The following is a 256,196-nucleotide window of genomic DNA, read 5'->3' as shown; positions in this document are numbered from 1 at the left end:
AACAAATAAACAGATGATGTATAATGTATCCAGGTTTTTATGTTTTATTAATGCAGTGCAAGTAAAGTTTATATTTTAGCTGCTAATGGTAGGCTAACTATTTTTTACGTTTTTGGACATTGAACATGGATAGGCAGTTAATTTTGAGTCTGTGTTTGTTTATCGTTCTGGCTAGTGGCAAATAATATAACTAATTATATTTTAGTAAATGTTATATTAATATTATTTTTTATTGTAAAATATTTGTATTAAATAAACAATTTGTTAAATTTTATTGTATGTTAATTTTATTAAATAAACAATTTGTTGAATGGGCTGTGTATCTTTGTTGCATTTAAGTATGGCCAAGTAATGTTTCTTCTGCTTGTAAACCGCAAAATAATACTGTCTAGACATACTTTTAACTTGCTAGCTAATGTAATTTACTTGTGATTTTTTCTTGATTTCACAAATAATCTGTAGGGACTCTATTCTTTGTACCGGAAGTTAAATTGGGCCATAAAAGCGTGAATGCGCAGTAACGCTTGTTTATGCTGTTGCTTTGAAACCTATAATATAGGTCTATAATAGGCTTGTCGCCTTCAGTAGTTTATTTTAAATGGTCCCGCAGTGTGAAGAATGTTTTAATGATACAAATTTACTGTGTAGTATTGTGAAAATAACCAGTTTACTATAGTAAAAAATAGCAGTAGTTATTTTTTAATAACTACTTTATTTTTATCTTTAATAAATTTGCTATGATTTCACCACAACAACCACAGTTTAACTATGGTATTTGTGGTAAAATTTTGGTAATACAAGTGTTAATTTGCCAAAAAGCCCTTGTTACTGCACTTTTGCTATAACAATATAACTGGTTATTTCTTAAGGGCAATATTATAAGGTAATAACAGTTGTCTGCACAGTCTTTAATAATAACAAAATTTAGTTTTTAATAGTTGTAGATGAGCTAAAGCATAGCACACCAGGTGTCAACTTCCCAAAAGTATTTGATGTCAATTCCCATAATAAATCCTCTTTACTAAGATTGATGCCTTGAAATTATATGCAGCACTACAATCCAAAAACTTACACAACTATACCAGATATATTTATAGGTTCTCTGTCCACGCATTTTATTTACCTTCATACCGATCAATGATCCACTGTCTGACTCCTGTGTAATATAAACACACGCCCTGACCATTGATCCATGCGGCTCACAACAGCACAGCTATGAAATATAAGGCAATGGTGAAAGCAAGGGCTCGCAGGTCTGTGCTGGGGCAGAACTTTGGCCTGGACACAGATGTGTGGAGGGGTGAAGAGAGTAAAGAAAAAACAGATGAGAGATAAGTTGAATATCAGCTCTAGTTTCACATCACTCACAATACTTTCACAATCCCGTACACACAATGACGGGGAAATGAGTTTGTGTTGTGATGCAAGAAGATGCAGGAAGTAGTTTTGAGCTGTTAGTACGTTTGGTTTCTGCCCTGGAACCTTATTAGAGTATTAGTTTTTTTCACCATAAAAACACAAAGGATGTTCATTTTTTCATTTTGGATAAACTATGTCTTGAAAATACTTTTATTATCTTATTTCATTCAACTACATTAAGTATATAGATATTTGACATTTACAGGTGACATGATGTCTATAGAGGCAAAACCCCAATAAAATATTATGAAATAAATCTAATGTTAGACAGCATTCAAAACAACAAACTACATGTGCATTTCCTGACCCTACTTTTTAATTAAGTGGGGCATTTGTTTCACTTTCTGTGACATTTTTGCCCCAAGGTTATTCTCTGACCATCCCAGATTTACTGCTGCTTCTCTAATTTCAAGCTGCCGACGCATTTAAGTGAGACGCTCGTAAAGAAAAAAAACTAGTTTGTAAGAAAGAGTGCCGGACGCTAGCTAAATCAGCACCGGCACAAAGAGGCAGGCGTCTGAGAGATATTGACCCCACATCGATCCACAAGCTGTGCGCTGCTATTGACCCAACAGGGGAGCCAGAACACACCGCACCCAACCAGATTGAAACAGAAAACAACACAGAGTCACAACCTTGCGTGTGGTCAACCTTGTATATGTGCATTACAGAGGCTTTGTTTTCATATGCAATGGCTCACATTCTTATTTTTATTGGTTGGCGCTCACTACCCAAATTCTCTCTCGCTTTCTCTTTTGGCTGAATGAGAGCACTTCCTTCCTGCTATCCTCCACTGATGCAGGTGACAGGAGCCCAGAGACCTGGCAGGACACGTACATACACACACGCTCGCGCAAACGCAGGCCAGATGGTCTCAGACCCCGGTGACTGTCAAGGTGGGCCACAACCCAAAGCGTACAACCTCGCTGTCTCCCCGGCTTCTATGCTTCTTTCTTTTTCCTGTTTGTCTGGCCGTCTATCTCTCTTTCCGTCTTTCTCTAAATCTCGTTGCTGTCTTCCCCGAAATACCTCGCAGTCACAGGTGAGTCACGCAGCTGCCAAACTCTGTGCAAATGTCAATGAGGCGTTGGGCGTTCGTAGGTCGTGCTGATATAGAAAGCCCCCGATGTCCTCTCCGTCCCTGCTGCTTGAATAAAATCGTTTTGGAGAGAAATCAGGTTGATTTTGTTCTTCCACCTGGATCAAACATGTTGCCGGTGTCCGTCACGTGGCTTGCGGAAATCAGCGAAAGGTTCCGTTTGTCGCCCGTGACAACAGGTGTAGAGGCGCGATCCCTGGGGGAACAGAAAGGATGTTGGATTGGTAATTGGCGAGCAGGGCGTTACGTGGAACTGCGGCAGCCATTGGTGTCGGGGGGAGAGTTCTCTGAAGACGCCTGGGAGGGAGAGAGAGAACGAGAGAGAGAGAAAACGGACAGGGGAACGAGGCAACAACGGAGGTACGGGCTGAGAGAGGGTTGCAGATAGAAAGAGCGAGAGGGGTGGGGGTCATTAAACTGGAAACCAGGAATCACACGGGAGGTAGAATTTTAAATGATTCCCCCACAGCAACGCCAGCCTAGCGGTAGGGCAATCTCGCTCACCCTCTCTCGCTCGCTCTCGCTCTCCCGTTCTCTCGGAGATGCAATTAATTTGGATGGAGGCTGCCAAGAGCGGAGAGATAGAACGATGAGGGTGCGCCCTCTCGCACTCTGCCTGCCTGCGGTCTCACTCTTGCAGAAGAGCACTTTTTTCACTTCCATTACGGCTAGCCGCCGTCCGTCTGCTCGCGCGTGGCCTCCCATCCAACGATGCTGGCCTGGCATCCCAACAGCTGCCGAGCTGCGCCCGACAGCCTACCACTTATTTCGGAAAGCGCGTTCGAGGCGGGCTGCTGTTTGTTTGTTTGTTTTTAATTGCACCGCTAACACTTTGCTATCCTAAGAGACCTCCTAGTCTCACATTGAGCGTGAGTCATAGGTGCGTTTCGCGCCAATGGCCGTGATGGGAAAAACTGAAGACAGCGGGAGCGAGAAAGAAAGGAAGAGAGAGAGAGGTGTCAAGGTACACAAAGCATGTAGCATGTAAAAAGCAGGAGGGACTAGCGCTCAGGGCCAGAGAGTGCGTCGATACGAGGGAAATTGATCGTAATCAACCGCGCCTGCAGAGCGAGCGAGCGGCTGAACGTCGAAACTCTTGCCCTTCTTTTCTCTTCTGCTCGGCACTATTCCTGCAACCCGCACCAACATCTCCTGCAAGTCCCTCCTGGAGCTTTCAAAGTCTATGTAAACAACCCAGAATGAAGGAGAGTGTGTGTTCACATTATTTCTGATGTTTTTATCAATATTGATCAAAATTAAGGTAAATAATGAATACAAATGCATTTTTTATTAAATTTGATTATCAATAGGCATAATATGTTCTATAAGAAATTATAAATTATTATTTTATATTATATTGTTTTTCACACAAGCAAGTTATGGCCTGTGATCAGCTGTGCTGGTTTACATCCATAACAGCACAACTGTAAATGTGATATTGCAGTTTGACAGACAAGAGAACATAATATGTTAACGAAAAAACAAGCAGCGTCTCAAAACTACTTTTTCACACCAGAGATTCAGGATCTGCCATTGCTGGTTCAATAGGTGCATCCACGCTTCCATTAATGCTGTGAAAACATCATGTCAGGACAAGTAATGTAGCCTGAGCTGTTTCTGAGAACTTAGTATTGAAAGACACGTTTGTATAATCCAATATAACCAATTTCTCTATGTAATATAAATCTATACAATGTATTAAAAAATATTTTTCAACAATTATTTTCACAAATACTGTGATACTGTATTATTAAAGCTGAGGATTTTTACAGCATGTTTAGTTTTAGGCTGTACAATAACGGTCAACTTGTGCAATTGCATCTTTCTCTGTGTTTATTTACAGCTAATGCAAAAGCGACAGATATGTTTTAATGTTTAATGTTCTGTTATGTAATTTTAAATCATTTCTTGTCATGTTTTTAATTTGTGCAGCGGAAGCAACCGTGGCTCACTGTTGTGGGAGTATTTTGCATCACATCACAGCAACTGGCCGGTGAGTGGGTTTGCAAAAAAAACGTTCTTAGGCCAGTAGGACAACAAGGTATTGAAATTGTGAATGTTAACAGATGTTACCATTCTCTGGTTGTTATACTAGACCTCACTGCTAGTGAAGGGCTTGTGTGTGTACCTGTGGGCCCCATCAGCCAATCAGCATTGTCATGATGTCATTAAACTGCAGGTCAAGAATGATTATTCATGTGACTTCTACATTTTACATTTATTTGGCACTTTTATCCAAAGGGACTGGGTTAGTCAAGGTTTATATTGTACCACTGTGAGATCAAACCTATGACTTTTGCCCTGATAACGCTGCTAACGCAAGACAGCTACAGAAACACAGCAGAATCTTTGCGTTAGCCAAAAAATGTGTAGAGTTTAATCAACAGGTGTAATTATTTGTTACACATAAAATCATTCCCGGTGCAAACAAATCTATACGTTGAGCAGAACGTAACCTATATATACGGAGAGAGCGAAATCGAGAGAGAGCATGCGGTATTCGAAAAGGTGAAGGTCCAAGGCTTTAACGCTTCCTCTCTCTCTCTCTCTCTCTCTCTCGCTCTATCTCTCTGCCTCCACACACCATGGTATTATTTCTCATTTGAAGACGCTGGCATACCTGGCTGTGCGGCTGTGCTGTTAAAAGCACCGGCCCAATTATAGCATAACACCTAGCCTCACGGTTTCCATGACTGCGCGATGTATCTGTCCCGCGGGACGTGGCGTGGAGGAACGAGCGTCTTATCAACCATCACCCTGGTAATAATACTCCCCCGAGCCTCCGCGCCTCAGCCGGGCCTTAACGAGAAGCCAGGGTGAAATCTCTCCTTCGCTTCAGCTCCAGCCATTGATTTGAGCTTAATCTGTTTCTGCGCGAGCGTGCGTGCGTGCGTGCGTGCGTTTGTGTGTGCGTGCGTGCGAACACGCGATTGTGTGAGCGTTTGGGGGGGTTGATGGTGGGAGATTGCGAGAGCGTGAGAGGTACCATTTATTTGACTGAGATTCTCAAGTTGCATTTATCCGAGATTCTGTTAATGCCAGCTCTACGCTTCAGAGAGAGAGAGAGAGAGAGAGAGAGAGAGAGAATGGATGAGTGGCATTGAGTAAGAGATCTGATTTGAGCGCAATCAAAAACATACTGGGATATTGTTGTGTCATTGAATGCATAACAGCGTTATTTAAAGTCTAATTTGTCCATTATCTAGCAGTATATTATGAGGTACACTAAACGAACAGGTCTTCAACCTTTCAGGTGAAGGTTCTTATGAAATCAAAATTGACCCTATTTGATTTCTTAGGCCACATTATTAGTTCTCTGGTGTCTTTGTCGTACTAAAATCTTCTTTGATGATGTCAGTTGAGCATATTTTAACCACTCCCCTTCACCTGTCAGTCTGCTACGAACTCCATTACCGAATCAAACGTCTACTTTTCTACATCCAGTCAATTTCCTAGTGGGAAAAATAAGCCACGCTCCTTTTTTTTCATTCACTTTTCAGTTTTAAAGGGATAGTCCAAAACTATCATTTCTGTCATCATTTACTCACCTTCAAGTTGTTCCAAACCTGTATAAATTTCTTTGTTTGGTTGAACCCAGAGAAAGATATTTGGAAGAATGCTTGATACCAAAAAGTACTTGGACCCCATTGACTACCAGGGGCAGACTGACCAGTAGGACATTCTGTCAAAGTACAGAACGACCGCTCCACCGACAGCCTAACTGTGCGTTCAGACCGCCGCCGTTGAGCACGTCAAAAATCGCTCTGGCTGCCCGGCAAACAACGCTGTAGAAAGAGTCTTGGGCGCGCTGACGCTCTGACGTAGATCGAAATCTTATCTTGTATTTAAAGGGGCCTCAAAGCAAACAAGCTTGTTGATCTTGTGCAGACTGACCACAAGAAATTGATCGGTGGAAAAAACTTTATTGTAGTTACACGTTTGCTAACGAAATAATATTCTGCAGCAGTAACACTGTTTTGCATTCTCTGGCTCTAAAGTTAGCATGAAATTTCCGCTTATTTACAGAAAATGTATAACATTAATGACGTAAAATCATCAGCAACTCACCAGGAACACAAACAATCTCAGACACCTTGGTCCACGCATCATTTTTTTTATTTATGTCCCTGTACGCAAACAGGGACGCGTCGTATAGGATTGGGAAACCCGCCACAGCAGTTATCAACTTCTACTCCATTTTGCTTGGGAACTAATGTGGTCGGAACCAAAGTTTACAGGGCTGCTTTCTCTGGAATCATCTCAAGAGATGGACTTCTACGTTCCGATTGGTTGCCGCCGAACCGCGTCATAGCTCATTACCATAAAGTTGACCTGATTTCAACTCTCCTTGACGCCATCAACAGCCAAGACGCGCCGCTCCTCGCCGCTGCTCGTCGCCGGCTCACATTGAAAATGAATGACTTCCGGCCACTTTGACGCTCTCGACGGCGGCGGTCTGAACGCACAGTTAGGCCGTGACCAGGTGAGGACTGGCCATCAGGAGTATCTGAACTTTTCCCGGTGGGCCGCTAATGTATGGGGCTGGAAAGGACGCTAGGGCCGGACAGACGGACGTTATTAATGCAAATGAACGCAACGCGAATGCATTAGCAAGACGGACACGTATGCATGTGACGCAATGACACGTTACATACAAACCCCCCACCCCCCCGTAGACAGTAATGGTGGAGGCCCGATGCAATAAAACAAACCCCCCCAGCCCCCCGTCGACAGAAATGGCCAAAAACTCCAGGGCCGTTTTGTGCTTCCCAGACCGCCCCTGTTGACTACCCTAGTAGGAAAACTGACAATGGTAGTCAAAAGTGCCCCAGAACTTTCCTACATTCTTCAAAATATCTTCTTGTGTGTTAAACAGAACAAAGAACATTTTAAATTATAAAGTTATAATTATAAAGTAATTTATCCTACTATGGTAGTCAATGGGGTCCAAGCACTGTTTGGTTATAAGCAAATATCTTTCTCCGTGTTTATCAGAACAAAGACGTTTATACAGATTTGGAACAACTGAATGATGACAGAAATTATATTTCTGGGTGAACAATCCCTTTAATTTGGCTGCAACTTTGTTTCACACAGGACTATTTCTGCCTTACCTTTGAATAGTATGTATAACCTTTTTCAACTAAAAAAATGTCAATGCAACAGACTGTGTAGTTCACAATTTTACAATGCGCCATCATGAATGATGAAGATATTCATTAAAACAAAACAAATATAGATTTAGATCAGTTCTTGCTTAAAGTGCAGCAAAAATTAATAAACATAGTGTGTTTTCCACAGAAGTAAATCATATGGGTTCGAAATGACATGAGGGTGAGTAAATGATGACATAATTTTCATTTTTGGTTGAACCATCCCTTTAGAACACAAATTATCGCACAATGAAATCCACTGCACAGCAATTGCTTATTTCTGCAGGTAAGACATGCTGCTATTCCCTGCAGAGCCGAAGGTGGGTAGAAATGTGCGAATCATGTTTTATTGAAACTTCTTTATTTTCCTACACCAGAGTGTCATGTGCCCTTATAGCACGTATACTGTATATCTCCCATGTGCACCCTGGGCAATATATGTCTTGTGCATGTGCTGAAATCAAAAACATTGCCTAGCTGTCATTGTTTACAAGACAAGGAACCTGTCTGAGTGGACATCTGTCAAGACACCTCAGAGGAGAGCATATGTTGGAGCTATGTTACTCGCCAATTTATGAAACTGCTTACTGATATTGTGTGTGGCAGTTCGCTGCTGGTTTGGAGATGTTATGGATTGTTATCTGTGGGGGTCGGCTAGGGTGGAGATCTTCACGGCGATGGTGAAGTGTCCTCCTCTACTGCAGTAGCTCATTGGGTTTGCTCAACCACGCTTCAACCCCAGCCACAGGCCTGGGCCCTCAGGCTGTCAGCCTCCCACCGTGCCGAAGCTTCTCCTCTGCACGTCTCTCTCTCCCTCTTCCACACCCTGAGGAGAAAAGCTGGACAAGGTCGCTGCCGAGATCCAAACCCTGATTTAGACAAGAGTTTGATCCCCAAGTATTGAGCGTAAATGTAGAAAACGATTTTTTACGATGATGAAACTCACGATCAGTGGACTGGCCAATTTGATTGTTGTTCTGCGTAATGAAAGTCACTCTTTGTTTGATTCAGCTTGGGGGGAAGAAGGTCTACATTTTTAAGATAAAACGTTTTACTTTTCTAAATAAAGGTAAAGTATGCAATTCCTACTGTCATCTTCCATTGGTTGGACAAACAGTTCTCTGAAAAGTGTAAATGCTGTGGATCTGTGTTTCTCCTTTTGTAAGAACATGGCTGGACATGCCAAATTCTGGACTGATGTTTGAAGTGGCACCACCTGTTTGTCAAAACTATGGCAGCTTTTTTGAAATCTCTCATACAAATCACAAATTGGTGCTTTTATGTACGTCTTATTATATTTAATAAATTTGCAAAATATAAATCCTAAATACATAACCTAATAATATTATCCATTTTACATTAGTGATCTTGGAATCAATTACCGATTTTGCATTAGGCTTTGATGTTTCGCCTGCGTGAAGACCTGATCGTCTCCGGCAGAGCGGTCCAGCAGGGTTATTGGACACTGCTGGCTGTCGCTGTTGTCTTGGCCGAGGCCGTAGCGAGCGCACGGCTGGGGGAAGGGCACGCGTGTTGGCCGAGACGGTGAGCAGATCAACGCGCTTGCATGTCTGTGTGGCGCTGATAAGATTCGAGGATTCTCCTACTGTGACAGGTCTGCTCGGCACCCTGACCTTCCACTCCACAACAGCGTGATTTACCCTACCTCACCATCCACCAGAGGGTCCGGTACTGCCTGTACCCACCACAGCCTCACTGACACAGCCACAATATGCCCAAAGAACCCCGAATCGATATTCACCCTTAACTTCTTGTGAGCAATAAGAAGCTAAGCTGAACAAGCATGAACAATATTGAATAATGCTGAACGGATTACTAAACCACACATGCTTCAATCAAGCAGAACAATACTTCTGTATTGTATACATTGTAGATAAGTGTCTACCTAGATGTTCATGCATACATAAATTCTACTCTTTTCCCCTTGCATTTGATATTATGTACTAACTTTTAGGGGGAAACTGTTTTGTGTCTATTCAGCACACAAGCACAAATAGGTAAGTGTTTGTCTATATATATTCCGTCTGAAAACTGTCCTCTCTAGGGCATATAGATTCAAGTTGACCAAAAGAGAAAAAAACGATGTATCTCTCAACCTAACACACACACGCAAACACTGCATTCACTATCAGGCACAATGCCCCCTCCTCAATACCCAATTCCCCCTCTCCTGCTCTCTTCATCTATACCCCTCCACACCTCTCTCTCTCTCTCTCTCTCTCCCTCTGTGATGGCAGGATGGGCAGTGAGCTGTGCGGAAGATGCGAGGACGCCGCGGCGCGCATTAATAATGCAGAGCCCCAGCTTCCTCTCAGCGCCACGGCCGTGGCACTGGCCCATCGCTGTCACCAGGGGGGAGATGGGAACATTCTCTCTCTCTCTCTCTCTCTCTCTCTCTCTCTCTCTCTCTCTCTCTCTCTCTCTCTCTTTCTAGCTCCACTTTCTGTTTCTCTCACACATAAACACACGCTCAGATGTACACACTTTTGCACGAAACTCAGGGCCTCCACCCGAGACTGTGGCTCATTACAGATCTCGCTCTGATGACTGCACCACAGACCTGGGCTCATTACAGCGTCGAGGACTCAATCCAGCTCTCCGGGCCTGCAGCTGGCACCTCCACCTCTCTGCTACAACACCGCACACTACTTTATTCTCTATTCACACACCCAACATACTTTTACTTCTCTCCCTTCCTGATGAAATCCTTCAGTCCTTATTTTATATTGGTAACACTGTGCAATAAGGTTGTATTTTAGTTAATGCATTAGCTAACATGAACTAACAATGAACGATACTTCTCAGCATTTACTAATACATTGTTAAAATCAAAGGTTGTGTCTGTTAACATAGTTGCACCATAAATTCATGAATAGCATGCATTAACATTAAACAGGATTAACACTAAAAAACTGTGTTGCTCTTCATGTTCGTTAATGCATTTACTAATGTTAACAAATACAACCTCATTGTAAAGTGTTAACATTTTATTTTTGTACATTTATTGTAGGCAGCCATGTAGCAACCAATACATGGTTCTGCTATAATTCACCCAAATAATTTGGAATATAATAGTTAGTAAAAGACAAACAATACTTCGTTAAACTGGCTAAAATAACTTGAAGTTAACATTTTACTTATTGAAACATGAAGGGACATGTTTTTCTAAATAGCCAACAAGGTAGTTACATCACAGCCATGAACCATGATTTGCTACTTGCTAGTCTGTTGCAGGTAGTATTTAGTGGGAGGGACTTTATTATTTTAGAGCATTTGATTGGAGAAAAACCTGTATAGTGCAGGATGAGTCATCTATATTTTCTATTTTAAAATCATATCTTTAAAGGTTCTTTTTGCATATGATAGCATGCAGATTATAGGTTATGGACTAAAAGCCACACAACTCTAACTTCACACCAAACCTCTCAAATGATCAGTAGTGTGTGTCCATCTTTGAGTGTACATCTCAAAGCCACCAAATTCACAATGTAGCCTGCACACGTCTTTGTGGTGTTCTGCTGCCAAAACAGCCTTCACTCTCATTTACGTTACAGCTGATTAGCTCTCAGAGACGCTCCGTCAGAGACATTGGCTGAGTATCAATAATTCATTGCCTTTTAATTGTGTTTTTTACCTTTAAATGTCAGTCTGTACTTTAGGAAGGAATGCAAGTGATATTAAAGATCAGCGGGCCACAGAAGCACATTGTTCCCAAGTCTCTTAATTGTTATACTTGTACTACAGAAAGTTTCTATAGACATCATGTGGGCATCAAATTGTTCATGCAAAAAGTGAAGCAAAGGAATCAAAGATAAAATGCATCGCATCTCAAAACAACACCTTGTCCCGTTTCTTTTATTTTACCATTTGAATTGAAAAGGGAACAACCGGATTTTGCGAGCAATTCCAAAGGCTTTTTTTTGTAAATTTGTTTCCTAAAAAAACATGCAAATAGAGACGTCAGACCTGTAAATCTTTGACACAAATACATGCATTTGTTTTTATTCACAAAACCAGCCCATAGTTCTAATCCAATACAAACATTGCTGTGTTTTTTAAAAGATGTAGCTACCGGCAAAACGAAAACAAAATAAAAAAATGATTTCTTTCAGTGCGTTTGGTTGAGCCGAGCGAGTGCTTGTCTCCAAATGCTGTGGAGGGCTCTGAAAAAATTCAGACCAGTACATTGAGAACAATACTGTGACACTTGGTAATATAACGCAACATCACGAGACGTAACACATGGTTATGGAACGTGATATAACGTCATATTACACGGTGTGATATGATGCAATCTGACAATATAACACAAGGCTGTCAGTACAGTAAAACAAGCTGAAATGTTTGGAGCCTCCAGTAGTAACATACAGAAACAATGGCAATTTTACGTTTCAATATACCGTTTTTCACGATGCATATTTGTTCTTTCCAATTATTCAGAAAACTGGATTCATAGATTTTGGAATCTTTACTTTTCCCTTCAAAGACAAACACTGATCAGTTTTCAAAACTATAATTTTAAATCAAACTTAAAAAAGGAAACAATCATAAAATACAGTTTTTTTAAGTAAGAGCAATGGTCCTAAATTACAATAGTGCTTGCCATTAGCCACTAATCTTAAAATATAGCCGTAAAATTTACATTCTCTACACAAGTACTGTTTCTTTCCACACATGAACAACATTAACACCAAACACAGAAATTCAGTTGATTGTCCACACTCAGTCCGTCATTCCTGTTTGTCAATGCACAGTTCCATGTCTAAGCCACAGAAAAAAATCTGCTGGAAAAAAGGGACAAAAGGTACCAAAATGGAAACATATAAAAGGGAATGAAAGTTGCCATAGATACTTTTTATTTATGTTTAATTTTTGGTTCAAGGAATAAGTAGGTGCATCCATTACTCGTTTGATTCTTTTTGTCTTGTTGCTTTATTGTTCTGTATCTTGTGATGAAGTTTTTTTCTCATAGTTGTCTTGCGTTTCTCTTTTTTTTCCACGTAGTTTGTGTTTGTCAGCCAGTGTTGGCGCTGAGATGATCCAAGCTAGAGTTGGCATTGCACTTGATGGCAGAGCTTTGGGTGGAGGTCAGAGGTCACAGTCCTACTGGAACCACCGGAATGCTGCGCCCGTCGGCAGCATCACCTTCTTACAGAAAGAAAAAGAGAAATGGAGACAGAAAAATGGCACACAGTTAGGAGAGCAAAAACATAATACACATACACATGGACCTACAAGAAGTATTTCTATTCAGTAGGTTTTAGGGCTGTACAATTAATCATAATTAATCACAATCATCCAGCGATTACAAAAACAAAATAATCGTGATGAAACGATTATAGTGCAGCATTTCATTTTGCAGGGATCTACAGGGGTGCAGCTTTTTTACATTTATTTGTATTTATTGTTCAGTTGAATTCAAGTAAAAAAAGAGTTATTTATTTTTTATGTTGTGTCAAAAGTCAGTAATTATGTTACATAATTGTGATCTCAATACTAAAATACAAAATAATCAAGATTATGATTTTTGTCATAATCGAACAGCCCTAGTAGGTTTTAATAGACAGTAAAACATACAACATAAACTAGAATGTCAAAAACATTGTCTAAAGATCTAAAACATATGCCCTATATACATGTAAAACATTAGGTATGTCTATAAAAAAAAGTTAACTTATGATATTTTGGTGATTAAACTTAACATGTAAATAATAAGTACAAAAAAAGCTTATTTTAGTTGACTAAAATTTAAACTTTGAAAACGTTTCTGTTCATTGAAATCAAATAACACATTGGCCTAAACATTTTTAAAAAATACAATTTCACCTCAGAAATAAACTGAAATACGTTTAAAGCACTAAAATTATAATAATTAACAAAAAATAAAATAAAAATTAATTAATTTGATATAACAAAATAAAAAATTAACAAATAAATAATAAAATGACAAAGCATTTAGCACAAAATTGCTAAAGCTACAATAATAAATCTGTGTCTGAGAAAAACCTTTTTAAACTCAAGTCATTTAAATTGTTTGTATGCTGAATTTAATCTTCATAATAATTTAATAAATTCAATATTTGTGTGTCTCAATAGGTGTACACACAGTATGTAAAACTGTTCACCTAGCTTAACTCGTACACCGTGATGCTCACAAGGTCATGGGTTCAATTCCCAGGAAACACATCCTGATATGTATATTCCTTCCAGCTGTAAATTGCTTTGAATAAAAGTGCCAAATGTATAACTGCTGTGTCTGCTGTGTGGTGTAGATATTGTCAATACATTGATATTCTATCTCTATTGTACCGAAATATGATATTGTTCAGAAATATACGTGCTACAAATAATGACAGTCTACTATCCACAAACATATTTAGAAATATCACATCAAACATAAACCAGCACATTCCGTGATTTTTGTGTTTTGCGTCCTTCCTCCTCCAGCTCTTCTCTTCACACGAGTGATTCATTTAATTCCTTCTTTCCTGCCCTGTTCTCTCTGTCCCTCTATATCCCCCCCCCTTCCCTCCAGCCATGGGCCATGGCCCTGGCTCCACGCGAAACTCGATATGCCACATTCATTATTTAGTCACCACGTAGTCACGTCCAGAGCCCACCGCACTGCTCTCGCCAGTAACTCATTTTCTCTTCTCAAATCTCAATGTCTCCTTCTTTCTCTCTGTGTTCTTTCTTTGCGGGACTCAGGTGGGCTCAGAGACCAGACCAGGTGATGGAAAACAAGTAGCAGGATGACCCAGCTTCAAGACTGAGCGAGGGGAACTCAAGCATTGCTAGAGAGAGGTAACGCTTCCCCCCTCTGCGCAACGCTACTGCGGCACAGAATCTCACACATTCACCAGCTCTGGACCGAGCCATGGGCGGCAAACACATCCCCACTCACATGATCAAACATGCTTCAGCCCACACACATATACTTGATATACTGTAATATCATTCAATCAATCCTGAAGGACTGAAATATACAGTAGCTTTAACTTTTGGAACGATCAAACACAGAAATACAGCTACAGTGATCTCAGGACAACAGCTGTATAACGTTAGATGTTACTAGTCTGTGATGTTATCACTTTAATGGATGGCACATCCTAATCATAGTGTAAATCATGGTAACAGGAGTATTTTAACCTTTTGGATGGGACACCAGATTTTCAAAGGTCATTATTCTTTGTTTTGGATGGTGCACAGTCTTTATTATTGGACAGGTTACTTCAACAAAGGGCAATATTTATCTACAGAGTAAGGGTGTGTTCACATATGCCATGTATGGACCTAACAAGTGGACCGAGACTGCTGAAAAGATGAATCTCTGTCCACTTTCAAACGAACTCTGGAGTGGTTCGATTGAAATATAAACGCAACACGGACCAAAGGCATCGAACCGAACCAAAAACAGGAAGTGATAACAATATACAACCCAAAAATCAAGTGATTTGGTAATATGAAAGGAGTGTTTATTAGATCTTGCTTGCACATGTAATGGAGGAATTCCTGACACCGTTTTGACTGCTTTAAACACTTCGCGAGATCTTCGCAAATTACCGGCATACTTAAAATCCCCTCATATGCGCAGGCATACACTGAGCATGTATAACCCAGCACACAGCATTGTTTTGGATGTCCAGTAAGTTCCGTTTTAAAATATAAATAATAAAAGCTGTCCAATCACGTTGCGTTAGGTTCGCTATCTTTAGGTTTAATGTCTGAACGCTAAGCAAACCAGGACTCATTTTATTTTTTAGTTTTTTGGTCCGGACCAAACTAACCAAAAGAACCAAACTACAAATATGAACGATATACCTAAGAATATACCTCAGTTCCAACACCTGGTGAACTTCCAACCTGGACACCATTTGAAGACATTACAGAAGACATCATTTATTTGCCCTCAAGTCATGTCAAACCTGTAGGACTTTCTTTCTTCTGCAGAACACAAAAGAAGATATTTTGAAGAACCTTGTAACCAGACCACATTGGCTCCCATTGACTTCAGTTGTATGGACACAAAACCACTGAGAGCTTTCTTGAAATATCTTCTTTTGGGTTCCTTTTGAACCCCATGAGGGTAAATAAATTAGATTTTTGGGGTAATCTGTGCCTATTAACTACTTTTTAACAAAAATCGGGATTCCATTGGTTCCCTTGAAGGACACAAGACAAGTCTCAAATCATGCTGGGAAAACATGGATCTTTATGTTTTGCATAAACCTATGAAGGCCATGCCGGCATGAGCACATGCTGTCATTAAAGTGAAAAAGGGATATACTGTACCATATGCTAAGAAATTTATGTAAATTCTTCCATAATGTCAAGCTCTATTAGTCAAATGAGTCGAATCTCCATTGCCATTCAATGATAATCTGCTGATAATACACAATGTTCCAAATTTTACTACAGTATGTAGACAGCAGAGAATGAGTTGGGTCATCTGGGTTTTGGAACAGAGCTTGTGTTGTATCTAGTCTGTATATAGCAGCGGCTAAACCTTAAAAGCTTTCCATCCGTAGTGTAGTATCCACATAAAGATACAAAATAAGATTTAAAAGAGACAGTTCACCCAAAATAAAAATTCTGTTATCATTTACTCACCTTCAGATCATTGAAAACCTCTATGATTTTCATTCTTCTGTGGAACACCAAATAAAATATTTTGAGAAATGACTTTTGTGTCTCCTGCTCATGGCTCCTGCTCATGGCTGTTTAGTATAAAGATGTGCAATAGTGCATCAGTCCTATGGACGACTGATATTGTATTATTACTTAAAGAAGCTTTGGAGGGACATTATGAATAACACATCCATTAGCCTTTCATGAAAGAAAATATAAGGTCACAAACAATGACATGATCATTTCTAAATGAATACAACCGTATTAACAACGCACAAAGCTGCACCAATCCATCTACAGACCTAATCCTTCTGTGTCATTTTAACGCCTGAACGAAAATCTGAATGAATACTTATTTCAAACTGCACGCTTGACACAGTTACAAAACAATGCAACAAGCCAACCGCTGACAGCATGTGTAATTCAAAACCAACACTGTGGGTGTGTCTCGCACACGAGCCCCTGAGAACGTAATGGCTGTGAACTTTGCTCCCCGACTACCCTTTCAGAAGTCGACCCCAGGGTGACTGCTACGACACCTGACCCATGACCTCTAACCCTGTATCTGTACAAACAGTGGACACTGACAAGGGGACGGCTTTGCGTGGCTGGCAGCGTGTGTTTCCAAGGTCATCGCTGGTGCGAAAAGTGTCAACAGAAAAATCTTAATCTGTTTATTGATTTTCCCATGAATAAGTTACCGCTCTGCTGAGCGTTCAGTTTCCTCACAGGGTCACCGGCCTTATATTACTGACTTGTTTGGATGAGAAAGCACAATTTTATGGTTGTAACAATAAAAAACTACAAAAAATATAATATATGAAAAACGATCAAATTATTTAAGATGTATTATATCTTATGTCTTATATGAGTCAACCTCGCTAAATTAACCAGCTGACAATTTTGTTCCATTCCTAGTAAGAACCATGTGTTTTAAGACTCTCTGTTTTCCAGAAATCACATCACTTCCCTGGTTTGCCTGTTTATGACCTCACTGTGGTCTTCCAGTATACATGAGATGATGTCTATAAAGTCATATCGTGACTTTCTATTAGGTCATACGATGACTGCCATCCCTGATGTGCCTGTTGCTTTGCTTCTTTTTATGTATCTGCTGTACGCTGCCCAGCATCACCTATATCTCTGCTGTAACTGTGTGAATGTGTGTGTGTCACGGTGTAAGTTAGAGGTGCAGTGTGACAGCTTCCCTCTCTGTCTGCATACCAAGAAGAGACAATCTCCATCTTCCAGAAAACTGATAACTGATAACACCATCATCTCAAATCAATCCTTTAGCTCTAATGCCGGTGTCATGACATCCAAATTAGAACAAAACACAAATAACTATGGTTTGTACATACATTAGAGCCACTATACACTTTCTTATGCTATTTTATATTATAAATATTAATAACATATTAATAAATAATATATTATTAACAGTTTGTTTTAAAAAAAATTGCTGTCACATCATAAGACACTTGTGGTGTATTTGTTAACTTCGCAAAAGCAAAATAACCTACAATATTAAAATATTTATCTGCCAATCGGGTAAGTTAACAAACTTGAATCAAGTACTTAATAATAATAATAAAGTACTTAATTTATCTTAGGTATTTTGTTCTCAAGTAAATTCTTAATTAATAAATATTTAGATATTTTCACTGGAAAACAAGACAAAAATATAAAAACATTTTGCAGTTGAAACCTAACTCAATCCCTTTATAAACGATTTTTCACTGTTAAAATTAAGACAAATTAAGTCTTGTCAAGTTTTGCTAACTTCTGGAAGAATTTTGTCCCCAGAGTATTGCTAGACAAATTCACACAAACACACGCGAGTGCTTGTGTGTACAAACAGTTTTCAACACCAGATGCTAACTTGCATAATACATACACACAAGCTAGCAGTTAATGTCCACGTGTAAAATATACAAGTTAATAAACATTTATAATAAAACAAATCTGACATCCATCGTCATTTACAACACATGATCCAAGACTCACAAAACTTGTAAAATCAAACAATTCTCACAGTATTTGTATTTATACTTAAGCCAACAAACACTCATTTGTGTGCAGTACCGCTAAAATAAACAAACACACAAGTAAAACGACACTATCTGATGACTAATATGCCCGTGCTCCTCTATTTCCATTCAAACGCAAGCTTCCCAAAATAATTCCTCACATCTCCTGTCAGTGAGGTGTGAGGTGGCAAAGGCCTTGATGGTCTGCACGCTAACCCCCCACTCCCCCCGCCTTTGTTTTTATGGCCTGCTCTGAGATGCCAGTAATGCACCGTGAACGCTGCAAACAGCCTGGTACCGCAAGATCGCTCCCTCCGTTTCACAAACACCCTCTTTAAAACACGTACACAGACGTGACGTGACTTTACTTATCATAAACATAAATATACACAAACACAATACAACTGTCACAAACTTTAATATAAGTTTACTTTCTTCTTTACTACATTAAAGTGATAGTTCATCCAAAAATGAAAATTCTGTCATCATTTACTCACCCTCTTGTCATTTCAAACCTGTATAACTTTCTTTGATCAGCAGAACGCAAAAGAAGATATTTTGAAAAATGTTGTTACCTGGGTCCCATTCACTTGCATTGGTCTTGTGTCCATGCAATAGAAGTGAATGGGTGCCGGCAGAGTTCGGTTACCGACTTTCTTTAAAATACCTTCTTTTATGGTCTGAGAAAAAAGAAAGTCATACAGGTTTGGATTGATAAGGGGGTGAGTAAATGATGACAGCATTTTCATTTTTGGGTGAACTATCCCTTCTTGGTCAATCTTGGTCAAGAAACATCAAGTTTGAATGTTTATACTTCTCATTATCATATTCACTACTTATTATTATAAGAACATGGAGTCCTATCCACAGAACCCAGCAACAAACAGGCTAAGTGATTTATCATTCACCTTTCAAAACAGCTGGTGCTTTTGCTTAGTATGCAGATTTGAAGGGTAAAGGTCAATATTGATGTTTAAACTCTGCTGGAATATCTTGTTTAAGTTTTGGAAAATATACTAGCTGTTTTCTGGCTGGTCTAAGCTAGTCATTCGTTGTTTTTTGCATTAAGCCGATATGACCAGCTGGTTAATAGTTGGTTGCCCATCTTGGACCAGCTAGAAACTATCCAAAAACATCAAGCAACACAACTTCAAACGTGCATTCAGAAATTCACTCACAAGACAAATATGAATCGATATGTTGTGCTCTGTTTGGTTTTCACAGTACTCCTTCAACTCCACCAAGTAGCAATAAAACAGCAGTTGTAGTCTATTATGTACTACATCATAGTAGGCGCTCGAATTAACATCTATTTAAGAAACCATAAAACGGCGGAGCTTTATGTTTAAGGCACATTGTAATCACCAGGAATCCCTGAGACGCCATCAGACACGACCTTGTTTGACTTCCCACTGACCGGACAGCTTGGGCAGAAGACGTGCGGAGGAATTATCAGACCTTTTTTAATGACTAAAATGCTAGTGATACGACATAACCCAGACTTTATTCTAACAGACGCCGTTATAATAATTATTCTGTAAACAGTAAACAAAACCACAAAGATTTCTTTCATAGGTTTTATTTGAACGTGAAAGTCATTAAAATGGACAAAACCGTTTTATTATTAAATACAGCACATACCAATTGTAAGGAAGCATTTGTACCTTCAAACTAATTAAATAATTTGACTCATTTCATAAGTCAGGAGAGACTAATGCATAGTTAGGCACAGACACAAGAAGACAGTGTTCCACCAGACACGGAGAGAAAAGCTACAATAACTGGTAACACAAATGAGCAGATTGTTCTCTGGAACTGTTTTTTACAGCCGGACAGCACAAGGATACAGGCCGCACTCTAAGTTCTCCACAGATCAATTCATGTCAAAATCTACTATTAAAGGTCCAGTGTGTAATTGTTTTGGAGGATTGACAGAAATGCAATATAATATACATAACTATTTCTTCAGACATATACAAAGACCTTACATAATGAAGCGTTATGTTTTTATTACCTTAGAATGAGCTATTTCTATCTACATACACCGCGGGTCCCATTACATGGAATTCACCATGTTGTTTCTACAGTAGCCCTAAACGGAGCGTGTTTCGTAAATACATTATCTCCTTCGGCAAAGAAGCGAAAATGTGTCGACATGTCTGCCGCCGTAGTGCTTTGAAATTGAGGGGGGAGGGGTGGAGTGAGCCGTTGGTTGCAATCAAGCGGCAACCTTCTGATCTCTCTCGTGAAGCCAACACGGAAGTGACTTAAACTGCAATTCATCAACTGGCCGCTAGAGACTGGCTTCAGAAGAGAGCAGAATCTCATTGAGCCCCATGTTAAAATGCCCAACTTTACAGCCTGGTACAAAAAAATGATTTTGGTCTATATAGCTAATTTTGCCCTTCATGACAACTGTGAGGGGGGTGAATTTTTTTATAACTAATCCGTTTAAAATTCTGCATTATTAAGGGCGTGGCCACTTGAGTGACAAGTGGCTTCAGCAACCAGGCACCTCAGCTCCAACCACGTCCCGCCTCTTTCCCATTTTCGATTATCCGGGAGTGACGCGCTGCTACGATGGTGATGGCCAGCTTCTCCCACTGAAGGCTTCAAAATAGCTCCTCAGAAACCTACGGGCGATGTCACTGACACTACGTCCATGTTTTATACAGTCTATGGTTGCAATTCGCAACCTCACTGCTAAATTTCATTCACTGGACCTTAAAAACTTTAAGGAATTGCTTAGTTTCCAGGAAAATATTATTATAAATTCATTCATTTTTGCAGGTGTTAAGAGATGCAGGTCTAAACTATTTTACAACCAAAACAATATGGTGAAGTCATACTAAGATATCAAAATATTAATATAATAATGTAATGCTGTGTAATGTGAATAATAACAAGGATATACTGTAACTGGCAGGCTATTTACAAATAAAGATTCAGTTTAAATGAGCTTAAACTTTCTAAAGCTAAATTCCGAAATGTCTTTCAAGTCATTATGTATTGGAACCCATTCACAACCATAATGCTAAAAAATGTAGCCTGTGTAAGATATTTTTATCTATTTTGAATTAATTGTCTCTTATTTGAAATAACAGGCATTACACACAGTACCAAACCTAAACTGATCTTTGCTAAAACAATATCTGAACAGCTAACATCATCAAAAGGACAGTCATGTCAGATGAAGGACAAATATTTTCTTTGGAAGAACCTGCTACAAATCATTCAAAATACCTAGAACGTGCATTCAGAAAGTAAATGGTCTATTTTGATTTCATCTTGACGTGACTCTATGAAAAATAATCATGGGCATTTGTACTATCAAAACAACTTGGGATGACCTCAGTAAGAAGTTTGGAAGACCATGAGCCCAAATTGCTCAGAGGGAGGAGGGGGTGGACCATTCGTCACTGACACCTGGCGCTCCAGATGACAGCCCTGTTGCCAGATGGATAATATCGTACATAAACACGAAAATACACACATATGTACAAACCATGCTCCCTAAAAGACACCAATGGTCCGATATACCCACGGATGGAACCACTCCGGCACTTGAACTTTCACATAAAACTGACCCTAATAATACAGAGACTTATAAAGGGGTCATCATGTCTCTGAGGATAGTCCTAGCAGTGTCACAGAAGCAGGATGCGAGAGGAGTGACGTGATCCCGCAGTGGGGGGCAGATTAGAACGAACCCTATGGCATTTGTCTGGCCGTATCTCCCTCCCCCACTACCTCCAGTGCCACCTGTCACCCCGTAGCCTCATCTCCCGACCTAACCCTTGTCCACAAGGCCATTACAAATAAAGTCATCCGAATTTGAAATTACGTAAGGTTATCTCTCATTTCATGTCATTATTGCATAATCCTACTAGTCAACTAATGGAATTCATTCATAACAAAAGTATTTGCCAAAAGGTCACAGAGTCTCAGTATCGTTTACCTCCAGTGCAGCAGACGGTTTCTTCTTGAGCTCCTCACACTTGCGGAACTTGCAGATCTGGTGGCCCGTCTTGCGGTTCCGGCAACTGCTGCACTGCTCGCAGTTAATCCTGCGCCGACAAGGTGGGCACATGCCGCAGCGTTTTCTTTTCTTCTTCCCGGAGCTAATGGCGGAGGCCAGCTCGCTTTGCACTGGGTACTCCCCTGTCAAGCCGGCCATGTGCAGTGCACTGTCAGCGAGGAAGACTCCGGCAGGCGTCATGATGAAGAGCCCCGGATTGAAGGGAAAGCCTCCGCTCACGCCGTACGGGAAGTCTGTGTGGCCCCCCACTGTGTCGGCCACCGACGCCCCCTCCAGGTCAACCGTACCCACCTCGACCCCCCCCCCGCCCACGCCCACTCCCATTCCACCTGGGAGAAGCATGTGCTCCATGCCTGCCCGCTTAAGCAGCGCAGCTGCCTGGGCAAAGTGCAACAGGCCATTCTGTCCCTCCAACACCTGCTCCAGGGTCCGGTCCAGCTTGCTCGACACCAAGGCCGAGGCAGAGGGCTGTTGTTGCTGCTGCGGCTGAGCAGGCTGGGGTTTGGCCGCGTGGCTCTTAGCGTGGCCGTTGTGTTTCAGTCCATTGGCAGTCTGCGGACACGCGGCAGTGTACTGCGAGAGGGTGCGAGACCTCTTCAGGCTCTTGCTGAGAGGCTCGCTGATGATGCCGCTGCGATTGCGTCGTTCCACGACAGGGCTGTCCTCCCTGCAGCTGCGCTTGTCCTGGTCCTCGTCCTGAGCCTTGGGTGTCCGGCTGCCCTCCGGCTGTCCGCCAGACATGGTCCAGCCCCGGGGTGTGTGCGTGGGAGGGAGGGACGGGGTTGGGGAGGGGACGGGGGCTGGCAAGGGAGGAGCCAGGCAGCGCTTATGATCCGCTCAGTACCCAGGTGAGGGTGGAGCCTCCCCTTAACGTGCAAAATGGCCGGCCAATGGCAGGCTGACCCTCAACGCCGTTCGCTCTAGAATTCAGCCCTCGTCCACATCTTTCCACCAGCAACCTGTAAACTGAGACACAAAGACAGAGAGAGGAAGAAGGATGTTTAAAATCTTCTAAAGATTAAAAGAGACCTCGACAACTAAAAGGCAGTGACTGAGAACGCCGAGCAGCAATTGGAGCCTTTACTTCGCATGGCTCAAACATTTTATTGAGTGCTGTACTGATGCCCCTACTGTGCCTGAGAAATCAATATGTACATTTATCTTCAAACGCCATGTTAAAAGAATAAAGCAAAAACATGAGAGAAGTGAACTGCAGCGTAGCCAGACATCCTGACTAAAACACTATGAATAATAGAGAAACTACACCATATAATCATGTTTATACGCAATTAGCAGTTTTCCACGGCAAATTGGTTTACTTTTCAGAAAAACATGGTTTACTGTTTCTGCAAAAAAACACCCCACTCAGAGTAAAGCAGCCATTAGAAAACATGCTTGATTACAGGAAACAATAACCTGTTTTTTAATCATATTATAGGCCCTGTTTACTCTCAAAACTTGTCTCAGGTGATCCAAGCACAAGTGGCCAAGAGAGACATACTGCCAGATCACATCTCAACTGTTTCTTTGGACAATGATCATGTGCAAACTTTTGCTCAAGTCTCTCACGTCTCCGATATTTCACCAAAAGATAAAAGAAATCTGACATTAAAGCAAAAATTGAGCATTTAAAAATGTCTCCAAAATTAATCCAAAACCATACCATTTCAGCTATGCAATCTACTTTAAATCTATAGTTCCATACTTCATTTGTAATTTTTAAACTGTGCTCAGGTTTCAAACCATGGGTCTGTCATTCGTAATGACATGCTAATTAGGCACTTAACTGTATTATATGAACTTTTGATGAGTTCCACATGATTTGTCACTAAAGGTGTTGATATTGATATCAGGCATACTAAAAAGTATTGGATAATATATGTACAATATCCACTTTTTTTCCATCAGAACGTACATACTTAATTTAATATTATTTATATAATGTATACAGTATGTATATATGTATATTCATATAATGTATGTACTGTATATACAGTGTTTTTATGGGACACATCATCACAGATAATGCAATGTGTTTCAATGTGTTTTTAACCATCTTTTTGTATGGCTTGAGTGATCCAAATGTTTTGGATTTAAACCTGTAGAGCGCTCTCCACTTAGACTTCTTTAAAGGGTCAGTTCACCCAAAAATAAAAAATATACTCAATAAATATACATTTATCTATTAAAAAAATTATAAATACATAAATACAATGTCGCTCAAAACCTGTATACGACTCTTTGTTCTATGAAACACAAAAGAAGATATTTTGAGAAATATCTCTGTGGTTTTGTGTCCATGCAATGAAAGTCAATGCGGACCAGTGTTGTTTGGACACCATTTTCAAATTCAAATCTTCAAAATTTTCTTTTGTGTTCTGCAGAAGAAAGAAAGTCATAGGGGTTTGGAATGACATGAAGGTGAGAAAATAGAAGAATTTTAGCTTTAGGGTGAACTATGTCTTTAATACTAGGTGTAAACAGAATCAATAAATAATAGAAAACCTGTTTGCCATTCCGTCATTGGCAAGAACAAGTCACAGACTTCCTAAATGTGTGATGTCACCTATGCAGCCATAACCCACATCTCTGTCCATAGAGAGTATGTATGCATGTCTTACTGTTAATGTGACACTCTGAACTTATCTGAACAGTGAATATCATGAAGACATAATAAGACATGTTGTCAATCATGTAGTGAATCATGAAACACAACAGAACACCAGTAATTGAGTAGACACTTGATATTACGAAGGAATCCAAACCCAACTCTCATTGTTTATTGGTTGCCCCACTCCATCCATTGACAACAGAAACTTCCACAAACACCCACACACATACACAACCCCACTGAGAAACGCTGAGGAAATGGCCGGGCCAGTCCTTATAAGGCAAACAAAGGGCCAGGGAGGGAGGGAGGAGGGGGGTGGCGAGGGGATCTACGCAGTGTGTGGAAATTGGAAGGCCAGAATTAGTGGGAGGTAAAGCTTCAAAGGCAGGAGCGCAGCCCCCGCTTTCTCCCCGGCTCAGGGGTCTGTGGCGCCAGCGGACCACAGCCAGCCTCTCTCTCTCTCTCTCTCTCTCTCTCTCAAACCAGGGGCCACACTGCACCAGGCTGCTTTACCTTACGCCTGCCAAACCTTCCCTGCCGCACACATCTCTTGCTGGGACTGTGGAGGCACCCAACCTTCACGTCCCAAAAACAGTGAAATTACACAGCAGCGTTTCTGTATTAGCGGCAATGACTCACTTCCCATCCAAACCTAAAGAGAAAAGCATGTCTCTAACAGACCATGCTAGCCTGCCATGGACAGCCTGTGGTTTCTCTTTTATCCTGGCTTGGAATGGCAATATGGCACATCTCAAATCCGTTCCACTCTTACGGCTGCTGCATCGAGCCAACAGTTGGCCACACACACCAACCGACCAACCCCCTCCTCCTCACGATGTGTTTTAATTAATTATCGACGTGATATTGTCTCATATCCGTGTTGCTCTTTTTTCCCTAAAATTTAAGATATGATGCATAATAATCCAAGACCAACTATAAAAGAGAGATTTATAGCCTGATGTAGTCAAGAGATTTCTGGGAATATTGGTAATGATTTGGAATTTGTTTGGGTAAAACTTAGTTAACTTTAAAAACTTAGTAATAAATAAATAAATAGCCTAATATTAATAATAATAATATACATTAAATAATAATAATAGTATATAAATATGGGGAAATGTATATATAAAAAAGAAAGATAAAACTTAATATTTATTACATGATTTTTTTCATGTTCTATACTGTAAATGTGCATGACAATCATAGCAGAATGTATGTCGCGGTACATGAAACAATAAAGGCTTGGAAACACTGGACTAGGCTAAAACACAGCATTCAGCTATATAGAAGCTGTGTGGCCAGTCCGATGAGGTAAAAAAAGGCAAAAGGCGAGGGACAGGGACAGGTGGCTCAATGTTAGCACTACTTGCTTAATTACTGTTCCCAGAGTAACCATTAGGGTGATGGAAATGGGCCCACAAAATGACTTCGCAAATAAGCCCACTGGACATAAATGAATCGATTTGTTTCCTCTCCCGTCCTGAGAAGTTTCTCAGTTAAGAGAAAATACAGTCACTCGGCTACCCAGTGATCCGGATGTTATTTGTGGTAATATGCAGCCATCGATCTCATTTCAAATAAAAAGCAAACATCAGCCCGTTCTCCATCTCACAGCATGCGTCGGTTACTAAGAATTGTCAGTTCATTGTAGTTTGCTCCTATGGTAGAGAGTAAATTTGTATGTCAGTGACATCATTTCCTAATTGTCATAGTTACATCAAGTCTACCGTTAGGTAAAGGTTATGGCCGTTTCTCAATTCCAAGAATGCAAAGAACGGTCTTGTGTCCTCATGGAGACCGGTCTTGCGAGGCAGCCTCGGAAGAACGAACTTGTATGGACGCGCCGCGTCGTGACTTCTGGGACTTCAAGCGGGTTCGGTATGTGCGCGAGGCTGCATTCGATGCATCCTTGATATCAAGGACACATCCGGGTACTTTGATGCGTTCTCTGTTCTTGAGTATTGGAACCGGACTTTGGCAGTTATTGGTAACGTAGAGAGAGAACATGAGGACACAAGAGCGCTGAAGAACGCATATTGAGAAACGGCCTATATTTCTGCTCCACTTGAGGCACCAAACAGACAAATCTAACAACATTGGCTCAACCAATGAGAATGAGTTCAGTGCAGGACCATCTGTTTGACAACCAATAGCAGATGGAGGGAATGTGTGAAACTTGTTTGGACACAATCACTATTTTAGTCCTTTTGGTGCCTCCAGCTGCACAAGTCACCATTAAAAGTACGTTCCTGCCTCTGCACCTGAAAAAACTGTATTTAATTGCTAAAATATTTAAATATTACTTATGTCAAAGTCCTCTTCTGCCGGCTTTGAAAACCTCTTAAATTTGTGACACCCACATTCTGTCACTTTTTCACACTATTCCAACACTCCTGTTCATTTAAATCACAGATGTTTCTAATTAAATCACAATTATTGTCATTGCAAACTTCATTCTCCATCTCATTTCTTTGATTATTCCTTGACAGATCACCTTAGATTTCTTTACATCGTATTATACTGTGCATTACATGTGTTTCACAATGTACAAAAGAACAGTGTGTATGTAAAGCAATAGTACAGCATGCTTATGTCATGCTTTCACACCAACACTGATATTTCTGACTCGGGTCAATGTAGAAAATAAAGTTGTCAATTTTCAATTTAATTCAATTTCAATTGTATAACTGCCAAAATGTAAAATAATTTATTTAATTTACACAAGGTGGATACCATTTACATTCGAAGTGTCCGTAAAAATCTCCAAGTCTAAGCTGTATCTATGAACTAATAAAATTTTGGATCCTGTCAGATTTACTGTACAGAGAGTGCTGTCTGTGTGCCTGCGTGTCAAACGTCTTTGCTTCATAGTTTGCACAAGAATTCGCAAAAGACAGAAAGATAAATAACTTTTACTGTACATTTTCAATCTAAACTTTCTAATGAGTTTGGGTCACTACATGCATCACAATAGCCCTAGTTTTTGCCTAAATGAATACAATATAGATTTAGATTTAGATTTAGATTCAATTTATTGTCATTGCACATGTACAAGTACAAGGCAACGAAATGTGACCTCTGCATTTAACCCATCCAGAGAGTAGTGAACACACGTACCCCCGGAGCAGTGGGCAGCTATCACTACAGCGCCCGGGGAAATATACATGCTGTTCTCACATGCAATGTGCCTTAGAGAAAGTCTATCCATCCAAATACTTTAAGGAATTGACCTAAACATCTGGTGTTTCTATTATCAAAACTTTCACATAGAATAACAATGAGAGCAATGATGTAACAGAATTTTCAGTGTTAATGTAAATGTACTGTAAACGAATCAGTGACTGCAAAACCCATACTGATCAATTCTTACACTGAATATGGTGTGGGGGCTTGGGGTTTGAATTTAAGCAAACGTCCATACTGTATAAACAGCGTGGATGACTCAATGTTAAGCATCACAGTGATGCAGTTGTTGCACTGTTCAAGCTCAACTAAAGGATTGAGAACTTTTTACCTAAATATGCGTGGAGGTTTAAGGTGTGTGGACACTACTACAGGCCAAACAATCGCATTCTCTACTCGCAGTAGCACAATACCTCACTTGCAGCTATAAAGACCTCAGCTCAATTAACCCAGCTCCATTCAAAAGCATGGTTATGAATGATTGTAATGCATTGTATTCATTCAAATAAAGCTTGTGTAATCAGACCCTTAACCATGTAATCAGCAGCTCACAAGAGAATAATGAACCATTTATAGCTACGACTCAAAGCTCTATTTTATTAGTTTTGGGGGAAAATCTGACTTTAAAATATTGACAAAAAGTTATGAAATCAGGCGAGTCAATAAATAAACCAGCTGAAACAATAAACAGACCAAAGACAAATCGTTTAAGACTACACCTGTGTTCATTTCTCATCTGTCACAGAATTAGTTCAAATGATGAACGTTTCGTTCATTGGCTGCTTTTGTTTGAAGGGAGTTGCATTTAACACATCATGCACGTAATATATCAGTAGCACATTTTGTGCTCTTTAAAAAACTGAGGGTAGGAGAAATGTGATATATTGCACTGATTTTTTCACACATATAAGGCCAAAATAGTTTTCCTTGCCATATAAATTAAAATAGAAATATCTTCACTTTGAAATTATTCAGAGATGTTAACTAGAATGTACTTATAGTGCAAACAAAATGATCACTGTATGTGTTTTACATTTACATTTGTTTATTTAACAAACAGTTTTATTCAAAGTGACTTACAAATAAGGGAGCACATTTAAATATACTGTATGTATTTAGCTTCAATACTTAAGGTGATATTTGGAGGAACTTTTCTAAAAATCTTTGGAACTGAAGACAGAAAGTGATATACATCTGGGATGGCATGAGGGTACTGCAAGTATTTAAAAACATAAAAGCTGTGTGTGATTAGATAGTTAATTTTTTTAATCGATTGACAGCACTAAAATAAACAAAATGTTAAACAAAATAAACAGTGTATGATTAATTTCACTATACGTGTGCGATTAATCACAATTATTTTTTTTAAATCTATTAACAGCCCTAGTTATAATATGAATTAATTAATACATTATTATTCATTTACTTGTTTATTTCAGTTTTCTGGCCTGTTTTCTTGCAGCACGTAAGAAACCTCTGACAAAACATATCTGATCAATTTGGCTCTCAGTTACTGCACCTCTTAACGCTTCATAATCAATCATGTTTGACTGCTTAGAGGTGACATTACCTCATATGATGTAAAAAAAGAGTATAATGAAGTGATATTTAATATAAACAGATCTTTCCCTAAAGCAGTAATTAGGTTACATAAAATACAATTTTCAAATTTGTGGCAAATACAAGGCACAAGGCTAATTTAAGTATATTATTCTTTGATCTAAGGAAACAAATGACTAATAACAGTGACCTTGGTGACTTGGAATGACCTGACTTGGAGTTTCAGAGAGCGATCGAGAAACATATAGCTGAACGGAATGAAGCATTACCACTTACCCACAAGATGCGAAAAATACATAATTTCTTTATTTAAATTACAATTAGTCTTAAATGGTACAATTAAATTTTTTAGGTCAAATTATTACAATTATTTGAGTTCACAGAATAAAGCCAGTGACAGTATTTTGGTGTTCAGCTACACAGCTGCAGCTAAACAAAGTGTTGACAAACCAAAGGGAACTTTTGGAAACACTAGTTTCCGATGTTGACTAGCAAATAAGGTCATTAACATTATCTTTGGTCTAAAAGGTGTGCAGGATATTATCAATTACTGAAGAGCGCATACTTGTTCAAGTTTGACCAGCTAAAACTGTAATGTTCTGATCAATTTAGCAAATCTGTCACTAAGAAATAAAACTAGGCTGGAGTCAAAATAATTGCATGCTTATCATATGTATTTTCAATAAATCTGATAATAATGATTTGATCAGTATGTATAACATCAATGGCTGGGTGCTATGAGAAAAATGAGAATACTGAGGGTCTAATCGCTGCAACAGACACTTTCAGCGGTTAATGTACTAAGTACAGAATAATAGCTGCAAAAAGATGCCTCTAGAGACTTTTAAGTGATATCACTCTTATGTCAGGTAATGGGGGATTAACAAACAGTAAATGGAGAGAATGGTTCGAAAACGTTAAGCTTTTTTCCTACAAATCCCTAAAAATATCTAAATCATAAAATACTTATGTGGAAATTGTTTTTATGCTGCAATAACAATGTGGTTTTCAACAAGGCAAATTACAATTCTGCTATCCTAATTTATGTTGGTTCGATACAGAAGTTGAATCTGACTTGCTCAAAACTTGAAAAAAAAACAGTGTCTACTGTGGATTAAAACATTATAGTTAACTGACAAATGTATTTATTTACGCATATTTAGGTCGCAAGGCCTCTAATGGTAATGTCATGTGAAGCTGTTTGAAATGAGAGCGCGTGCCTCCTCCCCGGAGACAAGCACGCGACTAATTGGTCCTCCCCTACTGAATGACGAGCTAAAACAGACAGTCCTGCTGTGAACAACAGCTTCAAACAATATATAAATTTACTCTATATCTCGTCCGAACCTGGAAAACAGCACACAAAGTCATCAACAGCACACATTTTACAATTCTATAAAATTTGTATTTTATTAAAGAATACATTATAACCAAATTGAAATGTTTAATTTGTAATCTATTTTACAGTCGTCATACAAATTTGGAACAGTTATAAAATAAACTTACAACAAATGTTAAATAATGTAGGAGGCATTTGCTAAATCCTGCCACAGAACAGCAGAAGCCTTTAACAGGAGAAAAAATTCACTGTGAGGTTGCTTCGCAACGTCACGCAGGCAGATATCGAGTAATTCAGGTAATGCGGACTCCAACGTAACATCTCGCCCTAGACACGCACGCAGCGCACCACGCACACGCACACGCACACACACACGTCTGGTTTACTATCTCCGTGGGGACAGTCCATAGGCGTAATGTTTTTTATACTGTACAAACTGTATATTTTATCCCCTATCTCTAAACCATAGAAAACTTTTTAGATTTAAAAAATATATTGTTCTGTACAATTTATAAGCTTTTTTGCCCATGGGGACCTCAATTTTGCTCCCCACGGGGACACGAGTCCCCATGTGTTGGTGTGCGTTCAGGTTTAGGTCCCCACCGAGATATAAAAACATGTCCAAACACACACACACCTATCTGACGCTTTCTGCCCTCCCTCCTTCTCTCACACACACGCAAGTGCTAACGAACAGATTCACGCACGAGATCCAGGGCGCGCAAATCCCGACAATAATTTACATTTTCAGACATCGTGCAGCCAGACTTTGCCGGACGGCGTCTCGAGCATTTGCATAGCTCAAAGTTAAACGCGCGTCAAAACTTCTCCAACTCTTGCCGTCACGGTGACAAGTTAATGACTGGCAATCACACAAACAGTGCGTTCATGAGAGACGCGCGCTGTCGCTCGTGGACTGCAGCAGTAAATGCATGCGCGCTCTCCGCGGCGCTTCAACGGGGACATCAGCCTGATAATATCCTCTCAGCGAACAATGAAGCGTACATTTCTCCCTAATCCCACCCCGACGAGTTGCACAAATCATCACAAACCACGAGCGACTGAACAGCAAATAAACAATACGGCGACAACCCTTTACATATATTATTGTTGTCGTTGTGAATACACCGTTTCGGCACAACATTTTAACGATAGTTGCGTTATAGTAGGCTAAATCACAGGTGTGCCGCTGCTGGCAGAGCAAAAGTTGCACTCTTATAATATAACGCTCATCAACTACAATACCACCTGTCGTTACATGCTGGAGCAACTATCATAAACGTCACCGGTATCAAAGCCCAACTACATCATTTTACTAGCAAATATTTCACGAGTGTTAAGTTTCTACTGTCCGTCACACTACTGAAATATGACTATAATTTGTATATTGTGACCATTTTAGCGCGGAATTTGACATCTTTGATTGAATCGGATAAAGAATCGAAGGAATATTACTTCCTGGGAAGCACGTTTATGTTGCCATATAAGAAAAATATACAAAGAACATCTAAAGGTACGAGTCGATAATATCCAGTCGCTAAAAATGTTAATTTCATTTGACGTTAGAGCGGCACAAAAATACCTTTTGTCTAGACTCAATGATCTGAAACCTCGGTCTCTGCGGTGCCAGAATACGGTCTGCAGCAGCGCGATTGAGAACGTACAGCAGAATCATTCTCCCGTTCTCCCAGCCGACAAGATCGTTAGGAAGATGACATCCCAACTTTGAGCAGACTTCAACAAAGTATGATCCCCCCTTTCAATGTATCTGCATATTTGCAAACACTAGCCCCTTTTTTATTCGCACCTACCAAGGCAGATCCGAGCGGAGGGGAGGGCTTCCACTGTCCGAGCGCCCCTTCTCCAAGCATGTCGTAGAGATTGATGTCAAAAAGAAGGGAGAAAAACCTTATTCTACACTTCCAGAAATCATGTAGCCTTCGACCGAGACGAGCGCGTGAGGAAGCGAATAGTAAATTATTGCTAAACGTACTTTCTGGGAAGCTGAGCGTGTGGGCTCACCAACCTTTCGATTCTCGCAATCCCACCTCTACATCCAGAAGAACATGCAAACACATTTCATAGATTTTTGGAGCCTCGCGTAAAAACCGAACTGGACTTTCCGCGCCGCCGCGACGGAGAAAACACAGATAAACAAAGACGTTTAGAGTTACGCAACGTTTCTTTTCGTGGGTGTTAACATGTTGAATCGTGACGTGTAATGTGCTTAGTACGATTTATATGCCGCGTAAAACATTACAGGGTTATGCCACGGGACGATGTTTGTGTCTGCTCGGTCTCCCTATGCACTGTGCAGCCTGTGATTTTTTCCTCTATGAGCCAAAGTTGATATGTCGTCATATCTCTTTAAGACTGAACTTCCCTTCGACACATTCATATTTACCATCAAACAATGTCAGAGGAATGCACGTGGTGACGGCATGACTTTGTAACCACAATATTTTTCTGCAATACTAGAAAAATACAATTTGATTTCACAAAATAAATTATGAAAAAAAATATTTAAGGTTCTATAATGTGTCAAATTTTTGTTTGGAAAACAAAAAGACGTAAATATTAATAATAATAGGCTAACATGCCCTAGAGTCTGTAGAGCGCTGGCCAAATTCTAAAGCACCACAACACAATTACATCATACGGGCTGCCATTTTAAATTTAAGGATTAAGTATAAATGTGGGAAACGCATTTCCATTTTAATAACTTTCAAGGAGTGCACGCCTTTTTAATGTCAGTGCACATTAGTGGCGCAGTGATTCTTATAGCTCGGTAACCCTGTGAATAGTGCAGCCCGTTCTTGTAAACAGCGGTCAGATGCGGTCGTCCGGCTCCCGGTTTTTGAGAAGTCCACTCCACTTCTTTTGAATGTCCTGTCTGCTGGCAGGCGGCCAACCGAAGTGTGTGGAAATGACACCGCCAGGGCGGCAGAGATTTTCCTTCATTTCTCTCCTTCCCGATCGCAGACGGGCTGACATTGGCTAGAAAGTGGAGCAGCTCGTCAGGGACAATCAATGCGAATCGATCGAGCCGCGCGGGTTTGAGGCTCCGAGCTGGAAAATAACGCGCGCGAGCGAGAGAGCGAGAGAGAGTGGGGAGGGGACGCGCTACCAATACTCGCACACACAAATATCGCCTTTACTAAACCTTTATTTCTTGTGAGGCGCATCCAAGACAGTTTATTGATTAGACGGTTTACTCCTGACGCAAGGATATTTAATCATATTCGACAACACTGGAGCGTAATGTTTTTCCTCACCTGTCAAACTTATCCAAGCGCAACGCCACTATAGGCTTTGATTGTAGTAGCACATTGACGTTATTTCTAATATTTCGTCAAGTGTCAATACTATATGTATTGTCCTTAGTCTAGGGTTGGACCACTAGTGAAAATGCTTCTATTTCACATTTTTTAAATTTAATATCATTTTAAATGGCAAAGTATATTTTCAGCCCAACAACTGGATTAAAAATGTGAATTTGAAACATGAATTTCATTATAATATTAGGATTTTACAATATGTTTTCAATACCGCCAATGCTCTTCGGTAAAGCTCTTTCCTTGTAAAAACGTCTGTGTAAAACATTCCTGGTCTATTAAGTAGTAGTATTTTCTATTATGTTATTTTTATTTGCTTATGTTTTTATGTTTGTTAACACATGTTGATACAGTAAGTGTTCTAAAAAGTTTTGGATAAAATATATAGTAGGCTATTGATTGATAAAGACAGTTTCTGGGAAACCACACCACTTCAAAAAGACAGAAGTGCATCTAGGCTAATTTTAGCATCTTTTGTAATTCATTCCATCTATGTAATGCATAATAACTAAAAGCATTTTAGTCAGATGCAATAAAAGGAAGAGTCAGCATTGTATCATTTAGACGTCAGCATGTCAGGAGCAGTGTCAAAGTTGAGGTAAATTATGAAAGTCCTATATGCTTTAAAATATCAAAGGCAGCATTCAGAAAATGCAGATTCTTTTACAGTGCTTTAGTATTTTAAAGCAATATCGCATGCATGCAGCCAGAATGATTAAGAGCCTCTATGTCTTTTGGTAACATTTAAACCTTCCTGTAAAGTAAGAGTGTGGTAATGCCATAGCAACTCTAATGGTGATGCCATGGTAACGCAGCCAAAAACACGTTGGTAAATCTTTGCCAAAAAAGAAGAGAAAGAAAACACTGGTAAATCCATAGTGATTACATGGGAACTGCTTGGCAGTACTGTAAGTAACTGTTATCCAAGGCAATAAATCAAGCTGGCTTATAAATACTAATATGCAGAAGACATTACAGTAACCTGAGAGTGTTGTAGCCTACAGATGTTACATAGTGTAACATTGACAACACAAAAATGTTAATCTTTTAAAATATCTTAACCATCCAATTAAACAATCTGTTACTAAGCAAAACGTTTTTTACCCACTTATATTTTCTCATTATTAGGCTCCATATATAACATCAACAGATTCTACTCGGTTCAGAAAAAAATATATAGGCTAGCACGTACACAGGCCACTGGATTCTTATCCAGGTTTGCGTTGCGTTACACGGGGTTGTCTAAGTTTAACAATTAGCTTTTGTTTCATCGCTGACAAATTTTTGTGGTCGTGGGCTGACACGCAAGGGTTTCGTCAGAGAGATAAGCGCACAATGGACGCATCCAGTCCCTCACTGACGGGCTGGCGTGAATAAATTGGACACGCATTGCTTCGTAATCCCATGAGTGTCTCTATGCCTCTGGCAAAGTGCCTGGCCTCACCGTATCTTACATTAAGCAGACGTCAATCCATTCGTCCTTCTTTCGCTTTTGAAAATCACTTCCATGTCGAAGTGCCTGACCGCTTTCTGGGCCCGGCCTCCGCCAATTCTCACGTCCTCCATAAACGCGTCCAAAGGGGGGGGGGGTAGGAGAATATTAGCCAATGGTCCGGCACTGGTTCCTGCAGTGATTCTGGTTGTGTTACCGTAGTTTGCACAAACTACCGAAAGCACAGCTCAGAAATAATTATGATTTGAAACACATCACACTCTTGTCTCCACCTGGCCTATCCAACCCCATGATCTCATTCTTTCTCCAAAATCCCAAACTCTACATTCACAAACAGGCATGACCAACAATTAGTCACATTCATAACATGTTCTGTCACACAGTTATAATCGATCCCTCAGCCTGTCGAATTGTCAGTAAACTTTATGACCTCCTGGAGGAGGGGCAGGGTCATGACTTCTGGAATGTGAAGACCCTTGTTTGAGCAACAGTTGTGAAGCAACGTCAGAGAAGAGCACATCTAGCCAATCAGTGAACGACACTCAGCTTACTCAAACCTGTTGCTCTAATGAAAGAATAGTGGTGGTGGTTGGTTACTCATGATGGGATTCTTTTTGCCTCATGTGTCAGTCTCAGATAAAACATGGTCATAAGCAGACAGACATGCACAAAACTAAGCTTGGGCCAAATACTTAAATCTTCACAACTTTAGATCCAAAGCATGAGACTGGCCCCGAGGCTTCATGGCATTCCAATCTTGACCTCAGATGTTTCTCAAGAACTGAGGATGAGAAACTGACATTGGATGAAACTGAAAAAAGACCGACCCGGGGTCATGCAGGTGTTTAGAGATTTACACCAGTACATATTTTTTATATACTTAACAACATTTGCATTTCCTGATGAAAGACTGAGTGCCAACAATGCAATGAAAGAACACTGTTAGTCTTTGGTTATGTGTAAATGAAACGCAGCAGAGCTGCTTCACCACTGTTAAGACACACGGCATGTTACTCAATGCAATACCATGTTTGCAGAGTAAAGGCAACTAAATGATTAAACAGAAGACAGAAGAAACCAATCAAAATTTTGCAAATACATGTTAGAAAGGAGACAGAATTGCGTTGTGATATTATCATAATGCTGAACATTTAATCAATGCATGTTGATTAAAGATTAGTAACATTTTACAATAAAGATCCATTTGTTAACTGCATTAGTTAGAATGAGTTAACAATCAGCAATACTTACTACAACATATATTAGCCTTAGCTAATTTCAACATTTACTAAAACATACAGTATTTAAAAACCGAAAGTTGAGTCTGTAAATACGATGAACATGATCTAACAATGAACAATTGTGTACACATACACTATTTGTTATAAAGACTGTAAATGTATTGCTCATTCTTAGTTCAAGTTAGCTAATGCATTCATTTTATCAAATGAAAATTGCTCATTTTAAATTTCTCAACAACTACAACAAAACATAGATTGCCCAAATGTGTCTGAAATTTTGATAGAAATAAAGCAGAAATGTGTGAAAAACACACGATTAAAACAGATTGTTTGGATATTAAAATCACTAAATGATTAGAGTTCTGTTTTTGGAAATGATTTCACAGAATTCTGATATCCTGTGATGCACCATCTATCAGTTTGTAATCTGATATACTTGTTAGTCTAGCTTGACAGTTTTTTACCTGTGAATTTACTTCACTAAATCTTATTTTAACGTTTTCATATTTATTTATTTTATTATCCATTGAGTTTACAAATAAAATGGGAAAAAAAAACACACATTTCTTTTCAAACTGCAGTGACAATGGACGTGCAGTCCATTGTCACTGCATGCAGTTTGAAAAGAAATGTGTGTGTTTTTTTCCATTTTATTTGTGGCATGCAGAGCGATGACGTACTTGAAAATCTCAGCTGGCTAAGCCACTTCTGCTCTCATAGCGCTGAGGTGATTTTTCAAAAAAGCGATAACGAAATGTTTACTAAAAAAAGTTTCAATTTCAGTGAACCGGCAGCACTACAACTGAGCTTTGTTGAGTGCCTCTGTGATCAAGCCTCGAGTAAGTACAAAAGTACTTTTTGGTTGTCGATGTATAATGTAGAGTTTGGATAAATTGACTCACGTTGTTGACTGTAATCCTAAATGCATCTTGAAGAGAGAAACACCATTGTATCTGGTGCACCGGATGTACTGAGCTGGCCGACTGTTAAATGCGGAAGAGTGTGTGCATATAGTCAATTGTCAGAACTTTGTTGCTATACACACAGACAATTATGCATTTCTACTGGTCAAAAAGCCTAATACGTTTAATCTTTTAAAAACACAGTGACATCAATACAATGACTCAATTTACAGCTGTGTGTTGAATGTGAAGTGTTTATCACCATTGTGTCAAAATCTTCAGAACTAGAGCTGCTATTTATTACCGTTAAAAGCACGCTTAAATTCAAATCACTTTTATTGTCACATCACCACAGCACAAGTGCCTTGGTGAGTGAAATTCTTGAGAGCGTGCTCCAGAAAGTGCAGAAACAGTTTAAATATAGACAGTACTTACAGACATACAGACGATAGTGTGCAATATACATATACTCAGTACACACAGTGTACTATTAGACATACAGTTATCAATACACATTATACAGTTATATAAGTAACTTCAGCTTCCTCGTTTTCGAAAACTCACTTTAGTTCATTGTAAATAGACGTAATTGTGTCCAACTTCCAAGCACAGGTTAGATACCAATGTGTCCTGTAATGGCAAAATGGAAAATACCAAGTTGCCTGTCTGGCTGAAAGAAAGAAAGAGAGCGAGCTCTGGTAGAGAGCAGCAATGCGTGACACAGGAGAGGCCGTGGTGGGTGTGCTGGCCCCGAGGCTAAGGCCACACTCAGATCTTTGTTGCGTTCTCTCTGCATGAGACGAGGCACAGACTTTTCTGAGAAAGAGAGACGGGTATTAATTTAACACTGCTTACTGGTTCCAGTTCCAGCCGCATACATGACCAGCACTGCAGGACTACCCAAGAAAACTGTCTGAAAAATGGCAGAGACAAAGAGCAAAAGATGGGAGATGTCCGGTTGTGCAGACATTCAGGAATGTTTGCGAGCTGTGTGAGTTTTCCAAACAAACACCGCAGTGCCGCTCTCTCTTCTTTGCCCCGGGGCACAGACACACACCTCCTGGAGCTCACTATACTCCATCTATTCAGCTCCAACACTGCCTCATTACAACAACTTCTTATCAGTCTGGATGTTCTGTTTCACCAATGCATCATGCAATGTCTGAAATGTCTGAACGGTCAAATTTTACAGTTATGTGCCAAATAAATCTCTTAATAAACATTGAGTACAAAAGTATCTGTAAGTAATGCACAAAATGACAATACACAATAAACGCTCTGCTAGAATACTAACTAAATACTAGAACACTAAACAATACGAAAATTATTTAAATCCTTATATTAAATTCTTAAATTCTTATAATTCTTATTCTGTGTTAAATGACAATTAACAGGTCCTAAAAGTCTGTTACCATGGACTGTGATGTATATTCGCATAAAAACAGCTTCACCAGAAAAAAGTGCAACTTTAGTTTTTTGCTGGACCTTTTAACATGCGTCAGAAATTGGAAATTCAATACAAATGTCAACCTTATAATGAAAAAGTCAAGTTTTACCAAAGATTTTTACCATAATGATAGGTCAGACGTCAGTATTCGGTGGTTTACCCATGTCTCTTAAAGTTTTTAAAGCATAGTTTTCTATAGTCAGGTAAGTGAATTGTCAAATCCATAACAGCACATATTCCAATGGGCATATGAAAATTTAAATATAGGAACTATTTTTTGTTCTATAAAGAGCCATCCCTTCTTCATTTGTTGTTTGTACATTTTAATTTACAGAAATCCTACAGTGTGTTGTCTCTCAAAAACGTGCATCCTTTTTTGTCACATCCATAACACATACATTTTTCTCTCATAGACTTATATTTTTCTGATGTCTGGACTCTATCATCAGTGGTTTAGTTAAATATAAACAGATGGTTCAAAATATTGGGAATAAATACATTATCTGAGAATATATATTTCAAGTTTTGAATGTCACATACATAATGCTGGAATAGCCCAAATGTATTGTTGTAATGGACCTTATCTATGTCTAAAAGGTACATACCTTAGGGGTACTGAATGTACTGCCCGGTGACAAGCTAAGGGTACAAACTGTGTACATTTTTGACAGCTACACTGTCACTACCGTGTCTACACTATATCCATTATAAACTCATAACTGTAAGCCTAAAATAGAATATAACACAATTTATTGTTAGATAACAGGTGAAAAAAATTCACACATTTCCCCCCTTATATTTTAAATATTATTTGGGTCCCTGTCAGTTGTCTTTTTGCCCCAAGCTCTGTTTTATTTCTATGATCCTGCCATCATCTGTTCTTTTTATCTAAATTGCACTGCGTTTAGTATATCTCACGTGTCTCTCCAGCTCCATTGCTCTGGACTGCTTCTGGCTCCTATTCCCCCATCCACAGTGTTGGATTATGGGGCATACCTGGACTCTCCCTCTGCGTTCAAAAACATATGGTTGTCTGTGAAAAGCTGCCCCTGACAGGATGACAGCAAAGGGGTTGTGCTATCTCTATGCTTCTGACCCAGTAGCAGAAGAGAGAGAGCACATAGCACCATCTAAACCCTGCTGCACAGAGATCCATCTAAATGTTGGCAGGCAGCAGAGAGTTAGAGGAGGGGGGCTCATAGGTCTTAACCCTCAAGGCCAAATGACTAGGACTGTCATCAGAGGAACAGGTGTAGCCTAATACTCATGTTTACACTGGAGATGCTGATGAGACAGATCAGCCAGGGTACCATGTAAATATGTTGGGCTCGTACAGTTCTGTCAGGGATTTCAAAATGCAAAACAACAGCCTAACAGCGCATGTTAGAGTATTAACCAGACAAATGAGTAAGATGCAAAGAACATATGCTTAATGATGTAGGAAAGGTAGAATCTAGTGTTTCAAAGTTATTCAGAGCAAGAAAGTGAGGGAAAATCCTACAATGATAGATCACCATCTAGTGGTCATTTGGCTAATTTATGGACATAACAGTTCAGTTAAAGGAGCAGTGTGTCATTTTTTGTTTTCTCCTATTCCAGCGTAATATGGAGAGACAAATGTAAGTAAGATTGATGTCAGCGAACAATGTAAACACTGGCTGACATCTTATCAGTGAAATGTTTGTTTGAGAACCCTGCACAGTCCAACACAGCTACACTAGCTCAACCAATGGCATGATGTTTGGACAAGACTATAATATTTCTGTGACCAACGCCAAATTATGAGAATGGTTTGGGAAACTGTTTCAAAACAATACTATCTGCTTTTGTTTTAGCTTATGCATAAATGTGCATAAGTATAACGTGATTGAAGTCATATGCATCTCTCAATGGATGTGTATAAAAGGTCTTTCAAACAACAGAGACACAATTTTCAAAATGTATCTTATGTTTTACTAAAGAAATATGTTATACCAATGAATATTGTTGCTTCATTACTTAAAGGGACAGTTAATCCGAAAATGAGAATTCTGTCATCACTTACTCACCCTCACGTTGTTCCAAACCGGTATACATTTCTTGTTCTGCTGAACACAAGGAAGACATTTGGAAGGATGTCAGTAACCAAACAGATCTCACCCCCATTTACTGCCATAGTAGTGAAAATATGGGATATAAATAAAATACTATGGGAGTCAAGGGGAGGGGTCCGTTTGGTTACTGACATACATTCTTCCAAACATATTCCTTTGTGTTACACAGAACAAAGAAATTTATACAGGTTTGGAACAATCTGAGGGTGAGTTAATGATGACAGAATTATCATTTTTGGGTGAACTGTCCCTTTAACCCAAGTATTACGTTCTCAACTGAGTTTGTGCGTAAGTATACACTGGCCTCTATGGGATTCGCGAAGTATTGCAAAGCCGAAGAAACGCAAAACTGCTCAAAAAATAAAAAGTGGAAAGATACCTAAACTGTAAAAATGATTAAAAGGTAAAACAATTAACGCTTTTTTGAAGGAATAGTTCACACAATATAAAAATTAGTTACCCACCCTCATTGCCATGCAGGTACATGACTTTAATCCACTTACCAAACCAAGATATTCAGAAAAATATACCGTTGCTCTGCGGGACACCATTGCAAGTAGAGTAAAAATGTTGTGGCTACTAGCTAGATCCAAAAGGCACATAAAGTTAAGCTTATAACGTTTCTCTGTTGTAAACAATCGTGCGAGTTCGTAGATGTTGCGCATGCGTCAGTTCACGTGAACTTGACCTCTCGTGATGGCGCTTACCGTAGGACAGTTTGTCGGTAGACATGTTTATAGTTTAAAATATACATTTTTTCTTACTCAAACTTCTCGTTTTGTTTAAAAAATTTTTTGATTGGCCCACGTGAGTCGTGTGGTTTACTTTTATGGTTTGTTGGTGCATTTGGGGGATTCAAATATATGGGCCTCTTTGCAATTTATTTATTTTTTTGAAAGTAAATTGCAAGTTTTAACGTTTCGATAAGTGTGCTATATGGTATTTTGAAGGAAATTGTGGTTGCCATGGTAATAAGCGTATAAAATCGTTGTAAACACCGCACTCTACTTAAATTTTTTTTACAGTATATGTCTACTTCACGTGCCGTAAGTCTATGTGTAATAAATAATACGTTTTAAATAACAATAGCTGAAGCATGCCGAATGCAGCAAAAAACGCACCAAAAGACAAACCTGAGTTGCATATCAATTATCGATCAAACATGGCGTTCTCGGGAAAGCCCTTCACCTCCACCTGATGGCAGCATCACGCAGCCCCTTCGCACGGGTGCGTGGGAGTTCCCCGCTTCGCCATGTCGGGGTGGTGCAACGCGCTGAAAGGATCTCCCTAGATCTCTCTCTCTACTCTTTCTCTCTACCGCCCTCATCCCATCAGCTCCATCCTCCCCCTCACGACAGTCGGAGTCTCAGCAGCAGCGGCATCCTCCACCCTCTCTAGGCATCAGCATCTTCCCCAGCGCCGGCGGTGAGACACGGAGGAGACGCATCCGAGTGATGCCACTGCACCAACCGCATCTCGCCACCGCGAAAACACTCCCAGAATAAAGCGCTTCTTCTGCGAGGAGGGAGAAACACGTTCGCCTGGAGACATCCCCTGCCCATGAAGATGTCTAACGCTGACATGGTCTTGAACTCCACCGATCGGATAGTGAAATGTAGGTGTAGATGTTTCCCTTTTTCTTCCTGCATCATTTTTTAACAGTTAATGTATATAAAACACAAACATCTCGTCTGCACATGAAGCTAATTAGTGGAAGTCGTATCGTTCATATTTAATGTGATGTTAAACATGGCTGTTTTCAGCATTTTTTTTATCATCAATTTCTAATGCAATCGCGTTTTCTCTGGGATATAGTGATGTTAATTGAGTCCGCGAGCAGGCAGGGGGAGATGCGTTAAATAAGGCAGATCCAGTGGAGGCGGTGATGCAGCATTTGGTGGCATCACGCAACCTTCCTGCATCGGGCTTTTCAATAGGCAATACGGCTTTCTGTTCGTATGTAACTGCAACGATCTGTTTGCTTCAAAGGGGGAAGCCTTCAGTATGTAGGTAAATCATTTGAGCTTCGAACTGTCACGCCCCCGTTGCGTCCAATTGATTTGCTTACATTTATTGGTCACGTAGCCTACATTAATATTCACATGTATTCACAGCAACATAAAGCGGAGCTGCAATGTGATATTATAGGTTCTTATTAGAAAGATGATATAACAAAACAATAATGTACTTAGATTTGCGAGAAAGAGATCATATAGATTTCCAAAGAAAAACTCCCAATGTTTAATAAGATATATTATTTAATGTAAACATTTTATGAAGCATTGGATTAGGCTACAGGTAAATACTTTTAGTAGTCTGTTGGCTTTCATCATTTAGGAAACATTTACTTGCATCCAATGTGGACTGATACTTTTGTTTGTTGGCCGAAACTCTGTGTCTTCCAGGAATAACATCAAGTTGTGTATATGTAAATCATGACTTTAATTAACATGTTTTAGATTTGTATGGAGTTGCACACTCGGAAAGCATTTAGTGGTTCAGCCCACCCAAAATCATCTCTGATGTCATGTGACCGTAACATCAATGTTATTTTTCAGTCTTCACATAAATTGACACTCCAGTTTAACTGAGTGCTTTGAATGGCAAAAACACTGCCAGATGAACTTTCAAAACAATCTCTCTATTTGCATGCTAATGGACCTACATTTAAATGTGTATTTGTGTTTAATATGTTTTATTCGGTGGTTTCAACCAATAGTATTAGCTAATATCTTGTATTAAGGCACTGTGTGGATATCCTCATGTCCACACATGACCTCTCGGACCGTGTATATTAGTTAGTAGCTTTTGAATCTGCTTTTAAAGGGATACTTCATCCAAAAATGAAAATTCTGTCATCAATTTCTCACATTCGAGTTGTTCTGATGAACACAGAGAAAGATATTTGGAAGAATGCTTATAACCAAACCGATCTTGCCCCCCATCCCCCCCCCCCATTGACTCCCATAGTAGGAAAAAAATGTTCCGTTGAACACAAAAGAAGATATTTTGAAGAATGTAGGACAGCAAACCGTTCTGGGGCACTTTTGACTACCATTGTACTTTTTCCTACTGTGGTAGTCAATGGGGGGCAAGATCTGTTTGGTATCAAGCATTCTTCCAAATATCTTTCTCTGTGTTTATCAGAACAAAGAAATGTATACAGATTTGGAACAACTCGAAGGTGAGTAAATGATGACAGAATTTTCATTTTTGAGTGAAGTATCCCTTTAAATGCAGTTGGATATTATGGCGAGGACCATCATAACTCAGACTAAAAGTCATCTGACCTCCCTAAAAGTTAAGCTGGCATTAGTCACTGCCACACTTAATGAGTCACAGTAGTGACCCCCCACCTACGCACCCGCTACCTCATATTTACCCAGCAGAACGCCGAACTTCGATCCAGCTCATTTAACACGCTGTAAATCAGTGTAATGTTATTCTGTGAACCAACCCTACTCCCAGCTCACCCCTGTGCTTAGCAGCCTGTCTCCCCTCCCCCTTATGTATAATTGAAGGATTTTATCATCATCAACAAAATGCTTCGATAAATAACCACGTCTGAAAATCTCAGTGATGAGGTTAGCTGAGCATTTGTATTTAGCAGCATGCAGCTCTCAATACGATCAACCAACAAAGAATTCGTCTCTGCATAGCATCCCCACTGCAGCAAAGTAGAATGTCCTAAAACAGTGCATGTGCTGTACTGTACAGAGTCTCATTTACTAAGTGCAAGAAGAGTTAGTCTTTTCATTTCTGCACTGACATAATGGATTTTATGGCGCTTTCCATTTAGTGTTTTGATATGCTGCTCTATCGCCTGGTCTCGTGGGAGCTATACTGTGCATCATTCTTTGTATGCTAAATCATTATATTGTACCCTCAGTGCAAACATTCCCCAGACTCATTTCCAGCTCGCTAATGAATCTGCCTTAATATTCCTGTTGTTGCATGAAGGCGTTGTAACAGTTGATAAATACAAATTCCAGTGCAGATGTGCACTCGGAAAAACATTTACAGATTTGCAATGTCATTGAAATAGTCTTACAGGCAGAACAGTAGTTCTCTGTTTGAATGCCCACCCTGAGAGTGAATGAGTCACACGCCGTCTTTTTTATTTATATGTAGTAATTTTGAACAAATTAATAGAAATAAATGTCTTGGAATAAGATGCATTTATAGGTCCAGTTTTTTGGAGGATCTATTGACAGAAATGCAATATAATATACACAACTATGTCTCCAGAGGTGTATGAAGGCCTTACATAATGATGCGTTATGTTTTTATTACCTTAGAATGAGATATTTCTGTCTACACCACGGGTCCCCTTACATAGATTTCACCATGTTGTTTCTACAGTATAACGGACAAACTCCTCTACAGAGCGCGTTTCATAAATACATTATCTCCTTCGGGAAAGAATCGAAAATGGGAAAATTTGTGTGAGCCATTTGTTACAATCCGCAACCTCACCTCTAGATGCCTAGAGACCTTTAAAATAAGAATGAAGTATAGCCAAAGTGTCTACACTTACATTACATCTACGCATTTAGTATATACTCTTATCCAAAGCAACTTGCAGTGCATTGAATATTTTATTAGTTTGTGTATCCCCAGGGAATCGAACCCTTGACTTTTCTGTTGCTAGCATCATGCATTGAGCTAAAGATACTTGGTTTCTGTTTACAAAGGCAAGTGTTGTTTTGTCCAGCCCTCTGAATGTTGGTGGACGTCTGGCTGTCTGATGCCACTAGTCCATCCTCTGTTCTGGGTTGCCTACATGCCAGGCTTAGAGCGGCCTACTTTAGCGAGTCCAATTCTAGGACATTAACTGTGTTAGTCCTGATGGGGTTTGGGATGCCACAAGGGGCTCAGGAGGTACTGTCAGGATATAAACGGGACGCTCAGAAAGGTGAGTCACCTAGCAGAGTAGTTCTGTGTTTCATGTAGAACAAGATTAGTGTAATGTTGCTTCATTGTCTGGCATGGTCATATTACCAAAATACAAAGGATTGTTGCCAGGTCGTAACTAGGGCTAATCACGATTAATCGCATCCAGAAGAAACGTTTGTGTTTACGTCATATACTGTATGTCTGTGTACTGCGCATATTCATTTTGTATTTATAAAAACATACACATAGATGTATATATTTAAGAAAAATCTAAAATTAATAAACATTCATATAATATAAATCATTGGTAAATATAAATGAATACATGTAAATATTTCCTAAATATGTATACATGTATGTCTTTATAAATACAAAATTAATATGCACAGTACACAGCCGTATATTATGTAAACACAAACTTTTATTCTAGATGCGATTAATCGCGATTAATCGTTTTACATCCATAGTCATAACAAGCTTTGCTAATTTAGATTTATTTTGTGAAGCTTACTCTGAAAGTCATTGCATAGCAACATGACCAGTGTTAAACATCCAAATGCAATAACATTACTGGTGTAAGACACCTAACTCATGATGCTCGGGTAGTGTGGGTAAATACAGGGCATTGCTTTATGGTTGTTAAGGTGTTTTAAATGTTCTTAGCGTGTTACTAGCTTGTTTAAAGTGGTTGCCAACTGGCCTGATTCCTAAGAGCCCATCCCCAAGTCTCACTGGTATTATTATCCCTGAGATATATCTTAAAGGGATAGTTCAGTGGTTCCCAAACTGGGGTACAGGTGACGGAGGGGGTACGTGAACAAAATCCTGAAATCTACTGTTTACTTAATTATAACGCACCTGACAATCAAGGCATGTTTTTCTCACAAGCTGAATATAAAGACGTGCTCCCTCTAGTGTACACACAGCAAAATAGTAGTCACGTAGTGCCATAAAAGGTCAAATTCATGACATCCAATCAAAAAATATGCGTCCACTCATGCGTAAGCGCACGTCTTTACATGCAGAGTATCCTGCCTTAGCCGATCGCGCTTTGAAAACATTACTGCCCTTCTCCACAATGTATCTTTGCGAGAGTGGGTTTTCAGCACTTGCCCACATAAAGAACAAATATCGACACAGACTCTGCATAGAGAATGATTTGAGACTCAGACTTTCTCCGATACAACCAAACATCACAGAGTTATGCAAGTCATTTCAAGAACATACATCTCATTAAACAGTGAGTCATTTATTTATATATGAGTCATATATCATTTATTGTTTGATAAAAGAAAATTACATGTATTTAAAATGCAAATAAAAAAATGTTTGAGACCACAATTGTTACTGTAAGAAAGGGGGTATGCAGAATGATGTTAAGTCCCTGGGGGGTACGCCATTGTAAAAAGTTTGGGAACCACTGGGATAGTTTACCCAAAATGAAATTTCTGTGACCATTTATACATGTAAATGACTCTTTGTTTTGTAGAACACAAAAGAAGAAATTTTGAGAAATATTTGTGTCCATACAGGTACAATGGAAGTCAATGGAGACCAGTTGTCAACATTCTTTAAAATATCTTCTTTTGTGTTCTTCAGAACAGTCATACAGAATTGGAATGACATGAGGGTGATTATTGAAAGAATTTAATTGACTATTTTCTTTAACATTTTGAGCAATAGTAATAATTAATCCGGTCTTGTTTTAAAAAAATGCTCCGTCCTTTTAACTGCAGGTTTCATCGTTGGTTGATCCAAATATCTCAGTATGAGTCTTTTCTTCCCATGCTGTTGCAATTTCCCATACATTTTTAATGAGTTAATATGCTTATGTTTTCGTTTTGAATGAATCCCTCATGCTATTCTTTGAGTGATGATCTAGACCTGTTGTTTGAGAGTGCTTAAAGGTATAGTTCAGCCAAAAATGAAAATTCTGTCATCATTTATTCACCCTCGAGTTGTTCCAAATCGGTATACATTTTTTTGTTTAGTTCTTGGCCACCATTGACTACCATAGTAGGAAAAATGACAATGGTAGTCAAAGGTGAACTGTTTGCTTTCCTACATTTTTCAAAATATCTTCTTTTGCGTTCAACAGGACAAAGACAATTATAAAGCATTTTCCCCTACTATGGTAGTCAATGGTGGCCAAGAACCGTTTGGTTACAAGCATTCTTCCAAATATCTTTCTCTGTGTTCATCAGAACAAAGACATTCATACAGATCTGGAACAACTTGAAAGAGTAAATAAAGAAAGAATTTTCATTTTTGGGTGAACTGTCCCTTTAAGACTAAACGTGAGCATAATCTATTAAGTAGAACACAAAGTCAGAACAGAGCGAACAGGCGTCCCTTCAGAGCTGGTGGTCTAGAGCAGGTACACAGAGGTAAATGGGAATGCAGAGTAATTACTGACAGCATTAGGAGAGAAAGAGATGTGCGCATGCCTGAGATGTACACACACTGGCTTTGTATAGTAGTGTGGGTGAATTATTTAAGCATTGGTTTGCAGCGCTGTTTCGGTTCACATGGCTGTCTTACATAACAACACTTCCCTCAGGACTAGCGATGAGATGGAGAAGAGGAGGAGACGAGGGGAGCAGAGAGGAAAATAATGAAGGAATGTATGAGCACAGTCTTGGAGGAGAGAGAATGAAAAGGTGACAGGTGGGTGCGGAGAGGAGGATAGAGTGCAAAGGATGGATAAAGACGTTTCCATGGAGAAAGATGGACAGAGGCACAACTTGCCGCTAATCACTCAAGGAAGACATGTTAGCAAGAGAGAAAGACATGCATGAGAATGCTCGTTTATTGCACGAATACATGACGGCTCTATGGATGAGGCGACAGCTTGTTATATGTTAACGGTTTTCGTTTTTTTTGGGTAGGTTTTAATGTTTTTGAGTATGGAAATGCGTGCATCCTTGCCATCTCTCCCCAACACAACTTTCTCTCTGGATCCACACCTCCATGCCCGCCCTAGCCAAGCCCCTTCCCCCCATTTTCATACCAGTCGACACAGACTCCATCTCTTTCATCTCTCCCTTCTCCGGCATATTGGCTTTTCATGCATGGGTTGTGCTCAGGCCTGCAAGCTGCCATACTAGCACAGCTCGTGAACACATAAGGGCTCAGCGCAATCCAAGTCTGCATGTTTCGGGGACGCGTTTCGACACAGGCAGTGTTTTAAGTTGAGTCAGATAAGGCCCAATTCTGTTTGGCAGATCTATTTAGTCTTGTATTTTTTGTAATGCAAACAACAGCAGCAATCGGACACGTCAACATCAGAACCCGAGAGCGTTAAGATGAATCGCGAGTCAGAATGTTCAAAGCGAGTCGTAGCCGCACGGCTTCCCGTCGCGCAGTTGATCCTGCTCGAGTAAATGTGGTAGACACTGTGAAGGCTGTTACATAATCCAGTTTCTTCAGTTATTAATAACGTCATGTCAACATGTCGACTTTCCTCTGTTCTTTAAACAAGCCTCACAGTTTCGTGCCACCTCTGAAATACCTTCATGTGAATATAAATAAAAGATCTGGTGTGTGATTTTATCAGCTTGTCATATGGTGACAGCAGACATGTTTTTATTCTGCAGTACGCTGGATGTCAGGCCCAAAACATGGACAATTAGTAATGGTGGAAAGTAAATAATCTGATCATATTGTATCACTAAATAGAGTCAAAGTAAATATTGTAACAGATTCATGAACAGAATGAGTAATGGGAGCTCACAGCTCACGGCTAGATAATGTGGGTATGAATCATTTGGCAAGATTTTTCAATCCTGAATGATGCCATCAAAATCTTTACATTATCAACATATGCTCTGCTTCAAAACCTAGTGTGCTGCCTATGGAGAGAGCATTTAAAGGCATTGCAGGTGTCATACTGACTAGAAGACTGTTCCAAAATGTATCTTAATTATGCTGCCTCCTAAGATACTTTGTGTTGGACAAGATCTAAGACAGCACTGCATGCGTTCTTCATGGAGAAATCAATTCTACAATGCATTACAGTATGGAATGATACTGCGGACTATATTAAAAAGGAATTGCAAACTGCATTTGCAAATGCGTTTTCTATTTGTTCGTGTCAAAATTGTGACATAATTCAAACAATTGCCAGTTAACAACATTCTTCAAAATATCTTCTTTTGTGTTCTGCGGCAGAAAGTCATACAGGTTTGAATTGAAATGACAAGAGGGTGGGTAAATGATTACAGAATTTTTATTTTTGGGTCAACTATCACTTTTTAATACACGTCCTTAAAGGGATCATCCAAAAATGGACATTCTGTCAGCATTAACTTACACTCATATTATTTTAAACTCATTTGACTTTCTTATAGGGATCACAAAAGGCAGAAAACTGACATCCTCGGTCACCATTCACTTTCATTGTATCTTTCTCCATACAGTGAAAGTGAATGGTAACTGGGAATGTCAGTCTTTAATATTCTGCCCGGCATTTGCTTTTCATTTCCAGGAAAGAAAGTACAGGCGAACATGCCGAATGTCACATTTTCGTTTTTGGGTGAACTATCCCTTTAAGTACAAATATGGAAATGGAAGAGTCAGGTCTGGGTCTTCTGGGTGTTAGAGATTCTGAGAAACCGTGAATAATGAAGAGCGCGAGGAGAAAGTCACAGCTTTGGAATAAGAGCTGCATCGCAAATTAAAGGATGAATGAAAAATGGAATGAGACAGCTGAAAACGGTGGAAGAGCCGCTAGCTGAAAAAAACTCTTTAAATGGTTGTGGTGTCACGCACAGAGCAGCAGAAGTAGGCCAGAGCCACATGGTTCTCAGCACCGGTGATATGCAATGAAACGGCCGCACTAGAGTACCTGAAGAATGAATCTGAAGTGCTCTGGATGAAATGGAGGCCGTGTGATCAGTGTCACAGTGCAGTTGCACAGAACTTCAAATAACCAAATGAAATGAGAAAGGGACACAAACATAAGAGGCCCCTCGCTCAGTTCCAGCAGGCTTCAGATCATGCACAAATAATTGGCAAGTTTACTTCTTGAGTACACATGCATTGTAGTTGATTTATTTTCTGGTAGACTTCAGTGAATGGAAGCTCTCATTTAACAGGTTCTCTGTCAAATCGTCAGGGGTTTTTTTGAAAGCCACTTCAACAAGGCAAGGCTTTTTGGACTCTTTTAAGTGTTACATTGTTTTGTGACATGGCTGGTTTTACTGTGAGAACGTCCATGTGTTCAGAACAATACTGCTGCTTGGAAACGCATTAAAGTCATTTCCCTAAATTCCTTAAACCCTTTAGATCTTTCATTTCATGTTTTTCATTTATTTTCATAATTTTTTACCATTTTCATCTTTGTTTACTTGGAATGAAGCCGTACAAATTGTCTTTGAAAGTATGTAAATCATTTAAAAGAAGGGATCATTTTTGGGATCATTGTTACATTATGTTTGCTTTATGTAGGACTTGAGCTGAGCTAATTTATTTCATGATGCATTCATATGGTATTACATTTATATTCAGAAAAAAGTGTTATACCAGCACTTAAAGTAGCTCTGTCGTATTGGCTTTAGGACATTTACAGGCCATGGATCCTGTAATCCTGTTTGCCATGATGTCACCATTTATGTGCATTTGTAGTGGCAGACACTGGACAGATGGTGGCAGCAGGCAGGTATGAGCCACCGGCCCTTGCACACTTGTGAAGATGCAATCTGGAAATAATTTTAACAAAATCAAGCAGCATATTTGGAAAAAAAGTGAATGCCTCACACTTCCTGCTTCATGACAGCATGATTCAGTAGAATCTGTTCATTGAACTCTAATTTTTTTTTTGTATGTTGTGTGTGATTGTATAAAAGTGAATGGGATTGTTTTTGTGCTACTTTTGGCAGCTAAAGCAAAGAAGCAATGTAAATAAAATAAAGATAAGCTATGTTTTCTTAATTTTTCCAAATTTAAAATGTCATGTGCCCTCTTTGATACACAATTTGTAAATCTATTTTATTTACAATTTTAAAATACAAGTTTGAACTGAAATGCATCATAAATGCCTAGAAAGAGGATGATCGATATCAATCACTTTCAGTGGAAAATTTAGGTTTAGTTTTTATCAGACGTACAAATCTATTTATTGCCAAAAGATATGTATTGGTGATGTTTGATTATAAAGTGAATATGGATATCATTCTGTATGTGTTCAGCATAAAAATAATCATCGAGTCCTTAACCTCACACTTCCATTCAGTGATCTTTGGCTTTCCCATTCCCATTTTTCCATGTGCAGGGGAAATGAAGAGGAAGTATGAGTGTGTGTTATTTGCAAATGATGAATGGACTTCATGCACGCTGCTGTGCTGTAGCACGCCTGATGTAGATCACCACTGATTTGTTCTCTTTGATATATTACTGAACGTTTAGGGTTGGTGAGTTGACCAAGGCTGTGGAACATAGGGTTACGGCAGATTTGTCCTTTCACACAAGTAACTTTTGCAATCAACTTTGATGCCAAAACCTTAATGCATGTTGTTGCAAGACACTTCCTCAAAGATTCAGTTTGGGGAAGAAATTCTGCTTCTTAATGTTTAAATGTTTTATCATAAACTGCAACAATTTCCTCAGCTTTTCTTTATTTCCCACTTTTTGTTTTCTCTGACATGCTTCGCCAGTTGCCAAAATGAGCATGCGAGAGTGGAATGCAGCTTTTGCAAGCATTGGCACAGTCCCTTTATTTGGAGTGACATAATGTGTTTGAATGTTTTCAGGCCTCTGATTTTACACCATAGTTACTTCACAATAAAAACAGACACCTTGTGGTCCTTGAAACATGCCACAAGCATTAACACACGCTTGTCCTACACACTGAGAACAAACACAAACTAAATGGAGTCCACCGTAAAACAGTGGACCATTGTATTCTTAGCATACTTTTAGAGTTTAACATTGGTCTGTATCAAAGGATGTCATCTTTAACAGGTGGTCAGTCTTGTTCCCAGCGATGTTGTTAGGGCTGAATAAATACATTTCAAAATTAGAATCTGATCAAAATTCACTTCCACGTTGACAAGCTTGCGTATGCTTATGTTAAACCATTTCTGCTTTTGTGGTTTAAGACTGAGATCCAAAAGAGGAAGATGACCTATATGCCTAAAAAAGCTTTCTAGTCTGAACAAGAATTTCCAAAGCTTGTCTTTATTTCAGTATAGAAGATTGAGCAGGTTCTTCCTAACCTATATAATTTTTTTTATCATAGACCTCGGTGTGTCTATCCCTTGCTGTGTGAATGTAAAATATATATTTTTTTCTATTTTTGGCTTTAGAAAAATGAATATATTGGTGTTGCTTATTCTGATTTCTCTTTTGTAGTCATTTATTGTAGGTATTTATTCTGCATTTCAGACAGCTCTCTAGACATATTTGACTCAAATCTGTGGAGTGCAAAGTTGACTTTCCTCTTCAAAGCACAAAACTACATAAGCCACTTGAACATATATTTATGCATGTCTCCAAACTGCAGCTTGATATCGAAAAAGACCACATGAAATCATTTGACAAGCGCAGTTTGCATTCTCTCCTGTGTTTTGGTGTATTATGGACGAGGTATATTGAAAGGCTTAACCCTTAAAGGACAGCTAATAGGCTTTTTTATGAACTGGGATGTGCTTCTTGCTGGTCAATTGAATTCTATTGGACAATTGAATTTGATTGGACAAAAAATGTGTGTAGTGCAGGATGAGTCATCAATATTTTTGGTCAGTTTTCCCGAAAGAGACTGTAAATTTAAAATGTGCTGAACAGGAATTTTGTCAGCATTTAGGACTGAAATGGCATATAGAATTTTCTTTATACTGTATAGACAGTTTCATACTGTATAGACCAGTGGTCACCAACCCTGTTCCTGGAGATCGACCGTCCTGCAGACTGCAGCTCCAACCCTGCTTCAGCACACCTGTCTGTAACACCTTGATTAGATAATTCAGGTGTGTTTGATTGGGGTTAGAGCTGAAATCTTCAGGACGGTCCATCTCCAGAAGCAGGGTTGGTGACCACTGGTATAGACAGTTTCAGCGGCAACAACATAAACAAACCACCCAAAATAAATAAATAATTTCATCATCTTACTCATCCTCTTGTCATTTCAAAACTCTATGACCTTGTTTCTTCTGCAGAACGCAAAAAAACATATATTTTAAAGAATGGTGTTGACTGGCACCTATTCAGTTGCATTGGTTTTGTGTCCATACAGTAGAAGTGAATGGGTGTCGCTGCTTTTTGGTTACCAACTTTCTTCAAACTAGCTTCTTTTCTGTGTTGCGGAAGAAAGAAATGACCAGAGTAAATGATCACAGAATCACCTTACCTTTCCGTAGACCTCTGCAAAGAATCTATAACTGTTGATTAGTTTTAATTTAATATACAATATACAATAAAATGTTCATATAAATTAATTGTAAAATAAATTTTTATACACAGTATTACTAGCCAGACCGATAACCAGACACAGACCGGAAGTTAACTTTGGGCCAAGCGTGTGCGTCTGATGAAACCCTCAGGACAACAAAAATAATCTTTTTTTTAAATAAAAGATTTTTATGAACTCAAATGTGCTTCTTGCTGGTCAATTAAATTCTAAAGCATTTAATTGGACAAGAATATGTGTAGTGCAGGGTGAGTCGTCAATATTTAGCATAGCCTGCCCTACAGTATATATAATAAACATTTAGAAAATGTATACATTTTTTTATTATTTCCATTTCATGGGGTCTTAGGACAACAATCTTCGTAGCAGCTTGATCCATCATCTCAATTGCCAGTTCCATTTCTCTCAATGAGCGATGGTGTGCCCACACCCTTCCCATTGTGAAGTCCTTGCTTTTACTTCCTGTCCAACCCTCTCGCAGGTCTGTCGCACCAAACTTAGCTTGCCTTTGTGCCTATAGGTGATGACATCATTGTGCTGAAATAAGGCATTTTTCGCAGCTAACCTCTACGTGGCCAGCGCTTTCACTCGTGTGAATCTTTTCCACAGCTCCGATCCCCAATGGCCTTGAAACTCTGCTGATGTTGAGAAACATGATTCTTCATTTCTAACGAAATTAAAGCTCTATTTCTGGCAGGCTAGCTCTCTCATGTGGTGATCAGTCTCCCCGGCTCCCTTATTTGATTTGGGGCCTGGCTGCACGAGATAGGTAGCGTGCCGATTGTTTCCTTCCAAATGCCTTTTAAGAGCGACTGTTTATCAGCAGATATGATGAAAGGTATGACAGTGTGCATCATTAAACCTAAAATGGCTCTCCTTTTGTTTCCCGTCACCAAACATAAATATCCGAGCGTATCATTTTGCTAGCAATTCCCTCGAGCTTTATCCCGTGCTGGGAATACAATAAATGTGTCGAGTTACATCATCCCTTCTCTTGGTTAGAGATTCTCTTTTTGTCTCCCATTGAGTGGCTGTCTGGGTTGGCTGCTTTCAAGTCTGTGAGTCTGGCGTGATGTAATGCCTCGCACTGACTACTGACAGAAACACACGCTTATTTCCCCTGCACTGCCTGGCCGTTGTGTGATCTCTGTACAGCTCTCTCAAAGGCACTCAGGAGTCCAAACAATAGAAGGATGATTTTTTTTCGCCATTTATAATTGGGTCGCTTAACCCTGTCAAAGTAACACTCGGTTTTGTGTTGACATGCCTTTGTTCTGCTAGTCACATTTTGGCGTATAAAACTGATGGTGTTGTTTGACCAATAGTGTCAGTTTTGAATGCAGAGCGGCCCTGAAGATAATGAAGTATTTACCATTAGCGGCCAGGTAATTCATTTTTGTTACGTATATCATTCAGATGCCTCACTGTTTGAAAAAAGCTTTGGATGTCAAGCATGAAATGATACGTTTCAGTGTATATTCAGACGAAACCTCGTTCAGGAAACCATGCAAAACAAGAGGAAGAGCTTAAGTGCACAATGCTGCTGAAATTAGAGTCACACCCAAAAAAACGACGATAACATAATGAACCAAACCTCAGAGTTGTGACTGTTAAAACATCTGAAGAGGCTTCAGAGACTTGAGATATTCTTATCCCTGGTGTGCCAAGAGCGAATGCCATTTCTGGGTAGTGCCATGATCTGTATTTGGATTAGAGGAGAAGATGAATGAGCAGTGCATTGCCCTCTAAATTAAGAGGAATTTGTGATTCATGTCTCTGACTTGGAGAGAAAGGGGTTCTTTTGACAGGGCCAGGAAAGTCACGCTCTTAATAGCGGTTCCCTTGCCGAGCCATCTTAAAACTGAAATGATCTTTTATGAGTGATGGCTACTCTCGCACATTCGCTTGCCAGTTCTCTGCATGGTCTGTTTCATCATGCGCTCCTTATTTAACTTCAGCTTGACCGCACGAAGAAACGAAGCTGCATTTTTAAACGGTGATCGTATAAAATTCAGCTGCGGTTACTTATTGAAATACAGGAAAAACACCATTGACACCATTTAGTTATACATTTGTGGAAGCACACATTATCACTTCTTTTGATCATTATTATTTTGGTAACACTTTACAATAAGGTGCTATTTGTTAACAATTATTTAATGCATTAGCTAACAATGAACAATACTTCTACAGCATTTATTAATATTACTACATGTTAATTTCAGCATTTATAAATACATTATTAAAATCAAACGTTGTCACTGTTAACATTAGTTAATGCACCATGAACTAACATGAATAGCTGTATTGACATGAACTAACATTAACAAGGATTAATAAATGCTGAAAAACGAAATTGTTCATTGTTAGCTAATGTTAGCTAATGCATTTACTAATGTTAACTAATAGCACCTTATTGTAAAGTGTTACCAAAATTTTTAAAACCCCCATATTTTGTATTTTAAATCGATTTATATGCTTATGAGAATAGTAAGCTGTTTGCTTAGCAATGGTAAATTCAAAATCAGTTTCCTGAGGCCATTGACCTGCTTGTGTCATTATCAGGATTTGATGCCTTTTGTGACCTGTGACTTACTACTGTTGCAATAACTGCATACAGAACTTATAGTAAAGTTATATAATTTAGTATATAGTGTAGTATAGTATATTATTTTTGTAGTTTTAAAACTTGTAAATAAAAAAAAAATCTATTTTATTCTAATATCAGCCACTTTTCGCATCCACTTCATTGCAATTACATTTTGCAGTTACAAAATTAAAAGCTAATTTTACCCAAAGTTTGCTTCTATTGAAATTCAAATGTCATGCTTTCACTTTGTAGTTTTTTCTAAAAATGTATTTTTTCTCAGACAATGCATAATTTGTCTGCGGTCCAATGCTTTCTATTCAACCCTGTTATGCTGTGACAATTTCCCATTTCCCCATAGTTTCATCTTTTTGACATCATTTAAGGGCATGGTATCATTTTGCTTTGTTTTGGTACAAAAAATGAATCTCCAAATGTTCATATTTCATTATTTTTATACCTGTATTGGCCTCTTCAAACATTAGAATCAATGTTTTACAGAAAACAATATTGTATTTGACACGAAGCACAAAAAAGTCATGTGTTGTGTGGTGATATTTATGATATTTGCTTCTACTTATCTTCAACCCCATTAAATTCAACCCTGTAATATTATGAGAATTGGCACATAACGTTTTAAAAATAAATATCATGAATTATTAATAATTTCTTTTTTCCAAAACATACACACAGCAAATTAGAGTGATTCTAACAAAATGGTGTTAAATTTGTTTTCACATGACCTTTTAATGAAAAACCTGTGGCTTTTCTATCAACATATGCAAAAGCATTTAAATGTTACTGCATAGGTCATGCAAATAGTCAATCAGTATGATAGACACAATGAGAATTCGCTGTGTATCTTGACAGTAGAATTAGGAGGTGTGTGTGTGCTCATGGCTTGAAGCTCTTCTGTTAACATGATGAGGGCACTGACAGACATGGACAGTGCTAAGCTGACAGGTGTGTTTGTTAGCGTTGGGCGACACCTTTAAATAAGACAAGCGTTGCAATTGGGCTTTTCTGCCTCACACATGTAGCGTTTATTCCCAGCTCCCTGTTGAAAAAAAACAGCATATGCTGGGTTAGGTATGTTTTGATGCTGGTTTGACCAGCTTAAACCAGCTATGGACCAGCTAAGGACCAGCTTAAACCAGCACATGACAAGCTTAAACCAGCACAAACCAGCAACAAAACATACCAAACCAGCTATATACTGTTTTTTTTCAACAGGGCTGTTGGTCATATCAATGCATAATATGCATGAATGCTTTGTTTTAGTCCTGCAGGTTACAGCTATGACGGTTTATTGTCTGTCACAAGCATTCCAAGCCTTCCCAAAGGAGTGAATGAGGAGTGAGAGAGAAACAGTTTGGTGCAATAAAGCTGTGAATTGCACAATGTAAGACAGTCATAAAGACAAACAACCGTGAGGCCAAACGACAACAGACTCCTCCACAGAGGATTGTACAATTAGGTAGTTTGATATACAAACAAGATTTCCCCCAATGGAAGTCGAATTGGAATGACACTGTGAGCCAATAAAGAACTGCACTGTGTTTCTTCTAAATGTACAAAGAGAATGTAGCTCTCTTACAAAATGTAGTTAGCTCCCTACATAGACAGCATTTTTAAAAGGATAGTTCACCTAAAAATTAAAATTCTGTTATTAGTTATACACCCTCATCATGTCATTCAAAACCTGTATGACTTTCTTTCTTGTGCAGAACACAAAAGAAGATATTTTGAAGTTGGTAACCAAACAACATTGTCCCCCATTGACCTGCATTGTATAGGCACAAATGAACTGAGAGACACTTCTCAACATTTATTTGTTTGTGTTTTGCAGAAGATGTTAAGTTACACAGGTTTTAAATGACATGAGGGCATAACAAATTTTTTAAGGTCCAGTGTGTAATTTTTTGGAGGATCTATTGACAGAAATGCAATGTTGTTTCTACAGTAGCCCTAAATGGACAAACTGCTCTACAGAGCGCGTTTCGTAAATACATTATCTCTGTTTCGGAAAAGAAGCTTAAAGCAATCTTTCAGCAAATTTTATTTTTAGGAGGACTATTTTGGGGGATTTTTAGGAGGACTATCGCTTTAAATACGACAACGTCTTTGTCCTGTGACAGACGCTGTAGTGCTTCGACAGGAAGGGGGAGAGGGAGCCATTGGTTGCAATTTGCAACCTCACCACTAGATGCCGCTAAAATCTCCACATTGCTCCTTTAATGTTTCTTTTTGTGTTTTCTGCTGCAAAACATGTTTTATAATGTAGGCAGAACCCAAGCGCAGGCAGCAGTGGTGTAAACGAAGACTTTAACTCAAAAACACACAGCAAGGACCCACGAGGGGGTAAAACAACAAAAACAGGGGAATACAATAATACAGACATAACAGGAACACTAAACTAAATAGACTAGACTAGACTAGACTAGACTAAGGAGCAAGCTAGACACAATTCCATACGGCATGAATAATATGAAACGAACAAGCACAGGACAGCAAACACAAGGGCATTAAATAGGGAAACTAACAAGGGATAATAACAATGGGCAGGTGTGGGGAATCAGACACTGGTGAGAAGCTAACGAGGGGGAGGGGTCAGGAGACGAGACAGGAGAACACATGGCACACTAAAACAAACAATAGGTGTGTTCGAGCTCATGCGGCGCTGCGCAGACCGATCGGCGAGATTAGCCGCTTGCAGTAGAGGGAGGAGTTGAAAAAGAAGCAGTCAAGTCGGACACCTGCTGCTTACCGTAGTGACGTTCGCACCGTGTTTCCTTTTCAAAGTGCGATTGAAGTGGATTTGAATACTGGATTTGTCCAATAAACAAACATTTAAATTAAAAAGTAGCAACCATAAACTCTTCATATCACAAATGTTATGTGCTGCTTGACACTGTGTGCCTAAAAATCATGGTAAACATAAGAATATATTATTAAATTACCAACGGAGTCTGTATTCATTTCATTTTTATTTTATTAAACAACACAAAATAACATGTTTATTATATTTGTACGAACAGAGTTTTAACTGTTTTAAAAACATGCATTATAAGTATTAGTTGAACTGAGGGTGTTATAATAAACCTGAAACGCACGTGATCGTTGTCTAGCCAATCATGAAAAGCTATGTCGTCATCACAGCCTGGTGCAGCCGCTCCTGAGATGCTGCGCCGGCTGAGCACTACTTTAATGCCACACGTGAAAGTCACGTGGCGTCGGCGCCGGTTCAAGTCGGACAAAATTTCTAACCGGCATGCACTGCTTCAAGTCAGATTTCGATCGATCTGCGCAGCGCCGCGTCAAGTCGAACACACATAATGCCATGTGTCTCGCACAAAACACATGGGGCTGTCAAGACCCTGCCACAAGACTAAAAAATTATGTAAAGGTGAGGATGACAAATTTTATTTGATTAAATTGTGAAATTTGACTGTTGCTCAGCTCCTGTGGCATAATGGGATAGAGCAGTGTTCATCCTCACAAATCTCAAGACTCAACGTCTTGTGGTGCCATCCCGCAAAGGGAAAAAATCACTCTAACGCACTTTCTCCAGATGTGTTCCACGACTCTGGAACGATCTCCCTTTTGCCACAAGATCAGCATATTCTGTAGTTGTCTTTAAGAATCGGCTAAACGCGTCTCTTCCATCAACATCTGACCCATTAGTACAGTATTCTACTTATTTTCTACTTTCCTACAGCTCCCCCAAAAAAATCTTAGCTTCGTATACTGTGGTAGGCTAACTGAGACCAGTTTTACTTCACCTATGCATTGTTGTTCTTTTGTTGCACAAATTGCTTCTATTGTTTTCCCCTACTTTCTAAGTCACTTTGGATAAAATCGTCTGCTAAATGACTAAATGTAAACGTAAATCTCGGCGGAAGCTTTAGACCATCCGGGTATTTCTCGCCTTTATTTGCATACTGTGCTTTTCATGACTCATACTGATTTTCACCTACTATATAGTATGTTAGTAGGTGATTTCGGACGTAGGTATACTATACAATATATACCTTTTTTACATTGTTAGGTGTAGTGTTTACAGTGTAGCAACACACAGGAGATACATATGTGGGCTTATGGTTTGACTTTTATTTGTATTTTTTTGTTTTAGAACAGAGCTTATTCTTTAAGCACAATAAGCATCTGAAGAAGAAAGTAAACTGAGAAGTGCTTATTTTGGACGATGTGTAAAGCATTGTGAATTTCTGCATAATTGTGAGTTAGCTCAGGCTATATCTGATTCTGCTGTGTGTGGGCTCCTTCTTGATTCATTTTTGTGCAAACTCTGTATATGAGTATGCTTTCTGGGTATATAAGAACCATGCTTTTATTTTTATGTGTAAATTATATACCCCTGAGGTACTCACAATGAAAGCAGGTCTCCTTTCTGCTTGCCTTGCCTTTTATTTCTGCACCAGTTTATTGTTTATTAAATCTAGAGAATATTTTAATGATTGTGGTTTGAGAAACAGAAAGCTGCTGCGGGTTGAAGATGTAGTCCTACATCATGGTCTATACTCTGTCTGAACAGGCCACACTTCAGTAGTCACTGGCTGTTGCTCGGCAACATGCACCATAGTCCAACATCTTGTGAAGTGAAGAGCCAAGCTGCTGTTTTCTACCTCACCCTTGAACCTCTCTCGCTCTCTGTCTCTCTTTCTATTTGTTTGCTTTCCATTGTTCCCCACCGAGACTGTTGTTCATCAGCCGTTTCACATTTTCCCCTGTTTCTCTCTTGTCTATTCTTCCTATTAAGTTTCTTCTCGCTCTGATAGACCACACACAGAGCTCTGGACCATATCATTATTGTTCATTTACACACCAACTGTCTGTCTGTCTGGTGTTGCCTTTTTTCAGAACACTGTGCGGTGCATATCAGCACTCTAGTGTATTGGGAGAAGTGTAATATGGGGACAAATAGGGATGTTATGTTCTTGCGAGAGAGGCATTATGTTCAAATGATGCCTCTGTGTCTTTCTCTCACTCGCTTCATCTGACTGTGCCGTGACGTCTTTCTGTGGACTCTCACACTGAGTCAGAAAGATGCCAAACTGTCTGCTGAGATGCCTTCGCTGTTTCCTTATCACAAAAATGTGCTTCTTTCAAAAGTGCCCCTGTAGTGCAGCCGGTAGGGCATGGTGATAACTATACCAGTGTCGTGGTTTGGATTCTTACGAACTGCATTGACTGATAAAATGTACTGTAGGCCTATATAAAATGAAATGTATACCCATGTAGTAGTGTAGGCATGGTAACGGAACCAAATCAGCGAAGGTGGCCATTAATATGTGTGTACTGTATAATATGTTATTGCTATTTGAAAAATCAANTTGACTTCTATTGTACAGCATAGACACAAATCCAATGCAAGTCAATGGGTTCCGTCGTTGTTGGTTACCAATATTCTTCAAAATATCTTCTTTTGTGTTCTGCAAGAAGAAAGTCATACAGGTTTGGAATGACAAGAGGGTGAATAAATGATGACATTCGGATTACTTTAATGATTGAAGTTTGTGCATTTTGGAGCTTTGCCATGTTGAATTTCATACATGATAACACGACAGGATTTTAATATATATTTTTATGTTTGTGTTCAACTGAAGAAAAGAATCCACACTTTTTCATAAAAGATCATTTCCCAGTAAACTTTCCTTTAAGATATAGCTATGTAGCATAGCTAATAGAATCTGATGAGCAATGTTTTGAATTATATTGAATTTACAACAGGTGGGAATTTTATGCTTTCTTAGGGCATAAAAAATTCACAAACCACCTGCAACCCGATTGAACCATCTTCCTCATTCCAGCCTTCAAAACTTTTCACACGATCAACAATTACAATTAGATTAAACACTATAGACCCAGTTCGATGGAGGTGCTAAGCACCTCTAAACAAATGTATTAGAACCCATAAGATGTAGTAGTGTAGGCATGGTAACGGAACCAAATCAGCGAAGGTGGCCATTAATATGTGTGTACTGTATAATATGTTATTGCTATTTGAAAAATCATCTTATGGGTTCTAATACATTTGTTTAGAGGTGCTTAGCACCTCCATCGAACTGGGTCTATAGTGTTTAATCTAATTGTAATTGTTGATCGTGTGAAAAGTTTTGAAGGCTGGAATGAGGAAGATGGTTCAATCGGGTTGCAGGTGGTTTGTGAATTTTTTATGCCCTAAGAAAGCATAAAATTCCCACCTGTTGTAAATTCAATATAATTCAAAACATTGCTCATCAGATTCTATTAGCTATGCTACATAGCTATATCTTAAAGGAAAGTTTACTGGGAAATGATCTTTTATGAAAAAGTGTGGATTCTTTTCTTCAGTTGAACACAAACATAAAAATATATATTAAAATCCTGTCGTGTTATCATGTATGAAATTCAACATGGCAAAGCTCCAAAATGCACAAACTTCAATCATTAAAGTAATCCGAATGTCATCATTTATTCACCCTCTTGTCATTCCAAACCTGTATGACTTTCTTCTGCAGAACACAAAAGAAGATATTTTGAAGAATATTGGTAACCGAACAACGACGGAACCCATTGACTTGCATTGGATTTGTGTCTATGCTGTACAATAGAAGTCAAAGGGTAGCGCCATTGTTCGGTTACCAACATTCTTGAGCAACGGTCATTTTTGGGTGAACAATCCCTTTAATAAATGTCTTCTAAGGCGAAACGATGTGTTTGTGAGAGAAAACAATTGATTGTTTTTATCTTATTTAGTCATATAAAAATTTCTTCTGAGGAAACAGGCACAACTAGTCACCAGAAGCGACCCTGATAGCACACAAACATCTGTCAGACGTCTATTTGATGTCTGCATTTGGGCAATTCCAGCATTATGGATGTGACATTTTGCGTTATGGACTTGACACAAAAATGCTCAGAGAATGTATTTGTTACGAATATATTGAACCATCTTGTTTATATTTTACTAAACCCTTGATGATAGAATCTAAACATCAGAAAAATGTCAGTCAATGAACAAGTCTTCTATTTTAAAAAATGGAAATAAACATACGTTATGGATGTGACAAAAAAGGACACTGTTTTTGGGAGACGACAAATTTGGTAGGATTTCTGTGAATTAAAATGCACGAACCTGAAGCAATAATACTTAAAGGAATAGAGAAGGGATGCCTCATTATAGAACATAAAATAGTTACTTAATGTCCATTTTTGAGGAATATGTACCGTTATGGATGTGACAATCCTGAAAAGGGCACTTACCTGACCATGAAAAATCATGCTCTAAAAATAAAACAAATGCTTTAAAAACTTGAAGAGATACCCCACATGGGTATTTGAATCACCAAATGTTAATATCTGTGCTGTTAGTATAGTAAAAACCGTTGGTAAAAACTTTTTTTTTCATGGTAAGGTTGACATTTTCACAGAATTGAGCATTTACATCTGCAAGACATAGTTTGCTAATCTGCAATATGTCTCGGAGACGTCTGCTGTCAGATGTCATTTAGACATCTAGAAGATGTCTGTAAGATGTTTATGATTTAGAATGGATGTAAAAATGTTCTTTCAAATAAGTTTAGCAGATGTTTTTACACAGCAGATGTTTTCCAGATCTTAAAGATAGCGGACGTCTTACACATGTACATGTTAGCTGGGGAGAGTGCGCCATATTTGAACATATTGCTCGGGTCTGTTTGTTTACATGTCAATAGGCCCTTTTCACAAAGACGTCACTTAACTTCCGCCTTTTTGCAAAGCAGTGTATCATCCATCTTGCAACAAACAAGAAGAAGAAGAAGAACTTCCGTTTTGCCGTCGCGCTGGAATCTAACAACAGTGAAAAAAAAATGACAGAACACGTATTCAAGTACTTATCCTAGCACCTTCGCTAACACAAAAAGAAAACAAAACACTTAATTTCATAATCAAACAGATACTGTTCAGCGAAGAATTTGTATCCTTTCTCTAGCTTTGATCTGCAAGGGACTTGGAAAACGCGCTTCTTCTTCTTCTTGAGTTTTACTGGCAGTTGGCAAACCAGCTTATAGGTGCATTACCGCCACCTTATGAACTGGAGTGCTAGCGGAAGTAACAATACACTGCCTCGCGGCAGAACGGAGGATGCGTGACGTCATGTGAAAAGGGCGTATTTTCAAAAAAGCTTTAAAAATATTAATGGAGTCTGCAGTCATTTGAATTACTTTCATGATGGATGGATGTATATATACTGTATGTACTGTATATATTTGAGATGACAAATTGTGAGCGAATTTACATTTTCCAGTTAACCAACCTTTTAACTGTATACTATATCTCTATAGTCTTACTGCATGACTGTAGATGTTTGTGTCTGTTATTGAAAATGAAAGAAGAAATATCTGACACAGAACTGAGCTATGACAGAGATGAGCTATCATCTCTTTAAAGCAATGCTCCGTTTACACGTGTGTAAACTCTGATTTACTTGTACTATCCCAGTACATCGCAATACAGACCATAAAATATCAATGTACAAAACATACACACAGGAACGTGGAGCCAAAATGTGTGTTGAGAGACTGAGCATGTGCAGATGTAGAGAAGAAACACAAGCACACACACTCTTCTGAATGGACTTTCTTACCGCTGTTAAAATCCCATGCCAGGCCTGGTCTCATTATCCCAGCAGCAGGAACATGAGATTTCTCTTTTTTTCCCCTCAAGTCAAACATGAATTATTTAGCTTTGTGTTGATCACGTTGAGTTTCTGCCCTGAGGTTCCACTAGTCTTTCTCTCTCTGTGCATGAATAGTATACGTTGTTTCTAATCACCAGTCAGCAATACAAAATATATGGTTTGCTCACAGCTAACGCATGAATACTCTTAGCTTTCCTTCATCCCTGAATATCATCATACATCCGAACGACGTAGGATTTCTTCTCGATGTCACTGTAACAGTGCTCCGTATTACTGTACGGCACTCACCGCGCTGCTAATCTTTGCTAGCACACACATGTAAATAATTCACTATGCCAATGGTTTGTTGAAGCCAAGTCCCACATTATCTTTGTACACATTAGTGAGTCACGGCGGAATGAAACTGCCTTTTCCCCAATTTTTGTGGAGATATTGTTTTCGCTGTCTTAATTTCTCAATTGAATTTTCACCCATCTTAGGATCGACGCGCCGCTCGCTGCACCTCAATCAATTATTCATATTGAGCTCTCTGGAAACTTTAATAACAGCAGTTATTATGACTTGTCAATCAGCTAACTTATAGCAGTCTGGCTTTGTTTTTGTGATAAAAGGACGGTTTTGCATCGCTGTTAGTGATCTCACTGAACAAATGATGACAGCAAAGAGGGATTTGCAATTATAGAAAAACTATTTAGGCTCATAGAAAGCCATGCTTTAAAAAAAATGAGCTGGTTTGCTGGTCTGCTGGTTTATTCTGTGTTTAGCTGGTTTTGCGTAGTCGACAGGGTAACAAGTGTCCAATACCCCTCTAAAATAGGCAAAACAAACCATCTGTTTGCTTATAGTTAGAGCAGGAGGGATATAAAGTCGGGCAGCCATTTTGATTTTAAGAGATAGCTCACCTAAAAATAAAAAGTCTGTCATCGTTTATACATCCTCATGTCATTCAAAACTTATATATGACTCTTTTTTCTGTGGAACACATAAGAAGATATTTTGAGAAATGTCTTGGTCTTTTTTAGTCCATACAATGGTAGTCACTGTTGTTTGGTTACAAATATTCTTCAAAATATCTTCTTTTGTGTTCTGCAAAAGAAGGAAAGTCATGCAGGTTTGGAATGACATCAAGGTGAGTAAATGACGACATGGTGTAGTGTAGAAAATATGAATTGTAAAATAATGTAAATGAGGTGTTGTTTCTCTTCAGAGTGATGTACAAATAAGGAAAATTTCAACATAAGCACAATAAAGTGGGTGACAATAACAAACCGTCTGTCCTTTCTTCCTGTTCTGATCTTTGTATTTTTTCTTCCCCCAGCCGTTCCCTTCCCCCTGAGTCACCGTCTCACTATGAAGGAGGTGATTGACTGCGAGGGGAAGCCGAGGGTGGATCTACTGAAAGCCCACCTTACCAAGGAAGGCCGGGTGGAGGAGACCGTGGCCCTCCGAATCATCAATGAAGGAGCATCCATCTTACGCCAGGAGAAGACCATGCTGGACATAGAGGCACCTGTCACAGGTACTTCCTGGTTCTTTTCTAGAGTTAAAAAGACCAGCATATACTTTGAATCAAATGTTAGTGTGCTGGTTTCCCATCAGGGTTCTCAAAGGTGCACTTTGTAACTTTTTGCTGAACAAGATGACAGTGGTCTCTGTGTTTATACTGAGATAAGATACAGTATTGGCCAAAAGTCTTGTCTGAGTGAGGGTGTATGTTTATATAATATTTGATTTTAATGCTCCCTAGTTTCCATCGAAATATGAGGTGTATGGTACAAAGTGGACAAAAGGCTAAACTTTTAAGGTAGCTGTCTATTGGCCAAAATTATTTGTAAAAAAACAAACTACAGCATATCAGGGAAAAGGGGGTTTATTCGAATACATAAAACTTGCACAGAAAAACTAAAATCCCAGTGGAAGTAATGCATAAATTAAGTAAAGTTTTACCTGTAAAAAAAATCTTACATCATTTTCTCAACCTCTTGTCATTTTACACCTTATGATTTAAATATGACTTTCTTTCTTCTGCAGAACACAAAAGAAGATATTTTGAAGAATGTTGGTAACCAAACAACGACGGTACCCATTGACTTCTATTGTATGGACACAAAACCAATGCAAGTCAGTGGGTACCGCTGTTGCTCGGTTACCAACATTCTTTAAACTATCTTATTTTGTCTTCTTCAAATTAAAAATACTGTAATTTTGCTATAGTGCAGACAATTTTTGGAGGAACTATCCCTTTAAATTTTTTCAAAGCTAAGTTTCAGTTTATATACCAAGTATATGTGCAACAAGTTTTTAGAATGTTGGACATCAATTTTGACCTCTACTATATGTAAGAAACGATAAGACAGGACTGTGTTTTTAAGACCTGTTTTTCTTTGGGAAATACATATGCTGTTTTATAGTAAAGTGCGTATCATATTAATGGCATCACATTTGGAGACCTGAACAGTGTTGATAAATAGCATCTGTGTAATACAGTTTTTATTTGACAGCTTCTGCCTGTGTTCACTGTATATTCGAGATGAGCTCCTTTGATACAGTAAGCAAGCAGGACCAAGGAGATTGAGAGGGAATGTGTATCCTCACCTCAGATATAAAAATAAACTCCGAAACACCCGACTGGAAGTTCAAAAACGAACAAGACTGTCAACAACAACAGACAACAAACGCTCAATGTCTTTCTGAATGAAGTTTGCCTGTGAAGGTAGCTATCACTTTGAAGCTGCATCACTTGTTTGTGGGAATGCGTGTGTGTTTGTCATGTATTTTAAGAAAACAGTTCACCCAAAAATAACATTTCTGTCATGTCTTTAAGAAACTGTATGACTTAATTTATTCTGTGGTACACAGAATTAGTTATTTATAGCGAAATATTTTTTCTAATCAGTGAAATTAAATGATAACTGTCATGATCGTGGGTGGTGAGGACACGAAGACAAGGACAGAGGACCCAAGTGCAGACAGCGGGTAAGGGGTTAACAGGACTTTTAATAAATTACACCAAACTCAAAACAAAGACCCACGTGGGGGTAAACATAACAAAACAGAAACAAGAACAAGATTAACTAAACTGACAAGACTAAACTAATAACACATCACAAAGGACTACTTCAAACTAGACTAACAAGACAAAAACTCACCCACACGCAACATAACAGTACAATGATCCAACACCAGACAAGAGAACACAGGGGCATTAAATAGAGGGACAAATCAAAGGGGAACAGGTGTGGGGCATGAACTAATAAACAACCAATAACGAGAGATACAAAAGGGCGGGAACACAGACAAAGACCGGAGAGAGTATCGAAGGCCGACAGGGTCAAAATGACTCTCTCCACACATAACAAGGGATCCCGCCGTGACTCTAACACAAGATCAAGAAAGACATGACACGACGAGCCAGAATCACGACAGAACCCCCGCCTTAAGGAGCGATATCCTGACGCTCCAAAAGGCACAAACAAGACAAGACAATGACAAAAACCATAATACAAGACATGACAAAAACATGATACATAAAAAAACCAAACACTAACATGGTGCCGGCTGGAATGCCGGCTGGACAGTACATAGCGCCGGCTGGATGGCAGGCTGGACAGTACATGGTGCCGGCTAGATGGCCGGCTGGACAGTACATGGCACCGGCTGGATGGCCGGCTAGACGGTACATGGTGCCGGCTAGAAGGCCGGCTGGACAGGACATGACACCGGCTCGACGGCCGGCTCGACTGTACATGGCGCCGGCTGGATGGCCGGCTGGACAGGACATGGCGCCGGCTCGACGGCCGGCTCGACTGGACAGGGCGCTGGCTGGATGGCCGGCTGGACATGACATGGCGCCGGCTGGAAGGCCGGCTGGACAGGACATGGCGCCGGCTGGAGGGCCGGCTGGACAGGACATGGCGCCGGCTGGAAGGCCGGCTGGACAGGACATGGCGCCGGCTGGAAGGCCGGCTGGGAGACCAGCTATCCCCGGCTGGGCAGGCCTGGATGTCGACAGGACAGGATGTCGGCGGCTGGGCAGCGCTCTCTGGCAGCTGGGCAGCAAACATACAAAAAACAGTCGACTCGACAGGCCTGGGCACCAGCTGGGAGGCTGGCAGGGATCTGCAGCGGGAACAGGACACCGGCGGCCTCAACCCTGGAGGGGAATCCGACGAACTCAACCCTGGAAAGGAGCCCGGCGGTCTCGATCCTGGACGGGGTTCCGGCAGTCTCTACCCCGGAAGGGAGTCCGGCGGTCCCGACTCTGGACTGGAGCCCGGCGGCCTCTACCCTCCAAGGGAGTTCGGCGGATTCAACCCTGGAAGGGAGTCCGGCGGCATCGACTCCTCCCGCTGAGATCCCTCTGTCTGCTGGGTCCGATGTTGGTTGGATCATTCAGTCATGATCGTGGGTGGTGAGGACACGAAGACAAGGACAGAGGACCCAAGTGCAGACAGCGGGTAAGGGGTTAACAGGACTTTTAATAAATTACACCAAACTCAAAACAAAGACCCACGTGGGGGTAAACATAACAAAACAGAAACAAGAACAAGATTAACTAAACTGACAAGACTAAACTAATAACACATCACAAAGGACTACTTCAAACTAGACTAACAAGACAAAAACTCACCCACACGCAACATAACAGTACAATGATCCAACACCAGACAAGAGAACACAGGGGCATTAAATAGAGGGACAAATCAAAGGGGAACAGGTGTGGGGCATGAACTAATAAACAACCAATAACGAGAGATACAAAAGGGCGGGAACACAGACAAAGACCGGAGAGAGTATCGAAGGCCGACAGGGTCAAAATGACTCTCTCCACACATAACAAGGGATCCCGCCGTGACTCTAACACAAGATCAAGAAAGACATGACACGACGAGCCAGAATCACGACAGATAACCACAGCCATCCTGATTTTGTTCTTTTGGAGACAGATGTTTGTGTACTGTCCCTTTAATTAATAATCATCAAACCAATTGCGATAACATAACAGAAGAATGTTTTATTTAAAACTAGTGTGTGTGTAATGTACATAGGTACCACACAGACCTTGTCTGTGTGAATTTAATATCTGGTGCGAGCTGTTCAGCCTTCACTCTTTCGCCTCTGTCAGTGTCGGTGGATAATCAATAGAATTGAGTACTTGATACCCGCGTCCATCTGCAGGAGTGTGTCAGCGCACCATCTGGCCGTGATTTCCGCTGTCTCATCCGCGTATGAGCCGCTTACTCCTGAAAGAAACAGGCCCTTGTGTAACTGCACCAAAATAAATAAATAAATAAAATGTGCAGAGATAATGGACATAGCTTGATTAATTTTTCTTTGTAATGTGATTCTGTTCACCCAGACGGTACATCGCCTGCACTATAGCAAAATTACTGTATTTTTAATGCTGTTTTAGCATCTAATCTGTTTTTTATGTGGGCCAGGGGTGTCTTTATGAAGTTCCTATTCAGGTGTAAAACTGAGGCAACCGATGGTACAATTTCTGAGGCAAACCAGGCATGTGCAAAACTACTTCATTTTAAAATCAACTAATCTGTCTTAGGGACGCTATGAATAATTATAGTATTTCCAGGTTCACTTGACCATAATTGAATGTGTTCCCTAAGAAGTGTTCATCGCAACTCTATTTCTGTGTCTATTTTTAAAATGACATAACGTCTTAAAGGGATAGTTCACCCAAAAATACAATGAAAGTCAATGGCCAATGTTGTTTGGTTACCAACAGTCTTCAAAATATCTTTTCTGTTCTGAAGAAGAAAGTCATACAGGTTTAAAATGACATGAGGGTGAGTAAATTATTTCATTTTTCTGAGAACTTTCCCTTTAATAGTATAAAACTTATAGCATAAGATGGGTAAAAAAAATTAGCAGGTCGCAATGCAGTGGCCAAAGTGCAATGGTGCTGGAGATGATTTTTTAAACGCTTCAGAGAATGATGTTAAAGAGATAGTTCACCCAAAAATGAAAATTCTGTCATCATTCACTCACCCTCTTGTCATTTCAAACCTGTATGACTTTCTTTATTCCGCAGAACACTAAAGAAGATATTTTGAAGAATGTTTTTAACTGGCACCCATTGATTTCGTGTCTATACAATAGAAGTGAATGGGGGCTAGTGCTGTTCGGTTAGCAACTTCTTTCAAAATATCTTCTTTTGTGTTGTGCAGAAGAAAGAAAGTCATAAAGATTTGGAATGACAAAAGGGGGAGTAAATGATGACAATTTTTTTATTTTTGGGTGAACTATCCCTTTAAACATCGAAATCAATCAATAAAGTTATTTAAAAAAAATCAAAAAAACTAACTAGACTTATTAAATTATTAAATTGTTGTATGACTCGTGACTCATAGCTACACCAAAATAACAGCAGATTAAGGCCGCTAAATAGCTTAAATAAATCATACATGTTCATAAGCATCAGTGCTTAGGGGGTCATGAAGTCAGTGAAAGCTGACCTCTCACCCGTGTTTTCATTTCAGCACGAAAACGTGTCGGTTCACCCCAGTTCACTTGCAGTCTCGCAGAAAGAGTTCAATTCCACTGTGCACTTAGATTTGTCTGGTACAGTGCAGCTGTTAAAATCCATCACTTGATCAGAGCAGCCTACAGAGAGAGAGAGAGAGAGAGATAAAGAGAGAGAGCGCCTCGCTACTGCAGAACACACCTACACCTCTGAGTCATCTGCACCTCACAGCTCAATATTCATTCTCTCTTTCTCTCTCTCTCTCTCTCTCTCTCTCTCTCTCTCTCTCTCTCTCTCTCTCTCTCTCTATTCCCATCATCCAGTTCTGCTTGCACCCTGTGTGCCTGCAGTGGGTGATGTGAGAATAAGTGCCCCCCACCACCATCATGCTCAGCGCTGCATAGTCACTGACACACATAAACAGACATCCTTACAATTATCACCATTTAGAGCTTAGAGTTTACTGTGTGTGGGTGTGGGTGTGTGTGGTGTGCGTTCACATGTCTGTTCCAAATATTTGCCCAGATCAACCTAAATTAGGCCAAGTGAAGTTTATGCCAACGACGTTAATATCAAAGCGATAAGAAATATGCAGGAGGCACGGTGTTTATGAGGACCCATCATTGTTGGTAGATCTGCTTCCTTTGTGATGCAACATAATGGAAAACAAAGACATATCTGCTGCCGTTTGTCACTACCTTCACCCAACTGTATGGCCATCACCTTCTGCTTTTATTAATCAAGACTACTTACACAATCACACACATACAGAGCGCCGCTCCAGGCCCATTCATTTATGCTGAGAATGATTTGTGTTGTGCGCTGCTCTTTCATTAAAACCACCGGCGGTGGAGTAGATCTATCTTACGTAACAGAGAGGGGAGGAGAGGCGAGGAGAGGAGAGGCGAGGAGAGGAGAGGAGAGGAGAGGAGAGGAGAGGAGAGGAGAGGAGAGGAGAGGAGAGGAGAGGAGAGGAGAGGAGAGGAGAGGAGAGGAGAGGAGAGGAGAGGAGAGGAGAGGAGAGGAGAGGAGAGGAGAGGAGAAAACACAGAGAAGAGGAATAGTAAGAAGAGGAGCAGATAATGAGAAAACAGAGGAGAGCAGAGAGAAACAAATAGGAAGGAAGCAGATAATGAGATCAGAAAAAAACAGAGAAAGAAGAAGAGAGAAGAGATGTACATGAGCGAAGAGGCGTGTGAAATGAGCAAGAGAATGATCATCTATCAGGAGAAAAGTGGATTGCAGAGTAAAACAACATTTAGTCGTCGACGTGGGAGATCATGTCAGAGTAGTTGTGAGTGTGACACAGATTACATTCCATTTACATTCTTTTCCTCATGCACTCGTGCAGCATGTGACGCAGGAATGTGAAGAAGTATGTTAATTGCACATTTACTACCTGCTTTTCCTCAAGCCTTGCTAAAATCAGTTAAGCGACCCAGGCAATTGGTTTACACAGAAACACTTAACATCAGGAGCCAGAAAGATCATTTCCATGCAGAATTCATACACCTCTTCATGCATAATGTAATGTCTCAATATGCAGGATTCAATGTTTTATACAGTAAATGCTTTCCACTGCTAACACACAGCCCTGGCGCATCTGATTTTCCCATGCATTATGCAGCTCTGATGTTGCAACGTGACTGAGCATATCCATATTTTTTTCCTCTCGGTTTTGGATTATATAAACCTACCGCATCTACAAAGACTTAACCAGTCGAGAGGGGTTGAAGTCGTAAGGAGAAAGTCAGGTGCTCGGAGAGAGAGAGACCACCTGGGATACATATGAAGAACTCTGAGCACCTGCGAGACCACATAAACGCTCTCCCACATACAGCAGAACACATAACAACAACATCACACAATAAGTGCATACGTGACGTTGTGTTTTATTTCATGAGTAATCTGAGCCACATCCCCGAATTATAATACTGACATTTGAATTGCTCAGATGTTGCTATTTTAAGGACTTAAAGTTATCATTGCTTTTACATTTTAGTAATAACTTAGAATGACATGACTGCAATACCACACATAGCTTAGATCAGTGGTCGAGAACCTATGGCTCGCGAGCCACTACTGTTGTTCTATACATAAAGTATTCTTTTTAGGTGTCAAGCCCCAAAAGGGCATTGTTGGGCTTGACCCCGTAATTGCTGCTTGCAGCTATATTTACAGTATGTCTTTTGATATTATTTGAAATAATATAATGCTCTACTCTTACTCCCCCCCCCCCCCGGTGAGGTAAATAAAGTGCATTTTCGTATATTTCTGAACTAGGAATGACGTTTTATTAAATAAATATCAGCAGATATTTTATTATGTTGCAAAGATGTGATGTATCCGAAATCTGTATGGAATAAAAGCTCATTTTAGATAGTTTGGGATAACAAAAAGACCTTATTTGTAATCTTTCTTTCCTCTGAGTAGAATATCTTATTAAAAGAAATGGTGTCATGCTCTTTTTCCCACAATGCATCAGTGTTTCTATCGATGGCAAGGTTAGGAAAGGCAAATAAGCACAGCGTGAGAAGGCTGGAGCAGTAACAGTTGAATACAAGGGGGCGGAAGAATCTATTTACCAGTCGGTGGAAGAGCGAGTGCACACAGATAAGAGAGAGAGTTCAGCCTGTGACTTCCCCGTCATTCATCAACCCCGTTCCTGCCCAAAGAAAGATAGAAAGAGCACTAACTGCAGCCCCGTGGCCCAGCCTTCAAGAAAACGGACCCTTTAGCTGTTCCCAACCTCATTTCCTCCAGAGGCCTTCGTCCTATCCGACTATGCCACACTGGTGGATGGCATCTAGGGCTTTGGCTTTATAATGTGTGTTAATGGTTCATGTTAATGGCCCATTTTGCATGTATGTCATTCTCGGCGGGCTGCTTGCGGCTGCTGTGTGATTTAGGGCAGATAAGTCTACTAATTCATCTGACATGAGGAATCTTAATTTAAGCCGGTTCCTCGGAGACAGTTAAGGCTAAATAAGTGCTCGTTTCAAGAATGGATTTGTTGATTGGGATATTGATTTTGAGGTAAAGGAGCCGTTCGAGTGGAGGTTGACAGAATGCTTGTGTCAACAAAAGAAAGGAGGTCAACGCAATAAATGTATTAAGCACGAGCAATGAATGCTGACATGTGTGTTTGTTGAAGATGTGAGCATTAGAGGATTGAAGAAAGACCTGAAGAGTTAAAGGCATAGTTCACCCAAAAATAAAAATTCTGTCATCATTTATTCACCTCATGTGACTCTTGTGGAACACAAAAAACGATATTTTGAGAAATGTCTCAGTGGTTTTGTGTCTATACAATGGAAGTCAATGGCGTCCGGTGTTGTTTGGTTACCAGCATTCCTAAAAATATATTTTGTGTAGGGATGCACCGAATGTTCGGACACTGAAAATGTTCGGCCGAAAATAGCAAAAAACACAAATTCGGTGTTTGGCCAAATGTGTGAAATGGCCGAATAAATTTTACCGAACATGACTCGTGATACGATCAAGCAGCAACCAGCGCAGAGAGAGAGAGAGAGAGAGAGAGACACGCGTGCGCTTTATTACTGCCGCAAACATTTTGGCAGTGCGTGTGTGTGCGTGTGCGTGTGTGTGTGTGTGCGTGTGTGTGTGTGCGTGTGCGTGTGTGTGGAGCATTTTAAAGTGTCAGAGAAAGACACAGCACGGGACTTGCCGCACAGAAGTAAATTTCCGAATGAAAGCGTCTTTACCGGTCGGTAACTTTACTTCAGACGGAAGCGGGCTGTCTGACAGTAGCCCCGCCGCTCGCGACAGCCTTTGACATCATACAGTGGTCGCGTGCACACAGTTCCCTGTACTAAACAACTTGTCAAAGTATGTTCTGTGCATCCCGGCCACGAGTGCACCTTCTGAGAGAACAGTCAGCTTTTGTGGGCGGAGTTTGGAGGAGAGACGTGAACTGAAATGGTTGTCAGTCAGCATCAGTCAGAATTGCTTGCATTGGATGTTTTTTTTTTCTCAAATCATTTTGCAATGTAGCCTATAATAATCCAACAGTTTTAGTTTATTCGTAATTTTAGCTTATAGGCCTAATGTGGAATGACACTATTTAATGAACTGTTTTGTTGTAGGGGTACAGATCAACTTACATTACATTCTTTTAGCAGTCAGTTATAGGCCTAATTAATATAGGCTATTCATGAAGGGAGAGGGCTCAATTTTTTTGCTTGAATTTACTTTGTTTTGCTCAATTTTATATTAAGTTGTATTGTATTTTATTGAAAAGCAAGACAAATTATAAAAAGCACATTTTGACTATTCAGTTTGTGCAATAGTGAAAAAAATAGCTTAATAAATAGAAGAAATGCAAAAAACCATGTTCGGTATTATTCGGCCTTCGGCCAAGTGTTTCACATCATGTTCGGCTTCGGCCAAGAATTTTCGTTTCAGTGCATCCCTAATTTTGTGTTCTGCAAATGAAAATGATACAGGTTTGGAATGACATGAGGGTAAATAAATGATGACAGAATTTTCATTTTTGAGGGAACAATCCCTTTAAAATGGTAGGAACAGGAAGTGAGATGGATCTCTTGTTACGCAGTATTTCACAGATCTCAGACATGGTGACACAATAACAGTAGGTCATATAACACAATCTGGACTTTCAGTCTACACACACACACTTCTTGCAAATGAAAACAGATTAATTCAAGGGCATGAGTGAAATTTACAGTAAAATTCTTACCTTACAAGCTCAGAGTCATAAATAACCACTTGCTAATTCACAGACCTTCATCATTGCTGTTGCGCCCCCATTGCGTATCTGCTGTTTGCGCCTGTGTGCATATGCGTGTGTGTGTGTGCGTGTGTGTGTTACTGTCCGAGGCCACGCCCACACACACTACAGTCTGAGAGGCCCTCTGGGGTAAACGCATAGGCAGCATCTCCATGCCAACGCAAACTCCTCATTTATTTCATTCTTTATTCTCATCAAATTCATGACTCCATGGCAACAGGAGTATGCATTTCGATCCCTCTTTCTCCCTCTCTCTGTGTGTCAGAGAGATTTATTTTGCAAAGAACCATCAGCTCTACAGGGTAGTTATGTATTATATACTGTGTGCTTCACTCCCCCAGGTGTGCACAGCTGTGATTGTGTTTACTATTTCATGTCAGTTTATTACAGACTTTAGAGACAGAGTTTAGAGATTACACCCAGCACAGAGATATGGTTATTCTGCTTTAGTAGCTTTGACTGTTTGAAGGATCTATAGATTTGAATGTATGAATGTAGATTTAAAGGGATTGTTGACCCAAAAATGAAAATTCTGTCATCGTTTACTCACCCTCGTGTAATTTCATACCTGTATAAAAAAAGATATTTGGAAGAATGTTAGCAATTTTCAGTTCTGGAACATCATTGACTGCCATAGTAGGAAAATTAAATGGTAGTCGAAAAATATCTCACTTTGTGTTCAACAGAACAAAAAATATACAATATTTTTTTCCTATTATGGAGTGTATAGTGTCCCAGAACTGAAAAATGCTAACATTCTTCCAAAGAGCTTTGTGTTGAACAGAACAAAGAAATTCATACAGGTGTGAAACAACCTGAGGGTGTGTAAATAATGGCAGAATTTTCATTTTTGGGTGAACTATTCCTTTAAGTATCGGTGTAAGGGACCTACTAAAAGTACAGTAGATAATCCTTTCCAATGTTTCTCAACATTACTGTTACGACTAAAGGTAGTGTAAAATAACATAGAATGTAATGTTAGCATTGTGTGCTTCTGTGATATGCCGTATATTGTATTATACATTAGCACTCTCTTTATGTGTATAAAGTTGTGTATAGACGGGCATCTGTATATTCGTACTATCTGTACATTTGTATTTATTTGATGCCATCTGGAGGTTGCTTCAATAGAACTTCATTGTACATTATAGTGACAAAAAAATATATGTCTTATCTAACTTATCTATGTTAATTTCTATTATAAAATATTAATACATCAAATTAAAGGTTAAGTGTTGTTTTCTGTGTGACACACTAGAGGGTTTTACTGGTTGCAATGAATCCAAACCAGCATTAATAAAAATAAGTTTGTGTCAGCTGTTCTTTTTTTGACAGCTGTCCATTGTTCTACATTTCGTAGAATCGCAGTTGGTGGTTACGGTTGGTTACTGTTGGGAAGGTTTTATTATGTATTTTTAATTCAATTAAGTTTCCCGTTGAAGCAAAAAAACGGTGCAAGTTGCAGCTATATAGTTTAATTGACTAGTAAATGTACTCCATTGTTTATATATCCTGTTTTACAGTATGTGGAAAAAAAAGTTTTCTCCTTTTATGGTTCATGGCTCATCCTCTCTTATACTTTCTCTATTTAGTGTGTGGTGACATCCATGGGCAGTTCTTTGACCTGATGAAGCTGTTCGAGGTGGGAGGCTCTCCAGCCACGACACGATACCTCTTCCTGGGTGACTACGTGGACCGGGGCTACTTCAGTATTGAGGTGAGAAGGCAGTCACTCTGACATATGACCACGCTTCAATCAGTTTGTCACGTTAGGACACTCTCTTCTTCCAAAAGTAAATAATCGGTTTTACTGGATTCCCGGCTCTTTTACACAGCTGTAGAGATCTTCTGTCATGTGGGATGAACTGTTCCTTACTAGGGGTGACACTGATATCTAGAAGTAAAAGACACTGTAACAACTTACATTACATTTACATTTGAACTTCCATTTACATTTGGCAGACGCTTTTATCCAAAGCAACTTACATTGCATTATACTGGGATCGAACCCATGGCCGTGGCATTGCTAGCGCCATGCTCTAACCACTGAGCTACAGGAAAGCTGTAGATAACAACAAATGACATAAACATTTGTTTTACCATCAGCAGTTTAAGAGACAATTCCAAGTACCCTCTCAATTAATATTTTGATCATAAAAACTGCATGTATGTTACACTATAATTGAACAGTTTTAAACAGGAACAGGTCATTTAAAGGTTCAATAATGAAGAATAGGCAATTCTATCACAAACTTTCAAGAACCAGTCCTCCAGTTTCATAGTTGATGTTCACGTCCTTTGGCATGTCCAATTTTTTGCCTTCTCTGAAGACCTCCAAGCACACAACTCATCTATTGAATAATTTAGATCTAAGTGTATTTTGGGTGACTTTAATTTTTTCTTTCTTGTTAAAGGTCCTATGTGTAATTTTTTGGAGGATATATTGACAGAAATGCAATATACTATACATAACTGTGTCTTCGGAGGTGTATAAAGACCTTACATAATGAAGCGTTATGTTTTTATGACTTTAGAACAAGCTGTTTCTATCTACATACATACACCGTGGGTCCCCTTGCATGGAATTTGCCGTGTTGTTTCTACAGTAGCCCTTACTCTGCTCTACAGAGCGTGTAAATGTAATCCCCTTCGGAAAAGAAGCGAAATCTTGATGACATATTAGTACTGTGTCAGCCACCATAGTCCTTGAAAGAGAGGGGGGAGGGGTGGAGTGAGCCGTTGGTTGCAATTTACAACCTCACCACTAGAGGTGTATGATAAATTTCATACACTTGACCTTTAAAGCATAGGTAGATGAGAACAGTATGAATTTGCCAGTTTGGTTGTCTCTGCGATAATGAAGCACACTTACTGTGTGGTCTGGGGTCAACCAGTGAAGGTGATGGGTACTGACAGTAGATTTGATAACATATGTAATGTAATTAGAAGTGTATAATTTACACTGCATTAGTGTGGTTTATATGTTTGTAAGTATCTCATAGATGTGTATGTATGTTTCAAGTCTGTTTCTTCTCTCTTTCCTGCAGTGCGTTCTATACCTATGGTCACTGAAAATCCTCTACCCAAAGACGCTATTTTTACTGAGAGGAAATCATGAATGTAGACATTTGACAGAATATTTCACTTTCAAACAAGAATGTGAGTATTCCCTTTGTGCACCCTGATGTATGTGAAGTCATTATTAAACTCTGATGAATGAATTAAGCTGTGGCTTAACAAGTATACTGCGCGTCTAGCTCTGTTTGTTTCTCAAACCTGCTCCCTTTTCCTCTTCACATTGTTTCCTTTTCATCCCTTCACAGTCCCTTTTTAATAAAAGTGGCAAGCAATTAAAAATATATTATAAAAATATATATTGGGGTCAAGAATTGTCAGACAACATTGAAAATATGAGATTGAAAATGTAATTAAACTTAGGAATATGTTGATTTTAAAAAGCCTTGAAACATTTGGGTGTTGTTGTCAAAATGTTTTAAGGTTCTGCATTTTTTTCTAGATCTCCTGATAAAATATGCAACCTATTGTTACCTATTGATACATTGATAATATTGAAACATTGATAATATAATTCCAATAAAGCATTTTCATTAAGGGTTTTAGTCTTAAGACCCACATTTAATACTACTTTAATGTGTCTTGTGATATCACAGAATCAGAAGGAGCTTTATTGCCAAGTATGTTTACACACACAAGGAGTTTGACTTGGCAACAGGAGCTTAGTGCAGAAGAAAGTGTACACATGGTGCAAACATAGTGCAAATATACATTAAGATAGAAAAAATGAGAAATTAAATAAAAACAATAATGCACTATATACAAAAAGTGAAAAAATATAGACAAAAAAAACAACATTTTTATGACAATTTTACAGATGTGTTATTTACAGGTTTAACCTATTGTTTCTTACAATGTACAGTTTCCAGATGCTATGTGCAAGTGTGCAATGTGATGGACAGTGTGTAGTAAGAGCTTTTCTAGTCAATATTTCAGTATAAATAGAACAGACCTCTATTGCTTTATCAGAATTTAAAGAATTCAATAAATAAAATAAACATACATTTATATTAAAGCCTCAGTATAATTGTATATCTTAAAATGGGCCATATAAGAATTCCATTGTGTCCTTTATTGTCACTGAAAGAATATCAAAGTGAGGACAAAAACACGCACATCAATCTCAAATGGATGCTCGACCAAGAGAGTAAATTCAAGTAGTAACAAGTAGTTTTGACTTTTGCGTGTGTTTATATATTGATGCAATATTAGTATTTTACAATTATAATTGTATTTTATTTTTTAAATATATTTGTTGGATGTCATGTGGTCCTTGTACACCTGGAGGTATAAATTGGGGTTCATTAGTGTTGTTGAATTGTCTGATGAAGAGCTTGTGTGCTCGAAACGTCACGCGCCATGCGAAAGTTTTTTAAAAAATACAGTACTTTTGATATTTTTGGAGCTCTGGTGTGCCGACATTTGTTACTACTGAAAGAATATCAAAATAAATATAGCAGAGCACACTCCTCATTTTATATCTATTCATCCTGAAAGAACAAAGTGAGCGAGGTTTGTAACACTGAACAGCTGGGAGGGGTTTGGTGGGCAAGTCATGGAGTATGAGGTAATGCTGGAGCCTTCCCATGAGGCTTAGCGGCGGAGCACAGAGACAGGTGAGGTGGGAGGGAGAAGTGCGGAGTTGATGCCTCGTGTCTGCTGCGGTGACCGGTCGCCATGGTTACAAATGCTTTTGAGAGGTGACATATTGAGACATAATGAGAATAGGACACACGTCGACACGCCGTGAAAAAAAAAGGCCGTCGTCTGTCTTGAGATGCCATGTATTTTGTGTGTAAGTGTTTGTTGCACGCTGAGACACATGGGGTTGGCCATTAAAGTCTGGTCCCTGTAGGAACCTAATGAGGGCAGAGAAAAACATGATAAATGTTGTTAGAACAAAATAGCATTTGTTTACAGATTTGCCACATGTGTGTGTGTGTGTTAACCTCTGAAATACAGCCACAAAACATGACTTGCGATGGCATATGGCCCTTTTAAATCTAAAATCATATCATTTGTGTCTTTATTACTAAATATACATTGTATAGTTTGGATAAATCGGTGGCCACGCTGCCAAACTCACACCATTGGTTGCTTTGCACACATCATATTTATCTGTCTTCTTTCTCTTTGTATTCATTTGCTTCTCCTTCACTGTGTTTCAGGTAGAATCAAGTATTCAGAGCAGGTTTATGACTGCTGTATGGACGCGTTTGACTGTCTGCCCTTGGCCGCGCTCATGAACCAACAGTTCCTGTGTGTCCACGGTGGACTGTCCCCAGAAATCCAGACTTTAGACGACATAAAGAAGGTAGTACCAAACCATGCATGAACAGCGATGTGGGAGGACAGAGATTTCATGCATGGCCACAGGAAAGTGGTGTATTTCTGTATTCTCTATGATATTTTTGTCTTTGTGGCCTAGTTGGACCGGTTTAAGGAGCCCCCTGCGTTCGGGCCTATGTGTGATCTGCTTTGGTCTGATCCGCTGGAGGACTTTGGCAATGAAAAGAGCCAAGAATACTTCAGCCACAACACAGTCAGAGGCTGCTCATACTTCTACAGGTAGAAGATTTTTACTCTGCTTATGGGTGTGTGTGGGGTATGTGCGGGTGTGCATACAATACAGTATATTGGTAAGGGTTTGACCAATAGAAGATGCTCCATCGCCGACATCGACATCACAATGTTGAGCCAGCAACGTGACTCTTGCTGCTCTATGCTGCGGGCTGCAAATCGCTTTGGAAACAAATATAAACAAGGAGCCTATAAACTCACGCTGTACAGATTAGACGCGACAGATTTATATCTGCGCAACTCGAGTGTAAAGAGAAGACGCGCCTGATTTTATATCTGTGCAGCTCATGTTCGTGTATGTATAGAGAAGAGGTGTCTATCTTTATAACTGCGCAGCTCGTGCTGTATTAAGACGACACCGATGTCATCGTCCATAGCAATGTTTTACTGTAGATATCATGCAATGCCAATTTGATAAACATCACCCAACCCGAATGTTGGCATAATGTTGGGTTTTTTGAGGCCATGGCTCCCAGTTTCGTATTACATAGAGATAAATAAGAATAATGTAGATATTATGAAAATGAGTAAACTTTTGAAAATACATTATAAATGGTGTTAGTCGGTTAGTTTTTCATATCCTAGTTAAGGCTGTCACAATATCATTTTTCACTACACGGTTAGCATGGTCGAAAGAAATCGCGATAACTATATCTGATATCTATATCATGTGTGTAATATTAATACAATATCATGGTTTTTGATATCACGGTTATTGCCAATGCTGGTATATTGTGATATCTTAGTCTTTATCCAGTCTACAGTCCACAGCAATTTATTTTTAATTCAGTGTGTGCGAGGTAGATTTAAGGGTTGTGGACATCTTGTTTCGTCTGCGCTATGAACAAATGAAGACTGATGTCTTCTCTTAATTCATTCTGCCACTATAATCCACGTTTGTGTGAATGGATGGATGTGTGTGTGTGAGAGAGAGAGAGAGAGAGAGGGAGGGAGGGCAATCGAGTCAGTGGGGGGTTGTCGGGTCTCTCCAGGTGTTCTGGGCTGCTGTTGTTTTCTGCCCTCTGCTCCCACGGCATAAAGAAACAAGCTCTTAATATTTCACACACTGCTAAAATTTTGATGGAACGGCATGGCAGCGAGAGTGTGTTTATTTCTGAGGGAGCAAGAGTGTAGATCTGTTTTTATATCGCCAGTTATTTCTGTTGTCTTGTAGCATTGTAGCATGCGTGTTAGTGTGTCAACAATGTGAGGAATCTTAATTACAGTGCTGCCCTCTCTCACCTCTCTCACACACACAAGAGATTGTTGTCAAGGTTATAATATTGATTGTGGCTGTTTTTACATGTGTGTGTTTTAAACACATCCACTTTTCATTACAAAGCCTTTGGATTCTCTTCCGGAATTACAAAAGGACATGAAGAAATGTACTGCTGTTTATCCTACACCAAAAATATAGTGGTCATCCAGACCAGAATTTGAGTAATAATTTATGATTTTTTTGTTGTTTAACATCATGTGCATATAATTTGAAGGGGTCATATGACACGGCTAAAACGAATGTTATCGTTTGTTTTATATGTAATGCAATGTGTATACATGATTTAAGGTTCTAAAACACTGTATTTTCCACATACCGTGCATGTCTGTATCTCCTCTTTGCTCCGCCTCTCTGAAACACGCAGATTCTTTACAAAGCTCATCGCTCTGAAAAGCGAGGTGTGCTATGATTGGCCAGTTAACCAGTGCGTAGTGATTGGTCGAATACCGCAAGCGTGTGACTGAAATATAACGCCTCTTACCATATTTGGAACATCAGGTTTTAAAGCAGTTGTACTGACAGGTACGCCCACCTTACTTGCGTATACATTTGGGCGGTCTTAGTCAAGTCATACCACGAACTGACGTAGATTTGCGGGGGTGTGGTTACACGAGGCGTTTCAGGCAGGTCTGGGTGAGCATTCGCTTTTAGATAGAATGCATCTTTTGTTCCCACACTTTCATTTGTGCAAGTTTATGTGTCTAATACATGCATGGGCAACTTATAACACACCAAAGACACAGAAAAACACGTATTCGCGCTATATGACCCCTTTAACAATAGTACATTTTTATCTTCACTTTTGTGTATGAGCAGAGCCACGACCCAATATAACCACATTACTATTCCTCCGTGTGTGTGTTAGTGGCAGTCATGTTACTGAGCATGCACACACACACGACTGAATTTATCACACCCCCTGCATGTTCGAGCACATACGTACCCACACACATCTCTGTTATGCAAGGCTCACAGAAGCAGTTTGTTTTAATCAGTGTTGTCAGTGTTCCTCAAGCTGCCCACCTCCCTGAATCACCATGTTGGTGGTTAATCGCGCCTCTCTACCTCCAATCGCTCTGGTGTTTATTTCATTGCCTCTGTACACGTGCGAACTCCACGTATAGGATTTTGCATTATTGCACCGGTACGAATAGATGCATGTTTTTAAAGGGTCCATATAGCAATACAGAGATTAAATGATGGGGTGAAGCTGGTCTCAGACATCAAGGCCATAGGCCACCCACAGTCCGTTCACCAACCGCCTGATTCAAAAATATTCAAAAAAAGCAAGAGCTAGTTGAAATCGCAAATTGTTTACTGATTGGCCGGAGCGACACAACCTCAGGGAGATGGGCGGGGCATTTCTTCGCCCACAAATATATTGTGTTTGAAAGGTACCAGGTTAAATATGATACTTTTTTTAAAGATATATCTCACAGGAATTTGTTACTATTTTGTGAGGTGGCTAATTCATATGAATTCTTACGATCTTATTTGTACCATTTAATACGATTTGATTTTCTGCCAATCAGGTTTAGGGCTGAGGTTTGGGGAGGGGCTTCAGGCTTGCCTTCTAATAATTGTCTATTTTTTGGACATCTTAAGAATTCATACGAATTAGCCACCTCGTAAAAAAGTTACAAACACCTGTGTGATCAAGTTAAGTACATTTCAAATTTTTGTTTTGTTTTAAAGTGACAGAATGAAATTATCATCGTATTTCTTCCACACAGGTCTATTATTGTAAGATAATGATTTGAAGTCAAATCATTACCATAGTAGGAAAAATTACAATGGTAGTTAAAGGTGTCCTAGAACTGTTTGCCTTCCTACATTCTTCAAAATTCAAAGTTCAACAGAACAAATAAATTTGTCCTACTATGGTAGTCAATGGTGGCCAAGAGCTGTTTGGTTACAAGTGCTATATCAAATATCTTTATCTTTACCTAACATCTTTAGGGTGAGTAAATGAAGACAGAATTTTTATTGTTGGTTCCTTTAAGTCTAATTATAACTACATTGAAGCTGTCCATTGATAATAATAAAAAAAGAGGATGTCCTTATGGCTTCTTGATCCTACTGTAGTCAGTAGAGAGAACGAATTAGAGCGAGGGACAGAAAACAAGGCAGAGAAAGAGAGTGAAGGGACCACACTGCGGCCAGCCACGGCATCACAGCACTGCGATCTATCCCACAATCCCCAAGGGCTCTGCAGTGTGGTGTTGCCATGACGACCCGTTTCCTCTTCCTAAACTGGAGCGAGTGATGGAGGAGAGAGAAAAAGAAATGCAGAGGAAGAAGTGATTGGTAGAAAGTTGTGGCAAAGCAGTCGAGTCCCTTCATTAGAAACAAAATGCAGAGAAGAATGAACGAGAGAGAGAGAGAGAGAGATGTCGTACTGTTTTATTGGGTTGTAGGCAAACAAAAGCAGTGCTGTGTTAGTTCTCCCTGACAGTGAAGGTGAGAGGTTGCTTCAGGCTGTACATGAACCCTTCGGATGGGCTTCTCTTCAGTATATCAAGCTGCAGGTTTCAGTAGTTTCTGACAGGGCAACATTATGAACGGCAGCCCTCCTGCTTACTATGAATGAGCTGTTTTAGTTCAAACTGAGCGTGTGTTAATGATCTTTAATAACGGATTAAATGATAAAAATAAAACATCTTTATCGTTTACGAACATTTTAAATTGCTGGAAAATACGTGAATGAGCTTCAGATTTCATCTGGTAAAATCTATTGTATAACTTGTATATATATTTATTACAGTTTTTTTTCAGTTTTTTTGTAGTTTTATTAATATTTTGAATGTGTATTTTTTACATTTTTAGTTTTCACGTTAATTCCAGTTTAATTTTTAGTTATTTTATATGTGCTTTGTCATTTAATTATTATTTTTATGTTGCTATATACGTTTAATTCATTTTTATTTCTGTTTTAGTTTAGTTCTTATTTATCTCCAGTTAATAATTTTAGTGCCTCAACTTGAAGCAACATGTGGCCAATTCCAACATTATGGATGAGACATTTTCAGTATGTATTTATTACCAATATATTGGTTGATATATCGCATCAATATCTGTTTATAATTTACTAAACTGATGACAAAGTCCAGACATCAGAAAAATATCAGTGTATGCACGAGAAAAAAATTAAAAATCATGCTTTAAGGATGTGAAAAAGAAGAGACAACATACTTTGTAGGATTTCTGTGAAATAAATTGTGCAAACCAGAAGCAATAAAACACAACAATTGGAGAAGTGATGGCTCTTAATAGAACATAAAATAGTTATTTTATTTAAAAGTTCATGTGCTCATTTATGAGGAATAGGGACTGTTATGTGACAATTCACCTGACTGTGGAAAACTTTGCCTTAAAAACAAGCTTTAAAACCTTTAAGAGAGACTTTACATGGGAATTGTTTTATTAAACTATAATAACTTTGGTAATAGGTAAAATACCTGGGATGGACACAAGTAAACCAGCATCCAAATCACAGCATATACCGGTGGCCAGCCATGCTTCTCTTTTTAGCCGAGTAGTAAAAAAATCCCATAACCAGCAGTATAGAGCACCACACTGGACACATGCTGAACTGCAGATATGCCACATGTAAACAAGGCACACATGTTTTGATTGGCTGACAGTGAAAAGCATAGAAAAACAATACAACGTTAATGAGACACGTCCACCCACTGTTTCTGAATGCTGGCTCTTATTTTCTCTCGTATTCTCTTTTCACTCTCTTATTTTCCATGTTGCAGTTATCCAGCAGTCTGTGACTTCCTACAGAATAATAACTTGTTATCAATCATTCGAGCACACGAAGCACAAGATGCAGGGTACGTATTCCCTCTCTCTTTTTGTTGAGCTATCTATCTGTCATAATCTGTATTTCTATGTATCACAATCTCTTCCTCTCACTTATCTCATCCAGGGGTGTGCATCCTCAAACACAGTTGAGAAAATAACGCAGTACCAAAATAAAACTAAACAATACCAACATTATTAAATGCAATCGGATAAATACTGTGTAATGTAAGACAAGGTAACACTGTCTGTAGGATAGAGTTTCAGGGGAGGCTGTTGTTTGTCTGGCTTGAGCTCATTGTGTTCTCGCCAAGACATGGATTTGAGAGAGTAACAGCAAAATACAGGCCGAATAGTACCGTGAGAGGAGAAGATGCCTCCACATTGCCGTGATTGGGTGATTACCGTCAATTGATAATGACCACCTATCATGTTCCATTCTACAAATTGGCCTGATTGGGTGGAAATGGATGGGCTAATTACCAACCCAGACATCACCACTGTCAGTCACATCCAGACTGAAACGTACTTGAAGTGACTGAACACATGAAATGATGTGTGAGTGAGCCGGTTTTCAGCTTGGCTGGGTTAAATTAAAGGTGGACCTCTGTGCCTGCAGCCGTCATGATACCTACTGTGATACCTAAGTTGGGCACTTATTGATAGGCCAGTGGAACAGAAGAAGTTGAAACCTCTCTCTTCCTCCACACAGGTACCGGATGTACAGGAAGAGTCAGACCACCGGCTTCCCCTCCCTTATTACCATCTTCTCCGCACCAAACTACCTTGATGTTTACAATAATAAAGGTGAGTCCTGGATTCTCCTTACAGTGAGACGTGAGCTGGAGAGAACAGAGAGCGGGATGAGAGCGTGGGCAAGTCAGCTTGAGGGACCTCATCCATGTGCTCTCATCATGCACTGATGGAACAGGGTCAAGCTCTCAGCAGTACCATCTAGTGGAGGCGGAAGTGATGTTTACCTTGATTTTTATTCGTTTGCATCACACATCACATGTCTTATGTTTCATCTCAAACATGCACTTCATTGACACTCTTGTCTCTTTGGTAAACATACAGCTGGGTAAATAATTAAGAAAGCGTTTCAAACTTATTTTCAGGTTTATTTTATTTACAGGTAGAAAAATCGTTTTTGTTTCATTCTGTGAACTACTAACAATATTTCTCCCCAGTTCCAAATAAAAATATTGTTTCTATTTGCATTTATTTGCAGAAAATGAAAAATGGAGAAACAGGTCAAAATAACAGAAAAGATGCCCTGTATTTTTTCAGACCTCAAATACTGCAAAGAAAACAAGTTCATAATCAGTTTTAAAGATGGGGTAACATGCTATTTTATGCATTCTGACTTCTTTACACTGTTATATGTGCTGGCTTCTCATGCTTAACATGGTCAACTTGTTAATAAACGAGTTGGACGTATGACGTAGTATTTCTTTGCTTAACACACTCCCTCCAACTTGTTTCGGAAAGTTTTTTATAATTCTATTCCTTTTATTGGGCAATTCACCCGGAAAAGCACGCCCACGGCAAGGCGAAAGAAATAGCCCACCCACACACGAACCGATGAGCAATAGGAAGACCCGCTTATCAAGATTGGCGGCGCTGTGGGCCTGCAGCTGCAGCTCGTTACTCTTGCCACAGTGAGAGAAGTTGAGGTGTGTTTGTTTGTTCAAGGCATTTCAGCGAAGGATGTAATATAAACGGTAGATATAAAGCTGGATTTGGAGATTGTTTGAAACTGATAGATGGCGCGGTCCCAGTGCTAAAAGATGCCAGACGTTTAGTCAAACTAAGTCATACAGTATGTCTGTGTTTTGTTGGCAATCGGCGCGTACATGCATAATGTAAACAACACGAAGGAATAATGCGATGATATATTGTGTGCTCGTGCTGTAGTTCCGTCCCTCCAGCAGCTCGACTTTTTCCAGAAATAATCATTACAGCTGTATCTCTCTTTTATAAATTTGATCAAACTAAATACTCTTCGAAGATACGATGTATGCAATACTACTGTATAGGTACCCAATATTAATATGAAATTGGTAGAAACCGCGTGTGTTACCCCATCTTTAAGTAATTCAACAGTAATATTTCTACATCTATTTAGAAAAAATCTAAAATAATTTTTCATGTGAAAACCTCAATTTTTATCACAGTTTTCGTGTGTCTTGTCATGCTGTCAATCTTTTATATTGCTGTTGGATGACTTTATGTCACTCCTGAGGTTTGATTTGGTTGAAATTCAACAAATACTGGACTGGAATGGACACAATACATCTAGAAATGCTGATTAACTGAAAATTTGGAATGGTCTCTTAATTTTTTCCCGCGGCTGTATATTGTAACCTTTAAAACGGATGGTTATTTGTTTTATTATGAGTTTTATCATTTAAAGGTCCAGTGTGTGATTTTTCTTCTAAAATATGTCTTCAGAGGTGTATAAAGAGCTTACACAATGGAGCGTTATTACCTTAGAATGAGCTATTTCTATCTACATACACCGCGGGACCCCTTGCATATAATTCGTCATATTCTGTCAGCCGTCGTAGTGTTTCGAACAGGAGGGGGAGGGTGGAGTGAGCGGTTGGTTGCAATTCGCAACCTTGCTGCTAGATTTCACTGACTGGACCTTTAAGATATTTGAGGTATGATGTATTTGGAAGAAGTTTTTTAAGAACTTCACAAGTTTTTTAAATGACCTTCATATAACAAAAATATAAAAGTTAAAATCTTTTAGTTATTAAAAATGAACCCCGGGACATAACTGTGCCCGTAAATGTGCTTATTCACCCTTGTAATATAATCACATATACAAACTATAGCGAGATAATTTGGTTTATTTGAGCACTTATTTAAAAATCATAAAACAGTATGTACTGAAGACACAATTAAAACCACAGTTCCACCTGCATTGCATCAGTGGATGAGGAAAGTAACCCTGTGGCTCAGGAACCACGCTGTTTTGAGATTACTGCTCAAATTATTGATTTGAGAAGTCTCGATGCCGCTGGCTTACTTATTCAGATTATTCACTTCCTCAGCTGCTGTTCTCAAGTACGAGAACAATGTAATGAACATCCGGCAGTTCAACTGCTCCCCTCACCCCTACTGGCTGCCAAATTTCATGGACGTCTTCACCTGGTCGCTGCCGTTCGTAGGAGAGAAAGGTACCCTCAGATTTAACATTCTGTCTTAACCTTCATGTTCTGTTTTTTGGGGCATGAGAGGCTCCAGTGCCCTTAAAACTGTTCATATTGTGCATATTGTTTCTTTTACATCTGAATACATTTCACAATTGAAAAGATTCAAAACCTGAACCAAACATTTGTATCAATAACAGCGTCCGCTGCTTTGATATGATCTGTAAATGTCTTTGCTTTTCCAACAGTCACAGAGATGCTGGTCAACGTGTTGAGCATCTGCTCCGACGACGAGCTGATGAATGATGGAGATGAGATCTTTGACGGTGAGACATTTCACTTCCTTCACTGTGTAATCTGCCATTTGGATACACAAGCATCCGCATACAAATAATAAGCATGATTTATGATTTCCCCGCATGAAACATGATTATCATTTCCCTACAGAAATTGCCTATTTGACATTAGGTACATCCTGAATAATGACTCGGTTCCTTCAATATCTTTCTCATAAAGTGCCTGCGAGGCTTTGCAGTTGTGTAATGTTGTATTAGTAATGGCACTTGCGTTCCTCTTTAGCTCTCGATTTGTACCCTTAGCTACCCGCTAAAGTAATTGCCACCAGCACACTATTTGTCCTTCCTTGCGTTTCCGTTTGCTTTAGTCTGCTAAGATCACAAAGGGCAATTTGAAAGTTTCTGTAGTTTTCTAGCATGTGGTCACACGGTCTGAAACTGGTTAATTTTTTATTTCTGCCCACAGCCAATGCAGCAGCTGCTCGGAAAGAGGTGATTAGGAACAAGATCCGTGCCATTGGGAAGATGGCCAAGATGTTCTCTGTGCTCAGGTACAAACAGGGCTTGAATCATTCAGACCGCGGTCAACTGGGTCAGATGCTTGTGAAGTCATTCTCTGGTGTCGGAAATGATAGAAAGGGGGGAGATTTTCTATTTTTTTTTCCGTTTAATGTTTCTGATAGCCGGTTTAACAGCATGATCGGACGTGTGATAATTGCATTTTACAATAACGTTAATATCAAGCAGCTTACTTTTTAGACAGAATTGTTTTTCCTGAATTTTGCTCCACCAACATAAATACTAGGACTGGACAATATATTGAATATTAGATATTGTGTTGAATTTATAAAATTACAGAATACATTGAAAATCTGATATCGTTGAAAAATAAGATTAATGTGTCAAATATGGCACCAATAGGCAATTTTAATCCCCCTTAATATCTCACGAGTTGCGAAAAACATAACTTATTATCAAGCAAGCGACACAGGTGTGGAAAGAGACACAGGAGTGAATGTTGAGCCTAAAAAAACTGCACAATCTATAATAAGAATAATTGAAGCATTGATTTTTAAAAAGCAGATACTAAACAAAATACCACCACTTGCAACGTGTTCAAGAAGTCAGTAGTGACAAAGGGTCACAACCAATCTATTTTATCACCGCAGTCTTAATAGACTTTTCGTTCCATTGACTTGCATTCATACACAAAAAAGCAAAAAATATCAGGACACATGTATTGATTTTCATCAAAATTCAGAATTTTAGGTACAGTACCAGTCAAAAGTTTAGGATCACTCATTTTTTATTTATATTTTCCCCCATTTTTGAATAATAGTAAGCGCATCAAAAAAAATCTGGGGTAGGGAAAGATTTCTTGAATTAAGTACGTCAAAAAAGGTCAAACTAAATTCAAGATTATTTTTCTAACCCCATTGGCAGATTTTTTTCATAAAACGAAACATCTTAAGTCTTAATATCTTAAGTCACTTTCCTTGTCAAGTAAATATATCTAGATTAAATTTTTTTTATATTTTTACTAGAAAACAAGACAAAAATGCTCAGTAAGAAATATTTTTTTGGTCACACTTCAGTATAGGAGGCAACTCTCGCTATTAACAAACCGTTAACTATGACTTTTTCCCCAATAAACTCTTAATTTGTGGATTATTAATAGTTAGTAAGGTAGTTATTAGGTTTAGGGATTGGGTAGGATTAGGGATGTAGAGTATGGTCATGCAGAATATGTGCTTTATAAGTACTAATAAACAGCCAATATGTCAATAATAGGCATGCTAATAACAACTAGTTAATGGTGAGAATTGCCCCCTATACTGAAGAGTTACCATTTTTTTTGCTGTGAAGTAGTCACTCTTTGACTAGAATTTGCAGAATTGTATAATTGCTATTTTATCATTCAACAATATTGAAGGAATTTCCATATATGCTGAACTCTTATTGGCTGCATTTTATTCATAATTAGGTCCAAGTAATGCATTTCAAAAGATTTTTAAGATCATGTGAAACGTTTTTCTCAAGCCCTTTTTTACCGGTAGTGTATATCATCCAGCCATAATACAAAGTTGTAGTTTCAAGTATCATGAAAAATTCATTACCCCTTGAATTGAGTCCACTTCTGAAATAATTTAGTTTTAAATGGTTCAATATATATATATTATAATGTCATTGACTGATGAAATGTTTTTCATTGATGTGTGTGTAATAATTCTAATGGTTATATCCCGTCCTGACAGAGAGGAGAGTGAGAATGTCTTGACTCTGAAGGGTCTGACTCCCACTGGCATGTTGCCCAGCGGCGTGCTGTCTGGAGGAAAACAAACTCTACAGAGCGGTAAGCTCACGACCCGTCACTGGGCGTGTCTCTGGTTCTTGTCTCTCTCTATCACCTTCTCTCTCTTTCTCTAGTTTTCCTGCTTCCTATTATCTCCCCTCTATCTATCTCTCTCTCTTTCTCTCTGTAAGTGTCTGTCTCTTCCACCTGTCCATCATCTGTCTCTCTCTGTATCCTCTGACAAACTCCAGGCTTTGGGGTGACTCTCCCTTAGTTCCCCCAAAGCATGGACACATTAGTGGGTCGGTTTACCCGTGGCCGGTAAACTGGGGTGAGAGTGAGTTTCTGAGAGGCCTGTAGGGTGTCTGTAGCACAGCGAGTGGCTGAGGGGATTGTCTGAGTCTGTGGTCCATAGTCTGGTTGGCGTGCATGCGTCTCGCGGGCATGGCGACTACTCGTGCGTGACCGCTGCCTGTGCGTTACTGCTGTTGCATGGCTTGTTCAGGTGTAACACACTCCCCTACTCTCCCTCCAGCAACCGTCGAAGCCATTGAAGCCATCGAGACAGAATCAGAGGACGGAGAAGGTAATTCCAAGACATGCCATACATTGAAGCAAACTGCTCTAAGCAACTAACACACCACTGAGAGAGAAGCCACTAGACCCAATAAGAGTTCAGACATCACTATGAAAGGGCACAAAACATGTCTGGGGAAAGACAGATTCAGATAATCTGTCGTAGCCTGCTATGCTAACACTTGCTTGCTATAGCATTAGCTCATAGTTTGCCTGTGTCTGAAACTAAAGGGTGCTACCTCACGGGAGTGTCTTGTCAGTATGATGTCAAACTGAGAAGGACGACATATTTGACCATTAAGTTTCACAACGCTTACCCGGTAGGACAGATATTAAAGGAATAGATCACCAAAGAATGAAAATTCTGTCATCATTTACTCACCCTCTTGTCATTTCAAACCTGTATGACTTTCTTTCCTCTGCAAAACACAAAAGAAGATTTTAAAAAAGTACTGTGATACTTCGGCTGGTATAGTATCGTAAGATATGTTTATGGTACCGTGACAACCCTACTTTATATACAGTACATGTAGATCTGAAGGGAAATGTGTGAGAAAACAATATTTTGATCATATTTAGAGAAATTAAAACCAAAATAAGCACACCAGAGTGCCAAATTCAAACAATAATATCAATCCCATTGGCTCATGTTTGGCTAATAATAAAATATTATATGAAAACCAAAAAGAACCTATTAATATTTTAACGTGTTCTACTGAAGAAAGGAAGTCATAAACTTCTGGAATGGCATGAGGATGAGTAAATTGAGAGAATTTCTATTTTATTTGAAATATATTTAATTCATATTTTTAATTTTTGTGTTTTATTTTTCATTTTTGAACATTGAAGATCGTCTATTATTTAAATATTGTTAGAGAACATACACTCTGTTGTGTTAAAAACAACACCTTGTGTTTTTCGTTTTATTTTTTTAGATCCTTTTTGTCGTGATTCTGCCTCATCTTGTCATGGCTTTCTTGATCTTGTGGCAGAATCATGGCAGGATCCCTTGTTTAATGTGGCGAGAGACGTTTTGGCCCACTTGGCCTTCCATATTTTCTCTCTCTCTCCGGTGTCCTCTCTGTTCCCGCCCTTTTGTCTCCTTAATTACATTGTTAATTAGTTCATGCCCTGCACCTGTCCCTTCTTGATTTTCTCCTCTTTATATAGTCCTCATGTTTCATTGTCCTGTGTTCGGTTATTGTGTGTGGTGTGTTAGCTGTGTGTCTTGATGCTGTGCCTCTTTGGATGTAGCATTGTATTCATGTTGTGCTCACCGTCTCCGCATGCTTGTGTTCCTGTTGTGGATTCCCCAGTCTCGTCTTAGTAAGTGTTGAGTTTAGTTCTTGTCTATTGTTGGTTAGTCTAGTGTTTAGTTAGTCTTTGTCTCTGTTCATCCGTTGTTACTGTTTTACCCCCACGTGGGTTCTTGTTTTGTGTTTTATCATTTAAATAAACTCTTTTGTTAACCCCTTCATCCCCTCTGCCTGCAATTGGGTTCTTCCCCACCTGTGACTCATGACACTTTTATCACACAAAATTACTTAGCCTATGGAAAATTGTTATGCATGTAGATGATTTACTGAAAATTGCACAGGTGAATATTGATTAAGTATATAAATCAAAAAGCGATTTACATTTTCATTTAAAATAAACGTTAAAAAGACTGAAATATATACCGATACCAACGTTTTATGTACTTGGCCTTTAAAACGTTTCCAAAGAATTGTAACATCACTTGTGATTATGTAAAACAAAGCTTTTTATTTATATCACATATTTCCTGTGAAGGCAGCGCTTTTCACATTTCGAACACAGCATTATGTAACTCATATGACTGTTAGCGAGGTGCTATTTGTGCAGTAAAGTGTGATTCCTTTCGAATCAGGGAGTTGCAATGTTCTTTATGCACAAGAATGGTGAGAGTTTTATAGCATCATTATAAACCAGATATACCCTGTGCCCTTTTTGTGTGGTACCATCAAGAGAGCATTCCTTTTGTAACATGCATGATGGTTTGAGCTCTAAACTGGAGGCATGTTTATTTGATATCTGTTGGGCTCTGCTTTTACTCCTGCCCTCATGATTGAAGTATGGGCGTGGCATGTGGTGAACTCATCAGGAACTCTCAGCCAACCAGATTGTGTTTCTCTTCTGCAACCTCAGCTCGTCTCAGTAATACACTGATGGACTTGAGAGCTTTGGACACTCTTGCTTCTCCTACAGTATATTTAATTAAAAGTGTTCATTTTAAAGCTGCAATCCAGGGATAGTTCACCCAAAAATCAAAATTCTGTCATTTACTCACCTTCAAGTTTTTCCAAATCTGTATGAATTTCTGGGAGCAGCGTTGCTTTAGTTTTGTTGGATCTTAGTTCAGCATTTGACACGATTTATCATTCTATTTTAATTGAATGTTTAAAACAAAATGTGGGCATTCAAGGAACTGTGATAAGCTGGTTCGCCTATTATCTTCAAAATAGAACCTTCTCTGTTAAAATTGTAAACTTTTTCTCATCAAAAGACTCCCTCAAGGGTGGGGTCCCTCAAGGTTCCATTCTGGGACCTGTGTTATTTTCATTGTATATGCTTCCTCTTGGTTTTATTTTTAAGAAACATGGCATCTTGTATAATTTTTATGCTGACGACACCCAGATGTACTTGCCTATAAAGTCTGGGAATGATACATCCATTAAATCACTCTTTAGCCACTTTTCCACTGTCGAGCCAGAAGCAGGAGTGCTAGTGCATGCCAGGGACAGTCGTGTTTCAACAGTCACTTCCGGGGCTTGATCGTACAGAGCCGGGGCTTACTCAGGGCCAACGGCCAGGGTATTTTGGCCTGACAAAAACCTTGGGCCACAGCGAGCCAGCTGGGGATTGAGGAGTGGTTAAGGTTAAAGGCGGAGATTATCTGAGTCAAAGGAACCGTGGCAGCAGCAAGACGCACGTTTTACTGTATAAAGACGAACAAATAACTGCATATTAATCTCAAAATAGAGAATTGCAAGCATTGATGTAAACTATACAAAAATAAATACTTTGCTATTATCTTAGAGGCTAGTGGGCAGTTATAAATAGTGAAAATTATTACAAAGGGTTGGTTATTTAAAGATTTAAGGATTTAATTAAAAAAAATCATTCTTAATGGTCACATATTCTGTAATGATTGTCTGATAAGGGCCGTTCACATTATAACGATAACTTTAACTATATTTGCGTCCACACCAGCGGACGATAAGGTTATGTTTATTTTAAACTTGTGTGCTGCAGTGTTCCCAGTCACTTAAATGAATGTAGATGACCTGCTGCTGATACTTTCATTTTCATTACCGAACGTCATTTCTCCAAAACATGACAGCAAAGGCTGGATGCTCTCTGAAGGATGATGATGTGCTCGTATCCAGAATGTAAAGCATTTATTTTGTCACCTTGCTCAGATTTATATAATCATTAAATATATAATATCCCGCCGTAAACACACCGCTTTCCGACCACTACAGTCTTTAATTCTGACATAAAAACCTGTGTTGCGATCATCAATAGTCAAACATTATCCGCCAGAAACTGTCTGACAGTAGCCTAGGTTTATCGTTCATTAGCTTGAAAAATATTGTTATAATGATATTGTCTAATGTGACAGCAATTGGATTAAACAACTGAGTGTAGGTCACAAAGCAAAGGTACACCGAAACCTTATTTCAAATTATTTATTTGTAGATACCGTTATATCTTATGTCGTCTTATTTTGCTGCCTCGTCTTTCACCAAGCAGACATTAAAAGTAATAAACAAACAGCAGCCTCTGTTTTCTCCATCATGTTTGTTTTGTAATGACACGATTGCGATCCAGCTAGGGCTGGGAATCGATTCCAAGGCGTTGAGAATCGAGAGTTGATTCCAACTGTTAAAGGGATCGACTCCTCTTTAAGAGCCTTCATAAGCAAAAGCCCTGCCCCTGAGCCGATATCATCGGTCAACTAAATCACATTAGTTTCTTGTCTAAAACAGTATAGACTTCAGAAAAAACTAATGAATGAAGCCTAGAGCTGTGGAATGACAAAATATTCTGCATGCATAAAAGCAAAAGCTTTGTTTGCACACACAATGCACTTCTCTTACTCTCTACCGATGAGCTCAGTATGTGCGTGAAGAGAGTTGCATTTATATAAAAGCACTCTGACAACATATTTACTTAGAAGTCTGGTTAAAGCTGGACAGAGCTTTTTCAACACCTGTCTGCACTATTTGCATTTAACATTAAACGAGAAGATTAGAAAAAGAAAAAAACGTGTGTGAGTCTATTAGTCAGTAACGAAAAATAAAGCTACTTAGTACCTGATCTGTCATTTACACTTATATGCACAGTATTCTTACATATTTTTAATACAATTTATAGATTATCGATCTGTCTATCTATTCCACAAGTATTTTTGTGTACACTGCTGAATAACTTTAAAAATAGTTCATAGTAATTCAACCTATGCTTTATTTTGAAAACAGCTAGAAAATAAAAAAAACTGAGAAAGATTATTAATGATATTGTTAATGATACATTGGAATTGCAGGACAAGATCGACATATTTTTGTTATAGAAACAATAAATGTAAAAAGTGACAGCTTGGAAAATTGTATTGCATTAAAAATTTGTACATTTTTAATTACAAAAAAACTGTAGTAAAATCAAAACAATTCTTGGAATCGATTCTTTCGATTCCTAAACCAGGAATTGGAATCGGAATCGACTCAAAAAAATCTGAATCGAACAGCCCTAGATCCAACTTATCTCCTGTCTGACTAAACTTCCTTCTTCCCGCTTGAGTAGGCGGGTTTGCGTGACGTGTGGTCCAGAGAGGTGTGTTTAGGGGAGGGGTTTTAGAGCAGCGCTGCTGTGCTACTGGCCTGACAGTGGAGACGCAACTTGATTTTGGCCTCACAGCTAGAAGCCTCTAAATAAATATGTTAATAATTTAGGTTTTATTTTTGATACAGAGTTAAAGTTTGACAGGGAAATGAAAATGGTAGTGAAGAAAAGCTTCTTCCAACTGCGAAATATCGCTAAACTCAAATCTGTCTTATCTTTCAGTGATCTGGAGAAAGTAATTCACGTTTTTATCTCTCCACGTCTTGATTATTGTAATGCGTTGTATATGGGTGTTATCGAGTCTTCATTGTCACGTCTTCAAACGTCTCCTTACAGTTCATAGCTACCAGTTCATTTTAGAATAAGGTTCTTCTGTTCTTCCAAAATATGGTTCTGAGCTTATAAACTTTAGTAGCTCACAGAAGTCTTTGAGATCCCAAAACCAGTTGCTCCTTGAAACTCCTCGGTCACGCTTAAAAAGCAAAGGAGATTGTGCTTTTTCAAACGCTGCTCCAAAATTGTGGAATGGTTTACATTTGTCTATTAGAATGTCTATCTCTGTAATCATGTTTAAAACTCGCCTACATTTTGTTTGATGAGGCTTTTGCTAATATGTAAATTACTTTTAGGACTGGATGTTTTACTCTTTAATTACTATTAGCCTACTACCATTTTATTGGTCTTACATAGTTTGTGTTTTTTTTTTTTTTCTCTTCTCTTCTTTTCTTCGATTTTATTGTATTTTATATTGTATTACTGTATGGTATGGAATGGTATAGTACTTTGGTACACTCTGTGGCTTTGAAGGTGCTTTATAAATAAAAGTTTGATTGATTTCTTTGTTCTGATGAACACAGAGAAAGATATTTGGACGAATGCTTGTAAACAAACAGTTCTTGGACCCCATTGACTACCATAGTAGGAAAAATAACCAGACACAAAAGAAGATATTTTGAATAATGTAGGAAAGCAAACAATTCTGGGGAACTTTTGACTACCATTATTATTTTTCCTATGGTAGTCAATGGGGTCCAAGAACTGTTTGGTTACAATCATTAGTCCAAATATATTTCTCTGTGTTCAACTAAACAAAGAAATTTATACAGGTTTGGAACAACTAGAGTGTAATTCATGACAGAATTTTCATTTTTGGATGAACTATCCCTTTAACTTTTGCCTCTCTATTGCCATCTCTGTTAGAAATGCAAAATTGCATCCATATGTGTGTTGAAGTCAAATAATGTCAGACTGTCATTTTCATGAAATCGTACCTGACAGCTCAAATTATAAATCATTATTATAAGATTACCATTGTGAATCAAGGTAAGGTCAGTTTGCTGTGACTTTTTTTGCTTGATCAGTAACTGTCAGTCATTTCAAACCTGTATGACTTTCTTTCTACCGCAGAACTCAAAGAGGATATTTTGAAGAATGTTGGTCACCGTTCAACGGCGGTACCCATTGACTTGCATTGGTTTTGTGTCCATACAATTGTGAATTCAAAAAGTGAATGGGTGCCATCGCTGTTCGGTTACCAACATTCTTCATAACGGAGAATATCTTCATACAGGTTTGAAATGACAAGAGGGTGCGTAAATGATGACTTATTTTTCATTTTGGGGTATACTATCCCTTCTATTAATATACATATATACACTACTTGTGCGGCCCTAGTAGCAGGTCATGTTTAAACTAAGATTTGGTATACACATTTTTTTCTACAAATATCGTTGGCAATCAGAAGTACCGATGTTCATTTTGGGCTTTTCCTGTCCCCCCGCAGCCATCCGCGGCTTCTCTCCCCAGCACAAGATCAGCAGCTTCGAGGAGGCTAAAGGTCTGGACCGCGTCAACGAGCGCATGCCGCCCCGCAAGGACGGGATCAACCACGTGGGCCACTCGATGGGCAAGATGAACGTGTCTGAGACCAATGGCACTGACGACAACAGCAACATCCAGTGATGAAACAGTTGCCCACCCACCTGCACCTGAGTCCATGCCACCGCTACGATGCATGGCAGGACAACGCCAAACCCGTGATTTAAGACCTCCTGCTTCCAACAAACACCCGATGACATAACACCACCTACACATCCCTCCATGCTCCAATGTTTAATTCGAGAACCAAACTGTCTAACTTAAAACCTTTCACTCGAGTGGGTGAGAGGCGGAGTCTTTCCTTGTCATCAGTTTGCCGCTTACGGTTGAAACGGGATTATCTTGCTGATTGCAAATCTGCCTTGTGTGGGAGCGTTGAATGGGAAAGGAGGGGTGGGGGGTGATATGCCTTGTCAAGGGCTGAAAGTGGCTTTATCAGAGAGGGGGCGGTCTCAAGGGCAAAATCTGCCAGTTCCTTTTTGACTCAGCCCACAAGCGGGCGGGGTTTAGGAGCTATCTCTAAAGCCTGATCCTCGCAGTTCATCGGTGCGGCCGCGTCTGTACCAAATTCCATGCACACTTTTTCCTATTTTGATTAGGAGGTTTTTTCATGATCCCATCTCATAATAAAATTCGCTCACTCTTGAAAATGTTTTGCTACTAGTATTAATACAAACACGAATTGAGTCGACATAACAATGAAAAACATTTGTAAGCAAGGACATTTGACAACAAAATATGTACATTTTATTACTGACAATGCAATCTTACGTGGGGGGTTTTATTTATTGATTTGGTTTTTGGTAGGATGCCATGAAGGGCGGAGCGTAGCGGTGCTGTTTGCCCAGACTCTTCTGATCAAAAGCACCATTGGGATGTGGAGTAATACTCCGGTGAAAGCTCAACCTTTGGCGCCACCTTCCTGATTGTTTCTCACCTGCCTGTAACTTGAGAGAGAATGCACATAGTACATTTCGCAAGTCAAATAAAAATATATATATATAAATATATATATATATATAAGTATATTTAAATCAGTGATTATCAACAATGGTCGAGGACAATGATTTTCAACAGCATCTATGGTACTGAACGCATCAGTGCATGCAATCAAGTTCCTTATTGATATGTGAAATTATAATTGTGATGTGTTTCAATATAGTAGACTTGAATTATTTCCCTCTTCAGATTATATTTGTAAAGGTCTAGTTTGTTTTTATATCTCTATAAATATATATGATTTTGTAATCTTTAATTTCATTTCTCTTTTTTCATTTAAATCATTTTATCGTTTATTTATTTTTGTATAGTTTTGCTGTACAGGCACTTGATGCTCTTTTTGTTTCCTTTCGTTTTTTTTTTCTCTGTTCAGTTGGTGTACAGAAGTTGTTCAGTAGTGTGAATGAACATATTACTCAAGCAACATTCAGGCTGCCAAAGCATGATCGCATGGTTATTCAAATGTAAACAAACTGGACACGAGGAAAATTCAGTGTTTCACTTTGAAGAGGACAACTATATTATCATTATGATTCTTGACGATATTCTTCTTATTCTTACAATTAAGCTTACGGTTCTTTAAGTTCCACTGTTTTACTGATCCTTGTTTGGTCCAGACGTGGTTTATTTCAAAGGAGGAATTTTATGGATTTGTGACTACTTTTCTTGTCATTTTCTCTGGAACTAAGTTTTCGCATTTAACTCCTAAATGAAAACACATATTGTAAGCATGCCCTATGGGACAAATCACTTTTTTTACTCTTGAATAAAATATGCATGAACTAATGTTGTCTTTCCCCTTGTGCTGCTGGAAATACAGTATTTGCTGAAAACCCCTTAAAGGTCCAATGTGTAATTTTTTGCAAGATCTGTTGACAGAAATGCAATATACATAGCTATGTGCTCAGAGGTGTATAAAGACCTAGCATGAAGCGTTATCTTTTTATTATCTTAGAATGTGCCATTTCTGTATACATACACCTCGGGTCCCATACATGGAATTCACCATGTTGTTTCTACAGTAGCCGTAAACAGACAAACTGCTCTCCAGAGCGTGCTTCCTAAATACGTGATCTCCTTCAACAAAGAAGCGAAAACGTGACGATATCTCAGTTCTTTGTCAGCCACCGTAGTGCTTCGAAAGGGCGAGCAGTGGTGAGCCGTTGGTTGCAATTTGCAACCTCACCGCTAGATGCCACTAAATTTCATACACTGGACCTTTAAAGGGATGTTTCTTATTTACTTAACCTCATGGCACTCTAAACCTGTGTTCTGTGCTGTTCTTTTCCACACAAAGGAAGTGCATGGTGACTACGCTCTGGTCCCCATCCACTTCCATTGGTTGGAAGAATTCAGCCTGTCGTGTTTGGAACGACTCAAGTAATTAATAACAGAATTTAAGGATTCATGACATTATTACCCAAATGATTTTACATGATTTTATTATAGGCTACACATGTGCAGTTTATCAAAAATGAAATGCCATTTAAAATGAAGATTCGCTGTGTTTAAAACACTCAACCAATGAAGGTTTTTTTCCATGAGGGCATTCCACCTGCTTCCTGCTATTCTTTCACAGGAAACTCAGGAGGGCCACTGTAACCTCCCCCTTAAACCAGGGCTTGGCACACACAGCCATGCACACGTTTCTCAGCAGGACTGTTATACTACTCACATAGAATACTATAAGAACCCTCATTGCAGGAAACTGATTTAGACACATAGATTAATACCTAAATTCACACACGTATGAGTATTTCTATGTGGTTGTCTGCATTTCACCACGTTTGTATTACTGTAGCATTTTCAGTGTTTCCTGATATCTGGTAAATGTACGAATGCCTGGTGCCAACTTGTAATTAGTCCTGTAGACAGATGAGAATAAACCATTTGGACTTAGTCATGGAGCAGCTCCTCTATCTTCTCATTACCCTCATTGCATCTTCATCCATTATCTCAGCAGGTAAGTTCATTAGAACCCAAAAGTGTGCCATGTTTCTAGATCCAGTCCTTCTTGGTCAGGGTTTCTGCTACTTGTGAAGTATATATTTCTTTGACCAAATGTTAATAATATTAAAATCTTAGATCTTTAAACATTCAAAGTAAAACTAATTAACTAGCTTTAAAAAAAGTTCTTGTTTCATATTATGAATGGTTTAAAGACATGTTTTTTCTGTTCTGTTTTTTTTTCAAACATTACAAGTGCAATTCTCACAAAATGTTGGCACATGTTTATTTTTAAATTAAAATGAATTGATTTTTGTGACAATATGTGATGAAAATGTATGGAGATAAAGGTTCTTGAAAACTAAATATTAAGTAGTCTCTTATAAGTAGTCTCTTAAAACATGCAGTGTTTTTTCTCCAGGAAATGACACAAACTTATTAATCTCAACTACTACACTACCAAACACAACCGCTTTGTCCACACAGCTTGATGATTCAAACACAGGTCAGTATTCCTGTAAATAGTGTCTATTAATAATTACAGTGTTTAGAAAATCTACTGCATTTTACTTCTGGCAGTCTACATGAACCATATTGGCACAAAAGGGAGTTTTACTCAAATTGCACATAAACCAGAAGGTGTCACTATGTCTTCAGCAGTTTCCCAGTAAGATGCTGTTTGCAACACTCTGGAAAGAAGAGTATTTTAATTGTTAGTGTGTATTTTAGAAGATGTTCATTTTTAATTTTGCACATTAGTGTATAATTTGCAAGTAATTTAAAGGCATATAGTTCACACAAAAACGATAATAGTTTTTTCATTTGCTCACTCTTGCGTCATTCCAAACCCGTGTGACATTTTTCCACAGAACACCAAAAACATACTTTAAAGAACGTTGACATTGAAGCCCAGTGACTTTTCTCAAAAGATTTCCAATGCACAAACGTATTCAGTGGTTTAATTTAATAACTGTGATATGTTGGGATTTAGAAGAATTTTTATGACATTATGCTTAACACTTCTGTTGATAAGCAAATAAAGTACAGGTACTGTAGTGACCTCATTTTGTAAACAATCACTTAGTTAATCTAGGCAACTATGTTATAAATTAATGGGAATAAATTATGTTTTGCTGTGTAGATACACTCTAAAAAGTTTAACTATGATTTACTCAATTGTTTTTGGTTAAACAATTTACACACAAAAAAATTTAGTACATTTTTAAGCTGTGAAATCAATTAAACATATTAGCTTACATTGAGTAAATGCAAGTAGAAAATTTAAGTAAATCCGAGTAACTCAAATGTTTCTTTTAGAATTCACTAAAAATATTAAGTGTATATTAAAAATGTAATTTCTTTTCATTAAATAAACTTAAATAATATATGTACATTTTAGAGAAATTAACTGTTGAATTTTTGGTCAATTTTAATATAGCTGTTTATTTTTGTGATATTTACTAAGACATTGGATTATTTCTTAGAATGTATGTGTATGCAATGCTTTTGTCATATTTCAGCCGCCCGAACATCTCCAGAAATGTCAGTGACTCCTGCATCTCATCATGACCTTGTTATGACCAGCCACACCTTTAAAACTGTGAGCACAACCACTACGGCTCTTTTAACTTCCAGCCACATAACAAGTAAGAAACAATAATATATCTAGCGATAATGATCCATCAGCTTGAAACAAACAAAAAAGATCACACACATATCACTGTAAATCTTTATTTAAGCAGGTACTACAGCTGTGCCTGCTGAAAACAGAAAGACTTCTTCAAACGACACATCAGAAAGTAAACATTAACCACTGTTAAGTAAAATATTTAGAGCATGTGAAGATTTTGACCTTGTGTGTGTGTGTTTGTAGCTGCAATTTAATCTTTTATCCTGTTAGGATAACTAATGTTTTATCTCACTTCTAAGTTAAGATCGGAATTTCAGTAGAACTTTCTGAAAAAAGGGCATAACAACCGTGTATTTATTACAGGACAAACCAATATCACCAGCTCACCATTAACAAGTTCAGAATCCTACACTGAAGCAACTCAACGTACTGTCTCATCCGTGGCTACAACAAAAGGTGTCACTACTTAGCTTTATATTTAATAGAAAAAGAGAAATGTTCAAAAATAAATATTTCTATTTGCTAAAATAAGCAACCGTTAACAATGCACATTATGGACACCTATACTGTAGATGGTTTCAGCGGAAACATAAACATATATTATGTGGCCCAAACTTAACTTCCGCTTGACCTCCACAAAGAATCAATAACTGATGAGTAGTTTTAATGTAATTTAAACAATTAACATTCAATAAAATATTAATATTAATTAATATTAATATAAATTGTTATATTATAACCAAACAGACAAGTTAACTTCGGGCCAGGAGCATGCATCTGATGAAACCATCTATAGCCGTCTTATAACTTTTTGAAACTTGCATTTCTATTAAAACCTACTATACACCTAAACTGCTCACACTTTTACTCCATGCACAGTTGATGTTTCTGGAAATATAACCCCTACAGTTCAATTAAACATCACCAAGTCAGAGGTCACTGCTCCACCAGCGCTGCTGTCGGGCAACAGTCTTACTACACTTGCTTTTGGTAAGTTTAACTTTGATAAACTCATGATACACATTTTTGGCAGTGCTAAACTATTTTCTTACAGGTGTAATGAGTCTTATACTCATTTTAATTGTTGTCATGGTGATTCTGGTCACTACAATCAATCTCAGGGGACGCTGTAGAAGGACAAAACAGCAGGAGGGTGAGTTTCTCTCTAGTCCTGACAGTTTCAACATTACTTTTCAAAGTACACTAAAACACTTTTTTTTACTTTATAGGTATTAAAAACTATGACTCTGTGGTGTCCGACAGGTAAGGGCTTGCAAACAAACAGAAGCCTCTACATTTTAAAACAAATGAACAGATTGTATGAAATTATTCAAATGAAACAATTTTCAAATTTTTGATGAAGCAACACGACCAACAACTGTGAGAAAGAGAGCATCACTCTTGTTTCTGTGCGGACAATAAACACAGACTATGGTAAGAACAGCAAGAATTCAGATGCGTAAATGTATTTTTCAGGACAGACAGTATCCCATTTATCATTATTGCAATAGGACAGTGTTTCCTTCTCTCATGTCTGCAGACACAGATTCTCCTCAGGTCTCTTCAGTTCGCAGTACTATAGTGGACAACGAGGACCAAGAACTTAACAGAGACCTGCTGAACATCAAAGGCGGACTTTGATTTCTCTCCGATCACAGACAATTACAGCAGCTCATGTTACACATTTATAATGCATCTCAAGGTCATCACAACACACAACAACAACATGCTTAATGTGATAATATATGTTTTAAAAGTGTCATTCCTTACCTTTCTCAAATAAAATAGTACATTTGTTTCTAATGGCACATGTTTATGGGAGGCCAAGCTGTCTTGTTACAACGGCTGTATCTTTGTTACAAAGGTTTTAGGTCAAAAGTCCAAACAAAACAGTACATGTTTAATTTACTCTAGCAGTGATTTCATATCGTCGTTTTCCTTCTGAAACCTCGGATGTCCAAATTCACTGTTTTTCAGGAAATGGAAAAACCACTGTACTTTTTATTGGTTAGCTAAGTGACAAACATAAAGGGTGACTAATAATAATGATTTATTGCCAAAAACAGAATGAAATATGGTAAAAATAATCAAATTATATGATAAATGAAACATGGGCAAGGTTTCAGAAGGGCAAGCAATATTTAGGCTTTAATCTTGGACTACTGGGATTCAGTATTGTATCAATTTTGAACAGTATTGTGTATGTTGTTGGTGATAAACGGCGATATAGTAATTCGTTTTTTGTTTTGTTTTGTTTGTAGGAAAACCGTAAAAACCACAAATATTCCAGGGTTTGCTATAGACAGTTACAACAGCAACTACATAAACAAACGTTATGTGGTCCAAACTTAACGTCCGGTAGACCCCAGAATCAAATGTTGGGTGGTTTTAATGTAATTTTATACCATTAATATACAGTACAATATTACTATAAAATAATATCAATTTAATCAAATAAATTGTTTTATTATAACCAAACACAGACCGGAAATTAACTTCGGGCCAGGCGCGTGCGTTACCATGGTTTAAAAGTAAAAATGGTAATCAATCTGCCAGAAAATAATAACAAAATAAAAAAAACATGGTTACTACACTTTACCATAATAAAACCCTAGGGGAGGCTATTGAGAACCATTTCATTTAAGTGAACAAGGTCATTGTGTCCAGTGACAGTCACGCGATGTGTGTTTATCCATAAACAAATTGATTTACTTCATGCCTTGTAGGGCGGAGAATGCCGCCTTCTCATTTGCTGTTCGTGTTTAGTCCCGCATTATGTACTTCCGCTTCCGGTGAGCGATGGAGGTTACGAGGAGTATTGCATTTCTGTCTTTCCTGCACATTTTACAATGACGAAGCCAAATATGTTATATACGCATTCGCTATAAAATTTATATGCGACTATACCGTGTCGTAGAAATGTCCGCTAGAGCAGTCAAAGCGATAATATCTGAGACCGAAAGTAAAATTAGCATAACGCGATCATTTTAGCTCGATGTCAACAACATCGCGAGAAATTATTACATTTGGAACAGCGATTCATTAACGTTACATCTTCATCCGAGTGTTTTGCTCGTGCTAGCTCGGTGAACCCCTTTGGTTGTTATTTCAGGCGTGTTTGTGTGTGTCTCGGGCGTTTGTGTTATGTTTGAGATGGACAGAGAGGAATCAGACAGACTGATAGAGAAAGCCAAACTGTGCCTGCGGTCGGGACGGAAGGAGAAAGCCCTGCAGCTGCTGTACGAGGCTCAGAGGATTTACCCCAGCGCACGGGCCAGAGGTTCGTGTCGGTGTTGCCGTTTGATTGACAAATCGGGTGTGTTGGTGTGGGTCGCTGTGCTGCTGGCGGAAATAGAAAGTGCAGCGTCGGGATGTTGAGTGTTATATAATCTGTGCTCGGGTCTCCCACTGCTGACTGTGATTGAAATGGGTACATTTGAATCTTTGATGCTTCTGGATCTGTAGACTTGTTGAGCACCCTCCTAGTTATCAATGTTTAGTTTAAACATGTTATGATATGTTTTGTTATATATTTCTGTGAGAGGCCTGTTGTTGTTGTGACCCGGTCTTAAAAGGACAGTTCACCCAATAATATAAATTATTTCACTCTATACGCATTGTTCTGTGGAACACAAAAGTAGATATTTAAAAAAATGTTTAATATCTCTTTAGTACTCATCGATGCCATTGTGAGAAATGGTGGCCCCGATCCCCCTGAGGAAGAGCGTACGTACACGCCTCCACCCGGCTGGAGGAACTCTGATGAAAACGGCTCAGCTCTACATCAGCGACCCGACTTGCATGAGAGAGGAGAGGGGTCCGGCGATGACAAGAAGAGCTACACGGAGGAACAGCGTCAGGGAGTGCTCCGGTAGCTACTGTTCATGCAAACTCCAACCCACCTTTAAACCTGCTGCTGATATAAGATAATCAGTTTCCTTTCCTCCCTAAACCTGTGCAGGATAAAGAGATGTAAAGACTTCTACGAGATCCTGGGAGTGCCGAAGGATGCTAGCGATGAGGACCTGAAGAAAGCCTACAGGAAGCTGGCTCTACGCTTTCACCCAGATAAGAACTTCGCCCCCGGAGCAACGGATGCTTTTAAAGGTATCTCGACTCAAACACGTTCAAGGTTTTGTTTAGGTTTCTCGTGCTACAGCTTGTTTAGATCTAGTATTTTAAAATATATTGGCTTGTCATGTTGTCTCCTGTGCAGCTATAGGAAATGCATATGCAGTGCTGAGTAACCCGGAGAAAAGGCAGCAGTATGATCAGTATGGTGATCAGAGCCCTGCAGATACATCCAGTCAAAATCCAGCACAGCCTCGCCACGCGTACGCACACCACCGCAACTTCACGAGAGACTTTGAGGCTGACATCTCCCCAGAGGAGCTCTTCAACATCTTCTTCGGGGGACGATTTCCTACAGGTCTGAATATGTGTGGAAATCATTGTGGGAAATTGTTGTAGTTTCTTTAAAGTGAAAGTTCACCCAAAAATTAAAATGCTGTCATTATTTAATCACCCTCTTGTCATTTCAAACCTGCATGACTTTCTTACCTCCGCAGAACACAAAAGAAGATATTTTGAAGAATGTTGGTAACTAGCCCCCATTCACTTGTATTGGTTTTGTGTCCATACAACAGAAGTGAATGGGTGCCGGCACTGTTCGTTTACTTTTTTTTCTTGTGTGTTCTGTGGAAAAAATGACTAGTGGGTGAGTAAATGATGACAGAATTTTCATTTTGGGGTGAACTATCACTCTTTTAAGGGTCCTAGTCATACTCATCTGGGTCAAAAGTGTACAAACACTTAAAATGTCATTTTTTTCCTAAATATTTTATTTTTAGGTAATGTATGGTATTATGTAATTGTATTGCAATAATATGACCTAATGTTTATACATTATGTTATAAATGTATAAACAATATTTTATATATAATATTTTATCTAAGGCTGTGCAGGAGTAAAAATATGACTTTTTTTAAGTCCATTTAGCATTTATGAGTCACATCCATTATTGAGTTTTGTGTTCATAGTAAGTGCCAAAACATGTTTGTGCCATTCTGATGAAGTAAAAATCAAACAGAAAACATTTTTCCCATTCATTATATGGCGATCATTTTTAACCGAGGACTAAGTGTGATTTTTTTTTTTACCGTTTAGCCTTTTTGAATCATGTCCATGAATTTTTATGTGTGTTTGCATAACCAGTGCCACAAAAGCCATCAAGTTTATTTGACTTTTTATTTTATGACTTTTTAAGTTTTATCAAGAAAAAATTCAATACATACAATTTTTCAGAATAAGGAAGACCCACGCTAACACTTTCGCAGACATTTAGATGATGTTTTTACAGGATGATAACAAAGACTATCCTGTAGAGTAGTGCATATCATGTATTAAAAGCAGAATACAATTCTTATCTCCTTGTAGGCAACATCCATGTGTACACCAACCGAGGAGCCTCTTACGCGAATTATTATCAGCCCCGCAGACGCCGCACATTTGAGAGAAGAGATGAGGAGGTGGAGGAAAGCCGCAGTCAGGTGAGAAGTTCAAGAGGGTGTTTAAACCATGTAGTAAATTGTAGTCATATTTACTAAAGCCATATTCTGTTTCTTCTCTCACCCTCAATGCCATAAAATGACTCTACTTTTTCTCTGTGCAGAACAACTTCACAGCTCTCCTGCAACTCCTGCCGGTGCTGGTTCTCATTCTGATCTCTGTATTTACACAGCTGATGGCCACCAACCCTCCATACAGCCTCTTATACAAACCGTGAGTCACTGCACCTATGCAAACGTCCTGTGTGACCAATATTTACTTTGAAAACGCATTTGTGACATTACAGACACACATCTGCTCTATGATTCAACATGGTAGTTTTGCGTTTCAAAATGTAATGTGTTCTCTGGCTCAAAGGTCCATGGGGTTGGTGGTGTCCAGGGAAACCCAGCACATGGGTGTGCCGTATTATGTGGATAAGAGTTTTGAGAAGGAGTACGGGGGTGCCGCACTGGAGGAGCTGGAGAAGACCATTGAGAGCGACTACATTGACCATCTACAGAACAGCTGCTGGAAAGAGAAACAGCAGAGTAAGAATTCTCGCACACAACGATCAACCAAATTGGACCTTTGCGTTGCTCATGTGTACTTCCCTGTGCGTCTTGTGTTACAGAATCTGATCTAGCTAACCTCGGACAGCTGTACCGCGACGAACGTCTGAAACAGAAGGCTGAGACAATGAAGCTGGATCACTGTGACAAGCTGCATCGCTTCTTGAGTCGACAGAAAGGAGACTGAGCCCGCGTTCCCCTCCCAGCAAGCACGGCCAACCTAATAAGAGCTTTTAGTATCTGTTGTATATTTCAATTTACTCAACTTTTTTGGAATGAGGAAAGGAACAGTGAGATGATTATAGCAGTGTAGCCCAATCTGATTTTCTTGTAAGTACTGGTAACCGATTCATCGCTGAAGGCTGAACTGATTCGGATGTGATGAACAGCTTCAAGGTACCCCGTATGGAGGGTGTGACTGGTTCGAGTGCCTGGCATTTTTTCCTTACATTAAGGAGTGCAGGCATCAGGCTGGCTGACAGGGTTAAGATAGCTATTGTTGTGTTCACACTCCTGGTTTATTGCTTGAGGTTTATTGTTAATATAAATAATTTATTTAATAACATATTTAACTTCTTTTTCTGAATCTGTGCTGTGAGTTACACATTGACAACATAATTAAAGCTGTTAATAGGAAAAAAGCGATTTTTTTTGTTTTTGTAGAAAACAAAAAACAACTATTCTTAAAAAAAGGGAGATAAACCACTACACAGCTTTTAAAAACTCTCAAGGTAGCGAAAATAATCTTTGTATATATTAATTCAGTGTTTTAGTCATTTGTTACAATGTTGTACATTTTGGATGGGAAAAAATTCTTTTTCTGGGCATTGACAAACTTGCCACCTGTTGGTTAATTCACCTGCGATATTTGATTTCTATTTTGGCACTTTAGTTTCTCTTTAAACTTTATTAATATATTGCATGCAACAGTTCATCCGTGCATTCTCCTGCTTTGTGCTCAGAGGTGTTAAGCACCGTTTAATATCAGTAAATATGACCATGAGAGTCTGTTTTGAAGTAGAATCATGTTTTACAACATGTCACCGTCATAACACTATAGTCACAACGTTCTGAATATACTGAACTTTAGCACAAATTGAGCATGAATATTGAGATGTTCAGAAGTGCTAAAGAAGAATCCTGATCTGAAGTGTTAAGAGAGCGTCAAAGGTGACATGTAAAGTTTGTGCCAGTGGCAGTATTGTGATCTTGTTTCTACACAGTACCCAAACTGTTGGAAGCTTTGTTTGGATTGACTGCATTTTTTGTGCTGCTAAAATAAAACATTAATCAAACGCTTGAGGTCTGTAGTTTGATTCTTCAGCATCCCAGGTTGACTTGATGATGGTGAGACTGGATCTCTGGACCATACCTGGTTTTAGGACTCCTTGTTTATATAAGAATATTAATTCTCACAGTGGCAAATAATTTATATCAATATTTTCTACTGACACATTTAAGCAAACGGTAAACATGTTTTCAAAATATTGTTTGCTAAACTATTACTGTATGCTTCATTAAATTTCAGTTGTCCTGCCCTTCATCACAGGGTTTATTCTCCAGCCACCCATCAAAACCTTTAAAAGGCACTATTTATACACAAAACAACTCTTGATAACACAATACATCTCACAACAATTACATATGGACACACAGATATTGAGGCAGTCTTTTAAACGTCCTTGTGAACATGTGGACCTTGGTGGCAAATGCTGTTGTTTTCATCTCAGTCATTTGCGAGGTTTTTTGAACATCACATTGGCCAGTCCACCTGCTCATTTCTTCATCTTCAGGTCTGCTTCTATAGCACAGCGTCGCCCCCTGGTGCCCCCATCCTGCAAAGGCAGCGAGAGAAGCAAATGAGTGATTGATATTCCAATATTGTTGTGTAGATTGATGTAAAGCAGAATCTATAAAAATGATCTGTGTTTGGTTTTTATATTAACGCGTAGACACAGGTACGTATATTGAAAGTGCATTTGATGTGTGTAACAGCCAAAGACTAATTACTTCCTATTTTAAATATCACACCATCTCTGTGAAAAATAAAGTCTGCATAGATCATCAGCTGTTCATGTCTAAAATGAGTAAATATTTGTCAAGTACTTTAAATGTCCCTAAATACCTTAAAGGGACAGTTCACCCAAAAATTTTAATTCTGTCATGAATTGCTCACGCTCTAGTTGTTTCAAATCTGTATAAATTTCTTTGTTTGGCTGAACGCAGAAAGATATTTGGACAAATGCTTGTAACCAAACAGTTCTTGGACCCCAATGACTACTATAGTAGGGAAAATTACAATGATAGTCAACAGTACCCCAGAACTGTTTTCTTTCCTACATTCTTATATACAGTATATATATATAAAAAAAGAAACATATAACATACGTTTTCCTACTATGGTAGTCAATGGGGTCCAAGAACTGTTTGGTTACAAGAATTTTTCCAAATATCTTTCTCTGTGTTCATCAGAACAAAGAAGTTGATACAGATTCGGAACAACTCGAAGGTGAGTAAATGATGACAGAATTTTTATTTTTTTTACAAATATTTGCTCATTTTAGACATGAACAGCTAAACATTACCCTGGAGTTGGATGATTTTATGGTAAAGCTATTGATATTTTAAATTGCAATTTCATTACATTAAAAAGATTTTCATTAAAAAGATGTTCAGTATAAAAACATTTATCAAATTGCTGCGTATGGCTGGTTCATATAGTGGACTTTTTTGACCATAACGGAATACGAGGTGTGTGCTCCATCTGCCATCAGAGATAATGCATCTAGATTCTAAAAGCTCATGATTTTCATTAAGGAGTAGAAATCTTCATAAAGCAGGTCTTATGTCACTGCTCATGTGTCAAAAATAAGAGGTGGAAAGAACAGACAGCAGATACTTACAAAGAGAGAGAGAAGAAATGCAGGAGATGCCATTGGAACACAGTCCTGTGAGAGGTCAAAGGTCACGGTCAAAGAAAGAGAGAATGGCCTTACACACGCACACACACACAAGATATTGTACTAATACAATATTTTATATGCGTTCATCAATAATAAAGAATTTCTGTTTTCTTTCTTTTTCTCTCACACACACACAAAGAAATGCGAAAGCATTTGAAAGGTGGAAATTAAACTGAAAAGAAAGAGAAAGATATATCTGGTTGCTAAAGTTTATAGTAAGTGTTAAAGGTTTGTTTAAATCCTAATCTGGATTTAAACCTAATTAATCGATCAAATGCCTTTCTATGCATGTAAGCATTGTGTCATTTCTTTTATCTCAGGCCTGGCCTTCATCTGTGGTCCAGAATCTCCTATTGTGTCCCACCTTGTCATTGGGGTCCTGTTTGCGGTTGGCCTCTCTCCCACGCAGGCTCTTGGCACTGATGCCTGACTCTGAAGTCTGCATGATCAGCTGCGTGGCCAGAAACTGCTGGATCTGCTCCAGCACGTCCCTCTGCATCTCCAGGGCCATGTGGAAGACGTCATGATCGGAGCTGTTGTACATCACGGCGTTCTGAAACATCAGCATGATGTCACGCTGGAACTCAGCTGTGGTGCGGATCAGCCCGTTCTCAATGTTCTTTTTGATGGTGAACAAATCCATGGGCCTTAAGAAGATATTCAAGAGAACAACTACTCATTTTTTGAGCATATAAAAGTATATTACGTGTATTTTTAAAGCAGCTGGATAATTATTAAAGGTTTAATCTATTTGATTTTACCTGTGAACAATACTGTGGTAACCAGGGGCAATGTCATCTGTCACCGGTTGCAGGAAGACATTTGCATACCTGTTGAGAGTGACCAATCACCACTCAATTTAATAGTTAATTTCTGACGAGTCAGGTGGAAGGGTGCATGGTTTAGTACGGCGTCGCAAAGACTCCTACCTGTGATTGGCTGCTGCTCGCCACACTAGCATAATGGCTTTCTTCCAGATCTTCTGAGCCTGAATAGCTTCTTGATCTTCACTGCAGATCGAGCTGAGGACAAATGAATAAATATAAATGCTTTTCATGCTAAAAGCTACGATGTGGTGTAAGCAGGCCGTATATCTTCAGAACGTACAACTGTGAGGAGGCAGGGCTGCTGGGAATGGATTCCGCTGTGGTGTGGAGCTGTAGGGAAGAGGATGCAGTATGCATACTACAACCGTCCTCGCTCTCGCTGGCCGGAGGGTCCAATTCTGTTTCTCCCTCTGGCTCTGAGAGGTAAACTCCCTCTGCATCCTCTTCTCCCCCACAATCCTCTCCTCCCTCTAATCCGGCCTTCATCTCCAGGACACTTTCCTCTTCTGCATCGCTCACGGCAACTTCCTCCTCCTCCTCTTTCACTTCCTGTCAACGAGGAGTGTTAAAAATACTAAAAAGGAGTTAATGATCTCAGAGTTACTGTGTGCATCGTACATTGTGTATTAGCGTAAGGGGAGTCACAGCATCACCACACCTTTGAGTGCTGTTTTACCGCGGTGTCATCTAATCGTATATCTGAAAGACGACAGAAGAAATGCAAGTAACTAAAAAACTTTATGACTTTAATCTTTAATAAATACAACGTGAGGTACCTGACTGAGACTGTGTCCATTCGTCACTTTCACTTTTGATTACTGATTCTGACTTGCCCTCCTGGTCCTTTTCAGTGTGCTGTGTTTTTGGGGCTTCTGGTTCTGAGCAGCCCCCTGATGTCGGGACAGGGTCTTGAGGGACAGCGGAGGGAGATGGATACACCTGTGTCGAGCAGCCACTGCCGGATTCGCATGCCTCAGGACCCTCCGTCTTGCCCTCCAACAGATGCAGAGGATTCGGGTCTAAGTCCTGTGGAGTGTTGGAGGGCTCATGGCCGATGGTCCTGAAGGTGTTGGGCTCCCAGGTTCCTGTCAGGGTGTGACCTGTGTCCTCACACAGAGACAGAGCAGCTTCAACTGCTGCCGCATCCAGCGCCTCTGCATTCTCATCACCCTGTGTGAATAGGGAAACTTACTGGAAATAAAGACTTTCAAGTTAGTGCCAAATGGGAAATTTTGTTGTATTAAATAAATGTTTCTTTCCTGAATTGAGATCTAGAACTCGCACAAACTCAAACTGAGTGAAACTTTGTCATTAATTCGTTAATATTAGGAATATTCTTAAATTGCCCGTGAACCGGAAGTTGCGATTGCTTTTACTTTCCGTATTCTGATGCATTTGAAAAAGAATTGTCGAATACAAAAATAGTGAGCGTGGCTTGTGTTTTTCACTGCGAACTGATTGGATGTATAAAAACAGCGGTTGCATTTTGAAATGGAAGCATCAGACTGACAGTTGAAGGGGAAGAGTTAGCAGATGCTCCGCCCAAGCCATCTAACTCGAGACATTTAAGATGGATAGTCACTAGAGGGCGGAAGTGCATTTTCAGATTTTAAGTGACGATCATGAGGGCACATGAATAAAAAAATAATGACCCATACTGATAAGCTACAGTATTTATAAATGCTGCAATATTCCATGAAAAAATAGGAATTGTAATTTTTTATTTCACTGGGACTTTAAATATTGCATGTTTGATGTCACTCTTTCAGTGATGCAACGTCTTATTTTACTCTGTAAAGTGAGAAAAATCAACTATACCAGAGTCTACTTGCGATGCTTATTATGGTAAAAATGCTGTTTTATTTTATTTCGGATGTCTTTTGAATTTACCTTCTCCTCAATGATGGCTATAATATCACCGACTGTCTCTAAGTCCAGTTCCTCTGCCATATAAGACACAGTGACCAGGTCCTCATCCCCTAAAACTGCATCCTTATTATCCACTGGTGCGTTAGGGGCTCCATCACCTCCTGTTCATACACAGGAGTAATACACTTGAATTTATTGATAAAACACACCTACTCAAACAAATAACAAATACCAATTAAACGAAGGTACAAATGTGATTCTGTACAAGTTTAAAACAGAGGAAGATTACAGCCCTTTTAAAAGTATAAATAATATTTCTAATATAAAACATTGCATAAAAGCATGAAAAATGGAAAAAAGAGGCATGACGTCAGCAAGAACCTGTGGCAAGCAGGGCAGCAGTGTCCACTGCAGAGCTGGTAGTGTTGGGGGCGGAGTCCGCAGTGGCCAGTGAGCTCAACTTAGAGGGAAACTGGGCGGGGCCAGCTTCCAGCAGACGCGACAGTGTGGGAGCACCTGAGACACACATATACAAACACAGAGTGCGATATGACATACCCACACATATACAGCACGCGAAGACAACAGGCTAAGCATTAAGCTGGAAAGAACTCAAATAATAACATTACGTTATTACGTTACAACAAAAACGTTCTCTATCTACAAAGTAAAATGGAAAGTAAAAACTTTGAAGCTCAATATCTCAAAACTGCTCAGAATGCAGTCAGAACTTTATAACTCCAAAGCGACGATTAATAAAAGTTACACAGCAAGACAGGAAACGTATGTAACAAAGGCTGCCAATACAGAATTGTCCACTTTGTACAACTAAGCCGCTAAAATGTGACACTGCTGGATGTAAAACAAGTGTGTTTGAGTTCATACCTGTAGCTGCCTGAGAGGAAGGTAGAGAAGACGTCCCAGAAGTCATCTGAATATCCTGAGTCCCTGTAAGCTGGCTAGGTGTGGCTTCTCCCTCAACTGCCTGAAATATGGATTTGTTACTTAGATTCTCACCTTTTTAAAGCCTTTAAGACAACAAAACACTTCTAAACAATGACTTCAATCTAACACTTTGTCCTAACCAGGAGTGCAAGGGCATTTGTGATAATATTCACTTATGTCCCAAATTCTGTAATAAACATTCTGTGGAGGACTTAAATATGGTAAATATTTTGTTAGAAATTCTTGCCTGTCTGGGGCTGGTGGGCAGCAGACTGCCTTTCTTCAGCAGTTCTGAGAGGAGAGGGGAAGGGGGTGGAGTGATCTTCTGCCCCAAAAGCTTCTTCTGTGTTGATTCATCGAGCAGAGAACCTAAACTCGCCTCCACAACTCCAGGGCCTGGCAACTCCGCCAGGGGCACAAACACTGTCGACCATGCGCCCTGCGTCAGGAACAGATGATGTCAAAATAAGATGAAATAACATGAAAAAAACATATTAAAACTCACAGTGGTGCTTGCATCTACCGATGAGTCCCCAATGGGAAAATCCAGGCAGGGAGCGCAGGCCCCAGAGGGCGAGCGTAAAGTCACACAGGGCACACGTCTGGGAGTGTTCTTCACTGCCTGCCTGGCTGGAACGAAAAGAACAGGCTGCTCTTTAGATTAATAATTTATACTATAAAATTACAGAACTTTTGCCTTTATGGGTCAGTGGAGCACAGACGAAAACATTTTGGTCTTGTCTTTTAGTACCCTGGTATGCGGCATCTGTGGCCTTTCTCTTCACCTCAGCTTCCTCTTCCTCTTGTTTTCTGTTCCTAATCAAGATCAAGTATTTAAACCATTTATGACATACAGTAAGACACAACTGTATTGACAAAAGATGCTATGATTCTTACCGTACAATTTCCTCCCATAGCTCCTCAAGCTTGCTGTCCAGATGACCGGCCTGAATGAGCTCGGATTCTCTCTTCAGTTTCCTGAAGGACACAATGATGATGGACACCAAGTTTTGGCCTAAGCAAGCATGCAAACATTGGGTAGCCTACCTGTGCTTCTCTTGCGTCTCCTTGATCAGTCGCTTTAACTCCTCGATCCTCTCTGCCGTCAGCCTACGGACGATCACGTCCTCCACAGTCTCAACCACCTCTCCTTTCTCACCTCGCTTTCTCCTGCAAATGTGCACACACACATTATTAAAACCTGTTATGAATTAGTAAATGATGGCGCGTCAGTGAATGGAGGGCTTACTTTGGGGCTTCAGTTGTCTCCAGGAGCTCAGAGTATTGTGATGCACAATGCTGCAAAACAGTGGAGGTGAGAAAGTGTGTGTTTAATCATATTCTATAATGTGCGTATTATGAAATGTCTTTATCGTAGACACTTAAAGCGGTGTGATTTACGTCCCAGAAGTATTTGCAAAAATTGTTGAGTAGGTCAAATGTGTTGATAGCACCCATAGTGTTTGCACACTAGTGTTTTGCACCCAAACGTTTTGGCAAAATCAACCTACAAACAGATTAATTATAGTTGTCTAAGCATATTAATACGGGATATGACTCAGTTTTGATACTAAATGAACTGCTTTAGGTTTCATAAGCTTATCTCTGGATATAATACTGGGTTGTTCTTTATCTCCCCGATACCTTCTGTGAGAACCAGTCAGGCGGTCGTCCGGGCTCTGCAAATGGCTTAATGGCTCGGCTCACAGACACCCTGAACAGCAATTGTACAAAAATATCACACTTTGACAATGATATTGCATCTTAATCTATGGCGGATTTGAGGAAAACAGTATTTGTGTAAATAATATAAAGTGAAAATCACCAGTTTTGGTCTCCACTCTTCATGACAGAAGAGGCAAGGCAAAGCTTTTCTCGGATGGACCATGGCTCTGTTGGGCCCAGCAGCAACTTATGTTCTGTTCAAAGATTGAAAGTGTACTTAGATAAGATCACAGTTGATGTATTTTAGTTTTAAATAGCACTGACGCATATCTGTCTGTCTTTACGTGCAACACTGCATTAGGGAACACATCTTCATGACAGTTAATGGCTAAAGATGATGCATTACAACGATGGGCAGTTTATAAACTAATAACGGGGCCATTTTAGATGGTCGTTGCATCAACATGACTTAAGAGAAAAATGTATCGATTTGGTAAAGAGTCCAGCAGTTCAGCCAATGGGCGTCATTCCCATCATTGACTTCTGCTTGTCAAATCCCGCATCCATTCTGCACGCGCTGTACATGCATGCTTTATAATCCGTTCTCTGTCATATGCATGTGAATAACTAAAATGCAGTTTATATAAAGATAAAGAATGAATCATACTCACTTCCAACTCCGCTCGCCATCTTGTCATGACGGAACTGTTTCTATTGCTCCTTTGGTATGACAAGTGTCTAGCTATCTAATGTAAACGGGCACATCCGGTGTGAATTTTCCAACAATATTTTTTCGAAATGTCTGCGTAACTGCGTAATTTATTTGGTCACATGTGCATTGGCGATTGTTTTGAAGCATCACCAGAGAGTTTGCCTATGTGCGTTTAAATAACTTAAGCTTAAATAAAACCATTTGTATAAAAAATATATAATAAGTGTTGTTTTGTGCTTAACAATTTTAGTTTTGAATAAGTTCTCTTTTGTTACTTATTGTAACAACTGTTACTTATTGCTGTGAATGAAAAATAAATAAATCAAGAAAAATTATTAATTCTGTATCATCACGTTGCTGATTTCTAGACGAGGAACGTAACGTAACTGCTTTTTTCATTCATATCACTAATACCACATTTCTTTGTAGACATAATTACACGAATAGGGAATATGTTTACAGAAAAGAGGCAATCAAAATAAAATAAATAAAATAATATAAAAAATAATACGAAAAAGACGTCATATCGTATATTCAGTCTATAAAATCTTATTACAGCTTTTATTTTGACTGGCAACTTCTTTTTTTTTGACTGGGAACTAATTACCGGAAGTTAAACAAATAACCAATTTATTTGTTGATACATATTATTTTCTGATACGAATACATTTGACTTGAACTTATTCTCGGTGTAATGTACCATAAATTCAATTTCCTAAATCGAAATTTCATTTTGTGGGGTACGTCGTATACTGTAGTAATGTTATACAGTGTACAGAACATTATATCATATGGGGGATTAGCTCAGATGGTAGAGCGCTCGCTTAGCATGCGAGAGGTAGCGGGATCGATGCCCGCATCCTCCAATGTTTTCACGTGTATCGAATTTCTTTTTATAATATTCGATACTACTGTAATACCTTAATGTTTGTGTATCAGGGTAAGGGACTGTCGTGGTTGTTCATTGGCTGGTGCTAGATACATTTTTGAACCAATCCGGGCTATTTGCAGGGTATAGTAGACGTGAATGGCTTCGTACCTGCCTGCGACATTGTTTGGGACTGCCCTTCACGGGAATGCACGCTCGCAAATGAGCGGAGTTTGGTCGTTTGTTGCTCCGACTGCTGTAACGTTACGTTGCTGTGGTCGCAACAGTTACAGATTGTGGTGTATGCAGTTGTAATCTCCTATGACGAGTTCAGTGACTCTCGGTAATTCAGATTTATGGGGCACGGAACCTAAACCCCTTTGATGTGACTGCACTGCTGCGTTGCCCGAGTCTCGTTTTCAGTTGTCTTCGTGTATGTGTGTTCGTCTGGTGGCAATTGCGGTTATAACGTTACACTCTCTTGCTGCATTTGTCTAGTGGTTTGAGTGTATATCCAAATGCAGTAAATTCCTCATAGTCGAGTTGACTACAGAGGTGTAATTTGCCATGTGAATTTGAATGCAGTAACTTTCCTTTTGATTATGTGAAACTGACCGCCTTTTATTTGTTTTTGTGTTAATCTTGTTACTTTGTTTTATTTAACTTGTTATTTGATTGGTTTATTGTATGTACAGTAAATGTTTTTGATTGTTTTGTTTATTTTGGTTAACTCGTGTTTGTAAGGTGGGAGACGTGGGCTGCGGGTAGATGTGTCCACAAATGACTGTGCTTGATATTTTGCCGTTTTTCACGAATGTGGTGTATTGAGTGTGGGGAGAAAAATTAGCGACCTCTGCTGGCTGTCTCTCATTATTGATATGAGTGTTTCTTTTTTTGTGAAAGATATCATGTGAAGTGAACTTGTTTATAATAAAGATTTTATATTTTTCTATATAATTTCTGTTCTCGTTCATGCTCACTCCAACCTCATGCTTTTTTATATGTATATTTTTAATTACAGATGGGTGCAAAGATGAAATTGTGTAAAGGGATGCTTATAAGAGAGCGTACATCTGAAACTGCTGAGGCTGTGAAGGTTTTTGATTATATTGTCCACCAGGGACATTGTTCGCAGCGAACTGTCGTCATTAAAAAAAGAGTTGACATCAACTTTCACATAATTGCTTCCAGGTTGATAAGTAACATTTAAGTTGAAGTGCCTGTCGTGGGTTGAGTCGCTCAGCTTCCTTCAGATACTCCAGATTTTTTTGATCCCTTATGGCTGAAAAGGGGAAATGGGCTCCCTCCAGTAGGGTTGGGAATCGAAAATCAATTCCAATTTGGAATCGGAATCGAAAGGCTAGGAATCGGATCGGAATTGAAAGGAATAGGAATCGGATACTTGAGATTAAAATTTGAATTCCTCTTATCAATTCCTGTGTGCATATTTTCATAAAAGTACATGCATTGCATGATCTGCTGATATCTCAATAAAAGCCCTTATGAAAATTATTGATATTTTTTACTATAGTAAGCATAGTTTAGCTATAGAATTTGCATTAAAGCACAGGAATCACAAATTAACCATAGTTGCATTATAGTAACTGCAATTTAACCATGATGTAGTTCAACTATGATAATACAAATTGTAATAAATCAGAAAAGGTGTGTTTCTATGTGTAAATATATACAAAACGGTGCTCATAAATATATATATATATATATATATTGCAAACAAGTCAATAAGCAGGCTAAATGACCATACAGGCTGATATCTAAATGTTTTACTTCAACTGTGGAATCGAAACCGGGAATCGATAAGAATCGAAATCGATAAGCAGAATCAGAACTGGAATCGGAATCGATAAAATTGAAACGATTCCCAACCCTACCCTCCAGCCAATGCCGCCACTCCTCTAGGGTTAATTTGATGGCCAAAAGTAATCGGTTTCCGATGTCGTAGTTTAGTTCTGCCGAGGACAGTTTACGGGAGAAATAGGCGCATGGAGGGAGATGTGGCGGACTCCCCTGCCACTGCGATAAAACAGCTATCCTGATTTTGCCAAGTGGTTGATGTCCTTAGGACAACATCATGTTGACCCTGGGACAACATTTAAATCAACCAATCAGATTTCAGAAATAAATTCACAGTTTTTTTTTAATTTAATCTTACAACCAGGATTAGATTTTACAACAGAAGGCTTCCTTGAGGGTTCGAAAAGCGCGTAGGGCATCGGGGTTCCAGGACAGAGATTTGGACCGCTTGCTGATCATAGAGGTGAGTGGTGATGAGATTACGCTGAAGTTGGCTATGAAACGGCAGTAGAAGTTTGCGAATCCTAGAAAGCGCTGCAATTCACGAACTGTGGTGGGTTGGGGCCCATTTCATTACAGTGTACACCTTCCCCTTGTCCACCTTGACTGTGTTGTTGCTGATGTGATATCCGAGGAAGTGGATGGTGGACAGATGAAATTCACATTTTTCCAGCTTGAGATAGAGTTGATGTTGGCGGTGTCGTTGGAGCACCTGGGTGACATGATGGATATGTTCTGAGACTGTGCGGGAGTAAATGAGGGTGTCGTCAATATAAATTATTACAAACCAATTGAGTAAGTCTCTGAAGATTTCATTCATTAAATTTTGGAATATGGCAGGGGCATTTACTAGTTTGAAAGGCATTACCAGGTACTCATAGTGTCCGGAGGGGGTTATGAAGGCGGTTTTCCATTCCATGGAGGGAAGAGGTGAGGGGACCGCCAGCTTCCCAGATATTCTTTGCCCAGTTCAGGGCCTTTCCAGTCAGAAGCGAGATGACGTACGCTATCTTCAAGGCATCTGTCGGGAACTGATTTGGTTGCATCTCGAAATATAGTTTGCACTGGAGGATGAAACCGCTGCATTCCTCCTCTGAACCGGAATATTTAGACGGTGCGGGCATGGGACTGGAGACGTGAATGGGTTGTGAGTAGGAGGGTGATGCGAGTTGTTGACAGAGATGCTGGACAAGTTCGGCGAATGGATCTGGGGGTGATGGTGGTGTGGACATCGTGGTCTGTAGGTCAGGTCTTCTGTCATAAACTCACTCTGACGGATACAATGCACACCAGATAGGGGGACATTTTAACAGTTTAATGATATTCCACAGGTGAATTAACAGATAAAATCCACAGGTTATAATCCACAGTAAGGAAAAACAGATAAACTCCTCAGGTAAATAGTAACTAAATACATCCACGGAAAAAGGAAGCATAGAAATGCTCAAAGGGTCTGAGCTTGAGTATACAAAATAACAACTAGATCTGACAAAGAAGAGAACAGTATATATATGGAGTCCGGGGTCATGAGCCGCAGGTGCGAGGTGTAATCAAGGTGGTGTCTGGTGCAAGGGATCATGGGTAGTGTAGTCCTTGGGGATTAAAAGTCTGGGAATGAGAGCGGGAGAATCTGGGGGAGAGCGCTGATGCGTGGGGTGTGGCCAGCTGTTGTCCAGAGGAGGGTCTTTCGAGATAGGTGGACAACTCTCAAGGTGTTCACAAAGCCCTTCGAGACGGCCAATTCAGCACTTTACCCATCTAAGTGAGTTGAGCAAATTCTCTCGATTTATACAAATGAGCAACCTAAGTGTTTGAATGTCTGTGGAAACTTAAAATAACTAAATAATAATAAATAAGTACTGGTATTTTTAGGGGTCAACATCCTGCTTGGAGACAGCCTACAGCTTTCTTGTAGCTCAATGGCTCAGTTTGAACCCAGGGATTGCACATACTCAGAAACAAATGTATAGTAAAATGCAATGTAAGTCGCTTTGGATAAAAGCGTATGCCAAATGCGTAAATGTAAATGTTCTTCATCTGAGTGAGTTGAACAAATTCTCTTTATTTATACACATAAATTTAAATGCTTAAAAATTTAAAATAACATAAAGTACTGGTATTTTTAGGTGTCAGCGTCCTGCCTGGAGATCTTCTCCATCTGAGTGAGTTTAACAAATTCTATTGATTTATACACGGCAATCTAAGTGCACAAATGTTTGCAGAAACAATACTTACAATGCTTGTATTTTTAGTCAGGAGAGTTCTACACATAGACAAAGGGACAAATCCCAGTCCCATGCACCTCCAGCAGCTGCTGCTGTTCCAAGAACATGTAAAGGAAAAAATCATTTATACATAATGACCTCGGACCAAAAATATTTCTTAATTTTTGTGGATCTGTATTTAAAGAGATCAATCATTAGATGAACAGGTGTGTCAGGTGTTTATCTAGTCTGATTTGTTCTCAACAGCTCCCTCATAAGGAAAAGAGATTGGAGGACAAGAGGTGGCAACAAATCCCTCCGTCACACCAGCTTCTCCACCTCAGTATGTTAAACAAATTCTCTTGATTTATTTATACACATCGATCAATATGCTTGAAACTTGAAATAACTTAAAGTACTTGTATTTTTAGGGGTCAGCGCTCTTTCTGGGAAACTTTTCCACCTCAGTGAGTTGAACATTCTCTTGATTTATACACAGCAATCTAAGTGCTTGAATGTTTGCAGGAACAATACTTACTGTGCTTGTATTTTTAGGCAGAAGAGCTGTTTACAGGGACAAAGAGACTAATCTGAGACCCAGGTACCTCCACAGCTGCTGCTGCTCCAAGAACAGGTAAAGGAAAAACTAATTTGTATGTTATTACATCTGACCAAAACCATCAATGCTGTTTTATTTTTTAACTGTTTTTATCTTACTTTTGGTAACGTTAGCATGTTTCTTAGTAGGTTACTGAAATTAGAACTGATGTTAAACCTGTTATTATTGATCTGTATTTAAAGGTGTCAATCATTGGATGAACAGGTGTATCAGGTGTTTATCTAGTCTGATTTGTTCTCAACAGCTTCTCCACAAGAAAAGTCCACAAAACCTGCCGTCGCATCAGCTTCTCCACCTCAGTGAGCTAAACAAATTCTCTTGATTTATACGAATCAATCTGTGCTCAAATGTTTGCAGAAACAAAACTTATTACAGTGATTGTATTTTTTAGGCAGGAGAGTTCTTTAAACCAGCTTTGACTAAAAGTGAGCAACTTTATCAATATTACCTGAAGGCTTCACCGGGACTCTTTCGGTCACTGACAGGACGAACTCCTCGCGGATAAAGATAATGCGCTTGACGTGACTGTCGGAGGCGGGGCCGCAAGAAATATTCTGTATTTTCTTAAGAAATGCACCAATTGTATGAACGAATTGTGAACGCGATACAGTTAAAGGGAAAGCAACCACAAAAGCAGCTTGGAGACGTTAAGCAGGAGAACAAGTGGGTATACGCTAATATAGATCTTTAGAAGTCGTTTCAGCGCTGTGGAAAAGGTAAGCATACGGCGTATCTGTCGTATGGCCCCGACTACACCACTGATAAGGATGTGATTATCCAAACATTATTTTTATTTCACAGCCATAAAACACCACATTACATACTAAACATCTGTTGTACCATATATATATTCACACAAGCACAAAATGCATTTCTTACGCCCATCCATGACGAAATTCAAGCGAGTCCTCCAGCAAACGAACTACATATCCCAGAATTCCGCACACCTAAACGTCATTCAGCGTGCGATAAACCGGAAGACACGCTATGGCTCCTTTCTAGAAGGTAAGAAAGAAGTATTGAGTGATTTTTTTAGTAATAAATGTTTTGTTTAAAATATGACACATATATATATATTACATGTAAATATTATTGGTGCAGCGGAAGGCTTTTATATTACACTTTTGTAGTCTCGAGCTCGTGATATGAAACCAACCTTGTCATTAGTGCTAATACTAATATGTGTTGGCTGATATTTCTGTCGGCAGTTTAATAATTGAATAACCATATTACGCTGTCCAAAGTTTTTATTTCTTTTTATTTAACACAGACAAGCAAATAAATAGTAGCCTACATTTACTGTGTTACTAGCTCCAGGATTTAGCCTAAGTGTGTATGACAATAGAGTGAGTTAGCAAAACCAGTTGAGACATTAAAGTCTGGCAAAATATTATATTACATATCTGGTATATGTATAATCACACACATCAAATATTTATAAAATAATTTGCAATGGCTGTATATGGTAAAAACGATCCTGAGTTGCAGTCTGTAATTAAAAAAGCATGATATGCCTTCTATCTTATTGAAGCTGAATGTGTAATAATTCTTAAATTTCAGTTTTGCTTTGTTGAGTTTCAAAGAGTTTTGTGGTCACTTCACTCAAATGCTGTCCATGTTGATCTGACAGGACAGCTCCAGATGAAGAGGCAGTCTGACCCTGAGGCGCTCTCAGCCACTATGGCAAACACTTTAAAAGTGTCAGAGACCAGAGAAAGCACTGCGGATCAGGAAGAAGACCGTTTCTATGACTGTGATGACACATTACCTGAGGAAGATACATCACCGGCCGGACAAACTAATGTACAGTGCACTGAGACGGCACAGAGCGATAGACTGGAGTCAAATGCTGGAATAGAAAAAGGCAATGACTCAGATAGACTGGGAAATACATATAGCACTAACCAATCATGTTTGAATACCACCTCTGCTGAAAAGACACTTGACTCATTAGATTCAGGGCTTAAGGAGCAAAATAACGAAGATCAGGAAAAATGGGAGAGATTTGCAGACGACGATGGGATGAGAGACGGTGACTCAGATTCAGAATTTAAAGAAGCGGCGAGTACAGACAAGGTGACCGAGTTTGATGAAGAGTACCTGCGGGAACTGGAGAAAGACCTGACGGATGAAGAAAAGGAGGTGAGGATTGCCCTCTTTTTATTAGGTTTGCCTGTACCATGATTTATGCAATTGTGCATTACACTTCTTATTTTTTATTTCTGTTGACAATGTGTTTGTTCCAATCACAGAGCAGAAGAAAGGAGAGCTTAGAGCTGAAGGAGAAGGGAAACACCCAGTTTAAAAGTGGAGGTAAGATAGTTTTGCAGTCAAAGACAAACACCCTTCCTGTTGTTCATTCACACTTTTTTAATTAAGTGTGGTGCCACTAATTTATTTCGCATTAAAAATTGCACCAACACCACTTTTAAAATAATTAAAAGGTAAATTATGTCATGAATTGACCCCCCTCATGTGTAGCTGCTGATATTTCAATGTTTACAGAACATGTAGAAGCTGAGGAGTCCTATACAGCCGCTCTACAAGTGTGTCCTGTACACTACAGCAAAGACAGATCCATACTCTTCTCAAATCGAGCTGCTGCACGCTTGCATCAGGTAATCTCTCATTGGCGCTTGTCTAATTTATGTCTAATTGTGTAATAACTCATCTATCTTTACTTTGTTTATGAGATAAAAGAAACAAAAACATTCTTTTTTGCATTCCCGTCATCCCGTGAGTAAGTGGCTTGCTGTTCAATAGATGTATTACTGCAAACCTTCCATCATAAAATAAATTAAATGGGATTTTTGGCACTGTTTTTTGAAACCAGTCCAATGAAATGTCTTGATACACAACTCGAGTGCTCCGATTTGATCGTCCAGTATCCATGTGTGTGATATCCATGCAAGCATACTTTTTATATTCATCGTTTTTTTGTTTTTGACTGACAGGATAAAAAAGAAGCAGCGATCAGTGACTGTTCTAAAGGTGAGATTATACTTGTCTGTTTATACATTATTCATGTTTTAATGTACTGTCACAGATTTAACATTTGAAATGTTGTATGTTGTGGTATGAGAGTTGGAGCTGTTATTAAATTAGGGCAATTGAGGACTATCTATGACTATACTTTTACAGCCATAGAACTGAATCCAAATTATGTTCGTGCCATTCTGCGGAGAGCAGAACTCTATGAAAAGACAGACAAGCTTGATGAGGCTCTAGAAGATTATAAAACTGTCCTGGAGAAAGACCCGGGCATCCCTGCAGCTAGAGAAGCATGTATGGTGAGTGCGATTCTCATTAGGCTTTGTTCAGATCCTTGCTCAGTTCTTTATGTTCTTTAAATGTGAAGGTTAGTCCAAACTCACATGGATAACTTTCTTGCTTTTGTGCAACACAGAAAATAATATTTTGAATGTCCATATCATCGTTTTCTATAAACTGAAGATTACAAAAAGCACAGGTCTGTGACCTGTTTGCTCAAATCTTCCTATGGTAGCTTTATGTGATATTTTGAAAAATTTATGAGTTTTACAAGTTTGGATTGATTACGTGAAAGTAGATAAGTAAATTATAATCGATTTTTCATTTTTGGTTGAACTATAACTATCCCTCGAAGAACTTATACAGAAACCATGATGTCTTACTCAACATGTCTTTTCTCACTCAAATGTTTTTTTCTGCTGTCTTGCACAGAGGTTGCCACGGCAAATCGAAGAGCGCAATGAGAAGCTAAAAGAAGAAATGATGAGTAAGATTATAATTTCTTATTGTTTACTTTTATCTCATTATTTCCCAGGTCAGAAGCATCCTCACAAGAATTACTGTGGGCTATACATTATTATTTACAGGATTTTAATAAGTAGAATTTTTAGATGCCTACTCAGAAATTGGATCGCATTTACGCTTATGCATCTTCAGCCACAGGAACATAATAAAATAACAAGATTTAGGTGTAAATTATCATTAAAAACAGGAAGCATATAAGTCTATACTGTTGTCCTTCACCTTTGTCATCTTATGTAAACTTTTGGTTTTACTGACTAAATATGTGAGTTTAGGATGCAAAACCCACAAAATCAGGATTTTAATAAGTAGAATTTTTAGATGTCTGTCGACAGAATTGCAGAATTCAAACCTGAATCTGCAATTAAACATGTTCCTGAGTCAACATTATTGTTGGTCCTGGAACAACATTCCCGACAGCCAATCAGAACCAGAGTTAGGTCTGGGTTAGAGTAAAAAATTATCAACACATTTTCCTCTAGTTTAGTAGGACTATGGTTAGGGACTTGTGTTAGGCAACAGTCCTAAGGCTGGAGTAAGGGAGACGTTGTTATATGTCAGCACATTTCATTTTAAATGTTGTATGGAAAAAAGAAACACCCAAGTATACTAAAGTTATAGGCAGAACCATGAATTTAAACCAATTGGAGAAAAAACCTTGTTGGATAAATGAAGTGTAGTCTTGAAATTCAATTTTTATTTGACCATAGGCTTCATTGCCTTGGACAAAAGCTTCTCGTAATTTTCTCTGGTTTCATTACTTGTTAAATGAATTTGGCTTTTCTTTCTCACAGCTCTTTTTAAAGTATAAAATATGATAGACACACAGACACTATTTTTCATCTAGAGATCAGATTTATAGCTTCAGGTAAAGACTGTTGCTGTCCAGCTAGGAGGAAAGAGAATTTACTGCAATTCACAAGCGGCCAGTCAGGGGTGTGGCTTTTCAAACACTTCATATTGATCACACTGTAGTCATAGCATCAGAGCTGCAGTCAAGCAGACAGAACTCTTAAGAAGTGTTGACTTTCATGATTTTGCCTTATCACATTAAACTGAGCTTGTTTTGATCATGAAAACTACAGTGTCTGATTTTGTTTTTCTCAGGTAAGCTGAAGGACTTGGGCAACATGATTTTAAGACCCTTTGGACTCTCCACCAACAACTTCCAGGTCAACCAAGATGCCAATTCAGGATCCTATTCTGTTAATTTTGTTCAGAATCCAAATAACAACAACAGATAGCAATTTAGAGGTTTGCAGCTATTAGTTTGAGTCACATCTCTTGGTTGCACCAGGTCATGCTGATGCCTTTTTGGAGAATCACTGGTGTTACATGGGTTATTTTGAGATGTTTCTGTTTGATTTGGTCGATTAAATCATCAGCTCATGTTTTTCGAACTTGATAAGTTGTAGGTACCTTTTCTATAGGTCTCTATTTTTTGCTTAGGGTCCCTTGTATAAGAAGTATGTATTATATTGATCTATATTCAGTTTTTTGGCATGCCAGAGTGTTGCTTGCTGTATGTGTAAAGCTGGTGTCAATGATAAGCAGACCATTTGCCAGTCCTGAGCAATGAGATGATCGCCTTCATTACCCTGTGCAGCCTGGCCTGCCGTATTCAGTGGACCTGTACCTGCGCTCACATTAAACCAGAGGTTCTTTAATATACTTGCAGTGTTTGTTATCACTTTTCTTGTCAAACATTCATGTTTGGTGTCTGAATGTAATATTCTCACTTCTTCATATTAATAAAAGCATTATTTATTATTACATAATAAAACACACAACTTGGTACAAGGCAAAAACAGATTTAAAGTTAATTTCATAAAGAGATATACATGTACAGTAATAAAACAAATTAATGCCCACGACCACCATCTTCATATGTATAATCGGGACAGCTCTCCGCTTGTACTGACACGCATGTATAGCGAGACTGAGGAAAGCACAGCAAGGTGTGAGCGTGTCAGCAGCTGTTGCTCTTAAATTCCCTTTTCACAGGCTTCGGTTCAGCCTGTACCATGAATGATGCCCTCAACATCAGAGGCTGCTGGGAAAATATGGGAAAACCTTGAGGCAAACCTTAAATCTGAAAAAGCATTGTATAATTAAGAAAGAGTCTGTGGAAAGGTGTGCTAGGATCTTACTGTCATGTTTATTAGAAAAGGTAAAATTCAGATGAATAGTGGCGTGAAGTGATTTGCATTGCTGTATATTTTATTGTGTTCGATGCCACAACAAAGAAAACTTCAAGCTCTACTGAGACTTCAAGAAAAGGGTATAAATCCACCCACTGCATTAAGGCTCAGAATTTCTCAATACAAAATAAAAGCACAGGTAACATTGAAAAGGAACACAGGTATTTAGACTAGAAGCGCAATAAGACCCGGTCCTCTATGTGTACTGTGAAGCATAGCACATGCAATATTTATTGCATTTTTAAATATTTCATTTTAAATTAAATGTTCACTTTGATTTCAAACACTTACAACCCCTGATTTATGTTCCTGATCACCATCTCGAATCCATAATGGCCAGAGCTTCCCTGTGCTCTTTAATATTTGCAAATGACCGTTTCAAGCATGCTGTAAACATGAATTGTGTTTTGAAAAACTCATCTCAGCATGATTGACTGGGAAAATGTGTACAGTCTGCAATTAATTATTATAAATATATAATTATTTTCTTAAATAAAAAATAATTTCTCCATTACAGGTGTGTCTCCAACTGTGGACGGCTCCTCCCGTCTTCCTGGCTCTTGACCAATGGCAGTGCTCTAGGCAATGGACTAATCAGCAGCCCTTCAGAGTTGCAGTGCTGGGGAGAAAAGATACAAGAATATTTTACCTCAAGCAGAATTTGTATTTTTATAAACATTTATAGAAATTGCTATAAAATGTCAAGAAAAATAAGAGTTAATAAGGCAATGCAGTTCAAATATAGTTTGGCATATTAACCACCGATTTCCCACTAGTAGCTTTAAGCTCACGTCTCAAGTTTAGTAGGAAATGATGAGAAATCAGCATATTACCACCAATTAAAGATGTGTAGTACCATGAAGACCTAATGAACCTGTTCAGGAATTGTTTCCTTTTTCTTGAATGCGCATTTGTTTTAATTTGAAAAGTGTAACCAAATAAGCTATGGAACTAATAAACTGATTTAAGTTTAATGTGATGTTATGGTTTACACAATGTACAGTATGTTTTAAAATATTTAAAATCTGAAAATGATATAACCAACAATCATGTTTCACATTCCTTCTGATTGTTGATTATATTTTGCACGTCAGAGCATGCACCTGCACTCGTGCAAACACAGGCACATTGTGTGCCATTGTCTGCATCAACCTAAAACTTGGCTATACATAACTTGGAAGAACAAAAATGTTATGCACATTTGTGAATTTTAATATATTGTGCAGTCCTAGTATAATGTTATGCGTGTATGTCTGACTATGTCAGAAACTAAAACCTTTGTGAACAGTTATGACAACCCTGTGCAGCCTTGTATTTTACCATGTGTAGTCAAATTGTTTTGGCACATTTTGGATTTACGATTCCCTAATAATTTCTCATCTGTTTGCAGGTATGAAAATATGTCTTTTTTACGCACTTTGCTAATTGTAAAATGAAAAAAAATCTGTGTAATTTTATTTGGAAAGATACATATTTTTTGACCGTGGGATTTAAAGCTTTTCCCAAGGTTGTGCATTAGACTACACCTTATATAAATGCAATTCAATGGTGGGCTGCACCCATTGCATTTGAGAACTTTGGAGTGATGAAAACAAGCTGAAGATAAAATACGAAAATAACGACAACTAGATCAAATTCTTGAAGTTCACAGTTTATTTATATACTCTTAAAACATCAGAAAACATGTACACAATATCTTCAACTGTTACTTTTTTTCAATGGTTTTACAGCATTCTCTGACCTGCAAACAGATAGAAATAATAAGTAAAAAATAAGATGCTGAAATGAAACACAGCCAACCACCAAATAAATACTCTTCAGACAAACATCTGTCAGTCAGTCAGTGTGGCCTACCAAGCATCATTTTGTTTCTTTCCTTACGTCATCGATCTCTACCTGCTATGTCATGCATGGAAAGACCAGTCTATCTTACAGTACGTCCCTTCTCAGATGTCTAAATATAACTGGACAGGTGAAGACGCTAATGGATGCAAAGACATAACCATGATTACAGACATGGAAAAAAGAGATAATGCTCATCCACACAAATCAAACTGTTTGTTCTCAGCATTGAGTCTACTCTCCTTCCAAACGACCAGTCGAAAAACATTTTCAACACTTTACATAGAAATGTGTACTGAAAACCTTAGTCATAGCCATAGTATTCAAATGACAGGGAATAAAGTTCAGGCACAATAATAAATTGAAAACACAATAATCCTTAGCGAAACATTTCAGCGAATGACAATGAATACTGGATCACTGAACAACTAAAGCAGCCCATAATTATGACGAACATATTCACACATGAGAACTCCTGCCCTTTGCGCCAATGCCACACTTTTTCAGCAGGGCACCACAGCCGTCAAGTGTTTACTTTTAGTTATTTAATGGAACAGGTTTTGGTATTCCATTGCAGCTACATGATTCGCTTGAAAACGTACAGTTTGCTTCTTGATGCGATATGTCTAAACTGAATAAACATTATGGTTCCATAAAAAAAATACGCACGCCCAAATCCATGCAAAAAGTGGCTGGTGGGTTGGCTGAACGATGGGAACATTTCGCACAAAAATCAGACATGGATGTAAAAAAACAATCTAAGACAAACATATGACGACAGCAGGAGGGAGCAAAACAAGTGGAGGAAAGAAAAAGAAGCTGGGCAAGTAGATTAGGGAGAAATGAGCTCAGGGAGCAGATGTTGTAGCTGCGAGGGCCAAGGGAGGCGGGCGCACAGATAGGCTGGCGTGTTTCTCCAGCTCCGAGCTGGTATTTACGGAGTCGCTGTGCTCTCCCCACAGTGGCACTTGAGGTGACTTTGGCTTACAGGCACCTCCCCCCATAACAGCAGCCCAACTGCCTGCAAATCCACGGCTGGCCAAAAGCCATACCCAGATCAACAGCCATCTGCACGGATCACTGGACTTAGATTAGTCGTCTCAGAACGTCTAAGAAAGATCAGCACCGATTAAGTCTCTTTTTCTACCGGAGCGAGAATCTCTGTATCCAACAGGGCCGGCTTTCACGATTGCACTAACTTCCATTACAAGGAAATGAAAACTGAAATAGTGTTGTAATGAATTTCAGGACTGTAGTAATTTTAGGGAGATCGAACCAGTCTTCTAGAAACACATTCAAATGACAGGAAATGCAGAAGGGACGATCCGACACTTGAGGGTGTATAGCACTTTCTCTGAAGCATTCATTGTGCTAGGTTAGGGATTCAGACAAAAGATTCTCGCGTCTCAAAGTAGCATCGGTTAGTTGGTAATAATTAAAAATTGATACAGGTAGACATTTTCACAAACGTCTAATTCTTCAAGAGAAAGCTATTCAGCTCAATAAAAATCCCACTCAGGGTGCAACTTTGCTATTTGTGCACAGATCAAGATCCAAAAGATTCTCTCGCAAGAGCTTTTAGATTTAGATACTATTTAGCTAGCCTTAATATTGTGGGCAACCCATAAAATATTTTCCTAGAACTCTCCGTCATCTGTTTTGAGTATAATAATTGTAAGATATGACAAACTCAAAAGACTGATTACATACGGACGAACATCGGATACTCTACATGATAACCGTTTCATTTCAGTTAATCGATTCAATCCCCTTCACTTGCCTTTTCAATAAAAATAAATTTGTTCTGGCTGATGTTTGCCAGGCTTCACTCTGGTAGCTGGTACGGCAAAGTTTGAGAGGTTTTGGAAGGTTTACGGGGCCCACTTGGGTGCCTGTTTTTGCTACCTTACCAAGACACATAGCCTCACGTCTCAAACTGAGTTAGCAAGGCGCGAACCTCTGGGGTGAGCTGCTTGGCAGCCTTGGCAGCCTCAGTGATGGCTTTACGATACAGGCCCTTTCTCTTCTTGTCAAAGCGAGACTGGAAGTTTTCTAGAAATGGGGCAAGTTGGGTAATTGCCAGGAAGGAAGTGGTAGGCGACCCGAACCAAGACACTCTGGCCTCCTGCCTGACTAAGAGCCCATTATCTTTGCGACTGACTGTGATGGCTAGGATGCGGGCAGGCCACCAAGGGAAGCCAAGGATTTTGGCCCAAACGATGTCCCCTACGCAAATTGTCCTGCCATCCAGGGCAACGCACTTTGAGACGTTTTTGGAAAAGACAGCAGCTTTGTGGGATTTACTGCTTTTTTTGTCGTCCTTGGGAGCAGAGGGAGAGGCAGAGACAAAAGCGGAGGATGTGCCAGGGGCGGGGGCCGACCGCAAGTCGCCGGGAGGAGGAAGGTCGAATGTTTCGTTAGAGCTACACTCAGAGTTTGACGACTTTATATCATCTGCACTATCGACGCTGCACATGGAGGTACTAGAGGAGTCAGGCTGGCTGGGGTTAAGGGTCATGTAAACCACTAGGTTGCCAGCCTTGCTCCCGTGCATCTCCCGCTTTTCCTCCCGCCCCTCCTGTTCCTCCGGCTCCGTGTGGGTTTCCCTGTATTCCGGGGCTGGGAGCGTTTGGGGATCGGGTTGGGCAGTGCTCAGTAGGGACTCGAGCGCTATGTCTGACCTCTGGGACTCTACTGCATTGGGTGCTTGGCTTGCAGAGCAGGAGGAGGAGGAGGAGCGTGTGGAGGTGCAGCGGGGCGCTGCTGGTTTGGGCAGCACTATATGGCCCCCTCCCAGCACTTTCTCCAAGCAAGGCGGCTTACATGAGGAAGAATCGTTTTCTTCATTACGGTACCTTTGGGGCTTGATACGCATCCTGGGTGGCAAGGGGTTGGAACCTCCTCCACTGATCTGCTGCAGTCTTCGGGTGAAGTGGACCTTCTGGTGGGCTTCCTGGAGAGCAGCGGCCCGGGTTATGGCCTTGGAATTCCCACCGCTACCTGTGAGTGTCTCTCTCTGTCCTCTCTGAGCCTTGGCCATCTTGAGCACCTCTCGTGCTTTGGAGTGGTCAACGTTTTTGCTCTGAAGCACTTTTTTGGCATTGAGCTGCATGCGGGCATTGGCCGAGGATTGCGTCGTACTGGACACGCCCTTCACAACTTTGTTACCAGCAGCTGCACCTTTGACCTGACTATGGCCCAGAGAGGAGGTGGACGACGACACCCGTATGGCTGAAGCTTGCCGCTTGGGCCCATCAGTACCACGGCCCTTGTCCTCGGAACGAGGCTCATTGCGTGGCCGCTTACCGGTAACAGCCGTTGTGTTGTCATTTCGCCGTCTTTTGGCATCGTCACTACGGCAGTCTGAGATAGGGCCTCTGCGGGTCTCACGCTTGTCCCCTTGCACCACAGTCCCTTTGCATTTATCGCACAGAACTTGTCTCGGCCGGAGCTTGATGGCATTCATTATAGAAGTGGGCTCCTCTCTATACAGCCTACGCTTGGGCCGCTTGATTTTGCGGGGTAGAGGCTGAGGTAATGACTGGTTGTAGGTGTCCCTGATGAACAACGGAGGTGGATAAGGGGCCCCCTCCTGAAACAAGGGAGGTGGTTTTGAGGTCCATGGGTTGGGCTGAGGGTTGGGACTGGGCTGGGGCACAGCAGGAGCTTCGGCAGCGTCCTTAAGGGGGGCATCAGGAGTATCCGTTGGATCCTTAACTGGGGAATCAGTAGGTCCTTGAGTGACACCTTTATCTGTCTCTGACTGGAATGCTTCCTTCTTTAGCTGCATAGATTCTGGTTTGTCCTTGTACTCTCTCTTGGGGAACACCGTAATAGGAATTCCGTAAGGTCCAAACCTGAGGGAGAGAGAATGAGAAAGAAATTAAGTTTAAAAAGCACAGTGTGGTCAAGGTGCAATCCACTCGGGTTTAAGATACTAGAGTATAGGGCTGGGAGGAATTACGGAATATTCCGTTACCGCGGAATAAAATGTCAACCGTAAGAGATTTTTCTATTCCGTGTATTCCGCGGAATGTAAATAAGTAGGCGTGGTTAACTCGGCGCTCTGCAAATTAGGTGCTATTCTGAAAAAAACTAATGAATTAATCCAACCGTAACAAATGAACATATCAAACATTCTTTTGACCTTCTTTCAGTCTGTAGTTTAGTGATCCGCTCCAGTCCAGCGCTTCTCTCACCCGCAGTGCTCGTGCAGGGATCTGCGCCAGCATTTAAAAAAGCTCATTCTCAACATGTATTTCAGAAGTCAGGTTGTTTTGAAAAGCTGTTAATAGTTTTATAAAGTTTAACTTCAGGCGAGCCAAGGTGAAACTTGCGTTGAAATGCGCGATGATGCTCGCGAGCGCTTTGATGTGATACGCTTCTACCTCCAGTTTTGGGAGACGCGTGAGGAGTCACCAGAGACTTGCAGTGCAAAAACAAGCCCAAGAATAAACAAACCTAAAGACAGAGAGTCGCAACACACTAAAATTGCTCATCTAATAGAGAGTACAGACCCCATGAACACCAGTTTATAACACTAGTCATATACTGTACTCTCATTGTTTGTGCATATTCATACTTTATTGTTATATATGTTGTCTATCTTCCTACTGTATACATATGATATAGCCAGAAGATAAATATAAATAAATAATACATTTGATTATCAGAACTTAATTTGATATCTTTAGTACATTTTCATAACTTGCCTACATTTTAACTATGGTGAGCATTTAAATTAACTAATAAATTAATCAATTAAATCAAGCTAAGAAAAATTAGATATAAGATAAAGATATAGAATTAAAATAGGAGATTGTAACCGTGAAATATATCATTACCGTGAAATAAAACTTAATTCCGTGAAACAGATTTTTGGTCATTCCGCCCACCCCTATTATGCACTACTGAACACAATTTTATAGTATAAAGTGCAAGCAGTGGGTTCACACACTAAACAAAATGTGCACCATGAGTAGTGATGAGAATGCTTTTCAGACAAAAAATTATGTGTGGAACGTTGGATACCGTATGCATTAAGTATGCATCTTTTCTACAAAGCAGAAAAAGAGAAAAACATGTGAAAAATGGTTTCAGTAAAAACATAACATTCCACACTTATTTTTTCTGTATGAATAAGTGTATCATTAGGGTATTCAGAGTGTACTTTGTCTTGTTGGAATTTTCAGTGAGAAACACACTACTCACCAGATTTATACCAAAAAATCCCAGTGCATTAGTATTTGAATTAGGATTACGGCTGGGAAAAGATTTCGAAAAATCATTTTTTTTAAATGCGGACGATTCGATATCGATTCTCAAAAGCCGTGAAACTGTTTTTTCTTTCATTTTCCACAAGCACTGAACATTCATTAACATGAATGTTATTGCTACTACTATCCACTAGATCAGTGGTTCTCAAAATTTTTGAAAGCAAGGCACCCCTTTGTAGTGTTTTTTATCCCACGGCACCCCAACCCTGATTAAACTAAATGTACATGCGTACATACATATATAAAATTAAATCCAGATGAGCAAACAACAAATGAAGTATAAACAGCTGCATGAATTTATTACAAATGCATTACATTTTCTTTAGGTTCTTATTTGCTTTGTTCAAACTTGACCTTACGACCTAAAAAGGAAACTAAAATACCTGTGCATGAAACTGGGTATTTTAATGGGATACATGTGCCTGCTTTTGGGAGCACAGCCTCTTGATACGGGGGTAGATTGTGGATCGTGCTCCACTGACAGGCGCTGCCTTTTTTTGTTTTTCACGTACGCCAGGGATGAGAACGCTAGCTCACACAAGTAGGAGGTTGAAAACGGCAACAACACACTGACGGCGCAGTCTGGCGGTTTCACATTAGCACTTTTGGTGCGCACCCGGGTTCGATTAAGGTCAGAGTTCGGTTCTTTTGGTTGATGTGAAGGCTGTCTTCTGAACCCAGGTGCGCACCTGCGAAGTGTACCAGAGTCCGCTTAAAAAGGGAGGTCTGGGTGCAGTTCACATGAACTCCAGTACGCTTCGTTGCTGATATGAACGCAATCGTACCAAATCGCATAAGTGAACCGCTATTAATTACATATTATTTGGTAAAAATGTGTGCTTGTTTCACTCACTTTTCTGACGAACGTGACTGACGCGCTCCAAGCAGAGAGCTGTATGTCTCATTTCTAAGCGTTCTTAAGAGCATTTGCAGTACATTCATAGACGAAAGTGCCATTATGTACTGAAGCTTTGGAAACAAAACATATGTATAAAAGTGAAGCGAGCACTGTAATGCATTTTGCCGCCTTCTCCTGTGTCATCGTTACAAGCGACAGCTGCAGGCTTGATGACGCAAACGACCCCTGGTTTGGACCCAAAAATAATAATATGAACGCAGTCCAGCGGGGGCAGTGGGAGCATTCAAACTAGGGTTCGGACAAGGCAACCGTGAAACCAATCTGAGATAGCTGGGACGCGTGTCCCACATGAGCGCGCATCAGTACAATGGGCGGAGCTGAGCGGAGCCATTCTCTCCTAGGAACAGTCCAAGTGGCGGTAAAAAAAATATTTAAACTTTACATATGTATGAAATATGTTTTTTTGCGTATTTTCAGTTTCGTTTGGACATGCTCATATGTTGGTGTTTTGATATTTTTAAATATATGATGTAAAAAAATATTTTTATTTGTTACTGGAAAAAAGCTGAGATTCGGCGGCACCCGAACAACAGGGAGCATATCATTCATTCATTGCTTAAAGGGGTGATGCAACGGTGTGTCATGCATTCTGATTTCTTTACAATGTTAAACGTGCTGTCTTCTCATGCTTAACATGGTCAACTTGTCAAAAAACGAGTTGGGCGTATTACGTAGTATTTCTGTGCTCGATACACTCCCCCAGCGATCGTACAGGTTTCGGAAAGTTTTTTTCAAACATAAAACTGTTTCGTAACAATTTTTCTTAGTCCCTTATTCGACAATTCTCCCGGAAAAGCACGCCCATGCAGCAGCAACGAGGGCAGGAGAAGGAGCATGCGTAGACGTCACTTTCACTTGTGTGCAGGAGAGAGAGAGAGAGCATACGTTCGCGAAGTTCAGATGTTTGTTTGTTCACTGCATTTGGGTGACGAATGTTATAAAAACGGTGGATATAACGCTGGATTTGGAGATCGTTTGAAACTGATATATGGAGCCTTCCCAGCGCTAAAATATGCTGGCATGTGGTGAGTGAAACCGATGTCTGTGTTTTGTTGGCAATGGGTGCTTTACATGTGCTTTAGTTCAGCCTACCCCTCCCCCCCCCCCGCACACGCCGTATGCTTTCGGAAATAATCTTACAGCTGTGTCTATCTTTTATAAATGTGATCAAACTAAATACTCTTCGAAAATAAGAAGTATGCAATACTACTCTATAGGTACTCAAAATTAATATGAGATTGGCAGAAACCGAGTGTGTTAGGGCCGCTTTAAATAACATGGCAGATGCAGTTCAAATGATTTCAGCATCTCTTCTAGGGCTGCAGCTATCGATTCTTTTACTAATCGAGTATTATACTGATTTTTTCATCGATTAATCTGGTATTCGGATAATAAGTACTTTTTCTTTATTAAAAAGCAATACTAAAATATACAAGAGAAAATAAGACAGGTCTCTTAAAATGAGTAAAACAACTAATTTGTTTCCTTTCTAGAACAATTAAAGTTTTTATTGCTGAAATTGCATACATTAATATCTGTGAAAACTAAACCCATTTAGTACATTCCATTGACATATTAAATTCAAAATGCAATATAATACAAATATATAAATAAGAAACATGAATAAAAATAGAAAGAATAATTTCAAAGGTAAATAACTAACTTCAGCTTATGCATGATGCATTTAGTTTGTATAAATTAGTTTGTTTCTTTTTTTTACTATTAAATAGTAATATATAGCCTATGACTTTTATTTTGGCAGGTTGTCGGAAGACGCTTATTTTTTAGTATGTCTGTTTCTTCACTCAAACAATAACATGTTCGTGAAATAAACTCTCAGAGCAACTCTGGAGGTGAAGTTCATGTGTTCATGTCCTCATTCAGCGCAGACGCAGACAAATTTATGAGCATCACGCGTGTAGCACGTTAAGTTCATTCACGCAGACACACAGAACAGACAGATGGCATGTGTAAATAACAGGATTCGGTGTCCACTAGTCCGCATCTAGTTTGATGGACTCAATGCAGCCGGAAAACAAGTTTCACTTGCAAAATAGACTAAAACGAAGTAAAATAGCAGTTCACCATTTCAATAAGCTATCAATTATTTATTAGCATGAGAAATACGTGTGAGCGTGTGAACAGTCTAAAATGCATGTGTCTCAAGGTGAATGCGTGAGACTTGAGAGCCCTGTAACATGAATAGAGTTTAGAGAGCTGTGCGTCAGTAATAACGGTCTGTGGGGAAACGCAGTGCTCCGTGTGTACTGTAGTTACATGGATTAAACGAGGCTTTGAGGCAACAAAATTTGCCTCAATGATTTTTTGTATTCGAATTACTCAAGTTACTCGAGGAATCTTATCAGCCCTAATCTCTTCACAGCAAATTTTGTGAAATTTTGTTTGTTATACTGCATCTTAAATGTAAAATAACCTGATCCTGTTTAGGGCTGAAACGATTCCTCGAGTAACTCGAGTTATTCGAATGCAAAAAATCATCAAGGCAATTTTTATTGCCTCGAAGCCTCGTTTAATCCATTTAACTACAGTACACACGGAGCGCTGCTTTTCCCCACGGACCGTTATTACTGACGCACAGCCCGCTAAACTCTATTCATGTTACAGTCTCATGCATTCACCGTGAGACACACGCATTTTAGTATGTTCACACGCTCACACGTATTTCTCATGCTGATAAATAACTGATAGCTTATAGGGCTGTGACGGTTGCCGTGACAACCGCACCACAGCGATGGTAAAGTGCCATGACGGTGGAGAACTGCCACCGGCGGTAGTGCACGTCACTCTGACAAATATAGGTGTAATAAATATGAGAGTTGCGATAACGATTGCTAGTTGTAGCCTTTCAGTTGTGGATGGTTTTATTTAAAAGATTTTAAATTAACAGAAATTATTGGCATACGTTTCCGTTGGTGCGTAAGAGCGCAGGCCTGCAGCGAAACCTAGGTTATTCTGCGGCTTCTGCAATGGATCTTGTTGTGAAATGAACAGATACGTAAAATCAAAACTGGCTATGACCCGCTTGCTTAGTGTCGGAGCGCGCGCAGGTTTTGCCGCGGTTGCGGAGAGACATCTCTTCATTTGCGCTCCTGTGCACATCTTCTGAACGCGCATTTAGTGCAGCTGTACACATTTTAATCTGGACAATGTCAACAAGTAAGTTTCACATCAACGAGTCGGAAAAAGTAAAGTTTTTATGGCAATCTGAATAGGAAAGCCAATGTAGGTTTAAACAGTTTGTTTCAAATGGAATTGTTAAGGACTGTAAGGGTTAATACGCCACTGACTGAAGTTACTGCAACAAGAGCTTTTTTATTTAGTATTTAGCTTTCTTATATCATTTAAGTTTTCATTATTTACTGATGTTTATTTAAATGTTTTATATGCTGTAGTGTGCCGTTTCACTGATGGATTTGCGCGTTAAACATTGACGGATGTTTCATCCTCATTTATTTCAGATATCATATTTCAATTATTTAACAATTTCAAGTATTTAAATAAGGTCTATATTTCTCTTCCACTCGTCATGTGGTTGCTACACGCAAATATAATAATATAAATATTATTTATATAAATAATATACTTTTCTCAACCACCGCACCACCGCGGTCGATTTGTCTATTACCACCGCGGTGGTAAAAAAATGCCACCGTCACAGCCCTAATAGCTTATTGAAATGGTGAACTGATATTTTACTTAGTTTTAGTCTATTTTACGAGTGAAACTTGTTTTCCGGCTGCATTGAGTCCATCAAACTAGATGCGGACTAGTGGACACCGAATCCTGTTATTTACACATGTCATCTGTCTGGTCTGCGTGTCTGAGTGAATGAACTGCACAGTTTAACGTGCTACACGCGTGATGCTCATGAATTTGTCTGCGTCTGCGCTGAATGAGGACATGAACTTCACCTCCAGAGTTGCGCTGAGAGTTTATTTCACAAACATGTTATTGTTTGAGTGAAGAAACAGACATACTAAAAAATAAGCGTCTTCTGACAACCTGCCAAAATAAAAGTCATAGGCTATTGTTTGAAATTATTATTTCCATTTTTATTCATGTTTCTTATTTATATATTTGTATTATATTGCATTTTGAATTTAATATGGCAATGGAATGTACTAAATGGGTTTAGTTTTCACAGATATTAATGTATGCTATTTCAGCAATAAAAACTAATTGTTCTAAAAAGGAAACAAATTAGTTGTTTTACTCATTTTAAGAGACCTGTCTTATTTTCTCTTGTATATTTAGTATTGCTTTTTAATAAAGAAAAAGTACTTATTATCCGAATACCCGATTAATCGATGGAAAAATCAGTAGAATACTCGATTAGTAAAAGAATCGATAGCTGCAGCCCTAATCCTGTTTGATCAAGGTATGCGACTGTTCTGTTTCAATATACCCAAGTCTGTTTACAGTTTAATATTCATTTCATTTTTTAATTCACCATTGTAATCTGATGTTTACCGACCTTTTTTAGAAATATCTATAGGATTTGAATTAAATCTATAATCATTGACTCGAATCGAATCGAGAGCTTGTGAATCGGAATTGAATCGGAACATCAGAATTGATACCCAGCCCTAATTAGGATGCACTTTAGGTTGTACCAAGTTGTACAGTATATAATTTAGGAGACAACCTATGTTTCTGAATTAAATAATACGACAGTCATCCAAAGATATTTCTCTCTCCCATTAGTTTACCCAGGTGCTAGGAATAATCTAAGATTGAAAAATGCATATGAAAATAGCCCTAAGAAATATGACTAAAAATAAACTGGACAGCATGACACCAAGTGCTCTAAACATTAGAGTTCAGTTAGTGTGTTGCTGCAGTTACACCCCACAATTAATGCAGGAATATTAAAGCGGTACTCCAGTGCATCCATCGATCAAATAACGGCTCCGTTGTCTTAAAGGTCTTCTGAAGCGAATCGATGCGTTTGTTTAAGAGAAATATCCATATTGACAGCGCTATTAACGATAATGTCTAACATCCAGAATCCCTCAGCTACAGGCGAAAGAGAGGGGGGATGCAATGGTGTTTCATGCATTCTGACTAGAGGTCTGCAATGTTTAATGAATAGCTTCGGGTTCGGGTTTGTAACAAAAAGAATATATAGGCCATATAGATAGTTTGCGTGCCGTGGCGTGTGCTTGCGTGTTTGCTGCGTTGTGACCACAAAAAAACACGAGAGAAAACACATATTTTTCGCATAAACTGTTCTGCGTACGTGCTCTCGCTCTTGTCCTCGTTGTCACAACACAGCAGGTGATGGTAAGATGAGTGCGATAAAGCAAAATATTAGCGATGGAAAACGTAATACAGTTCCAAATGATGCAGGGAAAGCTGCACTCTGGAAGAATTATGATCTTGTCATTACTGTCAAGACCGGCCCGTAGTATCCTCAGCATCCCTGCAAGTGACGTTAGCAGCAGCAGCGAGAGGAACTTCAGTGCAGCTGGGCTAACTTTTAATCAGAGGAGGACGGCGCTTAAACTAGGGCTGCAACGACATGCGTGAAATGCGTCGACGCATCGTATTATTTACGTTTATCTGCTGTAATAGCAGTTTCTGTTCCCGGGCGTGTGTAAGTTAATCAGCAGAACAAGAGAAAGAATAATACACCCGACAAAAAGCGATCGAGAGCCTCGGACGCAGTAAGTTAGTGAATGGACGGAGGAATTCCCCCTAATGTTACCCCGGAATACGATCATCACAGCATGGACACGCAATCACAAACGGAAGGAGAGGGGCACGTAGATGTAGACTTTCATAATAAATTACTTTTTTGTAATTTACTTTTTTGTAATGTAAAACTACACTTTACATTAATGATTTACATTAACGCTATGGTAGTAGTGTAAGTTAGTGTATGTGAACCTTTGCAGACTGTGACCCTGTTTAAATTACTCTTAAGCTTCAAAAAGGACTAACTATCATGAAACCACCAATGCACTTTTTATGTCATTCGATAGCTTTATGCGAGGAATAAACCAATATAGCATAATGAAGAAACTCTGACCTCCGCTGGTGCTGTCTGTCAATCTCCAGTCAGCATGCGTGTGTACGGTGACGGTCAGGACGCTACTCTTTCCAACATGTTCCAATGTTTTCATTATTCTTCATAATGACAAGATGATAGTCTGTGGTTTTGTTTAAAATGTATTTTGCTAGAGACTGTGAGTTAACGTTACTCGCTGAGTATAGCTTAGTTTATTAGAAGCACTGGAAGCGGTCTGAATATGTTGCGTCTTCATACGAAATAACTCTTTTTAAACCTCTGATTTAACTGTATACTGTCGGATTGAATGAACGCACTATGTGTTAAACATGTAACATATCATCTCTTCTCATTGTGTTCTAACTATTATTTACTTTGGGGAGCAAAATGATCCCCGGGACTTCAGAAGGAGTAGGTGCTTTAAGCGCATCATTGTGCGTCCGGGATGCGCATAACTGTAAATAACGAAGCGAATGCATTAAGCGCATCATTCTGAGTTCCGGGTGCGCGGGCTCGCTTTAACGCCACTCTGCATTAGAGTCTTTTATACGGTGATAGTTTTGTACAATAAACAGAGACAGATAGTAGTATTTTACTTTTACTCAATTACATTATGAGACTGAAAATAGAGTCGGATATTACTTGGAGGAAAAAAATACAGAGCATATATCATGCTCTAGTATTTCATATACACATTTTTTAATGTTTTTACATTTACATTTAGTCATTTAGCAGACGCTTTTATCCAAAGCGACCTACAGATGAGGGAAACAATGGAAGCAATTGGAACAACATAAGGACAACAAAAAGCATAAGTGCAATAAAACATTTTTTTTTACCTTTAATACAGTACTTAAGTACATTAAAAAATCAGTATTTTTTTACTTTTGAAATTAAAACTACTTAATTAAAAGAAGATGGTGATTTTAATGTAAACACGGATTAAAATGTTAAAACAACAATATTTATTTATAAAATGTAGTGGAGTAAAAAGTATGATTTGCTTTATAATGTAAGAAAATACTAGAACTTATTGTTTATTTGCAAAGTTTGCCAAAGGATTAATAAAGTAATCCAAAAAATCTTTATTAGATTAATAAAAAAAAATAATCGTTAGATTAGCCGACTAATCGAAAAAATAATCGTTAGATTAGTCGACAATTAAAATAATCGTTAGTTGCAGCCCTATCTTAAACCAACATTTCCAGAGGGTTTAAAAATGATTTTTGACTTTTACACCTGTTCACCCACAGCAAATTTAGTTATTGGTAAATTTGTGGTATTTCTTATTTTTTCTTGTGTGTTCACTGCTGAGGGGGCAGCCGTGCCTTGATGAAACGGTGTTTGCCTACATGTAGCTATTTGTTTAATTATCATCGCAAGCAATCATAAAATGCAGCACATTTCAACAAAGCTTGCTGTTAAACGCACTTTGGGTTAGGACTTAAAATGTAACTGTAATGGTCGGGCCGGTTCAGGTTAAACAATCTTGGGCACGGGCCGGGTTTGGGCTTTCGTTTAAAGCCCGTGCAGACCTCTAATTCTGACTTATTTAAACATGCTGTCTTCTCATGCTTGACATGGTCAACTTGTCAAAAAACGAGTTGGACGTATCACGAAGCATTTCTGTGCTCGATACACTCCCCCAAGGTTCGTATAGGTTCCAGCAAGTTTTTTTCAAACATGAAAAAGTTACGTAACAACTTTTCTTAGTCCCTTATTGGGCAATTCTCCCAGAAAAGCACGCCCACGGCAATGTGAAAGAAATAGCCCGCCCAAGCATCAACCGACGAGCAAGACTTGCTTACCATCAAGATTGGCTGCGCTGTGGGCCTGCAGCTGCAGCTCGTTACTCTGGCAATAGTGAGAGAAATTGAGGTCTGTTTGTTTGTTCACGGCGTTTCAGTGATGGATGTCATACAAACGGTGGATATAACGCTGGATTTAGAGATCGTTTGAAACTGATAGATGGAGCGGTCCCAGCGCTAAAAGATACCGGACATGAACCGCACTCGGTAAGTGAAACAGAGTCATCTGTCTGTGTTTTGTTGGCAATGTGTGCGCACATGCTTTAGTTCTGGTTTAATTCTGGGTGTTTCCTCTAAAAGCATCATTTCCAGCCGATGCAATAGTCACTTTCTGACAATGTTGTTGCACAGGCTCTTCTGGACACTTTCCCACCAAAGAAACATCACAAGAATGTTATCTCAAGTGAGAACTGAGAGACTGGTGATACCACACAGTGCAGGGCCACATAAATGACACGATAAATTGGGCACAGCTATGATTCATGTATGACACGGAGAATGTGTGAAGAGGGTGTTGAGGGGAGTTGTGGGGGGTGTAGGGTGTTGATCAACAGCGTAACACTGTTATCCCAGGGTATGTATAATTGTCATAGTCCTGAATACGAAGAGTTGATATGAAATCGAGCGGTGACAGCAGCATGACATACTGTATTTAAATTTTCTAATTTAATGAACGTTATACATGGTGTTTCATAGATCCCATAATAACCGAAGGACTACACTGAACATTTGTACTTACACAATTTCAATTGTTGCAGCCCAGTAGTATGTAGATGAATAGCTAAAATTCGTCAAAAAAGCTAAAATGTTATTAAAATTGGGAAAATTTGAATGAAATTTAAGTACCCAACCCAATAATTTTTTTCTTAAATCTGAACAAGTTGAGGAGAAAGAAAGATGCTCCTTACACGCTGATACACACAATGTAAACATAATTTTGACAGCTGTGACGTAGGCCACAGTTTAGGGGTGAATATTTCACGCATGTTTACCTTTTCGAAAGGTCCATGAGAACTCCGGAGAAGATCTTCTCGCCTAAACGGAACGACACCACGAGCGCATCATCGATGATGTGATCCAGTGTGACACGAACCTCTGACCCGAGCACGAGACTGCCAACCGTGTCAGGCTCCGCACACAGAACCGGGGGCTTCGACTCTGACACCCCATCAGGTTCACTGAGGTCCGTTTCAAAACTCTGTTCGTGAAGAGGATGCGAGCGCACCTCCTCCGATTCCGAGGATGAGATGAGCGACTGATCCACGACCGCTGTTAATTCGGGAGAGTCTTTGCTAGAAACAGTAGAAAAATCACTAATGCAGCTCTGTCCCACTGACTCCTCCAGTGACGTTTCCTCTGCGTTTGACAGCGAGTCCAGATGATCCGATGGGTTCGGGATTTCATGAAATGCATCCTCGTGACTTTTGTGTTCTGACCCGGGAGCGTCATTAGCGGGTTCTGGCTCCGGTTGCGTGAAGCCTATCAGTTCACACTCGAGATCAGTATGATGGGTTGATACGGGATTGGAGTCATAATCGACAGTCGGTTCGGCTGGCTTGGCGAGAGACAGTCCGGTTTCGGGTTCCGAAGGATGAGCGGGGAGAGAATGCAAGAAGACCACGGAGGGCTGGGAGTCGGGGATGGGGTTCGGGAGAAGGCAGGGGCTGGATTCGAGAGGATAGACCTCGCTCGCAGCCTCCACCTTTGGCGAGTACGAATCCTTTAAACGTTCCCCGTACTCAGAAACGCCCGTGTACCTGTAGTCCATAAGCACGGGCTGCTCGTTTGCGTCCAAGCGCCCCCAGGAATCCGCCGTGTCGGTTTGCTCACCGTCCGCATGGACAGCGAGGGCTTTTCCCGCGGCTTGAAGGTCCGGCCTTCTGATTTCCATTTGGACATGGCTGCATTCCTGAACTGCATCCACATCCTCCGGTTGGTAACACAGCTCCGTTTCTGGGACGAAGTCGGGCGCTGAACGGACCTGTAGGTCGTCCACATGCTCTCCTGGCTCGGGGTCGTACTCCACCCCGTCCCCCGCTGTTGTTGATGCCGCAGCAGCAGCTCCTGGCTCCGCAGCCACGGCCGCCATTTTCTTTCCGCTTTGCAACTAGTACATGGCCCTCTCCTACTGATAAGATTTGAACCCGCCCACTTACAACCACCGACACTTGCCATTGGTTCATTTAACGTACGGTGTTTTTTAATGGATCAGGGTCTTGCCATTCAAAGAAAACCCCTGGAAACATTGTTGCGATTGGCTTTTGTTGTGTCGATAATATACTTTATCGTGAGGATACAACTTTGTCGCCACCAGAGGCGATGTTGAGTTGTGTATTTGTGACAGGGTCAGTTGGTGTGGTGGCCAATTTTGTGTTCTTAGCTTTGATACGGTCAACGGGGACAATAACAATTAATTATAATGCTCTTCATAAAACCATTAATCATGACAACAAAGTAAATGGAATAAAGATTAAGTAAAATATGAGCAGATAATGGATGGGGCAGCATTGCTTAGCGGTGTAATAAACTTTTAAACGTAAAAGCTATTTGTTTTATTTCCATGTGCACCAGTGCTGTCTTGCTCAGAGAAGCCGTCTTGCATATTTTATAAGCTCATCTTAAAGGGACACTTCACCCAAAAATGAAAATTCTGTCATTTACTCACCTTCGAGTTGTTCCAAATCTGTACAATTTTATTTGTTCTGATGAACACAGAGAAAGATATTTGGAGGAATGCTTATAACCAAACAGATCCCCCCCATTGACTCCCATAGAATGAAAAATTACTTTATAATTTTTTTGTTCTGTTGAACACAAAAAAAGACATTTTGAAGAATGTAGGACAGCAAACAGTTCTGGAGTACCTTTGACTACCAATGTATTTTTTCCTAGGCTCTCCTGATTTTGCCAAGTGCTTGATGTCCTTGGGGCAACATCATTTTTGGGTGAAGTATCCCTTTAACTAGGTACTACCTGCCATTATATTTTACACGACCTACTGAACATGAGTGACCTTTCACCTTCTGTCTGATGATAGCTAATCAATTTACCATTATGCAAAATAAAAGATATTATAGCTGCTCTAAATGTTTATGAATAAATTCAATTCATTTTCACACCGCAGATTATTTTTTAACAGTACTGACACTGACATTTTTACAGTCTTATGCATTAAAATATACGAGAGTTACAATATTAACAATATTTCAACATGACACATTTATTGTCAAACCTTAAAGTGATAGTTCACCCAAAAATGAAAATTCTGTCATCATTTGAATGACTTTCTTCTGCAGAACACAAAAGAAGATATTTTGAAGATTTGAAGATACAGGACTACAGAATAAAGAAAGTCATACAGGTTTGAAATGACAAGAGGGTGAGTAAATGATGACAGAATTTTAAGAGAATTACAGTATTGTAAAAGTTTATGTTTCACTCTGGTTTACACTCATTGAACTCATTTTTTCATGGTGTCTATTGTGAAGGACACAGTTTAATGATCGTACCACAATTGTACCATATACTGTTAGTGATAGTATATGCTCTTTTTAGAGCTATGACATCACAACCGAACTTATTCAGTATGTAAATGGTTACCAGCCTGCAACTTTACTACACTATTCAACTGAATGTAAAACAATACAAAGAAATCTTAATTTTGGATTAGGACTGTCACAAAATCAGATTTATACTACACGGTTATTGTAGAAATATTTCACAAAGGCAATGTTATCGTGATATCTATTAAAAGTGTTTTTAAAGTTGTATTTTTTATTCTGTTTTATTCTGAAATGTTAAGGAATAAACATGTTATTCAAATTCATATTTAATTTAGTTTATTTTGTGTTTTGGGGCAAATAAACTCAAAACACGAGTGAAAGAGAGAGTTTGTAACCAGTAGGACTCTTAAAGCAAACCTTGGGTGCTAAATTATATGATATTATCATATGTGTAGACACAATTATCACAATATTAATTAACACAATATATTTTATCAGGGTTTTTATTATCACAACTATTGACAATACTGGTGTGACACCGCATTAATTCAGATGATAAATAGCAAATGTGGTAAACAATGTGCCAATTTTTTTCCATTGTACCAACATTTAGAGACCAATAATAAAGCGAGTCCTCCTCACACCGCTGACCCTGTCATACCTTTTAATAACAATATCTCATCCTCAATAGCCTTTACTTTTACAAAGAAATCTTTCAATCCAGACAAATGTTGTACCGTTCTCTGTTCACTTAATGTGTGCTTTCAGAGGTCAGACCTTGCAGCTAGCTCTACGAGGGCCCTCATCCTGTTCTCCTTTAGCTTTTATCTCCTTTTAGTTCATCGTTGTGCAAGGCTTGAGATCTTTGAAGCTGTAATTTATCTATACATATCTCAACAACAACAATGAAAATGTAAGACATTTGCTCTCTCTGTTAAGCTGGAATGGCTGCTGAAGGGAAGAGAGATGATGCAATGAAAACTCTATTCTATGAGAAACTAACAGGGTGTTATATGCTGAAGGGCAATGGCCTGTGGGACAAATAAGAGGATTTGACGTAGAGGACAAAGCTAATTTCTTGATCTCAGTTTTTCGTTTCTATGCACGGTGTGTATATAAATTAAATTATTTGATGAACATATAGCTTGTCTCAGCGAGATCATCCTGTGTGTGGCCTGAAGTAAAGAGCTTTCTGTTCCTTCAAAGGCAAGGTCAAGGCAAGTCTTCTGTACTGCCAAGTTTCAGATCTGAGTTGAGCACATGCAGGTGCAGAATCCTGTACATTTACGAGCTGGTTTAATACAAAAGATAATATGGCAGGAAAATTCTTAATGTCTTAAAAAAGTCTAAATTAGCGGTGTCTCAATATACAAAATTAAGATGAATTTGACTGGTAGCATTATTATTTATTTTTTCCAATAGATGTCGTGATAATATCGTCAGTATTAGGAGCATATTGGTACTAAATGTATCTGTACATAATGGTAATGGTACATATTGGCACCTTTTTAAAAAAGGTACCATCCCAGTGACAGCTTTTGTATTATTACTTTTAATATTTGTAATGTCCTGTCACACTGTACAATCACTGTTGATCATTTTTTGCACAACAAGATTTATTTATATAAAAATATCATTTTACATTTCTTTTCATTGCATCAGTGGTACTAAGGTGATCAACCTCACGTTCATCCACTTGATGACTTGCTCTTTTGTGATGCCGCTGTAAATGTTTATGGCACAGTTATGATGTTGATGTGCCCATAAAGTCATGCAAAAGAGGCAGAGAGAGAGAGGGGGTGTATATAAGCACAGACAATTTCCACCATCAGTACCTTTCCCCAAGCTGAACTCCTCGTTTGCTTTTTTCTCTCCGCTCAACACTCAACACACAAACCATGGCTTTTTCTGGCAAGTGGGAAACTGAATCTCAGGATGGATATGAGGAATTTTGCAAACTAGTTGGTAAGCCTCTTGTCATCATTTACTCATCCTCTTGTCATTTCAAACTTGTATGACTTTATTCTGCAGAACACAAAAGACGATATTTTGAAGAACATTGGTAACCAGACAACGACGGTACCTGTTCACTTCTATTGTATGAACACAAAACCAATGCAAGTCAACGGGTACAGCCGTTGTTTTTAAAACATCATCTTTTGTGTGAGTAAATGAAAACTGAATTTTTATTTTTGGGTGAACTATCACTTTGAACTCAGATGTTATAAATCCAAACATTAGGGGATCATTCTCCAGAATGAACGCTACCTCCATCAATACCCTGGTGAAAAGACCAGCATGTGTTGCATTTTTAATGCTGGTGTGCACAATAGAAAATCCACAATAGTGGGTCTTATCTTGTCATTTCTGAGCCCAAGATAATCTTTTGGCTTGATGTTGACTGCTGTGAACCGAACAAAATCATGTAATTGTTGCTAGAAATGTACATGGACTATACAAGGTAAAGGTCAATATATCACAATAAAGGCAGAGCTTCTCTAAATGACATCATCTATACCTCCTATACCTCAGGTATCCCTGATGATGTAATTACAAGAGGACGTGACTTTAAGCTAGTGACAGAGATCATCCAGAACGGAGATGACTTTACATGGATCCAATACTATCCAAACAACCACACCGTAACCAATAAATTCATCATTGGCAAAGAGAGTGACATGGAGACAGTTGGAGGGAAAAAATTCAAGGTACAGCTTTTTAAAAACCACTGCACACCACTTACTGAATATTCCACTCATTATTAAGGATCATATTGAATGCATTATTGTGATTTTGAACATTTGATGTTCATTTGATGAATCTATGAGCACTCATACTTGCGTGATTCAATCAGGGGACCGTCAACATGGGCGGGGGCAAGCTGTCCATAGATTTCCCCAAGTACCACCACACATCAGAGGTCAGTGGTGGAAAGCTGGTTGAGGTGAGTAAAACACAATACATGACATTCGGAAATGTACTGGGAAAACTGTATTATCTAATTCTTCACGTTCTTGTTTTTGCAGACCTCCACAGCTAGCGGCGCTAAGGGTCCAGTCGTTTATGTTCGTACAAGCAAGAAGATCTAACAGGCATTGTTGAAATACATGACATTGTTCTGCTATGTATACAACCCTTTGACCTTCAGCTTACTTGAATAAAGTATAGAACTAAACAGACTGATGTTTCTGTATCTCTTCATCATTATTACACATGAACAAATAAAAGAATTAAAAATATAAAATGAAGCCACATTTAATGAGGTGAAATAAAATGATTTTTCAAATAAAATGATTTTATAATGTTACGGCAACCACAGGAGGGCAGTCAACCCTAAATCCTACATGTTCCCCCTCTGGCAACTCTGTAACAAAGACATTAACATTCAGTTTTTAATGCATAATGAGCAACACTAATGACTACAAAAAGGGGGGTGGGGGTGATTTTCAAGGTAACCTTTTAAAGATACAATAATTAAATAACAGACTAAATTAAATAATGAATTAAAACCCTAAAGCTGTAAATGCAGCAGCATGTTTAATTTGTAACTAAAGTTAATCTTAAATCTCACTTTATACCATCGCCATATACACATCCTCTTTGAAAATGTAATAATTGAACAAAGGAGTTAATTCTTTTTTTCCAGTAAAACAATGCAAGGGGTTGATGTGACCCCCTGATAATTAAAAAAAAGGTGCCAGCCCTCCCCTTCCCTGCTTTGCAAACAAAGGTTGTGAAAATGATCCATTACCCAACTGCCCCTTTGCCAACTATCAACCCCCTCCATTCAATCTGTGTCTCTTCATCATCACACCAACTCAGACATGTGCCCCCCACCCACCAGGGCTCCACAGCACAAAGGGAGGGCCCTCTGTCTGCGATCCACCCAATCTCCTTAATTACACAGATAAGAGGGGACTCGCCAAAATCCCTTAATCTGGCAACGGTAAAAATTAACTCCACCTTGGAGTATTAATCAGTGTAACATTTTTTGGTGTAAAAAAAGATCTCCATTTATGGCGTATAAAAAGTTACTTACGAAACAAGATTTTTCAAATCAAGCCCTGAAGTTTTTGCAAGTCAATAAAAAAACCACTTGGTTTTTCAATGAACATGTATTTGGTTCCTCTGCACCGAAGGACATGGTTTGCCCTTGACTCAGTACGCTGCACTCTACGAGCACTCCTCTACCCAATTTTATCTTCTCCATCTTGTCCACAGATGAAAAATATTGACGAAATACCCACAAACTCAATATTTAGCCATAGCTTCACCTTTACTGTAGCTATTGTCAGCCGTCCTTTGAGCCCAAAGGCTTTTATCTCTGAAAAGATCACTGGTGCTCAGTTGGATGCGCTTTATTTGTTTAGTGGTGTTTAGTGACAGGAAGAGCCACCATGTGAGGCAGGAATCTCCCCATTGTCTTCAATCCAGCACGTGACGTGCGGGCAGGAAAGGGGGAGGGCAGCGGCATTTGTGGGCGTGGCCAAATGAACCCGACCCCCCCTTTTTCCCAGCAACACCGCCAAAGACCTTTTCATGTGCAATGAGTCCAATCATTCATATGAAACAACTCGCCTTGAGCTATGCAAATTCACAGCATCTATTCAAATAACACATTAAAAACAACATTTAATGCTCTTTTCATTTTATTTCTGGGGTTTTCATCCAAATTACACCTGTTATCACCTGTTATCCCCTGACCCAACATACAGGCTTTTAAATAAAACCGTTAGATCATCGAATGAGCAGAATTATTCATATCTCTGGTTTACAATAAATGTCCAGAGATTCAGGAGACACTGGTTGCAATGTGCAACATTTTCTCGGTGGAAAAATAAATCACTGCGGATCAGCAGTAATAGGTTATCAAAACAAATAAAAACAACTAATACTACATCGTAAAAACGTAGTGGTAGAAAAGCAAAATGTAGTTCAAAAGTCCTAATGATTACATATTGCACACACAGAGGCTTCACAAAAGAATGAGTTGAAATAAAACAGTGCGTGTCTGTTACAGTGAACACAGTTCTCTACCTATACAAAAAAAAAACCACGAGACTTCCATACAAAACAAAGAGGAATTAAACTAAGGTTTGGGAAAATACAAAGCAATGAATGTTCTGACCGATCACGAAATGTATAAAGCAAAAGAGCGAGCCCTGCAGAATCAGCACGTAAATGGCAATATATTGAGGTAGTTCAAAGTTCAGGACTATTGGAGAAAGTTTTAATCCAAAGTCCAGTAAAGTGGTTGAAAAAGCTTCTCATTCAGCAGGACGTCAAGCAGACGCTTTGGTCTTAATGCCAGTTTACATAAAAGAATTCAATGTGTCGTCTAAAAACCTCATGAACATAAACAAATATAAAAGGAAGTTTGGTTAATCGTTTCTTTAGTTTAGAATAATAGTAACATATTTTGGACCAAGTATTGCAGTCTGCTTTAAAAGAAAAATCATGCTTGACCCACCTAAATCAAAGTGTTTAGAAACAGACTAAAATGAAGTTGTTCCAAAGGTGATGATATAACACAGAGGATCTTTTCTTGAACCTGTTAACTCAAATGACCTCGGAGGTAAACGTGAACGACAGTGTAAGAGCAGTAATGTGAGGTAATCTTTCCAAGCCACAGAGTCTGATGGTTCGAGGTATAACACAACGAAATGGCTTTCATTGCAGAACTGCAGGGTGATCATGGCTATTTCCCTCGGGAAGAGGAATTAGTAAAGCATGGTTTCCTCTAGCTCGGGAGAGAGGTTAGGACATATGCCTTCGTCCCCTGAGGGGCCTCCCTCCATCTGCCTGAAGAAAAAAAACCTGGAACCTTAGCATAACGTCAACCTTGTCGACGGACCGTTTCACTTGCAAAACCAATTCATGGAGAAACACAAAGGAGAAGCTACTTCATACAAACATAAGCCGTGTCAATGGTTTTGTGTGTACGTATTAGATTTCTGTACATCCCTGCATGTCACTGTAAACATAACCAAAAGGGACACGAGATTCTTAGTCATAAAGCCATCAGTTCATACAAAAGGCAGCAGCATCCATACAGTACATCCAGTGTGAAAGTTCAAGGACTTATGTGAAAAACGCTGGTGTTAAAGAATCTCCGCGATTTTTCTTCTTAAGGCTGTGTATTAAAAAAGCGCCAGAATTCAGTCAGTTCAGTCACTGGCAGACAAAACAGACATCCTCAGTTCATAAAAAAGGAAGCGTCCAAAAGCTTTAAAAACTGTTTAAAGGTCCCACTTGAAGAAAGGGCCGTTTTAAGTTAATACTATAACCTCTGAGGGATCCACTTGACTGTTGGTCTTTTTGGGAAGTCTTCGTCTGCGGCTAAAACGTAGTCCCTCGGGGCCGGAGGAGGCAGAGAGGGCGGAGGACGGTGGCAGCCCCAGGTTGAGTTTGTCCTCCCTCTCCTGGCGTCACCTGTCGAAGCATCCGGCTGTGAACGTGTGGTAGGAGCTCAGGTAACCGCTCCCATAAGTCAGACCGAGGCAGTGGCGCTCGGGTCCCATGCTCACCTGCATGGAGATAGGACCTTGAAGGGGCAACCCACGCAGCCCGGTCGCCAAGCTGGGAAATGAAGCGAATGAGCTGGCCGGCATCGACGCCGAAAGAAGGCTGGCTTGGTGGGGCTGCAGGTATTCCCGGGAGCCCACGGATCCCAGGGCCTGGCAGTCTGCCAGCATGTGCAGCTGGGATAATGCCGGCGAGTGCTGCGGGTAGCTGCTGGCCTGGAGGAGCAGCTGCTGGGAGCTGGCGGTGGGCTGCCTCTGTAGAGAGGGGGTGATAAGGCTTGGGGGGACGTGAGCTTGGGGTTGGAGGCTTTGGCTGGAGGAGGGGGACGATTTGGATTTGTTGGCCTCTTTCACATCGTTGTCATGGGCACTGAAAAATGGAAAACAAAAGACTGAGCTTGACAATGAAATGCTCATTTAAAGAGACGGTACACTCCAAAATGCATTTATTTTTAATACAATGAAAGGTAATGGTGACTGAGGATAAGGGTACGTTTACATGACAACAATGTAATAAAAAACGTACGTCTTTCATTTGCGTTTTTGCACATGCACACGACAAGATTGTAGACGATCTGCGTTAAAACAGATCCTTAAGTAAATGCATAAAAATGCTGTTTTATGTATGCCAGGCCTGTAGTTGCTGATCAAGGTTATTGCATACACAAAAATTTTTTTTTTACTTTTCCCAAGTATGTACAAATATTACTTTTGTATTGCTTAAAGTGAATATGAACTTGTTTTCTTGATGATTATTTGACGTCTGAAAAAAACAGAGCACTGTTATTTTGACATGACATTTGGGAGAATTGTTAGTAGTTCACAAAATAAAACAAAAAGAACCATTTTACAAGGATGTGTGTTATCTCCTCTACTCTTTATCTTATACACAAATTCTTGTTCGAGTTCTTTCAAAAATTGATACATTATTAAATAGGCAGACGATACTGCTTTAGTGAGTCTTTTAAATGAAGGAGAGGAAGAGCATGGGCCTGTTTTGGACTTCTTTTTAAATTGGTGTGAAAAATCAAATCTTCCATTGAATATTTCAAAAACAAAAGAAATGGTTATTGATTTTAGAGAGAAAAATGCATTCCATCATACATTAATTAATGGGGATCCAATACAACTTGTTACAAACTATAAATACCTTAGTATAGTACTGGACAATAAGCTTAGATGGGATGGGTGGACTGAGCACTTGCAAAAGGTTCAACAAAGAACGTATTTCCTAAAGAAATTACACCTGTTCAATGTCCACCATCAAATGTTATTGATTTTTTATGGTGCTTTTATTGAGAGTGTTATGACATTTGGTTTAATTCGCTGGTATGGCAATGCTTCTGAGGCACAGAAGAAATTGCTAAGGAAGGAGGTGACTTTGTAACAAAATCTCTAGCAATCTATTTCCCAGAGTTTAGAAAGTATCTAAAAAATTAGGGTTAAATAAAGCTAAAAATATTTTGAAAGACATCCTATATACTGTGCTTTTGAATTGCTGCCATCCGGTCCAAATTTTCTTTTATTCCCCAAGCAATTACATTTTTTAATTGTACTTCTTTTTAGCCAGCTGGTCTGGACAAATACTAGTTACAAATCTTGTATGTATGTATTTATATTTTGTATGCCAACTGTGATTCTTTTTATGTCTGTTTGAGCTCGCTGCAACCTTACTATCCCTAAGGGGACAAAATAAACTGAACTGAACCTGAACACATAAATATAAATATTAAAATCAGAAAAACTATTTGAAATAGTCTCTTAATTTTTTTTACGCATGCCTATAGACTGAACACGTGGATGACATCACAGTTTTCTAAAATGAGCGTTTTCACGGTTTACAGACAAGTGACCACAATAATGTTGTTTTCATAAACTTGCACTTTTTTAAAGCATAAAAACTAAAGTTTTCCATTTTCAATTGAAAATATAATGTAAACTGTCCCATCACTGCACCTAATATCTGCATTTGTGTACCACAGTAGAGAGAGTGTTACACAAGTTTGAAATGACAAACAGCAACCAATTTAAACAAAACCCTATTAAACACCCCCCCCAGATTATACCACATGTACACTAGTATATACTGTGGTTAGCTCTTACAGTAACATGAGCTGGATGCACTGTGTCAGATGATCCCAGGAGTAACCCGTGAGCAGGTGGAGAACAGTGGTCCAGCTGGGTGAGATCTGCAGGCAGATTCTGGATGCAGCTATGCAGGCAGCCGCCACCTGAGACGGCCTGAAGCTTAGAAACGCGTGATCTAAGAAAAAGACACACACATTGACTACCCCATTACTTTATCAGCTGCAAAATACACCAAAACACATAGCTGGAAACCAACATACATTACACTGACTTTGTTACGGTGTTGTTACACGCATGTGGCAAAGATACTCTATTATACTATGGGATTATTTTTCTGTCAATAAAAATGAACGCAAACTTTAAAAAAAATATATATATATATACATATACAATAAGAAAGAAGAAAAACACTTTGATAATGAAAACAATACACTCAATGGCAAAAATTTGACATGATTTTCAAATAAACTGCTATTTTTCTTAACAATTTTCTAAGTTTCGTTTTTGAAAATAATAGTTTTGAATTCGCTGCTAGATTTTTGATTTGCGCTTTCCGAGTTTTTGTTTATGCTTCTCAAGTTTTCGTTCGCCTCTCACATGTAGGTGGGATTTATGGCCACTTTATTCTCATTGGCTAGTGAGATTTGGATTGACAGCTCCCTGACCAGGAAGTCGATACTGAAGACATTGCAGCGGATTAGAGAGCAATCTGCTTGCGGTTTTCTGTATTGTATTGTTTTAGTATTTGTACTTAAATTACTTTCTTAATATGTTAGTATATTAGCAGGGTTGCCAACTTTCACGCACTTAAAAATGGGACACGCTTCCAGGCTCTATCAAGCCGTAACAACAAGAAAACGTAGAGTAAATAGCTAGCCATATTCACATGCAACTTTACATGGGTTTAGAGGCCGTCAAGACAGCAGTCTATAATTTATAATTACAATGATATCAGGAAAACGAGATGCCTAGTGAGTTTTGAGGAGATATACAATAAAGTGTTATGCTTCCAGTTCATATTTATAGAATTATAATCGTGGTGGCATTTTATGTATTGTTTCTATCTTTAAATGTTTGTTTATATTTTAAGAAGTCTCTCTTCTGCTTTTCTTTAACTTGTTTTATGTAGGTGTGTATATACACAATGAAATAGTTGTTTGCAAGAGGCAGACTTAATTAATAAAACATTCTAAAGGCCTCTAATTGTGTCACCTTATGAATTTGTTTTGTTGTAGCATTTAAAACACATAAATGTCATTTGAATGTATTGGTATTATTTTATGAGGTGTACTTTCTGTGAATGTAAAGAAATGGGTATAATAGTGTACATTCACCATTAGTTTAAAAAGAAAGATAAAGTACTTGACTTATAAGTGGACTTAATTCTTTAAAAGGAGACTGTATGCAAGAGCAACATCATCATCATCCTCCTCCTCAGCTGGACACAAGTCAACCTCAGGTACATTTATGTAACCGAGATAATAAAATCGCTAAAAGTTTTAATCTCTGTGCAGTAACTATGCAGCAATGTTTTCATTTAGCACGTTAAATGTAAACAAATTCTCACAACCCAATAATCTGTAACGTGTCTTTATTGAATGTTATAATGCAAGTTGTTCGTTCCTTTTTAAGAAAATAAACTTAATAGTCCATAAAATAATACCTGACAAAAAATATAAAGCACACAATGAACCAGCTAAATCAAGACATAATTGCTACTGTACAGGAATAAAACTTTTAGCGATTTTCTTTATTATCTGAATTACATTCATTTACCTGAGGGTGAAGAGGATGATGATGATGAGGAAGACGCTTGGATCCACACCGCGCATGACTTACCAACTTCAAATACCAATTACTATTAAAAAATACAAAGTAATAAAGATAACAGCAAGCAGATCGTTCTCCAAAACTCGATACTCTTAAGTACAGACTTCCTTGTCAGGGAGCTATCAATCAAAAACTCACTAGCCAATCAGCGTAAAGCGGCCATAAATCCCGCCTACATGTGCGATTTGTGCCAGACAGGTGAACGAAAACTTGAGAAGCGTAAACAAAATCTCAGAAAGCGCAAATGAAAAATCTAGCAGCGAATTCAAAACTATTATTTGCAAAAACGAAACATGGAAAATTGTTAAGAAAAATAGCAGTTTATTTGAAAATCATGTCACATTCTTGCAATTGAGGTTAATGATTTCATTATCAAAGTGTTTTTCTTCTTTCTCATTATATATTTTTGTTTGTTTTTTTAAAGTTTGCGTTCATTTTCATTGACACAAAAATAATCCCATATTACACAATGACGGCAAGTTGATTGATAAATTACTTTTATCACTAACATTAATAACCAGAATGAATTATTCAACCATGTAATAGTTCATTAGCCTCACTTTAGTCTGTTCATGGTTGCCTAGCAACATAATAGAAGTTATTTCACGATCATGTAATTTGTACTTTAATTTGCAGAACCCAATTAAAGTGAGGTCAAAGGTCTGAATGTATCAGCTATTTCACAGCAGATCCGAATGTGGCTCTGATTTCAACTATCGGTTACATAAACCACTATTTAACAACGTACATGATATCCTAAATTCAATTCTGATCTATTCAGCTTTATGTAAAAATGCAAGGAATGCACTAAGGCGCCGTTTATACTACTGCGTTTTCCATTAATTATTATTTAGAATACGCAGGCATGGTTGCCCACATTCGCTTACTGATTGGGTCCTCTGTATCATTGCGTTTGCTTCACTGATTCGTTAAGCCTCTGTCATATTAGCCATTATGCTAAGGCGACAATGACCAGCCTTGTAAGGACCGTGTAAACAACAGGCTTGTTTAACTACACAGAGACATTACAGCAACGGGAGAGAGAATCGAGAGCCGTATGCTTTTAAATAGCTCACTCAGTACTGCGATGTCATCCGTCGATCGGTCTGCGTGGCGCCGGATGAAATCAAACAAGCCTAATAACATGGATTACCTCATCTAACGTTATCCACACGAAGACATCCTTGCTTTTCCTCGCCATCGTGTTCATTTTGTACTGGTCGGTCTGTGACTAGTAACCATCTGTCATCAACAACCAACTTACGTATGCCCATACAACTGTTTACATTTATCTGCGCATGCCCAGCCTGTCTGAATGGTCATGTGACATGCGTTTTCGGTAGTGTAGTGTAAACGCAGATTTTTTCTAAAACGCATGTGTAAACGGCTGTATAAATGAGGATCGTTTTCGTTTTAAAACGCCGTTTTTGTACCACAGCGGGCTAATGTAAACACCACCTTAAATTGATTGCACAAGAATGACGTCACACTACCTTGTAATGAGACCTCTAAGAAGTAGTGTGTGTATTTGTCCATGAAGGCTTTGGTCTTGGACAGGGAGGAAAGAGGCCAGCCGTTGTGCAGGTCGCCCTCCTGGACAGCAGCGTGGAGGTAGTAGTCGATAAAGTGGGCGGGCGTGGGCATGCACAGGTTCCATCCGAACGTCTCCAGTAGCAGGAGCTCCATCTTGATGAGGTCACGCTTGTTGAGAGTGAGGTTCAGACTGCACATGAAGCCCAACGTGTTCAGCTGCTCCAGTTTGGGCACGCGGTCCTCCTTTTCCTCAAATTTACCTGCGCAAAGATGAGAACATATTACAAATGGGATTCTAAAAATAATCTCCATTTTGGAATACATCACCCCAACACAAATTCTTGATCCGTCATGACCGTAGCAGTAACATTATGGCTTTTCTTTTTTCTTCTTAAATAAACTCCATTATCAGCTATCCCAAAGATCTAAGACATTCTTGACCTAAGAACACTGCATTTCCGTGCTTTCCTCACATTCTTCAATTTCTTTAAAAGGATTTGCGCTGACATCATTAAGGTGAGGTATTTTGTGAATTCTCGTAATGAGAGAACACATGTGCTCCCTTCTTTGCAAAATTCCTTTGTTCTCCTTTCCAATTGCCTTCCTGTCTCTCCAGTTCTAGGTGTTAATATCTTTCCCCCGCAGTCCAATGGTTCAACAATAAGGGCCCCATAACCTCCGACCTCTGTGATGCATGCTTGAGCGCCCACGGCCCCGCCACCCCCCTCAGATCAGTGGCCGGTGTGGAGGAGACTTACAAAAAATTACTGTGGTACAGTGACTGTATTACAGGGTAAAACCATGGTACTTTTATGCATAGTGCTATGCAGCTGTTTTGGTAAAATGGAACTGCAAGGTAGTGCATACAATGTTTTCTATGGTATTTCTCAAAAATACCATGAAAGTACAATGGTATTGGTCAAAAAAGAGCCCCAGTAATAAAAGGTCACACCTTCAATATTTCACGCATACATGACATGCAGCAATTTAAAGGGATAGTTCATCCAAATGAAAATTCTGTCATCATTTACTCACCCACTTGTCATTTCAAACCTGTATGACTTTCTTCTGCAGAACACAAAAGAAGATATTTAGAAAAATGTTGTTAACTGGACCCCATTCACTTGCATTGGTGTTGTGTCCATACAATAGAAGTGAATGGGGGCCAGTGCTGTTTGGTTACCAACTTTCTTCAAAAGTTCTTTTGTGTTCTGCGTAAGAAAGTCATACAGGTTTGAAATGACAAGTGGGTGAGTAAATGATTTAAAGCATTTAAGTATTAAATTGCTGTATTTTAACAACATTTTTATAGCTCAGCATACAAATTATATGTCTAACTTTAAATATTTAAACTATCGAATTAACATTTTCAAAAACGTATTAATCGATTATTAAAATTATTGTACATGAATTTATCGATTAACGATTAATCATCAATACCACAAAACACAAACAACTCAAATAACATATTAGCGATGGCAATGACATGCACTCCCATTCAAAAGTTTACAGTCACTTTACAGTTTTTCCATCTTAAATGAAATTTAGATTTTTAAATGAATCAACAATCCATAAAATGAATTAATCATCAGATTAACACAAAAAACATCCATTCAGCAAAAATTTTATTCTCATTCATTTTTTTAAATTCTCATTTTTTAACATAACTATCACATTCCGACTGCTAACTGAAACCCCTTAATGTGTTTTGTCATAACGCTGTAGATTTAGCAGCAACATTGCAGAAAATCTGCTCTACCTCGTGTCAGCAATGGCTGACGCTAAAAGCCAACGCATAATGTCTTTTCTTAATTATCCGGGGGTATACAAATTCTTTTCATCAGCATCAAACCTCGGGGGGCATCTGTCACACTAATCTGAATATCAGGAACCCCACTGAGTGTTTCAGTTCAAACACGCCGGGCCAGGGCCCTCGGCTCCCCTCCCTCTTCCCTCTGAGGAAAGGGACGGGCCGGCCTGCATTTGACATGCTACTCAAGACTGTTTTCTCAAAAAAGGTGAGCTGCCGCTCCATTAGTCACAGTGACAGGACACATATGTAATTACACAAGACAACACCTTGGGATCAGGGTTTCACCAGGTCATGTTGTCTTTTGTCCCTTAAAGGTGCTTTCATATTGTTATGAACTCCCTTTAAAGAAGACACATGTTAAATTCACATACTGATAGTGATGATGATCTTATGAAGGAAAACAGGTTTGGCGACATGCATTGTGCTTTTACGCCTGCTTTAAACTGGTTACCATAACAAAACCTCATCAGCCAGACTTAGGAGAGGAAATGAGACTGATGTCTCACCCTCTCCTCCTACAAAGTTAAAATATTGAGTGGGGGGGGGGGGCGATACCATCAAGCTTAAGGGTTCATCCATGCATGTCCCACAAACTGCATTCAGCCATCGTACTGCTAAAAATGTGTAATATAAAATATATATTCATCCATTTTATGACAGTAAATCTCAATAATCTAATCGCAATGTGATCTCAGATGCTTTGGGACAGTGAGATTTCTGTTGACTCTGCAGATCATCCCTTGAGTTAAACACAGGGTGACGTCTGGCTTTACCTTTTACAGATACAACAAATCACACCAAATGGGATTTAAATAGAAAATAAAAATATACAATTAACCTCAACATAGATTCAGACTGACAAAAACTAGGACGGCATATTAAAATAGGTTCTCCCATAAATGGTATCGACGCATCATACAATGTGTTTTAATCAAAAAGAGCAGTGTGTCAAAAGAAATCATGTTCTCAGCTCTCGAGTTCATCGCTGTCTGATGCGTGTTAACTGCTGGCGGCTCTCGGAGAAAACCAACAATAGCAGCAGCGGCCTCAATCAATGACGTGGGGAAAGGGAGGGCTATTTTAACAACACGAGCAAAGCCATTATTCATTCAGTCCAAAGCAATTAATGAATGCCTGAACACTGCCGAGTGCAGCCCTCCCCCAAGTGAGAGCAGCCGTAATGACGGCCCGAATAATGAGAAAGATTTGCAATTTAAACAAAGTAAACAGACAAATGTAAAGACAGTCTGGCATTTCGGGTTTCCAGGGGTGCTCCTCTGCTTCACAATACAGATTTGGGTCATAATTGCTTATTTTTATTCATTTATTATATACGTCGTTACTTACAAATGTTGAAAGCAATCAGAATTACATTTCTCACACAAAAACTGGTTATGGATAACAGGCTATGGATTTTAATGCCTTCAAAGAACCAACGCACAACAAGTGCCCCAAATCTTAGCTGTGTATGTGTAAACAGACATCGCCACATTACTTCAGACGCACATAGATTATGAAATGAAGACTTCCTTGTTTCCTTGCGCCATAAATCTGCTGGAGACATCAGGCGATACCCGGTCACGTTCGCACAATCTACCTGAAACCACTGTGGTTTGCTGGCGAGGCAGCTTAAAACTTGCTACGCCGTGCTCTGGGAAGCAGAGCATATTTCTGATTTGAGAACTGGGTAGGTTGCCGTGGCGACTGAGTGAGGGGTCTGGAGGCCACGGCCTCTTATGCACACAGCTGTCATGCAGCACAATACAGCAGCCAGTCACTGCAGCAGGCCAGACGAGCTCGCTCGGTTCCACACATGCAAGCAGAAACACCAATGGTGATGAAATTCGTTCTTTTTCCGTTCAGTGTGCCAGAATTTTGAGGCTCTTAATATAGCACAATATAAGTCACATGAAAGGCATCAGATGTGAAGCTGTGTCAGTGGTTAACCAACAAATGCAAAAAAACAAGTCCACAAACACTACTACAAAAGATTAAAAATTGTATCATTATTCAAATACTCGACATTTTAAACCAATTAAAACATGCAAATAGGATGGCCTATTATTAAGTGTTTGCTTATGTAAGTTCACATTTTATTTAATTGTATATTTAATTACATACGTATACGTACATTACGTATATTCCCAGTTGATTTAATGCATCCAGGCCAGTGTTGTAACCAGTGTTGGGTGTAACTAGTTTCTAAGTAATTAGCTAACGCAATTTAATTACTTTTCCCTTGAAAAAGTTAAGTAAGGGATTACTCTAATTTTTTCTGTAATTTAATTACAGTTACTTCTGCTGTAATTAAACTAAATACTTTGTGTAATATATGTGTGTGCAATAGTGGAATTGACATGAAAATTCTAACTTTAAAATCTGCTTTAATGTAAAATTCTAACATAATATTATTAACTGACCAAAGTATTTTTAATATGTAGTTTTATATTATTTGTTTGAATGAATTAAAAGAGACGTTTCATGTCTATCCTTGAATCACTTAACAAATCAAGGTTGATATGGATATAGAAAGTAATTATTAATAAGTAATTATATACTTGTTGGAGAGAAATTTGTACAGTAATCTAATTACACTATTGAATATGTATGTAATTAGTAACTAGTAATTAATTACTTTTTCAGAGTAACTTGCCCAACACTGATTGTAACGATATTAGATTTTTACTACCCGACTTACACCAAAATAATAGATGATAACGATATTGTGATATTTATTGAGATGTCAATAAATTAATTAGATGTTGTCACATTTTTGCTTCTTTGCCGAAGGAGATAACGTATTTACGCACTCTGTAAAGCAGTTTGTCCATTTAGGGCTACTGTAGAAACAACATGGCGAATTCAATGTAAGGGGACCCGCGGTATATGTAGATAGAAATTGCTCATTCTAACGTAATGAAAACATAACGCTTTATTATGTAAGGTCTTTATACACCTCGGAAGAAACAGTTATGTATATTTTATTGCATTTCTGTCAATCGGTCCTCCAAAGCCCCTTTAAATCCATTTTATTAAATGTTCCATTAAAATCCAAGTTGCATCACTAGACCGTCTTTTAATACGCAAAATTTCTGTGGTTTAGTTATAGATGCTATTCTTCCAATTTGGCTTGATAGCAAACATCCAATAAACCAGTTCATACAGCTTGCCTGCCTGTGACGGCACCTCGAATCCTCGATCAGTCTACTGCCAAATCAAATACAGGCAAAAAGAATCACACCAGCCCACGAAATAAAAAGCACACACATTAATCTCATCTTCAACTTACTGGCCAGGAGAAGGCAGGAGAGTGCGATGACGTAGAGCTGCCGCACCGCTACATCATAGTGGTCCATGAAGAGGTCGAGCAGGTAGACAGCCAGGTGACGTGCGGTAGGACACAGCTGATAGCGGTTACTGAGAACGGCCAGCAGGTCGGCAAAGTACCGTCGCATCCCGATCTGTGGAGAGTGAGCCTGGTATGTTGGCAATTTTAGCTCCTATGAGGAAAAAAAAGGATATGAAAAGGGCTTTAGCTTGTAATTTAATGATGTCAAAAAGGCTTTGAACCAACGGAACAATGCTTTTACCATATTTTAGGGCATGTAATGTAAAAGTGTTTTTTTTACAAACATGTATGGTTTTTATTGGTTGTCTGAAATACCGTGGTACATTATTATGGTATATATATCAAAGTACCACGCTATTACCATCACTGTTTATAGGGGAAAAACATTCTTCGTTCCAAACAATATTATTATTACTACAGCCAAGATTTTACTACACTATACTTTCTTTTCATTACAAAAATAAATGCATTAAGGTCTCCATTATAAAATTTTACGAGCATCTTAACTAGTCTAACAAAAGCAAACTGAAATACTAATCTAATACAAACGTCGTAGTTGCCAAAAATCCCTTAATGGTTCAGTCACACATAACAAGCATCTAAAATCTCAAACTGTTTCCAGACACGGGTCCCACAGGCAAAGTGTGCTGCTTTATAGTGGCTGTTTAGTAAAGGGCCGGTTCCTTCGCAGGCCTAGCCATCATGTCTCACAGCCATCTGTCCTCTGTGGGGTGAGGGGCTGGGATTTGACCCTCTCAAGAAGCCCTTTTGTGGGGCCTGCCAGAAATTTAGACAGGCCTACAGCTGCTGCTGCTGCTGCTGGATTTGAAAGGCCAGTCAGTTTGTCAACGACAGACGCTTTAAATATAACATCTATAAATGATACCAGGTAGAGGAGGCTTCGCACCTTTTTGGGGTTTTACTTTGCGGGTTGCTTAAAGATAAAAACAGGAATTGCCACTTGAACATCACATTGAAAAGAGGAAATGATAATCTGTGTATAAATACAAACTAACCTTATGCCTAAATCATTTTTAAAATATCATATGCAGGCCTGTACATTAAGCATGCATTTTAATCAAACGCAAACGTATTGTCGACTTTGGCCACATTTCTATGAAATGAAAAAAATTATGAATATTTCTTAACTACATGAATACAGTAATCCATGCTGCCGAACAGAGAAAGAGACTGTTCTGCCTAAATATTCCACCAACACCAAACCACCCATCTCCACATATTTCTTCCAACAGCTGTGCCACTTTGTTTCAGCAGCTCAAATACAGCGCAAGTTTAAGCAACCCGCTGAATGAAAATGTATGTGTCAGTCAAACAGAATGAACGCGTTCAGAGGGAAAAGTCAGAATAATACACAGCATCAAATCACAAATATTTTGTCACGTAACCGCACACAAATCTTGAAGACTGCTGAACAAACCTGGTAGGACGGTTTAGTCGTGTAATCTTGTGCTAACAGACAAACTCGAGTACAAACAAACAGAGCACTTCACATTCCAAACCGGATGTGAGAAGCCAATAAACAGGCCAGACAATAAAAGCTCAACAGACTGCACTAAATAAATGCACTTAACCTCACTGTCTGATGAGTGCAATTCACTCAGCAGGGGAACAGAAGTTCAGCAACACTGGTGTGTCTCCAGTTTGTCCAAAGTTTACCAATAACCATACAGTTTTCTAATCTAATGTTGACAATAGCATCAGAAGATTATGAAATTTGGTATGACCCAGATCAGGAAACTGGGTTTAGAATGGGAGTGCATGCACGCACTAAACAATGTGTTGGACAGGATCTTCATAAAGCCAATGTCAGGGGATGTTCTGTAAGGACTGTGTGACATTTCACACTTAACCATCAAAGCCTAGACAAGTGAAACCTGGCTCAATCTATAGCCAATCTAATGACAGAGGCCAGGATTCTGACATTTGGATTATAAAATGCAAAGGATCTTTTAGAGCTCACCTTAATCCTGAGAGATTGATGGATGTCCGCTGCGAGCTGGCTTTTCCACCACTGCCCCTCTGGTTCCATCTTTCCCATCCAGAAAGGGCCCTAATCCTTTAAAAACACAAACAAAAGCGTGAGAGGAAGAAAATAAGCGATTTTCGGCTCAGTTAACACTTGAACCGCAGCGGTTGTAAAGAATAGCAGCTCTATTCAGGTCTTCGTGGAGAAAAATGCCACAACTCGAACTGAAGGCATAAGTGAACATTTGATGGAAACTGCGGGTGTAATTGTAAATTTACTGCGAGCCACCCAGCAAAGTTCACGCAGTTCATTCCACGCAACACAGCCGGTCATTGTATCTCATCATTGCAATCACGACTTCGTCTTAATTTTTTAGCAGATTCACTCAATCACGTGCATATCATAGTTCGCAATAAACTTCAGGAGTCGAAAAGTAACTTCGCTTACTAAAAACGCGAATAAATCGGAATTTAAAGTGACCGGCGCCGCACATCCAGCCCTACGGCACGCCACGAGTCTAGTGCGATACGAAGTATACATAAGAGTTGCGAATTATACGAAAAGTTTCAGGTAACGAGCGTAAATAGACTACGACTAGCTCAACGTCAAACAAAAGCTGCACGTGTAAGTTAACATTGTATCGCTTTTCATCGCAACAAATCTGAACCCATACAACAGCGCGTCTTACCTATCAGACAACGACGCTCCAGACCCCTTTGTTTCAGAAGTGCCGCATACTGGAGTTATATCCTTCAACTCAGCGCGTTTGTACTTTTCAAAACATATCCCATAGCAGGGAGAAATCTTCTCGTGCACGACACAATCGCTTCGGTGTTCGGCAGGGCGACTTTTTTATTATTAAAACACCGCCGCATGCGTATCCAAGTTAACCCCTGTGACTTCTTTCGCCGTCCCGTGTAATGTGCTCCCCCAGTGGCCTGAGAGGAGCAGATCTGGGAATGGTGTTGCTGTTCGGAGCTGCATGGTCGCTCCAAACGGGGAGGAGTCCGCAGCGCGGACATTAACACGAGCTTTGCTCCAAACAATCAACTCATTTAAAACAAATATTGATTTGAAGTGTTTATTTATTTTCTGTTTTTTCTTATTATTCTGTGTCAAATGATATTTTTGAATGTAAATTGTATGCCAATTTGTTTTGTAAATTTGTTATGTTATATTTCAATAAAAAAAGTTTAAAACAAACATTGATAGGGGATTGAACTGAAATGTGTGTGGGCATATTAAGATGTCATATAAATGTACATGTGAAGTTTGGCTAATGTATTCCCTGAGCTAAAATTGAGATTAAGTCATTCTGATGTAAGGGGTTGTTTTAAATAAAACATACATATGAGTGGGACATTTCTTTGGCATTTAAATCGTAATGTGACAAATATTTTCAATTAATAATTTCCTTTTAAACTAATTACATGTTACATACGTTGCAATAATAATGTGACAATGTGGACTTTTATTTTTTTCATCTATCTATTTTATTTATTTAACTTAGAACTTAGTTAAACTGGTATTTGGGGTAAAAGCATGGAAACCACAAATTTACTATGGTGTGACTGCAATAACCATAGTTTAACCATAATATTTGGTAATCACTCAAATAATGAATCCAAAAATAGAAAATAAATAAATAAAACAAAAAATAAAATATACTTTTATTAAAAAACCTGTTAATTTTTTGAGTTATTAAAATGCTAGATATGGTGATGGTAATCAGCAAAAATACATTTAAATAACATTAAATACATTTTTAGCATATTATTTTCTCAAGAATTATTCAAATGCTAAAATGTAGGTTTTGCACAGTGTTGTTGTTTATTATTTAAAAATATTACCATGTATTTTGCGTGTTTTTAAATATCCCTTTTCTTGTAAGTGTTCTGACTTTCTATTTGGCCAGCAGATGGACCCGGTACTCCTAAAGACTACTAATTGTTGCATAGGGTCTTTTTATGTATGCAGCATTGCCTAATCAATCCTTTTTTAGCCTTTTTCTAAAGGACCAAAGCAAGTTTACACCGTGAATGCACCTGTAAAGGACCACAATTTCTGTTCAAATGCATTGCCCACTGTTTCCTGAGCCCAATGAGCAAGCAATGGGGCTAACCCCATACAATATATTAGTTCAGTAAATGTCATCATTACAATGAAACTTGTGCCTTTTTATAATGTACATAAACACCGAGTACTGACAAGAGGGCGCTAAAATAAATAAAATCACAGAACACTGTGAAATGCTAATATGGAAGTTATGTTAGGCTAATGCTCCTAACTTTCTGTAATGCTATACCGCTTCTCACAACTTAACACCACAGTGTTGGCGATCCCCACAAGTTTGATGTATGTGTTACTATGCACAAGGGAAACTTTTGGAGTATCACTGGTGTGAAACTAAGCAGTCTTATACCCATGCTGCCCACTATATCATGTCATTATATCATCATGCAGCCAAGACCAAGTGACTCAAATGCCAGAGCTGTCATGGCCTGCTCGGTCAAGTCCCAGAGCTGGCGGCCATTTCAGTGGACATGCACATATGCCTCAAGTGTTCGTGCATCCTAGTATTGACACATAACTCTACGAGCTACTCGAAATTAGTTCGGCTATATATACATTGCGAATGCTTCAATTCTACTTCTACGAAAGGACTCATTTCTACCACATGATAGCCATATACCGTGACCATTCCGCTTGCTGTAGCCATTTAAAGCCTTGATATTACCACAGTGTACCTACCGGTCTTCAGTCCAATCTTCCTGATGATAGTATTATGGGGCCTGGGGATCTATATTTAGCTAGCTCTGAGACTGCACTCGCCATGTTAGTCAGAAGGGAATGGTCCAGACCAGCACCTTCTATCAATGCTGACTGCCACACTAACTTAGCCACAACTGGGCCTGGACCACATGTCCTGATCCAGACCTCAGCAGGCAAAAAATAAGGTCTGATTCATCTCATTTGCAGTCCCTATTTTAGTATATGTTTAAAGAGGGCTCTTGGCCTGTTTTCTTATTTTAGATATCTTGACTGTTGATATCATTCTTTGAAAGTTTTTTTTTCTTGTATTCTTTTTTTATCCAGATGTAACATCTCAGGAATATCAACAAAAGAGAGAAGATTTTTTTCCAGGTTGGTGTATTGGATCAGGTGAGAGCGGCTTTCCATTGGGGGTGGGACAGCTTGCAACAGAACTGCAGAGAACACACAGTTTGTCTTTTGACATACACTGTTAAGTCAAACACAAACAATGGGAAGCCTTTTCATCTTGAGTGAAATGCATGATTCAAATTAATACTTTAAAGATTGCACCTTTGAAGAAATAATGTGGACATATTATTGAAATTGATTGTTTATAAAACCTCAGAATGAATATGACATGGCTTTTTCTATTACATGTTTGAATCTACTCATTTTCATTCTTGTTTCACCTAGATTAAAACATCAGAAGTGGCAGTTAGATGCTGGACACGCTGGTGGACATTTCATTGCTGTACTCAATGGGACATCTCATTCTCTAAACCCTAAACATTTCAGCACTTGTCACTGCGGTGCGACATGTGAATTCAGACCAACATCATAGAAGGACATTTTCCAAGTGACATTTTAAAAGAAATGACTAAGTCATATCCATCTATCAACGAAAAAGTCAGCCAGAATATCAGACAAATAGATGAAGGTGAAAGTGACCCTGAGCAGGCTGATGATATCATGGATGACTCAGCAAGTTCATACTACACTGCTCTTTGTTCTTTGAGTGAGTACGGTGAAGATATCAATGATAGGACACACACACAGTCTACAGAGTGTCTTGTTGAAGGTGAGTTGCTGGATTGTACCATCTCTGTGGAAGGCATTACTTCAAGGTCTACAAAGACACCCATGGTTCAATGCATCAAAGATACCCTTCTGTCACAGGACTACAAAACACAATAAGACCTTGATACCAAGCTGCCTGATGTGTCCCAACAGGTTAAATCTCCATCATCGAGAAGACATTTGTTAGAATCTGATGTAAAACCGCTGCTGTCACATACCGAATTAACAAATGTGGATTTGCAATCTAAACAGACACCACACAAAAGATGGATCCTTCTGAAGCGACTTATTTACCAGCAAAAGATTTGTCAGAAAACCTAAAGGATTATTTCAGAGGCAGTGGGACTTTTTTCACACTAACATTAGAACCGCTGAGCAGCACAGCTATTCACAACACAGATTTACTTCAAACACTATTTTGATTTCGCCTGACAGAGATCAGTATAGCAAGGGTAGGAAACAGGAGCATAGTGGCACACAGCCAAAAGAGGACCACGCGACACAACAGCAAAGACCCAGGGAGGGTCTGAGTGCATGCCTGGCTGAATCCCGATTTGACAGAGGTGGGTATATTCGGGGTCATATGGTAAAGGAGGGGGAAGGGGAGGGTAGTTGCAAAAAGAAGCAGGCTGAGCTGTCACTCAGGTTTAGAAATAGAAAAGTGTCTGCAAGCTGCATCTCAACATTCACAAGCAGGAGTCAAGAATCCCGCCACACTGTTATTCAGAGAGTATCCCCGCAACCAGGCACCAACCCCAGCTACAGACCCTTGCTGATACTCAGAGTTTGGAAAAGCAGAGCAGGAACGGCGTTTGGCTTTCCAGTTCACTCTCCTACAAACAGTTTAGCAGCTCGTGGCAACCCTGCCACAGCACAGACAATACCAGAGGAACAAGCAGCATGGGAACAAAACTTGCCGAGGCCAGTAGTAAGGTGGGAGCTCTTGTAAACCTGGCCCAGGTAAGATCTTCCTGTTCTGAAGCTGAATACTTGCATGTTTTCAGTTCAACCTGTAGGCCCTCACATCAGCCCTCTGCCAATGCAAGCCATAACAATTGGACAGATGATGTTCTCTCTTTCAAAATGCAGATGTACTCAAAGGCTCAAAACACATCTGCTTGCTCAGAATCCAGCAGCTTTGAGTGCATTGATGTTGCAGTGGAAACCACAGAAGAAATAAACCGAGGCTTAAAGACTGTTCCTAAAAGACAAATTCAGCTGAAGAGACGGGACACGGCTGAGTCACATGCCAGAGAAAATGACAATGAAACCCGTCAGGTTCCACAGACACCTATGCGCACCCGGGACATATTTCAGCGTCAACATAGCATGCCTGTAGCATTTCACCAGGAGTCACACATGGCTGATCAGATGTCAGTCCAGGCTGAAAGAAAGCAGAGGCTACAGAAATCGTTTTCCCTGGATGAGACTTCAAGCAAAACCAAAATGGCTTCCTGCATATTAATAAGTGTCCTATCAAAAAAGATGCAACATGAACAAAATCTACACAGCATGGATTCTACTGATGCTTCCATTAACGTGAACAGAAAAACTACGGATGATTGTTTGCATTTGTCTGGCAAGGATGCACATGCTGAAATGACCAAACCGAAACAAAGTGCATTTTTCCAGAATGCCACTCTCAATACTGAGTGCAGCTCCTTTCAACAGTATAACATTGTAAACTCCAAAATACAACCCAAACCATTAAGCAAACATAGCTTCAACCCCCTGTTAACTGGAATTGAAAGGTCTGAAATTCAAGGCAGCGGCACTGAAATAACTGTCACTTCAGAGAATGAGAAAGCAGAGAAGGTGATCCCGAGAGAGGAGGCGACACAGCTTCCTAACCTGAACCCCGGAGCAATGCTATCCTGTGACTCAGCAAAGGGCAGAACGTGGAACTCGAGTGCAGCAACAAGTGCAGCCATCAGCCCGCTCCCCCCTGTGAAAACCACACCTGAGGAATGCCACATGGGGCAGAGAATCCATAAACAACCCAATGTAACCCAGAACCTAACAAATCTTCTGGACAAGCAGGAGAAACACGGCGGCAGCAAGGAAAGTACACTCCGTCCTACAAATATTGCCTGTCTTATCTCCGATTTGGAGGCCAATATGGTGGATGCAGTTCCGCAGGATGATGAGGGTGGTATAAAGGAGCAGGAAAGTAACAGAAAGCAAGTCAAGCTTACAAGTCTGTGTGTGCAAAGCCAAGGGAAATTAAAAGCCATGGCCCCTGTGCATGTAGTAAGAGATATGAGGAGCCTAGTGAAGAACACATACAACTTGCCCTTCAAAGGCCCAGCAGAATCAACCCACGGAGCAAGCAGAAGTGCTCCGCTTTTTCAGCAAACCACCCCCAATCAAAACAACGACAGGGATGAAGAAAAGGGTAAGGTATACAGACAAGACGAAAAGCATGTGGTGCGGAAAGTCACACCTCCCCTTTCACTGGACAGAATAAGAGATCTGGCCTCTCATCACTCTATACCCAGAGGATGCTCAACTAAAGCAAAGCCTCCTGTGGAATCAAATGACAAAAGTCATACTGTTGGATTTACAAAGGTCAGCCCAACCAAGCCAAACAGCTGTGCAATGTCAAAGCCACCAGAGACACAGAGTAGCCAAGTTGGCTTTTGTAAAGGTGATGTTACTGGCAATGATACAAACTTGAAACCAACAAACAGGAAAGATCAACCACAGCAAACCAAGGAGGAAAAGTCTACGGAAGTACCTACCAAACGAGAGTTGAACAAAGCAGGGCAGGAGACTGGCTCTGACAACGATCAACCTTCTGCGTTCCATAGTGTCCCGGTAGCGCTGCCATATTATTCACCTACAGTAAGTGTTGAACAACAAGACCATGGCAAGATGATCAGTGATGACCATCAGACCCCATGCTTGCCTCCCAGGTCACAGAGTTCAGTGGGGCCTCTGTCTGGTTGTGTCCTAACAGTCGCTTCAACTCCAATGGTTCCATCATGTTATTACAAAGCCAATCCACTGGGTTACCAGACGATCTCTCCTCAAATCGGAGCTGTTCATGGCTACGTTCAAGGGCCTCTCTTGTTCCAAACACCTCTTTTTAACCAGCTGCCTGCATCAAGCAGCCATACGCCCCTACTGGGATCCCTCTCTGAGGATGGCAAAATGCTAGTCCAGCAATCCCCAACATATGGCTCAACCAATCATGCAGAAAATGAAGAATCTATGCCTTCTCCAGAAAGCATACAAAACACAATCTTTGTTGCTCCCTTGAGTGCCGAAGCCAGGCTTAGGGGTGCAGGTGTGTTGGGTCCAGAAGCAGGAAGAAGTATAGCGGCAGGACAACACCCTTGCCAACTGCTGCTAGACCCGGAAACCGGATGCTGTTTTTATGTGGACATGACTCAGCTGCCACAGCGCAAGATGCTGTTCGATCCACAAACGTGCCAGTTTGTCGAGGTTATTCTGCCACAGCAGACGCTAACCAATGCCATCCTGTCCCCACCCTGTGGCATACCTTTTGCATCTCTGCACATCCCACCCATGTACACCCCACACTACTTGCCTTACGTGCAGACACATCCTCAGGTGTTTCAGCCACCAACGCCGTGAAACCTGGGACCTATGGACTGTAGAAGATAATAGCTCATGGATCGGATTACCCAGCACCTCTTAGGTGCAGGATCAGAGCTGTTTATAAGCTAATGAATGAGTGAAACATGTTGACCATCTGCCACCCTCGCCCCAAGACATCAAAGCTGAAAGCGTATTTTCTTAGCACTGCATTCATCACTTTGTTTTTGCAAAGGTTACCTCTGGACTTGCAACAGGGTGAGGCCAACTACATATGTTGAAATGTGTTTAGATACATATGCCTTCACACATACAAGCTACATAAACAGAGCAGTGGCTGTAAAGAGAGAAAGGGATCGAATCACCTCTGGTATGGGCAACTGAGACTCACAGAGGGATCTGAGGGTGTTTGGCAGGTTTAGCATACATGACAAAGGTCACAATTTTGTTATTGTGAATTTCAGTAAATATTTACTGAATGGCAGGTTGATCTGAACTGTGGCTTTGTTTCATATACACTATGGCATATATACATGAAGTTAAGCAAATCCTGATAACACTTTATCTGTTTTATATACAAACAACTGGATAAAAACTGAATCTGCTCCATAAATGTGTATTATTAATTATTAATCTCTTCTGGCACCTGTTTCTAAAAGGTCTCTGCAATACACAGAGCTGTTATCTGAGATTCAGACGGGATTATTGACTATATATTTATAACTATATATGTACTGCAATTGGCCCACAACAGATAAATGTCCTAATGTTAAATCTATAGTAACTACTACAGTTATGGGGTAAAAATATAGTAATTTCCTTCAAATCGATGAAGACAAAAATATAAAGATCCTGCTAAATAAATACAAACCCTGCAGTTCTTAAAACAGCATTGTAAATTTGTGAAGAATCAAATTTGCTTTGAAGATACCACAAAACATATGATGCAAAATTGTTTAATACAAAGTAACGTAAGCACAGCTTTGTCAACACTGAACATCCCATGATTATCTGTAATGTTCTCATGGCATACAAAGTACACTTATGGTATTTATAAACATTATCTGTTACGATAACATGTATATGTACATTATCACATGTGTATTTTAAACACATTTTTGTCACGATCTACCTAAGCTGAACCTTTCTAAAAACATTTGTTTAGTTCTAAACAATTTTGTACACAATCATTAAATAATAAATGGAAAAACCGGACCGTAATTTTCTCATTATTTCAATAAAAATCCTAATGCTTTATCATCCAAACAATGTTAAACAAACAGAATTACGTTCTTAAACTGTTCTTCCAACCGTAGTATAGAAATATAAGCGTCCATGATTTAATGGAGCATTCTTATTATCTACATATTCTTAGATGCAGTACTGAACAAACTAATTGAAACAAATCTGGTGTTCAGCTGTAAAAAGGTTAATTTGCACTTAACAAAGTATTCTATACAAAACCCAGTTAAATAAAAAATATGGCTAGACTTTGGTGCAGACCGTCTCATCTGGAACATCTGCCAGCACACCTTCATTGCTTGTCACGTTCTTCTCTTTATGCCTGTGGCGTAATGGCTTAAAGCCCTGGAAAGTGGGACAGATGGGCAGGTAGCGCAGACAGTTCAGCTTCTGGACCAGTCCCATCCCCACTGGAAAGTTATATGTGTCTGATGTCAATTTATCTTCTCCAGAATTCTCAGCAGCCCAATCGATCAGACCTCGCTCTTTTTTGGAGCCTAGACACAAAATATATAGTGATGAGAAACGTCAGGTTTGTGATTTTTGTGATCTTTGTGTTACATTTGTGAGTTAGCATGTTGGAGTCATGGAGTCATTTTGATTGATGCATACCTGGGATTGTGTTATCCAGTGCAAACGCTATGAATCCCCCAACAAACATCTCTGTGGTCAGGAGCACTGTAATGATCTGGTCCAGCTCTGGCACACCTGTTAAAATAATTCAAAAACGTGTTTTCATTGTAATGGGGAACTGCAGCAGCAGCAGCTTAAAAACTCCATAAAATCTCTTCAGGAGAGCTTAATGTACTTCCTATTGAAACTGAAAGATTGGCAGCTCATGAATGCTTCCATTTTCTTTAAAGGTCAATAGGCTTTAGCAACATGAACCCACTTGTTTAGAAGAAAGGATTTTTTTCGGTCTGTTTACTCACTGCAAAATGAATTGTATCCATTTGTAAGAGTAATTGTAGATGGCTTTAAAGTTTGTGGGTATCAAATACAAAACCTGAATTCTCATTTATGAGGTGTGCAAAAAAATTACTAATATTACTATACATGTATAGTATAATGCAATGTAAGTGGCTTTGGATAAAAGCGTCTGCCAAACGCATAAATGTAATGTAAATGTACATTTTGAGCAAAGTAAAATAATTCAGGAAACACTTTCAGGCTACACAATGAGACACTGACACATATTAACCTGTTTGGATGCTGCCCGGATGAGTCTCCAGATAGTTAGGCAGCATGAGGCCGGTAAACAAGGAGAAACCCAGAACAAAAAGATTTCTGGACGAGTTCAGATCTACACTCTGGAGGTTTGACAATCCAACCGCTGTAATCATACCTGTTTATAAACCAAGATATAAATCACAATGTAAGTTACCCCCCCAAAAATGTAATGTAAAAATGTAAGATACTGCCCACTACAAAGGCAAAATGACTCCTATGATATCCACACTAATTTTTAAGGTTTAATACATCATCGAGGCTTTGATTAGAGAGCTGCGCCGGACGAATTGTTTCAGTCCCGCTCGCGCCAGCTACCGCGGGATTCTGTCCCGCTCTCACCCGCTCCCTGCAAAAATATCCTCTCGCGCTCCTGTCCACAAAAGCCCGCAGTGTAACATTTTAACATGGTATGGTATGGTATCCTTCAAGAAACAGAATAGCCTAATAGAGAATAACCAAACATTTCGTATAGTCTGCTGTGTCGTGTCCACAAAGTGTTGCGTTATTTTAGATACTATTTTAATAAATTGTCTGCTAAATAACAAATGTAAACGTAATGTACATTTATTCATTCAAATGTCAGCCTCACGATAGATAAAAAAAACTTTTTTACCAAATGTATTCACTATGTTGATCGCTCAGATTGAAATATTTGGTTGTGTAAAAACCCATGCGAGGTCTTTCTTAAACTTTTAGAAGATTTTATTTCATTTTTAAAGCACGATTTCCGTTTTCAGGTAGTATAAATGCCGCTTTCAGAATTGTCACATCCATCGGCCCAAAATCCTCACAAATGGGCATGTGAAAAAACGTATTTTATGTTCTACAAAGAGTCATCCATTGTGTATTATTGTATTAAAATGTTTGTCCATTTTAATTCACAAAAATCCTACAAAGTATGTCGTCTCTCAAAAACGTATGTCCTTTTGGTCACATTTAATCTTTAAATGCACTTGACACTTTCGATTTATATCTCATAAATGTCACGAAAAGTTGCCTTTCGAACTGTACACAATTTAAGTTCCAGATTTGTGCTCCCCGCATGCCTAGATCCACCTGTGTCAAGCTCAACAGCCTTACTTAACCCCTACGTTACAACATTGATCTTTATATTATTATAAACTAACTTTTTGAGCATATTAAAATGCAATTATTTTGAACGTGTCTCTCTAGCATAGACCTCACTCGACGCTTAAAGTGATAGTTCACCCAAAAATAAAATTCTATCATACTTTACTCAGTCTCATGTCATTTCATATCTTTATGAATTACTTTGTTCTGATGAACACAGAGAAAGATATTTGGAAGAATGTTAGCAATTTTCCTTTCTGTGACATCATTGACTGCCATAGTAGGTCAAATTAAATGGTAGTCAAAGGCCCAGAAGCTACATTTGTTTTCAAGATATCTCACTTTGTGTCAGACAGAACAAAAAAAAGATACAATATATTTTTCCTACTATGGTAGTGGATGATGTCACAAAACTGAAAATTGTTACCTTTCTTACAAATATCTTTCTTTGTGTTTAACAGAACAAAGACATTTATACAGGTTTAAAACAACCTGAGGGTAAGTAAATGATGACAGAATGATGAGTGAACTAACCCTTTAAGGGAGTTTCACTGACACCTTGTGGCCGAAGCAGGAACAATAAATGAGCACATAAGAAAAGATATAAAAGTCCTATAACCTTACCGAACAAAGTGCAGAACATCCCTCCGAGGACAGGGTCAGGGAAAGAGGCAAAAAGTGCGGTAAACTTCCCAATAGTTCCCAATATCAACATTATACCTGCCCCATACTGTATCACCCTCCTGCTGCCCACCTGAATGAGGAACCACCATTTTTATATTACTTCACACCACTGCTGTTCACACAACACAGAATATCAATAATATTTTACAAATATTATAATCTAAATGGTAAAGCATGAATAGTTATTCTGTATCCACCTCCTGTAACTCCACCTACTGAGTCTCATCACATGTCAGAAACAAATGTTTGTGAAAACATTTTCACAATACACTCTATAAAAAATGCTTTAAACAGCCTATAAAGTAAACAACAAAATTATAAAGAGCCAACGAGCTCCCACTGCCTCACCTTTGTGATGCCAAGCACCCCTATGTTTGGACTAGAGGAGGTTGAGCCATTTCCTGTACCCATAAGTCCTGTAAAAATACAGCACATGCCCTCTGTAAAGATCCCTCTAGAAAAGAAAACAATTAGTCAAAAAATGACCAATAAGCCATAAATTTGCATTTATAAATAAGTAAAGGATTGTTTTTACTACTTATTACCTATTGATAGCATGCACGGGAGGAGGCGGAGCCCCAGAGAGGCGAGCACATGCGTAGTAATCCCCAATAGACTCAATGATACCGGCTAGAGTTGCGCTGAACATCCCCAGCACTCCTGCCACTGTCACTGTGGGTAAACCCCACTGACCTGTGACACACACAACCACATAAACCTGAGCTGGCTAATGATCCACAGGCACAAATGCATCTAATCAAACCTCTAATCAATTTTTCTTAGAAAACGGAAAACTTTAGATTAGATATTAGTCACAGTATTTTCCCGCTGTTATAAATCACGGGCATGTGTGGGCGAGGTGCTTACACGGATAGGGGAAACGAAACCATGGCGCCTGGGTCACGATATCACCCCGAGAGTCAGTGCGAGCTTTGTAGCCGTACTGAGTTGGGTCATTGGGCAGCACGTCTGTCAGGGTGAGAATATAGCAAACCAACCACACCAACATGATGGCCATGATGATCTACATAGAGCAAAACATATCAATTACTATAGACAACGTGAATTTTTTAATAAATGTGTTGTGTGAATGAACGTTCGGCTATACTGGAAACATTTTGAAGATCTGCACACGTGTAATGTGACAGCCTTTCTTTCTGGTATAGGCTGGCAAAGGACAAGCCCAGTTCCTCAGATACTGAGCAAACAGAACAATGAGGAAGATGCACCTGTAATAAAACACACACATCTTTAAAACCATTCAAATGAAAAAGATGAATTATGCGCATGAAACGCTCAAGGACTCACAGCAGAGAGAGACCCCAGTGGCTGCCCGCCCGGTCTCCTGCCGTCTGGAAGACTGACAGGCCGATAAGAGAGACGGTGGGGGTGACAGTCAGCGGTCCAATTGAGTTGAGCAGGATGCCAGGGATTCCAGTTAACCCTATGACCACCTCAACCAGACTAGACACAATGATAGCACCCTGAATCTGTGAAGCATTGATACACACGGGTCAGGATGTATTATTTGATGAAGTTTACTAGTTCTTTATTTTAAACGTGCAGGGCACAACTGGGCAATTCTATGCAAATGTCAACGTGGATCGAAACAATCAAGATTTAACCAAACATTTTCACCATATTGATAGGTCAGATGTCAATATTTGGTGTTTTAAAACACCTGTTAAGTCTCTCTTAAAGGGGTCATATGGCGCGAACACGTGTTTTTCTGTGTCTTTGGTGTGTTATAAGTTGCCCATGCATGTATTACACACGTAAAATTGCACAAATGAAAGTGTGGGAACAAAAGATGCATTCTATCTAAAAGCGAATGCTCACCCAGACCTGACTGAAACGCCTCGTGTAACCACACCCCCGCAAATCTACGTCAGTTCGTGGTATGATTTGACTAAGACCGCCCAAATGTATACGCAAGTAAGGTGGGCGTAGCTGTCAGTACAACTGCTTTGGAACCTGATGTTCCAAATATGGTAAGAGGCGTTACATTTCCGTCACACGTTTGCAGTATTCGACCAATCACTATGCACTGGTTCACTGGCCAGTCATAGCACACCTCGCTTTTCAGAGCCATGAGCTTTGTAAAAAACAGCGCGTTTCAGAGAGGCGGGGCAAAGAGGAGATACAAACATGCACATTTTTTAACCTTAAATCGTGTTTACACATTGAATTACATCTAAAACAAACGATAATATTAGCCGTGTCATAAATTATGACTCCTTTAATGTTTTTAAAGCTTTTTTCTTGTGTTTTTAAAGCATAGTTTTCTATAGTCTGGTAACAGAATTGTCACAACGGTCCATATTCCTCATAAATGAGCACATGAAAATTCAAATAAAATAACTATTTTATATTCTATGAAGAGCCGTCCCTTCTCCATTTGTTGTGTTTTATTGCTTCCGGTTTGTACATTTTAATTCACAGAAATCCTACAAAAGTATGTTGTCTCTCAAAGTATGTTTGTCACATCCATAACACATGAATTTTCCCCTCTTTTCAAATAGAAAACTCGTGTATAGACTGATATTCTTCGGATGTCTGGACTCTTTCATCAGGGGTTTAGTCAAATATAAACAGATGGTTCAACAATATAATGGTAATAAATACATTCTCTGAGAGTTAATATTTCAAGTTTTGACCGAAAATGTCACATCCAAAATGCTGGAATTGCCCACCTCTCTTATTCGTGGATGCCAAACATGGGATGTGTTGAGAGGAAGCGTCCAATTTCCGTAAATCTCCTCTGTAAACCCAAAACCAGTGTTAAGTATTAACTCTGACGCACAATGAGGAATGTACTGTAGACAGATTTTCAATAGATGAGTTAGTGGGGTATTCACACGGGATGTGTATTTTATTTGTGTAATTTCTAAAATGTTGCTCTATATAAAAATAGACAAATATACTTTTTTGGCCATTGTTGTGAATATTTGTTTATTTACGTTTATATTTTATAGTATGGCATAATGTTTGTATAGGTTTTTCAAAGAAACAGTTCCCTAAAAAAATCTCTTTCCAAATGTATTAAGACTTTTCTTTCTTAGAAAATAAAATTACTTTTATGTTTATGCATTTTGGCAGACACTTTTATCCAAAGCGACTTGAATTCAAGCTATACATTTTATAAGTGTGTTTCTTAGGAATCGAACCCACAACCTTTTGTGCTGCTAACAAATGCTTTACCAATCATGCTACATGAACAGGAAAATTCTGAATAACTCAAATGTAATGCTGTTTCTCACACAAAAACATCCAGAATGCACTGCTTAAAACAATCTACCTTCAGGGGGACATTTCCATCTGTCGAGCCTCAGTATTGCCTGAGCAGGGACAAGAAAGGCAAGAGCACTCGCTTGGAAAAGAGGCAACCTGACCATGATACATAACAACCATTAAACCACAACAGCAGCGGCACATGATAACCTTTGACATCACGTTTCTCATGAAGCACACATTGGATAACTCACCTGACACCAAATGTGGTCTGTACGAGAGTAGTGATGCCCACACAGGTGAAGATGGTGCCCACCAATTGGCTAACCGTGTACTGGTCCCGCCCCACACACATGGCATCAGCCAATAGAAACGGTACAGCTATAGTTCCACTGAAGCATGTCAGGTAGTGCTGGAGACATAGAGGATGTTAGTACTGATTTGGAAGGGATGGGGGCTTGTAGATCAGACTAGATGGTCAAAAGAATGAAAATGTGTACCTGAAGTCCCAGCAGCATGCATAGATACCAAGGCGGGACATCTTCGATCTTGTAGATCATGTCAAACCCTGCCGTCTGATTCTGACTCCCATCAGGCTTGTTGTGCGTTTCAGCAGACGTCTCCTGTATCTCCGCATGCACAACCTCATCTGAAGATGGGAGCTAATGTCAAAAAAATACAAGCATATACTGTATCAGTCATTCCACGTAAGGAGTGCCTGTATGTGTTCACAACATTTGTCAGATCAAATATATTTTAACTCTTTTACGGTTATCACTAAATATCATGTACAACTGTTACATAAAACAAAGCTTAACAATTCAATCTATTTTTTAAATCTCATAATGATTGAAAGTGTCAAGTTAGGCTGTAACTTATAACAGTTTGAGTTGTCATGGCTGTTGGTTCTAGTTTGGTAACAAACTAGTTTTTTTTTGCAGGGTCAGCGCTTTATTACGTGACAAGTAATAAAGCAAGTAAGTGTTAAACCTGTTTTAAAAGCAATAACGTAGATAAATAGATGGACATCATGACCTGGCATTAAGCAACCAGGTCCTGCAGACACAATGTTACTGATAAATTCAGTTTGAATTTTTTTCAGTTTGAAACAGCACATATTACCTGTTAGTTTAAACATTTATTGTTAATTAAATTGTTTTAATAATATTTAGAACAACAGAGTTGACTTTATCGAAACCAAGCATTGTCAGCAAGGTCTTTTAACATACTATATAAATATGTGAAGTAATAACATGTATATCTGGCCTTCGATGCCATAGAAGAACCTTTAACATCAGAAGAAATATAAAAGAAGAATTATATTAATTCTTCAGATTATAAAAAGTAAGAAAGAGATGATTCTTTAAAGAACCTTTGACTGAATGGTTCTTTGTGGAACCAAGACGGGTTCTTTTATGCCATCGCTGTGAAGAACCTTTTAAGCGCCTTTATTTTTAAGAGTGTAAATGTGATGCATATCTTACATTTCTGAACGGTTACACTTTATATTAAGGTACACAAATTCATTATTAACTACTTGCTTATTAACATGCTTATTGGTTGTATATTAGTATGTGTAAAGCACATATTAATGCCTTTTTCTGCATTACCTTATTCTACATCCCTTAATCCTACCCAATACCTTCACCTAAAAACTACCTTATAAGCAGTAATTAGGAGTTTATTGAGGCAAAAGTCGTAGGTAATAGTTAGTTAATAGTGAGAACTGGTCCCTATTCTAAAGTGTGACCTACACCTAGAATGTTTATATAGAATTGTTTATAGTAGACTGTGCTATGAATGGATGAAACAATGCTGATGTATATAGTTCATTTTGAAATCATTACTATTTATAACATTGTCATTTATTGTGAAAACTTCTTTAACAAACCTCACTTTTAAGCTTGAAAATTTCGTTGAAATGGCATGAAAACGAAGTTTAATCTCTCACATTTGGTTTCAATGTTTCATCACATTTAGCCATCATAATGTTTCCCATGGAAGTATCTTTATTTCTGATAAACAACAGCAATGTGACATAGTGCTTTTGGTCAGAAAAATGCATAATTAGACCACACAAAAGAGGCTGAAAAACTGTTTGAAGAATTGTCAAGCATTAGCCAACAGGTTTCTTAAAAATAAATCGGAATAAATCTTTGCATGCATTTCTGGATTTATACACAGTCGTCAGAACCCTCTGAATCATTTAACTTTTATCTGTTATATACAAACCAACAAGACACTAATAACGAAACCACTCAACTTAAGACTATAGTGACATTTTCAGCAAGTAAACAAAAGTGATTTTAATATGATATGTAGCTAACAAATTCTTCCCATGGAATCTCTTTGAGATAAACAAATGTGGTCCATTTCAGTGTTTTGATTCAGATCAATGGCACCGTACTTTCAGATCTTTTACCTTGAGCTCCTCTGCTGTTTCGGATTGATTCATTGGCCCTTGAAGGATGTGCAGGGCTCTCCCATAGACTCGAGATCAGGCTTGACACAGAGCAATGGTTTTATGAAAGAGAGAGAGAGTCAGAGAGAGAGAGAGAGAGAGAGAGAGAGAGAGAGAGAGAGGGACAAGATTAGACAGGTTAATAATCTGCCCTTGGTTCTGGACTTTACTCCCCCCTTTCTGTGCTCATCAAAAGACAGTAGCTGTGTTCTGAGAACAGTACGTGAAGCAATGTATCCACACGAAGCTGCTTCGCATGTGAAGCAGAATGCTTAAAAATCTTAACATGAGGTCAGGGCACAGACTTTAGAACAGTTATCTGGAAGAAATGAGGCCTTCGTGAGAAAGTGCTGATGAAGTGATAACTGCCCCTCCACCACTCGTGATTCTGTAAAGAGTGCCAAACATGATCTGCAATATTGTAACTTTTAAAGACTAATGACCACACAAACATCTGTAGGAGGAGAATCATGAGATGCTGTCATGTGGCCCTTGTCTCACACAAGGCGGTTTATCGGAGAGGTACAGAATTTAGGTGAAAATTTCCCACTGTGCTGTTGGATCCACCCACATCTGAGCAATGAACACAAGACTTCACAATGTCCACACCTAAATGGGACAGATAGTGTATTTACTACGGTGGTCAGTAGATGGCAGTAGATACCAACATGTAAAGTTCACATCTGCGTGGAATACATCCGTGGATTGTGTTTTCATATTTTTTAAAGTGTCTGGGCACGTTACAATACAGGTAATCGATATCCAAATGACATGTACTTTTAAAAAACTATACCTATCACATCTTGCAAAAATAAGTTTGCTTGGTTACATAAATTAGAATTCATAGTTGTGAAAACTAACTAGGGAATTCACAACAATTTTCGGACCAGTTGGTAGTCTCAGAAATGACAGAAAAGTACAACAAGAAACAACAACATTGGCAGGAATGATAATAAACCAGAACCTCATTGGAAGAAATGATGACCCCAGTTAACCTATTACAAAAGTTTTACATTCAGTCAGGTGTTAGATTTATAATTTTTGTAGATTTAGTATTTATAAACATAGGGCTGTCGATGAATCACATCCAGAATAAAAGTTTGTGTTTACATAATATATGTTGTTTATTGTCTTTATAAAGACATACATTCATATTTAAGAAAAATATTACAATAAATAAACATTTGCATATAATTTAAATTATTGGTAAATATAAATATTTCCTAAATATGTATACATGTATGTGTATGCGTTTATAAATACTAAACTAATATGCACAGTACTCAGACATATATTATGTAAACACAAACTTTTATTCTGAATATGATCAATCACGATTAATCCATTAACAGCCCTAATGATTTTCCAAAGCTATAGCAGTAAGAAAGAAGGATATCACTCAGACAAACATCTGCATCATTACAGTTTGAGACACAGACAGACACACAGGAAAGACGCAGGAAGGAGAGTCTGGAGAAGACTTAAACAGAAGTCTGGCCTATTTCTCTTTTTCAGTTTTGAGGTCATCATCTAAAAGATTTCACAGGCTCGTGTAACATCTTTCTCTAAGGGTTATGCGAGAGCAAAGGTGTTCAGCGAATCCTAAAATAAAACAAATTATAAACCAGGAAACTGAAAGCAGACGAGAAAAGGATGTCTAAAGGAGCGGACAGGAAACCAGTGACGTAAAATTCCCAAAACACAGCAATGAAGAGTGTCCATAATAACCGCATAATATCAGATCATATCTAAATGACTATCTATGCTCTCTATGACACACACAACCAAACCGCTGTCTTTTAAATTCACCTTTATTACCATGTTCACATCTGCTTACATAAAAAAATGTTATGCACTCTTTATTGTATTTTACAAACCATAAAAAAAGAAATCTACAAAGAATTCTAACAGCACATAACAACTTACAGAATGGTGTGAAAGTTCAACTAAGAGGTCACGAGAGTATATTGGACAGACTGTAAAAGGTACATTCATTTGACGACTCACTTAAATAAACTTCCTCTCTTCAGCGGACAAATGACTCTTACTCTTGCTTGGCTGTCATGAGTATTCTAGAACACATGCAAGAAACATGAATAAACTAAAGGGATGGTGTACAAAGGTGATGGAGCAGGTTTGTTTGGCGTGTGGATGGGTGTGAGAGTTTCACTGGGCTCTCCTGGACATCAGCATCTCTCTGATGTTATCCTCTGCTTCTTTAACACTGCGCTCAAGGTACGTCTTCTTTTGCTGCAGAGAAAACAGAAAAAACAAACTTCATCAGGTTCAACCCGCAAAACCATGATCGTTATTTGCACATTAGTATTTTGCATTCATTTCCGAAGGAGGTTGTGAGTCAGCGCAACATCAAAAGGTTTGTCAAACACACCCTCCAACTCCCAAAGCTGCCATGACAAAGTTGTTAAAATTCTTCGAGATAAGATAAGAATATCCTCTCGATTTAACACGATTAAAAACGTTGTTAATTAATGTATTTTCACCAACAAATTTCACAGTTTTTCAATGTCTCTAAAGCAACACGATTCCCTTTGTTTTATAGAAGAGAACTAAATCTCAAAACGTCTCAGTATCTCAGTTCTGTATAAACAAAGGTGTGTGTGTGCCGGAGAAAGTGTGAATGTGTTGTGCAAGATATGTCTCAGGATGTGATCACATTCACTCTGGTTGACACCTGGTTAGCAGTCAGAATATAGAAACAGGCCCCTACCTGAAGTCTTCCGGCCATGCGTTGTAAAAAAAAGTGAGTCAACACGCGCACGCACACACGCACGCACGCACGCACGCACGCACGCACGCACGCACACACACACACACACACACACACACACACACACACACACACAGAGAGAGAGCGAGAGAGAGGAGGAGTGAGAAAACCTTTGCCCTGGGCGATGTGGCACCCTGACAATCTCTCTCACACACAAGTAAATCAAAAAGCATTTTGTGCAAACCATTGACAATTATTTTATTCCTGATCTTTATATGAACCACTAAGCGGGTTAAACAATATGTCACAATCCTTGAGGTTTGGTAAGCTAATGAGTCTTTACAAAAGTACCCAAAGTTAGTTGGAATTTCGTAAGTGCCGTTCAAAACACATGGCTTGCGGTCTGATGCATATTTTTATTATTGATGTACGCCATATGTTTACATGAGCTGTAACCAAGCAATACTGTACATTAGCTCACTGCTGTTTGTGAATCCCACCCTTACTCCATCCACCCTACATTGAATCTAGCCTCTCGGAAACTAATGCCTATGAGTAACCTACACCTTTAGTGTTTTTCCACTTTTAAAAACTGTTATTTAGTGGGTTTAAAATGTGTCATCTTTTTTCCTGACCCTAATGCAAGAAAGAGGAGCCTTGTGGCAGTGTGCCCTAAACACACAGATTTTCCATTCAACCTCATCACTGGTGGGATAAAACAATGCCAAGTGTGTCACAAAAGGACATGAAAAGAGACTTGCATCCGAACCGTGTCCTATAAAATGCAAGAGGCGATTGTTCTTTGAAGAGAAGGTTTATTTTTGGAATCTCACCCAGCCTGTTTACACACAATGCATCTTGTGTATTTCTGCATACGCAACTTTTACGTGTGCAAGTCTGCAGCGACACGACAACAAACAAGCAAAGGGTGAGGTTTGATGAGAACCATAGGTTTGAGATCAGTCTGCAGGCCATCGATGAAGAGAAAAATACTCTGAGCAAGCACGATAAGAGATACGACAACAATTGATCTAGGCCCACTGCTTTCCTTTATGCCGCCCGTTACAGATGACTTCAAAAAAGCCACTTATTTATAGGTTGGAGGGGCCAAAAAAAGTCATGAAAATATTTCAAAGGGCAATACTAGAGCGGAAAACAATGGAGAGGATTAGGAGGGGTGTGCAGAATGTGGGTAACTCCCCCTCTGATCTGATAAAGTGTAAAAACGGTTGAACAGGCACTACGGTTTGTTTGGCTGCCTTTTTGTCTTATTACGCATGGAAAAAGAACGCCGTAACCTGTAAGAACGTCATAAGCACACCCACAATTTACCTGCTGAATTCAACCGTATAATCATTATTTTGAGCTAAATACAACGAAAGCTTCATCCCAAGTATGTGTGGCATGCTGCCCATTAGAAAATAATTTGGACTGCTTCAGTTTGTAAAAGCACTTGCGTTATTTTGTCATGTTTAATTATACAGTATGATGTAAGATTTGTCGTCTGGATAGATGAATTTTAAATCATGCTAGTGTAGTGGTCATGGGTGGAGGTTCTAGGGTCAGTCAATATCCGGGGCATAAAGGGATAGTTCACCCAAAAATAAAAATGCGGTCAATTTATGTCATTTCAAACCTATATGACTCATTTTTTTGTGTAACACAAAGTAAAATATTTTGAGAAATGTCTCAGTGGTTTGTGTTCATACAATGGGAGTCAATGGGGGTCAGTGTTGTTTGGTGACCAACATTCTTCAAAATATCTTCACAACAAAGTCATACAGGCTTGTACTTATACAAGGGTGAGTAAATGATGAACAAATTTCCATTTTTGGGTGAACTATCCCTTTAACCCACATAGCAGTGAATGCATATGGACCATCCATTATAATATAAGTTACAAAATACACCTGAAATTAAACAGTGAAAAAATGCACATTGTGTACATTTTTCAATAATAAAGCTTAGAGAGTATACTAACTTTCCTAACCTTACACATGACCAAAGGCTATAATGTTGTTAACCAGCATCCATTGACTTCCATTGGTTTTGTGTCCATACAATAGAAATGAATGGGTGCCAGCACTGTTCGGTTACCAACTTTCATCAAAATATCTTCTTTTATGTTCTGCGGAAGAAAGAAAGTCATAGAGGTATGAAATGATAAGAGGGTGAGTAAAAATGATAGAATTTTCTTTTTTAAAAAAGGTTCAGGGCTTTATTAAAAATATTTGGTTTGTTGGTAAAAAAATGCTTTAAGTATACTTTGTTGCAGTGCTGCACACAAGCCTGAATGCATCATCTATTTTCAGTGAATCAAAAACTAACCAGGTTTTAGCAATACATTTAGCAGTACATAAAATGCTGATAGTTTATATCACTATGTTTTTTCCAATATATTATTTGCAGATGTAGCTTATTTACATATTGAATAATGGCGCTAGCAACGCCAAGGTCGTGGGTTCGATCCCGGGGATTGCACATACTTAGAAATAAATGTATAGTATAATGCAATGTAAGTCGCTTTGGATAAAAGCGTCTGCCAAATGCCTAAATGTCAAATGAAAAAGGAAGATGTTCCCACAAAGACTACAAGAGCAAAAAACGTCAAGTGAAAGTGTGTGCAGGAACAGAAACGTTGCTAACTGATGCCTCCATTGGCCTCCTACACATCTCTACTGGGCTGAATGTGAAACAATCAATCTACTGAACTCAATGAATGTCTTTGCTTGGTTTATGTATGTGTGTCTCTCGCTTTTGGGCATCTCCACTGGCCTCTCCTCTATGAAACGCAACCATTTGAATCCTCTCTTTTTACCATGTAAAATCGAACAACGATCAACGAATGCTTCAGATTCTGGTATAAACTGGTTAGCATCAAAGTTATGAACCCAACAAAAGCTGCCCCTAATGTGGGATTCCCCTCTGCCCGAGCATGTTGTGTTATGGAAACACTGTGCTCCATGCGGATAATGATACCTCGGAAAGTTGACCTTCCCTGAACAATGCGGAAGACAACACAAAGAGATGTCTTGTGGCCCTCTCTTTGCAGCTTTGTCTCAATCAGGCCGCAGAAGCCCTCATTGTTGTGGCCTGAATGGATCCTCTTGTGGGACCGAAGGTTGGCAATAGTAACTTCTGTCAGAGCACAGATAACAGGGCAGATAGTCTGCGCAGACGCTGTCGTAAATGAGCTCTTTGTTGTCGTCGGCTCCGCTATACGGGAGGCAGAGGTGACGGTTCTGAAGCATGCTGACCTGCCGCAAACCCGCACGGGCCGGAAAAAACTCCCGCACAGGCCGGAAAAGCTGCAAAGAAGAGAACGGCTTTCTGCTATGGTGAAAATTGTATATAAACAACTGCCAGAGGAATGCTGCAGCCGCTATTATAATTCCAGAGAAAGGGAGGTGGAAGGATTTGCCTCCGGGTAATTTAGAGAAAGGTCGCATTCTGTTCAAATACCTTAAGGTGAGAACATAAAGGGTGAATATGCAAACTGGCTTTGAGCTTCAGTCGTGTGTAATCATACAGAAACAAAAGGTGTATTCTTACAGGTGTCTTTGAAACAGAAATTCGCTTTTTGCAATCTGTGCAAGAAATGAAAACGAAAGAAAATCATAGCTCAACTGGTAGAGCGCATGGTAGTAGAGCAAAGGTTGTTGGTTAAATTCAAGAATGTATAGTTTGAATGCAGTTGCTTTGGGTTAAAGCTTATACCATATGCATAACAAACCTCCGATGTTCAAAGAAAGCAGTCGACAGACCCCATAACAGCCCTGTCAACAAGTATCTCTCACACGCTACACTGCAGTCTCCTCCCTACTATGGGCATACAGCCCATCTGCATCGCGGGCCAATTATGACCTCATAAAGGAATCGGTAGTTGAGTCATTGTCACCCCGAGAGTCATCACTCATGCAAGGGCATCACGAGGGCGTCGAGTGGGCCAGGGCACCTTTCAGATGCTGACGACATCATCATGTTACCTCGGAACACGCCGCCTCACCCTGACTAAAGAGGTCACAGGAGCCATGAGCTCATTCACTCCCCGTGGTCTAAATACAGTCCCGGTATTAGGTGGAAAATGGTAGCTATGTGGTCTGACTGTACACAGGCGTTACAAAAGCAAGTAGGCCTCCGAAACATTCGTGTGACGCAGGGCTTGATCACAAACGTGTATCGAAATGTATTTTAAAGGCCGGTCAAGTCATCGGACCTCCCTCTCTCTAAGCAATGTCCATTATGCTGTGACTGCAGTCTGCTAGATGAGCAGAAAATGTTTTGTTTGTGAGCGTTGTGTATCCCATAGTGACCAAAGGGCAGAGTAATAAAACAAGGCTCGGCTGGGCTCGGCTGGTCGAGGGAAGCCCTAGGCCTCATTCCAAAAATCACCCGGCCTGCATTTATGTAAGGTGATGTCACAGCCGAGGTTAGGATAACACCCAAACTGCCCAATGCACTGCAGCCAAATGCAGACAGGTTCAGACGCGCTGAATGTGCATGAACACGGGTCAGCATTACTTTATATCAGTTGACACCCTTTCTCATACACACAGCTCTTATTTACACTTCCATCCACCTTATTTGCATTATATCAGCCACATTTCATCATATGCATGCTTTTTAGAGGTTCGCCATGTTGATCCCCATAAGAAGACAACATGATGGCATTGTAATATCAAATTATAAATTTGCATTAGGGATAGCATGAGGGCGAGTAAATTATAACAGAATTTCCATATTTTGGTTCTTTTTAAAACTTTATAGCTCAGACAAGACACACATTTTCAACATCTCAGTCAAAGTCTGAAGTGACATTTATAAAAACAACTCTGTATGACACATCAAACCCAGACAGATGAAAGGTGAACTAGATTACTGTACCTGACACCCAATGACTGTAATAAGTCTCACCTGTGCTTGGTTTCACTGTACCACAAGACAGGACAAGACAACCGTCCCCAAATCTACACACTCGCATCAAGGGACCATGATGCAATTTGCTCACACGCCCACACATTTGACACACAGATTCATATAGTATGCAGCAATGAGGAAACGAATGACATCACAGTCGATACGATCTCAAAAAAATATTAGAAGATGAGTTAGAATTAGAAGAGAAACCTACAAAACTGTTTATTTAGACTGAAAGGAAATATGAATGATTCCTGTGTCATCTCTAAACCGACACTGTGTGCATTGTGAGATAGCAGTATTTTTAGACACGACTCTAAATTCCAAGAACAAGGAAATATGCTTCTTCCCATCCTTCTCATGAAGCTTTCCAAAATTGCGCAGACTTAAAATATCTTGACCATATGCGAAATACACAGAAACGCTTTAGTGTCATAGCCTGACACATAGCAACAGACTGTCATGTTTTTTTTACAAATGAAGATAATAGGTGTTAGTCATACCTTGAGTAACAAAAGATTAAAGCCAGCTGCGTATCTCTCATTTGTTAACAATAACTGCGCTGACCTGAAAGCTGTTTGAAACAGGAGACAGGACCTCCCGCGAGTCTACAGGTGGCCGCGCTTGCTTTTAAAGATCAGGTAAACACGTGAACATCCATAGGCTTTTCACCATAAATGATGCAATCAAAGAACTGAAGCTTGTGAATGCAGTCTGTGCGTTCTGATGTGGTCATTACTCACAAGTCAGAAGTTTCATGTGCTGCATAACATTCACGTCAATGCTACAACAAACCACGAACATTAAGAAATAAGAATCAACTTGACTTGCAATGCTGGTGATGCCACAAAATGCCATGTTGATACAGAGATCTCAACACAACATCCCACAAGAGGAAAACATGATGACACTGAATTACCAATCAGTCATTTTCATAGAGGCCCACATGTTAGGGATAATGATGACATTTCTCATCACTATTTCCTCTAATACGACAAGTTCTTGAGAAGTCAAATCATGAACAAAAGCGTTAACTCTCTTCTCACACATTACAGAGCTTGGTCTGAAGAAGACCACCTACGAAGTTCCACTGTATAACAACTTTCTCATTCATCCAAATGATCCTCTTCTGCATCATGTAATTTCCTCTTCAGACATTTTACAACATTGGTAAAACAAGGGTATTTGTTCCCAACAATACTCCAACAAAAGTAAAGCAGTGCCAGCAAAAGTCAAGGGTGCTAAACGTGAAAATAGAGGCAGACGGATGACTCTTCAAATTAGGGCTGAACCAATTCCTTGAGAAACTCGAGTAATTCGAATACAAAAAATCATGAAGGCAATTTTTGTTGCCTCGTAGCTTCGTTTAATCCATTTAACTACAGTACACACGGAGCACTGCGTTTCCCCACGGACCATTAAAGAGGGTTTGCACCTACGCCACGGTTTGGTCAGTTACCCGGATGCACAGCCATATTGGAGATACTTGGATCTACACAACAGCATGGATTGCACGGTTAATGTACTACATAAGACGTTGTTCTACTAATTTATGATGTCTAAACCATGGAAAAAACGCGTGGAAGCTGCTAAATCATATAGAGAAGGACTTGGTAAGCAGGAAAGGGCGAGATATTTTGACAAACTAAAGTTAATAGGTGGTTAACAGGAATCACAATGGCCATATGCAGTAACATCACATACATACAGTATACTGTAAGGACTGACGACCCAATTTCCTATATTTATCATCCCGACGTAGTGAACTACTTATTTTGTTCGCCACTCAAGTCCTACCCCTAAACCTTATTCTCATAGAAATCTTTTGGCAGTTTTTTGTTAAAAAAAATCACCATTTAATCACACGCATACACACGCTGACAGTCTGGTCCCTTTTAACTAAATCACTAAGTTATTTTAATAAAACAGCGTGTTACAGGGATTCTTTACCCATGAATGTGAGTGTGTGTCTACATCCATGTAGAATAGTTAAGTTAAACTACACACAGTAACGTTAAATACTACTGACTCGTGAGTGAAGTTCAGAGTAGAAAATAATTAATTATACTGCACGTGATGTTGTTGCATATGGCTATAGCGATTCTCGGGTGTAATCAACTTGCATTAAAGCACTTTATTTTCAGTTATTTCTAAAGAAGAATATTTTTTTTCTCCAGCAATATCTGCGATATCCATTAGGTTCAATAGCAGTGTTTACGTTCAATGCCTCCAACATGGCCGACTTCCGGATTGATGACGCGTCATGAAAACCCTCTATTACTAACACCCGCTAAACTCTATACATGTTACAGGGCTCTTAAGTCTCACGCATTCACCGTGAGACACACGCACTTTAGTCTGTTCACACGTATTTCTCATGCTGATAAATAAGTGATAGCTTATTGAAATGGTGAACTGATATTTTATTTAGTTTTAGTCTATTTTGCGAGAGAATCTTGTTTTCCGGCTGCATTGAGTACATAAAACTAGATTCGGACTAGTGTATGCCGAATCCTGTTATTTACACACGCAACCTGTCTGTTCTGCGTGTCTGAATGAATGAACTGCACAGTTTAACATGCTACACGCGTGATGCTCATGAATTTGTCTGCGTCTGCGCTTTATGAGGACATGAACACATGAACTTCATCTCCAGAGTTGCTCTGAGAGTTTATTTCACGAACATTTTATTGTTTGAGTGAAGAAACAGACATACTAAAAAATAAGTGTCATTCCGACAACCTGCCAAAATAAAAGTCCGGTTAAATCGGTATTTTTATGTGGACAAATATATTACTATTTAATAGTAAAAAAAGAAACAAACTAATTTAGATAAACTAAATGCATCATGCATAAGCTGAAGTTAGTTGTTTACCTTTGAAATTATTCTAATGTTTCTTATTTATACATTTGTATTATATTGCATTTTGAATGTAATATGGCAATGTAATGTACTAAATGGGTTTAGTTTTCACAGATATTAATGTATGCAATTTCAGCAATAAATATGGTCATTTTTCTAAAAAGGAAACAAATTAATTGTTTATATTAATTGTAATTTCTCTTGTATATTTAGTATTGCTCTTTAATAAAGAAAAAGTACTTATTATCCAAATACCCGATTAATCGATGTAAAAATGAGTAGAATACTCGATTTCTAAAATAATCGATAGTTGCAGCCCTACTTCAAATAATGTGGCATTAAGCACGTGGATGGTTGGGTAAATATACGAATATCATGGGGTGCCATGTGGCTTTTAGCACAGTGATGGGAACACAAGTCAATAATGTATGCCCATCATTTCAACCACAAATACTTACCCCCTTTAAAAGCATGGAGGCTGCTAAAACCAGACGGGGGGATTTCCCCCGCAAACAACGAGCGTGACATTCTAAGCATGCATGCAAAACTGTGGGAGAAGCGTGCAAACATAGCCCGGGGAGAAAAACAACCAAACAAGCGCTTGAGTTTTTAGAGAGATAATAGACAACTTTAATAGATAACTGGCTGTTGTGCAAACACCCAAATCTACACACACAAAACAATGATTATGCTTTCTAGATCATAAGAACATCATTATCATAGATTTTTAATATGATGGAAAGAAAACTTCTATCCCATCATACATTAGCATGCTTCTAGGGTTGGGTATTGTTTGACTTTTAACATTTCCAGTACTGATTCTGCTAATCACTTCCGATTCTTACAGATTACAAGTTGTAAAAAATGAAGTAAAACATTTAGATATCAACATTTAGATTAATTGATAAGAGGAATTGAAATTTACATTTTATATCAAGTATCCGATTCCTAGTCTTTCGATTTCGATTTTTTCGATTTTCGAGAATTGGAATTGATTTTCGATTCCCAACCCTACTTGTCACCCTAAACGTTAATAATGCAATGCTTGTTGTGTGCACACATCTTGTATAGAATTACTTTATCACTATAAATATCTATAAATTTATCTATAAATATTTCACACATCCCGATCCCCCCCAAAAAATCACATTTTAATCCTTTAGGGTGTAAAGGAAAAGTACCAAAACTCATAACACTGGGTTAGGGGTTATTTACCCCTGATCTGTCTTGGGTAAATCTGATTATAGGTGATCAGTTAAGACACATCTACACACAGGTCCACATCAGGAGAGAGTATCTCATAAAATGATAACACATGGATCAGTACACTGTCACATGAATGTCTCAAACATTTTAGATTTACATGTTCAATTTATATATTTCTTTGCCTTTATCCAAAGCATATAATCAAAGACAATTACACAGGATAATGCACTTCTGTGAAGTCTGTATAATCTGCATACGATCTAACACAAAGCCGCATATAAACTGCAAAGTTTTGTGAAAATCATGTTATTTTATCAATGGGGCAAGTACTCTTAGCTTCTGAGAACTGTCTGAGAATCATGAGGACATACAGGCATTTACAACAGATATGCAGTGAGTTCACATGCATATCTGACTTCCGCAGAATGTGGTTTGAGTGACTACTTCAGAATGCAGAGTTAATTCTCCAAACATATCACATCACAGTTTGAACCCAGTTCACAAACACAGCTGAACTGCTCTATGAACGGATGTTAAACCAGGTTATCATCACTGCTTTTATGCAGAGTCTAGTCGTTTTTTAACAGAATCGACCTAATTCTTTACCAGCTACATTCATCAAAAAAATCTTGTCACGGTGAGACATGTTAATCTTTATTCCTGAGAAGCAAAGTATTTTTACATAGTTGACAACTTGACATGCCTTTTATGTCTGTGCATGCTTCATATGTTCAAACTCACCTCAAGCTCCTTGATCTTCTCCTCTGCTGTTTTCTGCTTCTCCAAAAGCTGATTTGAAATCTCATCCTTTGACTGTAAAATGAACCTGGAAGAAAAAATAAAAATCTGTAATAATCAACAACAAAAGGCTCAATCACATGATATTTTGAACAAAGCTGATCGGGCGGGTGCACGTACATGCGTCCTGCTCCCTCGTACATGCGGGTGCTGTTGAGAAGCGAGGTGATCTCTGCATGCGTGAAGTTGGCGTGTTTCTTCATACGACTCAACTGTTCGATCTGCAGGTCTGCAAGCTTCGCCTTCTGCTGAGTGTCAATCATTTTGGCCTGGAGCTCTGAGAAAGCCTACAGGTGCACACATGTGAGAAAAGCAGGCTGAGTTGAGTGAGGTTTTGCAACAATCTTATTAATTATTAGTAATTAATTGGCAAAATAAATGAAGCAAGAGAATATGAAAAATAGTATCTACACAATTAACCTAGTAAGATTCGGTAGTTAATGTTACACCATATTCTCTCACAAAGCTTATTACACTGCTTACAGTTTATAGTTACTAACAATAGCTGTAATAAATATGGTATATTGAAGTAAATTCACATGGTCACATGGAGCATTTTCTGATATAATGACGTAAAAATGCAATATGAGAAATTAAAACTAGCTGCCACAAAGCTAGCTATTATCCTGCTATATAAAGTCATCTTTACCACGCCATAGTATAATTCCGCTTCAACATGCATTAAAAGCCATTCACTTGCTAATTTAGGAGGACTAATGTAAATATTCAACTTATTCTTTCTGTAAATTGTCGTTTACCTTCTTTAGCTCGAGGTCCACGGGAGCCGCCATGATGCTGAGGTAAAATGCGCTACTGCGCATGCGTGAAACCAAAACCCGTGTTACAAAACGTAGCGAGCTTTTTTGGATATGAACGGGCCATTGAAGTCCTGTCCAAAACAGATTTATAGTCTTTAAATAGTACAGCCTAGATCAAATAACTTCTGTATCTTAATATGCACATAAAATATATCAGATTAAGTGAACGCGTGATAACACAAGACATGAAAACGTTTAAGCTGTTTCTCTTTAATAAACTACTGCAGTTTATTAACAATTTATTACAAATTATTAACATTTTGTACACGAGAATATATATATTTACTATATTTTATAAATATATGAGATATTTCTTCATCAGAGCAAAAATGTGAAAGTGTTTGTAATTATTGTCCTGTGTACCAGCCGGGTTTCCATCCAAAATTTATCTTATGCGCAAAACTGGAATATCGCATAAAACATTTTCGAATAAGCACCGTTTCCATCCAAATAGTCAACCGTCACTTCCTAATAAACTGCCACTAAATATCAGTAAGAAAAGTAAGAGAAGCCACTGAATATAATGATTTTCATATAGAATAATACTTGCGCAAGCAGACGATTACGAAACACAATAAATGCGGTGCTTTTGTGGAAGCCTGCTGTTTGGGAAACACAGTCGTGACAGTTCTAAGAGGCGATTACAGAAATACTTGACGACTTTGCTCCGGCATTTAAGAATGACCATAACAATATTTCTGATGCTGTGTAACAAGATCAGTACTCTGGTTAGTCAGGTTACGCCGTCTCATAGTGCAATTACGTGACTTTTTGGAGGAATTTATTAGGCAAATGCGTTTCTATCTCCCATTATTCGCATTAACCCTTTTTCGCAAAAATGAAAAACCACCTCAAACGAGCGTAAAAACTTTTTGCGAATTAAGGGTTTTTAATTCGAAATTTGGCGTTTCCAGATTTTTTCCTATTTACAAAATAAATTACAATATAAAGCGACTTTAAGGTATAACAATGGAGTAACATTGGTATCCTTATTGCCCTAAAAAAGCCTTTTTCAGTACTAGCAAGCAGATTCATGTGACAAACATACTTTCTTACCACTCTCCAATGCCCAATAACACTAAACACTAAGGGGCGGTTTCCCAGACAGGGTTTAAGACTAGTCTCAGACTAACTTAAATGTGAGAGATGCCTTGATCGAAAACAACTTGCACTGACATATCTTAAAATATATCACTGTGATTGTTTTGTCTCAAGATGCACACAGTAATATTGTTTTGTAAACTATGTTTTTTAAAACAACTTAATTATCCTAATTTAACTAAGGCCTAGTCCTGGTTTAAGATAATCCTTGTCTGGGAAACCGCCCCTATAATTACAATTGCTTGGTTATTGTTGCTAAAGATTTTTCAATTGTCTCCTTAATAGAAAACATAGTAGATCAGAAATACTTTGACAAATATATTCAGTTTTATTTCACTTAATTTAAGATACACTTTCTCATTAATACATAAAAAGACCCAATAGAGCTTGTTAATCGACATCACGCCGCGTTGAATGTTGCGCCATATTGAGAGGATCGCTGCTCAATCCAGTGTTTTGTTTTTCTTCTTTGATTAGGAAATATAACTATGGTAGGTCATTCTTGCTGTTTTAAAAACTGCAATAGCATTACGCAGAGTCGTTCACGAAAAGCCCCTGGTACTTTCACTTTCTCCAAATATCATACAAAACAAGTAATGGTCGATGTCAAAACAATGATAGCAGCAGAGTATGATCCTCCCAAGATGGCAGTGCCACTGCAACATAGAGCGTGACGTCAGCTTCAAATTCTCTATAGGCATACAATGTCAAGACCCAAGGGACTCTGACATTCCTCCACATAATTTCTCTGATTGTGTGACTGTATTTTTAAAGCACCTGTATTTATTTTCACAGTATAGGTTATATAAAATTAATCTCAGGGTCTTCTATGCAATATGTGATTTTAAAGACAATGTACAATATTAGAACAGTCATTTGATTGTATTCATCAATAATAAATATTCATATATTAAAAACATAAAAAAGTTTTTAAAAAATGTTACATTTCACAATAAATAACTATACATAAATAAATAATTACAAGTTACAAGAAACACTTTTTCAAATAAATAAGACACAAACAATAACTTGATGCAAAAGGGGGACACTACATTCATCATGTTCTGTACTTCAGTTCCTTTTAATACACAAACACCCCCTTCAATATGTTGCGGAGAAAGTCATTGCTCTGCATATTCTTCCAGTGTTGGTAGCCATCATAGAGGGAGTACAAGTTCCCTTTGGGGTGTAACCTTTCGGATGAAGACACCCTGACAGACATTATCAGACTCCTGTCATGTCATCTTCATTTGGTGTTTCAGCCTTCTGAAAATGAATAAATAATAACAAATCAATGATACATTATTAACATAAAAGATTATGAATAATTATATACAGTATGTGTACTATATGTAGCAGTACAGGTAGAACACAAAGAGAATTCAGGCATATCAGACAACTATGGCCATTTATTGAAAACTATTTACCTTCTATCCCTTATGACTACTTTACTGAGGTTGTCTCAAGTTTGACCTTTTCTTCACTTTCCACATCATCATCATTATTTTTGTGGTACCTGTAACAAAAAAATGCACACTAAACGGCAATCCTTTCAAGGAATTTACAGCTCACAAGTGTTTTTTGTGTGTAAATGATCAAAAGAAAACTGACCTTAGTGCCAGGAGAATACCAATGATCGTGAGACACATAAGAGACAAGACCACTGCCATTACAGCTAAGGCTGTGGTCCGGCTGTAACGCTGTTCCTCTTTAGATACTGCTAATGTGAACAGGTGACACCTCTCCCCTGAGAAACCTGCTTCACATCTGTAACAAAGACCATTCAAAAATTCAGTCAGAAAAAGATGAGAAAAATAAAAAAAGGTGTTAATTTGATTTACAAAGGCATCTTCTATGAGCAATTTCTATTAATTTGCTTCTATTTTGCGCTAATGTTGTACTGTTATTATATTTAATCTTTAATTGAAGCACTGACAATAATGTTGTGTTATAAGAATTCATCACATTCCTAGGTCAATTTGGAATAAGCACATCTGGAAAGTTAATATAGATAAATGCATTTCTTCATTCCTTTGTTAAATAACTTACAGCATGATGCTCATTGATAAATGAACCTGTCCTTAACAACAAACGGTTGGAGAAGAGAAAAAGAAGTGCATGAAACTCACACACAAGTATGAGACTGTAACTCCTTCAGATAATGACACACTCCGTGAATGCAGAAATCTTTGTATTCCCTCAGGCAGGGGTTCTTCTTCCTGCCCTTGCCTTTTCCTTTGCCCTTCCTTCTGCCTTTTCTCTTGTTCTCAGTAGTGGGCATCATAGACGGATGTTTGGGTTTTGTGGAAAATGCCACTGTTGAGCAAGAAAGAGCAGTGATGTAAGTCCATGATGATCTAATATTGTGTAATAAACTGTGAATAAAACGCAGACTTGTATTTTCTGCGGATGTGTATTTGTTGCCCAATAATCGTCATTCATTTTTAGCAGTTATCAATCAGAATGTGATGTTACAAAAGTACAAATACCTGATATACCAATACAACAACCAGGTTGACATTCACTCAAACAAAATTTGGCAGCTTTAAGATTTGGCAATATCTATGCCCACTTTTCTGTTTAACAGAAATTAATTTTTCATCAAGTGTCATTCCAAAATCTACAGAGACTTGTTTTTAAGTAAATTAAGTAAGTATTAAGTCATTATTTTATAAAATATAGTAGGGTCCAAAAGTCTGAGATCACATTTAAATCTGGGATTATTTCATTTAACCTTGAAATATATTTAATATCGCAAAATATTTTAAAACATTAAAAAACTTTTTGGGGATTCTATTGGTTTAGGATTCTGCACTTGTTCTAGGTTACTAATCAAATAAGCATATTAGTGACATTAAAGGGATAGTTCATCCAAAAAAGAAAATTCTGTCATCATTTACTCATCCTCAGGTTGTTCCAAACCTGTATAAATGTCTTTGTTCTGCTAACACAAAGGGATATATTTGGAAGAATGTCAGTAACCAAACAGATCACATCCCCATTGACTCCCATAGTATCTATTTTCCCTACTATGGCAGTAGATGGGGGATGAGATCCGTTTGGTCACTGACATTCTTCCAAATATCTTCTTGTGTACTCAGCAGAACAAAGACATTTATACAGGTTTGGAACAACCTGAGGGTAAGTAACGGATGACAGAATTGTAATTTTTGGGTGAACTATCCCTTTAACCACATTGACTCAAGTTTGTTTATTTTGAGGCACACAAGATGGTCTTTGAAACAATCTCAGATCATACTGGGAAACACATGCCGATGCTTTTATTAAAGCAACAACAAAAAAACACTTTTAAATGCAAAAAATTAACAATTTCACTAGTGGGCTCTACATGTTCATTTAAATTCAGCAACTATTTGGCATCTCTTATTTATTTAGTTATTATTTATATTATTATATAGACCATGCTGCTGCCTGTGAAAAGAATCAGCTTTACCTCTTGGCTGGTAAAGTTCATAATCCCCAGAGATAAAGTCTTCATCATATTCATTATCATCCACATGAAATGTCTCGTCCAGCTGATGTTCTGTTGTGCGTGTCTCCTCCAGAGTGTGAATCAAGTTGACCACTGTTGTACTGGGTTTGGCACTTTCATACCTGTCCACAGAGGCGCCACTGCACACCAACACTGTAACACGAGAAACCATTAAACACACATTCGGTGTGCTTTAGACACAAAACTAAAGTTTTGTAAAAAGTAATAAAAAAAAATGAATAGGTCCAAGTCTCATACTCCCGTAAAAAGCACGCGAAACAGAGTCATGCTCATATTGGGCAGGTCCCAATGTAAATGATTACAGCACTCATTTTCTGTACAAAAAGCTTTTATGAAACACTTACCGAGACAATGAAAGAGAATGATCCCAACTCGTAACATATTTGTTTCGAGTATAGTCCGATAAAAGAGAGGATCAAAAGTTGGTGCTTCCAGCGCCGCCCGAGATCTGGACTGAAATTGAGTGCTGCTGAAGACGAGCGGCGCGTCGCCTTGCACAGAGATCCGGTGCAGTAATATAGACGCGCGCGCGCGCGCACACACTTCCCCTTTATGAATCGCTGGCCACACCTAATAAATCATTCAGTACACACACACAAAGCTAATATTGAAATAATTCAAGATTAAGTATTAAACTGACTGGCCGATATTTGGAAGCGACACTTATGTTGGTCACAGTTTACATCAACTCAAAGCGATATCCATACATATTTTGTATAAAAAAAACCTAAGCAACTTTCTGACTTCTGATCATCAGTGAAAAAATGTATCTCAAATGATTATTATATGGATTTGGCACATACAGGTGCTGGTCATATAATTAGAATATCATCAAAAAGTTGATTTATTTCACTAATTCCATTCAAAAAGTGAAACTTGTATATTATATTCATTCATTACACACATGCGTGGCATGGAGTCGATCAGTCTGTGGCACTGCTCAGGTGTTATGAGGGGTCTCATGGTATCCCTGTTCTTAATTGGCCAGCAAACTCGCCTGACCTTAACCCCATAGAAAATCTATGGGGTATTGTGAAGAGGAAGATGCGATATGCCAGACCCAACAATGCAGAAGAGCTGAAGGCCACTATCAGAGCAACCTGGGCTCTCATAACCCTGAGCAGTGCCACAGACTGATCCACTCCATGCCACGCCGCATTGCTGCAGTAATTCAGGCAAAAGGAGCCCCAACTAAGTATTGAGTGCTGTACATGCTCATACTTTTCATATTCATACTTTTCAGTTGGCCAAGATTTCTAAAAATCCTTTCTTTGTATTGGTCTTAAGTAATATTCTAATTTTCTGAGATACTGAATTTGGGATTTTCATTAGTTGTCAAGTTATAATCATCAAATTAAAAGAAATAAACATTTGAAATATATCAGTCTGTGTGTAATGAATGAATATAAAATACAAGTTTCACTTTTTGAATGGAATTAGTGAAATAAATCAACTTTTTGATGATATTCTAATTATATGACCAGCACCTGTATGTACTTGGCACATATGTACTAAGGTTTATTTGCCATTACACAATCCCTTATGTATACTATCCCCAATAGGATCGCTGGCACCACCTTGTGCCCAAAAATCAATGAGGCCAAATATATAAACATAAACCCAGCCACTTTAAGAGAACATCATACATACCTGCCAATTCAGTTGTGTTTCAACTGTTTATTATTTGACCTTTGATCTAACCAGTTTTTTTTACTGACATACTGTGAAAGGAAAAAATAAAAACCCTCTTTTATCAAGACATTTCTGCACATTTATTAACAATACAAACAAGGAGACCGAGATGTCTACAATAACAAAAAATAAAATATATGCAACAGTCTTGTACTGAAGTAGCCCGACACAAAAAGAAACCATTTTCCAGTTTATTTTTAAAAAGCATTCTCAAAGTTTTTTCCTCATTATAAAAAGTGAAGCCGAAACACCCCATGCCATGCAAGGCCAGTGCTTTACAGTCTCTGAAGCGAGGGATACGCCTGTAAGATATTTACACGCACAATCATTACCAATGGAGTTAGTGGACAATCGCCATGACTTGAGCGGACCCCTGCGGGAAAAATAATATGGATTCCAAGGGGGAGGATCAGAAAACACGTGGTTAGGAGTAACTCTGGTTCTTTATGAAATCGTCACAAAGAATCAAGATGATGGACTCAGCAACCGACTCTTAAAAGAGGTGTAATCCTTCAGGTGTATCTACATGCCCCATCCTCCTCCCATGCCGTTCATACCAACAGAGCCACGACTGCCACCGTAGTAACTGCTGTTCATGCCGCTCTGGTTGTCTGTGGAAGTGAGAGAAATGTGTGTTGAAACCAGAAAACTGCCAACATTAGAGAATAGAGATTGTTTAAAGATATGCATGAACACAAAGCACATGGCTAAACGCACTGTAGTCATTGTAGCCTCCCATGTTGGACTGGTTGTTGTACCCTCCTGTGTAGCCCCCACTCATCTGTTGCCCTCCGTGTCCATAAGATGACTGGTTTCCTGGATAGAACAAATATTAAAATATTTAACATTTCCAGTGTACGTGGGTGGATTTTGCATGAGAGAAAAAAGGCAAATAGACCTGACTTTACACTGATAGACAAAACAATAAGTTTAAACCATTAGCTTACCCATTCCACTCATCACCTGCCCTCCATAGCCTCCATTACTGCCCCCTGCTGTCGAGTTCAAGAACAACTCAACATAACGGTGCTCTAAAAAAAGATAAAGAAATATATACATAATAATAATACACAAGCTTCTCTCTGCATTACTTGTTTCTGAATTCTTGTAACTTACGCATATTTGCCTTGTCTTTTGACATGGCAGCTACAGCATCCTCATGGGTTGCAAATTCCACATCAGCCTCCCCAGTTACCCGCCCATCTGGGCCGACCTCAATATGCACACGCACCGGGTTCAGAGGAGAGAAAAACTGCATGAGAAAACAAGCATTACAAATCAAATATTGTTAGCATTGAAATATTACAAATTGTTACAATAACATGGATCAAACAGTCCACTTACATTGTAGATGTCAGGTTCTGTTGCCCGGTAAGGAAGCCCCCTCATGTGAACGCAATGCCCAGTGGTACTCTGAAAATTACCACCGTCACTATAACGGCCATCTGACATTCCTATAAAAAAGTAAAAAGAGTTAGCAAAAACACAAATATGGGGGATGACAAAGGAAAAGCATCAGAGACTCTGGAATAGCCTTCCCGATACTATTCGAGGGTCAGACACACTCTAAATTTAAATCTAGATTAAAGACACATCTTTTCAGCCAAGCATTCACTTAATGCATAATATGCTAAATAAACCGCCGGGAGACTGCATTTATTAGATATTATTTACTAGAACGATCTTGCTTGTTCTATAAACACCATGCACTGTGCTGTGTTTTGTTTAACCTTTTTTGTGTTTTTCTTATTTTCTCCTGTAAATGCACATTGTGAAAAGCGCTATATAAATAAAATGAATTGAGAGACAGAATCTAAACACACCTCCACTGTATCCTCCACGTCTCACCCGATCGAAGGACCCCCCGCGACTCATGCCATTGTAGCCCCGGCCGCCTCCGCTGGGTCGATCATATGGGCTGGGTCTCTGCATCCCCATGCCTTTACGTGGAGGCTCATAATGTGTCCGCACCTCAGCTCTGCTGCTCTTAAAGATCTCAATGTACCTACAAGCATACAGATCTGGTTAATGTGCCAATTCTTATTTTGTGACAGGACCATAACACACCTTTTCAGAAGTACAATGGATACAAACTGTACTATGGAACTTCACCTGCATTTACATTAATGCATTGGCAAACGTTTTTATCCAAAGCGACTTTCGATGCGATTGGGTACATATACAGTTCATGCATTCCCTGGGAGTTGGACCCATAACCTTGGTGTTACTAATGCCATCCCATACTGCTGGAGTTACAGGAAAGCCTGTATTGAAGTTATGTATAACAAGAATTCAGAATTTGAAATCAAATTGATGGCATTTTGTAAATAACTCCACCCTGATTTACGTTGCTGCATGACCGGCACGACTTTAGACATTTTAACGTTGCTTGTAGGATTTAGGAAAGATAACGGCGTCCTTTACACTGCCCCAACACACCATAAGGCTTAACACACAACAAAATCCAACAACCTTTGGAATTTAGGGTTTATTGGGGCAGTGTGAACTAGCTTTAACACTTAAACAGGACAGTCAACAAAGTTACTATGCTAAATCTATAAGATTCATTACAGTTTTCTTCTTACAATCGCATTCAAACTAGCTGCTGCAAGGCACTTGCATGCATACAAATTTAATTCTCCCATGATGACCAAGGGCACCATTGATGTGCATTAAAAATGCATTCTTCCTTTTAATTCCAGACATTGTCTTTCGATGGCGATCACTGCTCTACTCAAATGAGGGAAAAAAACAGAAGAAAGGTAGGATCCTTTGAGGCCTGGGAGCTTTCTGGTAAATACGTGTGCATGTCCATGTGTAGGTTCATGTTGCATACCACTGTGTTTACTTAAGTGTTTACCATAAGAAAAACAGCTTAACCATCCAACCATCCATCCCCACCTGTGCCCTATTCTTTCCTTGTGTTTCTTTAGAGCCTTTTCAGCTATATCCTGTGAAGCAAACTGCACGAAGGCCTCCCCCGTACTCCTCCCCTGGAAGTCCACCGGCAATGTTATCCCATTTGGCACGATTTCCAACCCTTCAACCCAAGGACAGATAACCCCAACGGGGACATATTAAATAAATCACATGCCCATTTACAATGTTTCTTCTTTCTTGAATGAAAATGAGAAAATTAAAACAAAAAAGCACATTGCAATGAATGATCCTATTGGGAGAGTTCCACCACTTGGGAGCATGGTCTACAAGTGGGCGAGCATTCCAATAACTTGGTTTAGACTACATGGTAAAGTGGCCATCCCAAGAGTTGGTAGCTGACAAAGAACATATTTAAGTCCCAATACGGTAAAATAATTTGGTTAGTCAACGCTGTAAGATAAATATGCAGTCAAAAATGGAAAGGAAGACCAATAGTTATTCATAGTGCATAATTATTCAAGCAACCATGGGAATGGCCAAATGTACTTCAGTGAGGTCTATGCTGGGCCATCACTTCTTCCGATGAACATATGAAGGGGTTCAGGAAACAGTTTGGACGTACCTGCAAAAAACTGCACAATCTCTTCCTTGCTACATCCAAAAGGAAGTCCGCGCAGTCTGACCAATCCATCCCCTTCCGTCTCTGGACAATTCGGACCAGTGTGCTTCATAACCCAGTCCATTTCCACATTGTTCGATTTGAATACTAAAAACAATATAGGAGAATTGTGGTTGAACATGCACTTATATCCAAAGTAACTGTGAAACCGACAAAACTATTCACACCTTCTACGTATCTGTGTCCCATGGTGTCTCTGTCTTTTTTGACCGCAATTTTAAGTTCTTCCTCCGACTCCAGTTCCACAAATGCTTCTCCGCTCGGCCTGCCTTCTCGTGTGTATGTGAAGTGAATGGCTGTTCCATTGTTGGCAATTTTGGAGCCTGAAAAGAAACATTCAATTCATGATTTTCTTTAAATGTGCGAAAGACATAGTCAGTCACTAATGTTACCTAAACATCACACGCTTACCTGAAAAAAACCTGGACACTTCTTCCGTAGAGCACGACCAAGGCAAACCCCGTACACGGACAACAAATCCTTCATCATCAGCCATGATAACACAATGGAATTGCTTTCAAGCTACATAAAAAGAAAACATTGTTTAGAAAAACCCACAAATATTGCCAATACAGAAACATGTACAAATACAATCCGACAACGACTGAGCGCCAACAGTTACTTCCAGCAAACTGAGTCTTTCTGGCGATCATCACACCTTTTCAACCTTTTGTGGTAGGCGAGATACTTACGTAAAACTCGACAAATAGGCAAGCACTATTGGCTTGACTGATAATACGTCTGCTTTGGAAAAACGTTATCTTTCAAACATTATAACAAAATGTCTGTTGTATACGCATTACGCAAATACACGGCAAGACTGAAACAAAGAGCGCGCACGGGCCTGCGAAGGCCGGGAGCTCCTTAACAAATATTCCCTCTCTACATAAACAAAAAACAATTTGTTCACAAGACCCAGCGTAAATTGTCATTATAAATGATTTAGAAACAATAAAAGAAATAATACCTTAGTAAAAATTAAGATTTTATCCACCCGGCGTGGTCACGTTTAAACGTTTCTCCACTTTTCATTCACCTCAGTTTCGTGACAACTTCCGGCGATCGGACACGCCCACTTCCGCATTTGTTCCTAAGTTCTTTGCTAATGTCAACAACACTCGAACCCAGTAGCAGAGCTGCGTTTCCGCCATTTTGGAGTGAAAGCGAATCGGCAGTCCTTTTTGCTGCCGCGATGGGTGACCCTGGATCACAAAACCAGTCTTAAGTAGCACGGGAACATTTTTAGTAAAAGACAAAAATACATTGTGTGGGTCAAAATTATCGATTTTTCTTTTATGCCCCAAATCATTAGGATATTAAGTAAAGATCATGTTCCATGAAGATATCTTGTAAATTTCCTACCTTAAATATATAAAAACTTTATTTTTGTGAGTGGATGGTCTGCCACAGTGCCCCTGATTAACAACTTCAAAGGCCATTTTCTCAATAATTTGATTTTTTTGCGCTCTCAGATTCCAGAGTTTTAAACGGTTGTATCTCAGCCAGACATTGTCCTATTCTAACAACTCGTATGTCTATAGAACGTTTATTTATTCAGCTTTCAGATTATGTAAAAATCTCAATTTCGAAAAATTGACCCATAAAACTGGTTTTGTTGTCCAGGGTCAGCTGATTTGTTAACAAAAATACATCTGAAATCCAACCTGAATGGTGAAAATACACGATGACAAAACCTTTTCTCTCTAGAAACCATGTGAATGATCAAGAATTAGCATTATAAACACGTTAATAATACCAACAAATTAAGGACATGCTTCAGAAAAATTAGCATTGTTGAACAATAAATGGGTAGTTGATGAATAAATCGTGTCCTATATATCAAAAATTTGAAAAAAAACGTAATATTATATTTTATATTATTAATATTTATGTTTATAATATAAAACAATATAAGAAAGATTTTTCATCATTGTTTTTTCCTACATTTTTGCTGTCACACCATAGGACAAATTTGCATATTAATCAGTCAAATTACCCAATTTTAATGGAAAACCTAATGGTTCATAAGTGTATTTTAATGGAAACCATTAGAATTGGGTTTATATTGTTTTCTCAGCAGTGCATCCTTGCTAAAAAATACTAGAAACCATCACAGAAATTTTAATGGTTACCAGTATGAACCATTAGCTCGTTCCATTAAAACCATTATAAAATTCATTTTTGTAGGTGTTTTTGGATTTAACATTAATTCGTTAAATTATAATTTTTTTCAGCATGGTTCTAGAAGATCATCATGTTTGTAGTGTGTTCCAGGGGACTAAAACGTACAATATTAATTTCAGACCCAGTGGAGTAATATTAACTAATAATAGTAAATGTGTAAAGTTGCATAAAATGAAAATAGCTCAATAAAGTAGGCTAAGTGGTTGGATTCCAGAACTGATATCATAAAACATATATAAGACGATACAACATTTACTGTAGGTGTCATAAAATTTGATGACTTAATTTGAGAATATTTCTAATGCGCTATTCTGTACGTATGTCTGTAGCCTTTTCACCCCAAAATGGCGGTCGAGCTACCGAAGCGCCACCTAGTGGCTGTTTCGCAAAAAGCACCAGGCTTTCGCCTCTTGTATACTCTTTGCTAATGTGTAGATTCATAAAAACAAGGAATTTGTTTTTCTTATACGTTGTCTTTTATGTTTTTTTTTTGTGTGTGTAGTCCCTGACAAATAAATAAATTTAATAGAACATAAACATTTAATCCTATTTGTTTGTATACTTCTTTCATAAGGGATAACGGAAGACCTCTGCACTGCAGTTGAATGACAGTGGTTTGGTGCAAGCTGTAGAGGAAGACTAGAAAACATACTTCAGCAGTTATTGATATTTGTTACTGTTCATTATTGCCAATACAATTGTTTATGGAAGTTAATTGTGCATTAATAATGTTAACAGATTCAACTTTTGATTAAAAATGTCCCTTACAGAAAAGACACACGAAATTCACATGTGCAAAAAACACATGTGATCACATGTGAAATGTGTGTTTTTGGAACATTTTGGTGTGAATTCCATGTGAATTCCCACGTGAAACCCATGGGATAACATGTAAAAACCCATGGGATAACATATGCGACATGTCTCCACATGTGATCACATGTTCTTCACGTCACCACATGTTGCACATGTCATCCCATGGGTTTTTACATGTTATCCCATGGGTTTCACGTGGGAATTCACATGGAATTCACACCAAAATGTTCCAAAAACACACATTTCACATGTGATCACACGTGTTTTTTTGCACATATTAAACACATGTTGTATACATGTGACCACATGCGAAAAACATGTAAAAAACATGTGAAATTCATGTGTCTTTTCTGTAAGGGGTACTAGTAAATGCTGAAATTAACATAATCATTAAATTATTAATAATTATTTCCTTTGATTTATTTTTATTTTATAAAAGACACAGCTAGTGAAAGGTGCTTTTGATTTTAATTTTATTTGTTTTGACGGATCTGAAGTCGCTTTGGATAAAAGCTTCTGCCAAAATAAATGTAACATTAAAAATGTAACAATTGTCCATATAAAAGCCCTTGGGTTCATGCCCTTGTGTTTGCTGTCCTGTGCTGGATCGTTTGTCTTCATCCCGTCTTGTCTTGTTGCCCCTGGTCTGTCTTTAAGTTAAGTAAGTATATTGTTTTTGTTTTCCCCCTCGAGGGATTTTGAGTTATTTTTTGTCTATGTCAAATATATATATATTTTTTTGGAGAGAGCTGTCTGCACTTGGGTTCTATTTTCTGTCAGTTTCATGACAAAAATGTTTAATTATTTTGGTGTTATTGGGACACCAATAATGACCTTCACACTAAACCGAAAAAGGCAGTTGGTGCTAATTTGTTATTTTACAGGACAAAAACCTGCATTAAAACAGACTGCAAAAAAGCAGCTTAACTTATTATTATTGTTGTTGTTATAATTACACTTACTGTACCACACACACACACAAGAACTTTGTTTCACAGGACGACCAACGTATAGCGGCCCATAGAAACAGATGCTAATGCGGTAGCCTATGTTACGTGTGTTACTCGTATTGTTTGAATTTAAACACAAGTAGATATATTGGAATTTTAAGCATATCTTTACAAAATTGATTTATGACACCCTTAAAATGACATGATGCTGTCCAAATTTGCGTTTTTTCAGGAAATGGGAAAAAACATTGTACTTTTTAAACGATTGCATACTGTGTTGTCAATGTTGACAAGCACTTTTTAATCTTGTGTCTTTAAGTCTTAATTCGTTTAAGTATGTTAATGATTTATAGTTTATATCTAATTCTTCTCTATTTTGAGGGGCCCCCTGACAAAAGTTTTGCTTAGGGCCCCCAGATGTCTAGGACCGCACTGGTAAATATATACCCCTATTATCTTTATTAAGATAACATAGGGCAATAGCCATATCTCAGTTAAGTTTACCCATCACAAATATAGCATGTTGCCTGTTTTACAGTGTATGTAAAATATTATGTGAAATAGTGTCTTGATGCACGCTTGGCTTGTGTAAAAAAAAAATGTCTTCATTATGCCTAGGTTATGTTTTCAGAAAAAAAGAAAGGTAGTAATGTATAAAGCAGACAATATAACACAACAAATAAATGGTCCACCATAGTAAATAAATTGTACAGGCAGCAGACAGTCTTTGAAGAAGCGCTCACTTGGCAGATTAAAAATCTAATACTACAGATGAGCCTATTTTAGGGCAATGAATAGCTGGCATCGGATGACAAATGTTGAACCCATGATCACATTTCATGATTAAGAGCTTACATACACCTATGAAGGAATAACTTTTTTTGCTCATTTGTGTCTTTTCTTCAGGCAAAAAATTCTGTAATCATATACAACCGTTACATGCCATCTTTTTGATAGAACGTGTTTTACAGTGACCAAGAAAATCAAAATTAATTTATAAAACAGGCCAAAAACACCCTATTGAAATGTGGATCACAAAGCGGATTTAAAGGTCCAGTCAATGTTTGAAATATAGCCGCATCTAGCGATGATGTTGCAAATTGCAACGGCTCACTCTACCCCTCCCTTTCGAAGCACTACGGCGGCTGACATGGGACCAAGATGTCGTCAAGTCTGTCATTTCCGAAGGAGATAATATATTTACGAAACGCGCTCTGAAGAGCAGTTTGTCCATTTAGTGCTACTGTAGAAACAACATGGTGAATTCCATGTAAAGGGACCCCGCGGTGTATGTAGATAGAAATAGCTCATTCTAATAAAAACATAACGCTTCATTACGTAAGGTCTTTATACACCTCTGAAGACACAGTTATGTATAGTATATTGCATTTCTGTCAATAGATCCTCCAAAAAAATGACTCACTTTAACTCGAGCTGTGAATCCAATTAAAGAATCTTAACCAGCCTAACAGGTAATATTAAAAAACTGGCACAACCTGGAAATGAATAACACAAAAGATCAGAAAGAGAGAAAAAAGAGGTTAACAGATCGGCTAATTTCATCAATGAAGCTCACAGGTACGTGAGACCTGATCCCTCAATCAGATGTTCCAACAATGACCTCCACTGCACACATCTTTCTAAACCACAAACTCTTCACACATAACACATACAACTCAGGCGATAAATGGAGCAAAAGTTGTTAGTGCTTGTGGTATTTCAAATAACCACATATATCCACCCCGTCCATTTAATATCAATAGCTACTGCAACTGTCAAATTCACAATAGAGACATGCATGACAAGATGCGCTATGCATTTCACATTGACAACATATCGAATTAATCCAGAACGAAATCACTTGTGTGAAAGTCACTGTCAACATCAAGCTACATAGTAGTCTCAGTTGTGGGTCTCAGGTGCTCCTCACCCTTTGCGTTCTGTCCATTAGCGTGCTGATGTCCTTTGGAAAAAGGCCTATTAGGGAACATCAAAGTCATTCTGCTGGGTTTGCAGGAATTCGGGGTGATTTCCCCAGGTCTCTTTTTACCCGGAAAGGGGCTCCCAGATAATGAGGGAGAAGAGTTGCCGGGACCCCAGCCTGGAAGATGAGCCGATGCCTGACGAGAGCCCCCTCCTCTGCTGAAACACGGGCTGGGCTGCACCGGAGCCAGAGTCTGCTGACTGCCATTCATGCAAATGGAGCTGGTGTCTGTGTAGCCCTGGTTTGCGGAGCCCGTCTGGACGCGGTAGTTGTATGCCTTCCACCCCTGTTGTTTCCTCTGCTGACACTGGCATCGCAGGATCCGAATGAAAGCCTGCTTGAACTCGCGGCTATAGCAGGGGTAAATGATGGGGTTCAGACAGCTGTTGAAGTAGCCCAGCCAGAAGATGACTTTAAAGAACGTGTCAGGAAGACGCAAGCTCTCATTAAAGGATCCTAAAAACAGGAGAAATAAAAAAACACTTAATATGTTCCTTTACCAGTAGATGGCAGACTTTGTCAACTGTTTTACAGACAAGTGCTACACAGAAATCCAGAAATTGTTCAGTCATACAAGAATACCTGAACATAAATCTCTTATTACACCAGATCTGCCGTCACACATTAAATCAGCAGTGTTAAAATGATAATATAATCAGGTAGATTCTTAATACATAAAATCAAAACAATAAACCAAAAATAAAAGATCAATTTGAAGATATCGCTATAATAAATACTGTAGAGTTTACAGTGGCTTTATATTATTTATATTTCCAATCCATTTTTGCAGAGTTTGACATTCATATTTTTAAAGGGATACCCCAAAATAATAACTTGTCATCTTTTATTCATCATCATGTTGTTCAAAACTGTATATGTGACTGTATATATTTTTTCTGTGTAGCACAAAAGAATATATTTTGAAGATTTGTGTCCATATAGTAGAAGTCAATGAGGGCCAATGTTGTTTGGTTACAAACATTTTTCAAAATATGAAGAGTTTGGTTCCAAAATGAGATAACCCTGCTTACATTTTTTTTCAAAAATCATGTTTTTTATGTGCATTTCAATTAATATCAATCAAAGTGCAGTTGTTTTGTTTTGATTTAAGACATAATAACTCAAAAAATACAGCTAACTAACACAATAAAAACATGATTTTTGATTTTTTTAAAAACAGAGTCATCTCATTTTGGAACCAAACTCTTCAAATCTTCTTTTGTGTTCTGCAGAGGAAAGAAAGTCATACATGAGGGTGAATAAATAATGAACGAATTTTCATTTTTAGGCGAACTATCACTTTAATCCTCTAATTCAACTGTGTTAAGACTGTCTCCATCATAAAACGTCTATTTTTGAACATAATCCACAAAGAGCTTCATTTGAATATTCTGTTCATTGCTGCACACTTTGTAAGCTTTTATTAAAATGGTCTATTTTCAATTCCTTGAAGGAATTATTTAATCTTCAAAAATGTTTTAAGTGCTTCCATAATTTTACTTTCAAAGACATAAACCATGAAAGCATTGGCTGTTCCAGGTGCCATTTTCAAAACGAAACTCATTCTCAGGTTCATATTCCCTCAGGTTTCCAGAGCATTAAAAAAGGTCACGAAGCTCTATCATACTTTTCCAGACTCTGACTTCGAGCTCATCTCTGCTGAGTTTACCAATTTACGAGGAATTTTTCCACTGGTGAGCAGCTCATAACCTTTTTTGGCATTTGTCTCCTCTATTCCAGTCCTATAGACTAATCGTCTCATTAATTACACAACATGTTTATAATGTATGTTAGGTTCATTTATGACATTGTATTGATTTAGCTAATTGTCTTTATGTAAAGAAACAGAGTGGATTATAGAGGCGAGAGATGATTTCGGTGTGATTTCAGTCTCGGGTTCATTAGCACACTTCAAAAAGAGCCACAGGTGTGATGCTTCAAATTAGCTTCTCTCCCCACTAGTCAATTGTTCCATTAAATTAAGACGCTCCTGTTCCATCTCTAAATCACACGTCTCTTAGACATCTCTCAGCCAGGGCACAGCAATAATTTAAGACAGCCTTCCCTCTAAGCGAACAACTCAAGTCAACAAATCATCATGTATCTTGCAGCTACCTTTGATGTCTGCAGGGATTTTGTTTCCTCAAGATAGTGTCTGTCTACCTCCGTAAAGCTTTTGATATTTTCTGAATTCTTATGAGGTATTATTTTGTTGAACAGGTACTATCTTGTTGAACCTATAAATGTTGTTTAGTTATTTAGATTATTGGTGATTAAATAACCAGTTAAGTACCTTGAGAAAAAACATTACATGATGCATGGCCTGCTGGTAAAGTGGACATTGATTTTTCAATTATCTGTATTCTCAAACTCTATTTAGCCAAACATCTTGTTGTACGGAGAAAAAGTGATTTATGCTACAATATAAAGGTAATAAATTGCTATTTGTATGCCTTAATATTATATGTAACATGGGTGAGATATTAACTCACTGTCAGATCACAGCCACGGCTCAACTGAGTATTTGTGATTGTGTTGATGTTTTGTTCTAGGAAGTTAAAGGCCCAAGACTATTAACCCTAATCTAACCTTCACCCTAACCAAAACGTTGACAGATTGCAAACAACGACTTAAAGTGATAGTTCACACAAAAATGAAAATGCTGTCATCATTCACTCACCCTCTTGTAGTTTCAAGCCTGTATGGCTTTCTTTCTTCCGCAGAACACAAAAGAAGATATTCTGAAGAAAGTTGGTAACTTTCTGAAGAAGAAACCAAGTAACTTTGGTAACTTGGAACAGTGCCGACACCCATTCACTTCTATGGACACAAAACCAATGCAAGTGAATGGGGGCCAGTTAACAACATTCTTCAAAATATCTTCTTTTGTGTTCTGCGGAAAAAATAAAGCCACACAGGTTTGAAATGACAAGAGGGTGATTAAATGATGACAGCATTTTCATTTTTGTGTAAACTATCACTTTAATAACGTCTTTTAGAGATTCTCCCACAAATCCACAGAAAGCTAAATTGAAACAGCATAGCGTATGAAAACATGCCATTCGGAGAAAGGAAATTAACTCCTGAAATGTCAAACACATGGAATATATTTTCCTTCAAAATATACGTTTCCTCCACTAATTCGCAAGAAAAACATATCTGCCCATCTCCTAATTTGACCCTTTACGAGGGTTACCCAGAGCGAAACCTAGGGTCATAATAGATATAGGAGTGTTTAAATTTTGACCAGATTGTGGGGTTTTGTGCTGGGAATTGTACCTCTTCTCAATTCCCACACCTCATCAGAAACCTCAGGGTTCAGTTTTAGTGTAATCCTGGGAATGAGAGAACTTTGAAGACATTGGCATCTTCAGTGCATTCCACCAAAAGACCTCAGCAAGTTACAGAGACCTGATTCAAATGACCAACCAATAAACCATGAATCCATTACTGAATTAAACATCCAGACACAACAACACGTGTAGAAAAACACTACATGAGGATATAATGTATTACAAACAAATTGGACTTAGAGGTCTTAAAAGTATGTTTTAGCTGTCTGTCATAGATTTAAGTACAGGTTATATTTAATGAAGAGGTTTTTAAAGCTGGTCTTTCATAAAGCCATAATACATACTGTAAACAGACTAACTTCTGGTTGTATCTCATCTTGTTTATACTGAATATCCTATGCATAATGTCACAATTAGTATGCCAAAGAGAACATGCTGATTCCCAGGAATCAAGACAGCCAAATGTTGAGTAAATCATCACAGATTAGCCTACTTCACCAAGCTGAAAACCCGAATAAGAACGTGAATTAACTAGCCAAGCATTTGAGCTGGAAACACAGTTGTTTCTGGCAACAGAATCACATTCTGAAGAGTCAGAGGTGTCACTATCTTGACATTCAATCCGTTAAATTATTGCTCTGATTATTTTGCCTATGATTGTCGATAGTAATGTGATTGTACAAATGGCAATCAACTGTGTATGCTACCCTAGTATGTTTTGTTAGTAACTAATAAACAAGAATAAGCTGAACATCATAATATCACGGTATTTAGGCTTGACACCTGGGTTGGCAGCACAGGCAGATATTCACAAATGATCAATTAACAAAAGAATTCATGATAACAATATTATTGTGATATCGTTCTAAACATCAGTCAAAATCATCTTTAATTTAGTTTATTTTGTGTACTCTTTTTTGGACAAATGAGGCAGAGAGAGTTTGTAATAATTGAGGCTCTTAAGGATTAAAATTAAAAGGGTGCTGAATAATTTATTATAATAGGAGATGTGCAGTATTGACATGATATTGATACATGTGATTTTAAATATCAAGGTTTTCCCCAAATCGGTATATTGTGACACCCCTAAATACAACTGCTGTACATAGGCTATGAAGTGTACTGAATGAAGTTTATACAGCCTAAAATGTTATAAGTAATACTATACGATTAGAATCAGAAAAGTATCTGAAAGTGAAAAAATTCGAAAATCAAGTGATGTCAATAAATATTTTTGGTTTGTATTATGATTTAAATCTGATGTAACTTTTTTGTTTTATGGTTGGTATATAAAGATGCCCATTCTCGTGCTAATCACTTATAACAAAACAAATTCGCAAAACAATATTATGTTTACGCAAAATATTCTTCACGCTTTAAAAAAAATATTAAGTTAAATATTTCGTTGTAATAAATATGTTGAAAAATAAAACGTTTGATTTGTTGACATATTGGGGAAACCTACAAAGAGAGTGTCTGAGGGCATATGTTACGCGTTAATAACTTAAAGTTTGTCCGTTTGCTGGACGGATAAAACACTATACGTACCAATAGGCAGTGCGAGGAAAAATGGTAACCAGCACAGGATGAACATGCCCACAACGACACCAAGCGTTTTAGCAGCTTTCTTCTCTCTGGAAAACTTCAGTAATTTGAGTGTCAGAGAGCTCCTCATCAGGCCTTTACTACCCGCTGCGCTGCAGTCATCCTGCGTCTGCGAGCCTTTATAGTGAATGCGGAGCGTCAGCTCATTGGAGTCCATGCGCTCCTTCATCATTCCAGCCTCCAGATTTTTAGTGGTTCTTTTAGCAACTATATACACACGGCAGTACATGGCTAAAATAACCGCTAAAGGGATATAGAATGAACCCAGTGACGAGAACAGGGCGTAAAACGGCTCCTCCGTGATAGGGCAAACGGTTTCGTCCTTGGAGGGCGGTTGTTTCCATCCGAGCAATGGTCCTATAGATATGACAATGGCAAGCACCCAAACCCCCAGCATTGCCAAGAGCGCCCTTTTCTCCGTCACTATACTTGGGTACTGCAAAGGGTAACGCACCCCGATGTAGCGGTCTATGGAGATTACGCACAGGCTCATGATGGATGCGGTGCAGCAGAGTACATCCAGTGCAGCCCAGATGTCACAGAAAATCCTTCCGAACACCCAGTAGTTGAGAATTTCCAGTGTGGCGGATACTGGTAGGACGGTTGTGGCCAGCAACAGGTCTGCCATCGCGAGATTAATGATAAAGTAGTTGGTTGGAATCCGCAGGTGCCTGTTGCACACAACAGAGAGAATAACGAGAATGTTACCCACGATGGCAAACACAATAAAAGCGCCCAGAACCATGCCCAGAGGAACCGCACGACGGAGGCTGAACGAACTCGATTCGGTGCCATTTTTTGCTGTGGTCGAGTTGGAGACGTTGGACGCAGAAAGCGGCTCGTTGAGTTCCGAGGAACCATTGCTTAAGAAGTTCAAGGCATGATCCGTATCAGAATTCATCTTGCATCTGCAATAGCTCCATACCAAAGTAAGATCAGTCTCTACGTTTCAGTTCTCAAATAGTTATTTCTGTACTTGATTTCAAAAGAGATTCTGTTGCGTAACAAGCGCGCGTTTAAAATACTAAAATACTACGAACTAATTTCCGGGCAGAACTTGCCCGCTTTGGTCCGGTGAGCTCTCCGCAGTGTCCCTCCCGGTGTTTCAGTGCCATCCAGCGCACTGCTTCTGACCACTCCTGCATTCCCCGATGCGCTCCCGAACCAAACCCCCTCCCCTTCGAACAAATTTACGCGATGGTTAAAGAGAGTCACGGATAAAGTAAAAGCGCAACGCTGGGGATTTTTACGGCCTGTTAACCTGTCCACCTATTTTGCCATCATACTGAGTGCCATACACTATATGAAGCAGGGGTCATTGGTGTCCTACAGTGCGTAGTCAGGTAATCCAATACAATGTAACCATGAGAGCATGTCAATGAGCGTGCCAGCTGCTCTATTCTTAGCATCATTTGCGATTCAAAATATGGAAAACTTGCAGACAATATAAAGGATGTTGAATTGCTGTTATCTAGGTGCAAATTTAGGCCTCATGGGGAACCCGTTTCAATTCTGGGAAGCTTATTTAGGTTAACAACAAACATGTTGCACATGCCATGCGTCTTTTAAACATTTATTTTCAGCACATGAGTTTTTATGTACTTTTAGTCCATATTTTCATATGTCCGGCCTAGCACATTAACGATCCGCAGAAAGTCAATAATTAGCGAAAGTCTCCACACTGTCCAACTTTAAAATACTGCTATAAGTGTCCAAATATTTCCACAAATCATCTGTGATTTTATAAACTAGCCACTAACTCAATCTGTTAGCAATGCCAGCCAAACAGGAATGTGCTCTGACAGTGATGAATTACTTTGCAGCTTTCGCCAAAAAAGGCGACTACAAGAAACGGATAACTAAAACAGATGGATGCCACACCTGAATGTCAACTTATTTACACAATAATCAAGGTAAATTACATCGAGTGAGAGATGAACTGTGAAAAGGAAACAGCCTTCTGTTGTGCAGGTATATAATCATTGAGCAGGAATAAATAAGTGGCTCATTATAAGCTTTTCATAAAAAAACAAAGCTTTATCACTGTATACTTATGACTTTTTCACTTTTGTGGAACACACGTGGAGAAAAAAGACACTATTTCAAAGTAGCTAAAGGTAAAGTTGTTTGGATGAGTTTGAGGGTGGCAGCTCCAAATGTGTGGCTGATGCATTTCGGCCCAGACACCAATGCTGAGCTCAGAAGAAACAGCAGCCAAATTGCCATGACCAGTGCAATAAATACACACATACACATACATGCGCACGCACACACCTCCATCTACCATATAGTTCTTGAAAACTGTCCAACATTCTGCTCAGATACACTTCAAGTGAATTAAGGTGATTACGTTTTTATGCAGCTGCAGCTTCATGTGATGAATGGCAGGCGTGACGTGAAAGGTGAATAAAATGCTGAGCTGTTCACCGCAGAACACTGAGCTGTGGCATCTTTCAGTACGACTGCGGGCACATGCCAAGAAAATGTAATTACAGCATATTGTACAGTATATGCATAAATTCAGTTATATATATATATACTGTATATATATATATATATACACAGTATCTCACAGAAGTGAGTACACCCCTCACATTTTTGTAAATATGTTATTATATCTTTTCATGTGACAACACTGAAGAAATGAAACTTTGCTACAATGTAAAGTAGTGAGTGTACAGCTTGTATAACAGTGTAAATTTGCTGTCCCCTCAAAATAACTCAACACACAGCCATTAATGTATAAACCACTGGCAACAAAAGTGAGTACACCCCTAAGTGAAAATGTCAAAATTGGGCCCAATTAGCCATTTTCCCTCCCTGGTGTCATGTGATTCTTTAGTGTTACAAGGTCTCAGGTGTGAATGGGGAGCAGGTGTGTTAAATTTGGTGTTATCGCTCTCACTCTCTCATACTGGTCACTGGAAGTTCAACATGGTACCTCATGGCAACTCTCTGAGAAGTTTTCAATTCTGAAAAAAAGAATTGTTGCTCTACATAAAGATGGCCTAGACCCTAAAACTGAGCTGCAGCACAGTGGCCAAGACCATACAGCGGGTTAACAGGACAGGTTCAACTCAGAACAGGCCTCGCCATGGTCGACCAAAGAAGTTGAGTACACATGCTCAGCGTCATATCCAGAGGTTGTCTTTGGGAAATAGACGTACCGTTACATTTACTTGAGTAACATTTTGGAAAATATGTACTTTTTAAGTCAAATTAAAAGTGTGTACTTTTACTCTTACTTGAGTAAATTTCTAATAGAAAATCTGTACTTTTACTTCGTTACATAACTTACATTGCGTGACGTTCCTTCGTTCCTTCATTTTAAAATACGCTTTTTAAAACACGTTGTTTATTTCAAGGTTGTCGTCTCTTTTTCGCATTCCCAAGTGATCGATTCTTTTGAGTCGATTCCTTTGAAAGCATTAATTGAACAACACACGTGACACAACACGAGAAAACATGAGCTTTGTTCAAAAATGTGTATTTCATTTAAGAGAGCACTGCAGATGTTCTAGATCATCTTAGGAAATGCTCTGAGTTTAGTTCATGCTTTAGTTTGACATGGTCTATTATTCTAAATAAGTTGTATAAACTACATTGACATCAGGACTACTGTAGATGAAATTTACAGAAATGCTTGTCTCTTTGTATGTTTATTCTTTAGTCTCTGTATGTATATTGCAAAGATATCTGCTTATGATAATTAAAAATATTGATTAAAATGTAATATTGGCGTTAATATTAATTTGATGTAGTAGGCCTATATAATCAGATACAAAGTAACTAGCTACTTGAGTAGTTTTTTCATTGCATAATTTTTTACTTTTACTCAAGTAATTTTTAAAATAGTGACTTTTACTTTTACTTGAGTAACAATTTCTCTAGTTACTTGTACTTTTACTTGAGTAAAGATTTTGGCTACTCTACCCACCTCTGCGTATGAGTGCTGCCAGCATTGCTGCAGAGGTTGAAGGGGTGGGGGGTCAGCCTGTCAGTGCTTAAACCATACGCCGCACACTGCATCAAATTGGTCTGCATGGCTGTTGTCCCACAAGGAAGCCTCTTCTAAAGATGATGCACAAGAAAGACCGCAAACAGTTTGCTGAAGACAAGCAGACTAAGGACATGGATTACTGGACCCATGCCCTGTGGTCTGATGAGACCAAGATAAACTTATTTGGTTCAGATGGTGTCAAGCATGTGTGGCGGCAACCAGGTGAGGAGTACAAAGACAAGTGTGTCTTGCCTTCAGTCAAGCATGGTGGTGGGAGTGTCATGGTCTGGGGCTGCATGCGTGCTGCGGCACTGGGGAGCTACAGTTCATTGAGGGAACCAATGTACTGTGACATACTGAAGCAGAGCATGATAATGACCCCAAAAGAAGCTGAGGGTAAAGGTGATGGACTGGCCAAGCATGTCTCCAGACCTAAACCCTATTTAGCATCTGTGGGGCATCTTCAAACAGAAGGTGGAGGAGTGCAAGGTCTCTAACATACACCAGCTCCGTGATGACGTCATGGAGGAGTGGAAGAGGACTCCAGTGGCAACCTGTGAAGCTCTGGTGAACTCCATGCCCAAGAGGGTTAAGGCAGTGCTGGAAAATAATGGTGGCCACACAAAATATTGACACTTTGGGCCCAATTTGGACATTTTTGAGGGGACAGCAAACTTCAGGCTGAATAAACTTCAGCCATGCATTACTAATGTCGGAATCCGAAGGAAGGTTATGCAGCGACTGTGTTCTTCCACAACCAGGCACTGACTGCACAATATTTTGCGATCTTCAACGGCATGTTTATTGCTTGCTCGCTCTATCTGGTTCCGCGCAACTTGTGTTACTTTAGTACTGTCACCAGTGGGTGGGGCTAGAGAAGTAGTCATTGATATTTTTCTGTGGAGGCGGTGTTTAACCTATCTATGATAGATAGGTCTATTCCAGGACCTGGCGTTCGCTGGGCCTGGTGTCAATAACAGTTGTAATTTCAGTAATTTACAGGATGTTCGCTTGAATACGATTCCCTCTTATATAACAAAAGCTCGGGTTAAAATTGTTGTCTTAATTCATGACTCCTTTAACGTAAAAAAATTGTTTTGAGTTACTTATTAGCTATGAACGACACGTGCTAGCATGCTAAATGTAGCATCTTTAATCTCTTGGTGTAATCTTTGTCATAAGAAAAAGAAAACAAGTTGCTTTGCTGACATTTGCACAGAAATTTAAGTAGAATTTGAGTTTAGTTGGTAAAAGTGATAGAAAGCATAATATTGGTAGCCGTCCTTAAGCACAAGCTTCCCTCTTCAATATTCAATGGTAACCAAAACAACAAAATCAACATAACAGAAACATTTCTAAATACTAAAAAAAAACATTAAACAGTAACAAATGTCTTGCTTTAAGGCTTGCTCAAAAAAACACATGAAATAAATTAATTTCAACATTTACTCTTTTCATTCAGTCCCATACAAAGAATGCTTAGAACTAGAAACCCCCTGCCTGAATCTGTTGTCAATGAAATGTCAATGAAAATTAAATCATGCACTTCAAACACAAATAGATTAACTACAATTCTGTTTTGCAAATTATGGTGGATTGTTATAATATAAGTGTTATATGTTCAGATTAATGTGCATATTTTAAAACAATTAAACAAGCAAAAACATCTTACATTTTATTTGTTTATTCTTTTTTCTCTTTTGCGATCAAAAAAATGCACATTTTAGTTTTAGTGATTATTACTTCATAAATCTGTAAAGTTTTTATGACTGTTTTATATCTCTTGTCAGTGTAGTTTAAATCTTGTATTCTTGTTAATATGTTTAAGCATCTCAGGGACGCCCAAAGCACATCTATTCTCTGTCACACCCCTGACAAGTTTATTTAAGACTAAGTGCTGAAATAATCAGGATGAGCTTACAAGCTGTTTCCTCATGTAAATGAGGATGAGAAAGCTAAAAAATAGGATTTCATATTATGATATCATTTCCATTTCAAGCGACATTATTCACCCAACCAAATCTTGTATGAAGGGCAGAAGAGAGAGAGAGCCTAGAATAAATTCACAGGGTCATTGTGGAATCTAAACGTTTCTGAGAGGCTCCTGTTATGGAAGTTAGAAAAATTGGTAGTAATTCATCTGTCTGGACCGCGGCCAGGGGTACGACACATTTAGCTGCAGGGCTCTGCGGTGAGGGGATGGGAGCTAATGAAAAGCAGTCTCAGTGTGATGGAGCGAGAGATGGGACCAATATTAGACTTAAATTTTATGGCTGGGGTGTTAAAAAGAAGGTCTTGTAAAAATTAAAGTTGTGTTTTTACTTGAAGTGTCTTACCGTATGCCGTCCTATGAGGAACAACCGCACAAGAGTTAAAGGTGCAGTAAGCGATTTCTATGAAATATTGTTGATATTTAAAATCGACATCCAAAAAAGAAGCACGTTGTTTTGCCCTCAAAATAACAAACATGTGCTCACTTTATTTACACAGCCAGGACTATGTAAAAACACACAGAGGAGACATCTAAAAAAAAAAAGTCCAGTTCCTGATTTCAAATACTATTTCCGAGAAATCGCTAACTCCACCTTTAAAATTGAAAAAACAATTTTTTTGTGTTATAGTACATTTACCACAAAAACAAAATGCTGCTTTTTATCACTAATGTGAGAATTCCTTTTGAACAAAGCTTTAAAAAACATGAGGGAGATAGGTAAACAGTTACATAACACAGTCACTATATAAAATTGATGTATTTACTTACGTGTGTGGGAAAGTTTTAATTTTGGTTCTCTATCATTTCAAAATCCTCCCTTAACCACAGAAAGCCACTTTAAAATGACGGGTGTATAAATACAAGTTCAGATGTACGTTAAGATTCCCCAGAGAGCCATTTATTTACTGAATGATTTTAATGTGCATGACCGCATATGGTCTTTCACTGCAGCATGCTATTGTCTTGCTATGTCTTCCCCTGGTCTCTTTAACATTTTTAAATTAAACTCAACCATAACATATATAAGAAAATATATCTTTGTCCAACATGTCTTGACAAAGCAAAATTGCTGCGCAGCAGTCAGACATTTTGTATTAGCATGCAATGTGAACAACAATTGACACCTAAAGAAAATGTTAATAGATTATTTAATGCCAGTGGCTTTGAAATATTTTGTTACTGGGGAATTTTAACACAGTCTCACAGCAGAAGAGAGTCAAAGAAAGCCAAGATTTAATCATTGCACATCACTCAATAAGATTTATCTTGGCTTAACACTGGAGGCTGTTTGTGTTAATATGCCGGATATTATGAGGATATCATCTCATACCTGAGCTTGTTTGAGACGGGAGCTCAAAGTACCAGATGCTGTATAATTTGCCTGTTGCAGGAAATGGCTTCATATTAGTATAATCCAAATACAACGTTTAATAAAGAATCTAGAATAAAGCACTACACACACAACGTTAACATAAGAATAATACCGGACAACGACCATACAGAAACCAATTTACACAGGAGAACCCAGGAGCAAATGAGATGATAAACAAGACACATGTGAACAGAACAACATAATCAAGACAAGTGGGAAAACTAAGTCAAACCAGAAGGGGCAAACAGAAACAGTGAAAACGTCAACTAAAAGTCCATAACTGTTACAATTTAGATCATAAAAAGTAGGAAAAACGACCAAATAGGTATCAAATCACTGGAACTTTGTTGCTCGCACAACAGGCATTGACCAAAAGTAATGCTTAAAGGTAAGAAAATTATCATACACTTTACTATGGGTTTCTTGGAAAAAGGTTTCATATAAATGTACTCATATCGATAGCTTTTAATATTTGTTTTTCCTGCATTCCAGAACCCCTTTGCTTTTTTCCTAATGCTTTGGGAATTCCATCTATAATTCTCTCCTCCAGATTTTAATGTGGACAGAATGTAATAGCAAAACCGCGAGAAATAATATAAGTGTCATATTGCCCACCAAAAGAGGAAAAATCCAAAACACTCCGAAAGAGAAATGTCTCACACACATATACAAAACTCTTCATACATCTGAGTAAAATATTCCTAAAAAAGTAAGAGACAATTAACCTGCCTTCAGAGTTGTTTCACATGGAAGAGAGTAGGTTTACATTTTAAATGAAAGTCAAGATATCTCATTGATGTAGATTTAGTTATTAATATTCAGTGCATTTGTTTAAACCGTAAATAAATAAAAAATCAGGTAAAATTGCATGGTTTCCCTGTTTTTCTTGTAAATTTGACTTCTTTTTCTGTAATTTTACGTTTTTTGACCGTATTTTCAAAAACTATAACAAAAAAAATCCTAAGGCAGCTAGGGCGCCAGAAATAAACTGTCATTATAAAGTTTTTTTAACTGCATTTGAAAAATACATAGAGTGCAGGGTGAATTCTAAAACCATAATTTTTATTTCAATTAAATATAGGAAAAAAACATGTACTTCACCATGAATTTTGACCGCAAGACTCCTGAAATAGCAGTATATGTTTCTGGAAATAAAAAAAGGTATATGCAGAACAAAAATAGGCTTTTTATGAATTTCATTGTTGAGTAAATTTTATTAACCAATGTCAAAAATGTAAATGTTTTCTGTGCTGTTACATTTATACAGTTTAGTGATGGATCTTTGAACTCATTTGTAGTGGAACTTCAAACGCTGAGAAAACAGAACAAAATCATCGACATTGAAAGAAGATGTGTTATAATTCTTGCCAATCTATCATAATTATTAATTTCTGTGAAATATTACAGTAGATTTATTATATTACTGAACACACTCTGTCAGTTTAAATCTAGACTAAAGACGCATCTTTTTAATCTTGCATACACTACTCTTCCATAATATAAATCTTCAGAGGGTTTAGGCTGCATTAGTTAGATCAACCGGAACCAAAAACACAACTGATGTACTTGTTGCATCAAAGAGTACAGAACAGTACTCTACTCTCAGCCAGTCTTGTCTCATTGTTCCAAGGTTACCACAGCGAGCAGGATGCAGTTCATGGCCTGACCTGATGGTAGAGCGGAGAATGGGAAGTGGGGACCTGACAAGAGCTGAGATGATAGAGCTGGATAAAGAAGGACGCGGTCTCTTGACATGTCTTCACCACAAAACTTCAAATGCTATTAGATTATTAATGATAATCTTAAACTATAATTTATTTTATTATTAAGTTTATTTATTTTATTTAGCCTTGTTGTGCAAGTTCTCTGGAGCTTGTGCAGAGGCAGCAGCTTTTGCCAGAGGGGAACTGGAATCCCCTGGTTGGGCCTGGGTTCTCCTGAGGTTTTTTTTCTCGATTAGAGTTTTGGGTTCCTCGCCACCGTTTGCATACTGTTTTTGCACTATCTGCCTGACCGGGGGGGCTGCTTTAGAATCTTAAAGTTTTACTTAATTAATATTGCATATAGGAATTTATTATCTGTTATATTTGACCTGTGCTTCTCTCTCCTTTATCCTAAATGTGTGCTCTCACTGAGCGTGTGTGTGTGTGCGTACTTGTCTGTGTACGTGCGTGTGTGTTTGTGTGTTGTGTGTGTGTGCGTGCGCATCCGTGTGTGTGTGTGTCTCTGTGTCTGTGTGTGTTGGTGCGTGTTGTGTGTGTGGAGTGTTTTGTGTGTGGGTGTGTCTGTCTTCTGTGTTTCAACCTTTTCTTGTTTTTGCAGGTACAACTTTGATTGTTTTGCTTGTAGTCAATGTGTCTCATGTGCAGCTGCTTTGTAACAATGAAAATTGTAAAAGCGCTATATAAATAAAGTTGAGTTGAGAGAGTTGAGTAGATTTAGGTATTCACAGAGTCTATGAAAATGAAATCAGTCAAATTTCAATGATTTATTGATTCAGTATCATTTCTGTGCATCATTGTTCACTGATTTGTCTGTGAAAGGTCCAGGTTAAAAAACTGAAAAAATGTCAATTAAAGTTTATTATGTACAATAAGAGCAGATGACTATCAAATATCTTGCTTTGTGGTCTCTAACAATTTAGTCTTGTTTCACAATGAGGAAACTCAGACTTCACATTAGTAAAAGCTGGTGTTAAACTAAAATTACTCCAGATGGCATCTCCTGAATTACAATGTTGTCCAAACACTGCATTGCTTTATAAATAACTGTGTCCTTCTGAAATAATACAACTTTTATTTACTTCTGTTAGCATCTGCACTGTAACAAATTTCTGTAGTTTTTACAGCATTATTACTGTAAAATGATCAAATCCTTACAGTAGAACCTGTATACAGCAGGTTGCTGTAGAGCTGCAAAGCATCGTGGGAAGATTTTGATGGCGGGAAAATTCTACAGTAAATATGTTTATGCTGTGAATCGTTATACAGTAATTTTTAACAGATTTTTTTGTCAGTACAAATCTGAAGAGACTCGACAGATTCTTCAAAATCTTGACTTCATTATTTGTTGCTATTATTGTTTATTTAGCGCAGTTTCCTCTTGTCAGGTTATCTATAATGTTGTAAGTCAATAAATGTCATTTTTGTGGTAAAAGTGGTGTCTTTATTTCACAGTACACAAAAATGAATGCAATAATGCATGTTACACTAATCTAATATTTGGTGTGATAAAGAACACAGCATTCTAATACTCTAATTGCAATTACAGAACTGTGATTATTACTGTAATAAAGAATTACAGTATTTAATAGTTACTGTGATTAAACCTACAGTCAGCATACTGTTGAATGTTTTACAGCAACTTACTTGCCAATTGCTGCCAGCAAGTTGCTGTAAATTTCACAGTATTCTTTTTACAGTGTGACCTAACCCTTAGCCTTGAATCCCTATTAAAAGCAACTGGTTTTGTAGTGCGATCCTCCCTTGTGCTCCCAATCATCAGTGCCACAGTCAACCCTTGGCTACCACAGTTTATTATTGTTTACTAGTATGCAATTGTTTATCTGAATTGATTGTTGGGTTATATTATAAAACCCAATAAACAAAACCTTAAAATGAGTCTTGTTATAAATCGCCCTTGGTCTCTGCGGTCTGATGATTCGAAAAAAACCACCATCACCTAAATCATCAAGTTACTTAATAAACCACAGTGAAGAAATGCTTGTTATTGATAGATAAGTTCATTTTAATAAATGTGCTCTGTAATGGAGCATGTAAACTAGCATCTTCAGCGGATCCATGGGGACCGAAGAAGATTCTCCACGCTTCCTAGTATAAATGTGTTTTGCACATTTTCTCAGCTCCTGTGAGACTTTCTGGAAAAAAAACGCACCAGCATTTTCCAGTCTGTGGCCCATAAAAAATGTGATTTAGCCATCTCAGCTTGTATTGCTGACTAATGTTCCTTTTGTCACTATAGACCGTTTCATCGAATGCGCGCACATGTGCCTGACCCCCCATTAACTTCCGGTTTGTGTTTGGCTAGTGTCTTATAATATAACTATTTATATTTTATTTTATTTATGTTAATATTAATTTGCATTATTATTTTACTGTATAATAATTGTATTACATAAACGATTTGTTGAATTTTGTTATATGTTCATTTTATTAAATAAACAATTTGTTGAATGGGTCATGTAGTTCGGTCGGATGTAAACAAACCATATGGTACATTGACATATAGTGGTTGAGCTTGGTATCGGAGTCTAAATTCAAAATATTGGAAAGACAAGTTTAGCTAAGTAACGGTTCTTCTCGGTTTCTTTTGATTGTTATCAGAAATAATCTACAGACACTCTATTGTTTGTGAATGTGTACCGGAAGTTAAATTGGGGGTCACAAAAGTGCGCATGCGCAGTAACGTTTGTTTATGTTGTTAAGATGAAACCTTCTATAGAGTGGGATGACTGTGGGTGTATGTGTGAGCTCCAGCGTCAATGTGCAACGTGTGCTTCTAAAAATAGACCAATATATCATATCAGCAACTTAGATTACGTAGCATGAAAATTGCTAAGAGCACAATCATTTAAAATGATAAATAATCTCGCCATAAGACATGGAAAGGTATTAAAAAGATGGATCCTACTGCTCAGCTTTCACGCTGGAATCTACAACTAGTGCTATAGTTTTTTATGGCCACAATAAAGGTAGACTGAAGCCTACGGCACACAATTACAAATGAGTCTTACTGTTATCCAAACTGTATAGAGACAGAACTGTTTTACAGTCTATACTCCTAGCACACTTCTGATGTTATAACTAATGCTCACAGTTATGGTTTTAATTTTATGTTGAGACTATCGCTGTATCATTTACTTTTGCCAATTGCTGGCTCCCAGGAATATGATTCAAACTTGTTTCTTAAAATAAACTGAATTTATGAATTCAACCACATTATTTCTCATAATGGTTTTCTATAGGAAAAACACATAATGTGAAACTTTGCTTGTTCTGTTTCTTTTCTGAGCTCATACGTTTACCTGTTCATAGCATGCTTTATTTTTATGGTGTGTAGGGAATTTTGTCTTTTAATATCACTGTCTTGATACATTCAACGACGTTAAGCATTTTCCACTTTAAGTGTTTTAGAATGTCCCGATAACATAAATCAGGCGTTACAAATTCAGACAGCCTAATGCCGTGACATATTGTCTCCATATGTTCTCTACTAAACATTAAGAAAACCAGAAATAAAAGGACTTTTTAAGGAGCGCATTTTCCAAGCTGCTGGTTTAATGGTTCTGTTTATTGCGCTCAAATATTACCATTTTATACTACTACAAGATAAACACAGCAGAGCATGTAAACCATGAGAACAGATTCTGATTCAACAGTTCTGTCTCTACTGATTCCTACTAGTCCAGTTTTGAAGAATAAATATGGTAGCATTATTGATGTCACGATACCTGTCTTTCACGAGTTCATCTGCGCAGATAACAGCAATGTTGCAGAAGTAATAATGATAGAGCTTGGGTATGGAGGTTATGCGTATTTGGCATGCTGTCCAGGGAGAGGGCTCTGAGCTCGCCGGATCTATCCGAACCCGGAGCACTCTACCCTGGTCAGGGTAGGTGCGCCGAGCTTGGAACCGGCTCGAGCCCAGAGCACACCCCCCAAACTATGGTAAATGTGGGACAGCAACCGGAGTATGCATATCCCCCCAAACGCGATACTAGGTGCTGCGGAGGTGGTGACTTACGTTCGGTTAAAGATGATAGGATGAGGGCTCCTCGGGAGATGTGATTGTGATGAGACGGAAAGCTGGGATAGGGGCTTCACCGGGGATGGTTAAGGCTGAGATGATGAAATGAGGGTGCCTGCTAGAGCGGTGGGATGTTGGTTTCTGTAAGTGGCTGAAAGCAGTGCATGTGGTGTTTGTGATGAGGTGGATGTCAGATCCCTCAGGCAGGGCTTCGTGGGGTCCCGTCCCTGGTGGTAAGACTGTTTCTAGGAGGCGGCGACTGAAGGAGGGCATCTGCTGTAGTTGAGCGGGTGATGGCGGTATTGACCACTGCTGGGGTGAACACTGCTGCGATGCTGGCTTCTGCTGTGAAATCTGATGCGGCAGAGCGCGAGATGGGAGCACTGGCCTCTGTGGCGATGCTGGCTTTTACGCTTGAGATGGAAGGACGGGCCTCTGCGGAGGCGGTCGCTGCTGGCTTCTACGTTTGAGATGGAATCCCGGGCCTCTGCGGAGGTGGTCGCTGCGGCGATGCTGTTTCTACGTTTGAGATGGAAGCATGGGCCTCTATTGAGGCGGTCGCTGCGGCGATGCTGGCTTCTACGCTTGAGATGGAAGCGCGGGCCTCTGCGGAAGCGGTCACTGTGGCGATGCTGGCCTCTGCTGTGAAGTCTGCTGCGGCCAAGAGCAAGATGTGAGCACTGGCCCCTGCGGAGGCGGTCTGGAGCTACGGGTCTTGAGATGAAGGCACTGGTGCTTGCTGAGGCAGTTGCTGTGGTGGTGAGGACTCCTGCTGGGGCGATAACTGCTGAGGTGGTGGAGGTTTTGAGCCCATGCTGCGCGAAGGAGGAGTTTTTAGATGATTTGGGAAATGAGGGATCGATGGGCTTCCCTGATGAGGGAGCGATCTGACCGGATGTAGCTCTTGAAAGCTTCCGATGACCAGCGGCCGAGTACTTGGATTTGAGACTGAGAGAGGCCTTTTTGAGCGGCTGTGGTTGCTGCGCCTATGTGGAAGGAGTGACCGGAAAAGTGGTCTGCTGGGATGCCGGATTGGAGCAGAACGGCTTTAAGGTGCTTTTGGAACCAGAAGCGTGTGGCCGGGCGGTTAGAGTCGTCGACGAAGAGAGGATCTGATGCGGCTTTGGTCTGAGATTTCCTGAAGTGAAGGTAGGCTAGAAGGGTTTGGTAAGGTTGAATCGGTGAATGGAGGTTGAAAATGTAGACGAAATGGCCTCTCCTGGTCCGTCTTACTTTGCTTAATGGAGTATGACATTGTCTCTGGGTCGAGTACTGATAGGTCAGATATGGTTGGGTGAACTAGAGGGTTAAAAGTGGATGTGGTGGAAATTTCCGAGCATCTTAGAAAACCGAAGAATGCCAGGATGAACATGGCGTCGAGTGTGCTGGCGACGTGCATGGAGTGATATCCTTTAAGGAGGGTAGAGATGCATTTGGTGAGTATAATGGGTTGCCTGGCGGGCTGGGTTCTCTGGATGCCCTTCATGATCATAGATGTTTGGGAGCTGGCTATGGCTGATGATGGAGAGTTGAATATGATTTTATGGAAGAATTGGACTCCGCTCAGGTACCCTTTAATTGAGCTGGCCTGAAGGTTTTTTGAAGTGTTGAGGAAGGAGGTGATTGTGAGGAGAGAAAAATCAGGAAAGGGAATGTTGAGGGCCTGAAGCTTTTCCATGCGGTGAGATATGATTGGAGGCCCCTGGGGGAGATGGCAGGGGGTCCGCGTCGGGTGCCGGCAGCTTGAACTTCTGCCAGAATCTGGGTCCTGATGTTGCCAGAGACCGGAGGCGGTTCCAAAGCCGGTGCATTGACTGGGACCGGCATCGCTGTTGCTGAAGCCAATGAGAAGTGTGGTCGGGCCTGTGGAAGAGAGAGAAGGGAGGGAATAGCGGCCGCTGGAGCGGCTAACTTAGGCAGCCTCACGCTAGCGGCGGCTTCCAGGGCGGGGGCTTGAGGGAGGGAGGATATGCCGTAGGTCTGGTGGAGGGAAGGGAAGCTGGAAGCCCGCAGGGCCTGTGACGTTACCGGAGGCAGTCTCACGTTACTAGCTGGTCACGAGCGTGGCGTAGTGTAAGGGAATGAGTGTAATTGTTATGGAACCTCCGATGGAGGCCAGCTGGTGTTGTCCTTGCGGTTGAAGTTCCTGGGGGCCAGAAAAGGTTTCTCGGGAGCTCCTAGATGGAAAGCAGCTGGTGGCTGTAGCTGCTCGTCTGGGGCGCGGCCCAGACTTGTCGAGAGCCTGCTGCGGCGGCCTGGAAGTATAAAGCCTTGTCTTGCTGCGGAGGTGGGAGGGCCTCGCTGGGCTCGAGAAGATCCTGAAGCCTGATTTGAGTCGTCTGCGGCTTTTGGCTACGAAGCGGAGATCGAAGGCGGCTGCTGTCTGCAGGGAGATGTAGATGCTGTACAGCTCGGCCTTGCTCATCCGCCTGCTGGGGATGTCATCCTGATTGGACAGAGCTATCCGTAGGCTCGTGACGGTCCACTTCTCGATGGCTGGGATAGTTGGGAGCACCCAACCGTATGACGACGCTGGCGAAGGAGGGGGATGCCTTTATGGGCGTGGCGAGGAAGTGCAGCGGCGCTTCGAGGCGCGGAGTGTAGCCTGGCGAAGCTGGCGGCCTCGTGTCGAAGCCGCAGGCTCGATTTCTGCATCCGGGCCGGGGCTGTTGAGGAGTGGAGGACCAGAGCCATTGGCGTTTGGTGGGATATCATCGGGGATATGTGAAGGGAGGGCGGGCTTGAGGAAGAGAGAGGAGGAAGGTAAAGCTAAGGTTGGGTCTGTGCCGCTGACTGAAGCGTGCTCACGCTGCTGAGGTGGCTTGAGGCGGTGTGGGCCAGCATGGCGCTGGGAAGGTTGCGGTGATGCACTCGGCTGGGTGGAGAAGCAGTCGGGTGCTAGCAGCGGCAGGGTCTGGGGTGTGGCCCGGGCTTGCCGATGGCCTGCTGCTGCAACTTGATGATTGTAGGCAGGAGCAGGGGTTTGATCTGGACATGTTGTGATCGAATGTCGTCTTGTGTAGCCGGAATCTGATACTGAAAAGTCTGGGGACTTGTTCGACTCTGGTATGCGCACCTATCAGTATGCGATGATGTTTAGTTTCGCATGGCGAGGTTTGTGAGCGTATAAATGTCACTGAAACCTCAGTGAACGCACAAGGTCTGTTTGCAAAGGTTAAAACGATCGTTGCGAGTTTACGTCGATAGTGATGAAGTCTTGTGTAGGTGATACCTGTGCTTGCAGATGGAGTTATTCCAGTGTGTGCATGATGCTTAGATTTATGCGTGAGCAGGGAGACGCAGAGATTGAGCATGTTACCGTCACCCAAACGTTCTCAATAAAATTTGCTGTTCTATCTTCAAATTGTATGGGTCGAACACAATGAATTATTTTGGAGTTAACATTGCGGCTGGGGTAACGATTCCAAGATGCGGTTGTGTTCAGGTTGGCAGACGAGAGACTATGAAGATCTTGCGGTTGAGCAACCGGTAAATATACTGATGCGTGCCGCTGTTTGTGTAACTTAAAGGTAACGGTGGCGTGCATTATTTGGGCAAGATGTAAATGAGAACGACACGCTGTGTAGAAACGTATGCCGCTGGATGATACGGACAATTTTTTTAGTTAACCAGCAATCCCTTTCGGAAGTGCCGATTATGTTACTAATCTCCCAAAGTTTACGTTTGTTTGACTGACGTTTGCTGAACAGCACAGGCGCCGAGGAAGTGCGCTCGTGCTGGCCAGCGATATACCATTCTTGAGTGCAGCAGTGGCGACGGCATGACAGTGGATAAAGCTAAATGTATTTTCAAGTAAAAAGATTGCACTCACCCAGCTTCTTGCGTAACAGCGAGTTCGGCCATCAAACACTAGTAAACTCAGTTTTTACATCATACATTGTGAAGTATCGGAAATGAGTGATGGAATTTGGGGTTGATTAGAGTGACTGCATGGAACAACAGAATGAATTATTTCCCCAAGATGATTGTTTCTCTTTGCAGAAGATGAGTGTACAGCCATTGAAACGTTAACGTGTTGACATTAGCGTATCGTTATTGGATTGGGTTGAAATATGGCAATCTTGCGAGCCTGATTAGCATATGTTTACTGGTGCCGGCGTCTGAACACTCGTGTCCCGTTAGCAGTGAGCTAGTGCTAGCAGTAAGCCAGCATTAGCAGCGAGCTAGCGTTTGCAACGAGCCACCGGCGTTTAGCAGCGAGCTAGCGTGCCGGCAGCAATTGCATCTGGGAACGAACGAGGTGACGAACGCGACATAAACCAGTGGGGATGCGGAATCACTTCCCGAATCTGCAGGGAAGAATGTGGAAATGTTGCTTTACGGATCGGGCCTGCTGCGTGGCTGCAGCGCTTTTAAATCTGTAGGATCCCTTGAATACCTTACGTCCTTGCTGTGTTGATGAAATCCTTTTAGAGTTTGGTTTTCGTTTGGGAATCGTTTATCGAAAAGCAAAAAGAACCGTGTAATGCAAACAAGCTGCTGTTTTGCGTGTGCATCTATGAGCAACGCTGTTGCAAAACGTCCGAGACATGATTATTACTTGTAGAGATCCTCAGACATAGCATTGAACGAAACTTATCGATGCTAATCTGAAGCAGGTAAAATGGTTTGTCTATTTATAAGAGAGCTCCGCTTGAACTGATGATGCGGTGATTGCTGATGGTAGACCAGTCGGGCTGATTATATGCTCCAGCTCCTCCCGAACTTTGTTAATTAAACATCATGTGTCTTGTTTAGTTTGTCCTCCATTTTGTGCTTTGTTTGCCATTTTGAACAACAAGAACAGAGAACGCATGAAAGTACCCGGATGTGTTCTCGATATCAAAGATGCATCGTATGCAGGCTTGCAAGTGTACTGAGCCTGCTTGAAGTCCCAGAAGTCACTGCGGCGCATCCATCCAAGTTCGTTCTTCAGAGGATGCCTCGCAAGACCGGTCTCCACAAGAACAAAAGTCCGTTCTTTGCATACTTGGAATTGAGAATCGGCCCTAGCGTTTTGGAATCAACCAGCAAGTGATCTTAGTGAAATGCAAAATAAACAAGTATAAAATGCACATAGTATGTGAAAAGCTTTAGCACATTTGCACAGAAATGCTCTGCAACACGTTCAAAGTAAGGAAGGAAGGAGGCGGGAACCAGCGAACGATAACCAAAACTTTAATAACATAAACAAAAGCATAAACCACAGTAAAGGGCTGGCAGCCACCTCACGGTCGACTGCCGGCTACACAAACATAACTAAAACACATACAATGTCCAGGCCTGGTCCTCTCTTGTCGTACCTTCCTGTCGCTCCTCCTCTTATGCTTCTGGAGCTCCTCTGTGAGAGATGCGAGACCGGTGCAACAGACAGCTGACACTCATTATCACTCGCACCACCGGCCTCGCGTCGTTCCCTCACGGCTCTCGTCCCGCCTCCCTCGTCACATGCTCATTGGCTGATACTCACATTTATCTCAAATCCATTTTGTTTACATGAATCAGAATAACTTATGTATGTGATTTTAAAAATCATTGGAGTCATAAAAATTGATATTTTTGTTTTAAACAGAAATGCATTATTCCAGAAGGGTCAACCAAATGGTTTTTGTTGGGTAGTTCCAACAGTATTTGTAATGCGTTTATGTGTGACATTGAAAGATGCTTGTGTGTGTTTTTTATTGTTCTATGGAATAGTCAGTGGGTTTTGTACAATTTGACAGTGTTTCTCTAAAGCACTCATGTTTAAAATATACAACCCCATATGTTTTGATTTACTTATTCATTAAGTGTGCAAAATATTCAGTGTTACTTAAAAGTGTCACGTTGCGGGATGTCAAACGCTCAATAAACCCACACGCCTCAGAAAATTAGCAGGACAAAAAAATAACAGGACTCTAATATTAATACAGCATTCCTTGTCATAATCTATAATATTTCGTTACTCTGCTAAATGTACTCAGCAGCGCTTAGCAAAAACACCATAACGGCAGTGTGTCTGGCATGACTAATTTACAGTGAAATAAAAGACAGAACTCATAGATTTCTACCTTTCTGCATTACCAGACAGGCACGGCTACGAGCTGAAGGGGTTCAGAAGTGATTTTAGAAAAGGGATCGAGATCAAACCGAGACAGTTAAGGGTTAATGTCCAACGGATGTTAGACTGGTCACGCTATTCCTCCTTCACCTGTAGGCTTTAAATCCTATCAATGATCTCTTTTTTCCCACGTCCACCATCACCGGTAGCGGTGTTATGGTGGACATCAGAAAATCAATAGTGGCTGCTAGGCAAGTTAACAAGGTCAGACTGAACCATTTTTGGTCCATAGATGGTCTGAAACGGTGACTCATTGGATAATTTAAGTAGTGGCTCTTATTTGAAATAATAAGTGTAATTCAACCTAGTTTAAGCTCAAATAGTCCAGTCAATGCAGGATGCACACGTAACACCTTCTTACGCAAAGCATAGGCGCTTGTTATATCATTTATCTCTAATAAATCCACTCTTAAGTGGCACATAGAAAAATAATGTGATTTATCTTTACATGTCAGTCACATGACTAAGTAGGCGTTGATACATGTAAGTGCTTTCACCCCAGTTAAATCTCTGATAAGAAAAAACCCTGTAAGAACAAGTACCTTTATCTATGTCTGCAGTATCACGCTGTTGAGACGTATCAAAGCTACACTGGTTGCATTTTAAAAACTGAATTGATTAATGTATTTAATTGAATAGAAACCTGAACATAATTGGAATACTGAATGAACAAAGTGGTCTGGAAAGGATTAACAATGCTTATCAATGGCCGCATTCAAAATGGATGTAAAATGACTCAGAGAATGAATGAATCATGAGGGTTTCTGAATATTCATGACGCATAAAAATTACCCCTTAATTAGTCTTTGAGATTGAAGAGTGAAGTCTGAAGTCTTTTCACAAGCTCTCAAAGCTTTGAATGAGCACACAAAATGACTGCATGGCTTGAGCACGTACGGGTTTGTGAACATAAAAAACATGCTTATCATTTTTAGATCATTCTAAATACTGAATCACGTGTAGTACATCATTTTCTTGTTATCCTTTTGGTACTCTTTTCATCCCAGCAATAGGATAAAAAACACAAAACATCCTTGAGAATTTTTTTTTATAGATGAATTAGATGCCAGTCTTAAAAGGTGCACTCAGCTTTTTAACGTCATAAAAAAAATCGCCCCGAAAGAAACGAATAGCAAAATATGTTTAAAATAAACTCATGAGATGACTCCAGAAGCATCAGATTCATATAAAGTGCTTGTATGAGAATCAGAACCATCTTCCCATCACAACATCTCCCCTCTGAGCTCCAGGAGACAGAAGCAGCTATGTTCTGTCCCTCGAGATAAACCCCAGCATGGCTCCAAGCCAGGTGGAACAACAACCAATTTATATGGAAAACACAATTTCTAATGTCTTTGTTTATATTGTCAATGAACTTTTCAGCTTCGTCAACTCCACAAATATACTTTCCATTACTGTTGCTAAGGATGTAAGAGAACCGCACACTTGCTTTTAACTTTTTCTTTTATATAAAGATAGAGCTTTCTTACTCACAAGACAGTTCCTGGGAAGTCCTACTATGTGAAACAAGATGATTTATTCCCTCTAAAGTAAACAAGTGCTGTGTCTGAGATTGGTGGATTACATTTGGAGTGATTTCTGCGGAAAATCAGTAAATATGGTAGCATAATAGCCACAATAAAGATACTTACAGCAGTTCAACTTATTCTAAATGGGCATATTAATAATGTCTATGTTAGTTACAGTATGGTCATGTTTATTTTAATCATGGGAAATGTTTGTTAAGATCCGAAAGAATATTTAGAGGTTATAATGAACTAGGGAGTGTTGTAACAAATTTATTTAAACCTTCTTGAAGCTTAATAATTTAATAAACGTAATATATTATTATTATTATTATTACTATTATTATTATTATTGTTGTTGTTGTTAGAATTTTTTTTATTTAAGCCTAACTCTAATAATAATAATAATTAGCAAACGCAAGTATTCCATATAGTAAGAAAAATATAACAAATACCATTAATTATATATTATTATATAATATAATAATAATAACTATTATTATTATTATCATTAATAATAATACATGTAATAAAAAGATTACTTTATTTAAGCCTAAAATTTACAAATCTACATGAATCTTTAACATCCATGAATATGATCACCAATCAAATTGTGAACAATACAACATTTTTTGTTCTGTAAATCTCTTTTACATGTGCATCCGAGATGTAAAACTTCTGCTTTCACCTCAGGAGGGTGGTGGAAATATAAACTGTAATGTATTAAGATCTCTGTTGTCTCACGACTACATTATATATTTTTAGTCCAAACTGTTTTTGTTTGTCCAGCTTTACTTAAAGTCAGTAAACAATGAGGGAGACAACATTCGAAACCCTCTGCCCACTGGCTTGTCTACAAGAAATGCACGACTCACTCAGAGTTCAACTCAACTCAACAGATGGAGCTGTTATATAACAGAATAGCCATGGCATTTTCTGCTCATCTACAGCTAATACCATTTTTTAATTATTTGTTTTAATTATAAATACAACACGTTTTCTTTTTTAAAACAATGGTAATCTGTTGACATACCAGACGACAAATCTCTGCTTGAATCTTAATAAGCTTCAAAGTCACTTGCGTAAACATTAGGCTGTATCTGATCTTGTCTGTAAGAGTAAAGGTTGAAAAAATAAATGTCAGAATTGGAGATGTTCTGAATTTTTATGGTTATTACATTGGCTCTTTCTTTGCTTGAAGATCAGCATTTAGATGCAGGTGTGTGATGTGAGGTTTAGGGTCGGGGCCCAAGGACCCGAAAGCTCTTCATCAAATGTGGCGCTTTGCGGTGAGGGAGGTCCTGATCCCACCGTGTCAAAGTAAATCACGGCACGCGGGGGACTGAATCAGCACCGTCTGATGCCAGCTTGGCCCACAACATTATTTTCTCTTCCCACTCTGCCTGATTTACTTTCATAAGAGGTGTAAAATCCTAATCACTGAAGATTCATTTTATAAACAGCAGGGTTTTCCACCCCCACATTGTCCTGGATTTGCCTGCTGGCTCAATCTTTCCGTCTCAGCATTCACACATGAACAGACTTTTACATAATCGACAGAAGTGTGGAAATAACAATTTATTTATTTATTTACTTATTTCAATCTAATTATCAATTGACTGAATCCAATTATTTTGTTGGCTAAAATAACATGGAATCAGCGAACACTAAAAGTATCTTCAAGTAACTTTGTTTAAACTTCATTAGCAAGTGATGTTATCCCATAATGCAACACAATTGGATAAAAGAGATGACTGTCATTATGGGGCTAAACGGCTATTCTGACCAAACATGGCTTTTGTTTGGTACATCATCATTATGCTTCAGCACAGAGGGATTTAAATGCCAAATTATGAAACGTTGTGGTGTAAGAGGAATTGTTGTCGGAGTAAAAATAAATGGATGGCTGCTGGATGAGAGCCATAATGGATGAAACTAAACTTACATGCCTCTAGAAGTAACTTTTATTTCTGTTTCCCACAGTAAATAATTGGACTGCAAAATTGAAATGAGAATAAATAAGTTTGTCTAAAAAGTATTTTCATGTTCTTTAAATACAATGAGATAAAAAAAAACAGAAACAGAAATAAGAATGAGATCTATTCCAAAAAAATGTAAGCATTTATCATTTAGCTTTCATCATGCAAATCTACAGTATTGATCTAAAATGTTTAGACATATTCATAAAATATATCATTTTTTCACACGGACGCACAAATTTCTGTTGCAAAAAAGGTTATTTAATTTAATTTTATCAGTTTTTTTACCTTTGACTAAGGTTCTTTGGAGTTCGCATCACTGTGAAGAACCTTTACAGCACCTTTTATTTTAAAGTGTGTCAGTTCTTCAAAATAATAATACAGTAGCTAGCCACCTTTACAGTGTTGCTATTGTGCATCCATCAAACTCAATGCATGTAAGTTTAAAGGGGGTAGAATCCTGGCAGGTGGGCACAACAGATCCTGCCCCAATATTACCCCCCTTTATATATTATCCTGTCATATGTAACATGTAGTGTGTATGTGGCCTTGAAATATAAACTGTCCATGCCATTACACTATAAGTAACTGCTTTATGAGACATACGGTGTTGTTTTTTTACTATATTTGCATCAGTGCATAAGTTTGAGGGGGGTAGAATCCTGGCAGGTGGGAAAAACAGATCCTGCCTCAATATTACCACCTTGAAATACTATCCTGTCATGTGTAACATGTAGTGTGTGTGGCCATGAAATATCAGTGTGTCTATGTAAATATGAAGAAATTCTACAAGAGACAAACAGTGTAGCATGCATCACACTAGTTGTTTTTAACTATATGTACATCAATGTATAAGTTTGAGGGGGTAGAATGCAGGCAGGTGGGCAAAACAGATCCTGCCCAAATATTACCCCCTTGAAATATTATCCTGTCATGTGTAACAAGCAGTGTGTGTGGCCTTGAAAATATTAGCGAGTATATGTTAATAAGAAGAAATTCTACACGAGACATGTTGTAGAGACTGTAAACTGTGTAAAATATGTATACTTTGAGATGATTACTTATACATATTTTTCATTTGAGCTAATGACCAACAATGCTATCCTCTCAAATCCATAACTTCACCCATGTGCACCCAAAATAATTATTTAAAATAACTTTTACACGTTAAAAAAATATAGGCCAGGACTTCTTTGAGAATTGGCTCATGAAAAATAATCTCTCTATAACAGGTGGATAGAGGGGCGTGGCTGACAAAAACAAAAAATGACGACAGCAACATTGTTGAATGTCTTTTTTCTTCACATACACAATACGTCAATGAACGTGTATAACTAAATTTGATTTCATGCTGTCTCATCTAACACAGGAGGTCTTTCACCAGAGAGCATAAAGAAGATGAATCCATAAGCTTGTAGATGGAATGTCACCCCCTCTCGTGTGATGAAATGAGTCACATGTGAGTCAGATACAGACTGGCCGGGCAAACAATGGCTGTACAAAAACAACTCAGCCATCAGCAACAAATCACTATGACCCTATAAATATCCCACAGGCTGCAGCTGGAGCCCACTCTGTAAACACAATGCTCCGAGACCTCTATTACATCATTCGAATGACCTATTGAATCGTATGCTTTTCAGCATACTGTACAAACCAACTACATGGAGGTCATAGTGAGCCTTTTCAAAAGATTTTCTATGATTCCACATTTGCTGCCTCAACTTCCTCCTTCCTATAGTGGCACCTCTCAAGTGTTTGTCCCTCAGTTATCTGTTTCCTGTGCGTCTTTGGCACGCTGTCATATCTCCAGCAAAGGCAGACAGAAGGAATCTCTCTTCATTCTGCAGTCATGCTAAGCAGATAAAGGAGGTGGCCAGCCTCTGGGACTCACATAGCACGATGTCAGTGAAGCTGAGAAGTGCCCTCAGCTGGGCTTAATCCGTCTCTAACAGAGTTATCATGAAGTGAGGACCTCATCACAGATCAAAACACAAAGCATCTTATATCACCCACTATGTCAGATTATCCGCACACATGGTAATGATACTCTGTGTTTTCTCTTTTGCTGTGATCTAGCAATAGTTATGATCACTCCAAGCTGCAAATCTAATTTTTTACTAAAAAAGCATCATTGCAACACTGCCTGTTTTCATCATCATTTGAACCGAATGACAAACGTATCCAAGTCAAGCAAACTTAAACCGCATACGTGGTGTATCCACTAAGCATGATCCATACAACATTCTCCAATGTCTCAAAATGACCATAGATGCTCATTCAGTTATTGGTTTCACACATCAATACCAGAATGAATCTTTATCAGATTTTTCCAACTAGAAAAGCAGTTTTATGGCAAGATTCATGATCTCACAATAACTGTCAGCGCAGTTTATAAGCCTGCTTCAGGTTGTCACGTCTCCAAGTTCAGCCGCACACATGCTGTGGCCAGTTGTCCACAGAGAGACATTATGCAGCATTTGCGAGAAGTGATAATTGGCACTTTTTCATGTGAGTGCCAGTCACACTTTTTAGCACTTGATGTTGAGATCCAGAATGCAAAAATAAATGCCAGAGAAAAAAAAAAAAATTTTCAACCATAGGCACATCACTGACATTAAACTAAATAATAACGAATAATAACAACGATACGTTAAAACTAATAATAAATATAATATAATACATCAAACATATTAGATGTAAAAAATATATAATTATATATGAAAGGTGTAAAGTACTTGAGTATTTTTACTCTCAGGTATTTCATTTTCAAATATAAATACTTTATCAGATTGTTTTTATAAAGCATATATTATACTTTTTACTCCACTACATTTTATAAATAAATTTTTATGTTTTTTAAAACTACATACTTTAATTCAAGTAAAATTAAGTAAAAATACTGGAGTGAAATTTCTAAAAAAAAGATTTAAGTTTTAAAGGTTAAAAACACCTACGTGTGTTTATCAAATGTATAGTGGACTAAGACGTTTAATATATGCTTTATAATAGTACAGTAAAATTAAAAACACTGTGATAAAGTATGTATATTTGGAAATGTATTTGAAAGTAAAAATAAAAAGTGTAAAGTAAAAGTAAAAATGGTAGTTTACAGCTAATAATACAATATAATCATTATTCATGGTGCATCCAGACTGATGTCATGCAGTGGTGTAGTCTAAGTGATACGCCGCATACCCACTAGAAAAGGATCAAGGATTTACGTATACCCACTTAAAAAAGTGTGAGGATACGTAACAACATCGTTTTGTGTCTGAAGAGTGCGCCACACTGACTTTTGGACCATTGGTTCAACCGGGAGATATGAACCAAAAGGAGATCATGAAAGGCAAGCATTTAAACTACACTATTTCAGTGTTTTTGTAAGCCTGCCCCTGAAGCTACTGCTGCTTCGGGTGATGATGCAGCTGCAGCAGGTGTTACAGAAAATGAGCCTGACGAGGCTCATGCTAGACTGTAAGCAGGGTCCCCCTCCGTCTCGATAGCGTCCCGGGGTCGCAATCGGTGTATCATACTTTCTGCTGATAACTCAATAGAATCAATAGAATGCCCATTAAAGACTTTTTTTTTTATTTTGTAATATACATTTTTGTTGTTCATAATGGTATTTTAATGGAAACCACTAGAATTTATGTAACGGTTTCTATTTTTTAGCAGGGTGGGTTTATGTAGTACATCACAAATTAATGACTTTATAGCTGGGTTTTCACATGGATCACAAATGTGCATTGAAAAAAAATTGCCAGCTGATAAAACATGTGCTTTAGGGATCGTATACAGTACATATAACATCTAAGGCTAAATGTAACTCTTAACTGGCTGAGACAGTGATCAACAAAACCAGCAAGTCCCCCCAGCTGTCATTGGCTATTGAAATCTTGGTTGCAATACATTTTTCAGAATGCTCTTGATTACATATAGAGGCATACTCTATGCATTTTTGAGTGTGGTGGTGCTCATGGGATGTCGATCTGGGACAGGTGAGTAGGCTGGGAGGGAAAATCAGAGTATACTTACTAAAAAAACTAGACTACACCACTGATGTCATGGAAGTTTGTAACTATTTTACAAGGTGACTAATTGTGATTCATGTGAATGATACAAAAACAATACAGTACAAACATGTACTAACATGTACACAAAGGAAGGATGTGACTTATGCAAAGTTGTACGAATTAGCCACCTCGTCAAATACTTATGAATTGCGGTGAGATTGTGTTGGCGCATCATGGCTTTATAATCTTATAAAATTTTTAATTAGATGTCTTCGGCTAAAATATGGGAAAAAATTCTCTGCATTATTTCAGTTTTACCCGAGGGGACTTGCTGTGCACGTACTACACTGATGATCATTTATTACATTTGTTCTGGAGCGTTTTGGGGGTGAGATGCCTCACTCAAGGGCATTATGGTCGTAGTTCATGGATTGCCCTTTAAAGGGTTTGAATTTACAACCTTTCTGTTACCATTTCAGACCTTCAACCACTAGGCTACACCATCCCTCCAGGCTATGTGTAGTAAATGGTATTAAGGTCATGTTAAGCAATCAGAAATCTGAACAACGAGTCCCAGGCAGATGAGTTGCAAACATTATATTGGTCAATAACGTCATCATTTTATGTCACATTTGAATTTGGTTAAATTGAAAAAATCATTTTTTCTACTATAAAAACACAGCCAACAAATATATAAAAGCTCTAGTCATTACAGGTCAACATGCAAGTCATCCAAGAAAGAAGTGAAACTGCTAGATGGAGAGTTCAGAACGTGTTGCAGCGTCAGATGTATTTTTGTCCATATACGTGTCTAACAGGTCCTTTGTGATACAAATCAATGGTTAAACTACCTCTTCATGGCAAGGTGACAGAAACACAGTGAGAGTTCATTCCCAGGAACAGCGTAATTAATTCAGGCGCATGTCAGCTTTTAGAAATACACAATGTTCAGGGCAAAAGAACAACCTGTTAAATTGAGTTCAATGTCATTTAGCTTTCTGGTTGGTCGAGGGTATATGAGACACAATTATAAAACAACAGGTCTGCTTAGTTCAAAACAATTACTCTCAATGACTGTCATTCAACAGCAATGTGAAAGACTGACAGCATGACAAGACACATAAAAACTGTGATAAACATTGAGGTTATCACATAAAAAAAATATTTTCGCACAAATATTACTGTTGTATTGCTTAAAAGTGAATATGAACTTGTTTTCTTTGTAGTATCTGAGGTCTGAAAAAATACAGAGCATCTTTTCTGTTATTTTGACCTGTTTCTCCAGTTTTCATTTTCTGCAAATAAATGCAAATAGAACAACATATCCTCCAACCCATATGACATTCGTGTGTGGTTTGTCCCTTCCTCAAATACAAACATGAGCGCCGTTTACTAAATTAGCGCCTCTCCCGGCTGCACGCAAAACTATCGCCATACCATCGTTATAAATTGTACATTTTGGGGTATTATTTTGCAATAATAGCATGTGTTGTGGTTTGAATTTCATTTAAAATGTCATGATAACTGTATTTACATTACACATATTCAGGCATTTTGAGAAAGTAAAGTAACACGTCTATTTATTAAATAACAAAAAAAAACATGATACAGATACAAAACAGTTAAAATGTTTAAAAAGTACAAATATTCCAAGAGCTTTCCTGTAGCTCAGTGATCAATTACGTCATTCTAATAAACGGTTTGTTTAAAGATGTCTTATGTCCGTTCCCGGAGTTCCTCGTATAAAGTTATCGTATGGCTTCAGTTCAGAAGGTTTGCAACGCGACTTGTTTGTAATACGTTTATACGGTTTTGTTCATTTTATGAAATAAATACATCTGACTGTACTTTTACTCGTGTGTTGTATTTAATGGTTGACAAGTGGTTAGGTTAAGGGTGGGATTGTGTTAAGCGTTAGGTGCTTAAGTTAGGTGCTCTTAAAATATCTTTGAATCCATAAACAGTTATTAAACCATTAATACTTTTACAAAGGCAAAAATAAATGCGTCTTTATCTGACTGCACAAAACGTCATGGGGTCGTTTTCAAACAATCGCTAGAGGGCGCTTAAATTTAAAACGTGAACTGTTGTGTAATAAGCCATGTTCACAAACGACCTTTTGAGTTGTTTTTACTTGGAGGACAGGCTGAAATAGAAACAATCTTTTGGGTTGAAATTTGGAGAAATAATGTTAGTCATTCATAGAATTAAACAAAAATGACCATTTTACCTAAACACATACATGTACCTATAAATAGTAAATTCAGAAAAAAATGAAAATAATTTTTAAATGGTCTCTTAATTTTTTCCGCAGCTGCATCTGTGGAAAATACATATAAAGAAACATAATGCATATTACAGTCATCCATAAAACTCAGTTGTCTGACTAAATAATAAATAAATAAATGAGGTGGATAGCTAATAGCATTTTTTCCTTTCCTGTTCCTGCATAAGCTATTTATTTCTGTCGCTATTTAGTTACACAGGTGAATTAATATTGATCAAAGGTGAAGGTTTCAATATAGGTTAAAATTTTAATCCATTTTTTTTAATGTTTAAAATTAAGGAGTGCAACACGACTCAAATGAAAATAAAACTGGGATCAATTAAGTGTCTCAATTTCATCCTTATTGTGCAACTCACCTTCAAGCTCTAAACTGCTTCCACCCGGACGTAATTCATAATTCAAGGCAAATCAATAATAGAATAGAAATAAGGAATATAAATATACTGTAGGCGTGTCTTTTGTGAAGGTCCTTATTGAGCAAGATACAAATTCAAAGCATTTTTCTTCACCGGTGCTTATGGTACTTCACAGTGCGAAATGCCGCTTTTGAATGAGCAACAGGACAATAGCACAAGCCTTGAATGCAAAAGATGTGAGTGTGTACAGGTGCAGATTATCGGCTGGAATATACAGGAATAATAAAGAGCACAAGGATAATGAGTTATATATCAGTCCCTTTACTTAAATAATCTGAAATAGAAAAAATCGAGACAGAACCGCAGTCTTATTCTGTACATGTATGAGTGCGTGACACACAAAAGCTGCTATATTGCATTCGACATGTGTTCTTATAGTGCTAAGTAAACCTTCTGTGGTATACAGAATGTTCTTCTTCAAGTTCAATTATCCAACAGTTTTTTTCATTCTGGATGGTGCTCAACCTGCAGTGAACACTGATAAGAAGTGATCTTAAATTGAATCACACATCAGTATCTGCTTGCATTCACGATTTCCACAGAAATATTGACTAGGTTGTTTTCTCATGGAAAAGTACTTAACAAAGTGTGTAAAGCATACAATGTCTATGAGATTAGAAGTAAACCTGTGTACTTGCATTTATTACATTATATAATTACTAGAGCTGTCACGAATATGAAATTTGGCTGACAATTAATTGTCCAGTAAATCATTGCGATTATGACGATTAATTGTCTGTTTTAGAGCTTTGACTTTTAATTCTCATACATTTTTTATTCATTTTTATTTATTCTGAATATAAAGACTATGTTCTTTTTCTTGGAAATACATAGGAAAAAATTGGGTCATCAAACTTAAGGTTTAGGCTTTTACCTGTCAATAATACAACCGCCAAATACTTGTAAATTAAGTAAATTGATCAGGAGTGAATTTAAGCCACCATTAAAATGCTATCAGTCATAGAAAAGCTTCTAGTCTGTTTTTTTCTCACTTGCAAGACTACAATAAAAGTTTACTTCTATGTTAATGAGATTTTGGTAGACTGGTTTTCACACTGAAATAATATTCAATTGTACTGCAGGTTATTTTTATGGTATATGCTTTAGTTTTTTTTAAAGTGATTGTGTTGTGGTGGTACATTTTACATGTATTACCATGCTTTAGTTACAATATATACAATAAAATATGCAATATGCAGATGCACTACAGCTCCCCCTAGTGTCTTCTATAGAGATGTGCAATAATTGCGATGATCTGAAACCATCGCGATGAGGTCAAACAATCGCGATGAGACGATTATTTAATAATCCTGACAGCCCTAATAATTACAACACATTCCCAAGAGTCTGCCTTTTTTACACTAAAGGGTTCAGACTTTGCTGTAATATATAAGATTTTAAGAAAGTGTAAAAACAACTTGTTTAATTTTGTAAGGGTTTGGCTCGAAATGGTAACAATACAGAATAGCATTTTGGTGTCTACCAGTCAAAAGTTTTGGTACACTCCTTATGTGTTCATATTTTTTTTAATAAAAAACTCATCAAAATTATGAAATAAAACAAAGGGAACTATGGCAATTATGTTGTAACAAATAAATAAAATAAATTAAAACATGTTGTATTTTATCATCTTCAGTGCAGTCACCTTTTGATTACAATTTGCTAATGTTTTCTTGTCAAGCAGCTTCTTGAGGTCTCACCCTAAAAATGCTTTTTAAACCATTTTAAAGAAGTTCCCATCTATTCTGTGCTCTTATTGGCTGTTCTTTCTTCATTATTCAGTCATCCATTTCAAAAACATGTCTGTTTGCAAATTATATTTTTGTCTACTAAAATTTTTTTAGACATTTAAGTATATACCTTCAAATCAGTTTAAAAAAGAGAGAAACATTTCACTCAAGTGTCAACTTTTGACCGGTAGTGTTTTTTTTTCCCATGAGAAATGATAAGATAATGCAAAAAGATTAAAAAAATCTTTCTATTGTTACATTTTTCAGTAGCAGTTTTTACAATGTACACTCTAATCATGGTCCGTTCATTATCCGTTCATTATCTCTAAATGTGATTAATGATTGCAATTCATGAACACTTACAAATGATGATTACAATTCATTAACATTCATTGTTTAGTGGAGCACTGTTCAGAACTGCTGGCAAAGATGGGAAATTAAAAGAGAGCTCTTAAATGGCCATGCTGCTGGGGGTCATTCAAACTAAAATGATGAAGGTCCTCATGGACTGCTGTGTAGCGTGTTCAGATTTATAAATGTTATTTTATATCATCATTAAATGTCATTATAATTTATTACATAATTACTTTTTTATATTGTTGTTTCCTCTATAGCCAAGAAAATGGCATAGGAGGAAATAGTCTCACCACTAAAATAAAAACAGATAACCCCCCCAAAAAAGGTTTTGTGATGCCTATGATGATCACTGAAATACAGTGTCTTTGAATTTAAAATGGTAAGAATAAGTCGAAGTGGGAGTTAAATGTGGTCTATTTTCCTGTCACAGACACAACCGGACAAAAGTCTTGGGACACTCAAGTGAAATGCTTCTCAATATTTAAAAAAACCTTTTGAAGGTATATGCTTAAATGTCTGAAATTAGTTAAGTAGACAAAATATAATTTTGCATACATGCATGTTTTTTTCATGACAAAACTAACATTTTATTTAATAAAAAACGTTTTTGTAATGGATGACTTTGACTGAATAATGAAGAAAGAACGGCCAATAAGAGCACAGTATAGATGGGATTAACTCTGCCATTGCTGGTCCCAAGCCCGGATGAAAAAGGAGGAGGATTGGGCGTGGGATTAGCAACCCCACCCCCGAAAAAACCCAATTGCTACAGAAACGCCATATAGAGAAACAGAGACTTATTTCCTAAAAATGGGGGGAAGATCTTCGACAATTCGGGGACGCATGAAGCTATGTGGTGAAAGCCGAAAGGAAGCCACCGAGCCGATTCTTCTTTCAAACAGGAGAACACACATCGGCACATGGAACATCAGGACCATGTATGAAACAGGAAAGACTAAGCAGGTAGCTGCCGAAATGAAGAACAACAACCTGATCTTACTGGGCATCAGTGAAACCAGATGGACGCAAGCCGGACAGAGGAGACTGATGACAGGAGAGCTATTGCTGTACTCCGGACATGAAGAGACCGATGCACCACACACGCAGGGAGTAGGCTTTATGCTATCCAGGCAAGCACTGAGGGCACTGATTGGATGGGAGGCGCACGGCTCCAGAATCATCACAGCATCCTTCAGAATAAAACAGAAGAAGGTTAACCTCAGCGTCATCCAGTGTTGCGCTCCAACCAACGACTCCTATGAAGAAGACAAGAACAAGTTTTATAACAGGCTGCAGAAAATCGTGGAAACATTACGAGACATTGTCATCCTTATGGGAGATTTCAACGCCAAGGTTGGATCAAATAACACAGGATACGAAAAAGTTATGGGGATACACGGGCTAGGAGTGACGAATGATAATAAAGAGAGATTTGCGGAATTGTACGCGATCAACAACCTGATCATAGGAGGAAGCGTCTTTCCTCACAAGCGGATCCACAAAAGCACCTGGGTATCACCGGATGGTGTGACAGAGAACCAGATTGACCACATCTGCATTTGCAAGAAGTTTAGAAGATCCCTTCAGGACGTTAGAGTTAGAAGAGGGCAGACGTGGGGTCCGACCACCACCTAGTAGTAGCCAGCATGCAGCTGAAGTTAAAAAAGAACTGGATGGTAACAACACCATATAGAGTGAAGTATGATAACAGCCGCCTAAAGACCACCTGTGTCAGGGAAGAGTTTGAACTTCAGTTGAAGAATAAGTTGGAGGTGCTACATGAGCTGCACGAAGAAAAGGAAAGAAGCAGTATACAGGCCAACTGGCAGATTATAAAAGAGACACTGAGAACAGTCTGTCAAGAAGTGGTCGGAACAAAGAATCATAATCACAAAGAGTGGATTACAGTTGATACCTTGGGCAAGATAGAAGAGAGAAAACAGAAGAAATGCGCAATAAACAATAGCAGGACTAGGGCAGCAAAAACCAAGGACCAAGTTGAATACACAGAAGCACATAGGGCAGTTAAGAAGAGCATCAGGAAGGACAAGAAAGACTACATAGATGGATTGGCAGATGAGGCAGAGCAGGCAGCAAAAAACGGCAACATGAAACAGCTGTACGACACGACAAAGAAACTGTCTGGGAAGAATAGCAAGCCAGAACGACCTGTCAAGGACAAGGAGGGAAAGACCATCACAGGAATAGCGCTGCAGATGAATAGATGGGCGGAATACTTCGAGGAGCTCCTGAACAGACCAGCACCATCAAATACACCGGACATCAACCCAGCCGACGAAGATCTCCCCATCAGCTGTGACAAACCGACCAGAGTAGAGATCAGGAAAGCCATCACAGTGCTGAAGAACTGGAAGGCTGCTGGACCTGATGACATACCAGCAGAAGCACTGAAAGCAGACCTGAACTCATCAGTGGAAATGCTGTACCCACTCTTCG

The 256,196-nt window shown here is 39.0% G+C and overlaps 14 protein-coding genes and 1 non-coding gene across 19 annotated transcripts; 6 read left to right on the top strand and 9 right to left on the bottom strand.

Annotated features, from left to right (window-relative positions):
- Nucleotides 1–11,531: 11,531 nt before the first annotated feature.
- cxxc5a (CXXC finger protein 5a) lies at nucleotides 11,532–33,289 on the bottom strand. 3 transcript variants are annotated; one of them, XM_057360473.1, is made up of 3 exons: nucleotides 32,894–33,289; nucleotides 22,309–23,355; nucleotides 11,532–12,837 (listed from the first exon to the last, which is right to left on the bottom strand). In XM_057360473.1, exons 2-3 carry the CDS (start codon nucleotides 23,128–23,130, stop codon nucleotides 12,796–12,798), a joined length of 864 nt encoding a protein of 287 aa, XP_057216456.1. In that variant the 5' UTR covers nucleotides 23,131–23,355; nucleotides 32,894–33,289; the 3' UTR covers nucleotides 11,532–12,795. The 3 variants fall into 3 exon arrangements, with proteins under 3 accessions (XP_057216456.1, XP_057216454.1, XP_057216455.1); XM_057360471.1 differs by having other exon boundaries at nucleotides 11,532–12,840; nucleotides 32,894–33,288; XM_057360472.1 differs by lacking the exon at nucleotides 32,894–33,289 and adding an exon at nucleotides 32,665–32,870 and having other exon boundaries at nucleotides 11,532–12,840.
- Nucleotides 33,290–42,745: 9,456 nt separating this feature from the next.
- On the top strand, nucleotides 42,746–102,971 carry ppp3ca (protein phosphatase 3, catalytic subunit, alpha isozyme). 2 transcript variants are annotated; one of them, XM_057359488.1, is made up of 14 exons: nucleotides 42,755–43,168; nucleotides 67,439–67,639; nucleotides 78,965–79,089; nucleotides 80,420–80,531; nucleotides 82,616–82,761; nucleotides 82,876–83,015; nucleotides 88,068–88,145; nucleotides 88,826–88,920; nucleotides 91,176–91,301; nucleotides 91,523–91,600; nucleotides 92,037–92,121; nucleotides 93,826–93,923; nucleotides 94,399–94,449; nucleotides 101,086–102,403. In XM_057359488.1, exons 1-14 carry the CDS (start codon nucleotides 43,114–43,116, stop codon nucleotides 101,262–101,264), a joined length of 1,569 nt encoding a protein of 522 aa, XP_057215471.1. In that variant the 5' UTR covers nucleotides 42,755–43,113; the 3' UTR covers nucleotides 101,265–102,403. The 2 variants fall into 2 exon arrangements, with proteins under 2 accessions (XP_057215472.1, XP_057215471.1); XM_057359489.1 differs by lacking the exon at nucleotides 94,399–94,449 and having other exon boundaries at nucleotides 42,746–43,168; nucleotides 101,086–102,971.
- Nucleotides 102,972–104,034: 1,063 nt separating this feature from the next.
- Nucleotides 104,035–108,435, top strand: ecscr (endothelial cell surface expressed chemotaxis and apoptosis regulator). Its single transcript, XM_057359491.1, has 10 exons — nucleotides 104,035–104,142; nucleotides 104,548–104,631; nucleotides 105,647–105,772; nucleotides 105,869–105,925; nucleotides 106,120–106,212; nucleotides 106,636–106,746; nucleotides 106,811–106,909; nucleotides 106,986–107,019; nucleotides 107,120–107,190; nucleotides 107,297–108,435. Exons 1-10 carry the CDS (start codon nucleotides 104,055–104,057, stop codon nucleotides 107,395–107,397), a joined length of 864 nt encoding a protein of 287 aa, XP_057215474.1. The 5' UTR covers nucleotides 104,035–104,054; the 3' UTR covers nucleotides 107,398–108,435.
- Nucleotides 108,436–108,549: 114 nt separating this feature from the next.
- Nucleotides 108,550–113,166, top strand: dnajc18 (DnaJ (Hsp40) homolog, subfamily C, member 18). Its single transcript, XM_057359490.1, has 8 exons — nucleotides 108,550–109,036; nucleotides 109,429–109,627; nucleotides 109,718–109,863; nucleotides 109,973–110,185; nucleotides 111,193–111,305; nucleotides 111,428–111,537; nucleotides 111,682–111,854; nucleotides 111,938–113,166. Exons 1-8 carry the CDS (start codon nucleotides 108,901–108,903, stop codon nucleotides 112,060–112,062), a joined length of 1,215 nt encoding a protein of 404 aa, XP_057215473.1. The 5' UTR covers nucleotides 108,550–108,900; the 3' UTR covers nucleotides 112,063–113,166.
- Nucleotides 113,167–113,231: 65 nt separating this feature from the next.
- brd8a (bromodomain containing 8a) lies at nucleotides 113,232–120,946 on the bottom strand. Of its 2 annotated transcripts, XM_057359486.1 has the most exons (20): nucleotides 120,816–120,946; nucleotides 120,305–120,398; nucleotides 120,124–120,193; nucleotides 119,729–119,778; nucleotides 119,527–119,649; nucleotides 119,377–119,457; nucleotides 119,231–119,295; nucleotides 118,985–119,109; nucleotides 118,727–118,918; nucleotides 118,420–118,519; nucleotides 117,916–118,050; nucleotides 117,556–117,695; nucleotides 116,442–116,835; nucleotides 116,324–116,364; nucleotides 115,946–116,214; nucleotides 115,768–115,860; nucleotides 115,600–115,668; nucleotides 115,203–115,485; nucleotides 114,779–114,823; nucleotides 113,232–113,710 (listed from the first exon to the last, which is right to left on the bottom strand). In XM_057359486.1, the coding sequence occupies exons 1-20, from the start codon at nucleotides 120,832–120,834 to the stop codon at nucleotides 113,651–113,653; spliced, it is 2,448 nt and encodes an 815-aa protein (XP_057215469.1). In that variant the 5' UTR covers nucleotides 120,835–120,946; the 3' UTR covers nucleotides 113,232–113,650. The 2 variants fall into 2 exon arrangements, with proteins under 2 accessions (XP_057215469.1, XP_057215470.1); XM_057359487.1 differs by lacking the exon at nucleotides 114,779–114,823.
- Nucleotides 120,947–121,649: 703 nt separating this feature from the next.
- trnaa-agc (transfer RNA alanine (anticodon AGC)) lies at nucleotides 121,650–121,722 on the top strand. Its single transcript has one exon. It is a non-coding gene; the product is annotated as a tRNA-Ala (tRNA).
- A 5,392-nt stretch (nucleotides 121,723–127,114) lies between these two features.
- On the top strand, nucleotides 127,115–131,825 carry ttc1 (tetratricopeptide repeat domain 1). The gene is made up of 8 exons (XM_057360084.1): nucleotides 127,115–127,367; nucleotides 127,993–128,504; nucleotides 128,615–128,675; nucleotides 128,868–128,980; nucleotides 129,317–129,353; nucleotides 129,504–129,652; nucleotides 130,065–130,119; nucleotides 131,262–131,825. The coding sequence occupies exons 1-8, from the start codon at nucleotides 127,229–127,231 to the stop codon at nucleotides 131,396–131,398; spliced, it is 1,203 nt and encodes a 400-aa protein (XP_057216067.1). The 5' UTR covers nucleotides 127,115–127,228; the 3' UTR covers nucleotides 131,399–131,825.
- A 1,156-nt stretch (nucleotides 131,826–132,981) lies between these two features.
- pwwp2a (PWWP domain containing 2A) lies at nucleotides 132,982–151,488 on the bottom strand. The gene is made up of 2 exons (XM_057360082.1): nucleotides 149,224–151,488; nucleotides 132,982–138,054 (listed from the first exon to the last, which is right to left on the bottom strand). Exons 1-2 carry the CDS (start codon nucleotides 150,318–150,320, stop codon nucleotides 136,122–136,124), a joined length of 3,030 nt encoding a protein of 1,009 aa, XP_057216065.1. The 5' UTR covers nucleotides 150,321–151,488; the 3' UTR covers nucleotides 132,982–136,121.
- Nucleotides 151,489–153,492: 2,004 nt separating this feature from the next.
- Nucleotides 153,493–154,894, top strand: fabp6 (fatty acid binding protein 6, ileal (gastrotropin)). The gene is made up of 4 exons (XM_057360841.1): nucleotides 153,493–153,699; nucleotides 154,267–154,442; nucleotides 154,589–154,678; nucleotides 154,761–154,894. The coding sequence occupies exons 1-4, from the start codon at nucleotides 153,633–153,635 to the stop codon at nucleotides 154,821–154,823; spliced, it is 396 nt and encodes a 131-aa protein (XP_057216824.1). The 5' UTR covers nucleotides 153,493–153,632; the 3' UTR covers nucleotides 154,824–154,894.
- A 1,483-nt stretch (nucleotides 154,895–156,377) lies between these two features.
- Nucleotides 156,378–171,899, bottom strand: ccnjl (cyclin J-like). Its single transcript, XM_057361274.1, has 6 exons — nucleotides 171,547–171,899; nucleotides 170,853–170,948; nucleotides 168,812–169,022; nucleotides 163,670–163,969; nucleotides 160,362–160,521; nucleotides 156,378–158,628 (listed from the first exon to the last, which is right to left on the bottom strand). Exons 2-6 carry the CDS (start codon nucleotides 170,928–170,930, stop codon nucleotides 158,163–158,165), a joined length of 1,215 nt encoding a protein of 404 aa, XP_057217257.1. The 5' UTR covers nucleotides 170,931–170,948; nucleotides 171,547–171,899; the 3' UTR covers nucleotides 156,378–158,162.
- Nucleotides 171,900–179,198: 7,299 nt separating this feature from the next.
- Nucleotides 179,199–188,609, bottom strand: slc23a1 (solute carrier family 23 member 1). The gene is made up of 14 exons (XM_057360592.1): nucleotides 188,131–188,609; nucleotides 186,209–186,370; nucleotides 185,963–186,120; nucleotides 185,776–185,864; nucleotides 185,171–185,238; nucleotides 183,786–183,967; nucleotides 183,586–183,706; nucleotides 183,345–183,501; nucleotides 183,023–183,170; nucleotides 182,826–182,931; nucleotides 182,418–182,547; nucleotides 180,694–180,837; nucleotides 180,105–180,200; nucleotides 179,199–179,989 (listed from the first exon to the last, which is right to left on the bottom strand). Exons 1-14 carry the CDS (start codon nucleotides 188,161–188,163, stop codon nucleotides 179,736–179,738), a joined length of 1,848 nt encoding a protein of 615 aa, XP_057216575.1. The 5' UTR covers nucleotides 188,164–188,609; the 3' UTR covers nucleotides 179,199–179,735.
- Nucleotides 188,610–189,962: 1,353 nt separating this feature from the next.
- Nucleotides 189,963–201,566, bottom strand: pfdn1 (prefoldin subunit 1). The gene is made up of 4 exons (XM_057361165.1): nucleotides 201,440–201,566; nucleotides 200,802–200,968; nucleotides 200,625–200,709; nucleotides 189,963–190,419 (listed from the first exon to the last, which is right to left on the bottom strand). Exons 1-4 carry the CDS (start codon nucleotides 201,500–201,502, stop codon nucleotides 190,336–190,338), a joined length of 399 nt encoding a protein of 132 aa, XP_057217148.1. The 5' UTR covers nucleotides 201,503–201,566; the 3' UTR covers nucleotides 189,963–190,335.
- Nucleotides 201,567–202,896: 1,330 nt separating this feature from the next.
- On the bottom strand, nucleotides 202,897–206,645 carry hbegfb (heparin-binding EGF-like growth factor b). The gene is made up of 6 exons (XM_057360551.1): nucleotides 206,459–206,645; nucleotides 206,055–206,246; nucleotides 204,730–204,916; nucleotides 204,212–204,367; nucleotides 204,028–204,116; nucleotides 202,897–203,866 (listed from the first exon to the last, which is right to left on the bottom strand). Exons 1-5 carry the CDS (start codon nucleotides 206,493–206,495, stop codon nucleotides 204,044–204,046), a joined length of 645 nt encoding a protein of 214 aa, XP_057216534.1. The 5' UTR covers nucleotides 206,496–206,645; the 3' UTR covers nucleotides 202,897–203,866; nucleotides 204,028–204,043.
- Nucleotides 206,646–207,805: 1,160 nt separating this feature from the next.
- hnrnph1l (heterogeneous nuclear ribonucleoprotein H1, like) lies at nucleotides 207,806–212,467 on the bottom strand. Its single transcript, XM_057360854.1, has 11 exons — nucleotides 212,333–212,467; nucleotides 211,777–211,887; nucleotides 211,533–211,688; nucleotides 211,309–211,452; nucleotides 210,708–210,846; nucleotides 209,630–209,811; nucleotides 209,151–209,260; nucleotides 208,923–209,058; nucleotides 208,754–208,837; nucleotides 208,524–208,622; nucleotides 207,806–208,417 (listed from the first exon to the last, which is right to left on the bottom strand). Exons 2-11 carry the CDS (start codon nucleotides 211,859–211,861, stop codon nucleotides 208,329–208,331), a joined length of 1,224 nt encoding a protein of 407 aa, XP_057216837.1. The 5' UTR covers nucleotides 211,862–211,887; nucleotides 212,333–212,467; the 3' UTR covers nucleotides 207,806–208,328.
- Nucleotides 212,468–214,831: 2,364 nt separating this feature from the next.
- Nucleotides 214,832–223,586, bottom strand: adra1ba (adrenoceptor alpha 1Ba). Its single transcript, XM_057360853.1, has 2 exons — nucleotides 222,141–223,586; nucleotides 214,832–217,755 (listed from the first exon to the last, which is right to left on the bottom strand). Exons 1-2 carry the CDS (start codon nucleotides 223,096–223,098, stop codon nucleotides 217,205–217,207), a joined length of 1,509 nt encoding a protein of 502 aa, XP_057216836.1. The 5' UTR covers nucleotides 223,099–223,586; the 3' UTR covers nucleotides 214,832–217,204.
- Nucleotides 223,587–256,196: the final 32,610 nt, after the last annotated feature.

The sequence above is a fragment of the Triplophysa rosa genome, linkage group LG19, assembly GCF_024868665.1.
Source record: "Triplophysa rosa linkage group LG19, Trosa_1v2, whole genome shotgun sequence".
Taxonomy (NCBI): domain Eukaryota; kingdom Metazoa; phylum Chordata; class Actinopteri; order Cypriniformes; family Nemacheilidae; genus Triplophysa; species Triplophysa rosa.
This window is presented reverse-complemented; position numbering and strand designations above follow the sequence as displayed.

Excerpts from the sequence above, each read along its gene's own strand:
- brd8a (XM_057359486.1), bottom strand. Across the intron at positions 120,194-120,304 it reads AAGAGTGGAGACCAAAACTG|GGTGTCTGTGAGCCGAGCCA; the intron begins GTGATTTTCACT and ends ATTGCTGTTCAG. Across the intron at positions 116,365-116,441 it reads ATGGACACAGTCTCAGTCAG|ATATACGATTAGATGACACC; the intron begins GTACCTCACGTT and ends GTCGTCTTTCAG.
- ecscr (XM_057359491.1), top strand. The coding sequence starts at position 104,055 with ATGAGAATAAACCATTTGGACTTAGTCATGGAGCAGCTCCTCTATCTT. Across the intron at positions 104,143-104,547 it reads TTCATCCATTATCTCAGCAG|GAAATGACACAAACTTATTA; the intron begins GTAAGTTCATTA and ends TTTTTTCTCCAG. Across the intron at positions 106,910-106,985 it reads AAGGACAAAACAGCAGGAGG|GTATTAAAAACTATGACTCT; the intron begins GTGAGTTTCTCT and ends TTTACTTTATAG.
- pwwp2a (XM_057360082.1), bottom strand. The coding sequence starts at position 150,320 with ATGGCGGCCGTGGCTGCGGAGCCAGGAGCTGCTGCTGCGGCATCAACA. Across the intron at positions 138,055-149,223 it reads CTCATGGACCTTTCGAAAAG|GTTTGGACCTTACGGAATTC; the intron begins GTAAACATGCGT and ends TCTCTCCCTCAG.
- hnrnph1l (XM_057360854.1), bottom strand. The coding sequence starts at position 211,861 with ATGGCTGATGATGAAGGATTTGTTGTCCGTGTACGGGGTTTGCCTTGG. Across the intron at positions 211,453-211,532 it reads GGGACACAGATACGTAGAAG|TATTCAAATCGAACAATGTG; the intron begins GTGTGAATAGTT and ends TATTGTTTTTAG. Across the intron at positions 209,059-209,150 it reads CAGAACCTGACATCTACAAT|TTTTTCTCTCCTCTGAACCC; the intron begins GTAAGTGGACTG and ends TTTCTCATGCAG.
- fabp6 (XM_057360841.1), top strand. The coding sequence starts at position 153,633 with ATGGCTTTTTCTGGCAAGTGGGAAACTGAATCTCAGGATGGATATGAG. Across the intron at positions 153,700-154,266 it reads GGAATTTTGCAAACTAGTTG|GTATCCCTGATGATGTAATT; the intron begins GTAAGCCTCTTG and ends CCTATACCTCAG. Across the intron at positions 154,679-154,760 it reads GTGGTGGAAAGCTGGTTGAG|ACCTCCACAGCTAGCGGCGC; the intron begins GTGAGTAAAACA and ends TTGTTTTTGCAG.
- ttc1 (XM_057360084.1), top strand. The coding sequence starts at position 127,229 with ATGCATTTCTTACGCCCATCCATGACGAAATTCAAGCGAGTCCTCCAG. Across the intron at positions 128,505-128,614 it reads TGACGGATGAAGAAAAGGAG|AGCAGAAGAAAGGAGAGCTT; the intron begins GTGAGGATTGCC and ends TTCCAATCACAG. Across the intron at positions 128,981-129,316 it reads CTGCTGCACGCTTGCATCAG|GATAAAAAAGAAGCAGCGAT; the intron begins GTAATCTCTCAT and ends TTTGACTGACAG.
- ppp3ca (XM_057359488.1), top strand. The coding sequence starts at position 43,114 with ATGAAGATGTCTAACGCTGACATGGTCTTGAACTCCACCGATCGGATA. Across the intron at positions 80,532-82,615 it reads TTTCACTTTCAAACAAGAAT|GTAGAATCAAGTATTCAGAG; the intron begins GTGAGTATTCCC and ends ACTGTGTTTCAG. Across the intron at positions 91,601-92,036 it reads TGGAGATGAGATCTTTGACG|CCAATGCAGCAGCTGCTCGG; the intron begins GTGAGACATTTC and ends TTCTGCCCACAG.
- slc23a1 (XM_057360592.1), bottom strand. The coding sequence starts at position 188,163 with ATGAATCAATCCGAAACAGCAGAGGAGCTCAAG. Across the intron at positions 186,121-186,208 it reads GCATGCTGCTGGGACTTCAG|CACTACCTGACATGCTTCAG; the intron begins GTACACATTTTC and ends CTATGTCTCCAG. Across the intron at positions 179,990-180,104 it reads ACTGGATAACACAATCCCAG|GCTCCAAAAAAGAGCGAGGT; the intron begins GTATGCATCAAT and ends TTTTGTGTCTAG.
- hbegfb (XM_057360551.1), bottom strand. The coding sequence starts at position 206,495 with ATGTTACGAGTTGGGATCATTCTCTTTCATTGTCTCG. Across the intron at positions 206,247-206,458 it reads CATTCTCTTTCATTGTCTCG|TGTTGGTGTGCAGTGGCGCC; the intron begins GTAAGTGTTTCA and ends CTCGTGTTACAG. Across the intron at positions 204,368-204,729 it reads TTACAGTCTCATACTTGTGT|ATGTGAAGCAGGTTTCTCAG; the intron begins GTGAGTTTCATG and ends TCTTTGTTACAG.
- pfdn1 (XM_057361165.1), bottom strand. The coding sequence starts at position 201,502 with ATGCGCAGTAGCGCATTTTACCTCAGCATCATGGCGGCTCCCGTGGAC. Across the intron at positions 200,969-201,439 it reads TGGACCTCGAGCTAAAGAAG|GCTTTCTCAGAGCTCCAGGC; the intron begins GTAAACGACAAT and ends GTGCACCTGTAG. Across the intron at positions 190,420-200,624 it reads AGAAGATCAAGGAGCTTGAG|CAAAAGAAGACGTACCTTGA; the intron begins GTGAGTTTGAAC and ends TTTTCTCTGCAG.
- cxxc5a (XM_057360471.1), bottom strand. The coding sequence starts at position 23,130 with ATGTCTGGCGGACAGCCGGAGGGCAGCCGGACACCCAAGGCTCAGGAC. Across the intron at positions 12,841-22,308 it reads AACCGTCTGCTGCACTGGAG|AAGGTGATGCTGCCGACGGG; the intron begins GTAAACGATACT and ends TCTTTCTGTAAG.
- adra1ba (XM_057360853.1), bottom strand. The coding sequence starts at position 223,098 with ATGAATTCTGATACGGATCATGCCTTGAACTTCTTAAGCAATGGTTCC. Across the intron at positions 217,756-222,140 it reads TTTCCTCGCACTGCCTATTG|GATCCTTTAATGAGAGCTTG; the intron begins GTACGTATAGTG and ends TCCTGTTTTTAG.
- dnajc18 (XM_057359490.1), top strand. The coding sequence starts at position 108,901 with ATGTTTGAGATGGACAGAGAGGAATCAGACAGACTGATAGAGAAAGCC. Across the intron at positions 109,037-109,428 it reads CCCCAGCGCACGGGCCAGAG|TACTCATCGATGCCATTGTG; the intron begins GTTCGTGTCGGT and ends ATATCTCTTTAG. Across the intron at positions 111,855-111,937 it reads CTGGAAAGAGAAACAGCAGA|AATCTGATCTAGCTAACCTC; the intron begins GTAAGAATTCTC and ends CTTGTGTTACAG.
- ccnjl (XM_057361274.1), bottom strand. The coding sequence starts at position 170,930 with ATGGGAAAGATGGAACCAGAGGGGCAGTGGTGGAAAAGCCAGCTCGCA. Across the intron at positions 160,522-163,669 it reads CTTAGAGGTCTCATTACAAG|ATCACGCGTTTCTAAGCTTC; the intron begins GTAGTGTGACGT and ends TCTTTTTCTTAG. Across the intron at positions 158,629-160,361 it reads TGCATCCAGCTCATGTTACT|TGCCCATGACAACGATGTGA; the intron begins GTAAGAGCTAAC and ends TCCATTTTTCAG.